General features: G+C 44.2%; 5 protein-coding genes and 1 pseudogene across 15 annotated transcripts; 3 read left to right on the top strand and 3 right to left on the bottom strand.

Moving 5' to 3' along the window:
- The first annotated feature begins 3,223 nt into the window (after positions 1–3,223).
- LOC123939281 lies at positions 3,224–9,884 on the top strand (annotated as a pseudogene).
- A 21,512-nt stretch (positions 9,885–31,396) lies between these two features.
- On the bottom strand, positions 31,397–61,017 carry MRPL22 (mitochondrial ribosomal protein L22). Of its 2 annotated transcripts, XM_045998786.1 has the most exons (7): positions 60,967–61,017; positions 60,842–60,884; positions 53,641–53,776; positions 46,402–46,467; positions 45,382–45,459; positions 39,368–39,437; positions 31,397–31,684 (listed from the first exon to the last, which is right to left on the bottom strand). In XM_045998786.1, exons 1-7 carry the CDS (start codon positions 60,992–60,994, stop codon positions 31,473–31,475), a joined length of 633 nt encoding a protein of 210 aa, XP_045854742.1. In that variant the 5' UTR covers positions 60,995–61,017; the 3' UTR covers positions 31,397–31,472. The 2 variants fall into 2 exon arrangements, with proteins under 2 accessions (XP_045854742.1, XP_045854743.1); XM_045998787.1 differs by lacking the exon at positions 53,641–53,776 and having other exon boundaries at positions 60,967–61,001.
- A 1,431-nt stretch (positions 61,018–62,448) lies between these two features.
- GEMIN5 (gem nuclear organelle associated protein 5) lies at positions 62,449–105,094 on the top strand. Of its 6 annotated transcripts, none has more exons than XM_046000851.1 (28): positions 62,449–62,677; positions 63,477–63,637; positions 64,342–64,523; positions 67,585–67,736; positions 67,948–68,067; positions 69,869–70,001; positions 70,905–71,070; positions 71,965–72,177; positions 73,640–73,725; positions 76,374–76,456; positions 77,563–77,699; positions 79,764–79,837; positions 80,307–80,488; positions 82,376–82,515; positions 83,696–83,867; positions 87,107–87,334; positions 88,739–88,852; positions 89,330–89,452; positions 90,837–90,935; positions 91,347–91,484; positions 92,919–93,066; positions 96,070–96,189; positions 96,593–96,803; positions 98,370–98,618; positions 100,096–100,258; positions 101,057–101,561; positions 103,091–103,187; positions 103,769–105,094. In XM_046000851.1, the coding sequence occupies exons 1-28, from the start codon at positions 62,512–62,514 to the stop codon at positions 103,934–103,936; spliced, it is 4,530 nt and encodes a 1,509-aa protein (XP_045856807.1). In that variant the 5' UTR covers positions 62,449–62,511; the 3' UTR covers positions 103,937–105,094. The 6 variants fall into 6 exon arrangements, with proteins under 6 accessions (XP_045856807.1, XP_045856808.1, XP_045856809.1 ...); XM_046000852.1 differs by having other exon boundaries at positions 90,840–90,935; XM_046000853.1 differs by having other exon boundaries at positions 67,951–68,067.
- Positions 105,095–108,691: 3,597 nt separating this feature from the next.
- On the bottom strand, positions 108,692–128,133 carry CNOT8 (CCR4-NOT transcription complex subunit 8). Of its 2 annotated transcripts, none has more exons than XM_046001084.1 (7): positions 128,023–128,133; positions 120,340–120,523; positions 118,578–118,771; positions 113,545–113,706; positions 112,852–112,996; positions 112,033–112,143; positions 108,692–110,211 (listed from the first exon to the last, which is right to left on the bottom strand). In XM_046001084.1, exons 2-7 carry the CDS (start codon positions 120,454–120,456, stop codon positions 110,062–110,064), a joined length of 879 nt encoding a protein of 292 aa, XP_045857040.1. In that variant the 5' UTR covers positions 120,457–120,523; positions 128,023–128,133; the 3' UTR covers positions 108,692–110,061. The 2 variants fall into 2 exon arrangements, with proteins under 2 accessions (XP_045857040.1, XP_045857039.1); XM_046001083.1 differs by lacking the exon at positions 128,023–128,133 and adding an exon at positions 127,719–127,899.
- Positions 128,134–135,159: 7,026 nt separating this feature from the next.
- On the top strand, positions 135,160–162,283 carry FAXDC2 (fatty acid hydroxylase domain containing 2). 2 transcript variants are annotated; one of them, XM_045999614.1, is made up of 9 exons: positions 135,160–135,392; positions 147,710–147,757; positions 150,014–150,105; positions 150,235–150,338; positions 154,084–154,187; positions 158,226–158,431; positions 158,926–159,031; positions 159,399–159,565; positions 160,398–162,283. In XM_045999614.1, the coding sequence occupies exons 2-9, from the start codon at positions 147,710–147,712 to the stop codon at positions 160,552–160,554; spliced, it is 984 nt and encodes a 327-aa protein (XP_045855570.1). In that variant the 5' UTR covers positions 135,160–135,392; the 3' UTR covers positions 160,555–162,283. The 2 variants fall into 2 exon arrangements, with proteins under 2 accessions (XP_045855570.1, XP_045855569.1); XM_045999613.1 differs by having other exon boundaries at positions 135,218–135,392; positions 154,084–154,205.
- Positions 162,284–163,275: 992 nt separating this feature from the next.
- Positions 163,276–222,601, bottom strand: LARP1 (La ribonucleoprotein 1, translational regulator). Of its 3 annotated transcripts, none has more exons than XM_045999611.1 (19): positions 221,713–222,601; positions 187,731–187,792; positions 187,422–187,487; positions 186,299–186,473; positions 185,076–185,204; positions 184,892–184,999; positions 184,531–184,693; positions 183,485–183,629; positions 180,199–180,373; positions 179,907–180,076; positions 177,286–177,678; positions 176,394–176,517; positions 176,068–176,273; positions 175,513–175,619; positions 174,503–174,654; positions 171,714–171,858; positions 168,832–168,941; positions 168,534–168,661; positions 163,276–166,970 (listed from the first exon to the last, which is right to left on the bottom strand). In XM_045999611.1, exons 1-19 carry the CDS (start codon positions 222,152–222,154, stop codon positions 166,761–166,763), a joined length of 3,210 nt encoding a protein of 1,069 aa, XP_045855567.1. In that variant the 5' UTR covers positions 222,155–222,601; the 3' UTR covers positions 163,276–166,760. The 3 variants fall into 3 exon arrangements, with proteins under 3 accessions (XP_045855567.1, XP_045855566.1, XP_045855565.1); XM_045999610.1 differs by having other exon boundaries at positions 184,871–184,999; XM_045999609.1 differs by having other exon boundaries at positions 184,793–184,999.
- Positions 222,602–243,793: the final 21,192 nt, after the last annotated feature.

Below are 243,793 nucleotides of genomic sequence, written 5' to 3' on the forward strand. Positions count from 1 at the left end.
GGGCGTCTGGGTGGCTCAGTCGGTTGAACATCTGCCTTCAGCTCAGATAATGATCCCACAGTCCTGGGATCGAGTCCTGCATTAGGCTTCCCACTCAGTGGGAAGTCTCACCTCCCTCTCCCTGCTACTTCCTCCTGCTTGTACGCTCTCTGTGTTGAAGAATAAAATCTTTAACAAAAAAAAAAAAAAAAGAAAGAAAGATAGAAAAACAAATCACAAAATTTCTATAATCAGAAAAACTATTTTTTAAATGACTTAAGATGTTATATATGCATTTGTTCAATGATTATCAACTCCCATCCAAATCTGTAAGAACCTCAAGACTGAGAGATTGACACTTCTTTTATTTCAGAGGAAAAGTTTTCATGAGAACTACTCTACAACCCAACAATTGCACTACTAGGTATTTATCCAAAGGATACAAACATAGCAATCCAAAGGGGCACCCACACCCCAATGTTTATAGCAGCAGTGTCCACAGTAGCCAAACTATGGAAAGAGCCCAAATGTCCATCAACAGATGAATGGATAAAGAAGATGTCATATTTATATATGTCTGTGTGTATACACACACACAAACCTATCACACATACACATGGAATATTACTCAGCCATCAAAAAGAATGAAATCTTGCCGCTTGCAACAATGTGAATGGAACTAGAGGGTACTGTGATAAACAAAATAAGACAGTCAGAGAAAGACATATACCATATGATTTCACTCATATGTGGAATTTAAGAAATGAAGCAAAGGACCATAGGGGAAGGGAAGGAAAAATAAAATAAGATGAAATCGGAGAGGGAGACAAACCATAAGAGACTTTTAGCTATAGGAAACAAACTGAGGATTGCTGGAGGGGAGAGGGAGGGGATGGGGTAACTAGGTAATGAACATTGAGGGCACGTGATGTAATGAGCACTGAGTGTTATATGCAATAATAATACACTAGATGTTAATTAAATTGATTTTAATTTTTTTTAAAAAGATGTTATGGAAAATAGAAGAAATGATGTCTTCCCCGTAGGGCCTTGTACATGTGGAAAGTGAATTCTTATTGTTAATAGCTGATATTCATTTACCGCAGACCATGTGCCCAGCCCCAGTTCTGAAAGCTTTGCCTACATTGTCTCACTCAATCCCCATAAGATATCAGTGAGATAGGCACGATTAATATCCCCATTGTGCAAATGAGGAAATAAAGCCTTGGGGTTCCAAAAGGGAAAATATGCATAGGTTAACTGCCATGTGACTGCCACAGGCAGTGATTTCTCTCCATTTTTCTTTGCCCCACTATCTTAAAGCAGGCCCCTGGAGAGGTACTTGAACCATTCCTGGCAAAGTGAACACCAACTTTTTAATCCACTCCCATCACTAAAAAGCGGTGCACTTGCCAGACATTAAACATTACATGCGCACGCTTCCAGAGCTAGTGAGTTCTAAAGAATCCCACTCTCTGAGTTTATGGAGCTCTTCTTACACCCTCCCCACGAGCACCTCCTTTCCCACCTGCGGCATTTGAAGACGGGCGAGGATGGGCCTGAAATGGAGAAGATATGCTCTCTCTCTGCTCTTGCTTGCTAATTCTCAATTTCAAGATGTTCTATTACACCTGATTTATGGCCTGACAGGGCTCATTCTAGCCCACAACCTTGAGCTTGTAAAATGCACTGGGGAAAATTTACTAACGGCCATGTTCATCTTACTGCAAGGTAGGAGTTTTTTTTTTTTAAGGGAAAAGCCTCAAGAAGCAGGGACATTTCAACCCACCAATTATGAATAACAATTGTTGGATAGCCGAGTGCTGTAGCTCTTCCAGCTCATTCAGTTTTCATCTAATTAAATCTTTCATTTCCATGGGCAGCATGCCGCACATGCTTGGGTTTGCCTTTGTCGGCAGGATATAATCAATAGGAGAAATATGGATGCATTTCAGCATTTATTAGCAGCTCAATTGGAAGTTGTTTTATTTTAATAACATCCTTGCCTTCATTCTGTTCAGAGTAAATCGACAGCTTTGATGAATAATAGACGACAGAAAACTGGTTTATGTTATCCCATTAAGAGTAAAGAAATCAGAGAATGAAAGAAAGCTGAGTGAGAAATTGAAAAACACTTTAAAGCTGCATTTTCTTTGTTACAAAACAAAAGAAAAACAAACAAAAAAGCCTTCCACTCAGTCCAAAAGATCATCAAACCTATTTGACTTTAGCTAGTTATATCTCCCATGAACATGGTGATAAATTCCGTTTCTGAAGCTTTCCACCACTTTTATTTGCAGCTCATAGTTAGTTGTTCTTGGTTAATTTCCCCTGGGGCTGCAACATGGACTCGAAAGGGGGAAAACCAGTACAAAATGTCATTTGTTCACCGGAAGTGAATCCAGATGCCCAAATGCCCATCGTCAAATAGAGATGCATACTGGCAGAGAGAGGACAACTTAACAACAAACATGGAAACTCCACAGCGATGAGGTATTCATAAGAGCCCACCGCACAGCATGATCAACAGAATTCCAAGTCATCTGTGGGCCAGAAGACCGCTCTTTGGAAATCCTACCTGGTATGGCCAACCATTCACTTGACAGCACCACGTGAATACCTCTCATCTAAAAATCTGAGCGCTTCTCCACAATGAGATACCACTGCACACCCATTAGGATAGCAATTATCAAAAAAATCAATAAATGAACAAGTGTTGGAGAGGACGTGGAGAAACTGGAACTCTTGCACACTGTGGGTGAGAATGTAAAATGGTACAGCCACTGCAGAAGACAGTTGGGTGGTTTCTCAGAGTATTAAATATAAAACTACCGTATGATCCACCAACTCCACTTCTGGGTACAAGCAGGGACTGGAACAGATATTTGTACACTCATGTTTATAGCAGCAATGTTCACCATAGCCAAAAGGTACAAGCAATTCAAATACCCATGAATGGATGGATGAATAAATAAAATGTGGTATATACATAAAACAGAATTATTCAGCCTTAGAGAAAAAATTATGACACATGTTATAGCATGGATGAACCTTGAAGACAGAGTGAAATAAGCCAGTCCCAAAAGGACAAATATTGTATGATTAGCTGAGGTTCCTAGAGCAGTCGAATTCATAGACAGAGAGGAATGGTGGCAGCCAAGAGTTGCAGGGAGGGGAGCATGGAGTTTGTGTGTAATGGACATAGTCTCTGGTGGGGAAGATGAAAAAGTTCAGGAGACAGACGATGGTGATGGTGATGGATGGCACAACGGGAATGAATGCCACAGAAGTGTACGTTTAAAAATGGTTGGAATAATGAATTTTGTTACATATATTTTGCCACAATAAAGATAACCAATATTTTGAGGCGCCTGGGTGGCTCAGTGGGTTAAGCCTCTGCCTTCGCTCAGGTCACTATCTCAGGGTCCTGGGATCGAGCCCCGAATGCCACAGAAGTGTACGTTTAAAAATGGTTGGAATAATGAATTTTGTTACATATATTTTGCCACAATAAAGATAACCAATATTTTGAGGCGCCTGGGTGGCTCAGTGGGTTAAGCCTCTGCCTTCGCTCAGGTCACTATCTCAGGGTCCTGGGATCGAGCCCCGCATCAGGCTCTCTGCTCCGTGGGAAGCCTGCTTCCTCCTCTCTCTCTCTCTGCCTGCCTCTCTGCCTACTTGTGATCTCTCTCTGTCAAATAAATAAATAAAATCTTTAAAAAAAAAAAAAAGATAAACAATATTTTAACCCTCAGATAAAGTTGTCCTTGGATAGTTACCACCTGAGCATACAGCACACCCATTCATCCAGTCGCTCAAGCCAGAGAAGGGAGAACCGACCCTGGTACCTCTCCAAGTCCTAGCCACCCCCAGCAGAGTCTACGGCCTAAATGAAAGCCCCATCAGTCTACTTGCTGCCATGTCCTGCCATCTCCCTGAGTGACTGTCCTCTCTTACTTGGATTCTCTAATGACCTCCTACCTGGTCTCTGGGATCAGCCCAGGCCCCACCCCCTCCAGGCCACTCTTCACCAGCAAGGAGGCTGAGATTTTACAGACAGAAACCAGGTGCCGTCGCTGCTCACCTCCAAAGCTTCCTCTGTTACTGAGAACCAAGTCGGGGCTCCTCCCCAAGCCTACCGAAGCCCTGAAGCCAGGGGACCCCACTCCCAGGGGTCCCCTTGTGTCACCGTCTCCCTCACTCAGTACTTCTGTGCCTCTCTGTACACAACGCACCTCCACTATCTCCTCAAACTCAGGAGGGTCCATCTTCACACAGGGCTTGTCCCATAGCACCCCTTTGCCAGGAACGTTCTTCCCTCGTTGTTTGTCCCACTCCTGGGACCTCAGGCCTCATTACAAGTGGCATTCCCTCAAGGGTCCTTTGCAGACTCCGCATTGCAAAGAGCCTCCTGTTCTCCTCTCATGCACTTTCTTCTTTGTCCCCATGGCCCTTTTTACACTTCCGAATGTGTATCGTGCTCCCCACCTGGGGGGGATGAGATCCCTGAGGGCGGCACCCATGTGTGTCTTGATCCGTATTCCCAGCCACTCAGTACGATATGTGGCACACAATGGGTGCTCATTTGTCAGGTGAATGAATAAGTAAAGGAATGCAGGTTCTTTCAGGTCACGCCAACAATGGGAAGCAGAAAGCCTGCCTCTGACCCACACAGCCTCCACCTTTGACTTTCCTGGAGAGCTGAGCAGGCCTGGGCACCTGATCTGAAGCCCACCTCACCTGATGCCAACACACATACTCACTTGCAACCACTTAGTGATGGACAGATGCACCCAAAGGCCCTCTGGCAAACGGGTGTGGCTTTTCCCCAAGAAGGGGATAAGAGTAACACTTGTCACATGTCGAAGACGAGGTAGCTGCTTGAGTTGTTTCCCACAATGACATAAATTCGTTGACAAGTGCCACACAGCTGTTCCTGTTCCTTGGTTTTCCACGGCATGCTGCCTGCTGTATTCGTGAATAAATACCTTGAAACAACATGACATCGGCGGTGTAGACGGAATGTGAAATTGGGTCGGCCGTTGTCAAGCCCCCCAGGGCAGTCGGGAACCCTTTCCTCGGGGTGGCAGTGAGAAAGTCTCGGCTCCCTTGAGGGCTTTCCCCCTTTGGCAAGCCATCTTCCCCTAGGTAATACTCCACCAAACAGTAGCTTGGGTAATGACCAATGCTACAGTGATTATTATTGTTATTATGGACTCTATTTTATTCTCATTTAATTAGTAATTATTTTAGATTACATGGCTGAAGAGCTGCTACAATGAGTGTTTCCTGGCGGTCAAGGGCTAATTCTCCATCAAGGCAGAAATATGGGCTATTTTGAGTTCAGCGTTGGAAGCTGTAGTGATGAACGGCTCTCGTGCCATATGGCGCAGTCTAAACCCAGTGTCTCTCCACAACGATAGTTTCACTTCTATTACCATTAAGGAGAAATATGTAAAAAACTGTTTTCCCTCCAAACAGAGCTCCCTGTTTGGGAGCTGGAGATACTCCAGCTCCCGGCCCTGGAGTATCCGGGAGAAGGAAACCCAGCAATCCTGCCACACTTATCAGGGCTAGCCCCTCTTGGGGGATCACTTGGGGTGGGGGACAGGTTTCCAGCTAATGTTTAATTGACTATAAAACTCACATGTCTTCTGTTGGAGTCGACGCCTAACGAATCCGGGAACCAACCCGCAGTGACATCTGAAAGCCACGTAGCTACATGGTGGGTGCACACAAAGTGGGCTGGCTGGCCCTGTTTTTGCATTTCAAACATTTAGCCCTATTTCCATAAGTAAATATGCTGTCTTCAAATCACTGAATTCAGGATGAAAATAAGATGAGCCCGGAACCATCTTTTTGTGTCATGAAGTACAGAAGTGCCCAAACGGTGACATTTCTTAACAAAGAAATGTCAAGAGGACATAAGAACCAATGTGAAGAGGCTTCCACTGCCTGAGTCTGCGAAGTTGTGAGCATCTAAATAAATAATGATTGTAACAGATTAGAACGCCTTGGATAGAATAGTACCCATAAATTCAGACTGATAGAAATTGAAGCATAAATAAATGAGAAGAGAAAGCTCTCCTTTACAGCCGAAAGTTACGTAGTAAATGCAGAATTGAAGACGGTATTAGAAAATCACCATTTGGTAACCATCGTAGTAATCATCTACTGATCAAGAAACATCAGTGGGTGCCAAACCCGAGTGGAGGAGAAGCTTACGCCTAAAGAGATATTTACATTGTTTCAAACTATCTCCTCACCAGTTACTTATGAATCACAAAAGGACTTTATAGTGAGACACCTGGCCAGCCCCAGCATCATGAGTGATCGAAATTAAAAACACCAGCCACCTAACAGACGTCATCATGTGCCACCCCATGGGGCGTGATACAACAAAACACGGTATCTGAGACCTTCCAGCCCCAGCCATCGCCTGAGTCTAACTAAACTGAGGGAGAGTCTACAAGATGACTGACCTACGGTCTTCATGACTATGTCATGTCCTTCCTGTCCATGTCATGAGACACACAATTACCAGATGATCCAGCAATTTCACTCCTGAGTAAATACTCAGAAGAAGTGCAAGCAGAGGGAGGCTGGGTGGCTCAATCGGTTAAGCATCTGCCTTTGGCTCAGGTCATGATCTCCAGTCCTGGGATCAAGCCCTGTGTCAGGCTCCCTGCTCAGCAGAGAGCCTGCTTCTCCCTCTGCCTGCTGCCCCGCCCCCCCCACCCCCCGCTTGTGCTCTCTGTCTCTCTCTCTCTGACAAATAAATAAATTAAATCTTTAAAAAAAAAAAAATAAGACGAAGTGCAAGCAGGAGCTCAAGCAGGTATTTGTACGCCCGTGTTCACAGCAGCAATAGCCGCAAGAGCCAATCAGTGGAAGCAATCCAAGCGCCCACCCCTGGGTGATGGATAAACAAAATGTGATATATACACACAACGGGATAGTGCTCAGCCTTAAAAAGGAAAGAAATTCTGACACCTGCTAGAGCATGGATGAACTTTGAATTAATTGAACTTAATTAAATAAGCCGATCTCCAAAAAAGACAAATACTGTATGATTCCACTTGCAAGAGCTACCTAGAATGGCTCAATTCACAGACGGAAAGTAGAAGGGTGGTTTCCAGAGGCTGGAAGATGGAGAACTGGGGACTTCACGTTTAATGGGAGCGGAGTTTCAGGTGGGGTTAGATGGAAAGTTGTGGAAATGAAAGGTGTTGGTTTCACAACAATGTAAACACAGCTAATGCTGCAGAACCATACACTTAAAAATGGTTAAAGTGGTAAGTTTTGGGGCATTGAGGTGGCTCAGTGGGTTGAAGCCTCTGCCTTCACCTTAGGTCATGATCCCAGGGTCTTGGGATCAAGTCCCGCATTAGGCTCTCTGCTCAGCAGGGAGCTTGCCTCCCCTTCTCTCTGCCTGCCTCTCTGCCTACTTGTGATCTCTGTCTGTCAAATAAATAAGTAAAATCTTTTTTTAAAAAAGTGGTAAGTTTCATATCATATCTATTTTACCAGAATTTAAAAAAAAAAAGAATTCAAGCTTTGCAGTCAAAGCTTTCTGAGGGTGATGGGTAAGTCTTTGGCACTGACAGTAATATTGGTTTCGCAGGTGTATACTTACCTCCAAACACATCAAGTTGTATACACCAAATAGCTACCGCTTTTTGTATGTCAATCATAGCTCAGTAAAGCAGTTTTTTAAAAATGTGGGTTCAAATTCTGACACTGCCCCTTACTATGTGATTGTAGGCCAAGTATTTACTGTCTTTGAACCTTGGGTTTCTCCTTTATAAAATAGAGACAGGATAGGATGGGCATGAAGCTAATACCTTTAGCACGGTGCCTGGTACACAGCAGGCATTTGATAAGATTAGTAGGTCTACAAGTGTTCAGAGATGCGAGATAACATGCCATCCGAGTTTAAGAGAACTAAAGCTAGTTTGGTGTGGTTGGAGGATGTGGTGACATGGGGAGATGCTAGAATGAAAAGTGGTCTTTTGTGCCAAGATGAAGAGTTTGAACTTTGCTCTGAAGCCTGTGAGGGGTCACTGGAGGGTTGTAAACAGTGCAGGAGAACATTAGAGAAGGAGGTAGAGAGGGGAGGGGGCAAATACTAAGCTCAGTTTTAAGGACATGGACATCATGATCATTTCACTCAGCCTGTGGGTTTTCTCTTCCCAATGAACACCAGTAATTAACACCAGTGGCTTAAGGGAAAAGAAACCATGCCACATTTAACACTCTCCCTTGGCCCCCCACACCTTATCGGAACAGGGAACTCAGATACAAAGGAGGAACTAGCCATGTTATAAAGTCAATTTAGACTTAAGTATGGACTCCAAAAAGCCTGCTCTCTCCTTATCTCCCCCTCTTAATCACTGGGTGGAGGGCACAGGGGCTTCCCACTGTGTTCTCCTCCATCTGTTCTCTACCCTGTGCCAAGCTTTCTTTAAACCCCAAACATCTGTGAGGAGCAGGGCTGGGTCAGAAGACAGTTTTGCTCAGGTTACAACCAGCACATGGATGGCCCGTGTCACACAGCTCCTCTCCTTTCCACATTCTAATGAGCTCATTTCCACCACTATCGCTGAACGTCATTCTAAACAGTTGCTCTCCGCTGATTTTTCTCTCCATCCAAAAAGTTTAAGCTTTTATGTGAAAACTCAAAGTAATGCAAGAAGCCAAAAGCCCGCAATTCTCTCGGGTGAGCTGTATTGTTGACCTGGTTCTGTCCGGCCCTTTAAATGAGATTTAGTTTGGATTTAACTGGGTTGGTTTTTTTTTCTTCTAATTACCTAGATAATATATATTCCACCCTGAAAATATCAGAAGTATAGAAAAACACAAAAAGTAGAAATAAAAGTTGCCTATAATCTTATCAGCCCGATGTAAAATCTTAAAATCTTGGTATATATCGTTCTAATTTTTTTCTAGTTTTCTTTCTATGCATATATTACTTATTCTTTGTTAAGCTGGGCCTGTGTATACACTTAAAAGTTTACATTTAAAATAATAGCTCTTACTGGGCAGGACAACGGGCACAGCTGTGAGCTTCCTCCAAAGTTTCCCCAAAACTAGCTTGACTGAGGGGCTCTGGTGGTAGCCAGATACGGAGGCTGTGCTCATCAGGCAGGGCCTGGGCCCTTGGCATCCCTGAGAGCTGCCTGTCTCTGTTATATGGCTCTGGATTAGGATTCTCCCTAGAATACCCCACCATTAGTTTGCGTGCGGTGTCCAGGGACCTAAAATGCCTATCCATGAGAGCGTTCGTAGGTTATGGTGAATGCCGAATCTGGAAGACAAATCACAAGCATCTGTTGCAGAGGGGCACCTGGGTGGCCCAGTTGTTGGGCATATGCCTTCGGCTCAGGTCGTGATCTCAGGGTCTTGGGGCTCCCTGCTGAGCAGGGAGTCTGCACCTCCCTCTCCCTCTGCCCCTCCCTCCGGCTTGTGCTCACAAAGATAAAAAAAAAAAAAGAGTCTGTTGCAGAAGAAGACAGTGATGATAACAATAATGCTGAAGCTATTGCTGAATTTTGATTTGTGCCTAATGATAAATGAGCATTGGAGGCAACATTCAGGCTTTGCATCCAGCTCCTCAGGATGAAGATTCAGATGATGACCATGAAGAATGTGATATGGAGGCACCTGAACAAGGGCAGGGAGACATCCCTACATTTTACACCAATCAAGAAGGACTATCCATTTACCAGCAGAAGGCCAAGCCACGCTGGAGAGATGAGAAGGAATATTTTCCCAAGCTGTGAGCAGCCAGTATAACATGGATGGAGTCGGACAGGAGAGTCAGTAAGAGGTTATGAAGATGGGATGGCAGTAGATACTAACAGTTGCTGGCTGGCCAGTTTGGGGCTGCGGATGGGGATCACTGAGAATGATGTATGATGCTGTGGGATTTTACTCACAAATGTAGGAAAGAACTTGGTGCCTCTACCATGGAGTGAATGTTGCTGAAAGTCTGTTTCCTTCTCCAAAACTTACCTGAACCCCTTCATTTTTGAGACAGACTATATTGAGATAAAAAGTTGTCACGAGCAAAAAAAAACTATGACCTTTATTAGTAGAGGCAAATTAACTTAACCAAGAGGGCATCTGAGTTTATCATCTACCCCAAACTTTCTGGGTATAGGTCCCCTCTCAGGGGGCCTACAGTTCCTGCCTCACTCTATGGATCTTCTGACAGCCAGCAGGCCCACATGCAGACAATGAGCAGGTGCTTGAAGGTGTAGGTAGACTGGATGGGAAGGAGGGAGGCTGAGTCTAAGATACACCCCCTTTAGAATCTCAGGATCCCCCAACCCGTTAAAAAGGAAGACAAAGAGATCTCAGAGAAATTCTGGCCTCTGCTCATTCTCCACAGGGGGAAGGGTCTTTTTAGTAATTTGGGACCCAGATAAACTCACTTGGGCTTCTTTAGGGAGCCTCTTGGGAAATATCCCGGCCACATATACTACCACAAACACAAGTGCTTCTAACCAGTTTTGCCTCCTTCCGCCATGTCTCACCCATCTGTTTTGTTATAAACCTCTTAGGTTAGAGCTTTCAATGTATAACCTCTCAGGTTGGTTTCCATACCCACAAGTGACATTGGGATGAAGACCTCGGAGTACTTATGATGATCACTGTTTGGTCTTTGAAATGGTTTAACAAATAAATCTAGGTTTTCTATAAAAATAAATAAATTAAATAATAGCTTTTATTACATTCCAGAAACTATTCTTGGCACTTCATACATTTTATGTGATTAATAGTATATAGTGAACATATTCTTATGTCATTCAAAATTATTCAAAGACATCGCCCTGTGCAATATCAGCCATGGTATCTAAGATACGAGCTGCTGCCTGCACCAGCCGTGGGACAGGATGGGGTGAGATCTCCCTGGAGCAAGAGGAGCCTCTTCTACGTCACACGGAGGTGCCATTTTGGCTAGAAAGAGCCAAACAAAGTAACACAATCTAGTCAGTTCCCCATCACTGGAATGTCTCAGGTCACTTCCGATTATCACTATTATAAATCTCTTTGAGCATAACTGGTTAAATCAAAGAACACGAAATTTCTGAGGCTCTTGTTGCTGAACTGTTCCTCTACCAAACGCTACAGAGTGCTCTCTTTTCTCAAACTTCTCAGTACTAGGTGTTTCTGTTCTCTCTGATCCTAGACAACTGAATGCATGACGAGTACACAATTTTAGTGTGCAACTATTTGATTACTAGAGAGGATGAACAGTTTTAAAGGCTAATTAAAATACATATATTCCTTTCCTTAAACATGGCTTATCTGTATTCCTTGCCTATTCTGCTACTGGTTTTATTGATTTTAAGGGCTCTTCAGATTTCAAGAATGTTAATCTGTTATCTGCCAAGTATTTAAAAAATATTTTCCCCAATTGCATGTTGTCTTTTGATTTTGCTTTGCTACTTCAAAATTTGTATGTCATTTTTAATGTGAGAGTAGTTGAATCTATTGATCTCTTCCTTTATGACTTCTGCCTTTACTTTGATGTTTAAAAGGCTCCCACCATTCTAACTCAGATTGCACCATTTGTTCATTTTTTTATTAACCATCTCATATCTGTAACTTAGGTCCTCTTAAACTGGCCTTGATTTATAAGATTCAGAGTCTGCTAACTTGTGCTAAGCCGTGTGACTGCTTTGGCTAGCGGAGCATCGGATTGGGAGTGGAGAACCACACTAGGTAATGGGAGAAATTAATTTTCAACAGACTTGGCCTCTCCATGCCTAAATCCTCTGTGTGTAAAATGTAGAAAATTACATTTGGACCCCAATTTTACCTTTTTTTCTACGATAAAATGTGGTACATATACAGCAGGCTGCACAGTGATAACTAATCATAAGACAACCATCCCCGTAACTATCATCTGTATTATTGAGATGGAGATAGAGACAGAGGGGAGGGGGAGGAAAGGAGGGGGAGAGGAAAGTGGGGAAGGGAGAGACAAGAGAGATTCCCGCAGCAGGTCCGTTCTCAAGGACACACTCCCCTTACCTCTTGGCAATCACTATCCTATGTATAATCACTGTGATAAGGTCTTCACTTCCTTGTCGTGTTTTACGTTTTTATTCCCTGTGTATACATCACCTATATTTCCTGCATATTAGTGGTTTGATTTTTTTATTCATGTCCATAATCTATTTAAAAGTTATCTTCTTTTAAGATGTGAGAAATCAGAAGTTATTCTTCTTCAGATGGTTTAATGGTGATTGAGGCATGGTGTATGGCACAACCCTTTCTTCCTTTGTCGTCACCACCAGGAGCAGGACATAGAGATGGAATATTCCCACCATCCCGCAAAACTCACTTGCGCCCTTTTATAGTCAGTCCCGCACTCCCACACCCCGGGCCCTGGGAGCCTCGCATCTGTTTGTGGTCCCTACAGTTTTGCCTCTTCCCGATGACTGACCCCATATGAGCACACAGCAGGGAGTCTTGCGTCTGGCTTCCTTCACTTAGCAGGATGCTTCTCAGGTTCATCGGTGTTGTTGCTCGTATCAGCAATTCAGCCTTCTTACTGATGAGCAGTGTTCCGTTGTATGGATGGGTTATGATTTACAGGTTGAGTCTTTCACCCGTAAGGACGGTAAGGACGATGCCGGCTACAGGGCTTTGGTAGATATCCTTTATCAGACTGAGGAAGGTCTAGTTTGCAGAGAGTTTGTGAACATCACAAAGGGATGTTCCATTTCATCAAGTGCCTTTCATGCACCTACGGAGCGCGGTATCTCTGTCTGTCTGCCCTGGGAGGGAGAGACCCCAGCCCCCTAGAGACCTGAAGCTTTAGTTGACCTTCCAGGGAACATCTTCCCGCGAAGTGGGCAGGGCCTCGCGCCCCACCTGACTTTGAGTCCTGTGAACCAGTGAGTTTGCTGCCCTCACCCCTGGGAGCTAAGTCTTTTGATCCTACAAGAGAAGAAGGCAGGGAAGTAGATGGCATTCTGTGCTCCCAGCAACCATGACTTGCCTCTCCCCTGCCTGCACCTCCAAGAAGGGCTTGGAGGCGGCCAGTCTCTGGCCCCCAGTGTTACTCGCCAGCACCTGGTGGAAGTCTGTGGGAAAGTTGCCCGCTGAGTGTGAATTCCTTGGCTACCTCAGCTATTCTGGGTGTGCATATAACACACCAGTGGATTTGAAAGGGTTCCGTTTTGCTGCTTTCTGGCCGCCACAGGGAGGGCTGTGCCTCCACCTCTTATGCTCCAGGGGAGTGTAGAGGCTGTGAAGCCCACCTTACCTCAGAGGGACTGGTGTCTCTTCTGAATCAGCCGACCCCTCCTCCCAGGCTCAACAGAAGTCGAGATTTTGTAGTTTATCTGTGGTGTCCTCATTATTAGGGCGGGAGTGATATGCTTAACAGCTTTCTACATCTGAAGCAGAAGCTTAAGAACAATTAAATCCCAGCTTATCCTGCACCAAATGTATATACTTGAGCCTCATTGGGGGGCTATTTTTATTCTTACACAAGAACCATGCTACTTTGATAATAAATCTTTCTTTCTAGCAGTGTAAGTCACCCTTCAATCTTCCAAAAATTCTTCAGCCTTTTATTAATCTTCCCAGGTGACCTTAGAATTATATTGTCTAGTTAAAAAATACTTTTGACATTTTTATTAGAATTGAAATGGCAGAATTATTGAGTTATGCCATCCAAGAATGTGCTATGTGCTCCATTTATTTACGTCTTCACGTCTCCCAGTGAAGTTTTAGTTTTATTTATATGGGTTCTGCATACTTTTCTTATGTCAAGTTTATTCCTAAATATTGTCTATCTTAACGTCTTTTTTAAATTGTATTTTCTAACTGATGACTGCTGATTTAAAAGATATGTGCTGATTGTGTATACTGGTTTTGTAACCAACTTCCTTATTAAACTCCTTACTTCTAAAAATTTTTTGGTTGATTTTTCTTGAATTCCCAGGTAGGCAAATATATGCAAGTAACAATTTATCTCCTCCATTCTGAAGATTTTTCTCTTATTTCATTTTGTCTCACTGCTTTCACTCAGCTTCTGGTAAATATTAAATGACTATGGATAGCAGGCATACTAGACTTGTACTTGACCTTGGTGGGAAACACCAGAGTTTCACCACTAAGTACAATGATATCTGGGGCAAGTACAGTAAATTTGCTTTCTCAGCAGCCACTCCAGTTCCCTCCTAGCTCACACTTGAGAAAGAAAAGAGCAGCCTTTGACATTTGGAAGCTGGTCAGGCATTCAACAGTAAGCTATGTTGTTCTCCTGTTGGCCATAAACCATCTCACATAATACCAGCTCAGACAGGGTCATTCTGAGACCATGATTAAATGAGATAAAGGAAGTCCACACCATAATTTTGTCTAAACAGACAAAATAAGGTCACTGTGCCACCCACAAAATACCGAACATACCCCTCTCTTATCTAAAATAAGTGACTGTTAATTCTTTACCACCCACAAAATACCAAACATACCCCTCTCTTATCTAAAAATAAGTGACTGTTAATTCTTTACCAATGACCTCCTTTATAGTTTGCCTGTATGTAAACTTTATTTATTGAGATATTCGATCATAAAATCCCCCTACACATAACTTTCCGATGGCATCCTACCTAGAGTGAATCTTTGGTTCCTCCAAATCACCCAACCAAAGGCCAAATCCTGTAATAGGTTCTATCTAACTCCCTCTTGTGGAGGGGTCCCCATGGTTCCATAGGATGTGTGTTCTCCCTCGCTGCAACAAGTTAGGAAAATCCACCTTGTGCCGTTATGACTGTATTTACAGTAGTCTCTAGCTGAAGGACAGGGACATGCTTTAAGAGCACAGAAAATTAAAAAGTACTTTTCTAGATACCCTTATAGCTAGGGTTCAAGTCATGACATTCCTGTCCATCATCTATATCCATGAGAAATTCGAAAAGAAAGAGAACAATGTGAGGAGGTGGTCAAAGACTTCAAGAATATGTATTTTAGAAAGCACAGTGCACTGATATCTGACCCTTTCAGGGTAGCTACAATGGATATTGGTATTGAGTCCCTAGCATCATGGGCCATCTTCCCACTAGAACAGTCCTGTTGTGGTAGAGGGAGTTTGTTTGTGGCTGGACCATCCAGCACACTCCTACACAGGATTCTTTGTTTTCTTTGCATGCTTTATGCCTCTTTCTCATACCTATTTTTTCATTTGCATTTCTTAATAGGACTCACAGGATCTGTCCATTTCAGAATTTTTTTTTTCTCTTTTCCAAGAACAAAGAGTTAGGAGTGTTCCATTATCAAGTTAGATTATGTTTCAATTTTCTTTAAAAGAACAAATTTCTAGTTTTAAGGCAGTAGGATTTTTTTTGTTTTGTTTTGTTTTTTGGCAGTAGGATTTTTTAAAAGTGGTCTACATAATTCTTCTTTGGGAGAATCTACTGAGGTCCTCTTTGTAATAGGCCTGGAATCAATTTTACAAATTGATTTCTAAATCAAAGCCATCTGATACAGATAAGTATTCTCTGTGGAGTACAAAGTTTGAAATAGTTCTCACAGCTATTATTATGTAACAAACCACCTCAAACCTCAGTGGCTTATACTGTAAGAACTTATTACTCTTCATGAATCGATAGGTCAGCTGTGGTGGTTTTTTATAGTCTCAGCTGGATTCATTCATGCTTCTATTACCAGTTTTGGTTAGGAAGAGAGCTGTGTTGATGTAGGCTGGGCTCTCTTGTATGTCTAGGGGTTGGCTGGCTGTAAGCTGGGGGCCCGCAGCTCTTCCCCATGGTCTCTCATCCTGCCCCAGCTTAGCCTGGTCATGTCACCATGGCAGAAGCAGAGGTCTCAGAAAGAAAGAGGAAGCACAGACGGCCCAGACTGGAAACTGCAAACAGTCACTTCTGGCACATTCTATTGCCTAAAGAAGTCACAAAGTCAGCCCAAGTTCAAGAGGTCACTTAATCATAAGAGGACCTGCAAAGTCACATTGTAAGGTGCACATATGTAGGGAAAGAGCAAAGAACTGTGGCCAGATAGATAACTAAATCATTCAAATGAGAATTTCTTATCCTGGAGTCCACTATAGATACTTGGGATTTATCAATGACCATCAAGAGGTTTAGAAATTCTCTCAGATTGACTGCAGAATATGTCCTCAATATGTGTTCTCAACAACCCTTTTAGTTTTTTGTAATGCCTTTTCCTTACGTTCCACTTTGTTTAATATTAATATTAAATTAAATTAATTAAATAAAAAAATAAATTAAATAAAAATATTAAATTCCAGAGTGGGATTTTCATGAGTCTCCTCAGGACATAAGTGAAAATAACAATTCATTCAAGTCTCTACTGGACAAACATTTAAAAAAATTTTACTTGGAAGGAGGGCTCTGGCCAGGTTGCCCACATGAAGCAGTGTAGGGACTTCTGGGGTCGCACTGGGAAAGCAGCTCTCCTTCCTGGAGTACATTTGGAAGAGGGTATATTGCCTCTCCCAGGACCAAAGACCCTGGAGGTGCCAGCAAACGGCCTTTCAGCGGCAGCAAACAAAGGCACGTGCAGAGGCTGGATAACATGGTAGCTGCTTTTGGTGATGCCTCAGCATAGAATCCACGCATCATGCAGGATGGGGAACTGTCTTTCCTGGAACAAAGGGTGTTAGAGTCGATAAGCCTCTAACCCAGTCGAGGGAGCAAATCTGAGCAGTGTGGGCTTGTTTAAGATTGGAGTTTTGAATCCCAGCCACTGGAGATAAATGCAGGTGAGTGGGCCCTTACTTTTCTGTGAGGGTTTCCTGAACTACATGGCGGTAGGTGGGGGGTATGAGATCCCCTATCCAGGGAGAAGAGAGTGAGGTGGTGCCAATTTGCCCCTCTACCAACATGGTGGGACATCAGAGAGCAACACAGCAGCCCCCAGTGGAGGTAAGAGCTGCTCAAACCCTGACCTTCCCCTCCACACCCCACCCCGTGCTTGGCAAGTGCTGTTTTTACTGGGGCAGGATTGACTCTGAGCCAACGTAAGGGGCTTCAACCCAAGAAGAGCAATGCAGGCAGCAGCCCGCGCCCCGTGTCTACTGGTCGTACAGTACCCTACAGCATCCCCTTCAGTTCTGGTGGAAATGGGATGAGGCTGGATTTTTTTTTTCTTTTTTCTTCTTCTTTTGGAATCAGGCTTATAGTTTTTTGTGTGTTTGTTAGTTTGTTTTCTCATTTCCTTCTATCTCTTTCTCTTTTTGGAACTAGACTTTTTTTTTTAAAGATTTATTTATGTATTTGACAGAGATCACAGGTAGGCAGAGAGGCAGGCAGAGAGAGAGGAGGAAGCAGGCTCCCCGGTGAGCAGAGAGCCCGATGCAGGGCTCGATCCCAGGACCCTGAGACCATGACCTGAGCCGAAGACAGAGGCTTTAACCCACTGAGCCACCCAGGTGGCCCAGACTTCTTTTTTTTATTTTTTTTTTCTTTCCTTTTCTTTGGAATCAGGCTTATAGTGTTTTTGTTATTTTTTGAATGTCTGGTTGGTTGGTTGGTTGGTTGGTTGGTTTTTTCATTCCCTTTCCTTTTCTCTTTTTGTTTTTGAAGGCTTTTCTTTCCTCTCTCTCTCTCTTTTTCCTTTTCCTTTTCTTTTTTCCAGGCCTTTTTCAACCAACAAATCAAACCACACCTAGATGAAGGTCCGGGCACTCCCCACTGCAAGTAAGGAGGAACTCTGCAGAGGATGGACCCATAGGAAAGAGCAGCCAAAACACAACAGCAGAGTGCACACAGTATACACCAGAAACACTTCCTGAAGTGCCAGGCCCTGGACAGTAATATACCATTACTCTGAGGTGCAGGAAGTGTAACAAGCTTTAATGATACACAAAAGAAAGAAACTTAGCCAAAATGACAGGACGGAGGAATTCTCCCCAAAAGAAAGGTCGTGAAGGTATCACAGCCAAGGACTTCTTGAAAACAGATATAAGCAATATATATGAATAAGAATTTCGATTAACAGTCAACAGACTACTAGCTGGACTTGAAAAAAGCATAGAAGACAGAGAAATCCTGGCTATAGACATAAAAGACCTAACAACTAGTCAGGCTGAAATAAAAAAATGGTGTAACTGAGAAGCAAAACTCACTGTTTGCAATCTCAATGAAGATGGATGAAGCAGAAGATCGAATAGGTGATATACAAGATAAAATTACAGGAAATAATGAAGCTGAAAAGAAGAGGAAAAAGAAAACTGTTAGATCACAAATATGGACTTAGGGAACTCAGCAATTTCATAAAGCAAAATATATCTGTATCACAGGAGTCCCCGAAGAAGAAGAGTAGCAAAAAGGACAGGTTTATTTGAACATATTATGGCTGAGAACTTCCCTAATCTGGGGAAGGAAAGAAGCATTCAAGTCCAAGAGACACAGAGAACTCCCATCAAAATAAACAAAAACAGGTCAACTCCAAGACATATCCTGGTGAAACCTGCAAAATACAAATGTAAAGAGAGAATTCTGAAAGCAGCTAGGGAAAGAAAGTCCTTAAGCTACAAGGGTAGACACATAAGGCTGGCAGAAGACCTGTCCAGAGAGACCTGGCATGCCAGAAATGACTGGCATGATACATTCAATGTGCTAAATGGGAAAAACATTCAGCCAAGAACACTCAGTAATCAGAAAACAAAAAGAAATAAAAGGCATCCAGATCAGCAAGGAAGAAGTTAAATTTTCACTCTCCCCAGATGACACGACACTGTGTAGAAAAACCAAAGACTCCAACAAAAAAAAATTGCTAGAACTGTTACAAGAATTCAGCAAAGATGCAGGATATAAAATCAATGCACAGGGGGCACCTGGGTGGCTCAGTGGGTTGAAGCCTCTGCCTTCGGCTTGGGTCATGATCTCAGGGTCCTGGGATCGAGCCCCACCATCGGGCTCTCTGCTTGGCAGGGAGCCTGCTTTCTCCTCTCTCTCTCTCTCTGCCTGCCTCTCTCCCTACTTGTGATCTCTATCTGTCAAATAAATAAATAAAATCTTAAAAAAAAAATCAATGCACAGAAGTCTGTTGCATTTCTATATAGACCAACAGGAAAGAAGAAGAAAGAGATATCAAGGAATTGGTCCCATTTATAATTGGATAAAAACTTATAGGATACCTAGGGATAAAGCTAACCAAAGAGGTAAAAGATCTATACTCTGAAAACTATAGAACACTAATGAAAGAAACTGAGAAAGACACAAAGAAATGGAAAAACATTCCATGCTCATGGATTAAAAGAACAAATATTGTTAAAATGACTGTATTACTCAAAGCAATCTACACATTCAACACAATCCCTATCAAAATAACACCAGCATTTTTCACAGAACTGAAACAAACAATTCTGAAATGTGTATTGAACCAGAAACAACCCTGAATAGCCAAAGGAACACTGAAAAAGAAAACCAAGGCTGGAGGCATCACAATTCCAGACTTCGAGCTGTATTACAAAGCTGTAATTGTTAAGACAGTATGGTACTGGCACAAAAACAGATACCTCAACTCTATGGTCAACCAATCTTAAACAAAGCAGCAATGAATAGCCAACACACACACATACACACACACACACACACACACACACACACACACACACACACACATGAGACAGTCTCTTCAACAAATGCTGTTGGGAAAATTGGAGAACCACATTCACAACAATGAAACTGCATCACTTTCCTACACCATACCAAAATAAAATTCAAAATGGATGAAAGACCTAGATGTGAGACAAGAAACCATCAAAATCCTAGGGAACACAGGCAGTAACCTCTTTGACCTTGGCCATGACATCTTTTTACTGGACTTCTTACATCTTCTTACATCTCCAGAGGCAAGGGAAACAAAAGCAAAAATGAACTATTGGGACTTCATCCAGATAAAAAGCTTTTGCACAGCAAAGGAAACAACAAATAAAACTAAAAGGCAACCTACAGAATGGGAGAAGATATTTGCGTGGGAGAAGATATTTACTAGATAAAGGGGTAGTATCCAAAATATATAAAGAGCTTATCAAACTCAACACCCCAAAAACAAAAAATCCAGTCAAGTAATGGTCAGAAGACATGAGCAGCCATTTCTCCAAAGAAGACATCCAAAGGGGGAGCACCTGACTGGCTCAGTGTGTTAGGCCTCCGCCTTCAGTTCAGGTCGTGGTCTCAGGGTCCTGGGATCAAGCCCTGCATCAGGCTCTTTGCTTGGCAGGGAGCCTGCTTCTGCCTCTCTCTCTGCCTGCTTCTCTGCCTACTTGTGATCTCTGTCTGTTAAATAAATAAATAAAATCTTAAAAAAAGAAGACATCCAAATGGGCAACAGGCACATGAAAAATGTTCAACATCACTCAGCATCAGGGAAATACACATCAAAACCACATGAGATACCACCTCACACTGATCAGAATGGCTAAAATTAACAACTCAGGAAACAACAGATGTTGGTGAGGATGTGGAGAAGGGGAATCCCCTTATACTATTGGTAGGAATGCAAACTGGTACAGGAACTCTGGAAAACAGTATGAAGATTCCTCAAAAGCTAAAACTAGAACTACCCTATGACTCAGCAATTGCACTACTAGGTATTTATCCAAAGAATACAATAATAGTGATCCCAAGGGACACATGCACCCCGGTGTTTATAGCAGCAATGTCCACAATAGCCAAACTATGGAAAGAGCCCAGATGTCCATCAACAGATGGATAAAGAAGATATGGTGTGTATATATATATATATATATATATATATACACACACACATGCACACACATGCACATTGGAATATTACTTGGCCATCAAATGTGGTGTGTGTACACACACACACATACACACACAGGAATATTACTCAGCCAACAAAAAGAATGAAATCTTATCATTCACAATGACATGGACAGAACTAGAGGGTATTATGCTAAGCAAAATAAGTCAGTCAGAGAAAGACAAATATCATATTTTATTCATATGTATAATTTAAGAAACAAAACAGATGAACACAGAGGAAGAAAAGGAAAAAAAAATAGGACAAACATAGAGAGGGTGATAAGCCATGAGAGACTCTTAACTATAGGGAACAAATTGAGGGTTGCTGAAGGAGATGGGGTAACTGGGTGATGGGCATTAAGGAGGGCACTTGAAATAATAAGCACTGGGTGCTATTTGCAAATGATGAATCACTAAATACTACTACTGTAACCAATAATACACTATATGTTAACTAACTTGAATTAAAATAAAATCTAGAAAAAAAAATGTTTTACTGGGGCACCTGGGTGGCTCAGTGGGTTAAACCCTCTGCCTTCAGCTCAGGTCATGATCCCAGGGTCCTGGGATCGAGCCCTGCATTGGGCTCTCTGCTCAGCAGGGAGCCTGCTTCTTCCTCTCTCTCTCTCTGCCAGCCTCTCTGCCTACTTGTAATCTCTGTCTGTCAAATAAATAAATAAAATCTTTAAAAAAAAAAAAGTTTTACTTGCATGCAAAAGTGCGATTCACATACTGATATTTCTTCTCTTCCATCCAAGGTATTTCAAATTCACAGTAGGCTGGTTTGACTTAAAAATAAACAAACCTCTTTCATATAGAGATCTGACCCTTGAAAGTTACATCAGAGACAGAGACTTAAGAAAAGGAGCCTAGGGGTGCCCGGGTGGCTCAGTGGGTTAAGCCTCTGCCTTCGGCTCAGGTCATGATCTCAGGTCCTGGGATCGAGCCCCGCATCTGGCTCTCTGCTCAGCGGAAAGCCTGCTTCCCCTTCTCTCTCTGCCTGCCTCTCTGACTACTTGTGATCTCTGTCTGTCAAATAAATAAAATTTAAAGAAAAAAAAGAAGAGAAAAGGAGCCTAATCCAGAAGTGTTAATAATGTCACCTACACAACTTTCTCCTGCTTTGGAATCTGTCTGAAAGCTCATCTACTCCAAAAACATTTCCTATTTTAAACCTACATATGTGATTGGGCCCATTCATCTTAATCAACTAAAATCATCATTACAACCTCTGTATTAAAATTAAAAGAAGAGGAGTCAAGATGGCGCAGGAGTAGCAGGCTGAGATGACATCAGGTCACAGGAGTTCAGTTAGCTATCAAACCATTCCGAAAACCTATAAATCCAACAGGAGATCGAAGAGAAGAAGAGCAACAATTCTAGAAACAGAACATCGAACACTTTCTGAAAGGAAGGACCTGCAGAGAAGTGAATCCAAAGCGACGGGAAGATAGACCGTGGGGGGAGGGGTCAGCTCCCAGCAAACGGCAGAACAACGGGGCACTAAATCAGGACTTTTAGAGTCTGCTCCACTGAGGGACATTGGTCCAGAGGCTAAGTGGGGGTGGAGCCCTCGCAGGGACAGCTTGGTGTCAGATCCTGTGGGGTCACAAAAGGATCGGGAGTGTCTGAGAGTAGCAGAGCTCGCAGGTATTAGAGTGGGGAAGCTGACTACAGAGACGGAGCCAAGGAATGACCTCTCAGCTTGGGGTTACCTTAAACTGTGATCCATGGCACAGTCAGGTCACTGGTCTTTGAGCAGGGACCCCACAAGTGGCAGATCCGGAAAAACCTACCTTCCTTCTCTGGAAGCAGGAATTGGCTGGGTTTGAAGACTCCAAATGGGGCTGTGTGCCAGAGACAGAAACGCTCAGTCACAGGCCGGGTGAGCTTGGAGCGCGGCCAGAGACCAGAGAGACGGGAGTGATTGAGTGCTTTTCTCCGAGCGCACACTGAGGAGCTCTCGGCTCCTCCGAGTTGGATATTGGGAGGCCACCATTTTCATTCCCATCTTCCAGAGCTCTACAGAAAGTATTTGGGGAAAAAAGCTCCTGAGAGTGAACCCGAGATTACTTAGCCCGGCCCTGGCAAGGGTGGAGCAATTCTGCTTCGGGCAAAGACACTTGAGACTCACTACAACAGGCCCCTCCACAGAAGATCAGCAAGAACATACAGCCAAGACCAAGCTCACTGATTAAGGAGAAGAGTGGAATCCCAGAAGGGAAAGCAAAGCATGGAATTCATGGCTTTCTCCCCATAATTCCTTAGTCTTGCAAAGTTAATCAAATTTTTTTAATTTTATTTTTTTTCTTTTCTTCTTACTCTATTTTTTTTAACTTTTACTCTTTCCTCTTTTAACATTTTTTAAGTAGTTTATCTTAACAATACCTTTATTTTTTTTAAACATTCTTTTTTTTAAGATTTTATTTATTTATTTGACAGACAGAGATCACAAGTAGGCAGAGAGGCAGGCAGAGAGAGAGGAGAGGGGTAAGCAGGCTCCCTGCTGAACAGAGAGCCTGATGCGAGGCTCGATCCCAAGACCCTGGAATCATGACCTGAGCTGAAGGCAGAGGCTTTAACCCACTGAGCCACCCAGACGCCCCTACCCTGTGTCTTTTGATTGGGGCATTTAGCCCATTTACATTCAGGGTAACTATTGAAAGATATAAATTTAGTGCCATTGTATTGCCTGTAAGGTGACTGTTACTGTATATAGATTCCAGGGTCTTGGGATCAAGCCCCGCGTCAGGCTCTCTGCTCAGTGGGGAGCCAGCTTCCTCCTCTCTCTCTGCCTACCTCTCTGCCTACTTGTGATCTCTATCAAATAAATAAATAAAATCTTTAAAAAAAATAAAGATACAGGGTATCAGAATGGATTAAAAAAAACAAAACCCATCAACATGCTGTCTACAAGAAACTCATTTTAGACCCAAAGACACCTCCAGATTTAGAGTGAGAGGGTGGAAAACAATTTACCATGCTAATGGACATCAAAAGAAAGCTGGGGTGGCAATCCTTATGTCGGATAAATTAGATTTTAAGTCAAAGACTATAATAAGAGATGAGGAAGGACACCATATCATACACAAAGGGTCTGTCCAACAAGAAGATCTAACAATTTTAAATATCTATGTCCCTAACATGGGAGCAGCCAACTAATAGACCAATTAATAACAAAATCAAAGAAACACATCTAAAATAATACAATAATAGTAGGGGATTTTAACACCCCCCTCACTGAAATGGACAGATCATCCAAGCAAAAGATCAAATAAAGGCCTTGACTGACACACTGGACCAGATGGACATCACAGATATATTGAAAACATTCCATCCCAAAGCAACAGAATACATATTCTTCTTTAGTGCACATGGAACATTCTCCAGAATAGATCACATCCTGGGTCACTAATCAGGTCTCAACCAGTACCAAAAGACTAGGATCATTCCCTGAATATTTTCAGACCACAATGCTCTGAAACTAGAACTCAATCACAAGAGGAAATCTGGAAAGAACCCAAATACATGGAGGCTAAAGAGCATCCTACTAAAGGATAAATGGGTCAACCAGGAAATTAAAGAAGAATTGAAAAAATTCATGGAAACAAATGATAATGAAGACACAGCCATTCAAAATCTGTGGGACACAGCAATGGCAGTCCTGAAGGAAAGTATATAGTGACACAAGCCTTTCTCAAGAAACAAGGAAGGTCTCAAATACACAACCTAACCCTACACGTAAAGAAGCTGGAGAAAGGGGCTCCTGGGTGGCTCAGTGGGTTAAAGTCTCTGCCTTCAACTCAGGTCATGATCCTAGGGTCCTGGGATCGAGCCCCACATCGGGCTCTCTGCTCAGCAGGGAGCCTGCTTCCTTCTCTCTCTCTGCCTGCCTCTCTGCCTGCTTGTGATCTGTCAAATAAATAAATAAAATCTTAAAAAAAAAAAAAAGAAGCTGGAGAAAGAATAGCAAAGAAAGCCTAAACACAGCAGGAAAAGAGAAATAATAAAGATCAGAGCAGAAATCAATGAAATAGAAACCCAAAAAACAACAGAACAAGTCAATGAAACTAGGAGCTGGTTCTTTGAAAGAATTAATAAGATTGATAACCTTTGGTCAGACTTATCAAAAAGAAAAGAGAAAGGACCCAAATTAATAAAATCATGAATGAAACCATTCCAAACCAACACCAAAGAAATAAAACAATTATAAGAACATATTATAAGCAACTCTACAACAGCAAATTTGACAATCTGGAAGAAATGGGTGTATTCCTAGAGTCATATAAACTACCACAACTGGGGGCTCCTGGGTGGCTCAGTGGGTTAAGCCGCTGCCTTTGGCTCAGGTCATGATCCCAGAGTCCTGGGATCAAGTCCCGCATTGGGCTCTCTGCTCAGTGGGGAGCCTGCTTCTCCCCCTCTCCCTCTCTCTCTGCCTGCCTCTCTGCCTACTTGTGATCTCTCTCTGTCAAATAAATAAATAAATAAACTACCACAACTGAACCAGGAAGAAACAGAAAGCCTGAACAGACCCATAACCAGTAAGGAGATTGAAGCAGTCATCAAAAACCTCCCAACAAACAAGAGCCCAGGGCCAGGCGGCTTCCCAGGGGAATTCTACCAAACACTTACAGAAGAATTAATTCCTATTCTCCTGAAACTGTTCCAAAAAATAGAAATGGAAGGAAAACTTCCAAACTCATTTCATGAGGCCAGCATTACCTTGATCCCAAAACCAGACAAAGATCCCATCAAAAGAGAATTATAGACCAATAAATATCCTTGATGAACACAGATGCAAAAATTCTCACCAAAATACTAGCCAATAGGATCCAACAGTACATTAAAAGGATTATTCACCACGACCAAGTGGGATTTATTCCTGGGCTGCAAGGTTGGCTCAACATTCGCAAATCAATCAATGTGATACAATACATTAATAAAAGAAAGAATAAGAACCATATGATACTCTCAATAGATGCTAAAAAAGCATTTGACAAAGTACAGCATCCTTTCTTGATCAAAACTCTTCAAAGTGTAGGAATAGAGGGTACATACCTCAATATCATCAAAGCCATCTATGAAAAACCCACAACAAATATCATTCTCAATGGGGAAAAACTGACAGCTTTTCCCCTAAGGTCAGAAACACGGCATCGATGTCCGTTATCACCACTGCTATTCAACATAGTACTAGAAGTCCTAGCCTCAGCAATCGGACAACAAAAAGAAATTAAAGGTATCCAAATAGGCAAAGAAGAAGTCAAACTATCACTCTTTATAGATGATATGATTTTTATGCGGAAAACTCAAAAGACTCCACTCCAAATCTGCTACAACTTGTACAGGAATTCAGTAAAGTGTCAGGATATAAAATCAATGCACAGAAATCAGTTGTATTTCTATACACCAACAAGACAGAAGAAAAAGAAATTAAGGAGTCAATCCCATTTACAATTGCACCCAAAACCATAAGATACCTAGGAATAAATCTAACCAAAGAGGCAAAGAATCTGTACTCAGAAAACTATAAAGTACTCATGAAAGAAATTGAGAAAGACACAAAGAGATGGAAAAATGTTCCATGCTCATGGATTGGAAGAACAAATATTGTGAAAATGTCAATGCCAACTAAAGCAATCTACATGTTTAATGCAATCCCTATCAAAATACCATCCATTTTTTTCAAAGAAATGGAACAAATAATCCTAAAATTTGTATGGAACCAGAAAGACCTCGAATAGCCAGAGGAATGTTGAAAAAGAAAGCCAAAGTTGGTGGCATCACAATTCCAGACTTCAAGCTCTGTAACAAAGCTGTCATCATCAAGACACCATGATACTGGCACAAAAACAGACATACAGATCAATGGAACAGAATAGAGAGTCCAGAAATAGATGCTCAACTTTATGGTCAACTAATCTTCGACAAAGCAGGAAAGAATGTCCAATGGAAAAAAGACAGTCTCTTCAACAAATGGTGTTGGGAAAATTGGACGGCCACATGCAGAAGAATGAAACTGGACCATTTCCTTAGACCACAAACAAAAATCGACTCAAAATGGATGAAAGACCTCAATGTGAGAAAGGAATCCATCAAAATCCTTGAGAAGAACACAGGCAGCAACCTCTCTGACCTCAGCCACAGCAACTTCTTCCTAGAAACATCACCAAAGGCAAGGGAAGCATGGGCAAAAATGAACTATTGGGACTTCATCACGGTCAAAAGCTTTTGCACAGCAAAGGAAACAGTCAACAAAACCAAGACAACCGACAGAATAGGATATTTGCAAACAACATATCAGATAAAGGGCTAGTATCCAAAATCTATTAAGAACTTATCAAACTCAACACCCAAAGAACAAATAATCCAATCACGAAATGGGCAGGGGATATGAACAAACATTTCTGCAAAGAAGACATCCAGATGGTCAACAGACACATGAAAAAGTGCTCCACATCACTTGGCATCAGGGAAATACAAATCAAAACCACCATGAGAAACCACCTCACACCAGTCAAAATGGCTAAAATTAACAAGTCAGGAAATGACAGATGCTGGCGAGGATGCAGAGAAAGGGAAACCCTTCTACACTGTTGGTGGGACTGTAAGCTGGTGCAGCCACTCTGGAAAACAGCATGGAGGTTCCTCAAAGAGTTGAAAATAGAGCTACCCTACGACCCAGCAATCGCACTACTGGGTATTTACCCTGAAGATAAAAATGTAGTGATCCGAAGGGGCACGTGCACCCAAATGTTTATAGCAGCAATGTCCACGATAGCCAAACTATGGAAAGAACCTAGATGTCCATCAAGAGATGAATGGATAGGGGTGCCTGGGTGGCTCAGTGGGTTAAAGCCTCTGCCTTCGGCTCAGGTCATGGTCCCAGGTTCCTGGGATCGAGCCCCGCGTCAGGCTCTCTGCTCTGCGGGGAGCCTACTTCTTCCTCTCTCTCTCTCTCTCTGTCTGCCTCTCTGCCTACTTGGGATCTCTATCTGTCAAATAAATAAATAAATAAAATCTTAAAATAAAATGAATGGATAAAGAAGACACACAGTATGGAATACTATGCAGCCTTCAAAAAATGAAATCTTGCCATTTCCAACAATACAGATGGAACTAGAGGGTATTATGGTAAGAGAAATAAGTCCATCAGAGAAAGATAATTATCATATGATCTCTCTGATATGAGGAATTTGAAAGGCAAGGCAGGGAGAGGTCATGGGGGTTATGGAGGGGAAAAATGAAACAAGATGGGATCGGGAGGAAGACAAACCATAAGAGACTCTTAATCTCAGGAAACAAATTGAGGGTTGCTGGGGGTGGGGTGGGGAGGACTGATAGGGTGGCTGGGTTATGGACATTGGGGAGGGTATGTGTTATGGTGAGTGTGGCGAACTGTCTAAGACTGATGATTCACAGTCCTGTACCCTTGAAGCAAATGATACATAAGTTAATAAAAAAATTTTAAGTAAAAACGAAAACAAAACAAAAAACTCTATCATATGTTAGAAGTCAGGATAATGGTAATGGTTACCTTGGGGGAAAGGAGGAGGGTAGTGACTGGGATAGGGCAGGAAGGGGACTTCAGAGTTACTATCATGTTCTATCCACTGGGTTACTTGAGCATGTTCAACAGTTGATCATTTACTGAGCTATATACCAGTAATTAGTGCACTTTCTGAATGTGCTACACTCCATCATTATCTGATCAAGCAGGAAGTTACAAGCATTCAGAGAGTGCCGTTAAAAATAATTAACAGGGGTGCCTGGCTGTCTCAGGGGGTGGCACATACAACTCTTGATCTCAGGGTCATGAGTTCAAGCCACAAGTTGGGCATGGAGCCTTCTTTAAAAAATAATAATAATTCCCCTGGGGATAAAAATACATTATATGTTTATAAAAAAAAAAATTGAAAGGGGAGGCAAACCATAAGAGACTATGGACTCTGAAAAACAACCTGAGGGTTCTGAAGGGGCGGGGGTGGGAGGTTGGGGGAACCAGGTGGTGGGTAATAGGGAGGGCACGTATTGCATGGAGCACTGGGTGTTGTGCAAAAACAATGAATACTGTTACGCTGAAAAAAATAAATTTTTTTAAAAATCAAAAAAAAAATAATTAACAGACATTGTTTCTGAACATATAAAGTTAAACTTTAAGAACCAAAATGTTTGTTTATGTCAGAAAATGCGGTCTTGGCCATGGCAACTAACCAGAAGTACACTGCACCAGTTGCAATGGGAACGATTCATTGAGGGGATGTACATAAAGTTCTTACAACAGTGCTAAGTACATAGTGCTATATGTTAGCTATTATTACACTTTTTAACACGTCGAAAGCATTTCCAGATGAATGAAGACTTCAGTTTAGGTCACAGCAAATTTCCTTCATTTCCTTTGCTCTTAACCCTTTCAAAATAGTTATGGAATCCACATTACCACTTGGTTTGTTTTAGTCATGCTTAAGGAATTCAGAACTCCCAAGCTAAGAATCATGGAACATCTGCACTGAAAGAGAGCACAGAGAGCCTCTGGTCCAATGATTCTCCAGTATGTGTCACTGGGGCACTTGTTAAAAGTTCGAGATTCGTATTCACTTAGTGTGAGAGTAGCACCTAGGAATTTGCATTTTTTTAACCAGCTCAAGTGATTCTGAACAAGGAACCTCTTGTTTTGTAGATGAATAATATAGAGGTCAGGGAGGGAAGGGACCTGCCCAGAGTCTTCTTTCTGGTTAATGAGTATGCCAGGACCAGAACAAAGGTAGCCTTTTACCAGTCCAGTGTTATTTCCATGAATCCATGCCCTAATAACTTCTGACCCAGAATGAAATTGTCTTAAGCCTTGGTGGCTTATTCCACTGAGCCCTCTGTCTTTTCACCCATGCATTTCGTTAACTAGATAGGCAAAAACACTCACCTATACATTCACTAGGTATACAGAACCAGGTACTTTAGAAACCTAGTTTCTAAATCAATCATCACTCTGATATTTTTAAACACTATGTGACACTGAGATAGTTATTTGAATTCTACATGCTTTAGTTTCTTCCTTTATAAAGCGACAAAATAACACCTATGGTTTGCAGGATATCATGAAGACTGATGTAAAATACTAGCACAGAGCTTGGTAAATAATGAGGTTCCAGTAAACAGTAGATATCATTAATGCCATCTTAAAATATGGCCCTACAGCCACATTCTTCAGACTAGAGGAGTATTCTCGAAAGCTTGTTTGGAGGTTCTAGCAGGGGAGCGCAGCTACTCGTATACCCTTGACCGAAGAACGGTCCTCTCCTCTATCGGGGAAGGTCGTCCTCTTCGACCGAGCGCGCAGCTTCGGGAGGGACGCACATGGAGCGGTGAGGGAGGAAGGGGACACCCGCCTAGCCAGCCAGATCAGCCGAATCAACCCTGGCGATCAATGGGGTGACAGATGTCGCAGCCAGATCGCCCTCACATCCTAGAGGAGTATTCTCAAGTGTGGTTCCCTATAAACAGAACCATCCAGAAATTCTTGTTGTTTTTAAAATACAGACTTCTGATACTCACCCCTCACAAGACCTGGTGAATCAGAATCATGGGGGCGAGACCCAGAAGTCTGTATTAACAAGCAAAGTACCCCAGGTTCTTCCTCTGTATACCAAAGTTTGAGTAACACTGGACTAGGGCTGTGGACCAAATGCTTTTTGTCAGTGAAAACACTCTTTATCAATGAGACCCAGCAAGCGCTGAACACTCACTCTAATACTAACAATTTTGTTAATAAGAAGTAAATGAGTGCCACCTACTGTCTTATTTTAGAATGCAATGCTCAGACTGATTCAATTCTCTCAGTAATTGAATTCACTCTGAAAAATAAATCAATCCAGGGGCACCTGGGTGTCTCAGTGGCTTAAGCCTCTGCCTCCGGTTCAGGTCATGGTCCCAGGGTTCTGGGATCGAGCCCTGCATCAGGCTCTGCTCAGCGGGGAGCCTGCTTCCCCCTCTCTCTCTGCCTGCTGCTCTGCCTACTTGTGATCTCTCTGTCAAATAAATAAATAAAATCTTTAAAAAAAAAAAAAAATCAATCCAGAACAAGATATCCAAGCAATAGAAAGCATTGTTGGAAGGGGATATGAAAACAGTCTTTATTTAACTAGAAGAAAACTTTCTCAGTTAAAGGGTTCTTGGTGTTCTGGATTAATGTATCTAATAAACTTCTGTAAGTCCAAGTTACTGCTAAAGCAGTAAAGGAAAATGTAAAATGTCTCTCACCCATTGGCCTATGCCAACAGTGAAAGCAAAAACGCAACTACAGAATGCCCTAAACTACATGTATCTATGCTCACCTCCACCACCTCCTCCCCAGTCTCACGAAAAAAATCAAAGGAAACAAGGACAAGCTTTCTTACTCTGCAACATTCTACTCAAGGCCAGTATCTAAATGCCACCTGCAGTTGGCAAGTTAACATCCCCTTCCAAAGGTACTCAAAAAAGCCTTCTGAATTATACTGTTTAAAGCTGATTTCCCCTTCCAAGTTGCAAATGCATAAATATACCCAAAGGTTCAAAAGGGACGGGCAAAGCCTTATAAATATTCATATAAAATTAGCAATTATACTTCATATTGCACTAACTCAATACAAACCATAAAAAGCATTTGTCTTTAATTTCTGGTTGATAAGAAATAAAGGGCAAAATAGATACACTGCGGAGTCTGAAAGCCCATCACAAAGTGTGAATAATCGTCCGGTTGCGGAGCTCCTGAATATACTCTTTAGCGTGGGTGACTGCCGTCTTCGGTGCCTCACGTGGAGGTGGGGGACCTTCCACCAACTTCACAAAATAATGGCAAAAAACCTTCTCCATGATCCCGAAGCGACCTCTGCCATGGTATCGGATACGTTTCAGGTACTGGCCTCGCCCTGACGTCGACTCAGCTAGACAGGGAAGACAGAGAGAGTTACAGTAAATGACTGTATCCCCAAGACTATATAGCTCATCACCTGAGCAATATCTGTCCTTTCCCCGACCGGATTCTAAGACTCCATGAATTCACTGGCTGATGAGAGCAGATCGGTCTCAAAACAAGTATCTCTGGAGTGCTTATTAAGGACCAGCCTCTATTCTAGGTGTGGAGAGAAAAGAGTGAACAAGACTAGCAAGGGCCTTGCCTCCATGCAGCGTACATTCTAGAGGAGAAAGAAAATAAACATGATCATTCCAGTCAGTGACAAGTACAATGAATTAAACAGTGATGTGGGAGGGGCACCTAGGTGGCTCAGTACTTAAGTGTCTACCTTCAGCTCAGGTCATGATCCCAGCGCCCTGGGCTCGAGCCCCACTGGGCTCAGCAGGGAGCCTGCTTCTCCCTCACCAGCTCCCCTATGGTTGTGTTCCTTCTCTTGCTCTCTCTCCCTGTCATAAATAAATTAAAAAAAAAAAAAAAAAATCTTTAAACAGTGATGTGAGAGAGACTGATGGGGTGCTGGAGACAACATCAGACCAGTGGGTGTCAAGAAGCATCTCTGAGGGGGCGCCTGGGTGTCTCAGTGGGTTCAAGCCTCTGCCTTCGCCTCAGGTCATGATCCCAGGGTGCTGGGATCGAGACCCACATCAGGCTCTCTGCTCAGCAGGGAGCCTGCTTCCTCCTCTCTCTCTCTGCCTGCCTCTCTGCCTACTTGTAATCTCTGTCAAATAATTAAATAAAATCTTTAAAAAAAAAAAAAAAAGAGGCAGCAGCATCTCTGAGGAAGAGACATTCGATCTAAGACCAGAATCCATGCAAATATCTATAAGCATGGTATTCCAGGTAGAGGGAAAAGCAAATGCAGAGACACGATGGTAGGAATGTGCTTGGTTTGTTTTATTTTTTATTTAAATTCGATTTCATTAACATATAGTGTATTATTAGTTTTAGAGGCAGAATTCAGCGATTCATCATTTGCATATAATACTCAGTGTGCATTACATCATGTGCGCTCCTTAATGCCCATCTCCCCCGTTACCCCATCCCTCCACCCATCTCCCCTCCAGCAACCCTCAGTTTGTTCCCTATAGTTAAGAGTCTCTCATGGCTATCTCCCTGTCTGTTTTCATCTTATTCTCCTTCCCTTCCTCATGTTCATCTGTTTTGTTTCTTAAATTCCACATAAGAATGAAATCATGTGATACTTGTCTTTCTCTGACTCATTTTGCTTAGCATAATACCCTCTAGTTCCATCCACGTCATTGCAAATGGTAAGATTTCATTTTTTTTTAATTTTTTTTTATTTTATTTTATTTATTTATTTGACAGAGAGAGATCACAACTAGGCAGAGAGGCAGGCAGAGAGAGAGGAGGAAGCAGGCTCCCCGCGGAGCAGAGAGCCCGATGTGGGGCTCGATCCCAGGAAACTGGGATCATGACCTGAGCCGAAGGCAGAGGCCTTAACCCACTGAGCCACCCAGGCGCCCCTAAGATTTCATTTTTGATGGCTGAATAAAAATACCATTGTATGTATGTATATATATATATATATTTTTTTTTCTTTATCCATTCATTTGTTGATGGACATCTGGGATATTTCCATAGTTTGACTATGGATAGTCAAAAGAGTATGACACTGCTGCTGTAAACACTGGGGTACAGGTGCCCCTTCAAGTCCCTACCCTTGTATTCTCTGGATAAATACATGGTAGTGCAACTGCTGGGTATAGGGTAGCTCTATTTTTAGCTTTCTGACAAACCTCCACACTGTTTTCCAGAGTGGCTGCACCAGTTTGCATTCCCACCAGCAGTGTAAGAGGGTTCCCCTTTCTCTGCATCCTTGCCAACATCTGTCATTTCCCGACTTGTTAATTTTAGCCATTCTAACTGGTGTGCTGACTTGTTTTAGAAACAGAAAAAATACTAGCCTGCTGAAGCACAGTAAACAAGGCAAAGAGTAGTACAAACAGGGGAAAGAAATCAGTGGTGAAGACAAAGTTACCAAGAGCCCTAAAGGCTGAGGTAAGGAGTTTTTATTTCATTCCAACTATGGTGAAAAGGCCCCTGGAACCAAAGTTCCCAAATACTGGTCCTCTGGCTACATCAGACTAACCTATGAAACATATTTTATTTTTTTTTTTAAAGATTTTATTTATTTGACAGAGAGAAATCACAAGAGAGGCAGGCAGAGAGAGAGGAAGGGAAGCAGGCTCTCCGCCAAGCAGAAAGCCCGATGCGGGACTTGATCCCAGGACCCTGAGATCATGACCCGAGCCGAAGGCAGCGGCCCAACCCACTGAGCCACCCAGGCGCCCCAATGAAACATATTTTAAATGCAGATGCTGAGACCCCATCTCTGAAGATTCTAATTTACTGTATTTGGGGTGTACCTTGGAAATTACATTTGAACAAACACCAATCCTCTTCCCCCAGTAACTCTGATTTACGGCCAGTTTCAGGAATTCCCACTTCACAACTGCTCCCTCATCTCCCCTCCCCAATTCTGCACATCAACGTCTGACTCTGTAAAATTTTTTAAAAAATTTTCAAATACTAGTTAAGAAGAAACCTGTTCACCAGTTTTCACCCACAGTGAATCAGAGGAATATCCACCTTCTGTTATTTTCTGAATTTATTCAGTCAGTTACTCCTTGAGTTAATAAAGCCTTTTAAAAAGCCAAAGCCTATAGAAGACATATCAAATTAATCTACTTCAATACTCACCTTCTTATATTCTTACTATGAAATAACTTTATAAGTACTGGGATGGTGTCAAAGTATACACTTGATAACCTTCTAACTACAGTCCTCTCATGAAATGGGATTCGGCAGAACCATCCTAGCTTGGCCAGAGAGAAAGCTAAGGATGAGAGTGGTTGAGAAAATTGCCTAGGGCCTCTGTGAGATAAGGAAAGAGCTACTGTCCTTACACCAACTTCATCACTGGGCACTAAAGAAATGTGTTTGAGGAATTACCTAAGAAAAAGCCAAATTACACAAATCACTTTAGAATGAAGTACCATTAGCTCCTCTGGATCCACCTGTTAGGAGGAAACCCACAAATAAGCACAATGACACTAGAAAAAGTGTAGAAATCCTCTAAAAGGCATTTTACAAACACAATGGCTGCTTCTATCCAAAATTGCAACTCTACTCAATTTGAGCACCCATTTCCAAATAGTCTGAGGAAAAGGAACACTACTCCAGTGAAAACAGTATCTGAATTAGCTAACTGTGCAGTACTACATAACCTATCCAAGCACAATGATCGGCCTACCAGGGTCTGTGTTAACCATTTTTCATCTTCCCCAAATACGTAAGAGCAAACTTCAATAACTGCTAATTGCCAGTCATGATTTCATCCTAAAGCCATAAAATACCATATGCTTATCTTGGAGCACATAATGCCACATTTTCTTATGTCAGAACAAAAGCATCAATTCTTCTGAACCACCAGGATTCTTTAATACACTGTAATGGTAACATGCAACACAGCCACCATGAGGTCAGAATGAAATCAGGACTTAGGAGTATAGATTGCAAATTGGTTTTTGGTCTCCCCTCCTCCAGTATCTTTTACTAATTCTGTATGTGAGGAGTTTAAGTGCATTTATATAGAACCATTTAAATGAAAATGAAACAATAAATAGAAGCCCACCGTACTGTGGCTCTGTACTAACCGAAACACAAGTAGGGAGAGAACCAAAACTGTGCCATTCATTCACTCACCAAATATTTCTAAGTTCCTGCCGGGTGCCAGGCTGCACCCTGGGCTGCACTCTTGCCCACAGCACAATTTATAAACCATTGCTTTAGAGTTAATAGTCTTAAAACCTGCCTTAGTAACATAAATCTCCTACCCCAAAACTTTCTGCGCATCCTCTTCACTATCATGTGAACCAAATTCCACAGCCTGCCATGCTCAGCCCTCTGGATCTAGGCCCAACCCACCTTTCAGTTTTATCTACTCAAGGTCAACCCTCTGCTTCCGTCAACTATTCTACTCACTGGACCACACAATTAATGCTCATTCCAACCTATGTGCCTTAGCTCCTGTGCTTACTCCACTCTGAAAATCTTTCTCTTTCATACCCAAACACTTATCTTCAAAAGCTAAACTCTTCTAGAAAATTACCATCACTTTTCTAACCAATACTGACCTCCTCTTCTCTACTCCTCCTATTTACCTATATTACTCTTTTTGGTCTCAAACCATATGCTACCTTATCTGAGTGTTCACGGCTAATCTGTGAAAGTCACTTCTTCAACCAAACCTCTGTATGTCTTTTATATTTCCCCTAAAGTTCATATGCAACAAGGAATAGAAACGATTTTGAAATTATAACCTCTGCTAATTAATATTTTTTCAATACAGCTATCTGATAAATTTGCTCAAATTCTAAAATAAGTTTCAAAGTTTTCCAAGTACATACAGTACTAGTGACGCGTATCACTTGTTCTAACTCAGAAACACAATTTATATATCCTTCCAAAGGACTACTACTGTCAAAGAACAAAACTATATGAGCTAAATGTCTTAAGTTGCTTTAATAAGATACACCATCACCTAACTGTATGGACAGTATGCACGTGGAAGGTACTCAAAAACTTTCTGAATCAGAGAAAAAACATTAAGACACCTCAGAAATGGGAACAGCCTAAAGATTATGCCAACTCCCTGCTCAGCAGAGAGCTGCTTCTCACTCTCCCACTCCCCCTGCTTGTGCTCTTTCTCACTCAATCTCTCTCAAATAAATAAATGAAATCTTAAAAAAAAAAATTATGCCCAAGATGATGCTCATCTAAAGATGATGCCCATCTAAAGATGATGCCCCATAGGTATCAAGAATATTTAAAATTCTGTCAATATTTCCTATATACTAGTATATAGGTAAATGTGAATCTTGACATTTTAAAATTGGAAACCCTCTTCCCCCTTCATCACTCTTCAACCAGAAGACTGATTTATAAAGTCAGTCAATCACTTTCACTAAAGTAAATCACTTTAGATGCCATGAATCACTACGCAGTGACATTTTATTACTCCATGTCCACTTGTTAAGGTCTATTCACAGTGCCATTAGTCATCATTATAAGTTTGAAAAGGAAATGAATTTTCAAAATCTGTGGTTATGCTACACCAGGTATTAGCTTTAGACTGATGACAGGCACTTGAAGGAATTACCATTTAATAAGAACACACACTACCAAAAAAGCACTTCCCTTAAAATGCCTATACTAACTTATGTCAAGAGACTGAGGAGCCACTGCTGAGCTGAAATCGTAGCCAGCAAGTGACTAGTCTTTCAAAACTCTAAAAGACATTTATCCATGGAATGAAATGTCTAGGCCTTTTCCAAAAATACAATGAGAAAAATCATTTTCTCGTATTTTACAGGTACAAATCACTGGGATTTTTATTCAACAAATAGCTCTCCAAGCCTCTCCCCTGACGTTTCAGACCCAGTAGGTCTGCGGTGGGTCTTGGGAATCTATATATATATTTTTTTTTTACTAAGAACCTCACATGATTCTTAAGAGGAAAGTTTGACAAAACCAGAGATAAAATGTCTGACATGTCACGGTAAGATACTTCATCTTCCTGAGGGTACTCCTCTCTTTTACCTTCATAAAAGAATTAGGCAGCAAAATACTTAGCAAATGAGTTTTTACAATCATAAGACAAATCAAAATTTATCAGCCCTACTCAAGAGAAGAGATTTTTACACAAAACTAGATGAAGAAAGGGTAAAGGTACAGTAGAGATTTTTCAGCAGAAATGTGCATAAGGAGACGGATGAATTAAAGGCCCATTCATATAGGACTGGTTAAGTTTATTTTTGTGGACTTTGTTCCATTTGGGAAGACAAGATTAAGCTCCTCACCTTTTCTCACTTTACTAAAATTACTGAAAAGGATTTAAAGACAAATTCTATTTCATTTGTATCTGAGTTCCATTACAAAGTTTGTCTGTCAGCTAAGAAAACCATATTCCTATGGAAATGAATAAAAGTAATTAAATCGGATTTGATGTGCAGTCATAAAGCAGGAGAGGGCACCAAGAGGTTTTAAGCAAACGGTCTTGCTCTTCATCCATTTCATCTCTTCCAATGATTCTGGGCCCTCCCTGCATTATTTATTCATGCTGTTCTCAGAAGAAAAAGCTTATGAGTAACTACTATGGCCCTGCATCTTCTGAGATGCCATTTTGATTTCTCTCTGTATCTATTCATGTATCAGAATATCATCAGTTATACAACATTCAGCTTTAAAATAAGATATTTCAATTGAAAATCATAACTCATTTGAATTTCAGGAGTAGGTGTGGTTGCCAGCATCAATTCCAGGTGAGCTGAGGTTAAGATTTTAACTTAACCAGAATAAACATCTCCAGGAAGGTGGAATGCAACAAAGTAGAAAATTAGATGATTTGTTTTACCCTAATTGTTAAAAAATCATAATGCACAACTAATTTCTCCCATAATGATGCAGCCTTTTTCCCTCTATTTGGAGAGTAGCAGTAACCCCTATCTTCAATTTAAAATATCTTCAGTTCTCCTTACACATAGGTTTGGCAGACTGCGAAAATTTTGCTTCGGCATCAACATCATTGTTTGATTACAAAATTGCTGAGGTTAGGAGTAATTGCTGCTGAAGTGAGAGGAAAACAGCAACTCCACCCACCGCTTTGCTTTACTCTGGTGCTGAGAGGGGGGCAAGGGAGCTTTGTAATAAGGTTTGTAATAAGCGTTCATCTCTTTCTAGAAAGAGCTGTATGAAGGTATGTGACAAAAAAATCCCTCATTTGTATGGTGCATCATGCTTCCCAAAGCATTTTCACTTACATTAATTTAATTTGATATGGAACAAGTATATAAAACCTGAGATAATGCTTCAGAATGTAGTAACAAAGGGAACCAAACACATCTGGATCATCTCAGCCTTGGGTTTTACAATTCAACAGATTTCCCATTCTGGTAATTGGAAGGTTAAATTAGGGGACACCTTTACGGATTAGGCACCTGGCTTGGCCCATCATAAATAAATAGTCTTTAAAATCCACCTGTGATTCTTTATTTACCTCCTTCAGGGTCGACAAAGAATTTCTTTTTTAAAAAATCACTCTGGGGTGCCTGGGTGGCTCAGTCATTAAGTGTCTGCCTTCCGCTCAAGTTGTGACCTCAGGGTCCTGGGATGGAGTCCCAGGTCAGACTCTGCTCAGAGGGAAGTCTGCTTCTCCCTCTCACTCTCCCCCTCTGCTCTCTATCTCTCTGCTCTTCCTCTCTCACCCAAATAAATAAATAATAATCTTTTAAATAAATAAATAGTCAGTTCTGTTCCTTCTTCGTTTTATCATGATTAAAGGACCACTCCATGTACCATCATCTTGGTACCCATTATTAAGTAATTATTGGCAATAGGTTTCATGGTCTCATTCACATTACAGAACAGGTAACAATAAAGCAGTGAGGTTATTACCATTTATAACAGACTAACATTAGCATGCTGAAGGCTGAAGAATAAGCTATTACCAGCAATTTTCACTGGCAAACCCAGTCCTAGGTAGTTAGGTATCAAAGACTATTGTTAGATAATGAACTCAGCATTACTATTAGAAGACATTTCCCAATACTAAGAATATTAAACATCTTACCTATATATAAATTGGATCTGAATTCCACATTGTGGTCTCTCACTGCCATATCTTGTGCTTCTAAGAGAACCTTAAACAAAGAAAAGACAGGCATTGATATGGCTGACCCTGAACTAAAATGGAATTAAATTTCTCATTTCTTACTATTATCTCTATAATATGACTGCTAATCATATGCCTCTGTTTTATAGCCAATTTAAAAACAAGAATATTAAATGATAACAGTACTAAGGAGAAGGGATACACTGAGCTTTCCTTCTTCAGACAAGAACTGCAAATGCAGGCAACACGGTCCATCCTGCTAAGTGTACAATAGAATGTATGAGCTGGAAAGGAGGAAACAGCAGCACTGGTAGCAGTATTGTTGGTGATAATCTATTATGCCTCTGAGTCAGAGATTGTCAAAAAGTTCAAGAAGCTTAAGAGCTGGGGCACCTGGGTGGCTCAGTGGGTTGAGCCTCTGCCTTCGGCTCGGGTCATGATCTTAGGGTTCTGGGATCGAGCCCCGCATCGGGCTCCCTGATCGGCAGGGAGCCTGCTTCCCCCTCTCTCTCTGCTCTACCTACTTGTGATCTCTGTCTGTCAAATAAATAAATAAAATCTTTAAAAAAAAAAAAAGAGGGGCGCCTGGGTGGCTCAGTGGGTTAAAGCCTCTGCCTTCGGCTCGGGTCATGGTCCCAGGGTCCTGGGATCGAGCCCCGCGTCGGGCTCTCTGCTCAGCGGGGAGCCTGCTTCCTCGTCTCTCTCTGCCTCTCTGCCTACTTGTGATCTCTGTCTGTCAAATAAATAAATAAAATCTTTTAAAAAAAAAAAAAGAAGCTTAAGAGCTAAATCATAGGGAAAATTCTTAAACTTTGGATCCAAAATAACCATTAAACATCAAACAAGTAGAGAAAATCATACTTGAAAATTTTAAGAATTATTAAATTTATACTCTAGATATTTTTTAATTAAGTTAACCTGCTCCAGAACACATTTTTTTTTTTGAAGATTTTATTTATTTGACAGAGAAATCACAAGTAGGCAGAGAGGCAGGCAGAGAGAGAGGGAGAAGCAAGCTCTCTGCTGAGCAGAGCCAGATGCGGGGCTCCATCCTAGGACCCTGAGATCATGACCTGAGCCGAAGGCGGAGGCTTAACCCACTGAGCTACCCAGGCACCCCATCCAGAACACATTTTTAAAAACAACAGAAACTGGGGCGCCTGGGTGGCTCAGTGGGTTAAGCCTCGGCCTTCCGCTCAGGTCATGATCTCGGGATCCTGGGATCGAGCCCCGCATCGGGCTCCCTGCTCAGCGGGGAGCCTGCTTCTCTCTCTCTCTCTGCCTACTTGTGATCTCTGTCTGTCAAATAAATAAATAAAATCTTTTTTAAAAAAATCTTTAAAAACAACAGAAACCATGAGGTGCCTGGGTGGCTTAGCTGGTTAGGCAACAACTCTTGATTTCAGCTCAGGTCATGATCTCATGGTCATGAGATCGAGCCCTCTGTTAGGCTCCGTGCTCAGCAGAATCTGCTTGGGATTCTTTCTCCCTCTGCCACTCCCCTTGCTCGCTCATGTATGCAAGCGCTCTAATTCTCTCTCTCTCTCTCTCTCTGCCTCTCTCCCAAATAAATAAATAAATAAATAAATAAATCTTTTTAAAAAATCAAAACCTAGGTCTTTCACTCATTTAAAGATAAAGAATGCAATACAAAGCTGAGTACACACAAAAAATACTTAGTCATTGTATTCTGAACTAAATTAAATATAGGCATTACAACGGAACCTCTTGAAGTCTGAACCAATTGATCTCAACTGCTGAACTACTAAACTAAAAAGATCTTGCTTTAAGTGAGAACTGACTGATATGGAGAAAATACTGTTGATATCCCCAGATGTCCTCAACCCAGCATTTTGAAATAAAAACACCGCGTATCCATACTAAGGAATGTAGGAAGTGCAAGGCCATGGTTTAGGGGAGAAATGTATTACAGGTGCTGCAGAGGAGAGGGAGCCATTGTTGCAAATAAGAGTGAGAGAAGAGTACACGGGAATGCACGAGAATGTTTCCCCACAGCCACTGGCTTGGAAAACAAGAGGGGCTGAATTTTGTGAGTTCTTACAAACAGTGGGGCTTAATGCCTGGAGTTTTAATGGTCATCAGGGTTGGCTGGGAATAGACCCCAGAGGGTATTGTACCATCCCTGGAGAGAAGGCAGGTAAACAACCCAGGGGAAGACATCATGGAAATGGTGATCTGAAGTAAACCTGGGGCACACAGTGGGGAGATAATTCACTCTTCTCAGAGCACTTCCGTGAGGGGCAGCATTCACAGAAAAATCTGTGAACAAAGGAGTGGGTGGTGCCATTTCCCTCCCCAACCCTCAGCATAAAATCAGAACCACCTCAGGGAAGCACTCAGCACCAACAATGACTGCCTAATTTGCCTCCACCAAGCCCCAGCCCCCTGTGATCTGGTAGGACTGCCCCTCTTAGCCAAGCTTGCCTCAGACCCAGTGGGGCAAGCCCCTCCCCCAGAAGACCAGTACAAACCCCTGTCTACACCATGTCTCCCTGTTTTGCAGGGACTTAGTTCCAGTGGAGATGGTGACACACCTCATTTCACAAGCAGACCAGAGCACATCTAGTTAAAACTTGCCACATTCAGGCAAGGGACCAAACACTGCCCACAAGAGGCAAGGAGAACCTCTGCAGATGACCCAAAGGATAGAACAGCCAGAGCACAACAGAAGGCACAAAGCACACACCAAAGACACTCCCTGAAGCACCAGGCCATGGGCACTACTTCATCTCTTCTTCATAAGGTCATTACTTTCAGGAACAGGAGACATAACTAGCTTTTCTAACACATAAGAAATCAGAGAATTAGGGATGCCTGGGTGGCTCAATTGGTTAAGCGGCTGCCTTCAGCTCAGGTCATGATCCCAGCGTCCTGGGATCAAGTCCCACATCGGGCTCCTTGCTCTGCAAGGAGCCTGCTTCTCCCTCTGCCACTCCGCCTGCCTGTGCTCTCTCTCTCTCTGAAAAATAAATAAATAAAATCTTTAAAAAAAAAAAAATAAAGAAAAAAATAAAAAAATAAAAAAAGAAAGAAAAGAAATCAGAGAATTAAACAGAATGCAAGATGGAGGAATTTACTCCAAATGAAAGAACTAGATAAGGCCATAGCCAGAGATCTAAGCAAAACAGATATAAGTAACATGCCTGACAATGATCATAAGGATACTCATTGCACTTGAGAAAAGAATGGAAGACATCAATGAGACCTGTAGCACAGAGATAAGAGTAAAAAAAAAAAAAATCAGAGATGAAGAATGCAATAAAGGAGACTGGAAACAGGGTTGATGCACAGCAGGCTGGAAAAATCAGAGTAATGAATTAGTAACCTAGAAGACAAAACAATGGAAAATAATGAACCTGAACAAAAGAAAAAAAGAATAATTACGGGACATGAGAACCAAATTAGGGAACTCGGTAACTTCATCGAACATCATAACATTCATACTGTAGAAGTCCCAGGAGAAAAGAGAAAAGGGGGGAATAAAATTTACTTCAAGAAATGACAGCAGAAAACCTCCTTTATCTGGAGAAGGAAACAGACATCCAGATCCAGGAGACACAGAGAACTCCCATGAAAATAACTAAAGGTGGCCAACACCAACACATATTATAATTTAATTTACAAAATACAGTAATAAAGAAAAAAATGTCAAAAGCAGTTGAGACAAAAGAAGCCCTTAACCTACATGGGAAAACCCATAAGGCTAGCTGGAGATCTTAACAGAAACTTAGCAAGCCAGAAGAGAATGACATGATAAATTCAATGTGCTGCATAAGAAAAATCTTTAGCCAAGAATACCCTATTCAGCAAGGGTGTCATTCAAAATAGGAGAGACAGGTTCCCAGACAAACAAAAACTAAAGGAGTTCGTGACCACTAAACCAGCCCTGCAAGAAATAGTAAAGGGGACTCTTTGAGTGCAAAGGAAAGATCAGAAGTAACAAAGACAAGAAAGGATCAGAGAAAATCTCCAGAAACAATAACAAAACAAATAATAAAATAGCAATAAATATACATCTATCAATAACTACCTTAAAAGAATAAATTATTACTTGGAATGTAAATGGACTAAAAGTCCAATCAAAGACAGGGTGTCAGAATGGATTAAAAAAAAAATCCATTTTTATGCTGCCTACAAGAGACCCATTTTAGTCCTAAAAACATCTGCAGTTCAAAGTGAAGGGTGGGAGCACCTGGGTGGCTCTGTGGCTTAAGCCTCTGCCTTCGGCTCAGGTCATGATCTCAGGGTCCTGGGATCGAGCCCTGCATCGGGCTCTCTGCTCGGCGGGGAGCCTGCTTCCCCCTCTCTCTCTGCCTGCCTCTCTGCCTACTTGTGATCTCTCTTCTGTCAAATAAGTAAAATCTTTAAAAAAAAAAAAAAAGAAAGAAAGAAAATGAGGGGTGGAGAAACATTTATCACACAAATGAATTTTAAAAGAAAGCCAGAGTAGCAATTCTTCTATTGGACAAACTGGACTTTAAAACAAAGACTATAAAAAGAGACAAACAAGGGCATTATATAATCACAATCCATCCAACAAGAAGATATAACAATTGTAAATATTTATGGACTGAATATGGGAGCACCCAAACACACAAAACAATTAATAACAAACATAAAGGAACCAATGGATAATAATACAATAATACTAGGAGACTTTAACAGCCTTCTTACACCAATGGATAGATCATTTAAACAGAAAATCAACAAGGAAAAACAGCTTTGGATGACACACTAGAATAGATGGACTTCACAGGCATATTCCGAACACTCCATCTTAAAGCAGCAGAATACACATTCTTTTCAAGTGCACATGGAACATTCTCCAGAATAGATCATATATGAGGTCACAAAACAGGTCTCAACAAATATAAAAAGACTCAAATCATACCATGCACCTTTTCTAAAGACTGTAACACTATGAAACTAGAAGTCAACCACAAGAAAAGATTTGGAAAGAACACAAACACGTGGAGGTTAAACAACATGCTACTAAACAATGAATGGGTCAATCAGGAAATCAAAGAAGAAATTTAAAAAACACAGGGAGAGAAATGAAAATGAACACACAACAGTCCAAACCTTTGGGATGCAGCAAAAGCGGTCTTCAGAGAAAAGTATATAGCAATATAGGCCTACCTCAAGAAGCAAGAAAAATCTCAAATAAACAACTTAACCTTATACCTAAAGGACAATGACTAAAGCCAACAGAAGGAAGGGGATAATAGAAATAAGAGCAGAAACAAATGATAAAAAAACTAAAAAAATAATAGAACAGATCAAAGAAACGAGTAACTGGTTCTTGGAAAAAATCAACATGACTGACAAACCTCAACAAAAACAAAAAAACAAACTAACAAATGACATGTGTCTAAAATGAGTCAGCACAAATGCCATTAGCACATTTGCACAAACGGAGTCAGCTACATTCAGCTACATTCAGAGGTGGAAGGGCCTTCAGAAATCTTTTAATCCAAGTCCACCCAGTTTACAAGTAAGAAAATCGGACAGACAGGTTAAGTGCTTTGCCCATCATCACATTAGAAACTGCCACAGAAAAGACAAGACTCTAGGTCTCCTGAGTCCCAGCAAGTGCTCTTTCCATCCAATTAAATACAAAATCATAAGCTCTCAGTTATGCAACTGGCCAAAACAAACAAAAAAATCAATCTTGTAAAAAAATCTATCAAGTCCCAAATCACTAAAACAAAGATTTATCATACAGATACAGTAAAAAATGAATAAATGTCTGGTACAAATAAAAGCATCTCCAGGAAAAAAAAATACTTAAGATACAACATTCCTAAGGTACAAGGACATTAATAAAACTGAGTGCCCTGAATCTATATTATATGAACTGTGCATTTACACCAAGGAATTCAGGATTTAGGCTAAGCTTACTAACACCAGCAAGACAGCTATGCACTCCTTCCCCACATATCTTAATTTACCTCTTTAATTATTTGGGCCCCCTTTTTGTCACTGAATTCTAGTTGAGCCAAAGCCTGATCAATGGACATTCCTCGTATCTAGAATTAAAGAGTAACAGACAAGAAAAGATTAATTAGTTTACAAACTCAAATCTCCCTTTGCAATGAGAAGAAAAGCCTTACATAATACAAACTTCTAAGAATAGTTAACTAGACATAAAATATGTAGTATTATATGTAACATATAATATATAACTAGACATACAAACAACTTCTAAGAATAGTTAACTAGTTAACTATAGTTAACTAACTATAGTTATAGTTAACTATAATAATAATATATATATTAACATATAATATATAATAGTTAACTAGACATATGTCAATTATATCTCAATAAAACTGGAGGGGGCACGATTTTAAAAATTAAAATAAAAACAGCTAACAAAATGTAGGCAGAGAAGAAGAAAACAAGTTTGAGAAGGGATGCCACCCTCTTTAAGTCAAAAATCAAATTTAAATATTTTAACCATAACACCTCGATTATAAATGTTTTAGTAATATTGAGAGAGCAGACGTAACAAAAATCACAGAGTGGCGAGCACCACATTAGGCGTGAAAGTCATCTTCTTCTATGAGATAAGTATATTTTATTTATCTGGGGCTTTGTCTTCTCTCACAGATTAATTTTATTCTCCCAGGAAAAATCTTAAAAAGCAACGGTTTTGAAATAGGTTGAATCAACTTTTAAGATAAATGAGCTTGCTTCCTAGATTCTCTTAGCTTACAGATTCCTGACGCCTTTGGGCTAAATATCTATGTATCCAACGTGATTCAGTTTCTCAGAAGAAAGGTAAAAATTAAGCAAAATCACTCATCTCTGAGCAATCATTTGTGGATTACTACCAACTGTCTAAACATGTAATTACATTCCTCACTTTTTGGAAAAATCGGGACAAATTTTTTCAGTTTTTTAAATCCTGGGGGAGAATTCATGGCTTCTTTTCTTAAGTATTATATGGTAATGTCATTTTGGCTTACCAATTTTGCCAAATACCACATCTTATCTTTGCTGTATTTTATTTGCCTTCGACAATGGTAGATTTCCTTGCAAACAGGGAAAAGAAAAAAAAAATGTTAGCAAATTTATCAAAATAACAGTAACATACACTGTTAATAAAGCTTTAACTTTTTATGCCTAATGAAAATGCTGCCACAAGAAATAAAAACACTAAGTTGTATTTTTCCAAAGTCTCACTATGTTAAAAAGATCATTAAGGCAGTGATAGAAACCACAAAATGGCTACTCTGTGCCAATATTTGCAACATTTCTATCCAAAGGAATAGTAAAAGATCTAAATGAAAACATTAAGCTAGATAAAAGAACAAAGGAAAAGGTACAAGAAAAAAAGTTTCCTGTCAGTGGGGAAAATAAGCGAATATGGAGAAATGGACAAAATAATTGGTTTCCCAGGACACTGAGGTGTTTGGTCAAGAGCACAGGTCCTAGAATCAGACAGCCAGGGTCTAAATTCTAATTCATCTACTGGCTACAGAACCCAAGCTCTTTAACCTCTCTCTGCCTAAGTTTCCTCTTCCTTGAAATGAAGATAATAGTACCAACCTCATAAAAATATACTGAGAATTAAAGAAAATAATCTATGTAAAGAAAGCATTTTGCAGTGCCTAGCACCTGGTAAGATCCTAGTAAATGTCAGTTTTTATTATCTTCTATTTAGAGTAGTAAGTATATCCCATTTCATTTTTTTAATCAATCATCGATTATACAATTTACAGTTAACAGAGTACTTTTCAAGCCCATTATTTCATTTGATCTAACTCTAGAGTTGGGAGAGAAAACACTTTATAATCCTTTTATAGGGGCACTTGGGTGGCTCATGCATCAGACTCTTGGTTTCAGCTCAGGTCACGATCTCAAGGGTCATGGGATGGAGCCCCATGCTCAGCTCCCCACTCAGTGCAAAGTCTGCTTGAGATTCTCTCCCTGTTCTTCCTCTCTCCTCTGGTCGCTCACTCTCCTACTCTCTCTCAAATAAATAAATACATCTTTTTAAAAAAAGTCATTGAACATCCTATCAAAAACTAATGATGTACTATATGTTGGCTAATTGGATTTAAATTAAAAATAATAATAATCTTTTCACAAAGTAAAAACCAGAAATGAAAAAATCAGAAAAATCAAATGACTTATCCCAGACCACGAAGTGTGCGAGAGACAAAGCTGGAAGTCAAAGTGCCATACAGGAAGTATATGAAGTCTCAAACACAATGTCTGACAAGTGTATCTTTAAAGTTTCCCTATGACTATAAAACCCACATTCTTTCCACTTCACCATATCTCCCCTTTGAAACAATTAGAAAACATTTGTCATGGTAAACAATAGCAAGGAGACCTCAGAACTTTCTAACATTCTGACTCTTGCTGGAAATTTTCAAATGCCTTAGAAACAGCAGTTTCTCAAGTGGCCATCTTTTAATATGTAGCAGATTTCACTTCAGTTGCAATAGAAGCTAACAGGCTGAAAACTGTAGCAACAGCCCAATTATGTTTTCAGCAATAAAGTGTCCAAGGGAGCACTGAAGAAGAAAGAAGAACTGTCATGACTGATAATATTCATCTGTAAAAATTAACATACTCAATAAACTCTTTTTTATAGAAACCTTTCAATTCTTGGTTTCCCAAGATGGGCTACCTCCAAACATGAACTGTATATGATTATCTTCAAATTCTGTAAAAAAGATATGGTACTCCTGGCAGGAGCATGGGGGAAAAAGGAATCAAGTATTTACCCAAAAAGAAGAAAGTTATCCAATCATACTCTTAAAACAAAAAAGTTCAACATTTCCTTTAGGCAGGTGCAATGTCTAAAGGCATTTTCTAAAGATAAACCAGATAAACCTATCATAGCAAATCAATAAAGTGGCAAGGTTGGTGGTCAGGAAGTCCAGTTAAATGTCACAATTAACCAACCTATACAGTAAATTAGATAAAGTTAGGATACAATATGTAAGGTAGTAATTCAAGTGAAGTAAAATTAAGTCTAAATTATGAAATGTCTAAACCAGTAACTTTGTGTGTGTGTGTGTGTGTTTAATTTATTTTCAGCATAACAGTGTTCATTGTTTTTGCAACACACCCAGTGCTCCATGCAGTACGTGCCCTCCCTATTACCCACCTCCTGGTTCCTCAACCTCCCAACCCCCCGCCCCTTCAAAACCCTCTGGTTGTTTTTCAGAGTCCATAGTCTCTCATGGTTCATCTCCCCTTCCAGTTTCCCTCAACTCCCTCTCCTCTCCATATCCCCATGTCCTCCGTGTTCTTTGTTATGCTCCACAAATAAGTGAGACCATATGATACTTGACTCTCTTTGCTTGACTTATTTCGCTCAGCATACTCTCTTCCAGTCCCGTCCATGTTGCTACAAAAGTTGGATATTCATCCTTTCTGATGGAGGCATAATACTCCAACGTGTATATGGACCACATCTTCCTTATCCATTCATCCGTTGAAGGGCATCTTGGTTCTTTCCACAGTTTGGCGACCGTGGCCATTGCTGCAATCAACATTGGAGTACAGATGGCTCTTCTTTTCACTACATCTGCATCCTTGGGGTAAATACCCAGCAGTGCAATTGCAGGGTCATAGGGAAGCTCTATTCTTAATTTCTTCAGGAATCTCCACACTGTTCTCCAAAGTGGCTGCACTAACTTGCATTCCCACCAACAGTGTAAGAGGGTTCCCCTTTCTTCACATCCTCTCCAACACACGTTGTTTCCTGTCTTGCTAATTTTGGCCATTCTAACTGATGTCAGGTGGTATCTCAATGTGGTTTTAATTTGAATCTCCCTGATGGCTAGTGATGATGAACATTTTTTCATGTGTCTGATAGCCATTTGTATGTCTTCGTTGGAGAAGTGTCTGTTCATATCTTCTGCCCATTTTTTGATATGATTATCTGTTTTGTGTGTGTTCAGTTTGAGGAGTTCTTTATAGATCCTGGATATCAACCTTTTGTCTGTACTGTCATTTGCAAATATCTTCTCCCATTCCGTGGGTTCCCTTTGTGTTTTGTTGACTGTTTCCTTTGCTGTGCAGAAGCTTTTGATCTTGATGAAGTCCCAAAAGTTCATTTTCGCTTTTGTTTCCTTTGCCTTTGGAGACATATCTTGAAAGAAGTTGCTGTGGCTGATATCGAAGAGGTTACTGCCTATGTTCTCCTCTAGTATTCTGATGGATTCCTGTCTCACGTTGAGGTCTTTTATCCATTTCAAGTTTATCTTTGTGTACGGTGTAAGAGAATGGTCGAGTTTCATTCTTCTACATATCGCTGTCCAGTTTTCCCAGCACCATTTATTGAAGAGACTGTCTTTTTTCCATTGTATATTTTTTCCTGTTTTGTCGAAGATTATTTGACCATAGAGTTGAAGGTCCATATCTGGGCTCTCCACTCTGTTCCACTAAACCAGTAACTTTTAAACCAGTATCTTTTCTTATAGAATAAAAATAGAATATATTTTCTTATAGAATAAATATAGAATATAGAATAAATCTTATTCTTATTTAGATAAGTGTACTTATCTAAACCAGTAACTTTTAAAGAAACTAATTTTTAAAAGCACGTAATAACTCCAATGATTAAAAAAAAAGTGTCACCTAGGGCGCCTGGGTGGCTCAGTCAGTTAAGTGTCCAATTTGTGATTTCAGCTCAGGTCACTATCTCAGTGTCATGAGATTGAGCCTCACATGGGGCTCTGTGCTAGGCGTGGAGCCTGCTTGAGATTCTCTCTCCTCTCTCTGCCCCTTCCCCCATCCCACCCTCCCCACTCCCACACTCTCTCTCAAAAAGAAGTGTCACTTAGTGGCGCCTGGGTGGCTCAGTGGGTTAAAGCCTCTGCCTTCAGCTCAGGTCATGATCTCAGGGTCCTGGGATGGAGCCCCACATCGGGCTCTCTGCTCAGCAGGGAGCCTGCTTCCCCGCCCCCTCTCTCTGCCTGCCTCTCTGCCTACTTGTGATCTCTGTCAAATAAATAAATAAATAAATAAAATCTTTGGGGGAAAAAAGTGTCACCTAGTAAGAATCCAAACTAGGGCCTTATGGGATTTACATGACTTATAAGTATGACTTACTATCAGTATGTCAATCCATAAATTAAAAACATGCCTCCTACTGAAAGGGTTGTTCATACAGTTTTGATATAGGCTCACTATATTTTTAGTTTATTTAACATAGCTTTCTTCATAGATATTGCAAAAGTAAACCCAAGCCCACACTAACAAGGGCTGACTATTATGAATAAAGCCATTTAATTTCTCTCTGGCTCATTTTCTTCACCATGATGAAGCCGCAGGTAAGATAAAAGTCTACACGGGATTCTATATTATTTGGAAATTGGGGCTAGCTAAGTTGGGAAAATAATCTTAAAGATAATAGGAATGGCCTAAAACATGCCTAACTTGGTGACATTCATTTTAACTTACTGCTATAGGATTTACTCATGACTGATCCACTGTTCTTCTTTTTTAAAGATTTTATTTATTTACTTGAGAGAGAAACAAGAGAAAGAACATAAGCAGGGAGGGACAAAGGGAAAGGGAGAAGCAGGTCCCCAACAAACAGGGACCCGGATGCGGGGCTCAATTCCAGGACCCTGGGGTCAGGACCTGAGCCAAAGGTAGACGCTTAACCAACTAAGCCACCCAAGCGTCCCTGATCCACTCTACTTTAACTGTACATTTCAGTGCTAAAGATCAGAATGAGTTAGAATGGTAAATATTATCTGACTCCTTCTGATTTTTTTTCTAAGATTTTATTTCTTCATGAGACAGAGAGCACAAATCATGAAGAGGGGCAAAAGGGGAGAGAGAATCTTAAGCAGACGCCCTCTGAGGGCAGAGCCTACTTCTAGGCTCAATCTCACATCCCTGAGGTCATGACCAGAGCCAAAACCAAGAGCTGGACATTTAACCACTGAGCCGCCCAGGCGCCCCTGTCTGGCCCCCTTCTAAATTAGAGATAAAACTAATTTTTAAAATGTTTGTAGTTAGCAGACTGGCAAGGTCACACTGCACATAATGACAGTATTAGAACCATGTGGCTAGGTATACAAACTACTCCATTATTAAGCTAGTATTTAATGAAAGGCATTAATATTTCAATCATAACAGGTATAAATGATGCACCAAGTCAATTTAACAAGTACTATTTAAAGTCAGAAAATGTTAAAGTATTTTCTAAAAGTCAGTTTGTTCCCAAAAGGATTATTCACACAAACAAAATCTGAGATCTACTGTTAACTACCTGAATTTTGCCACTAGAGATATATCCTGAAGTGCAGTTAAATATTCAAAAAGACTAGTACTATAAATACAAAATTTTGCTTTTAGATTCTGGACCTGATAAATGTTGTTATGATTTCTTTCTCAATTAATATCTAAAGTCAAATAGCTCAAGCAAGAAGTAAAGAAAGCTCATTAATAATAGGAAATATTTTTTACGGGGCGCCTGGGTGTCTTAGTTGGTTGGGCGGCTGCCTTCGGCCTCAGGTCGTGGTCTCGGGGTCCTGGGATCCAGGCCCGCATCGGGCTCCCTGCTCAGCGGAAAGCCTGCTTCTCCCTCTCCCTCTGCCTGCTGCTCTGCCTACTTGTACTCTCTCTGTGTCAAATAAAATTTAAAAAAAAAAAAAAACTTAAAAACAACAATAGGAAATATTTTATTTATATTTGTAGAAATATGTAACTTTTCCTAAACTTTGGTTAATTATAAAATGGAATCAATACCTAACAGCACACATTCTGTTACAAATCTAATTTTTAAGTTCTGATGGAAAAATAAAATATGAAAGTTAGAAAGTTATTTGTTTAAACTACTAGCATCTCTATTCCCCCAATGAGGGGGGAGCTCTTTAAATCAATAAATTAACTCCCCTAAATAAGAAAAGAAAACATAAAACTGTACTAACTCAGACCAATACTTACCAACTGAATCCTAATGAAAGGCAAGCTGTCAAATCCATATAAAAACTAAGCAAATGACTTTACTTAGATGATATTGATTATATAGCAGCCTTAAATCCCAAAGGCCTTTAAAAGATGTTTTCTGAACTGAATGATTTATAATTAACACTACTGAATGTATTAATAAGTTATTAATTATTCTATTTTGAAGCACAATTTATTTTCTTAAGGATTCAAATGCTTCCATCTTGTTTATGCTATCATTACTTATTTAAGCTTTTTAACAGACACCTTTGTATTCTACAGCAAATTCACATTAACTAGAAATTAGTCTTGTAACTCAGACTAGAGCACTCACAAGCAGTTTGGAGAGGGTACAAGAATTCCAAGCAGCTAAAAATGAGATAAAACTCAGTATTTCTGGGGCACCTGGGTGGCTCAGTGGGTTAAAGCCTCTGCCTTCGGCTCAGGTCATGGTCCCAGAGTCCTGGGATTGAGCCCCACATCAGGCTCTCTGCTCAGTGGGGAGCCTGCTTCCTCCTCTCTCTCTGCCTGCCTCTCTGCCTACTTGTGATCTCCATCTGTCAAATAAATAAATAAAATCTTAAAAAAAAAAAAAAACTCAGTATCTCTGAAAGGAATCCAATGATTAAATTCAAACTAGACAAAAAAATCACAACTAAGTGTGTCTATATTCAAATTTAAGACTTTGGGAAACCAAACATACGATTTTAAACATAGTCAAGGGTTTAAGTCATCTTTGCCAACTCCTCATGGTTCACTACCAATAATGCATTAGCAAGCCCCTTAAGGGTCAAAAATTTGTCAGTACGTCTAAAGCTATTAGTTTAGTTACAGAGTTAAGGCCCCCAAACAGAAGGTTAAGTCAAGGCAAACAAGTAAAACACAGACAATCTTTTAAAACTTCCAAGAAGATAAATCTAGAACATCCTCTGCATCAATCTAATGATCACACAAATTGTGGTGTATTTTTTTCCCTTTCTTCACGTGGAACAATAAATCAATGCTAGCCACATAAGAGTAAGTGCTCTAAGAGATAATTTCTTTAAAAAAAAAAAAAAAAGATTTCATTTCTTTTAGAGAGAGAGGGCATGCGCTCGAGGAGGAGAAGGTAGTGGGGAAGGGAGAAAGACTCTGAAGCAGACTCTGCACCAAGCTGGAAGCCCAATGCAGGGCTCAATCCCACAACCACGAGATTGACCTGAGCTGAAACCAAGAGCTAAATGCTCAAATGACTGAGCCACCCAGGCAACCCAAGAGATTATTTCTACCCACAAACTTACTGCTGGTCTCCGAGGTTCTCCAGGCAACTGTGGAGGATAAACAATTTTATTCTTCTTTTCCCATTTTCGAGAAATATCCAGAGACGCACTTGTGTGAATATGTGATTGGGGTAAAACATTATGAGATGAAAGAAGCCTGTAAAACAAAAGACACTCAGAGTCTTTTCCACGAATCTCCTGAACCACATCAGCTCCATTTTGATCCAAACTCTTTAAGGATCAAAGTGGAAACAGTCTAGATGTTCATTAACAGAGAAAAATTTTACATAAAATACTATAAAGAGCCAGTTAACTGAAAGCTAAGAGTAAAAAGTTGATAACCAGCATAAGTCAAATAATAAACAGATATTAACTCAAGATCTCTTGCCTGACTGGCCAAAAAATACCTACTCTCTAATATAAGCCAGCTCAGTCCTAAAACAGACTTAAAGAAGCATACAGTGGATTCCTAACTTAACCTGTGGAATTCCTGTTTTGTGGAGTAGGCAAGACAAATCACAATATTTTATAAACCCTAAGAAATTAATAGATAAAGCTGGCATCACATGCCTCCTGAGGAAAAAAATCACTACCTACCATCCATAAAGTAGTCTTTCTGCAAGAAACAAACTTGAATTAATGGAGCTTCTAGATTCAATACAGGAAATGCAGAGACAGTGAACATGTTAAACAATATGAGATGCATACACTCGGCAAAATCCAGGCTGTACAAATTCTACAAAACAAACAGACTACTTTCACCAACAAATAAACTACAAGGGGAAAAATAAAGAGCTAAATAAAGAACCTACTGATTAAGAGACTTTAAATATCAACTAATTTCAATGTTGATTGCAATTTTAAAAGTACAACAGTTATTTAACCATTGGAAATTTGAACATTAACTGGCTATTTGATACTTTTTAGTGAGAAATATAGTGTAATATTTATGAATTAAATAATATGGTGTCTGGGATTTGTTTCAAAATATGATGGGAGATAGCAGGGGCCATAGATAAAACAAGATTGGCCATGAGTTGAAGCTGGTTGGTAAGTTCATCATATTATCTACTTCCCCCAATGAGGGGGGTTCTTTAAATGTCTGGGTATATCCAAATAACACACAGACTTGGGTGTTTCCCTGCTATGCAGAATACAGAGTCTAAATTCCTAGTAAGACAGAGAAGGCCTTTTCTAATCTAACCCTGGCCATCTTGGTTCATTCACCTTATGGGCTGGCCACACAAACTTTCCTTGTTCTCTGAACAAACCACATACTTTCCTATCTTTATACATTTGGTTATATTGGTTTTTCCTCCATCATCATCTCCTGAATGAAATGCTTATCCTGTTTTAAGCTCCAGCTCAAATGCCACCTGAATGCAAGGCATCAACTGATCCCTTCTCCCAGACAACCAACCATTCTCCCCACTATCTTCGTACTCTGTTCTTGCCAGCCATGCAGCAGCGAATTGGGACTATGGTACTAGAAGTGGCTGTAGAAGAATGAGTTCCTGTAGTAAATGTGCATCTGAGCATTCTGAGGGCAAGTATACCATCCTCTGTAATCTAGCACGAAGGACAATATCCGGCACATGGACACCAAGTAAATATTCAACCCAGACTTAAATATTCAAAATTGTTGTAAACTAGCAGATTTTCACACAATTTATGCAACTGGACAGTACACTTAGCAAGGCCTTTGTTTTTAGTTTTTAAACCATTCAGACTAAAAAGAATTTTTTTATAAGATTTATTTATTTCATAGAGAGAGAGAAGGCAAGCAAGCATGAGCAGAGGGAAGAGCAGAGGAAGAGAGAGAATCCTGAAGCAGACACCCCACTGAGTAGGGAGCGGAATCACCCAGGTTCCCCCAGACTAAAGAACTTTAAAGATCTATTTTCCTGGGGCTCCTGGGTGGCTCAGTGGGTTAAAGCCTCTGCCTTAGGCTCCAGTCATGATCCCAGGGTCCTGGGATAGAGCCCCACATCCAGCTCTCTGCTCAGCAGGGAGCCTGCTCCAATCCGCCCCACCCCCCGCGCCGCCTACTTCTCTGCCTACTTGTGATCTGTCTGTCAAATAAATAAATAAAATCTTTAAAAAAAAAATCTATTTTCCTCCTGGCTCATTTCTCCTGCTCCACCTCAAGTTCACCATTTTACATCCTGATATTAAGATGAGTACCATCGGGCGCCTGGGTGGCTCAGTGGGTTAAGCCGGTGCCTTCAGCTCAGGTCATGATCTCAGGGTCCTGGAATCGAGTCCCACATCGGGCTCTCTGCTCAGCAGGGAGCCTGCTTCTCTCTCTCTCTCTCTCTCTCTGCCTGCCTCTCTGCCTACTTGTGATCTCTCTCTGTCAAATAAATAGGGCGCCTGGGTGGCTCAGTGGTTTAAGCCGCTGCCTTCGGCTCAGGTCATGATCTCAGGGTCCTGGGATCGAGTCCCGCATCAGGCTCTCTGCTCGGCAGGGAGCCTGCTTCCCTCTCTCTCTCTCTCTGCCTGCCTCTCTGCCTACTTGTGATCTCTGTCAAATAAATAAATAAAATCTTTAAAATAAATAAATAAAATCTTAAAAAAAAAAAAAAAGATGAGTACCATCAAAATACTCGACAAAACCTTTGCCATCCACATTTAGGTTTCGCTATTTTAACTGAAAAGCACAAGACTAGGATACATGATGTTACCAGAATTTCCTTTATATAAAAAAAAAAAAAACCCATATGCCAAGGGATGAGAACAGAGACTGTGGAATCAAGTAAACCTGAGTCTAAATCTTTTTTTTTTAATTTAATTTCTTTTCAGTGTAACATCTCATTGTTTATGCACCACACCCAGTGCTCCATGCAATACGTGCCCTCCTTAATACCCACCACCAGGCTCCTGCAACCTCCCACCCCCCTCCCCTTCAAAACCCTGAGATTGTTTTTCGGAGTCCATAGTCTCTCATGGTTCATCTCCCCCTCCAATTAACCTGAGTCTAAATCTTAAGTCTAATATAATATAAATGACCTTAAGGAAGTCACGTAACTTTCCAGAGCTCAGTTTTCTCATTGGTAAATGGAATAATAACCATAATTACCTCACAGACTTCTTAAGGAGCTCAAATAAAATACTTTAAGTAAACTACTTAACCTGACACTTAAAAGGGCTCAATAAAATTGATGTTGTTACTTTTAGAATGAGAAGAATAATGCCCACTTTATTCTGTCGGTGGTGGATAAATAATTAATGTACTATTAATTAGTGCCTAGCACATGATAAATGCTGATTAATATTTATTTTAAATCAGACCCTCTGAAGAGTTCCTCTCTCCTGTTCTCTAAAAAACTAAAAACTGTGAACTGTAAACTTTATATTACACAATTTCAAACCTTCTTCTCAAGTTTGTAATCATGACTGCTTGCTTCTGTGCTGCTGTAATTCAGGGGTACACTAAGTTCATCAACTCTTTGGGCCTCCAGTTTTTTATGAAAAGAGGAATTGGAGTACATCATCTCTAGAGGCTCTCTGAACCTTAATTCTATCTTGAATCTCATGGTTGACACAGGATTACAGGAACACAAATCCCTTGTTTTCTATTTAATTCTTCTTCAATGAAATCACAGTTAAACCAACCAATCTGAAAAAATGCTCAAGGGTAAGACCTGTGCTTTCTGTATACATCATATCTAGCACAGTGTCTTATACTCAAATCAATACACATTCAATGAATTAAATATGGTGCTTAATAAATTAAATACATTATGAATAAATAACAACAAAGATGTCTGAATACCTACAATACTTTCAGGGCTCAACTGGCTCATAAAATGAATTATCAAGTGAATACTAAATAACTATAATCTAATTAAATTAAAGTATTACTACAGGGGCGCCTGGGTGGCTCAGTGGGTTAAGCCTCTGCCTTTAGCTCGGGTCATGATCTTGGGGTCCTGCGATCAAGCCCTGCATCGGGCTCTCTACTCAGCAAGGAGCCTTCTTCCCCCTCTCTCTCTGCCTGCCTCTCTGCCTACTTGTGATATCTGTCAAATAAATAAATAAAATTTTAAAAAAGATAAAGTAGGTGGTATACTGAGACTAGCATATGAACTTCCTTACTCCTGTTACTCTCATGTCTTCCATCTACCAATATTTAAGGATTCAGTTTGAATGTCACTTTTCAAATTCTTCCCATCGTCATTAGACATGGAAAAGTAGCAGATACAAAGCCAACTTTAGGATTAAGAATTCAGATAAAACAGTATCCGAGTTTCTAAAGTCACAATTTGAGGGGCACCCAGGTGGTTCAGTCGCTTAAGCGTCTGCTTTCAGCTCAGGTCATGACCCCAGGGTCCTGGGATCCAGTCCCACAACAGGCTTCCCATTTGGCACAGAGTCTGCTTCTCCTTTTGCCTGCCACCACCCCCCCCACAGCTCGTACCCACGTGGTCTCTCTCTCTCTGTCTCAAAAAATTAATTTTTTTAAAAAGTCACAATTTGAGAAATAATACTTCCTATCTATTGCTCAAAGTTCATTCTGAACTTTTTTTTTAATTTTTTTTTTATTTATTTGACAGAGAGAGATCATAGGTAGGCAGAGAGGCAGGCAGAGAGAGAGGAGGAAGCAGGCACCCCGCTGAGCAGAGAGCCCGATGTGGGGCTCAATCCCAGGACCCTGAGATCATGACTTGAGCTGAAGGCAGAGGCTTAACCCACTGAGCCACCCAGGCACCCCCATTTTGAACTTTAATACAAGGTACAACCAAATCAAGTGAAGATAATACTGGCCTCTGGCTCAACATGAGAATATCATGTTATTACATGCACCAGGTAAGAATTCTTCGTTCTCAATTTACTTCAGCTAATATTAAGTTAATCGCACACTTGAGAGTGAAATAAAAGAACATTCTCCATCTTGCCTCAGTTAGAATCTAAAATAAAGAACTGAAGTGATACATATATTGTCATAACTCAATATAATTTCATTTTGTGAAAGTCAAGGACAATCAAACAAGGAAACAAGAGTTTAGCAAACAAACAAAAAAAACGAAATTCCAGCAATTTTGAACCATGACAAACTCAGAAGTCTCTCAACCTCTTTAATATTTACATTTTGGGCCAGGTCATTCTTTGTTGTGGGGACTGTCCTGTGTTTTATAAGATGTTTAGTAGAATTCCTCACTTCTAGCCACTAAATGTCAATAGCACCCCCTGCCTGAGTTGTGACAACCAAAAATGTCCCCAGACATTGCCAAATGTCTCCGGGGGGCTGAAGGTAGTGGATGGAGGCAAAATTACCCCTAGGTGAAAGTCACTATTAGCTAAAGTGACAGGAAAAGGGGAGGTGGGGAGGGGCAGACAAGGGATTTTGCAGACTAAGGAGCATGAATTCTCTGTTCCAAAAGGTTCTTGTTATCATGTCATACCCATGTGGATGGTTAATAAGCCAGATTTTCAGGGAGCCTGGGTGGCTCAGTCAGTGAAGTGTCTGACTCTTGATTTAGGCTTAGGTCATGATCTCAGGGTCCTGAGATTGAGCTCCACCTCAGGCTCCATGCACCATGGGCAGTCTGTTTGGGATTTTCTCTCCCTCTCCCTTTGCCCCTCCCATCTCTCTCTAAAATAAACAAATAAATCTTTAAAAAAAGAAGTCCAGAATAGGGGTTCATAAAAGTATATAACTTCAGGGCTAAAAAGAGTCTTAGGAATTATCCAGCAAAATCCTGTATTATATAGATAAAAAGACTGAAGACAAACTGCTTAAGTTGCTTGCTCAGAGCTGCCAAGTGTACGTGCAGGACAGTTTAAGCCAACAAACATTAACAAAATATTCACTTTATGCAAGACCCTAACCTGGAACTATAAAGAGAAACAAGAACTGTTCATACTTATCCAGGGTATACAAGCTGGTAAAGGGCACAAAAATATAACATGAAGTCACTATTCGAGACACACGTGCTAAAAGAGATTAAGTTCTTTCCAGTGAGATCCGAGATTATCTACATCAGAAACATATGAACAGGGTTTAAATAATTAGAGCTCATATTATAAACAGGAAGTGAAGGCACAGCATGAAAGCCAAGAAGGAAATAAATAACAGCATATTCAGGTGAAGTAAGTAAATTAGCATAGCTAGGATGGAATAATAAGAGATAATCTTAAAAAAAGCAAAGTATAGACAAATCCTAAAGGTCATTGCCTCCTATTTTCTTCTTTAGCCCACCTCCTGGGTCTCCTGATCAAAGAACTGGAAACAGAGCTAAATATAATGTGAACTAAGTAACAATTTATAATGATTAAAAACACTAATGGCAGTTAGAATTTAGAATGGGATTGTTATATGCCATTCACAATACTAAACACTTAATATGCATTACTTCATTTAATCCTCATAAAAAATCTATGACATAGGTACTAATATTACTCTCCTAGCATATATAAGTACTAAAATTTTAAAAAAGTAACTTTTCCAAAATCATACAGTTTAAAAAGTGGATACACACCCAACTTATCTGTCCCCGAAGCCTATGAACTAAACCAAAATAAATTCCAACAAATGCGCTGATCAGATAATTTATACTCTGTTGATCAATCTCCAACTATCAATAGTTGTACTGCATAAGAGTGTAAGAGGGACGGGAAGGTGGCAGATAAAGACTCCTTGACAGTTCTAACTTAACTGCATTCCCTAACCTTAAAAAAACGCATTTGTCCTGAGGTCTAAGAATGCTCTAGAGAATAGAGTATAAAGCTTTAAAACTTCCAGTGATTCGAGGAGACTTAGGAAAGTCATTCTACTCTTCAATTTCCTTGTCGGAAAAATGGGCCCATCAATACCTACACTATGCAAGATATTATGAGAATGAGATGATGCATATAAAGCGTTTAACACAATGCCAGATACGTTGTAAAGCGCGGCGATCTACAGCACAGTCCCTGCTCAGGGAAGCAAGTAACCACAGAAGTAACTAGAAAGGTCGGACGCTCCCAACACGGTTGGGAGAGTGTAACCCATGTTCAGATATTTAGAAAAGAGATTTACAATGTCCCCAGACAGGTTATCCTGATTCCCTCAGAGCTACGGCGGTGGAATGATGGAGTGACCAAGCAGAGACTGCCTATCTCGTTCGCTTCCCCAGCCCCGGAGCCTCAATGTCGAGGGTGGCCCATTGGCGCTCAGTAACTAACTGACAAACTGGGAAGGAGCCTTGAGCCCTCTGAAACTCCGATGTGAAAGACTTACCCTAAGGCCAGCTTCCCCCTCAGATTCTGCATCCATAATGTACCTGAAACATTAACACAAGTGGTCAATTCAGACTCCCACCTCCACTCCCCTCTACCGCGCCTAAACCACTAAGAAATCCCTACCCATACGTTCCAGCACCGACGCCGCCATCTTTCTCCCTCCCTCTACGGGAGCCTCCGAGTTCAAGCACTGTCTGGACAAAGCGCATGCGCAATCCTCAATTTGCCCTCCCCTGCTGGAGACCCAGCAGTATTTACACCTGGAATGCTGTCCTGGAGACCGCGAACACACTGCCAGTGCTTTGGGTGTGATTCGGCCAGCCTTGCATGGGAATGAATAAAGCCCCAAAGCAGCGAGTTTCCGGACATTCATCGTGATGAAGAAAGATTGAGAAACCTCACCTCACAAGTGGCCGGAAAGATTATAGAAAAGATACGGTGAACCAGCCACCTCACCTGGGTGGGCCTCAGTTTTCTTCTAAACAAAACAGAAATAACTATCCCTACAACACAGGCTCGTTGTGAAGATCACTAGAGATCGTGTGGAAAGCTCTACAAAGTACAAACAGCTCAAATACAAAGTATGATTACTAATTCCCATATTAATCTCCAAGCTGACCTCCAAGAGATAAATTAATACTCATCGGCACATATGCCCATATGTGCACATAATACTCATATACCACGTATGGCCGGCAGGCGTTTCACTAAATCTATGTATTCCTCGTAGCAATCCAACAAGGCATGGATTATCATCTTCCTTCAAATGAAACAGATTAGGATAGATTAAAGTCTCTCCAACAACTGGCAAAACCACTAATTTAATCTGGGGCTGGATGTCTCCAAAATTGGTGCTCCTACCCACAGCCAAAATATATGCTTGACCTCTCTGCATAAGGACAGCTGTTTCAGGTTTCGTTCGCTGCCTGTGCAGGAGTGCCACATACCCTATGCAAACAAGCAATATGGGAGTAGGAGAGTGCAAGCGCAAAATCTGAAACTTCCATTCCCTTTCCTCCACAGCAGTCAACCACATACAATTCCCTTCACAGAGTTGGCCCTCAATCAAGAGTCACTCTGTTCTGCTCCTCTTTGAGTAGTAACTTTAGAGCCAGAATTTCCACCCACTTGCCGAAACTAACTCTTCCTTTCCTTTTGATTTGATTCGAACTTTTATCTTTTTGTTAAATGGCTTGTTGTAGATGCTTTGAATGAATCTCTAGAGCCGGCAAAGTGCCCTGGCACATAGCGTTCCAAAAATAGTTGATGGGATAGTGGTTGAACAGGTCCAAAAATAAAACGTTTGTGCGGGGAGGTGACTCCACTAGTCTAACCCCTTAATTATGTACTTTGCTGAGGACCTGAGAATGCCTAACCCCCGGGCTAGGCTCAGGCTGCACCAGACCTTCTGCCGCAGGTAGGCTGGGAGGCAGAGCCCAGCGCGCGCGACTGACTCCCTCCCAGCCCGGCGGCTGCAGGGCGGGGGGCGGGATTGTGCGGGAGAGAACGCAGAGCTCGCGGTGTGGCCTGGACCTCTGCGCGCGCCGTAGCGGCGGGCCCAGCAAGGCGGGGCTCCGAGCCAACCCCACCCCCTTCCCGGCTACGGCGTGGAGCTGCGAACGGTCTATCCGTGGTTCATCCTTGGTTCATCTCTACTGGCCTGTGATCATGGGACAGGATCCGCGCACGCTGCCGCCCTCTCCTAACTGGTACTGCGCCCGATGCAGCGATGCCGTGCCCGGGGGCCTCTTCGGCTTCGCAGCGCGGACCTCTGTCTTTCTTGTCCGCGTGGGCCCGAGCGCCGGCGCGATCCCTGGGACGCCCCCATTTCGAGGTAACCCCCCATCTCTGGGCCCCTGCCTTCCTGCCCTTCTGGGTTTGCCTGAGGCGCCCGGTCGGTGTTTCTAGCTACCATTCTCTACAGATGGGGAAACTGAGGCCCAGGTAGGCAGAATGATCTGCTCACAGTCATTACTACGCCGAGTTGCGTCCCGGTCTCCAAGATTGAGCTACACCACGTTGTGGCTGAGCGGTCCCGCCTTCTGGCGCTCTCACGTAGGATCGCTCGCTCACCGAAGTTATCCCTTTGTAGACTCAGGCATTTAAAACATCTGTGGCCTCCCTCCCCAACGCAGCGCGCGCGGGCCCCCGAGAGCCTTCCTGGGTTTAGGGGCTGCCTACAGCTTCCAGGCCCTAAAGCAAGATCCTGGAAATACACACTTGTTTCTGTAAGATGAATGAGTTGAGCCAGATGCTTTCATGCTCCAAACTAGGTTTGATTATGCTTTGGGATATGGCAAGCCAGGTATTCTTCCCAAATGACCTCTGGCCATATCTAAACAAGAATCACTTTTACATTCTTCATTTGAGCCACTCCTCAGTCTGTGAACTGTGAACATCAAGGGATATCAGCAGCATTTCACGGTTGAAAAGAGTGAGGCTCGAGGAGATAAAATGACTGGGCTGAAGTCTTGTGGCAGAGCCAGAACCAGCACTTGGAATTTCTGATTGTGAGTGCCTGGATACTTTTTGTAGTACCACGGGATAAGTGAGGTCCCACTCATCTAACAACAGTATGATTCTGCCAGGAATCTTAGATAGCACTCTAACCTGAAGTCTTGTTTTGCTTGAAGTCATAGGGGAGTTGGTGGGACACACCGAAAGGGTCTCTGGCTTCACATTTTCTCATCACCCGGGTCAGTACAACCTCTGTGCCACCAGCTCTGATGATGGAACCGTGAAAATCTGGGATGTAGAGACAAAAGCAGTTGTGACAGAACACGCACTTCATCAGGTATCATGGCTTATTGGTTTCTCAGACCATTACTGTCTACCTGCTGGGGGTTCTTTTCTTTCAAGTATGCTAGCTCATCTGTGCAAGTTAGCTTTTATAATCATGTTCATTAACTGCGTGACAAACTCTATATTGTAAGATGCCTCAGAACTTTTTTGCAAGAAGATACATATAAACCAGAGGTTAGCAAACTACAGTGCTGCCTGTTTTTGCAAACTGTTTTATTGGAATACGGCCACAATCATTCATTTGAGTATTGGCTGCTTGCATATTACAACAGCAGAGATGAGTAGTGGTACCAGAGATAGTATGGCTGAGAGAGTCTAAAATGTCTGCTCTCTGGTTCTTTAAGTGAAAAAGACTTCGTGATATAAACTGTAAGTGAGTGAATGAAACTTCTTTCTAAACCAGCTAATTACTTGATAAACCTGCCCTTTGAGAGAATGTAGAAAAGGGAAAGACTCACTTAATCTTAATAAGAACTTTACATTAAGCTATTAAAGGAAGGAATGTTTTTAAATGGTTCTTCAATCTTTAGGAGCATAAATTCTTCCATTTGGTTCATGTGCCCTTGGTATTACAAGCGGCATTGGTAGTATTTATTAAGTACCTATCAGTGTGCCTAGTATTGTACAGGTTAAAAACAAGGTAAAAATTCAGTACTGACAAATGAGAAGCAAATGTATTTTTGTCTTGTTTTAAAGCATACAATATCAGCATTGCATTGGTCTCCTCAAGTAAAGGATTTAATAGTATCTGGAGATGAAAAAGGAGTAGTTTTCTGTTACTGGCTTAACAGAAATGACAGCCAGCACCACTTTATAGAACCCAGGACAATTTTCTGTCTTACTTGCTCACCTCATCATGAAGATTTAGTAGCCATTGGGTAAGTACTGTATCATCTGTTCCGGTAGTTTATTTTAATGAGCATATTTGCATTTGCTTTATCTTCTCCTGTCCCCGTTATTCCTCAGAGGAAGCCATTTATAGGTATTAACCACTCCCTGAGCCCTTGGTCACATTTATTCCTATGACTTCCAGGCCCTTACCGTCTCTCTTCTTTCTGTTTTTATTTCTTTAGTTTCTACAACAATGTACTTTCCTCATTCTTCACATCTGACTTCTTCAGTCAGCCTCCAAATGTAGGAAATATCCTCATTCCCCCTTTTCCTCCCTCAGATATTTGCTCTTAGAGATAACATTTACTCCCCGAGTGTCAGAGAACTCCGCTCCATCCTGGTTCTCAGCCCTCCGTTCTGGATGGGGAGAACAGTCTGGCATCGGGCTCTCTGCCTCCACCTCCATCACCAAGGGGATGTTTCACATAAACCGCCCAAACGGGCATCCCCCCTTCCCTCACCACTCCATCTACTTCTCTCCTAAAGATGTCTTTTCACTCTAGTTTGAAGATTTGACATAAGTTCTAGAATGTTGGAGGAGAAAGTCTGGCTAGAGTGGATTCAAGAAACTGGGGGTACCATAGTCAAGATACACATGGAGACTTTTGTTTGTTGTACCAATGTGCACAGACAGGAAGCCAGAGGAGGTACATGGGAGTCAAGGGAATATTAAACAGAAGATAATAAAGACATGTGTTTATATGATGGAAGAGGAAGAGCTGGTTGCACAGATAGATAGTGATAAAGACAGCAGCGATATTGAGAAGTCAAGAGGGGGCTGGCTCCAGATCACAAGCAGAAAGGACAAGTGAGAATATGCAAACAGGTGCAGGTAGGTTTGTTGATCTGGTTGTAGGAGGAGAGTGTTTCATTCTGATGGCTTCTGATTTTCTCCATGAGGCATAAATCAGAAAAGGTAGAGTCAAGGTCAAAGTGGGGCTGGGAGCATGCAAGAAGATGTGATAATAATCATCTCAGAGAATAGGAAAACGAGCTTACTGAGAGAGATGTAAGTCCAGTGGTCCCTATTGAATGCAAAGCTATATATCAAAGTCATGAATTCAAAATAAACTTCAAACTTACTGAGAAAGGGTATAGTTGGATTTGACAAGGTTTGGCGTTTTGTGGAGTAAATACCTCTGAAAGAGACAGGACAAAGGGCGCCTGGGTGGCTCAGTGGGTTAAGCCACTGCCTTCGGCTCAGGTCATGATCTCAGGGTCCTGGGATCGAGTCCCGCGTCAGGCTCTCTGTTCGGCAGGGAGCCTGCTTCCTCCTCTCTCTCTGCCTGCCTCTTTGCCTACTTGTGATCTCTCTCTATCAAATAAATAAAAAATCTTTAAAAAAAAAAAAAAGAGAGACAGGACAAAGGAGCTAAGGGTGTTTTTAAAGGAATGATTATGATGATGGATGGTGAAATCTGCAGCATGGGAGAAGGAGAGGAAGACAGGTGTGGGTATGTAACAGTAAAAACAGAAGGGGTCATGGATCAGTGGTCTGCTGGGTGAAGTGGGAGCGCTAGAGAGGAAGCAGACTGGGTGGTAGGCAGGGATCAGAGAAGGCTGAATCAAACTGACCTTGAAAGACGAGCAAGAATTCACAAGAAAAGAAGAAATCTTTCAGGTAGAAGAAACTGCACATTCAGACACAGGTTCAATCAGAACGACTTGTTTTTAGAGGATCTTCAAAATGGTGATCATTCCCTGAAGGGCTGATTAAAATTGCAGAACAGCTTGATCACTTAACTGTTAGGTTGCAAAACTTGATGGTTTTTGAAGTCCGTGCCTGCAAAGATTGATACATAATTTCATTCTTCTAAATAAAGCTATAATGGGGGTGGAGGAATGTTTTTAATAAAAGAAGAAAAATAAATATAGCTGTAGTGGTGTGTTTCCCTACAGAACCATCTAGCATGTAGGCAATGTAAATAGGTACAGCCACTTTGGAGAGCACTTGAGCACTTTCTAGGAAAGTGAAGATAGACACATCTTACATTTTGGCAGTTCCACTACTGTGCATCAAATCTGAAATTGTCTTAAGTGTGCTTAAGATTATTAATGGCATTTTTATTTGGTTTTGTCTGTAATAGCCAAAAACGGAATCCCTCCAAAAGAGAAATTGAATAGGCTTATGCCATATTCACACAACGGAGTGCTGTCCAATAGTATAGTGACTGACTGAGAACCAGGGTCACACGCATTAGCGTGGTGACTAACAATAAGTGAAAAATAACAAGCTACAGAAAAACAGACTGCATGACACCATTTGTATGGAGTTTTAAAATAAACAGAATCATTCTCCATCATCCTTGGGAATGTAGACAAAGAAAGGCTAGGAATGATGGAAGAGAAAATTCACAAGTAACAGTTTACCTTTGGAGAAGAGAGGGAGTGAGGTTTGATCGGGGTGGGATGTACAAAGGACTTCAGCCACAGGGTAATTGGAGTTTGTTTTTTTTTTTTTTTCTTTAAGCAGGTTGGTGGAGTTCTTTATGTGTATAAAGTACTTCGTCTTTTTTGTTTAAAAAGCTATTCAAATTTCTCAGTGTCCTCTGAATTTAAAAAAAAGTGATAGCCTTGGAATATCCAGATTTAGAAGCTACAGTACTACAGCTTTTGTCAAGTTCATAGTTAGAGAAATAAGATCACTTGTGAAAAAGGGGAAGGGCAGGGGTAAGTGTGTTAGGTGTAAGTGTAAGTGTGTTAGGACAAATTTATCTCTAGTCAGAGGGCTTGCTGGGTGCCACAAATAACCGTTCTTCTGGGAGGTCCCTTCGAACACTCTGTGAACTGTATGCCAGGCAATGTATATATTATTACTTAGTGCCAAGAGTTTGATTGGAGGGGCAGGGAGATCCATGTGTTAGAACCACTAGGAAACAGAAAATGAACATTTTGGGAAAAGGACAAGACAAGATTATTTCTTGCTTTTTTCCCTTCTCCCTCATCCCACATATACTTACCTTTTAGAAGTGCACAATGATAGCTCCTAATCCAAAATGTTTACTGTTCTGTCTTCATTTTTCAATATTTCTAACTCTTGTTTTTTAGCTACAAGGATGGCATAGTGGTTATAATTGACATCAGTAAGAAAGGAGAAGTTATTCACAGGCTTCGAGGCCATGATGATGAGATCCACTCCATAGCCTGGTGTCCCCTGCCTGGTGAAGACTGTTTATCCATAAATCAGGAGGAAAATTCAGGTAGAGATGATTTAAGAGGGTCAAGTACGCCTCAGACTTAAAGAACAATGTGGGTGAAACTGTATCATTTGAATTACATTTAAAACTTCAGGTTTTACAGATCAGATCTATAGACATAATAGCTAAGTTTCAGGAACCTTACAAACTAGTTTTTCTTTGACAAGTTCATGTTTCATACAAATTAAAAACAAAATAACCATCTCTACCCTAGAAGAACCTGAAATTCCCAATGGTAAAGTTATAGAACAAACTCCAGTAACAAAAGGCTGCTACTTAGCCACTGGAAGCAAAGATCAGACCATTCGAATCTGGAGCTGCTCTAGAGGCCGAGGTAAGACTGATGTTTGAGATTTCTTTTGTGATATAACCTACAGTGATGGGTAGAAGGAGAAACTTTTTTACTGTGTCTTGTTATCCTAAGGCTGTGTCATCATCTGCAGGAAGGCAGTTCTTTACTTTTCTATCCAGAAAGTTGCTCCTCCCAGTCTGACTTGGGTTTTGGAGATGAGGGTTTCTGATGCATTCCTAGAAGGGGCACCACAGAGAAGGCAAGATGTCTGTTATAAGGATAGGAATATTCCAACTTAGCATGGTCTGGGTCAGAGAAATGGAAAAGAGCTAGAGGTTTTAATGCACAAATGCAGGATAAATAATCTATACCCAGTGTAAAAAAGTGCATGTTTAAATGTTAAAGCTTAGTTGATCCAAACTACAGGGACCCTCAGTCCTTTGGTTTCCCAAGCTTCTCTCTTTGAACAAAACTTTCACCTTTAATTTACAAATTGAGAGGAACTCCAGGCAGAGTGGTCTTGACCTTTATAGTGAAAATTGAGCCTTTCTCTTTATAGCAGTCTTCTTTCTCCACTTTATTTAAAAACCATGAAGGTTTTATCATCGTTAGCCAAGTGCACTAATACATATAACGCAAACAACACAGTACTGGCACATAGTTATAGCTTAGTCAGTGGTAACTAATAGTGTAATTCTGGAAAACAGAATTTTTTAAAGAATTGTGGGCTGCTTTTGGACATACTATGGCTGATCCTCCCAAGTGGGGACACCATTAGGCCAGGAATCCCTCCAAAAGTGCCTCTAAGCCTGTGGAAATCTTGATACAACAGTTTTTTGGTTTTTTTTTAAAGATTTTTTATTTATTTATTTGACAGAGAGAGAGAGATCACAAGTAGACAGAGAGGCAGGCAGAGAGAGAGAGAGAGGGAAGCAGGCTTGCTGCTGAGCAGAGCGCCCGATGCGGGACTCGATCCCAGGACCCTGAGATCATGACCTGAGCCGAAGGCAGCGGCTTAACCCACTGAGCCACCCAGGCGCCCCTTGATACAACAGTTTTCAATTCTAGTCATGCAGCAAAATCACCTGGAGAGTTTTTGGAAAATGTGGGTGCCTGGACCCCACCTCAGATCTACTGAATCAGAATCTCTAGGAGTTGGGCCCTCACATATATATTTTTAGAGGCTCCACCAGTGAGTTGTTCTGATATATAATAGGGATGAAGGACCACTGGTGAGTAGCCTGTTGGAGGTGGAGGGACATCCCACATTGACTGCCATATTTGTCCCTTTTGTTGGTTTTCTTGCCAACTAGAAGGAATCCCACTCTCGGCCCTGCCAACTTTGGAGAATCTGGAGTTGTGTTACCCCCTGGGTTCACAGTTCAGTTGAAACGTCATTTTCCCAGGCAGACAATATTCTTTTTTTATAATTTTTTTAAATTTATTTATTTGACAAAGAGAGATCACGAGTAAGCAGAGAGGCAGGCATAGAGGAGGAAGCAGGCTCCCTGCTGAGCAGAGAGCCCGATGTGGGGCTCGATCCCAGGACCCTGAGATCATGACCTGAGCTGAAGGCAGAGGCTTAACCCACTGAGCCACCCAGGTGCCCCAGACAGACGATGTTCTTAATGGGCTTAGGTTGCCAGAACAGCCCGTGAAAGCTTGTATCACCTAATTTAGACTCGTATTAAAACTGTATTATAACATTTTCATGAGCAAATGAGGTCTGAATTCTAAGTAACGAAACTAACAGACTTTTAAACCACAAACTGTGTTGTGAGCTGCTGGGGACTTACGTTGTTTCACTGTTTTGAGCACCCTCTGACCTTCTTTTAATCTGCAGGGGTGATGATTTTGAAATTGCCCTTTCTGAAGAGAAGAGGAGGGGGTATAGACCCGACTGTTAAAGAACGCCTTTGGTTGACACTCCACTGGCCTAAGGACCAACCAACACAGCTGGTATCCAGCTGTTTTGGGTAAGTGTTTTTTTGGTCACACTCTCTCTGACATATTTTATTTTCTACTCCAGCTTGAGGAATTTATAGGCTTCTCTTTCTAGACAAGATGTAAAAAGCAATACTTAAGGCTTTTATTACCATGGGCCATTTGTAATAGAAAAACCATGAGACAAATTCCTATGCTGTCTATAATAATAGTGCTGAGAAAAAAAATCCAGTAAGCATAGCCTGGTTGTTCAGAGCATGGACTCTGAAGGCAGGCAGAACTACATTTCAGAATCAGTCTCTTATCTTCTCTGTGTTCATGAGCATGACCCTTTACTCTGAGCTTCAATTGCTTCATATGTAAAAGAGGGAGCTTACAGGATTTCCTGTCTCTTAGGGTGATTATAGCCATTCACTGAACAAAACGTACTGGGTACTGGCTTCTAGCCGCAGACAAGGAAGGGCCCTGCTTTTAAATGAAATGAGTTAAAGCATATAAAAATCCTCCCCCCATCCAAAAAATGTTGGTCTTGGCCCTACTCCCCCACACTGCCCCCAAAAAGAGCGAGTATGTCTTAAAGCTCCAGGGCTGTGCAAATTATGACGGCATTTTACAGTTGAAGCTGTTGGGAAAATCTGCTGCAAAGGTAATACAGTACATTCATGTCATTCAGAAAGAACGCAGGAACATAGGGAAGTACTTATTCCTACCTCAATCTTCTCAAGTGACTAGAGTCCCTACTCCACGGGCAATGGCTCCTTGTCTTGTGTGGGTTCTTTCTAAGCTATTTTGTGCCTATTTCAGGATATGCAATTTCTTCTCCTTAAAAGAACAGTTAGATTATTTTGCAACAGAGGACCCCTACGCCCTGTCCCTAAATCACTTGTTTTCAGATCGTTTGTGAAAGAGAACTCATGCTTGCTTTTCCTTCACAGAGGCGAGTTGTTACTGTGGGATCTCACTCAGTCTTGGAGACGGAAATACACCCTCTTTAGTGCTTCATCAGAAGGGCAGAATCATTCAAGAATTGTATTTAACTTATGCCCTTTACAGACTGAGGATGACAAACAGCTGCTGCTTTCTACATCAATGGACAGAGATGTAAGAACTGCTTATTTTGCATTCAGCATTGTAGAGCAGTGATTTATGAGTTGGATGGGCTTAGAGAGCTTTTCAAACCATCCATCAGTTCTCATGCCCCACCTTAGACCCTCGAACCAATCTCAGAGTTACCGTTACTGCTCACTGCTAACTATGTCAACAGCAAAAGTTTGGGGAAAAGTGAGGAACCACCAAAATGCCTTTTTGTTAAAGCAGGTAGGATAAAGAATTGTACACGTGCCCCGGGAAGGATGTGTGAGATCATCATGCTCTGGCTTTAAAATATCTTTGTCTATAGTTTAGGTAGAGAAATATCTGCTCTTCGTGAAATCTCCAAGAGAAAACTGGCTCAATTGTTTTGGAGTTATGCTAGGCTTATTTGACACACTGTTTTCTCCCAAGCCCCTCTGTTCAGTGAGTGAAGATTAAATATGTAGCACTTTCCATTCCCCTGGGTATAAGATATTTTGGTTTTTTGAGATAGCTCCAGTCACTTTCCAGTGTCCTAAGGCCACCTTCATTCTTAGTCAGGGTTTGCCACATGAGGAGATTACCAATATTACAATACCGTAGAATGGAAATGCCAGTGGATTCTGGGAAATGGGAGCCCTGAGTCTGGTTTATTCATTGTGTGACCCTAAATTCACTTGACATCACTGGGAATAAATGTATTCTAAGGTCCCTTTGAGCTCTATAACTTACTGCTTTTTTTTTAACCTAAGGGATAACTTTTTCCAACTTTTTTTTTAACCTAAGAGATAACTTATTCCAACTAACTGGAATAGTTAAATTACATTATTCTTACCCATTCTTGGAGTCCATCCAATTTGAGATGTTAATTCTTTTTCCAGTTTCTCTGATCTTTTTTTATATTTAGACCCTTGATCTTTTCAGGTAAAATGTTGGGACATGGCCACCCTTGAGTGCTGCTGGACCCTACCTTCCCTTGGTGGGTTTGCCTATAGCCTAGCTTTCTCTCCTGTGGACATGGGCTGTTTGGCCATTGGCGTTGGGGATGGCATGATCCGTGTATGGAATACACTGTCCATCAAGAACAACTACGATGTGAAAAATTTTTGGCAAGGTGTCAAGTCCAAGGTTACAGCGGTAAGGATTATTTCTTTGCGCTTGCTCTGAACTTTTTTCCAAATAAGTAATTCTTGTAGTAAGAAATTTAAAATGATCTGGATATGCATTCATAGAAGATATATTTAAGTTATAATACAAAACATATTGAATGGTATCAAGCTATTAAAAATGTTAATGTGGCTCTGTCTTTGATGTGGAAAGGTGTTGATGATTCATGGAAAGTGAAAATTATAAAACATGAAATGCAGATTACGCAACCATATATGTTTTTTGTTTTCTCTATTTAGTCTAAAAGCAGTAAATGTTTGGTTTAAAGGAAAACCAGAATTGGTTTTCAGAATTGTCAAATCACTATGTTGTACACCTGAAGCTAATTGTAACATTGTATGTCAACTATACTTCAATAAAAAAATAAGAACAGGGACTCCTAGGTGGCATAGTTGGTTAAGTGTCTGACTCTTGGTTTCAGCTCAGGTTGGGATCTCAGGGTCCTGAGATCCAGCCCCATGCAGGCACTCAGCGTTCAGTGCGGAGTCTGCTTGAGATTCTCTCTCTCTCAAACAAATAAATCTTTAAAAAAATAATAAAATAATAACATAATAACAGAAAAAAAGAAAACCAAACTGTATAGAAGTGTAGATCGCAAAAAATCATCCTATCCTCCACTCTATTCTCCCACCTTTTTTTTTTAAAGATTTTATTTATTTATTTAACAGAGAGAGAGAGAGATCACAAGTAGGCAGAGAGGCAGGCAGAGAGAGAGGAGGAAGCAGGCTCCCTACTGAGCAGAGAGCCCGATGCGGGGCTCGATCCCAGGACCCTGAGACCACGACCTGAGCCAAAGGCAGAGGCTTAACCCACTGAGCCACCCAGGCGCCCCTCCCACTTTTTTTTTTTTAAGATTTTATTTATTTATTTGTCAGATAGAGTACAGGCAGGCAGAGTGGCAGGCAGAGGCAGAGGGAGAAACAAGCTCCCCACTGAGCAGGGAGCCTGATGTGGGACTCCAGGATGCTAGGATCATGATCTGAGCTGAAGACAGCCACTTAACCCACTGATCCACCAGGTGTCCCTATTCTCCCACTAGTATAAAGCAGAGAACCACTGTTGCAGATTATATTAATAGACTCCTATTTTCTAAAGTATTATGGAATCTTTTCTCCCCACTCAACAGTGTATCATGCACATCATTTAAATGTTTGAGCCTATTTTTTTTTTCAACTATATGTATTTAGCTTTATTCACAAAAAAAAAAAAAAAAAAAAACCTGGAAAGATACAAAATTGGCAATGGGGTGTTTGGGATGGTGGGCTTACCAGTGGCTTTTACTTTGCTTTATTGCTTCGCTTCTTTTAAATGAGAATTTGTTACTTTTAAAATTAGAAGATACCAAGAGCAAGAAAGTTGTGCATTTGAATACTCGAAGGATAACCCAATGGTTCCCTTGACAGTTTTGCCCCTCTCCTCCTGTGTTTTGTAGCTGTGCTGGCACCCAGCCAAGGAAGGCTGCTTAGCTTTTGGGACTGATGACGGGAAAGTGGGATTGTATGACACCTACTCCAACAAGTAAGAAATAGAGTGTTTGACCCACTGACCATAATGTCATTGATGGAGTTAATTTTGATGCATAAACCTGGATGTACATCAGAATTGGCCTGGGAAACATCTTTAAGATCCTGGTTGTGAGACTTGACGCTTACAACTTGGATTTTTAGTTTTTAAAATTTTTTTCAGGTGATAGTGATTCAGGCTTTCGGACCTGTGGTTACCACGAAAATAAATCATTTGCTTTTGCTCTCCTTCAGCTTTTCTTACAGAAGTTTTCAGGTGTCCATGAACACTGAAAGCCTAGTACAATAGCTCTGTGCCTTCCATCTAGACTTAACATTGGTTAACATTCTGCCATACTTGCCTTATCTTTGCACACTTAAAATTAACAGTAATTCCATAATATGATCTAATATCCAGTCCATATACACTTTTCTTCAGTTGAGCCAAAAATGTTTTTCCTAGCTATTTTTTTTTTCAAATTCATTTCAATTAGGGTTTAACCCATTGCATTTTGTTATGTCTCTTTAGTCTCTCTTACTCTAAAAGAGCACCCCCACTTCTTTCCATAACATTGCCTTTTCAGTTTGAAGATACTATATAAGTTTTTGGTGAGAATATTCTACATTTTGGGCTTACCTAGTTATTTCTTTGTGGTAATTTCTAACTCATTTCAGTATTCCCCGTATTCCCTGCAAGCTGGAAGTTATATCTAGAGCTTCATTGTCCACTCCAATAGTCTTTAGCCGCAGGTGACTACTGGGCTGTGCTGTAAGTGTAAATACACTCAAATTCAAAGACAGCCTCCCCCCTCCTCTAAAATGTAAAATATCTCAATAATTATTTTATTTTGATATTTTAAAAGATAATAATACTTTTGTCTATTGAACTAGATAAAATATACTATTGAAATTTAATTTCACCTATTTCTTTTGCTTCTTTGAATGTGGCTATAAGAAAGCTTTAAGTTGCATATGTGGCTCACCTGTATGGCTCACTTTATGAATCTATTAACACACAGCTATCCTAGATGCTTGATTAGATTTCAGACCTACGCTGTTCATTTTGGTAGCCCCAAAATGCTATTTATAGTTAAAATAATTAAAATTAAATCAAATTAGAAGTTAAGTTCCTTGTTTCTCCTGAGCCACATTGCGGGTGCACAAGGCCCAGTGCTTATTGACCAGCACTGTTCTAAACCAGGGATTGGAGAGCCACAGCTCATGACTTAAGAATGGTTCTACATTTTTAAATTATTGGGGGAGAAAACCAAATGACTACTATTTCATGACATGAAAATTACACAGAATTCAGATTTCAATGTCCACAGATAAAGCGTTATCAGAACCCAGCCACGCTCATTTATTTATACCTTATCGGAGGCTGCTTTCATAGCACCAGAGCACAGTGAGAGGAGATGGGTACTGGCTGGCCCTTTTCAGGCTAAGTTTGCCAATCCCTATTCTAGATCATTCATTTCTAAGTAAGAATTATTAACTATACTGCAGAGGCACCCTTTTTTATATGCAATTTTTAAAGTACATACGTAAAACCTATATGCAGTCAGTTACTGCATTTTCTGTTCTGCAGTTAACTCCATTTTGTAATTCTCAAAAAATAATAATATACTATCTCAAAGGGGCACTGAAGAAAATAAAACCAGAGTTCAATTTAAATAGCTCTGTGTCTTCACAAAATTGTTGACTAATTCTATGAAATTAATATCTTCTGGTTATTACCAGCTGAATATCCCAACACACCCGGGAAGGGTGTATAGCAGGAGGAAGGGTGCTGCTGTAGATGAGCTGTTAGGCAGTATTCCGCCAGAACCACTTGTTCTGTTTCTTTGAGCCCAAAGAAATTGGGGTTTCTTGTCCAGAGTGATGATGATGCACGTGTCAGAAATGTGGAAGTAAATAAGTCAACAGCTAGTTTGGTCGTGGGTTCTGGACCCCAGGAATTCTCACATCATACAGAGAACACGGTTTACAGTAAAGGTAAGGGCCATACCGCCCTTTACTGACACCTCACGTGTCTTTAACCACCCCAGCCTTCCACATGACCCTCAAGAGCAAGACATCTTCAGTCAATAACTTTGAAATCAGACTTCTCTAAAATCTTGCCTTAGTTTAAGAATGTGATATTAATGACAGGGTAAGCCTAAAATGACTTTTGGTCTTTCACTTGAACGTGAGGTGGGTCCATCTGTATGATGGTAGCAGACACTTAGCAGTAACCTTAGTTCTGGGTTGAACAGTTCACATTTTCTGTCTTGTTCTGTTTTTCTCTAGTTGTCATAGCCTTTACCATACTTGTAACTACAGTAACATTAGAATATATGACATTTAAGCAAAGTGGGCAACTGGGGGGAGAGGGGAAAAAATCCCAAACTGGTCCCACGGTGGGGAGAGGGGTAGTGGGGAGGGATAACCTATTTTTCTGGGTGAAGTACTTTTGGGACTTAATCATTTTGGTGGCAGATATCATTCCATGGTATGTTATTTAAGGGTTGGCTTCTCCAAAATCAGCTATTTAGAGAAGGATACTGTTAAATTGTTTTTCTCTAGTATCAGCAACAAGTAGGTAGGAACGTTTTAGAAAAAGGTGGGTCTGTTTTCCACTTCTGCCTTCTGTTTAAATTTGTTTGTCATCCCCTTTCCCCCCAGACCTCCACAGATTTCTAGCACATATCATAAGAAGACTGTGTACACTTTAGCCTGGGGGCCACCACTACCCCCCATCTCACTTGGTAAGTACCTGAGCCATTCTCTAGCAAACATGAGTGCATTCTCTTTCTTTCAGTTTAATTGTAAGATACTCAAGTTAGAAAGTCATAAATATTCTAGTACAGTGACTGCTTAGGCAGACTGCTATGTCTCCCCAAGGATCCATAAGGGTAGTCACAGCAGGTAATAAGTTAGAATCCATTTACCCGTAATAAGAATCCCCAAACTCTAAAGCATCATTTGGTCTCTTCAAGCTGAATTTTTTTCATGGTGCATGTAGTTCCCTCATGCTGGCTTCTGGTGCCCAGTCTAATGCTTTTTCACTAAAATTTGCTATTTCTTTTTAATTTTATCAGAATTACAATGTTATTTGAGTATAGAAATGGAGTACTGATAATCTCTTTTCACCTACAGTTAAAGCACACTTAGAATTCCTCAAATGATTTCTTTTTGGCATCACTGTACTCTGACCCTTTACCTCTTCTTGCTTCTCAGCCTTATCTTTATTACTCCTAAAGTGATATCCATAGTAATGGCAGTACACAGAGAAAATAATGTAAATCATCAGAAACCAAGCAGCATTGCAGTTGTAGGTCATTCCTTCATTCATTCAGCAACTGTTTTAGTGGATCTTGATTTGTGCCAGGCATAGTTCTAGCAGTGGTGAAAATAAAACTTGTCCTTAAAAAAACCCACAAGAACCACTGTTTGCTTCTTAAAAGCCAAGAAGAGGATTGCTATATTACTAAACCATTGCTTTGAGGACAGCCTCTTAGAGTCACAGGAAGCCCATATGTTTAAATGCGCACAGAATGGAGTGCTCATTTCTGAAAGGAAAGGTGAATTCTCATAAACATTGCGAACATGTTTTTTTACCCCAGCTTTAATACCCATACTATTTGAATAGCAGAAGAATGGCTAAAACAAATATGCTGTATTATAAATATTACTGTAGAATTAGTATATCTTTTTACTTCTCCCAACAATTGTGTTCATATGCAGGGAACAGTGACTTTATTCCAATGCGTTAATAAAATTCTTCTAAAACAACTTATAGTATGCTACAGTATAGCAACAAATAGTTAAGCTGATGAAATGCGAAACTAATAAACTTTCTTATCTCCTATAGGAGGAGAAGGAGACAGACCTTCCCTCACTTTATACAGCTGTGGAGGGGAAGGGATTGTCTTACAGCATAACCCCTGGAAGCTTGGTGGAGAGGCCTATGATATCAACAAACTCATCAGGGATACCAATTCAATCAAAGTGAGTTTTTGTGGTCTAAAGTCTTCTCTGAATCTCTACATCTTCTTGCTTTCCCATCTTGCATAAAAATGCCATTATTAGAGATACCCATTATACTAACAGATTTCTTAGATGTTCCTAAAAGCATTAGTGAATTGGTGATTTGTAATATGTAATGTAGGAAGCTTAATCCCTGAGTAAACGAAGGAACTTAACCACACATACACACATACATACAAATAAAAGTTTTGTCTCAATTGCCATGGTGATATATGATAAATATTCAGATCTTTTTCGGACCAGCATCCTTTTCAGGTCAGCCACTTCCTCCATAGTGAGACTTTGGTAAAAATTAATACGGTGACCAAGTGTGGCTGCAAAGTACTTTGCTCAAGACAGAATAACCATTTTATTTTTAATTTTTTGGTGAAATAATTACAGAATTTACACAAAAATAATACATATAGTTCCCTTGACCCAGATACCCAAATTTAGTCACTTTTGCCTTACCATTTACCTGAGCCATCCAGGGGCCCCTATTTTTGAATTTTTGAATAACAAAAATAACATTTAATCAAACTTATTTTTATCAACTGTATTCTTTCATTAAATATTATCTCAGCATTAACATTCAGCAGTGAATAAAAGAGATAAAATTCCTATTCTGAAAGAGCTTTTAGTTTTGTGGTTGAACATGTGCATCAGAATTTCATGCAAGGAGGGGCACCTGGCTGACTCAGTCAGTGGAGCATGTGACTTTGTTTTTTAACAAGATTTATTTTTTCTTTTTTTTTTCAAGATTTATTTTTTCTTTGAGAGTGAGCAAGAAAGAAACAACACAAGCAGGGAGAGGCAAACTCCCTACTGAGCCAGGGAGTCGGTCCCAAGACTCCAGGATCATGGACTGAGCCAAAGGTAGACGCTTAACCAACTGAGCCACCCAGGCATCCCCCAGAGCACGTGCCTCTTGATCTCAGGGTTGTGGTTTCAAGCCCCATGTTGGGTATAGAGATTACCTAAAAATAAAAGCTTAAAAAAAGACTTCATACAGGGCACCTGGGTGGCTCAGTGGGTTGAGCCTCTGCCTTCAGCTCAGGTCATGATCTCAGGGTCCTGGGATTGAGCCTTGCATCGGGCTTTCTGCGCAGCTGGGAGCCTGCTTCTCTCTCTTTCTGCCTGCCTCTCTGCTTACTTGTGATCTCTCTCTCTGTCAAATAAATAAATAAAACCTTTAAAAAAAACAAATATCTCTCTCTCTGTCAAATAAATAAATAAAATCTTAAAAAAAAAAGACTTCATACAAGTAGTTTAGGCTGGAGTTAGAAATTTGGAATTCCTGGGGCACCTGGGTGGCTCAGTCAGTTAAGCATCCAACTCTTGATTTTGGCTCAGGTAATGATCTCGGGGTGATGAGATTGAGCCCTGCATCAGGCTCCATGCTGGGTGTGGAGCCTGCATGGGATTCTTTCTTTCCCTCCCCTCTGCCTTTCCCCAACTGCTTGAGAGCTCACTCATTCTCTCTCTCTTTTAAAAAGAAAGAAAGAAATTTGGAATTCCTTCAGTTGAATGGTAGCTGAAGAAGCTATGGGCATATATGAAATGGTCTAAAGGCCTGGGTGTCCCTTGGTGAAACACCCAACAGTTGGGAGAAAAAAAAAAAGTAGAAGGAAAAGAAACAGAAAGAAATAGGAAGAGAACCAGGATAGTGTATATAAAGCTTTTGTTAAGGAGACATGACCCCCATGTTACCAAGCCAATGGACATGTTACCTTCTCTGCAGTGGGATAAAAATCATTTTAATGAAGTTCAAACGTAATGTAAATGAAGTTCATTTAATGAAGGTTAGATACTGTAAACTTTAATATTTACTGGCCTCTCTGTTTTGTCCCAATTAAGCAAAATACAATTAGAATGCTTGCTTTTAGTAACTCTTGTGGTAACTCTATGTAGGTTCTTTACAGGTTGCATAATTAGAACATTTTAAACTCCAGGGATTTTTCTTCTCATGCTGTCATCATTGATTTGTAAGATACGCAGAGAAAAGAATAGTGCTTTTAGTCAAGATCGGTTTGTTTTGCTTTCTAGTACAAATTGCCTGTACACACAGAGATCAGCTGGAAAGCAGATGGCAGAATCATGGCTCTTGGCAACGAAGACGGGTATGTGCTTGTTTTTTAAAAAAAAAAAAAAAAACCAGAAAAGTATTTTATGCTTCACAAAATGCTCATCTACTGCACTGAACTGCCTAAATCTTCATTTTTTTAATGTAAGCCTGGGCAGAAATGCTTTTTAGACCTCACTGTGCTCTTTCTGATGTTGATCATAGCAAATAGTCCTAATGTAGCCATTGGTTCATTAATTCTATTTTAGCTTTTCCATAGCACCGTTTGTCACAAGAGGCTGAGAAACACAACTTTACAGAGATTGCTGGGATTTTCTTAAAGTTGGATATACGTGTGGAAGAACAAACTTTTGTTTCTAGTTCTCTGTAAGAGAACTTTGCAGTGATAGATAGGGTTACCCTATTCCATTTCACCTTTATTTGAGTGATGGAAGGAGCGAGATACCTGTTTGCATTAGACTGTAATTTGATCATCCGTCTTTCTTCTCATGTGTTCGCTATTCCAGATCAATAGAAATATTTCAGGTTCCCAACCTGAAACTGATATGCACCATCCAGCAGCATCACAAGCTTGTGAATACCATCAGCTGGCATCATGAGCATGGCAGTCAGCCGGAGCTGAGCTACCTGATGGCCTCTGGGTCCAACAATGCCGTCATTTATGTGCACAACCTAAAGACTGTCATAGGTAACTTTGGTTTCTTACACTGCTTTGCACTCTTCACACTCCAGCTACTTTGCACTCTTAAGTTTTTTGTTTTTTTTTTTTTAACTTGCTTTTTGGTATTAAAATGTTATTCTTGTTGATTTTTCTGCTTTCAAAAGTAACATATTCTTGGGGGCACCTGGTGGTTCAGTCTGTTAAGCATCTCCCTTCGGCTCAGGTCATGATCCCAGGGCCCAGGGATCAAGTCCTGCATTGGGCTCCCTTCTCAGGGGAGAGCCTGCTTCTCCCTCTCCTTCTGCCTGCCTCTCACCCTGCTTGTGCTCTCTCTTACTTTCTCTCAAATTAAATAAATAAAATCTTTAAAAAACAAAACAAAAGTAACATATTCTTCATTAAAATAAGACAGGTGCCTGGGTGGCTCAGTCGGTTATACATCAGACTCTTGGTTTTGGCTCAGGTCATGATCTGGGGATGGTGAGAGAGAATCTGCGTACATGGTTAAAAGACCCCCTTTTTTAAATACAAAAGCAGTGAGATTACTTAATCTAACTATAATCTATAATCTAACACTACCCTGTTTCCAGAATACTGCCAAGTGTGTGCTGTCAGCCATAGTGAACATAGTTGACATTTTTATTTTCTCTAGAATTTTCCATAGTTTTCTGAGAACCTTATCTGTAACAACAACAACAACAAAAACAATTTAACAGTGGTTCCCTCAAGTTAAAAGCAATATGGAAAAACTATTAAAGTATAGACAGACTTTCCTAACAATAAGTAGTAGACAGTGTATAACTAATGTGCATGACACATTAGAAAGCTTTTCCTAGTCCTTATTATTAATGGGATTCCAAATTAAGCATCCACTTTGGCAGAGGGCATTAACTTAGCTGTTCAGAGCGATGTAGATCTTTGTCTACTTTAACACTAACATCTCCATTTGTTTTTTATTTCATATCTACTGAATAACAGAAAAAGACCAAAAAATGGCCAGAATCAGTATTTATTTCAGGCTTAGAGGAAAGATGCAAGAATAATACTGAGGACTCTCATACACCCTCTCACACATTCAGTAACTGTTAACCTTTTGTCATAGTCACGTGGTTCTGTGTATGTGTGTGCCTGAGTACATATTTTTTCCAGACTTTTGATGTTGCATGCATCATGCCCCCATGTCCCTTAATAAAGGATATTCCCCTACAATCTACAATTCCATTATGAACTTCAGTTAATTTGCCAATATATATACAGCAGTTTAATCTACCATCCATATTCTAGGTTTGTTTTTTTTTTTAAGATTTTATTTATTTATTTGTCAGAGAGATAGAGAGAGTACAGGCAGGCAGAGTGGCAGGCAGAGGCAGAGGGAGAAGCAGGCTCCCTGCAAAGCAAGGAGGCCAATGTGGGACTTGATCCCAGGATGCTGGGATCATGATCTGAGCCACCCAGGCATCCCTTAATATTCTAGTTTTGTCAGTTGATCCAGCGATGTCCTTCATATCTAGAATAGTCTCTAAGCCTTTTCTTTTTTAATCTTTTTAATACTGCCCTGTTATTTTGTAGATGTCCCCTTAGTCTGGGATAGTCTGGTATGAAAATATGATTAAATTCACATTATGTATCTTCAGCTACCATAAAAATGATGATACATCCTTCTTGATATTACATGGAAAAGAACTATTTTCATTTTGGTGGCTTTTAGAAAGACAGAATGACAGCCGACGCTTCTTGCGGTAAACCCATGTGGGAGGCACTGCTTACGTGCCCATTGTCTTAACCAATAAATAATACTGCCTGCTGAAAGTCGTCTAGAAAGCACATGGCAAAATCTTGACTCTCCATATTAACTCTGCTGTGTCTTTTTGTTGTTGCTGTTGGTAGAAATGACATCTTTCCCTTGTCTCTTAGAGAGCAATCCTGAATCTCCAGTGACCATTACAGAGCCCTACCGGACCCTGTCGGGGCACACAGCCAAGATTACCAGTGTGGCATGGAGCCCACATCATGATGGAAGGCTGGTATCTGCTTCCTACGATGGCACAGCTCAGGTACTATTGTGTCCTTGATTCTGTAGGTTCTTTACTATATACGCTAACTGGAACTCTTTCCTCTTTTCCCCCAACTGTGTACATTTCTTCCCTGGCCATTATCTTCTACAGAAAGGGGTATTCTGAGCTTTAGAAGGCATTTTAGTTCATCCCACATATCTGAGCCCTTGGCAGGCTAAGATTGGGTTTTGGGGTTTTGTTTTTATTTTTGTTTTATTTAGACGACCGGGAATGTATTGATAAGAACTATTTTTTAACATTTCATTCTTAGTGTCATATGATGGACTAAATTGTTGTGAGAAGTACTTGCTCCTGTTTTTAAACACAGAAACGGGGGCTATAAATCAGTAACAGTTTTTAATGATAAACTGGTGAGCTTCAAACTGGAAAAAATAAAGATGAGATGCCAAGCCAGAGCTATGAGGTAGGACTTTCAGATACCAGAACCAGAACAGATGTGAGGAATTGGAGAGCTAACCTCTGATGGATGTCTATCTCAGTGTTAAGTTGTGACTGAGCTATTTGCACAAAGCTAGGAACCAGGAAGGGCTGCCCTCTGTGAAATGGAGATGGGGTAATTCAAGAAACAGTAAGGAAATTGATAATCTCACAGAGATGGGGACAAAAGAATCACCTGTGAGAAATCAGAATCATACACATGCAAGTATAGGCTCTAAATTAAAATTCTCTTCATGAGGAGTGCCTGGGTGGCTCAGTGGGTTAAGCCTCAGCCTTCAGCTCAGGTCATGGTGTCAGGGTCCTGGGATTGAGCCCTGCATCGGGCTCTCCACTCTGCGGGGAGCCTGCTTCCCCCTCTACCTGCTTGTAATCTCTCTCTCTGTCAAATAAATAAATAAAATCTTAAAAAAAACAAATTCTCTTCATGACATCAGACTCCCCAGCCCAAAAAACAGAATGCTCATTTAGTACAGTGAAATCCATAGGGCACCATTAAAGGCCCTTTCAGAATCATCTCCATAAGAATGTCTCTATATCCCAGAGTACATAAGCCTTCTACAAGAAAAAGTACTTATAAAATTTGAACTCCTAAGAGAAAATAATAAATCATAAGGGGAAATAAGAGTATACATATTTTTTAAAAATCTTTTTTAACTTAAGTCCCCCAAAGTAATAGATTAACCAGAATTTATCTATGCTATTATGTGACTTTGGGTTTTAGGTGTGGGATACTCTCCGAGAAGAGCCTCTTTGCAATTTCCGAGGACATCGAGGTCGACTGCTTTGTGTGGCATGGTCCCCCCTGGATCCAGATTGCATCTACTCAGGGGCAGATGACTTCTGTGTGTACAAATGGCTTACTTCCATGCAAGAACATTCCCGGCCTCCTCAAGGTCAGTCAGAACCAGGAGCCTATAAATGCTTGTCTAATTCCCTTTCTCCCTTCCTCAGTAATTGAGTTGATCAAGGTCAAAAAAAGAGGACATTCCTGTAGAGTCGTAGTGATAGTATGGCATGGGTTGTCTTCCTAACCAAAGAATGCAGCCATGAGGATAACATACAAATACTAATTAATGAGTTATATCTACCACCCAGATCTTGGTTTCTGTGTATCATTTTCTGTTAAAAGAGACCAATCAGAGCTTCTTACAGAAATGCCTAATTCCAGGTTGGGAAAGGAAAAAATAAGATGTGGGCCTGGAACATCATCTGGCGCCACAAAGGAAGAAAGGCTCAAAAACTGAGATATATCAGGAGGACAAAGAAGCCAGCTCGCAGGGGCTCCCACTTACCAAATCTGGGACAGTCTAAACTTGAAAATAGTGAAAAAAAGAATTCCATTTCTGGCAGTCAAAGATCAAGGTGCCAACTTGCCCACCTGCTATAAATAGCTAGAAAACTAGACAGAGGGGCGGGGCGCCTGGGTGGCTTAATCAGTTAAGCATCCGCCTTAGGCCCAGGTCATGATCCCAGAGTCCTGGGATCAAGCCCCACATTGGGCTCCCTGCTCAGCAAGGAGCCTGCTTCTCTCTCTGTTACCCTCCTGCTTGTTTTCTCTGTCAAATAGAGAAATAAAATCTTTTTTAAAAAAACTACACAGAATAATATACAAGTAAAAATGATCCAAATAAATGAAAAGGTATATCCATATTAAAAATTTATAAAAGAATGCTTATAGCAGGGGCACCTGGGTGGCTCAGTCATTAAGCGTCTGCCTTTGGCTCAGGTCATGATCCCAGGTCCCAGGATCAAGCCCCACTTCAGGCTTTCTGCTCTGTGGGAAGCCTGCTTCTCCCTCTCCTACTCCCCTGCTTGTGTTCCCTCTCTCGCTGTGTCTCTCTCTGTCAAATAAAATCTTTTTTAAAATAAATAAATAAATAAAAGAATGCTTATAGCCGCTTTATCTGTAATCGCCACAAACTAAAAACAACGCACAAGTCCATCAGCTGATAAATAAACTATGGTCTATCCCTAGAGTGGAATTCTACTCAGCTATAAAAAGAAAGTAACTACTGATAAAAACAACAATATGGATGAATCCCCAGAAATGTTACACTGAGCAGAAGACGCTGGGCACAAAAGACTACATGCTGTATAATTCTAATGTACAATAGAAAATACAATCATATATAATACGAAATTCTAAAACAGGCGAAACTATAGTGACAGCAGATGAGTGACTGCCTGGGCCTCAGAAAGTGCATCTTACTGCAAAGAGGCAGGAGGGAATGTTTTGAGTTAATAGAAATATTTAATATTTTATTTGTGGTGGTGAGTTACATGATTATACATCTCTCAAAACTCACCAGAGTATTAAAAAGTGGGTATAGTATGTTAAACTATACCTCGATAAAGATGATTTTAAATAAAACAAAGGATAAAGGTCTTAAAACTTAGAAAGTAGGGGCACCTTGGGTGGCTCAGTCAGTTGAGCATCTGCCTTTGCCCGAGGTACTGATCCCAGGGTCCTGGGATGGAGCCTTGTGTCATCAGGCTCCGGCTCAGTGGGAAGCCTGCTTCTCGCTCTCCCTCTGCCCTTCCCTCCCGTTCATGTGTTCTCTCTCTCTCAGAGAAACAAAATCTTTAAAAAAAAAAAATACTTAGAAAGTAAATAAGTAGGGGCGCCTGGGTGGCTCATTTGTTAAACGTCTGCCTTCAGCTCAGGTCATGATCCCAGGGTCCTGGGATTGAGCCCCACATCAGGCTTCCTGCTCAGTGGGGAGCCTGCTTCTCCTTCTCCCACTCCCTCTGCTTGTGTTCCCTTTCTCACTGTGTCTCTATCAAATGAATAAATAAAATCTTTAAAAAAAAAAGAAAGTAAATAAGTAATAATCCATTAAAACAAAATGGGAATCCATGAGTCCATATTGAGGGGGAAAAAAGTGAAGGTCTAAATAAATGGGGAGAAACAAAAGCTCTTGTTCATAATAGAATGCCAACTAATAAATGTAGAATGAATGATGGAATCAGCAAATTACCATTCAGCAGTCATCACAATAACAGTTTGTTGTCAAGAAACATCAGTGGAGGGGCGCCTGGGTGGCTGAGTTGATTGAGCATCTGCCTTCGGCTCGGGTCATGATCCCAGGGTCCTGGGATAGAGTCCTGCATCGGGCTCTCTGCTCATGGGGGAGCCTGCTTCTCCCTCTCTCTGCCTACCTCTCTGCCTACTTGTGATTGTGTGTGTGTGTGTCAAATAAATTAAAAAAAAAAGAAAAGAAAAGAAAAGAAAAAAAAAAAGAAAAAAAGAAAAAAAAAAAAGAAAAGAAAAGAAAAGAAAAGAAACATCAACGGATCCTGAAATTAGTGGATGCCAATACTTAGTAATTACAAAGGAAAAATGATTTTTCAAGAAACCTGCACCTTAACCAGGTGGTGAAAGTAAACAATCCAATAATGAGGAAACACATTTTGTGCTACCTCCAATGTTGTACTGACAGCACCACTCCTATGTATGCCAGCCCAAAATGCAAAACCGAAATTTAATCATGACAAACATCTGGCAATAGAGGAAATCAACAAAGTTACTGTCCTGTAATTTTTACAGGACAAGTTTCAAGGCATGAAATTTAAAGGAAAACAAGCCTGTCTCAGGCTGAGGGAAACTAGAGAGGCATAACAAGCAAGAACATTGCATAATCCTGGATTGTTTCCTTTTGCTATAAAAGACATTCTCCGTACATTTGGCAGAACTTGAATACAGTATGTAGAGTAGACAGTAGTAATGTATTGATGTTAATTTCCTGATTCTAATGGCTGTGCTCTAGTAATGCAGGAGAATGTCCCTCTGAATAGAATACATACTACAAGTGTTCAAGGATAATTGGGCGTCATTAATGATTTAATGAAATCCTGCAAGGGTTTGGTTACCATGTTGATAATACAGCTCTAAAAATTTATTGGAAAGGAAGGGAAATGGTGAGAACACTATCAAAAAGAACAGTGATGAAGTTTTGGAGATATCTCCTACAGTGCTTTTAACCAAGGATATATATTTTATCTACAGCCATCCCACCTTGAATGCACCCGATCTCCTCTGATCTCGGAGGCTAAGCGGGGTCGGGCCTGGTTAGTACTGGGATGGGAGAATATATATTTTAGTCTGTCCTTGTCTTAACTGTGATTCCTCTAGGTAAGAAAAGTATTGAATTAGAGAAAAAGAGGCTCTCTCAACCTAAGCCAAAGCCCAAAAAGAAGAAAAAGCCCACCTCGAGAGCTCCTGTAAAGCAGGAAGTATACGATGGAAATGAAGACGAGAGCATCAGAGAGAGCTCAGGACCTGTTGAGAATGGCGTGTCAGACCAGGAGGGTGAAGAGGAAGCCCGGGAGCCAGAGTTCCCCACTGGCGTTGCCTCAGTGGGTATGTGGCCAAATCCCGTGTTTCCCAGACTCTGGGATGTAGCAGGCATGTCCAGCAAACTAAGCCAGGTCCTTACTCAGTTCGAAACTTCACTGCCTTTAACCTACTTACTGTCCCATCCCTTTAACTTGGGTTGTATCTTTGGTGCCGTCAGAAACTGCATTAGTTTCTTAAAGAGTTGTTTTAAGCCTCTAAACCTCTGAAGTGTTAAAGGGAATCTGGTGGAAGCCTGGGATAGAAACAGTGAAGGTCTTCAGAAAACACTTCTTACTAACTTGGGCAGGACAAGATTATGGGGCAAAGTGAAACCAGGGGCGTCTATCCATAGAAACGTATATGCGAGAAGTTTTCCCAGTCCCATATATCTAGGACATCTAGACAGTTACTGAAAGAAACCACTGTTGTGTACAAATACCTGGCCTAGAAGCTACCACCACTCTGGGAACTCACAAGTTCTCACCCTTCATAACTGGGTTTGTACCTAGTGTGTCTGTGTTGTTGCTGAAAAAAATATATGAGTTAGTTCCTTCTAGTTTGGTAAGCTATCATGCAGTTAGATTTCTCACAGAACAGTTTTTCAGGGCTTTGTCCCTAATTTCTAATGTAGTCTGTTTCTAGTTTGAAGAGAAAAAGTGTTACTGGATGAAATTTTAGTACATTAATTCTTTTTTTATATGTTTACCTTCAAGTTGTGGTGCCTATGACCTATTAAAATGATTAAAGAACAAAAAGTATAATAGAAGCAGTGACTCATGTTTAATTCTAAAATGGAATATTTGGATGTGACAATTAAAATGGCCAAAGTCTATGGTAACAGATACATCCAGACCCTTTCCATCCCAAGGAATGGCTGTTGGACTCATAGTTTAGGAAAATAAAGAGCTAAAAGTTTAATGGGTTTATTTTTTTTTTTTTTTTAGGCTCATCAAAATACCTCTTTATCACAAAATGGTTGTACAAAGTGTCCTTTATCCCTATAAATCAACAGCTGGGCTTTTTTTTCTTTTTTAAAGTTCATAGTTGTGTGTCCTCAGGATTGTGACTCCATATCACATACACTTAATATTCTCTATTGTAATTAAACATGCAATTAGTACTTTGTCATCTAAATAGATTAAGAAGTGTTGTGCCATCTGAGCAAAGTTTCAGAACTCCTGGGCCTGTGGTATAAAACTGTGGGGGCTAGAAACAACTTCTTCTTAGACCAGTTAGTCAGAGTTCCTAGAATAGACAGTTTGTGAGGTGGGAAAAGGAAGACTACACGTTTCCTTTCCAAAGTATCTCATCTCCTTTTATGGAATACATAAAATCACACTATTAATCCTAGTATACTTCTTAATTATTAAAAAGAACTAGATTCTGCATTGTCCTCCAAACTTTTTTTCTTTATCCCCCATGATGTAGCTTCTAGAGAACCAGTTACCTGCACCCCGGTTTCGTTAGGCTTTGAAAAGTCAAAGGTCACTGTTAATAACAAAGTCACTTTACTGAAGAAGGAGCCACCTAAAGAGAAGCCAGGTTGGTGTCTAACGATTAAAACATTTTGTGAAAGCACCCTCAAATATCACATGCAACCACAAACTCCAGAGTGTTTGGTTCTTATTATTGTTGGTTTTTTGTTGGGGTTTTTGTTTGTTTGTTTAGGTTTTCAGTATTTGTTTGTTGATTTGATTGTTTCAGTTTTGGGTCATGTTTTTAAACAGCTTTAACACTCAAACAACTTGAAATACTTTTTATTGTTTTCCTGGCAAAGTGTCATTTTGCAGCTGTTGATAATGCTTCACAGGGTGTTCACAGCGACGTGTGTGTGTGTGTGTGTGTGTGTTGTAAACACTACCCCCAGCTAATTTAACTTGAAAGCTTTGTAAGCATAGGAATTTTTCTGATGCCCAGCAGTATCCTTTCAGTAGGTTACTGTCACACAGTAACCATCTAGTTTTATGATTCTGGTCAGCTCTTCTTCTTCAGGCAGTCTGTATTTTTATTACATTTCAGAATCCTTAACCAAGAAGCGAAAAGCTCGTTCCATGCTTCCCCTGACTACCAGCCTGGACCACAGGTCCAAGGAGGAGCTTCATCAGGACTGTTTGGTATTAGCAACTGCAAAACACTCCAAAGGTACAAAAATGGACTTCCTTGGCCCATCCATTGTCTTCTGGGAACTAGCACATAAGAGGTGCTTGTGTATTTGTTGAATGAATGTGCAAACCAGTGTCTAAAACTGTTTGTATTTCTACATTCTCTTCCAGGTTTCCCTCCCCACCCAGACCGCAGTGCCAGGCTCCCCATTCTGATCCCCCTGTCAGCACTCCCAGTGACTTTGAGAGGCAGTGCTCTGATTTATTGTTCTAAATTGAGTTGTTACCAGCCATCTATGTGCCAGAATTTGTATGATGGCTTCAATAGCTCAGCATGAGTCAATTCCTTCAACTGTCTTTTCCCCAGGAAACAGTATCTTCATGTAGGGGGAAAAAAAAGTCTTGCTTATTAGAAATATACCCATAAGATGGCAGTTCCTTTTTTAGAAGTTTTTGTTTTAGAAGGTTTTTTTTATTTTACTTTTGCAAAGCCCTCATTCAGTGCCTATTATTTTGATATTTGAGCAACTGTATTTTTTTTAATTTTGCATTTTACATATTAAAACAGGATACATATGATAAAATGATACTCAAAGATTCAGAAAGATGGGGCGCCTGGGTGGCTCAGTGGGTTAAGCCTCTGCCTTCGGCTCAGGTCATGAGCTCAGGGTCCTGGGATCGAGCCCCACATTGGGCACTCTGCTCAGCAGGGAGCCTGCTTCCCTCCCCCCCCCCCCCCGTCCACCTCCACCCCCCGGCCTCGCTGCCTACTTGTGATCTGTCAATTAAATAAATAAAATCTTAAAAAAAAAAAAAGATTCAGAAGGAATGTAAATCTCTTTTATATTCCCTGATACCTACATCTCCCATTTCCCCTCAAGGCCACACTATTACCAGTTTCTGTCTCCAGGAATATTTTATGCTCTTCTTATATACATAACCCTCTTTGGGGGACTTTTTGATGACTTCCTATAACTTAATACACCTAATTATATAGTTTTACATTATTCACCTTACTGGAAGATTGCTCAAGTGACTTTTTTAAAAACAAAATGAATACTGCATCCCTCCGTGGTAGATCCTAGTGAATGTTAAGGACATTTGTTAGTTTTTTTGTTTTGTTTTCTACTGCATTTAAAATACATGTTGAATTTGGGGTTTGCTTTTTATATCCCTTTTAGCCCCAAATCTTTATTTGAGCAATATGTAAACTAAATTATCTCATTGGATTTTGCCAAGGCTGAGTTTAACAAACTCAAACTATTCTCCTATTTTTGCTACCCTGGTAACCAGCAGGGGTCTCTGTTAGGGTAAACAAGGTCCCAAGACTCTTCTTTTCACTCTCTGAAATGGGTGTTCTGAACATATATTTGGAGAATTGGACAGAAAACAGTAACCTCATTTTCTTTGTCTTTTTGAATTAGCAGAGCTAAACGAGGAGGTGTCTGCTGATCTTGAGGAAAGATTTCACCTGGGGCTTTTCACAGACCGGGGGGCGCTGTACAGAATGATTGAAGTTGAAGGTGAGGCAAGTCCAGTCAGCATAACGCAGTCTGTCTTTATGCCTTCCTAAGTCCTTATCCATACCTCTATTATGATTGTCATCCTGGAACATCCTAATGGCTCATTTTACATGTCAGCTAACTAGGTTTTGAGCTTCCTGGTCTGCATATTCCCATACACCCCTTGCATCTGACATAGAACCCGGAACATACAGTGTTCACTGTGAACGTAAGTGAAAGTGAGCGAGTGGACAAGGGACTGAGTGGGCCTCACACCACATTATGAACACTCTGGGAGATGACTGTCCCATCAGGTGGCAACAGCATATTCTAGGAGTTTGTTCCTCTTTCATCTGGCCTTTCTTACTCTAGAAATCTGTGTAGACAGAGGTTTCTGAAACATTTTCCCAACATTCTCTCTCCTCCAAACAGGAAAAGGTCACTTGGAAAATGGCCACCCCGAGTTATTTCACCAGCTTATGCTTTGGAAAGGAGATCTAAAAGGTGTTCTTCAGACTGCAGCAGAAAGAGGGGAGCTGACCGACAGTCTTGTGGCTATGGCGCCAGTTGGTATGTTCTTCTCAACAACAGTGCTCTCACCTTGAGGTTAAGTCCACTAAAGATGGACACTCTTCCAGCGCCTGGGTGGCTCAGTTGGTTAAGTGTCTGCCTTCAGCTCAGGTCATGATCTTGGGGTCCTGGGATAGAGCCCCGCATCAGGCTCCCTGCTCCACTGGGCGTCTGCTTCTCCTTCTCCCTCTGCACCACCCCCACCCCTGGGCTCATGCTCTCTCGCACACACTCTCTCTCAAATAAATAAAATCTTTTAAAAAGATGAGCCCTCTCTTGCACGACAGTTTGGCCATGTCTAATAACCTTAACTTAGCAATTCTAAGTGTGGGAATTAACCGTACTCACACATGCAAAATGACAGGTATACATGGGCTATCATTATAGCAGTATTTGTAATAGCAAAAGATCACAAGAACCTCTCTGTCCATCAGGAAGAGACCAGTTAAATCTCATACCTCTAGACAGTAGGAGCTCCTATGAAAGAATGAGGCAACTCTGTGCATTCTAATATGGAACAGAGCTCCAAAGTGTAGTAAGTGAAAAGAATCAGAGTGTAGATGCACAACAATATTTACTACTGTCATTTATATTTAAATATTTATATTTAAATATTTAAATGGGTCTTCACAGACTATTTCAAAAAGGTTTCAAAAGAAACTAATAATAATGGTTTTCTCCAGGGAAAGAAATCTGGACGAGTTTAGGTGGGGAGATGCCAGGATAACAAGGAAAGCTTTTATGCCATGCCTAGTTTTTTTTTTTTTAAAGATTTTATTTATTTATTTGACAGATCACAAGTAGGCAGAGAGGCAGGCAGAGAGAGAGAAGGGAGGAAACAGGCTCCCCGCTGAGCAGAGAGCCCGATGCGGGGCTCGATCCCAAGACCCTGAGATCATGACCTGAGCCGAAGGCAGAGGCTTTAACCACTGAGCCACCCAGGCGCCCCCATGCCCAGTTTTTAACTGTATTCAAGTATACTATATATAGAGAGAGAGAGAGAAGTATACAGGTCATTATCGTGACTGACAATGAATTTCAGAAACTTGAATACACCCTTATAACCGGCACCCATATCAAGAAGTGTAACACTACCAGCACGCTGGAAGCTTCTCTCATGCTGCTTTTCAGTCAGTCTCCACACACCCCAACAAGGGTAATCACTGTCCTGACATCCATACTCTTGTACCTTCTGAATTTTACACTATTTTGTATGTGTTATATAATCAAAGAAAAAAAATTGATGTTTTAAAATGTGGAATTTGGGAGAGTAGATGAAGCAGGTTATCTGTAATGGCAACTTAATTAGAATCTAAATGTTGTACTTAATGCAGTTACTAAAACCAAGGCATTTTCAACCCAAATGTCTGTGCTTTTTTTTTCCCCCTTAACCTGATTTTTATTCAACCACCTTTTTTTTTTTTTTTTAAAAAGCCGGCTACCATGTGTGGCTGTGGGCTGTGGAAGCTTTTGCCAAACAGCTGTGTTTTCAAGATCAGTATGTCAAGGCTGCCTCTCACCTACTTTCTATCCACAAAGTATATGAAGCTGTGGAGCTGCTCAAGTCAAACCATTTCTACAGGTTTGTATGACCCTGCAGTTGAACCAATAGCTGGACAAAATGTGAAATTCATCTGCTAAACAGCTCTGCTTACCGATAACCAGCACAAACCTCGTTTTGTAATTAAACATCTCAAACATACAGGAATATGTATACACTAGTTTAACAAACATTAATGCACCCACAACCTGTACTCAACAAATGTTAATTTTTATCAGTGTTTGCCACTGATTGTTTTTTCAGAACTTCTGTATCCCTAAAGTAACACAAATAGAGAAAACAGTGTAAGACAAACGGGACAGGATCTTGCCAACCAACCCAAAATGCTCCCCGTGTCCCCAGTTTTAAGTATAACATTCCAGATTGGGTTGAATTGCCTTTCTCCAATTCTGTCCTCATCCCTCTAGAAATACCACTCTCCTGAGATTGGTATGAATCCTTCCTATCCAAGTTATTACACTTCCACTATAATAACATTTGTAAGTAGCGACAAACAAAAGAAATGGAATATTTCTTGTAAACAACATAGAACTGGGTCTTGTTTTTATCCAATCTGATTGTTTCTGTCTTTTAAGAGTGCGTAGGCCATTTACAATTAATGTAAATATTAGTGCGATTAAAATTTACCATCTTGCTCCTTGTCCCATCTATTATTTGTTCATTTTGTCTTTTCCTGCTTTCTTTTGAATCAGTTGAATACTTTTTTATTTCTGGCTTATTAGCTATACTCTTATTCGTTTATTTTATGGTTGCTTGACAGCTTGTGATGATAGCATTTTTAATTTATCACAGTTCACTTTACTTCTTATGGACAACGTATTTCTTTCCTTCCTCCTGTCCTTTCTGCTGTTGTCATGTGTTTGACATGCTACAGCCCCATGTTACACTATTAGAATTTTTGCTTTAACATGTCATCTTTTTTTAACCATCTTTTTATATAATTTTTTATTAATTTTAAAATGCTTTTTTTAATATTTGCCCATATATGCATTTCCAGCATTTTTCATTCTCTTATATAAGTCCAAGGTCCCAACTGCTATCAGCTCCTTCTTGACCTGAACAAGATCTACACTCTTGTAGTGGAATTCTCTGGCAACCAATTCCATCAGCTTGTTTGTCTATAAAAGCCTTTAATTTTGCCTTCATTTTAAAGGATCTTCCTCTGGCAGTTTTTGTCTTTCATGGCATCAAAGATGACATTGTTTTCTCTTACGTTGGTTTTGACTTGACTACTGCATTTAATCTCACCTTTTTATATAGGAGTATGTCGTTTTTCTCTTACTGTTTTTAGGACTTTCTCCATCACTGGTTTTTAGTCATTTGATGTGATGGCTTTAAAGAGACTTTCTTTTTCATTATTCTGTCTTGGTGTGTCTTCCTTTAGAGAGAGTTGAACTCTGTTTTAGAGAGCATTAAAGTTGCTATGGACCTGGGGAGCCTGGGTGGCTCAGTCAGCTAAGCAGCTGACTTCAGCTCAGGTCGTGATTGTGGGGTCCTGGGATCGAGCCCTATGTCGGGGTTCCCTGCTCAGTGAGGAGTCTGCTTCTCCCTCTCCCTCTGCCCCTCCCACAGCTCGTGCTCACTCGCTTGCTCACTCACTCCTTCAGATAAATAAATAAAATCTTTAAAAGTTGCTCTGGATCAGCTTGATCTTTCCATGGCTTGTTTTTAGGCTTTCTTAGGACAAGTTTAGGGAAATCTGTACTCAAGAATTAGTTTGCCCTTCTGCCTTCTGGTGTCTTTACTGAATGCCTTGTGTATTCAACAAATCAGAACTCAGATGTCTGGCTGGTCAAAACACAAAAGTCCCCGAGGCCCCTAAGTGAACTCTGGGAATTACTGAGCTTATACTTCCCTGGTTGGTCTTTGTCTAGCCTTGAAGATTTTCCTACACATGTATGGCCTTTATGTTTAGCCAAAGACTCCATGGGATTCCCCAAACAGTTCTGTATAGACCCTTCTCTGGACAGCTTCTTCCTTCCTATCATCCTGGCCCTCAAATTCCAATTGCTTTGTCTCTCCTGCACTCGATGAGACTGCTGAGGCTCTGCTGGGGTTCCCTATAGGAAGATGGCTGCAGGGGGTCCCTGGCAGGGCTCATATCCTTGATTCCCCTCTCTCCAGGATGACAGTCCTGCGCTGCCTGATGCCCAGTGTCTGAAAAAATACATATTTTGTCTAGTTTTGTGGCAGGAGGGTAAGTCTGGTCCCTGTTACTCCATCGTGGCTACAGGCTGTTGTCTCAAAATACCTCTTGAACATTCCTCTGCCTAGATCAACTTAATCTAAAATACTTCAATCCAGGGCGCCTGGGTGGCTCAGTGGGTTGAGCCGCTGCCTTCGGCTCGGGTCATGATCTCGGGGTCCTGGGATCGAGTGCCGCATCGGGCTCTCTGCTCCGCAGGGAGCCTGCTTCCCTCTCTCTCTCTCTCTGCCTGCCTCTCTGTCTACTTGTGATCTCTCTCTGTCAAATAAATAAATAAAATCTTTAAAAAAAATAAAATAAAATAAAATACTTCAATCCAGCTACAACTTTATGTTGGTGCAACTCAGAAGTTGTATGTCACCTGGAAGATACTAGTTCACGGAATTATATAGATACACCAAATGTCAACACATTTCATTATAAAATATCCCCCCAAAAAAGTCACATTCTTTAATATCACCACCAGTCTCTTCAGAAGAATCTTTAACTTTTGGGAAGTGATCAGGCCACAGCAGCAGGCACAGATTTCCTAAAATTCTAGTTTTCACTTGAAAGCTCAAATTTTATCATTGGCAACAATGTAGATGGTTGTTTTCTGTGAAGTGACAGGACTTGGGGACCCCCAGGAATCCACAGACCGCACTTTAAGAACTGCTGGCCTAGGGAAAGAACGGAGCTTAGCATGTGGTTTTAAATTCTCACATAATGCAGGAAAACGGTTTTTCATAGGCTGTTGGAACTTTTGAACAATACAAGAGGGACAGTTTGTCCTATCTTCTAGCCTTTTCAAATTGGCCAACATCTGTTCTTGCCTCTAGAGAAGCTATTGCAGTTGCCAAGGCCCGACTGCGCCCAGAGGACCCGATCCTGAAGGACCTATACCTCACCTGGGGAGCCATCTTGGAAAAAGATGGCCATTATGCTGTAGCCGCCAAATGGTAAGCCTGAGGGAACAGGCATGAATCTGAACACAGAGGAGCAGGATAAGAATAGTAAGTGAAGGGCGGGTGGGGGGGTAAAGTGACTAGAAAATAAAAAGGCATATGTCTATTAAACCCAGCTTCTTAAGATTCATCAGGACCTGCCTCCTCAGTATTTATTTGAATCACCGTAACTATTCAGGAAACCTCAGTAGGAGACTCAGGAGGTCCCCTTCTTCTAGTGATGTCTTTACCATCAGACAGGGAAACTGGAAGGGAATGAAGACTCTTCAGTTCAGCAAATGTTGAGGTCCCTTTATGTCCTTATCCCGTATGATGCTGTCACTCATCCTGTGTATGGCAGTGGAAGAGGGAACGGAGATCTGCTTGTGACACGTTGGGGCTTTCTTCTCTATCACAGCTATTTAGGGGCTGCTTCTGCTTACGACGCAGCCAAAGTTTTGTCCAAGAAGGGGGACGCAGCATCACTTAAGACGGCTGCAGAGTTGGCTTCAATTGTAGGAGAGAATGAGTTGTCTTCTTCCCTGGCACTCCGCTGTGCCCAGGAGCTGCTTTTGGCCAGGAACTGGGTGGGAGCCCAGGAAGCCCTGAAGCTACATGAAAGTCTAAAGGTCAGTCTGTTACTGTATCTCCTGGTATTTAAGAGGGAAGGGCCCCAAGTCCTTTTCTAGTTCAATTCCAAATGAATAACCAAGCTATACCAATTAGGCAGGTCTCCTCAGAAGTGTCTAGCAAGGCCTGGCCCTACTATCCCATGGAAGTACCGTGGCTTGTCAGTTGCCGTATTCAAAGAGAGAATGTGATCATTCGCAGTGATTCTCCCTTAGCAGTTTGTGTACACCATGTCTGAGTAGACTTGAGTCCACCCAGCCCCTGGGCTCTGGTCTGGTGTTTCTTCGTTGGTGTCATCAGGTCTTCTTTGAAGAGGGAGAGGAAGAGGGATTAACATCTGACTGAAATCATGGCTCTGCCATTGCACTCCACGTTAGCTTTAACCCATAAAGAAGTGTGGTAAAATCAGTATTTTTTTAAATGTCTACTTATCCCTTTCTGGTTAAAAATGAGTAATTTACCACTGCCTTACCTGACACATCAAAACCGAGATTACTTTAAAAGCATCGGCACTCTGAATTTCCGAAAGACAAACATTTGGTCCATTTTAGACAACTTTGCTGGCCAGATACTAATATGAACTTTGTAAATTCCTCTTTCCCTAGTAGAGTTACTGGGCCTAAAGACAGTTCCTAGCTAAATATTCATAGCCCAAGAAAAACAGCAGCCTTCTGGGAACTGCAAAATAAAAACGGAGGCAAAAGTAGTATACCCTCAAAGATAGTGTCATTTGGTGGATTATTTATAAAGTGACCAAATCTTGAGAGAGTTTAATTTGTCCATAGCAAAAAAAAAAAAGTTTCCAAAAATAGTTATTTAGCATTTCTTTTTTTCCCTTAAGCAGTATCCTTATCAAAACAAGAAAACCTTTAACCTTATGCTAAATGCTGTTGTGATAATGATGAGGCTGTTTTGGCTCGTCAACAGAGGCCTTCCCAAGCCTGAGAAGATATTATAAGGGCACACACAAATCTCGTGGCAACTGAAAGTCTAGCAAAAAGAAAGATTTTCATCTAGGGTTTCTCTCTGAGCTTCTAATCCTCTTCTTCTAGAAGAGCTTCTCTTCCAGCTGACTCCCTCTTAAACCTGCTGAGACAAGCTGCCTTAACATCTACCCCAACCCTCAGAACTACACAGCTTATCTGCTCTAGCACCTTCTGCCCATTACACTTTACTTCTGTATACCTTAATCTAAAGTTTGGGCAGGGGCTAAGAACTGGATGAATCCAGGCCATCTATTCTCAAACTGGGCCACAAGTCTTAGTTAGCTGGCCAGCATGTGGCTTACATTAGAGTGGGCAGAGCTACAGTTGTGGTTCTGTGTTATAAAAATGTTTGCTTGGGTCCCGGCTACTTCTAGGATCCCTGCAACGGCGTCTGGAAAAATGTCTATTGGATCACATCCTTTACCCCCTCACTCATGACTCACAGTGGCCAGAGGCAGCCCCCAAAGGGGTTTGGTTATTGCAAATGTAAGGGGGAACACACTGAGAAACTGAGAGCTCTCGAGCCAATCAGGCACTCCCTCTGCCTAACAGTTCCTGTCCTTTGTTGTTGGGTTCCAGGGACAGAGACTGGTGTTTTGCCTTCTTGAGCTACTGTCCAAGCACCTGGAGGAAAGGCAGCTTTTAGAGGCCAAAAGCTCTTCCTACAACGCCTGGGCTACAGGCACTGCAGGGCCCTTCGTGGAGAGGGTGACCGCTGTATGGAAGAGCACCTTCAGCCTGGAGAGCCCAGAGCAGTACCAGGCAGCCCTGCAGCAACTGCAGAGTATCAAGTACCCATCGGCTACAAATAACACTCCCTCCAAACAGGTACCCTGTCTGCACTCTCTAGTAAGACTTCCGTAGTCCGTGTCCGGCATAATAAGGAAACAAGCTGAATGTCAGGTTGCGGTTCAGAAAGTCTTTGAACCTGGAAAGATCTCTCTAGACTGATTAAAGCCCTTTGGCTTTGAAGTTAGTCTTGCTCAGTCTTCTCTTAAAAAAAAAAGAAGAAATAAAGTCTAAAAATACAGAAAAGTGTAGAGAAAAATAGAATACCCATCAATCAGAATTAACAGATGGTCACATTTTGTCAGTTTTGCTTTGTAGTCTTCTGGTTTTGTTTTGTATGTACTACTTTTCAGTAAAAGAAATACAGTAAGGTTGAAGTTCCTCGTACCCGTTCCCCTTTGCTAGCTCACCAGAGGCAGCCCCTAAGTTAGGCCATATGTATTTTGTACCTTGCTTATTTCAGTAAGCAGTTTGTAAAATCACTCCATACTGATGCAAGGAGATAAAGTTGATCCACTGTAACAGCTGTACCCATGCTATAAATAGATACCAGTTTATCTACTTGTTCTTTGGAAAATGAGGGCACAGTATTTATGAGAAACAAGACTTCCTCAAATGATACATAGTACTTTGCGAAATAGTCTGGCAGTTTCTTATGAAGTTAAACATAGACATGCTCAATGGTCCAGCATTCCCACTGCCTAGATATTTCACTAAAAGAGAGGAAATCAGGTATCCGCACATACTTGTACACAAATGTCCATTGCAGCTTAGTTCACAACAACCAAAAATGAGAAACAACCGAAATGTCCATTAGCTGGTGGATGGATATGCAGACTATGTTATATCCATATGGCGGAATACTATGCAACCCTAAAAAGGACTGAACTAGTGACATACAGATACTATCAGCAAATCCTGAGACTATTATGACAAGTGAAAGAAGGAAGACCCAAAAGACTGTATACTCTGTGGTTCTATTTATATGAATTCCAGAAAATACAAAATTTATATGGTCAAAACCAGATCAGTGGTTGTCGGGTTGGGGAGAGGAGAGTGCGTGCAGAGGGGTACACGGAGAAATTTTACAATGATGAAAATGTTCTAGGTTTTGATGGTGGTGATGATTGTAGCATTTATATCTATACAGATAGATGTATTTATCAAAACTCATCAAATTGCTCACTATGAATTTTAATTATACTCCAGCTTGGTTGGTTGAATTATAGCTCTTAGTTCTAAAACTCAGGTTTTGTTTTAATTAAATATAAATGTCAAGGCATTTTTTTTTTTTAGCATGAACGGACTTTGACACCAGACAAGGTATATTACTGTGCAACTAGGTAGGAGAGTTTCTCAGAGACGGAAGCAAAAATGGGCGGTGGAGATATGAGGAGCTTTCTTAAACGTACATTGTCTGTACTTCGTCCAAGTGCAGTCAGTAGCAATATGCTGGTATCATCCCAGTGCTTGCTGTGGGAGAATGTTTAACTGAAACTCTGGCTCCTCCCTCCAGCTTCTGCTTCATATTTGCCATGACCTGACGTTGGCAGTGCTGAGCCAGCAAGTGGCCTCCTGGGACGCAGCTGTGGAAGCCCTGCTTTGGGCTGTGGTCCGGAGCTACGACTCAGGAAACTTCACCATCATGCAGGAAGTGCACTCAGCCTTTCTTCCTGAGGGTAAATGACCCCCACTTCTGCTGGGGCATGCGTACTAATGGATGATAAAACCACCATCAGTGGTTTGGCGCCAGCACGACATACATCACTGAAAGATAGAGACTAGCCAGCTATGTCATTTAGCACCAAGTTTGAATTCTCTTACCCACGCTCCTAAGAGGTAGCCAGAATGACTGAGCTGTCTTCCTTTACCTGGCCCTACCTGCCTTATCTACCACACTGTCTTCTATAAATTCTCCTACACAGTTTGAGAGAAATAGTAATGTGCTCACCAGTCAGTTAAGAATGGAAAAGCTCATGGGGTGCTTGGCTGGCTCAGTCGGAAGAGCATGCAACTCTTGATCTCAGGATTATAACTTTGAGCACCACACTGGGTGTTGAGAAACATTTAAAACAAATAAATGAATGAATTTAAAAAAAAAATAGAGAAGCACAGCAGAAAGATATTCTTTGAGCTGCATAGTCACTAAACTAAATCACTGTGATTTTTCAGAATCATAGTGGGATATTACCCCCCAGAGCTTTCATAGGAAGATGGATTATTTTTTCTATAATGCTTTGACTCATAGACTACAGCAACAAGAATACTGTCCTAGGTCATGAGATGTTTAGCTCTGGTTGACTTTTGGTGAAGGGCATGTGGTCCCATGGATCACGGCTGTCCTTTATTGATCCTCTCCATTGATCCTGAGGTCACTCAGGGTGATATCCATGGGTGATAGCAAACATAAGGGGAGGGGCCAGATTTCTAGCAGATAAAGAAACACACAACCCTAAATCCTTTTCTTCTTCTTCTAGGCTGTGACCATCTAAGACACAAACTAGGTGAACCTCAGTCCCCCATCACACCAGCTTTCAAAAGTTTGGAGGCCTTTTTTCTTTATGGACATCTGTATGAATTTTGGTGGTCTCTCTCCAGGCATTGCCCCAAATCCAATATTTGGGTAAGAGCTGCTCACAGAAGGACAACCTCTGTTGAGCAAAGCCAGCAGATAAACAATGCCACCCCTGAAGAAACGGACCCCAGAGATTCTCAGACAGAGCCAAACAGGCCTCCAGAATTAGATGTGAGACTCACAGAAGAAAGCAAGCAAATGCTGATCACTTGTAAAGAGCTCTTTTCAGAAAAGCACGCCAGTCTCCAAAACTCACAGAGAACCGTTGCTGAAGTCCAAGAGACCTTGGCAGAAATGATCCGCCAACACCAGAAGAGTCAAGTCTGTAAATCTACAGCAAACGGTCCTGATAAGAATGAATCTGAGCAGGCAGCAGAACAGTCTCTCTCTAGTCCTCAGAACGAGTGGTAAGTCATGAGTCGGTGTAAGGTGGAATTGGAAATACCCTGCTGAGTTCCCACATCATCATCAGATAAAAATCAGCACACGATGAGCCTGATCAGGTCACTTGCCAGCACCATAATGTAGCATGCACCGGCCTCAGAGTCCAACATGGGGTTCTAATCCTGGCTCTGCCAAGTGACCTCAGGCAAGATTCTTAATGTTCCTGAGCTTTCGTTCCCTCATCTATAATTGGGAGTACCTACTCCTACCTCACTTGTTGGGGCAATTAAATGAAATCAAGAATAATGTCAGTAACAGTAGGACAGACAATAAAATCCTACCTTTGAGCAAAAAGTAGATTTCCCCCTCCCAAAAAAATTAATCTTGTAAAATGGGGAGTTGAATTATCACATCATTAATGAAAACCAGTTTTTCAGCCATTCTGTGCTATCCCAGAAAATACACAAAAAGGGTAGTGTACAAAAGTGCATGCTGAATTGAGAAAATCCCAAGTGATCAGAATGCTGTAGCACCCTAATTTCTTTTGAACACAGCGGCCAGGTGGATGACAGGAGCCAATCACCAATCACTGTAAAGCTCATCTGCACTGTTACAGGGCCTTCTGCCTTGGGCATTTGTAGTGATTAACAGTTACTGATTGGTTATTATACTGAGCGCCTTTTACAAAGACGGTCTCCCACACAAGGCTTAAAACATAGTAATTAGCACCATTAATAAACTGATAACTGTGGGGCGCCTGGGTGGCTCAGTGGGTTAAGCCTCTGCCTTCAGCTCAGGTCATGGTCTCAGGGTCCTGGGATCGAGCCCCATGTTGGGCTCTCTGCTCAGCAGGGAGTCTGCTTCCCCATCTCTCTCTACTTGCCTCTCTGCCTGCTTGTGATCTCTCTCTCTGTTAAATAAATCAAAAAAAATAAATAAATAAATACAAAATAAACTGATAACTGATACTTGTATTAGTAACTGAAAAAAATTAAGTTTTGAATCCCTTATATATTTACTGCTGTACAAACATACTCCCATGGGCCGGGGGGAAGACTCCCACTGAAATCTTGAGTCAGAAAGCCACCATACTCTAGGCAGCTTTAGGCTTGGTTTTAGTAACAAGAAAAACACTAAAAAGTTCTCCAGCCCTGCAGCTCTTAACGTCTGAATCACATGACTCCTTTAACAAGCTTAAGACACTCTTCCCAGAAAAATGTGCATCCGTACACCTATGATTAGGAGCCCAAGCTATGTCTAACTGTTCCCCAGAGAAATCCAGGCTTTCTGCACTTGGCTGCAGAACTGAATCCCCTCGAGGTCCTAAACTTTCATTAGAGCTATGTGTCTAAGAAGTGGAGATTTGGAAAATAGTGAGGAATGGTATTGCATTTTGAAAACTTTTAACATCACATTAAATTCCCTCCTCTTGACCTTTGTATTAAAGATAAGAGATAAGACCCAGGTGACAAAAGAATTTTACTTATAGGATAACAGTTAAAAGTTATGTGGGGGAAGGCATATGACTTACACTTTTTTTTATTATTACTAGTAAAGAAGAAAAAAATCAGCCACTTTCTCTACCTGAATTAACCAAAAGGCTTACAGAGGCAAATGAGAAAATAGCTAAATTTCCTGAGAGTGTTAAGGTAAGATTTATAGCAGTTCACTTGGTAAAACATGATTTTTTTTATATTATCAATTGACTATACCAAATTCTTGAAGGTCATCTGATTCTCTGTACCATTTCTGAAGTCTCTTCACATCTGTGTATGCTTAAAAATTTAGAATCTCATTGTGTCTGGTTAACTAAAATGTTTTGTGAGAATAGGATTATTGACAACACAAGCAATTTTATACCTCATTCTTTAGCAAAATGGAACAAATTTTGGAATTTGGAGGTAAAATGAAAATTGGTACCATGTATTTGATAACTTACAGATGGACTGGGTGTATTTGAATGTGGTCGTGCCATTAAAGGAGAACGATGAAATTTAAGTTAACTGAATAGGGTTCTAGAGACAGATTCTTTCATTTGAGAAAGGATATCCCAGTAACCATCCCAGTTTTGATTATCCTTTATCCTTAGAGTAACTGATGAAGAAGGGAAATGGCTCAGTCATGCCTGAGAAGTATCACTAGATGAGATTTTGAATTGCTGGTGCCTCTAAGCAGGTATATGTGGCTCTTTTGTAAATGCTTCCTTATTCATCCCTGTGTCATCTTTCAGATCTGGCCCTTCCCCGATGTGCTGGAGTGCTGCCTTATCCTGCTTCACATTGGGTCCCAGTGTCCTGGCAGCGTGACCCAAGACATGCAGCAACAGGCCCAAGAGCTCCTTCAGAAATACGGCAACACTAAAGTTTACAAAAGATACTGTGAGACCTTCTGCACGTGAATTTTCAAGGACCTCTAAGAAAACTGTGCCAAATTCAAAACGTAGGACACCCTTCATCTCTACAGTTATATCATGCCAGACATTCACTCTCATCCCTAGGTGTTTTTGCAGTGATCCAAATAATACAAATGAGGGTCAAGTTTGAATTGACTCTATTCTACCTTACACATAGTGGAATCAGACTTTGGACTCAACTGTGGTTTCCTACTGGAGTAAGGATCATGAAAAGCCAGCAGTAGGTTTTCAGAATTAACACCTGCAGTGTGATCGTTGGTCAACTCCAAAGCCTTATGTAGGTTTCACCCAAAGAGGAGAAACTTTTTAAAAACCCAAAGTGTTATGTTCTTAAACACAAGCTACCTTTATAAATACTTCACCTAATGGCAAACATGTCATTCTTGTTGGAGACAGAATTGCTACATTTTATGCCTTGGTATTGTTTTTCTTACTTTTTTGTTAAAATGAATTCTCCCCTTCTGTGCTTTTGAAGACTTCACTTAGAATGTGAAATAGGCCTTTACCCATCATGTTGACTCTACCATCCATCTGAACTTTAGGTCAAAAATTTGGTTTTATTGTTTTCTGTCACTGCTTATTTGAACAAATCATTTACTAAAGCATTAGAAGAACAAATAACTAAAACAATGTGTCTTATCCCTTCAGTTTTATAAAACGTAATGGTGATCAAAAGAGCTCAGGAAGAAATTACTGTTTCAGTGGCTTGTAATGTTTTCTGGATCACAGGACCCTCTGAGAATCAAAACCACAGACAGTCTTTGAAGAAAAATTAATAATTCTGAATATATAACTTTTGGATCAGTATGTAACTTTTGGATCAGTGGGCTCCAACTTCAGCATATTGGGATCCTATATACTATTTAATGATAAAACCTGTTCATTCCCCCCCTCCATTATTGAGCATTCTCTTGAACAATGTCAGAAAGAGATGTTTCTGTAATATCCCAGTTGCTGGGGCATAAAAATCAGATAGTCTGGTTGTAGGGCTGGGAGGAAGCACTCTTTCCCAATAGTGTAACTATCTTCTTTTGGGATTCATTGTGAAAACTTTTCTGCTTGAGTGTCCGGTTTATTTTTCAATTATTTTCTAAGTTGGGATTGTTGTGGCAGCAAGAATAAAATTTATTAACAGAAACTCTAGGAAGGAAAGAGTTTAAGAGACCATTATTTAAAGATCTGACTGACCAGGGGTTTTGTTTGTTTTAAATAGACCTAGCTTTAGGGCGCCTGGGTGGCTCAGTGGGTTAATAAGCCTCTGCCTTTGACTCAGGTCATGATCCCAGGGTCCTGGGATTGAAGCCCACATCGTGCTCTCTGCTCAGCCTCTCTGCCTACTTGTTGATCTCTCTCTCTCTAATAAATAAATGAAATCTTTTTTTAAAAAAATAGACCTAGCTTTAGAATTTAAAAATGCTAAACCCGGGGCACCTGGGTGGCTCAGTGGGTTAAGCCTCTGCCTTCACCTCAGGTCATGATCTCAGGGTCCTGGGATCGAGCCCCATATCGGGCTTTCTGCTCAGCGAGAAGCCTGCTTCCCCTTCTCTCTCTGCCTGCTTCTCTGCCTACCTGTGATCTTTCTCTGTTTTAAATAAATAAATAGAATCTTTAAAAAAAATGCTAAACCCAAAAAAACAAATATTGTAGAACTTAGATCCTCATGATTCTTTACACAGTTACTTGAACTTGAGGAAGAAGATGCATTGTTACTAGGGATAGAAAATCTTGGTTGCAAAGATTATACACAGGCATGGCTATGTGGAGAAGTAGATACCAGCTCTACAATCTTCACTGAAATGAACAAATGCTTCACTTGCAGAGACAGAAAAATATTTATTCTCTTCCACTTAAAGAGCAGTATTATTAAACTAGAAATTCTAAACTCCTTCACAATTTATCAGAACCATCATCTGTGCTTGGAGGAATCGCACACACTCCTCAATTACTGCTTTAGTAAGAACAAGAGTTACTACTAGACAACTAAGCAATGAAACTACCCAGAACAGAAGTGATAAGATTCCATTTCCTCCCAAATTCTTTCCCATACTAGATAGTGTAGTTAAGCCACTTAGAATTTGAATAAATGTTTTTCATTTCTATCTCCCTAATTATCAGAAGCACAAAGAGCCAAAGCACTGAGGAGGTGACTCAAGCTAAGTAGATACCAATAGGCAAATGAAGAATTAGTGTTGATCCTTTACCCAATCCAAACCTTCTAATACAAACCACCACCTCATTAATCAGATGATTGCTCTCACCTCCCACTGCCTCTCAATCTGCTCTTATTACTGATTCTCCATTCTTCATATACCAATGACAAGTCCAAATTACAAATCAAATCTTATCAACTTCCTGTTTAAAAAATTATTTCACTACTGCCCCACTGTAAGTGGAATAAAAAAATTATTTCAGCACTTCCCCATTGTTAGTGGAAAAAAGATTACCTTGCAGGGCTTCCAAAGTCCTGCCTGATCCTACCGTTTTACCTCTTAGCCTCTTTTTACACACTCCACCTTGTTCCTAGGTTCCACCCACACTGGTCTCGTAGGCTGCGGTAACCCACCTGTTTTTCTTGTCATCTCAGTAGTTTTGCCCATGTTGTTTTTTTGCCTGGTCTATTCTTACCCATCTCTTAGATCTCAGCTTAAGTGTTCCTTCTCAAGAGACTGTCCCTGAACCTCAACCTAAAGGACATCAGTGTCCTGTACTTTACAGGTCACAAATTATACTTTTGTGAATTAAGTACTCTTTGGCTACACAGATTGTAAACTCCAGTGAGAGTAGAGGTTATGTCTTCCATGTGCTTTTTTATCCCTAGCTCCTATTTACAGTGTTTAGTAGGTGTACAGTGGAAACTTACAGACTAAGGAAATTGAAAGAATATTAAGAGCTTAGATTTAAGATTCAAACTGAGCTCATTCATACTAGCACTAGCTGACAATTAGGCTTATAGTTGATTGAAAGTCAGCCTTACTAGTTACCAGAAGACAAATTTAATAACTTTCGGCAATTTATATGGAGGGGCTTGAATCTACCCATAATTAGCATTCTCTGGTTACCCTCTACAGGACCATCCCTTTCTAAGCATAACCACTAACAAAATCCTACATGTGCTCGTATATATGTATACAAAGTTCTTGCCAATTCTACTAGAGGTGTGCCCTTTCTTTAGCAACACTTTAATGAACTGTCTCTTATCCCTCCCATGCAATGACCAAATCTCTGGCTCAGCAATGAGTTAGTTCAACCATTCATCTCAACATTTCTCCTGACATACAAATCTGTCAACTGTGGCAAAGATAAATTCCCTATCTGAACCTAAATCTAGGACATCTGGGGGTGCCTTGGTGGCTCAGCTGATTAAGTGTCTGCTTTCAGCTCATCATGGTCCCAGGGTCCTAGGATCAAGCTCTGCGTCGGGCCTCCTGCTCAGCAGTTAGTCTTTCTTCTTCTGCTCCCCTCCCCCACACTCATCAATACTCACTCCCTCAAATAAAATCTTCTCTTTTTTAATTTTATTTATTTGATAGATAGCAAGAGCTGAACACAAACAGGGGGAGAGGGAGAAGCAGCCTTCCTGAGAAGCAGGGAGCCTGATACAGGGCTCGATCCCAATAAATAAATTTAAGCCATCTGTACAGGCCCCACAATCACCAGCATGCCAAAGAACTTGGCTGAGAATCTCCTTCTGTATGTGAACATCCCAATGAAAACTTAGATCTGCTCCTATACCAGACTTCTTAAAATTCCTTGTTTTATGCCAGCTGGAAGGGTGGGAAATAGTCTGGAGCCAGTGCTACAATACCAGAAGTTCAATTTGTCTTAAAAATCCACTAATTAAGGGGCGCCTGGGTGGCTCAGTGGATTAAGCTGCTGCCTTCGGCTCGGGTCGTGATCTCAGGGTCCTGGGATCGAGCCCCGCATCGGGCTCTCTGCTCCGCAGGGAGCCTGCTTCCTCCTCTCTGCCTGCCTCTCTGCCTACTTGTGATCTCTCTCTCTGCCAAGTAAATAAATAAAATCTTTAAAATTTTATTTTTAATTTTTATTTATTTATTTATTTGACAGAGAGAGATCACAAGTAGACAGAGAGGCAGGCAGAGAGAGAAGCAGGCTCCCCGCCGAGCAGAGAGCCCGATGCGGGACTCGATCCCAGGACCCTGAGATCATGACCTGAGCCGAAGACAGCGGCTCAACCCACTGAGCCATCCAGGCACAAAATCTTAAAAAAAAAAAAAAAAAAATCCACTAATTAAAAAGCTAATCCACCAAATGTAATGGAGTGGTCCTAGGACAGAATTAAAACTAGTTTTCCTATTAAGGCTGGACAATCAGTCGGGGCTTATAAAGTGAGGAGACAATTCCATTTACACAGTTAGCCATTAAAAACTTCCCACAGGGGTACCTGGGTGGCTCAGTCGCTCAAGTGTCTGCCTTTGGGTCAGGTCATGATCCCAGGGTCTCAGGATGGAGCCCTGCTTCTTCTCCCTCTCCCTCTGCCCCTGGTTCGTGGTTTGTCTCTTTTGCTCACATTCTCTCTCAAATAAATAAATAAAATCTTTAAAAAAAAAAAGAAAAGAACAACTTCCAAGAAAGTGAGACATTTTATACGCAAGCCAACTTGTGGGATATGGAGACAAGAGTTTGGGGGCAGGTGAGATGCTTCTAGTCACTGATTGCAAACAGCTATCTTCTACAGTCAGCAATTAATAGCTATGAAAGACCAAACCTTCATGCCAGTGGTTAAAAAGAAATCTTTATTTTACAAAATTAAAAACATAAATAATATTTACAAGCATCTTAAATACCAGCTTATAATACTTGACATTTTCGAATCATGTGAAATTGAGTTTTCCATAAGCTTTTAAAATGTAAGACTATTCATCCACTTCAGTGAGTTACCAGTTTTCATATTTCAAAGGGGTTTTTGGTTTTTCTAAATTGTCCATACTGTAGTCATTCAAAAAACAATATAATGTACTTTTTAAATGACTAGTTTAAGAAAAAAAAAAAAATCACAGTCCTGAGCTTCCTACCCCAGTTGTGGGATATTACTCCAAGAGAACTCTAACCAAATTCCTTTCTGCCCTGTTTACATGTGCCACTATTAACTTTTTAAAGACTCACATTCCTGGTACTCACATAATCAGTCTCCCTAACTTCTCCACAGATTTGCCAAAAGGAAAAGCCGGGAGAACAAAGAGACGTGGAAAAATACAAAAGACCATCTGAAATCACATTACTGAAAATATAAGAGTTATGGTCCCAAATTCTAATCTTACTTCGTTCAGGAACAAATATAGGATATTTTATTATATTAAGACTTAAAATGATTGCAAATGATAGACATGTGACAGCAAATCTCAGTGGCACAATGGAACACAGACTTAAAGACACATAAAGTGGTTAACTTAATACCCATTACCAATTCTGGAGTTCCTCATGAATAAAGGGTAAACAGATTCAGAAGAATTTTGTTTTTAATAGAAGTTTTCATTATCTGGTCTTCAAAATTTAGCACTGAGTAATTCATTTCCACATAATAGCATATAATGACAGACTAACAAAGTGTGAGGAAAGCAAGGACTAGAGAGAGGTCCAAAAGAAAAAAAAAAAGAAGAAGGAGGAGGAAAAGACATCTATAAACCAATTCACAAAACACCCATTTTGTTATTTTGTTCCACTTTCCCTGGAAGTCCTCAGCTCAGCTGAGAATCCCATCAAAAAGTCTTCATCCTCAGAGAGTAGCAAGACTTAGAAGAAAAAGGATGACAACAGATAAAGAGTTATACATATTTTACTAGTCTTTCTGACTTGTCCTGGATATTTAAAAAGGTGTCAAATGAGCCATGGATGCTGGTGGCAGGAAGCAACTGGAGAGAGGCTTGGGGATGAGGAATAGGGAAGACTTGTTTACAAATTCAGAGTCAACTCCCCTCTTCTGGATCTAAAATAAAGACATCTTTTGTCTTCAATACAACAAAAGTCTTTCAACGCAGATGGTAGGTACAGTTTGCTCAAAGAAGCGTTTTCTCTTGGGGAGGAAGGGAAGTACACAGTCAGCAGAGAGCACCACTCTGGGATCAGGCCCGCCCTACAGAGCGTCGACACCATCACTGCTGCATGTTGTTGATGATAGCCAGAATGCTCATCTTCTCCTGGGCAGAGTCCACATCCTCATTCTGCTTCTGGGCCACTCCTGTGCCAAGGCCATAGAGCCGCCCACAGTACTTGGCATCATCAATACTGTCCTCAAAAAACAACTGCAGGATAGGACAGAGAACCCGTGGTGAGAATCCCGCTACGAGTCATGCCAAGTCTCAATACTACTACATCAGCACCTCCCAGTCGTCTCCAAGCCCTGACAACCTACCCAGCTAGGAAGTAACTTCATAAAGAAAGGCTCCAAACCTCTCCTCTTTTTTCATGCTCCCTTCTTAATATATAGGCTCTCCTTTCTGAGCAAACTTCGACTCTCCATGAGTTCTTCTACTGCCAGGATCTGTGGGCTGCTGCCACTGTTTAGTACAACCATCTCCATCTCCATCTCCTCCCTTCTCTTTAACAAGCAGCGCAGTGCTTAGGAGCTTAGGCTCTGCACTCTGTGTGATCTTCCAACTCTCCTTCAGCCATGGCTCCCTATCTAGAAAATGGGCCAATAGGAGGACTTTACAAGTGAGATAGTGGATATTACACACTTCAGTAGGGTACCTCAACCCTGGCCCTATTGGGCAGGGTAATTCCTTGTTGGAGGCGGGGTGGGGGTGGTGGCAGGGAGGGGAGCTGTCCAGTGTACTGTAGTACTGTAGAATGTTTAGCGATGTCCCTGGCTGATAGTGGGCCTCCCCTCTGCTGCTCCAGATTGTGACAACCAAAAATGTCTCCAGCCGTTGCCTAAGGAACCTCAGGGGAGAGCATGATGCCACCAGCTCTGTTCTTCTTTCTCAGGACTTCTACAGTTCCACACAAATTATAAGATCATTGTTCTACTTCTGTGAAAAATGCCACTGGAATTTTGATAGAGACTGCACCGAATCTGTAAGAGTGCTTTGGAAAGTACGTACATTTTCAGAATATATATTCTTCCAGGGGTGCCTAGATGGCTCAGTCAGTTAAGCATCTGCCTTCAACTCAGGTCATGATCCCAGAGTCCTGGAACTCAGCCCTACGTCGGGCTCCCTGCTCAGTCGGGAGTTTCCTTTTCTCTCTCTCTCTCTCTCTCTCTCTCTCTCTCTCAAATGGATAAAATCTTTTTTTAAAAAACTGGATATTAATTCTTCCAATTCATGAGCCCTAAGTATCTTTCCATTTATTTGTGTCTTCTTCAGTTTCTTTCATCAATGCCTTATAATTTTCAGGGTACAGGTCTTTTACCTTCTTGGTTAAATTGGTTCCTAGGTACTTTATTGTTTTTGATGCAATTGTAAATGGGATTCTTTCTTAACTTCTTTCTGACAGTTCATTATTAATATACAGAAACACAAGATATTTGTATACTGATTTTGTATCTTGAAATTTTACTGAATTCATTTACTCTAAGAGCTTCTTGGTGGACTCTTTCGAGTTTTCTATGTATAATATCATGCCATCTGAAAACAGTGACAGTTTTACTTCCTCCGTTCTAATTTGGATCCCCTGTATTTCTTGTGCTTGCCTAATTACTCTGGCTAGGACTTCCAATACTATGTTGAATAAAAGCGGCAAGAGTGGGCATGCTTGTGTTCTTCCTGATCTTAGAGGAAAACCTTTCAGCTTGTCATGGAACATGCTGGTTGCCAGACATTTGACAATTCACAGAACTTAAGCATAAAATAAGTGAGTGTACAAATGTGTCCATGTTAGAGAAATCAGAAGAAAAGCAAATTACTACAAGAATAAGAACTGCAAAGAACACCAAGTACATGTCTAGACTTGAATAAGCTGAGGGAGCCTCCATTTCAGGATAACTTTGCCTCCTGAACTGCATGTAATACATTGAACATCGTAACAAACAAACAGAACAACTGCTTTCAAAGTGATCAACTTTCATCAGAACTATAAATTTTCAACAAATCTCAGCCCACAAAGATAACCCACCTCCTTACCTCTTTCATCCTGAAGAACGCCATTCCTGTCAGCAGCGAGTCTGAGCCTGCCTGGTGTTGCCTTCCAATTCTCTGCAAATCCAACTGATCAGCAACTTCCTGAAGACCACCCTGCAGATGTAAAGAAAACAAAGAGAGTATTTCAGACCCACCCCTCCTCTACTGGAATCAACTAAGTCCACTTTTTAGTTTAATTCTTTTGGTGATGACAAGTGGGAACAGGTCATTTACTAAGGCCTTACCCCAGCAATATCCCCTTTTTAACCCTCCAAACAATACACTGTGTTATATTTCACTTTTCATTCCTTCCTTTTATATATCATTAACTGTATCAGACCTCTGCCCCATTTTAAAGTCCTAATGGCTATAAAACAAGATTGAGGAAATAGTAAATACCAATCCAATTCTAGACAGAAAATCTCTTATGTCAACAACTTACTAGGGTGCTGAGTTCTTGAACTATCGAGGGTTAAGAACCCCTCTGAGTCTGGTACACTACAGACCCCATCCCTAACAAACTACATACACGCCTCATGCCGCCAACTATTTCACTAGGTTTGTCAGCCCTAAGTGACAAACGCCTCCCCCAGAATAAGAGAAGCAGAGGGCTCCCTTCATCCCCAGATTAAATACATTCACCACACAAATCCCTGTGCCAATCAGCTCTACATACACCCACTTCAGTACAATGCTGGCACTTAGAAGGCACTGAAGAATGCGTGAGGAGCAATAAATAATAATAATATTTAATTTCTAAAAAAATGACAAGCCTGTTTTGTCTTTTTTGTTGCTATTTATATTAAGAAAAATATTGTGTACCTTAAGATTTTTGCAGCTCTTCATCAGGTATTTCACATCATAAATGGATGGGAAAAAAAGGTTCAGAATATGAAAGAATTCATGTTCCTCTTCTGGCAAACGAGAATCCGTAAGTAACTTTACCATGTAGCCAAAATCATAGCCACTACAAGAGAGAATGAGGCAATGAGGTGAAAAAGCAGCAATTACCAGGCCCCCGAGTTCAACTGCTTTATTTCTCAAACCTTAATGGTGCTACCTCGTAACTTTCAGTTTTCCATAATCTATCCTACTGTAATCTGAACATTCCCTTAAATACCAACAAACCAGAATAATATGAGAGACTTATAAGAGAACCCAAGAGGTTACAAATGTGGGTTTTATTCATCATAAACTACAGGCCACTTACAGGACAAGAAAAAGATGATCAAGTGCTTTGATCCTCCCCACCCTCCATCTTTCCACCTGGAATGTACCTACTGATAGCCAGCCACATGACGGAGCCCAGTACTGTGTGAAACAAATCAGTATAAGCTCCAAAGTCTTTTTTGAAACACTGAAACATGGTTAAGTTACCATCTGAACTCCGTAACTGCCAATAGGTAGTTTAAAAACAAACAAACAAAAAAGATAGCCAATAGGACTGCAGCAATAACTTAAGAATGCAATTTCCTGTTCCCAAAGCAAGAGAAATACACATTATCTGGGACTGACCTATGAAATGAAAGCCATTTGACGTTGTCACAGAGAACCACCCCTGATGTCATAAGCAGCTCTGCAAAGTGCAATGTGTCAATCCCTTCCTCTTCATGCTTCTGAAATTGCAGTCCAGAGTTAGCGAGGAGATCTATGGAATCCTGGGAGTACATGTCCTCTCTAAAAAAGAAGGTGTTTACTTCTTAATCTAAGAGAAGTAGTGGGCAGCAATATTAACATCACCTTGTAATTACAGAACAAGTATTCTTGAAATGCTTTCATAATTTAGTAACAGATCAATTCATTCTTTCCAGTATTCCAGCAAGCATGCAAAGTAGATAATCTTATCTCTGTGGCTGATGGAAAAGTGAGACTTGCCCCCACAAAATAAATTTCTTAATTATAAAAGATCCACATTTCTCCCATTATTTATAGAAAAAGAGAATCAACCAATACAAAAATATTTAAAATACCAGAAAACTTTTTAAAATGTCCTTATAATATTATATCATAGAAACAACTGCTAATAACTCAGTTTATATATCCTTGAAGGCTATTTTCTCTACATACACATACACAACTCCAGCCTTATATCTACACAACACAGACCATTTTTCCAGACCAATGCTCAGAGATATACCACATCCTTTGCAAATATGGCATAATATCCCCCTGCAAAGATACACCCATCAATTTAAACAGAGGAATATTTATAATACCACGTATCACAAAAGTAGGAAAATAAATTATGTATCTCCTTTCCCACTAGATTTCACTGTTATTTCACTTGTTCTTCACATAAACTGAGGACAGACAACTAGGAAAAGAAAAACACAATCTTACATTTTTTCTATTAAATTAAAACCAGTGTTGAATCATTCTGTTTTGTTTCACCTAAAATAAGCATTGTTTTAAACACACACATAAACTCTACAATAACAAACAACCCTTATTTTCCTTTGTGTATTCATCACCATTAAGGCATAAATAACAGGCGTTGAAAATGGACTGGAGGAAAAAAAAAGAAAATGGACTGGAGGGGCGCCTGGGTGGCTCAGTGGGTTAAAGCCTCTGCCTTCAGCTCAGGTCATGATCCCAGGGTCCTGGGATCAAGCCCCGCATCGGGCTCTCTGTTCAGCAGGGAGCCTGCTTCCTCCTCTCTCTCTGCCTACCTCTCTGCCTACTTGAGATCTCTGTCTGTCAAATAAATAAATAAAAATTTTAAAAAAATATGTTATAATTTTAAAAAAAAGAAAGAAAATGGACTGGGAAAAAAAAACGCAATTAAAGGAGAGATCCAGATCATCTCCCCAAATTATTCCTGAGACTGAAATCTCCAAAGCAGACGAACAATCAAAAAATTATTCCTGAGCTATCAAATGCTCCTGGTGCTGCTAAATAAAGCAGAACTTGAGTACTGTGACCCAATCAGAATTACACTAAAACTACCTCATATAATCAGCAAAGTGATAGTCTCCCCAAAATTTTCCCCTTAAAAAATTACATCATCCCAGGGCACCTAAGTGGCTGTCAGTTAAGCATTCAACTTTTTATTTCGGCTCTGGCCATGATCTCAGGGTCTGAAATCAAGCCCGGCATCAGACTATGCACTAACTTCAGACTCCCTCTATTCCTCCCAAATCCTCCCCCGCACTCACATGCACACTTTCTCGCGTGCTCACTCTCTTAAAAAAAAAATTACATTGTCATCAAGAAATTAAAAACAGAACTACCAAATGATCCAGCAATCCCACTTCTGGGTCTCTATCCCAGAAGAATGAAAAGTGCGGTCATGAAGACGTCTGCACATCCATGTTTATAGCAGCACTACTCCCAATCGCCAAGAGGTGGAAATAACCTAATGTCCATCAGTGAATGAACAGATAAAAAAATGTGGTCTAGGGGGCTTGGGTGGCTCACTGGGTTAAGCCTCTGCCTTCGGCTCAGGTCATGATCTCAGGGTCCTGGGATCAAGCCCCGCATTGGGCTCTCTGTTCAGTGGGGAGCCTGCTTCCCCCTCTCTCTGCCTCTGCTCTGCCTACTTGTGATCTCTCCTACTTGTGATCTATCTATCCAATAATAAATAAAATCTTAAAAAAAAAAAATGTGGTCTACTATACAATGGAATATTATTCAGTCTTTGCTATGGTCTATGCCACAACATGGATGAACCTTAAGGATATCATGCTATGTGAAATATGCCAGTCACAAAATGACAAATATTGTATGTTTCCACTTATATGAGGGAGCTAAAATATTTACAGAAAGCAGTATGGTGGTTCATCAAGATCTGGGGAAGAAGAAAAAGTTGTTTAATGGGTAGAGAGTGTCAGATTTGCAGGATGAGAAAGTTCTGGGGGTCTGCTTCACAACAAAACAAACATACTTCAACACTACTGAAGTGCAGACTTAAAAATGGTTGAGATGGTAAATTTTATGTTTTGTGTTTTTTACCACCCTTTTAAACATCAAAATTCGCTTCAGTTTCAACTACCCTTAATTAACATCTACTCCTTACTTCCTTTTTTCTTCTATTATGAAAGATAATAATAATCCTGTTTTACACATAAGGAAACTGAATTATAGAAGGTAAAATTACTAACCCCAAATGACCCAGCTGAAAAATGGCAGAACTGCAATTTATCTCCTAACTGGAGAATTAACTTTATTTTTCACTTTGAACAGCCTTACTGACATACTAAACATTTACTCATTTAAAGTATACACTTCTGGGATGCCTGGGTGGCTCAGTTAGTTAAGCGTCTGCCTTCGGCTCAGGTCATGATCCCAGGTCCTAGGATCAAGCCCTGCATCAGTCTCCCTGATCAGCGGGGAACCTGCTTCTCCCTCTACCCGCCCCTCTACCTATGATCGATCGCTCGCTCTCTCGCTCTCTCTCAGATAAATAAATAAAACCTTTTAAAAAGAAAATGAAGTAGGGACATCTGGGTGGCTCAGTCCTTGAGCATCTGCCTTCGGCTCAAGTCATGATCCCAAGGTCCTGGAATTAAACAGGCTTCCCTGCTCATCGGGAAGCCAGCTTCTCCCTCTCCCCCTCTCCCTGCTTGTATTCACTCTCTTGCCTTCTCTCTCTGTCAAATAAATAAAAATAAAATCTTAAAAAAATAAATATAAATAAATAAATAAATAAAGTATGCACTTCAGGGTGTCTGGGTGGCAGTCAGTTAAGTGACTGACTCTTGATTTTTGGCTCAGGTCATGATCTCAGGGTCATGAGATATGTCAGGCTTTACTCTCTACACAGAATCTGCTTGTGACTTTTTCCCTCTTCTGCTACCCCTCCACCCCCAACTCTACACTCTGTCTCTCAAATAAATCTTTTTTAAAAACTTAAAAAAGAGAGGGGCGCCTGGGTGGCTCAGTGGGTTAAAGCCTCTGCCTTTGGCTCAGGTCATGATCCCAGTGTCCTGAGATCAAGCAGCACATCAGGCTCTCTGCTCAGCAGGGAGTCTGCTTCCCTTCCTCTCTCTCTGCCTGCCTCTCTGCCTACTTGTGATCTCTCTCTGTCAAATAAATGAATAAAATCTAAAAAAACAAAAAAAAAAAACAAAAACCAACAACTTAAAAAAGGGACGCCTGGGTGACTCAGTTGGTTAAGCAGCTGCCTTCAGCTCAGGTCATGATCCCAGCGTCCTGGGATCAAATCCCACATCGGGCTCCTTGCTCCGCAGGGAGCCTGCTTCTCCCTCTGCCTCCATCTGCCAGTGCTCGCTCGCTCTCTCTCTGACAAATAAATAAATAAAATCTTTTAAAAAAAATAAAATTAAATAAAATTAAAAATTAAAAATTAAAAAAATAAACTATGTAATTTAATCACCTTTAGTATTTTCAGAATTGTGCAACCAGCACCACAGTCAAGTATAAACCATTTCATCACCTCAAAAAGAAAACCCATACCCATTATGCAATCAATCCCCAGTACCCCATAATCTCACCACCACCTACACCCTGGACAACCACTAAACCTATTCTGACTCTATCAGTTTACCTATTTTGAACATTTCCTATAAAAAGAATCCTATAATAAGTGATCTTTTGTGTCTGGCTTCTTTTCCTTAGCATGTTTTCAAAGCACATCAATGTACGACATAAAATTACTACCTCTTTCCTTTTACTGTCCAAAAACAAGGCATGGATATACCATATTTATTTTATCCATTCATCAGTTCACAGACATTTGGACTGTTTCCACTTTGGGACCTTTATAAATAATGCTTTTATGAATATTCGCATACAAGTTTTTGTATGGACGTATGTTTTCATTTCTCTCGGGTTTATGCCTAGAAGTGGAATTGCTGGGTCACATGGTAACTCTACGTTTAACCTTTCGATAAACTGCCTGTTTTCCAAAGAGGCTACACCATTCTACTTTCCCAACAGCAATATACGAGGATTCTAATTTCTCTACACTCTTGCCAATATTTGTTGTGTCTTTTTTAATACAGCCATCCAATGGGTACAAAGTGGTATCTCACTGTGGTTTTGATTTGCACTTCCCTCATGACTAGTGATGGTGACCATCTTTTCATAGGTTTATTAGCCGTATCTATACCTTCTTTGGAGAAATGTCTATTCAGATCTGATGCCCATTTTCAACTGGATTGTCTTTTTATTGTTGCCCTGTAAGAGTTCTGTAAGAGGGACTTTACTTTCTGAGATTCCTTATTCCATCATCTATTTGACTGCTGTGTTCAATCCTTACTTGGTTTCAATGGAAATAAAACTTCATATTAATAAAAACAATTAGAAATCACATCTGGGGGTGCCTGGGTGGCTCAGTGGGTTAAGCCGCTGCCTTCGGCTCAGGTCATGATCTCAGGGTCCTGGGATCGAGTCCCGCATCGGGCTCTCCGCTTGGCGGGGAGCCTGCTTCCCTCTCTCTCTCTCTCTCTGCCCGCCTCTCTGTCTACTTGTGATCTCTCTCTGTCAAATAAATAAATAAAATCTTTAAAAAAAAAAAAAAAAGAAATCACATCTGCACAAATGTGGTAGATCTAAGAATAACACTGAGAAATGTTTCAGACACTTACGTAAGGTTAAATTTGAAGTTGAACTGCCAAGTGTTGATTCCAGAAGGATATTCTCCCTTTTCATTTGTGAATGTAAGGCCCAGCTGGATAATTTTTAGAAGGTCAACATTGCACCGTAAAAGCTGATACTGGTAATCTATGGAACTACGAAATTCACCAATTGGTCGTACCACAACACCTGGAAATTCTGTGTCCTAGAAAAGTAAAAGGTCTCTCATCATAAGGTTTCACAAAAGGATGCTGAGAATTGATAATTCATAAATAAAAATTTATCTAATTTATAAAAGTTATGTGACAAGACCCAAGCTTGGGCACATATATTAAAATACTAATCTCATTGATAGCTACACAAGTAGTACTAGAATCATGAAGTTTTGGGCAGCAAATTGGAAATCCTAGGCAGGATGTGAGTAAGAGCAGATGACTAACTACAGATTAAAAACATTCTATATTCATATACAGTGAATTTTAAAAAGCTTATGTTTAGGGATGCTTGTGTGGCTCAGTAGGTTGAACCGCTGCCTTCAGCTAACGTCATGATCTCAGGGTCCTGGGATCAAGCCCCAGTTCAGGCTCTATGCTCAGTGGGGAGCCTGCTTTTCTCTCTCATGCTCCCTCTGTGCGCTCACTCCCTCTCTAATAAATAAATAAAATCTTTAAAAAAATTTAGGTTGAGAACATGTATGAATAAAAATACAAATACAGGGAAAGGAAATAGCCATTCAGAAAAAAACAATAGCTATATTTACCGTGAGTAAAAAGCCTGGAACAAGATCACAGACCGTTTTAAATATGAGGCTAAAGACTTACTGCTTATGAGTAATGCAGATTAGAGCAAACTAGACAGTGCATGCCTCCTCTAGAAGAGGCCCTCAATATCACCATGATACACATCTGCCTCTCCAGCCACTCAATAACACGGAAGAATGTGGATCCTGTAATGCCAGATCTTCCCATTTTTTTCCAGAGATGTCAGAAATCTGGACTTTAAAAGAGATCTCTTGGGCACCTGGGTGGCTCAGTGGGTTAAGCCTCTGCCTTCGGCTCGAGTCATGATCTCAGGGTCCTGGGATCGAGTCCCGCATTGGGCTCTCTGCTCCGCAAGGAGCCTGCTCCCTCCTCTCTCTCTCTCTCTACCTGCCTTTCTGCCTACTTGTGATCTCTGTCAAATAAATAAATAAAATCTTTTTAAAAAAAAAAAAAGAGAGAAAGAGCTCTTAATTTTTACATGGTGATAGCTAATTTTTAAAAACCATTTTCAAACACTGTCAAATTCACCCTATCTGCTGGACAGGACAGACCTGCCCTATGGACTGACATAACTTCTGCCTTAAAAACAACTAAACACAGGGCGCCTGGGTGGCTCAGTGGGTTAAGCCACTGCCTTCGGCTCAGGTCATGATCTCAGGGTCCTGGGATCGAGTCCCGCATCGGGCTCTCTGCTCAGCAGCGAGCCTGCTTCCCTCTCTCTCTGCCTGCCTCTCTGTCTACTTGTGATCTCTCTGTCAAATAAATAAATAAAATCTTTAAAAAAAAAAACAAAAAACAACTAAACACAAAGTAACATTACAAAAAAAAATCTAAGATATTACAGGTTACACCCTTCTCAGACACACTGGCTACCATGTTTTATAAAGGCATCACAATCTTCCACCAAGTTTAATTTACCATGGGTTAGTGTTATCCTTTCTTTCAAAATCTCACATTGAACATTCCCTAAGTCCATAGCAGAAGGTGAGTCAAACAGAGCAGAGCTCTTTACCATAGCAATATAACTGTAACTGAGCACAATTTCTCGGATCTTCCTCATCTCTTCTTCTAGATTGCTGGCCCAGACTTCACAGATAACTTGGCTGTTCTCCACAAGTGCTGCAGGCATCTTGAAGAAACTTGGTAAGTCACTTTCAGCTGACTCTGTAAGATGGTAAGCTGATGGTTGATCTGATCTAGATTCAAAAACATATTTTGAAATCACATAAATTCACACACTGGGATAATGTCAACAAAACAAAGATTAAAAAAATCACTTCATCAGTTTAAGCTAAAACATTAAGACTATTTACATTCATTCTTCAGTTTATAAGGTGGGGAAATTTGCCTTTGTCAAGACAAAGACACACACACACACACACACACACACACACACACACACACGGTTCTTTAACCCAAAGAAACTAAAATTAAGAAATCTGAAGAAACTGGGGTGCCTGGCTGGCTCAGTTGGTATAGCATGTGACTCCTGATCTCAGGGAGATCATGCTGGGTGCAAAGATTACTTAAAAATAAAATCTTTACAAAAAGGAAAGAAAGAAATCTGAAGAAACTTTTGCCCAAGCTGCCCTTTAGCACAGAAGTGAAACCACTACCCTAAATCAGTATTCAAGCCCTTTTCAGACTATCTAAAGATTAAAATAGGCCCTAGTGACCACAAATATTCCCTCATCTATGACTTTTACACTTTGCACAGAGACCAAATCATGGAAACATTTTTAAGGAATCACTTTAGCCAGTTTGAAGGTATCAGGAACTCTGAAAGCCCGAAAGAATGTAGACCTAAACTCTCACATCTCTGTCTTAACAAGTACATCATGAATATGGTCATGGGACTCCTCCCTCTGCTCCCTATAAAAGGGGAAATTCTTTTTCTCCACAATCCAAAAGTCATATATAACTAAAGACAATTAACTAACTTAATATAGTGCCTCTTTAGATCTGTGCAAATAGATCATGAAGTGAGGGATTTAAGTGGTAAAAACCAACCCCACTTGCTAATTTGAAACTTTAACCACCACAATGAAAGGAAGAATTGGAATTATTAATGTCTACTTTTAAACACATAATAATAAAAAGAAACTAAGCCATTCAACAAAAGGAACAGAGAAGATGGCAAGTATAAATAATTCAACTAGAAAGCATAATATGAGTTATAGTGCATATTCTGGGAGGAAACTATGGAGGGGCACAGTACTCTGCAAGATAAAACTCAACATGACTCAGTTTCAGAGTAATGCTGTTATTATAATAATGAGATGCTTAGTTACAAAAAGACCAAAGGAGCTTATCATAATGGTCTTTATTTAAAAAGGCAACCCCACCACATGCACCCTCAACGTAAGAATGGACTCCAGTACACAGATATATATTCAAAGGAAAATTCCTGAAATAGTTAAATGAATCTTTGCTTCCTACTTTCAAGACAGGCAGATGCAATGATAAGAATCTAGATCAAAACAAACTGTCATCCTCAAATGTCATCACTTCTCTGAGAAAACTCTCAGCAACCCTGAAAGTTCCCATTTATTTAAGTACCCAACACTTTAACAGATGTTTCTCTGAAATTATAATAGACTTACTATAATTACTCTGAAACTTAAGGAGACAGTGGTAAGTTCCTAACAAATATGGGTGGATACTTCTCAAAGACAGAATCCGTTTCTTCTCATTTCAGTCCTGTACATGAATTAAAGGTTTGCAAATGAACAAAGAACATCCAACAAGGGCAAAAGTTCAAACTGAGTATGGGATAAATCCCACGATATAATCATAATTAAGAAAATGTTAGGACTCTGATTAGATTATAAACTGTGTTTAAGGTTTTCCCCTGCAAGAGGGCACAAAGCCATTTCAATGCCCATTAATGTTAAATCAGTACCACTCCACTTCCTTATTTTTCTAACTTAAACAATGCACTTCCTTTTTGGTGTCATTTCAAGCACTACCATAAACTACTTTAGGGGAAGTGGGTATGACTGTGAAGACATTTCCATAAAAGCAAAGCACCAAAAAGGACCCAAGCAAAAAAATGCCTTTGGTCTCAAAGCAGAAAAAAGCAGGCTTATAAAGAAGACAATTGGGGGGGGCGCCTGGTTGGCTCAGTGGTTTAAGCCACTGCCTTCGGCTCAGGTCATGATCTCAGGGTCCTGGGATCGAGCCCCGCATCGGGCTCTCTGCTCAGCGGGGAGCCTGCTTCCCTCTCACTCTCTCTGCCTGCCTCTCTGCCTACTTGTGATCTCTCTCTGTCAACTAAATAAATAAAATCTTAAAAAAAAAAAAAAAAAAAAAAAAAAAGAAGGGGCGCCTGGGTGGCTCAGTGGGTTGGGCCGCTGCCTTCGGCTCAGGTCATGATCTCAGGGTCCTGGGATCGAGTCCCGCATCGGGCTCTCTGCTCAGCAGGGAGCCTGCTTCCCTCTCTCTCTCTCTCTGCCTGCCTCTCTATCTACTTATGATCTCTCCCTGTCAAATAAATAAATAAAATATTTAAAAAAAAAAAAGAAGAAGAAGACAATTGGGTATTTACACTAAATTCTTAGAACCAGGCTCCCTAGTTAAGCAGCTCTTAAGGTTGTGTCAAAAGAACTCAGGAAATATCCTGAAGAGGCTCCCTCTGGTCAAAGAAAAGATATATAAAAGATAAACATATATAAAAGATTATAATAAACACTGTTATGAATAGTTACTACAATCAACGTCTTCAAACTTCTAAAACAATGCACTATGAACTCATGGATTTTTTTAAAGATTTTATTTATTTATTTATTTTAAGATTTTTTTATTTATTTGTTTGACAGAGAGAGAAATCCCAAGTAGGCAGAAGTAGGCAGAGAAAGAGGGAGAAGCAGGCTCCCTGCTGAGCAGAGAGCAAGATGTGGGGCTCAATCCCAGGACCCTTAGATCATGACCTGAGCTGAAGGCAGAGGCTTAACCCATTGAGCCACCCAGGCGCCCCTAAGATTTTATTTACTTGAGAGAGAATAAGAGGGTACAAGTAGGGAGAGAGGGGCAGGGAGTGGGGAATCCTCAATCCCAGGACCCCAGGATCATGACCTGAGCCCAAGGCAGACACTTAACCAAGTGAGCCACCCAGGCACCCCGGAACTCAGATTAAAACATTAGAAAATAAACGTTATTGGTTACCAATGGAGAATGCTAGTTAATCAATTTATTTTTAAAAATATGTATCTTGTCTTTCTTATATAAGTTGTACTAAGTCAAGAGTTGAAGGAAAGTTTCCTTTAATAGAAGTTATAAAGCTAACAAATACAGAATGATAGAATATCAGTTTTGTAGATTCTAAAGAATTCACAGATCTGGGCAATAATCATAATGGCATCTATATGGAATATTCAGAAAAGGGAAATCTATAAAGGCAGAAAGTAGACTATAGCAATGGAATGGGAATAGGCATTAACCGTAAATGGCATGAGGTTATCTTACCAAGGTGGGGGAAAGGTTACCAAACTCAACAACCTGATTATTGCACAACTCCATAAATTTACTAAAAATCTCTGTACTCTAGTTTTACAGTACTTAAATTATACTTCAATAAAGTTGTAAAATATCACAATGGCTGTAATAACCACAGAAAGAGACAACTAGGTATTACGTGCCTCCTGACAGAACACACCATCACTATGAATTACACATGCCCCCCCCCCCAAAAAAAATCTAACTTGAGAGGTGCCTGGTTGGCTCAGTCAGTTAAGTGTTCCACTTTTGATTCCAGCTCAGGTCATGATCTCAGGGTCCTGGGATCCAACCCTGCAGCAGGCTCTGTGCTCATCAGGAATTCTACTTGGATTCTCTGCCTTTCTCTCTGTCCTCACTCGCTCCCCTACCTCATGCCCCATGTGCTCATGCTATCTCTCTAAAATAAATAAAATCTTAAAAAAAAAAAAAAACTAACTTCAATCTGACCAAACCTCTAGACCAATTTACAGGAAATGAAGAGGACAGAGGAACATGTTAAATGATACCATAGGAAGGCTATCAGCAAAATCCAGAAACTACTGTGGGAAACTACAGGATAACGCAGCTTCTTCAACAAACCACAAGAAATAAAAGACTCTCGATAGACTTATCAATCAATCAAAATCTACAGACCCTAAATAGATCTTTAAACTATTAGAAATTTTTTTAAAAAGTGACATTTTCAAGTCAAAAGTCTGAACAATAGCTGATTTTGGTTTATTGTATGGGGGTTTTGCTTTTTTTTTGGTGTTACATTATCATGGGTTTTTTTTTTTAAAAAGAGTCCTTATCTTTTAGAGATAATGTGACACAGATATAGGTGGTAAGATATGAAATGTGGAGTTCGGCTTCAAAATTAACAATGGAGAAATCTTATAACTTTGTACAGTTCCTTCCTCTACATTTTACAGATAAGAGAAGTGAAATTCAGAGACATAAATTTTATTTTTTTTTAAGATTTTTATTTATTTGACAGAGACTGTGAGAGAAGGAACACAAGCAGGAGAGTGGAAGAGGGAGAAGCAGCCTTCCCACTGAGCAGAGTCCCATCCAGGGCTTGATCCCAGAACTCTGGGACCCATGACCTGAGCCTAAGGCAGAGACTTAACCAATGAGCCATCATCCCGGCGCCCCCAGAGACATTAATTTGAAAAGGCACGACTGTGACTTCCATTTCCAAGAATTTTTTTTTTTTTTAAAGCTAAGTCAGGGGGCGCCCGGGTGGCTCAGAGGGTTAAAGGCTCTGCCTTTGGCTCCGGTAGTGATCCCGGGGTCCTGGGATAGAGCCCGGCCCCAAGTCGGGCTCTCTGCTCGGCGGGGAGCCTACTTCCTCCTCTCTCTCTCTGCCTGCCTCTCTGCCTACTTGGGATCTCTGTCTGTCAAATAAATAAATAAAATCTTTTTAAAAAAAAGAAAGATTAAAAAATTTTTCAAAAAAAAGCTAAGCCAGGGGCGCCTGGGTGGCTCAGTGGGTTAAAGCCTCTGCCTTCGGCTGGGGTCATGATCCCAGGGTCCTGGGTTCGAGCCCCACATCAGGCTCTCTGCTCAACTGGGAGCCTGTTTCCCCCTCCCTCTGTCTCTGCCTGCCTCTCTGCCTACTTGTGATCTCTGTCAAATAAATAAAATCTTTATATATATATATATATATATATATATATATATATACATACACACACACACACACACATATAAAATATATTTAAAAAAAATAAAAATGTATTTTAAAAAAATAATAAACTAAGCCATGGGGTGCCTGGGTGGCTCAACCAGCTGGGCGTCTGCCTTTGGCTCAGGTCCTGATCCCACAGTCCTGAGATCAAGCACCACACTGCCAGCTGTCGCTGCTCAGCAAGGAGTCTGCTTCTCCCTCTCCCTCTGCCCCTCTTCCAGCTTGTGCACTCACTCTCTCATAAATAAAACCTTAAAAAACAAAAATCTAAGCTACTTTCAAAAAGCTAACCCTTGTTACACATATGTACTAAATATGGAACACAAGTGCAGACCACTGGCAAAAATATTTAAGACATCCTCACACCAAACCCTCATCTAGGGAAATTGTCAGGAAATTGCTTGCAAATCTCAAAATGTAGTGCCACTCAAAAATTGAAAAGGAATCACATTATGCACATTTAGCTTAGCATAAACTACTAGATATGCTAGGCAAAGAGGAGAGAAATAATAATAAATGATACCAGATTTGCCTGCCACTTTCCACTCAGTGAGCACATGCTCCAGAAGGATCCTAAGGCAGGAATCACAAACATATTGTTCTCCTTAGTTATTCTTCCTCTTTTTAAGCCTCTTAGTGCCAGCTGCGCATAGTACAACTCACAATACAGAAGGACTATCCCATTCAAATATGTTTATGTGTGCAATACAGCCCCTAAAGGTAAGCTAATTAATTACTTGGGTTGCAACCACAGAAACAGTAACAAGTTTGAAAGTTGAAGGAAACACTGTGCTAGAATTACTGAGAAACAGAATGTCTATCTGTAACTTTAAAGCTTCCTAAGGAATTTTTAAGGATAACTATGATCACATGCAAAGTTTCCCTCACATGCTGACATTAAACCTTGACTCCTACTTGAGTTACTCCACTCTATGACAATCTGACTACCACACCAGTTACTCCTCTATATGAAAGCAAAAAACAAGTACTGATGATACCTATACTGGAGGAGTTACTCCACTGTATGAAAATCGACTACCACAGAACTATCCTACTCCACTCCATATGAAAGCAAAAAACAAGCACTGATACCTGCTGTTTCGACTGTTCAAGAAGAAGAGGTCACACGCAGGAATTACTGAGGTCCCTGCCTTGTGCTGATCTGCAGGAAAATCTGTGCAGATCGCTCTTGCTAACCTATAGCGTAAACTTCTCCAAAACAAAGCTCCTATTTACCCAGGAAAGCTCTAAAGCGCAACGACGAATAAAGCTAACCGAAATCCTTCTCTGCAAGCAATCCAGAGTACCAGGTCTTGCTTAGGAAAAAAAAGTTGGGTTTTTTCGGGTTTTGTTTAGTTTAAGCCTAAGGGTGCAAAGGGACAACATCACTTCCCCATTCCGAGAACTGAACAAAGGCTTTGCCGCGCAAGGAAAAGATGGAAAAGGAAGTTAGAAGAAATGGCACAGCAGCTTGAAAGAGGGTCCTCTCTATACATCGCCGCGGTGGCCCTCGCCGTCCTCCATCACTCCCGCCCCCAAAACAGTGTCCGAGCACAACTACCATGGACTGAACCGCAGTTCAACCAGTTCTTAAAAACCAACCATGTGGTCCAAGCCTCCAGAGCAATAACTATGGTTCATAAACACAGAACGGCAAGGAAAAGTTGTGGGGCCAAAAGAACCGAGAAGCGAGAGGCCCCGAAGGATCCAAACTCAGGTCCTCTTCCTTACACAGTCTCCTATCATCATTCTCTTCCCGTTCTAGATCACCCTCCCTCTCCAAACACTCATCCCGCCCCTTCCCTTGTAGCCACCTTTATTTCCCCTGAAGAAAAGACATTACAATTGTAGGCTTTCAGGCCAGAAAGACCTACATTCGAACCCATGCCACCAACTAGTTGTGTGGCTTTGCATACGTTACTTAACGTGCCTCAGTTTTCCTATCTTGTAAAATGGGTTCAATAACATACACCTCGGAGAACTGTAGTGGAGGATAAAAAAATGAAGCATATAAAGTGCTTTATATAAAGTCCTGGCACATAACACTAGAATATTATTACTGTGTGCTAGTGATTGGTATTATTACCACTATTCGATGGGCCTCTTCCTCTTTTTACACCCCCTGCCCCTCACTCACGCCCCCATTCCCCTTCTTCCCACAGGTCCCCGATGGCCTCCTACACTCTCATCTCACGCGCCTCTCCGGTAAGCGCAAGCCCGCTTACCCAGAGTATCTAGGCCCGCAAAGCGCGGGCTTGCTGGCTGGCGGGCAGAGTCCCCCGGGAGCGGCAGCGGCGGCGGCGGCGGCGGCGGCGGCGGCAGCGGCGGCGGCGGCCCCTGACCCGGCGCTCTTCTCCTGCCCCGGATCTGCTCCGGGAAGCGAGCGGACCAGTGAGATGGGCGCCCTCGTGCCCAGAGCGGCCTTACGCACTGCCCACCTAAAGACCTGGCCGAACCACTCTACCCATTGGATCGGCCCGACTCGTCTGCTCCTTTATCGTCACTCCAGACGCGCGCGCGCGCGCGTACCTGGTCAAGCCTGCTCCACCCCTTTTGCGCGCCCCGGAGACTCTGTGCGTGTTCGTCCAACCCGACCTCACGGGAGAAACGCGCAGGCGCAAAACCAAGAGGGCGTCCGGAAAGCAGAGAGGCGGGGCGGCCTCGCCGGACGCAAGCGGAACACGACCGGTGCTGGGTCTCGGCGCTTAAGTTGCCCTGTCTCAATTCAGTTAGCAACACCACACTGTTTCGGTTCTCCTTCCGCGCGCCCAAAGGAGGGGCGTGGCCTAGAACAAGCGCCCGCTTGAGGGCGTGGCCTAGATCCGAAGGCCGAGGATGGGGCGTGGACCTTCAGACCAAATCCCTCAAACTTCGAGGTCCTCGCCACTTTGCTTTGATGGGCCGTTAAAGTCGTTGACGGGAGCGGATCCTCACCCCCTTTCCAGTACTAATGCAGCTCCCTGGACCCCTCACTTACAAAACGTCTATCTCTCGGCTTCCTTTCTGGCAGACAATTAGTTGGGGGTGGGGCAGCACCCCAAACCGAGTCTGGGTGACGTCCGGAGAGGCCCACCTCCCTTCTCTCCGCCTCCCAGAGTCGGCGAGCAGCGTTACCACAGCAACCGGCCAGCTCGAGTTACAAAGAAGACGCGGCCTCCGGTGGGGATGGAGCCCGGCGTCTGAGGAGCTCGGAGGCGGCGGACGCTATGAAGGCTTTGCACATTTTCCTTGCGAGAGCCCTGGGCTTGGGCTGGGCTTAGGAACCCCTAGAGCCTCCATCCGTTCCCGCGATCCTCTGAGTCCTGCGTGGACCCTCGGCAGCATTTGAGCCGAGCAGCCTCGGCCGCAGCGGGGCCTCGCGCTCTCCCCCCGTGGCGAAGAGCACAAAGCACTGACTTCCCGCACACAGCTGTCTATCCTCTCCCGCTAGAGCGCCACGCTGTCTGAGACGGGTGGGGGTCGGCCCAAAGCAGGGGTCTGGCCATCCGCTAGGTGCCTTCTCTTGAAGGGGGCTGTTGGTAACTGGATAGCAAATATCCAAGCTACTGGACCTTCTTGTTTTTAAACGTTTTTTCCTAAGGATTTGAAAAATCCTGCTTCCATTTCCAAGGCCCGAGGCAGGGCAGGCCTTCAGTGGCAATTTCAGGGGATTCCCAAAACTTATTCTCTGGGAAGATGAACTCCTACCTCCCCTCCCCAGAGTAGAGCATCAGATACAGTTTCTGAACCCCACTCTCCTCCCCTGCAGTGTCTGTCTGGTGTGGTTTTGGAATGCAGGTGAGATTCGGGGGGTGAAGTCCGGAGCCCAGGACCAAGAAATAATTCTTGAGACGTCTTTTGTGGGTGCAAAATGCTGGTTTATTTAAAACACAGGGACAAAATGCGCAAACAGCTGCTGCACTGGGGTTATGAGGGGTGGCTGATTATATACTATGAAGTTGGGGGAGTAAGGAACAGGAAGGTTTCAAAACTTTCCCATGCTAAAGAAGACCTACAGGATACCGAAGGCCTTGCCATTGCCAAGTTAAGGTTGTTTTCCCCTGTAGCAAGGCATTAACATTAAGATAGTTGGGAGATTCCTGGAAGAATGTCACACAATTACCACCCAGAGTCGGGTTGAGGGGGAGGTTGCAGGGTGTCAGCCTTAGCTTTGTCCTCAGCCAGCCTTCAGCTCCCGCATGGAGTCTGCTTATCTGTAACACAGGGATGTAACTATCTCATAAGGTTGTTGCTGTATTAATAAATGGAAAAATCACACCGTACTGAGCGTGTCAGTCTACTCAATAAACAATTGTTTCTGGCCTGTCTCTGTTGCTATCCCAAAGATCCTTGTTTATTAGCTTTGGTGCAGGCTAAACAATCAGTACATTGAGCAATACAGGCATGAAGAAAGCAGGCAAAACACTCCCACACCCCACCCATCTCGTGGGTTTTTAGTGTCTTTTCACCGCTTGTAATTAGATTCTAGAGAGGGCAGCCCTATGGGGAGCTAGTCACATGAAGAGCAGCCTCCACAATCCTTTCTTGGACTTTTGTTTCTTCCTGCAGCACTGGGCCTGGTGTGCATGGAAAGAAACAGGAAACATAGCATCTCCATGTCCCCAAACCCACTCCCCAACCCCCACCCTCCACTGCCCTCCACCCAGAACTGGGGTGTTCGTTTCTCAGGTTATTGAAGAGATATGGCTTGTACTTCAGGAGGCATTGGAGTGTTTGTTGGAAACAATTGGGGTTCATGTTGTACTTACCCTACTGCAAAATTAGAACAATTATATAAATCACTATTTCTCAAAGGGAGGGAGGCCCCAAACAAATGAGAGAGTAGTTGGAGAAGAAAATATCCAGTAATATAATTTACTGTTTGGGGGGGGGACCTATTGTTTTTGGTCTACAAACTGTAAAAAGGATTGAACAAATCTTCTCAGCTAGGAGAGTAGAACGGCTAAATGAACTGAAACACTGGTTGTGAAATGGTTCTCCTTAAGAAGCAGACAGGGTGAAATCCTTGGCCAGACAAGCCTTTCTGTTATTCTGAAGTCTAAATACCAAATCTAATGGGATGCATTTCTTAAAGTATGTAGGAAGATAAAATTTTATTTTATTTTTAAGATTTTTCATTTATGTATTTGACAGAGAGAGATCACAAGTAGGCAGAGAGGCAGGCAGAGAGAGGGGGGGAAGCAGGCTCCCTGCTAAGCAGAGAGCCCAATGCGGGGCTTGATCCCAGGACCCTGAGATCATGACCTGAGCCGAAGGTAGAGGCTTAACCCACTGAGCCACCTAGGTGCCCTAAAATTTTAAATATATACAGTTGACCCTTGAACAATGCAGGGATTAGGGTATAACTTTTGACCCCCCAAAACTTATACATGGATTTTTACCATATGGCACAGTACTACAAATGCATTTTCTCCTCCTTATGAGCTTAACATTTTTTTTCTAGCTTACTTTATTGTAAGTATGAAAATGGAAAAGAAGGTAAATGCCTCCAGGTTTGTTCCAATATAACTGCGCTGAGAGCTCAAGTCTCAGAAACAGTTTTAACCAGAGTGCTGATAAAACCTAGATGCCTGTCAATTGATTCCATTGTTAAAAGCCACCAACACACACAAAAAAAAAAAAAAAAAAAAAGCCACCAACACAAACCAAGGTTAGCGAAGGTCTGACACTTTGTATAATGTCTTTTATCAGATAATATATTTACCTTTAAATTGAAATGAAGAATGCCCCCAGCTGGCTTTTTTCCTTGGTACGGATGGAGTTAACTTCCTGCTTTTGAAGTGTGTTGTCCTTGCTTTGTTTACATAATAGAAAACCCTTCTTCTGACTTTTGGAAATTATCAAGATCATCAGACTTCCGCTAAATATAAAGCAAATGTCGTGTTTCTTGACTAAGCATTTGAGTATTGTTTCAATATTTTTATTTCAACCTAAAAAAAAAAAAAAAAAAAAAAAACTCTGTTCTTCGATGAAATCAGAAATCAAAGTTCTTTCTTCTCTGGAAATGAACATCAAACCTATTTTATTCATATCTCATTTGATTTTTTCCTGGATTTTCCTTCCCCCTCAGAGTCTACTAATATAACAAAATTAACCCTAACCTTTAAATATCCAAATCTGTGAGGGTCCATAAAGATGTTCTAATTAATATATTCCCCCAATTCAACAGAAAGTAACAAAAATCACCCAGCACCCAGAGGCAGGACCGAGATTTGAGTCTTCTGATTTCCCAGTCCAGTATGAGATTAGGTGTTCATCCAGTTATATGGATGAACAATGGCTATAGTTATGGTCCATTTGCTATGTGCTGTGTCCTTCGTTGACGCTGGAGAATGCGCTAGAAGCAGATGAGGTTCCTAGCCTCATGAAGCTTAATATTTGGTGCCAGGGATTGACAGTTAAACAAATAAACAAGCATCCAAGTAGGAAATAAAAAGATGACCGAGAACTGGTGATAGCTATGATGAAAGAAACTAATGAGGTAAAGTGACAGAATAATTGGATTGAGGGAAGATAGGGGAAACTACTGAGCCGTCAAAGAACGACAGACTCAGAGAAACCAAGGTCATATAGTTGGTGGATGGCGGTTTGAACCCAGACCCAGTTTCTTCCAAGATCTCTGGACGTCTCCTCAAGAGCACTTCCTTTAAAGGAACGCACCCAGGAGGAGGATGTTTTAGGCGACCTGCCCTGGAGATAACAAGAAAGCCCAGCAATTCCTCAAAGACAGGATGGAGAGAAAACCCAGGAGGACCAGAGAGAACGTCTCATTTATGCAGGCTCTGCTGAGGACCTACCGTGTGCCAGAGTTATGCCATACATAAAGCTCCCACTTGAAATTATTATAGAAAAAAAGGTGCCTGCTACTCTAGGGAAGCACTGGCCACATTAGCTAAAAAAAACTTCAGAAAGAAAAGAACCAAAGGTAGATTAGTGGACAGGATCAGGAAGGAAAATCTGAATGGAAAGTCTATGAGCAGTGACATAAACGTAGGGATAACAGAAAGTAGAAAAAAAAAATTTTTTGCACATAGTAAGTGATCGGTAAATGTTTGCACATGACAGTGATACTCAGAACATTAGAAAATAGGAAGTAGTGGGAATAATGTTATATGAAAGGAATTAGATTAAAACGGGAACTGGATCAGTTAGCAAGGTTTGAGCAGTGCAGGAGACAGGCTTGGTCGTGGGGGAATATATACATTATATAAATATCTGGAATATTGAAAAAAATATTGTTACCCACAAAAGGAGAGAGGAGGGAAAACATGAGCAAGTTGTACAAAATGTAATTAATTTGGGATCAGGCATTTCATGTTACCTGAGCCCTTACATTGTGCCAGGAATTAGTCGAGGAAGGGTAACTAATACATGATCCTTTTTTTGCCAGATAATGACACATCTAGGTAATGGGACAGCATGCAGTCATTAAAAAGAATGTGGTAGGGCGCCTGGGTGGCTCAGTGGTTTAAGCCGCTGCTGCCTTAGGCTCAGGTCATGGTCTCAGGGTCCTGGGGCTCCCATCGGGCTCTCTGCTCAGAGGGGAGCCTGCTTCCCTCTCACTCTCTCTGCCTGCCTCTCTGCCTACTTGTGATCTCTCTCTGTCAAATAAATAAGTAAAATCTTAAAAAAAAAAAAAAAAAAAAAAAGAACGTGGTAGCTCTTAAAGGAACTACAGGGAACAATTTCCATGTTTTGTGCTAAGTGAAAATAGCAAGGAGCAGAAGAAGCATATATGGTGTGCTATTTCTAAGGAAGGTGGGGAGATGTGCATGCTTGTGTTTACACAGACAAGCTGGGTATACAAACACTGCTGGGGGGGGTGTCTCAGGAGAATTAGGGGACTGGGGAAGAGTGAAAAAAGACTTTTTACTATATACTCTTTTATCTTTTTATATTTTATATACATATAAAAATGTACATATTGCCTCTCCAAAAATAACATTTAGAAAATTACAAATAGGGGTGCCTGGGTGGTTCAGTGGGTTAAAGCCTCTGCCTTTGGTTCAGGACATGGTCTCAGGGTCCTGGGATCGAGCCCCGCGTCGGGCTCTCTGCTTGGCGGGGAGCCTGCTTCCTCCCTCTCTCTCTGCCTGCCTCCTGCCTACTTGTGATCTGTCAAGTGAATAAATAAGATCTTAAAAAAAAAAAAGAGTTTAAAAAAAAAAGAAAAAGAAAATTACAAATAAAACTCAGTTCTTTTTCAAAAGTGTTTACCATTTCATGTTATGGATCCTCTATCCTAATGTTACCTGTTTCAGGTAACAAGCACACTTAACCTCCACAGGTGTACCTTCCCTGCACCTAGATTCACTAGTATAGTTGATGCATCTTTTCTCCCTTGCCAGCCCTCAGCAGCAAAAGAAGTAATAAAAAAAGAGAAAATGAGATTCGCTGGTCCATGTAAACTTTTTATCTACTTGGACTGCCCATCACAGTATCTGATACCTGAATCTATCTTTTTTTTTCTTAAGATTTATTTATTTATTTATTTATTTATTTATTTATTTGACAGACAGAGATCACAAGTAGGCAGAAAGGCAGGCAGAGAGAGAAATGGAAGCAGGCTCCCTGCTGAGCAGAGAGCCTGATGCAGGAATCAATCCCAGGACCCTGAGATCATGACCTGAGCTGAAGGCAGCGGCTTAGCCCACTGAGCCACCCAGGCGCCCTGAATCTATCTTTTTTGATGTTGTTGTTCTTTCTATTTTATTTCTTTTAAAGATTTTATTTATTTGGGGCGCCTGGGTGGCTCAGTGCGTTAAGCCTCTGCCTTCCACTCAGATCATGATCTCAGGGTCCTGGGATCAAGCCCCGCATCAGGCTCTCTGCTCCGTGGGGAGCCTGCCTCTCCCTCTCTCTCTGCCTGCCTCTCTGCTTACTTGTGATCTCTGTCTGTCAAATAAATAAATAAAAACTTTTTAAAAAAGAGGAGGAAGCAAGCTCCCCACTAAGCAGAGAGCCTGATGCAGGGCTCAATCCTAGGACCCCGGGATCATGACCAGAGTCAAAGGCAAAGACTTTAAACCCCTGAGCCACCCAGGTGCCCTCTTTCTTTCTATTTTAAATTAATCTCTTTGCCCAGATCTTTTATTCTTTATTTACTTATTTAATCTTTGTCCACTTTATTTATTTATTTAAAATTAATTTCTTTGCTCTAGGTGGGGCTTGAACTCAGGACTCAGAGATAGATAATTGCAGGCTTCAGGTGCTCCATTTTTTAAAATTTATTGTATTTACTTATTTATTTTTGATAGCCACATCTTAATGCACCTGCCTCCTTGAGACAGCAACATCTTCTTAAGCTGAGGAAGTTGAAGGAAGTTTTTTTTTTTTAAGATTTTTTTTTTTAAATTTATTTGACAGAGAGAGAGAGATCACAAGTAGGCAGAGAGGCAGGCAGAGAGAGTGAGAGGGAAGCAGGCTCCCTGCTGAGCAGAGAGCCCGATGCGGGGCTCGATCCCAGGACCCTGAGATCATGACCTGAGCCAAAGGCAGCGGCTTAATCCACTGAGCCACCCAGGCGCCCTGAAGGAAGTTTTTTAAAAAGAAGATTTTTAAAAGCTCGGGAGTTTGGCCAAAGGCTCTCCTTCAACCTCCTGCTTAAGTGCGCATTTCCTCTTGGCTTTAAGGAGGCGTCCTTCGGCCAGAAGGGCGTTTTTTTTGTCTCCAGTCTACGCAGACCCAAACTTTTTCTCTCGTCACGTGCCTGGACCGAGCCAGTCGGCTGCTCCGTAACTCGATCACTGTGACCGGCCTCTCCAAGCCACTGAGGAGCCGCGAGGGTGGGCAGCCGCGCAGTGACAGCACCCGCCTAGGTAGGGGCCGAGGAGAAGGGGAGGCGAGCGTGGGCTGTGGACCGGGACCTCGGAGGAGCTGGGACACGGGCCACTGCAGAGGTGAGCGGGAACTGCCGGGGAGGGAGCTGTTCGCCATCGTCTGGGCGCTTCCGAGTTCCCTTACAGAAAGATAAAGTGCGTTCTTCTCTCCGCTGCTCCCTCTCTGTCCTCTGCCACGTATAGAACAAGTGAGATTTGCCTCTGATCGTTGATCTGGGCCGTCTTCTTGCTGCCCAGAGCACCTGACAAGGCCCTTGCTGATGTCTGCAGACTCTGCCTTTGTGCCATCCCCTCCTCTGTTCTCTTGTTCGGTTAGCACCTGACTGTCTGTCCTGTCAGATGGACAGGGTTTGGCTTCACAACCCTATGAATAAAGGGCAAACTCTAAAGTCAGAACTCCGAAGAGGAAAAGCCAACTGCAAGTCTGTCGGGAAGCCACAAACTGCTTCTCTGACCTGCCGGGATCACCTGGAAGGCACATAGCCAATTTTAATGGTCTTAAAAAAAGATCAAGGTGTGAGGTAGAGATGGGCAACCGTGTCCAAGCTGTCTTGTCACCACATACAAAGATGTATCGGTAGTCTCAGAATTACTGGCCGTTCCATAGTTCCCGGGAAGGACTCCCACAAAGCTTCCTGGGTGAGAGGATGCAGTCTGTGTGCGTCGATGGGGATGAACGATAAGGCTGGTAGTTTCCAGGGGCTCATATGGGCTCCTTGGGGCTTCAGGCAAGCAAGACAGGATACAGACTGCGGTTTGCTTCAGTTCCATGCGCAGTTCCAACCACGTCTCTTGCGTTGAGAGATCATGATTCTGAAATCAATTTGATAAAACAGAAAAGCTCTGAACATCAGCCTCTGGCCATAGAAATAAAAGACCTTAGTCCCAGGGAAAGGTGCTGATAACTTGAAAGCAAATATTAGACACCTTCTGAGAGCAAAACACAGTGCTTTTTTTTTTTAAGATTTTTTTTTTTTAAGATTTTATTTATTTATTTGACAGAGAGAGAGATCACAAGTAGGCAGGAGGCAGGCAGAGAGAGAGGAGGAAGCAGGCTCCCTGCAGAGCAGAGAGCCTGATGCGGGGCTCGATCCCAGGACCCTGAGATCATGACCTGAGCCGCAGGCAGCGGCTTAATCCACTGAGCCACCCAGGCGCCCCTTTTTTTAAGATTTTGTTTATTTATTTGACAGACAGAGATCACAAGTAGGCAGAGACGCAGGCAGAGAGAGAGAGAGAGGAAGCAGGCTCCCCGCTAAGCAGAGAGCCCGATGCGGGGCTGGACCCCAAGACCCCGAGATCATGACCTGAGCTGAAGGCAGAGGCTTTAACCCACTGAGCCACGCAGGCACCCCAACACAGTGCTTTTTAATTTAGTTCTCCTTTCCTTTTTTCAGCAGATACTGAGTGTCTGCCACATGGCAGGCTTGTGGACCTCACAGTAAACAAACAGGCAGGCTCCCTATGAGGCGGGACAGGCCGTTCCTAAATGATACACATACCCCATAGAAAAGGCAGGGAAGGGAACGTTGGTAGAACAATCCTGAGGCTTTTGGCTCGGAGTCTTACTTTCCTTTCCCGCATTTCGTCTTCTGGAATGAGAATCTTTTCATCTACAAAAGCCTCGCTTGTGCTTAGACCTTGGTCACAGCAGCTCCTCAGAATCTTCCTCACCACAGGCTGTAAGCTGGGCAACTACATTTCTGGTCAGTGTCCTCACCCCTAGAGACAACCCGCTCAGCTTTTTCCAAGACGATGAATAGCCTGAGAGCAGAGTCTGAGGTGGTGGGAGTTCTCGTCCTCCTGTTGGTCGCCCTCTCCCGATGTCATTTCCCACTTACGAAAGAGAATTTGTGCTCTTCCAAACACACACTCAGCGTCCAGCAAAGTCTCAGGAAGCCTGGATTTTCCCAGAAACTGTGTGGAGTTTGGAATAAGTCAGTTCTGCTCATTGAGGCTAATCTTTGCTTATAAAATAGAAGAGGTGGATTAGACAATCAACGAGGTCTCATTTGTCCTTTTTTTTTCTCCTTTGAAAGTAAATAATTCTAATAACTTCACAGTATGTTTACAAAGAAACAGTACATAGTCGTGTAAAGATGGTGTATCTTATACCTATAAAATGGGAACCCTCATCAACCATGCAGAATATTCAGGGACCGAGAATCTAAAAGAGGGACACCTGGGTGGCTCAGTCCGTTAGGCATCTGCCTGTGGCTTAGGTCATGATCCCAGGGTCTTGGGATAGAGTCCCACATGACTCCCTGCTCAGCGGGGACCCTGTTTCTCCCTCTGCCTGCCTCGCCTTGCTTGTGCTCTCTCTCTCTGACAAATAAATAAAAGCTTTAAAAAAAAAATCTGGGGGCGCCTGGGTGGCTCAGTGGGTTAAAGCCTCTGCTTTCTGCTCAGGTCATGATCTCAGCGTCCTGGGATCAAGCCCCGCTTCGGGCTCTCTGCTCGGCAGGGAGCCTGCTTCCTTTTCTCTCTCTGTCTGCCTCTCTGCCTACTTGTGATCTCTGTCTGTCAAATAAATAAATAAACTTTTTAAAAAATCATAATAAAATAAATAAATAAATAAAATAAATAAAAATAAAAATCCGAAAGTGTCAGGCTGCAAAAAAAATTTAAGTCCCTACCCCCCCACCCTATTCCTCTGTTCTGTCTCTGTTCTGTATTCAGATTCTCAAGATCATGAACATCAGCTTTAGCCTCACTGTATCATTTTCCTAGACCGAGAATTCTGCAATAAATAGCTTGCATAGTCAGAATCATCTGCTTTCAAAAGAACCATACTTAAAAAGTATCTAATTTGGATAATCTCACAATATGTATCAAATTCCCTTTAAAGGGGAATCAGTTCATTGTTACGAAGTAGTAGAATATTTTCCTTTGGTGCCTTTCTTTCTTTCTCTTCCGTCAATGCATTCTCATCCTATGCAATTTTATATTCTCCTCCTACATACTTTCTCACTTGAAAAATCAAAGCTATATAGTATTACTTTATTAAATAGGGCAAGAAGCATCTCCTATTCATCTTTGTATCCCCTATGGCTACCTTTGTATCTTGCATACAGTAAAGGTTTCTTGAAAGAATTATTACTATTCTAGAGAAAACATGTTCTGTTTTCCCTCTGGTATTAAAACACAGGCGCGTGCTCGCAGTATCTAATCCATTATTCATGGCTAATAGAGGCTGATCTCATTCCTTTGTTACTTTACAACCCTGATGCCCACCCTGCATGCACAGCATCAGCACATTCTACACTTTTTGCAGACACAGTTGGTATAATAAGCACTGAAATCAAGTTCTGCCACTAATAGCCGTGTAATTTGAAGCTGAACACTGAGCCTTTCTATGCCCCCATGTCTTCCAGTGGAAAACAGTAGCATCTCACTTGAAGGGCTCTGAGATCACGTCTAGCTGTTAGATGGGAGACTTTAGAAAGGTAAAGGAAAAGGTCAGAGAGAGAAAGCACAATAAAAATGGAGTGATTATAGCACTTGAACATATTAAGTGTTAATAATTGTCATTGGCTTTATTTGCCAAAATCTCTAACTTGAGCATTCCCACTGGCAGTCAATGTTAAGGAACTTCTGTGGTTGAAGACACATCTGCCTACCATGTTTGGGGACTTTCCTAGAACCTTCCTATAGACTCTGTTCACTTAAAACTGAAAACACATCTGCCAGAAGGTAGAGAGGCACAGAAAACAAGCTGCTGTGGCATAAAATATTCAGCAGAATATAGGGTTGTGCAGCTTAGAGGAGTCAGCCACCTATGTAAATATCTTGGGAGATAATGTGGGGTATTAGCTTAGCCAAAGAACACATATGGAGAAATGCTTCTCTGCCTCCACTGAGATCAGATGTGGACAGAAAAATGTTGGGACTTCTTCAGCCAAAGAGGCCTTCCCAGCACCAGAAGATAAACAGTCACCTTTCCTTTGGCCAGAAGGTTTACCTGGAGCTGAGGGTTCCCAGGTAGAACTTAGATATCTGCCTCTCACCACTCAGTCTGGTGGCACTCAGTTTCCATCCCATGGACACAGTGGGCGTCAGCACTCTGCCTTTGGTTTTTTTTGTTGTTGTTGTTTTGTTTTTGGTTGGTTTTTTTTTTTTTAATAGACTGTATTTATTTATTTGAGAGAGAGAGAGAGTACGCACATGAGTGGAGAGAGGAGTAGAGGGAGAGGGAGAAGCAGACTCTCTGCTGAGCAGGGAGCCTGATGAAGGGCTCAATCCCAGGACCCTAGGATCATGACCTGAGCGGGAGGCAGACGCTTATCCGACTGAGCCATCCAGGTGCCCCAGGACACTCTCTGCCTTTGGAATCAAGCAGAGCTGCCTCCTTCCAGGGTCAAGGTCTCATGGTACAGACAGTCATCCTCATCTCTCTTAGTTCTTGTTTTTAATTTTAATATCTGGTTCTGTTTATTTATACTTTAGACCCAGTCTCCATCTCAAAAGAGTTTGAAATAGCTTCCAATAAAAGATATATACAATAGAACAGCTGCAAATAGCTAAAAACTGATAAGCACAAATAAATACCTTTCGTACTGTTCTGAATTGTGATCTGTAGAAAAAAGAACCAGAAGCTTTACTGCTATTGCTCTTCTTCGAGACCATGTAAAGTTGTTAACCCTTCTCCTGATCCCCTCTGCCTCCCCCTCCCTGTCACCGCAAAAAAAGGAGAAGAAGAAACAAAGCACTGGTTCTTTTTTTTTTTAATGTTATGTTAGTCACCATACAGTATATTGGTTTTTGATGTAGTGTTCTATGATTCATTGTTTGCGTATAACACCCAGTGCTCATTGCAATATATGCCCTCCTTAATACCCATCCCTGGGATGCCCCATCCCCCTCTGCCCCTCCCCTCTGAAACCCTCAATTTGTTTCCTGGAGTCCACAGTCTCTCATGTTTGTCTCCCCCTCTGATTTCCTCCCCGCCTTCATTTCCCCCTTCCTTCTCCTAATGTCCTCTATGCTATTCCTTATGTTCCACATAGAAGTGAAACCCTATGATAATTGTCTTTCTCTGCTTGACTCCATCAGAGTTACCTTTAATAATCTAATGAAAGCTATGGACCTTTCTATCCTGAAGAATGAACATGGAAAAAATTGGCCTATACTTTCAGGGGAAACAGACTTCTCAAAGGAATTGAAATTAATCTGATTTTTGAGAAAGGGAAAGCTAATTAAAGAGAGAGCTAATTACGCTACAAATCTTCAATAAAATGTTTCCAACAAATGGGCATTGAATTTATTTTAAAAACTTTTACCAGTTCTGTAATTTTCTGAATAGGTAAAAACGTACTCATGGTACCAATTCAAAAGGCAGGAAACAGCATATAGTAAAAAGATAGCCTTCCTTCTACCCTGTCCCCCAGTGGCCCGGTTCACCTCACCAAAAGCCACCATTGTAAACAGTTTCTTAGATACTCTTCCAGCAGTAGTCTAATACTCTATGGACTATCCCATGCACACTTAAACAGGACACACACACACACACACACACACACAAATATTCCATGCATTGTTTGCATTGTTTTTTTCCCCACTTAATACTTCTGGAGAGTACACACAAAGTTGCCTTATTCCTTTACTGGATGAAAATTGTTTCACCATTGGATGCAATATAATTTACATGTTTTTTTTTTTTTTTAAAGATTTTATTTATGGGGCGCCTGGGTGGCTCAGTGGTTTAAGCCTCTGCCTTCGGCTCAGGTCATGATCTCAGGGTCCTGGGATCGAGCCCCGCATCGGGCTCTCTGCTCAATGGGGAGCCTGTTTCTCCCTCTCTCTGCCTGCCTCTCTGCCTACTTGTGACCTCTCTCTCTGTCAAATAAATAAATAAAATATTTAAAAAAAAGATTTTATTTATTTATTTGACAGAGAGAGATCACAAGCAGGCAGAGAGAGAAGAGGAAGCAGGCTCGTTCTTGATAGCTAAGGGTCTGTTTCTTGGTTTACCCTCCCTCTCTTTTTTTTCTCCCTGTGTTCATTTGTTTTGTTTTTTACATTCCACATACTAGTGAAATCATACGGTATTTATCTTTCTCTGATTTATTTCACGTAGCATTATACTCTCTAGCTCCATCACTTTGTTGCAAATGGTAAGATTTCACTCTTTGTGATGGCTAAATAATATTCCACTGTGTACACTTTGTGTGTACATATGTGGGTATATATATATATATATATAGTTTATCTGTTCCATATATATACATATAATATATATATATATTCCATACATATACACACACCCCACATCTTTATCCATTCATTAATCGATAGATGCTTGGGCTGTTTCCATAATTTGGCTATTGGAAATAGCACTGCTGTAAACATCGGGGTACATGTATCCCTTTGAATTAGTGTTTTTGTGTTCTTTAGGTAAATACCTAGTAGTGCAATTGCTGGATCATAGGGTAGTTCTATTTTTAACTTTTCTCTTTTTTTAAGATTTTATTTGTTTATTTGAGAGAGAGAGAGAGAACGAGCAGTGGGGAGGGCCAGAGGTGGGGGGAGAGAGAGAGAGTAGCAGACTCCCTACTGAGAGCTGGAAGCCTGATCCGGGGCTCAGTCCCAGGACCCGGAGATCATGACCTAATCCAAAGGTAGACACTTAACTGACTGAGCCCCCCAGATACCCCTGTTTTTAACTTTTTGAGGAACCTCCATACTGTTCCCCACAGTGGGTGCACCAGTTTGTGTTCCCAGCAACAGTGCAAGAGGGTTCCCCTTTGACCACATCCCTGCCAACACCTCTTGTTTCTTGTACTGTTGATTTTAGCCATGCTGACAGGTGTGAGGTGGTCTCTCAATGTAGTTTTGACTTGCATTTCCCTGATAATGAATGATGAGCATCTTTTCATGTGTCTGTTGGCCACCTGGATGTCTTCTTTGGAGAAGTGTCTATCCATGTTTTCTGCCCATTTTTAATTGGATTATTCATTTTGGGGCATTGAGTTTGGTAATTTCTTTATGTATTTTGGATACTGACCCCGTATTGGATATGTCCTTTGCATATATCTTCTCCAATTCCATAGGTTGCTTTTTAGCTTTGTTGATGTTTCCTTAGCTGTGACAGAAGCTTCTCATTTTGCTGTAGCCCCAGTAGTTTATTTTTGCTTTTGTTTCCCTGGCCTTAGGAGACCTATCTAGAAAAAAGTTGCTACAGCCAATATCTGAGAAATTACTGCCTGTGCTTTCTTCAAGGACTTTTATGGTTTCATGTCTCAAACTTAGGTCTTTAATCCATTTCGAGTTTATTTTTGTGTGTGGTGTAAGACAGTGGTCAAGTTTCATTCTTTTGCCTGTAGCTGTCCAGTTTTCCCAACATAGTTGACAAGATAGTTTTTTTTCCCGTTGCATATTCTTTCTTGCTTTGTTAAGATTAATTGACCATATAATTGTGGATTCATTTCTGGGTTTTCTATTCTGTTCCATTGTTCTATTCTGTGTCTGTTTTTGTGACATCTTGTTTTGTTTTGTTTTTTAAGTATGATGTAGGGGTGCCTGGGTGGATCAGTCGGGTAAGTGTCTGCCTTTGGCTCAGGTCATGATCCCAGGTTCCTGAGATCAAGCCCTGCATCAGGATTCCTGCTCACTGGGGAGTCTGCTTCTCCCTCTCCCACTGCCTCTCCCTGCCCCCCCCATCTTGTGCTATCTCTCAAATAAATAAAATCTTTTTTAAAAAAAGATTTTAAAAGTATGATCTAGGAGCACCTGGGTGGCTCAGTGGGTTAAGCCTCTGCCTTCGGCTCAGGTCATGATCTCAGGGTCCTGGGATCAAGCCAGGCATCGGGCTCTCTGCTCAGCAGGGAGCCTGCTTTCCCACCCTGCCTGCCTCTCTGCCTACTTGTGATCTCTGTTAAAGAAATAAATAGCATCTTTTTTTAAAAAAAAAGTATGATCTAGGGGCACCTGGGTGGCTCAGTGGGTTAAGCCTCTGCCTTCAGCTCAGATCATGATCCCAGGGTCCTGGGATCGAGTCCTGCATCGGGCTCCCTGCGCGGCAGGGGGCCTGCTTCCTCCTCTCTCTCTCTGCCTGCCTGCCTCTCTGCCTACTTGTGATCTTTGTCAAAGAAATAAATAAAATCTTTTTTTTTTAAGTATGATCTAACTAAAACCCAGCATTCCTTGAATAAAGGAAAATCAAAGGAAAAATGAAATCAAGAAGGAAAAGCTTCAGTTTTGAGGTTGGAGATCATGTGTCTGAGTGCAGAGAAAACCTGGGCATTGTCTTCCTCTAAAGATTTCTTGGGTATGCCAGATCTCCTGCCCTGCTCAGTATTTTCTTAGCTCTGGCACGGACTTCTAGCCTAGTACTTTCCATACAGATTTTGGAATGGGGTTTGTGTAAATGAGGGTTTCTCATTTATTGTTGCATCTCCAGGGTTCCTTGCACAAAGTAAGTTCTTCATAAATGTTCCTGAAAGGAACAGATGAGTTTCTAAAGATCAGAGACCATGTCCCATTAGCTTCTGGACCTCTTGGCAAAGATAATAGGTGATGCTAAGTGGGGGAAAGGCTAGGATGAGGCTCTGGCTTATAAGTGAAGTTCCCACAGCAGAGCAGTCCCGAAAGCTTACCAAATAAACCCCCAGTCCTTCTGTTTCCTTCCCAGAAGGGATGGTTATCTCAACAGGGTCAACAGAGCCTTTCACAGTTCCCAGCAAGAACTGAGGATGGAAATCCAAGGTGATAGAAAAGTTCTGCCCGTCAGCAAATGACTTGTACACATTGAGAGTCTCAGCTCAAGGTGCTTCCTTTGACACTTGGTTCCTTATCATTTTCTTTAAAGATTTTATTTATTTATTTGACAGACAGAGATCACAAGTAGGCAGAGAGGCAGGCAGAGAGAGAGGAAGAGATACAGGCCTCCCGCCGAGCAGAAAGCCCGATGCGGGGCTCGATCCCAGGACCCTGGGATCATGACCCGAGCTGAAAGCAGAGGCTTTAACCCACTGAGCCACCCAGGTGCCCCTATTTTTTTTTTTTTTAGAGGTTTTTATTTACTTCTCAGAGAGAGAGAGAGAGCACATGTAGGCAGAGGGAAAGGGAGAAGCAGGCTCTCCCCTGAGCAGGGAGCCCAACATGGGACTCGATCCAGGACCCTGGGATCATGACCTGAGCTGAAGGAAGCTGCTTAACTGAAGGAGCCACCCAGGCACCCCTAAATACAATTCTAAAGTCCCTTCAGCCTTACCAGCAGAGCATGTGATCCAACTGTTGGATTGTTGCCATGCTGATGGGTGAGAAATAATTTCTCATTGTAGTTTTATTTCTTTTAATGTTTTATTTATTTGAGAGAGAGAATGAGGAGAGGAGCAGAGGGGGAGGGAGAGGGGCAAGCAGACTCTGCACTGAGTGAGGAGCCTGATGCCAGGCTCAGTCCCGTGACCCCGAGATGATGACCTGAGCCAAAACTAAGAGTTCGCCACTCAGCTGACTACGCCACCTACACATCCCCTCTCATTGTGGTTTTAATTCACATTTCTCTTATCATAGAGGAGGTTCCACATCTGTTCAGTTCAAAGTGCATTTACATTGATTTCCTTTTATCATATGTTACATTCCTGTATATGTCTGTTTCTGGACTTTCTCATGCATTACATATGTCTGCCTGTTCATATGCTAGCACCACACTTAATAGAGCTCTGCAATAAGACAGGTAGTGAGATACTCAACAAAATCAAGCTGGCTGGCAACTCAGGGCAAGCACCATCCCCAGCCACCCAACTACCAAATCCAGCCACTGTCCCAGGCTGCCATTTTCCTGGAGAAACCATGGCGTTGTTTCAGATAAGGAGAAACGCTTCAAGTTTGTTGTAAAAACACTTAAGAGGGATGCCAGGAAGCTACTGGAAAAGGCCAAAATTAAAAAGGGCATTCAGAATGGCACACACAAGTTGCAAGAATGCATACCAAAGACACAAACCATCAGAAAACTTGAGCAATTAAAAAAAATACAAAAACAAAAAAAGCCAAGCAATTAATTTCTTGAGGTTAAGGCCTAAAGTTGATGCCATGGCAGCCTGGGAGCAAACTGCAGTGACAGTGAGCAAAGGCAAATCTGTGGCAGGTGTCGCCCTAACTATGGGTGCCGCACTGAGGAGTATGAACGCGGACAAAAAATTTCTGCCTGGAAGGATAAAAATAGCATAGATCTTTTGAGAGAGAATGAAATAGAGAGATCACTCACATTCACATAACTTACCGCAGTATTTTGTTATAACTGTTCTATTTTATTGTTACTAATCTCTTATTGTGCCTAACTTACCCATTAAGCTTTATTATAGGTAGATAAATGCGTAGGAAAAAGCATAGTACATGAATGGCACAGTACCACCTGCGCTTCAGGCACCCACTGGGGGTCTTGGAATGTATCCTCACAATTAGGATCCAAAAATAGGGAGGATTTTACCTTTCTCTTCCCAATTCTTTACCTTTGCTTATTTTCTGTTGTCTAATTGTGTTGACGAATGCCCCACTGAATGTTAAAAGTAGTGGTGATGGTGAACGTAATTCTTTCGTTCAGGACTTTAATAGTACGCAGAGAGAGGAGGAAGCAGGCTCCCTGCTGAGCAGAGAGCCCAATACAGGGCTTGATCCCAGGACCCTGGGATCATGACCCGAGCCAAAGGCAAAGGCTTAACCCAGTGAGCCACCCAGGCACCCCAGTCCTGTGCTATCTTGAATTTGGCTCCAGCTCCACCCCCTGTTCCTCTCTACTCCCATCCTGAGGCCTTTCCTGCCATTCTCTTCTCAGTTGCTGGACTTCAGCCTGTATTGCTAGGCTTGCTTCCAGCTGGACTAGGAGCAACTTGAAGGCAGTGTCCTTGCCATGGTTTTCCCAGTGTGCCCTGCAGTACCCATGCAAGGCCATGGGGCCTGGTACAGAGTAGGTCCAGTGGATCGTGCTTGTTTGATTAAATTAGGTGGGTTGGATTTCATGATGTCGTTGGTATCTCCCCCATCGGGTCGACTTAGGGAAGTTCCATTCTGTAGCAGTGCAAACTTCTAGCTTCTGCTTTCTGCCAAGAAGAAGGGATGGGAGTCGGGACTGGGTGAGAAGACATTTGCCAGAGCCAGCCTGTGCCCCATAGACCTCAGGGGATGGCCATTCCCTTTACCAACCCACAGCCCATAGCTTATATAGCCAGGGTTGACAGTGAAGTCTCCCAGAACCACGTCAGGAAAAAGTCCAAAAGGCTGTTTCCTAGCCTCTGCCCTAAGAGACTCCGATTTGGAGCGTAGCCTGGAAATCCAGGTTTCGACCAATCCCCAGGTGACCAATGTAGGAGTTTCCACGGTCCATCTGGGCCAGCACTGGCCCAACAAACCAGATCCTCTGATTCATCCGCTCAGTGTACGTGGGCTATGCACGTCCTGTGCGAAGGCCCCAGGAAGGGCACACCAGAGAGCCCATCCTCATGGCCGTTAACAGTCTCCCAGCAGAGATAACACACCGAGGGACACTGTTGTTATGCTCATTTTATGGCGAAGGAAACCGAGGCTCAGAGAGGACATTTTGGCCAAGGTCATAAAAGCAGTAAGTTACAGACCCATTGATGACAGAACCTTGAGAAAGGTGTCAGATTTCCAGACTCACTGTCTAATGATTCCTGCACGTAAATACACTGCTCATTCAAATCCTGTTGAACAGGTTACAAAATGCTTCCATTTCAGTCAGTGTTGTTTTTTTTTTTTTTAAAGATTTTATTTATTTATTTGACAGAGAGAAATCACAAGAGAGGCAGGCAGAGAGGGAGGAAGGGAAGCAGGCTCTCCCCTGAGCAGAGAGCCCGATGCGAGACTCGATCCCAGGACCCTGAGATCATGACCTGAGCCGAAGGCAGAGGCTTAACCCACTGAGCCACCCAGGCGCCCCCATTTCAGTCAGTGTTACAAAACAGCCCCTGTGTATGGTAGCCTGAGTTCACAGAGGTTACACTAGCTGTCCATGCAGATCATGGGCCAAGCCCTGGCTTCAGTCCAGGTGCCTTGGGGCTGTAGGCCATCAGCAGTTAGAGAGCTTTCTTCTGAATGAGACAGGGTTGTGCTGAGGCAGGGAGTAAAGCTATTCCAGGGGAGAATTTGTCACAGTTCCTCCCGTAGAGAACCCTTTCCTTGACGATGGAGTCCCCCACTGACGACTCTGATTCGTGTTACCTGTGCCCACCCACATCAATTCCATCTCCAGATGTGGGAGCCCAGACAGAGGTTATCTAACTCCCTAGATGGTTTTAGTCAGTAGCCAGCTTTAAAAACCACACCTAGCCATTCCCCTCGACTTTCTTCAGTCCGCCTTTACACTTCCTTGGTTGCCTTTGAACATGACCTCATGACTCACTGGTGCTTTCTTGTTCCAGATGAAGGGAGAAGCTGGAAGAATGCAACACAGTGACAAGCCAAAGCAGGTAACTCCCGGCACCCCACCCACCGAGCTAGTGAGAAGGCAGCCACTGGCTCCTTCCATAGCTGCCCATTCTGTGGATCTGGGGTCTCCCCCAAGGTCTAGGGGTTGCTGACACATTGGTGGTGTGCTCATCTCAGTAGCTGGGCAAAGACCACTGGATTCCCGGCTAGCGTGTAACTCAACTCCTTTGCCCATGCGAGGTAGCACGAAGCCAGGAGAAGACCTGAAAAGCCTTATGGCCGTCTTCCTGTTGTCTCCTGGCCCTGAGGAAGGCCCCATCCCTCAGGCCTTTGAAACCACCCTTTTTTATAACTGCGCTGGAGATAGGAGAACCCCACTGTGGGCTGGAAACTGGGATTGGAAACCAACCCTTGACCCCAGCTGATTTCTGAACTGACTTCTGCCCTGTGCTTTTGCATGGCACAGAGATCTTTGGCTTGTTTATAGTCCTTTCACTTGCGCTGCCAGAGAGAGATAACACAATCTCCCCCCCCCCCCAAAAGTAGCTACTCTCCTATGAGAAATTGAGGGTTTTTTTGTTTTTTTTTTTTATTTTTTTAAAGATTTTTATTTATTTATTTGACAGAAAGATCACAAGTAGGCAGAGAGGCAGGCAGAGAGAGAGAGAGAGAGGGAAGCAGGCTCCCTGCCGAGCAGAGAGCCCCATGCGGGACTCGATCCCAGGACCCTGAGATCATGACCTGAGCCGAAGGCAGCGGCTTAACCCACTGAGCCACCCAGGTGCCCGAGAAATTGAGGTTTTTGATTTAATTTAGCTTGATCTGATTACACGCAAATGAAAAATTCCTAGCGAGTCTGGAAAAGTTCATGAAAAGGGTCCTCTGAATACTGAAAAGGGAATAATTGCCAAGCCCGAGTTAAATGTCTGGCAAGCTTGAGGGTGAACGTTCCATGGCCTGCTTAAAAGAACAAGTTCCCCTGATTGGTCCATCCAGCCCTCAAGGAGAGAGGGGAAAGTTCATTTCCAGAGCTCAGGACCCTGAGAGGCACTAGTTTCAAAAACTTTTCACTGGCCACGGAATATAACTTTGTTCTCTTTGGTCTTTCGATTGGAAGTGCGAGAAGGTAACGCTGAAAATAAACAGACTGGGGCAGATTCACGTTGCTCCCAACGGCTCAGTCCAAACAGCCTGCTCCTTCCGAGCTCCAAAGTCTGGGTTAAAACATGGTGTCCTGTTAAAGCAGCTTCCCTGCGGCCAACGGCCCCTGAGCCTGTGTCCGTGGTCCAGCTCGCTGACTGCAGGAGATCTTCGGGCACACAGCTGCGGGGACCAGCCAGCTCTCTCCTGGGAAAGGATATAAGCAGACTCGGTCTGGGCTTCGAAATAGGAGAGGGAAGGGACATTTGTCATTTCTGTCCACGGTACAGTGGAAATTGGTAACACAGCCGGTAGCATTTTCCTTCTCCAAATCCAGCAGCTTGTTTGACCATCAAGTTTGCAATGATCTCTGCTTTAGACTTTTTGGAGGAGACTAGGTCAGGGACCACCCAGTGATGGCCAGGGGTCTGTTCTTTCCCTTAGAACTGCTCGTTATCCTGGGCAGGGGCAGCCCAGGCTCCTCTCATTAAAAGCAGAGGAATTATTAAAAGTCAGAGCATGTGTTCATTCATTCTTTTTTCTTCCTGAGCAGGAGGGGAATGGGGATGGGGAAAGAGGTGTGGCCCATGAACAGTTTCTGCAGATGTTTCTGTGCTGGCTCCACCTTGCCTGCCCACTGGAATTAGCTGGGGAGCTTAAAACAACAACAACAACAACAACAAAAAAACAAAAAAACATAGAGACCCAGGTCTCACCCTGGAGACTCTAATGTAATCAGGCAGGGAAGGAATCTGGGAACTGGGATTTTTTTTTTTTTTTTTAAAGCTCCCAGGTGATTCCAGTGCCCCGAGAATGGGCATCCCTGTTCCACAGGAGGAGTGGTACTGAAGCCCCACTGCTGGGGAAGGCTTACCTGTCCTTCTCAGGGTGACAGAACTGCATGCTAGTTTCTCTGCAGTCCAGTTTATTCTCTTCCCCTCCCCAGCCTTGAACTTGCGTTTTCATGAACACACCCACATACAGCCCCAGAGCTCTTGATAAGGAAGAGCCTCCCACAGAAGCTGGGGAAAGGTCAGCAGATGTGTGATGCTGACGTGGTTGAGATACTGACCCCACATCTTCCCTGCCAGGACTAGTTGTGAGCTGTCTGTAACAGCAAAAGGCTCGCTGGAGCCTGACACTTTCTTGTCCTCTAGGAGGGACACATCTGGGGCTCCATGAGGAGAACAGCTTTCATCTTGGGCTCTGGCCTTCTCTTGCTTGTGGCCTTCTGGAACTCAGTCACATGGTGAGTTGCCAGCTTTCTTTCCTTCACGACCTGGGGACAGCGTGCTGGGGATCCTGAGGCGGAGTGTGAAGTAAGGAAATGTCCACCCTCCAGTCTTCACCCAGAAACCTCAATGACTTCTCTTTCAAGGCATCTTCAGAGATTCTGGGGCGCTTCTGGCTATTTTTGGCAAGCCCAGTGGGAGAGGCTGCTGTTGACATTCGAAGGGAAGGAGTGGACCCTCTACATTATAGGTGAGCCTTCCAGACCACAAGTGCTTAGGGTTTGGGTACACGATCACAGCTTAATTCTTTGTCTGTGGTTTTCTTCTCTACTTTGAGATTTCTCAGCTCCTTATTCCAAGGAATGAAGATGTTTACGACAGCGGTAATCCCAAAGAGGGCTAATCATAGGTAGTCTGAAATGGCTGCCTAAGGATTTCTAAGAAAAGAACCTGAGACTCCCCTCCCCCTGAAAATAGAAAAATTTTAAAAGAAACCGTGTGTCTGAAAATGAATGCATGTTTCAAGTACCAGTCCTGCTTCTGGATGTCGGGTCCACAAGCACAGAGAGCCGCTTGATCTCCTGTGAGACTGTGTCCTCATCCCTGGTGTAATCTAGCTCTTGAGGGTTGACAACAAGTGGTCACTTAATATTAATATTTGTTGATTTTTTTAAAATATTTTATTTATTTGACAGAGAGAAATCACAACTAGGCAGAGAGGCAGGCAGAGAGAGAGGAGGAAGCAGGCTCCCTGTGGAGCAGAGAGCCCAATGCGGGGCTCGATCCCAGGATCCTGGGATCATGACCTGAGCCGAAGGGAGAGGCTTTAACCCACTGAGCCACCCAGGTGCCCCTATTTGTTGATGTTTTGAGTGACTCACAAGAAGCCAAAGAAAATGTGGTGGAAGAAAAAAGACATTTTAACATAGGTATTTATATCAGCATTATCGACAATGGTGAATGTCCTCAATCACGAGTTCATTCACATAAAGAATGTTAATGTTACTCTGTGCCAAATTTTTTTTTTTTAAAGATTTTATTTATTTATTTGGCAGAGAGAGATCACAAGTAAGCAGAGAGGCAGGCAGAGAGAGAGAGAGAGAGAGGGAAGCAGGCTCCCCGCTGAGCAGAGAGCCCGACGCGGGACTCGATCCCAGGACCCTGAGACCATGACCTGAGCCGAAGGCAGCGGCTTAACCCACTGAGCCACCCAGGCGCCCTCTGTGCCAAATTTTGATGGAGGATATAGAGATACTTAAGATGAATTGTTTATCTCATTTAAATAACTATGTCATAGGTGTGCCTGGGTGGCTCAGTCAGTTAAGCATCTCCAGTTCTTGATTTGGGCTCAGGTCACAATGTCAGGGTCCTGAGATAGAGCCCGGTTTCAGGCTCTGTGCCCCTGAGGAGTCTGCTTGGGATTCTGTGCCTTTCCTCCCTCTGCTCCTCTCCCCACTTCCCCTGCCTCCCACGCGTGCACTGTCTCTCAAAAAAAAAAAAAAAAAAAAATAATAATAATAATAATAATAAACTATGTCACAGTCTAGAAGGGGAGATTAAAAAAAAAAGTGCGAGTTGTCACAAAACAAAAGTACAAATAAAATGTCCTTGACAATTGTTTTCAGCTGGAAGAACTCTGAAAACAGGCTAAACATTAAATATGACGGGTTCAGTGCAAGTTGTCATTGAAGAGTCATTGAAAAGAACAATGTAGATTGCAAACATATATGGGGAAGTAGTGGGAAAACATTTGATAAATATACATATATATATATTTGTTACAGTGATGGGAAAACTGCCTTTCACTCCAATGATAAGCAAATACGAAGGAGATCAAGTTTTAAGTGTTACAGCTGGAAAAAAGTTCAAGATCTTATCTTGTCGGGGCTTTTATTCTGTATTCCTTCAGGAGCCTTTGGATCTACAGGGTGGCACTACCTTGCTGGTTGGCCCGCTAGGCAACCACCAACATAACATTATTTTTTTCCAAATTAAGAAAGCATGTAATTTCTTTTTTTTTTTTTTTTAAGATTTTATTTATTTACTTAACAGAGAGAGATCACAAGTAGGCAGAGAGGCAGGCAGAGAGAGACGAGGAAGCAGGCTCCCTGCTGAGCAGAGAGCCCGATGCGGGGCTCGATCCCAGGACCCTGAGATCATGACCTGAGCCGAAGGTGAGGCTTAACCCACTGAAACCGCCCAGAAAGCATGTAATTTCTGAGAATAAAAGTAAATACATGTTCATTGTTAAAAATAAACATCAGAAAATTCCAGTAAGCATAAAGTGAAAGTCACCCACTCATATCCAAGAAATATCCACAGTTAATATATTAGTATAAGTTGTATAAATAATATATAAATTAGTATAAATATAGAAGAGTCTATATTGGATATATGGTTGAACTTAGACAATACCAACTATTTTTTTAACTATTCTTTTTTCATTGAATAGATTGTGGGCATCTTTCCATGTCAGTTCGTATAAACTGACTTTACTATTTTAAGCTGCCCAGTCTGGTCCGTTATATAGAGATACTCTAATCTGTTTAGTCCATTCCCTATTAATAGACACTCAGGCTCCTTAAGGGTTCTATTGTGTTTGTTTTATGTGGTAATGGCTATATATGTGTATGGACGTGTGTGGCCTTTTTCTTTTTCTCCCCCCCGCCCCACCCCCTTTCTGTTGCTCTTCTCTTCTTTGGATACTGCCAGATTGCTCCCTAGGATCCTGTGTTAATCCTGTTTCCCCACAGCGCTGGCCAAGTGTTTTTCAGGTCCCAGTGGACGCAGGCACTGGGGTTTCTGGTGGGAGCAAGAAGGGTACAGGAAGAAGAGTATGGAGGTACAGAGCTAAGTAAAATGCCCCTGGCCCTTGGGATATTTAGAAGGAGGCGCAGAAGACGGACAACGTTACTAGTGCAAGAGTTAGGTAACATTGTATTGTTATTCCAGTAAGTGGCAATCCTGGTACAGAAAGTGCTTGTTTGTTTATAGTCAGAGATCAGAGATTCTCAGAAAGACTTTACAGGAAAGTGGGATGTGGAGCAAAAAAAAAAAAGGCCCTATCTAAATTTTGCAAGTGTGGATCACCAGTTTGCTAAAGTAGCCTGCAGAGCATCAGTGCTGTTTGATGTGAATGGGCGGGGTGGCGGTACAATTTATCATCCAAAGAGGAACATTCGTGAGACTAGATGAGGTGGTGGTAATAATTACGCTAGACTGCCTGATATAAATTCAAACTGTCCTGAGCAAACGGGTACAGGGCCATCATGTTCTTAGGTGTTCTGAGAAAATAGAGTTCCTAGGTGTAAAAAAGGATTGGGAAAGGCTGAGCTTAATTAACCAAGTCAAATGGGTTTCTCTTAGAGCTGCTAGCAGGCTAGTCTGGACCATGGCTTTCCAAGAAAGTGGGTATGAACCCTGTTTAACCAAGGATGCCTTGAGAGATGAGTTTTCCACTTTGGGAACTGCTGGCTAGATACCTGAACTCCCACTGCTTAGTTCATAGGGTCATAGGGATTAAGGTTCTGACTGACTCCTAGTCTAGTGCTCATTAGGAACCCTGTCCTACCAAGCACTTCCTCTGCTTTTCCCTCCCTTGGGAATTCATAAAGTATTCAATGGGCACAGACTCCCAGCTGTCAAGCTAAATTTATTTGTAGTTTGTGTATTCATTATTATATGGATTTTATATTTGTTAAATAGAAATAAAATTTATAATAATTTTTTTTTGTCTTCAACAACCTAGAAGGTTGTGGTCTCCATTTTACAACTAAGAAAATAGAGACACTCCTTAAGTGACCTGGCCAAGTTCCCCTCAGCTAGTTAGTTACCCCAGGACTAAAGATAAGACCCTCTGGCCAGGAGCACCAAGACCTCCCCAGCAAGGGACCGTCTACCACGCAGCCTTGGTCCCATCAGGCTGTGTTCCGTTAATACATGTGCGGTGAGAACCCGAAGTGCCCTGATTGTTTCCTTCTGCTCCGTACCCTCAGGTGCCACCCAAGTACCAGTTCTGCTCTTCTGGGCCTTCAACGGGCTTCTGCTGGTGGTTGACACAACTGGAAAACCTAACTTCATCTCCCGCTACCGAATTCAGGTTGGCAAGAATGAACCAGTAAGTGTGGCAGTGGCTTCTCCGGGTCAAAGCATAGAGGGTGCGAGCAGAAGCCACACTCACAATGCTCACCATGGGCCTGGGAGAGAGCACGGCCTCTGCGAGCCAAGTTACTGGGTACAAGGTTGGAGAGAGGAAATAATCTGTCCCAGATCTCAGAGCCAGCCAGGCAGGACAAATATCCTGAACTTCTGATTCCCATCTGTGGCTCTGCACCTGCCTGTGCTGCCCCACAGCACTGTGATCAGCACTGTGGGAACCAGAATGATGGGCTCAGCCTGGTACCCCGGCTGAGTGCAGAGACAGCAGGCAGCTTCCCCCTCAGTGGCCGGGGTCGGGACGGCCATGGCCGGATCCCGGAAGCACGGAGGACAGCTGTTGGAACAGTGGCTGGCCCACGATGGATAGAGGGGTGTGAATGTGTGGGCGGTGGCTGCTTTTCAAGCAGGTCCTCCTTCCCAGTCATTCACTTCAACTGCGGGTGTGTAGCTTATCCACAAGAAGCCAGTCCTGGACCCTGCTTACAGGGAGCTCCCGACCCAGTACCCAGGTCTTTGACTTACATGGCACTGGAAGGGAGCCTCCCCCCTTCCCGCACCCCTCCTACCTCTCCACCCCTCCCCCACCCCAGTCCTGGGCCCTCAGCCCAGTCTCTGGCTTGTGCTTTGACAACCTGCAGGAGCCTTTTCTTACACAACAAGTTCATTCTTAACCAGATTCTTTCCCAAGCTCCACCTGAAACCACGTTCTGGCTCCCTTCCCAGAGAACACACTTCTAAATGCCTGCCCAGGTGCCTAGGTCACTCACCTTGGCATCAGGGCATTCTGCCACAGCCCAGCACTCCAGAAAGCAGAATGGGTGAAAAATAATGCCCTTGACCCAGGATTTCAGAAGAGCCTCTTCCTAAACCAGAGCTACTGGTCAGGTGCACTGACTCCACTCATTTGAGATTTTCTCTGCCAGCCAATGCGTGGGCTTCCTCGGGGTCCAGCTTTGCAGGCATGGGCTGGGGCTGATGTCAAAGCCAGTGCTGGGCTGTTGAGAGCCCTTCATCTGTCAGACCATGGCAGTCTCCTCACCAGGCACCACGGAGTAAATGCTCAAGGCCAGGGACTGTCCTAACCTTCGTGGTTCAGACGAGGAACAGGCTCCGAGGTGTGACGTGGGTAGCTGATGCGCGCTCCAGCTCTCTGCCTCAGGGTTCGTGCTCTCACTCCCAGGCCACAGCAGCTCCCAAGAGCATCACCCACCTTGACAACATTCTTGGTGACAGTCTACAGTGGTTGGAGAGCAACACAGGGAAGGTCTTTGTGCCTGCTGCCAAAGCCGAGGTTCAGAAAGGGGCCGTGACTAGCTCAAGGTCAGAGTGTCACTAGGAAGCAGAGCCTAGGCCCCTCTCATCGGACTCCAGGTCTGGTGTCCCCACAGTGTGGGCCTCCACAGACACCCAGCCCCCTGCCCGGTTTGCTCTCCTGCTCTCCTGGACAGCCGGTTTGCATCTTCCCCTCCCTCCTCACATCCCCAGCACTTCCTTCCCTGACCTCCAGGAGGAGGACAGCCTTGCTTCCTCCTTCACTAAGCAGAAGAAAGATCCCACCAGCTCTCTCCACCTCAGCCGGTGAGCAGTACCTGCAACCAGGCTGTTTGAAAGAGTTGTCTGTGGGGTTTCCAGCGCCTCTCGGTCCACTCTTTTCACCCAGCATATTGTAATTACAAAAAATGGTAAACCTAGATACAGAAGTTGAAACAAAGCACTACGATGATCAGTCATTCACCTGTCACCTGGATTCACCACTTTTAAACATTTTACAGTATTTGCATTATGTAGATGTAGAAACACAAATACGTACGCACCTGTAATTTTTAACTTAACCATTCGAAAATAAGTTCCAGACATTACAGACCTCGCCTGCAGTGCTTCAGCTGGTATTTCCCTGATAACCGCAAACCCACCATCTCACCTCTTGTGTGAACCTGCTCAGGTCAGGCCCTCACCCCCCCACCGCTCCACCCCAAGTGCTCTCGAAGGTTCCTCTCATTGGCTCTAGCAGGCTTGTCTTCACAGCTGCTTGTCTCTGCATTCTTGCTGTATATTCTCCTACCCGGCTTTCCACTTCTCCTCCCATCTTTGTGGCCGCTCCTTCACAGTTTTCCCTTCTGGTGTCTCCTCTTCTCTCCCGCCTCTTAATGCTAAGCATCCTGGGGTTCAGGCCTTGCCCCCCACCTCCGGCTTCACCCCTCACCTTTCTCTTCCAGTGTCATGACTTGAAATACAGTCTATATGCCGACAGCGCAGATTTCTCTCTCTAGCCCAAGCTCTCTTCTGAATTCCAGGCTCGGATTGCCAAAGGCCTCTTTGACATCTCCCATCCAGAATGTCCCCAAGAGAACTTCTGATCCTCCCCTCAACGTCTGCCACCCACATTCTGGAAGGGAGTTCATGGCAGGGCCCCCTTCACTACCCCCACTGGTCCGAGCGGTCATTCTCTTCTGCCTCCAGGACTGCAGTTCTCACTCATCTCTCGGTCTAGTCTTACTCTTCCAGTCTGTGGTCAGCGCAGTGACCGAGTAATCCTGTGAGAGTTTGTCACTTCTCTGCCCATCATGACCCAGCATTTCCCTTATATTAAAAGCCCGTTTTCCCAATGACCTACAAGGCCGGCTATGCTCTTGCTCCTCCCCACCATTTTGGCCTCACCTCCTACTTCTCACACTCCTCTCCTGTCAGAGATGCCCGTGAGGTGCAGACAGCCGTTCACCAGCTGTGCCCTTTGCCTGAAGACCCCCTGCAGCTCTCCTTTCCCTCACCTTCCTCCCTTCTCTGTTCAGATCTCACCATCTCCACAAAGTTCACCCTGACCATTCTATTTAAGATTACTGGCACCAGGAATAGAAACCCAAGGAGGGGAGGAACCTTCGTTTTGCTCATGCTTGCTTCCCAGCACACAGGACACCGCCTGTAGTGTCGAGGGTGCTCAAGACCTATCAGCCGAATCACTGAAGGAGTAAACATGCATGACACCCTCCTCTTGGTCAGGGTTTCTGGAAGGTGTATGGCTTCATCTATGGGTGCTCCCAAAAAAGGCTGGCCTGGCCTGGCTTCACCATGGGATGGAACTGAAAGCTTAGAGAGTGGGTTCGAGTCCGTTAGTCCATGCAGTGCCAGAGAAAGCTGGAGGAAGAGCAAAGCCGAAGCCTGACGACCACTCAGAACTCAGCCCTACCTTGCAGCCAGAGCCCCTCCAGCTCACGGAGGCAACTCAGGGAGATATCCCTTCTGACCAGTCCCCAAACTAGTCAGGACCCAGAAAATGACCCGTGGTCATGGGGCTATTCCAGGGAGCCCCAGTGCTCTGAGGAAGGGAAGGGTCAGGTACTGATTCTTGGGCAAACGCTGGCTATTTGAGGGTGAGAGATTTGGAGCCAGCTCGCCAGAGAAAACCTGGACAGAGTGCTCAGGCAAGTCCCCATCCTGACAGCTCCACCATGAAAACCAGGAAGACCAAGTCACAGGAAGTTTAGTCAAGACCTGGATAGGCAGTTCTCTAGCTCACCTTCTCTTCACTCTGGGCCTGGTCAGGGAGGCTGGGCCACAGGAGGGGGCAGGTGACCTTGATCTCTGCACCTGATCATGGTCAAGCCTCTATGGATGAGGAGGGGCTCAAAGGCTGAAAAAGAATATCAACCTGAGAGTTGACAGCCTTCTCCAAGCACCCTGGAGGCACCCTACAGTGCCTGTCAGGAGTATGTCTGGGCCTGGCCGGAGAAATGGGGAGAACAGTGGTGACACTTGGCAGGAAGAAGACAGGCTCAGGCTGACTGGAGGCTGCTGAGAAGGGAGTTTCCCAAAGCAGGGTTATCACTGGATGGGCCACCCCAGGGCTTGGGCAGCAGCCGGGGGCTGCTGGCTATGGCCAGACGTCACACCGAGCATCCACCCCAGAGTGAAGGCCCCCTGCGAGCGGGTCACAGCGAAGGCGTTTCTAGAAGGGAAAGACCTCCTTCCTTACCTTGGGCAGGTGGACGCCGAGAAACTACGCCAGTCTGTGCGCACAGTTCTCTTCAACCAGTGCGTGATCTCTCTGCCCATGCTGGTCTTCCTCTATCCCATCCTCAAGCTGTGGGGAGACCCCTGCCGCCGAGAGCTACCCACCTTCCACTGGTTCCTCCTGGAGCTGGCTGTCTTCACTCTGATTGAGGAAGTCCTGTTCTACTACTCACACCGGTGAGCTGGTCCCGGCCCAGACACAGCTGGCTGCTCACTCTCCCAGGGCTCACTTGGAAGGGAGGAAATTGAGGCCTCAGAGCAACACCACCTGGCCTCAAAAGCCGCTTCATAGTTAAAGTGGACACAACTGTTTGTTCCGCGACTGACAACTTGAGGCAACTGACAGACGTCCAGCAAAGAAAGCTGCCTGCATTCGTGGGCAGTGGGGCGCTTTCCCACTTGTTTCCTTACTGAATTTGTTGTGGACACCATTCCCGCCATCCCCACAGCTAGTACAGCTGAGGTAGAGAGAGGCAAAGTAACCCACCCCCAAATTATGCAGCATAAGAGGTGGGGCTAGAACACAGGGGCAGGTCTGAGTGCCAATCCAGTGTGTTTGCAACTTTGTTCCATAGGTGGAACTCTTAGCTCTTACCTTTGGTTTCTCATGGTCTGGCGGGAAAGGGAAAAGGGGGACTGGCAGATTATTAACTATTAACTATTTTTTCCAGGCTCCTTCACCACCCAGAATTCTACAAGAAAATCCACAAGAAACACCATGAGTGGACAGCTCCCATTGGCGTGATCTCTCTCTATGCCCACCCTATCGAGCACGTGGTTAGTAGAGGTCTCCTCTCCAGAGGCAAAGGGGAGAGGGCCCCAACCACCTTCCCAAAGGCCTCCCACAGAGAATTAAGACCACAGTGGCCCTTTCTCCCTTCTTCCCATTCACCAGCTACCATTCATTGTTGACCCAGTCTGTGCTAGGCTTTGTGAGATGCCCAGTGGAAGTTATCTCAAACAGTAACTTGTCCCAAAGTTAAAAAGTTGAAGGACTCCAGTGAATCAAGGTCCTGCAACTCTTTCAGCTTCTCCAGATCTGAGTCAAGGAAGTCCTGCGGTACCACCCTGGGGCAAAGTGGACACCCATTGGGTCCCCTCCATCTCCCTGGGGCCCACCTTCAAAACAGCCCTCCCCTTGCAGGTCTCCAACATGCTGCCAGTGATGGTGGGTCCCATAATAATGGGCTCCCACTTGTCCTCCATCACCGTGTGGTTCTCCTTGGCCCTCATCACCACCACCATTTCCCACTGTGGCTACCACCTACCTTTCCTGCCTTCACCTGAATTCCATGACTACCATCATCTCAAGTAAGACCTCTTTCCCCACTGTGGGTCCTTGGGCAATAGCCTTCACCTTCTCTCCTGGAGATTCCAGGAGCAGACATGACCCAGGTATCTTCAGTTTCCTTGTGATGGTACTAGTGGAGGGAGAGTTCTAAAGGTTGGCAGAATAATGACCATGCTGGACCCAGATCACCTTGCTCTCTTCTTCCTTCTTCCTAACACTGGGTCTTCCTGCAGCTGAGGGTTTTTAATCGTTACTTAGGTCCTGGGCCCTTTGAGTACCTAATGTAAGCTATGGACACTGTCAGAACCATGCAAATACACCTAAGAATACTGCACATGATTCAAGGGGAATTGTCTGTTTCCGTAGTGTGGTGGTTATCACGTCTGCCTCACAAGGGGAATTGTCCTCTCTGAAAGCCTCTGGGCTTTTGCAAGTGTGGTCTACAAACCTCCAGCGCCATAATCACCTGAGATACCTTGATAAAACGCAGGTTTCGGGGCTCCGCTGCCCATTGCTGAATCAAAGCGTGTGGGGCAGCAGACTCGCGAACTGTGTTTTAGTTAAATGTTCTGGGAGATTCTGATGGAGGTGGCTCTGAACCAACCTGAACAAGCCAAGCTCTGCCACACCTTCCGACTTGTGTGCGGCGGAGTCAGATAGCTTTTCAAAAGGAGAGCGTAGCTTGTCAGTCCGGAGTGGCCCCAGAAACGTGCACAACTCCCTGGGATGTTCTGATGGAGGTGGTCAGCATGTTGGGGATGGCTGTTTGGGGTAGGAGGGCTTAGAAATGTAAGGCTAGCATGAATGAAGAGAACAGCACACCAGTCTCCCGCATCATCCTCTCTCCTCCAGGTTCAACCAGTGCTATGGGGTGCTGGGGGTACTGGACCACCTCCATGGCACCGACACGGTGTTTAAGCAGACCAAGGCCTACGAGAGACACATCCTCCTGCTGGGCTTCACCCCACTGTCTGAGAGCATCCCGGATGCCCTGAAGAAGATGGAGTGAGAGAGGGCCCCAGGGCCATGCCATCCTGGCTGTCCCCCTCAGTGGACTGCTCCGGTGGCCTGAGGCATTCTGATTGTACCAAACTTGCTCCTCCAGCCATTCACTAATGACGGCAGCACTGGGGCAGGGGATTAGATCAGCTTCCCAGAAAAGCAGGCCAAGGATGGGGCCAGGGCTCCCCCAGCTGCCGCTATTGTCCCTCACAAGGAACAAGAAGGACTTGGCTTAAGGAAGGGGGGGAAACAGCTCCCCAGAATGGAGGCCAGTGAGAAGAAACCACTTCTAAGAGCGGTCCTGGTGAGTCCCCCTGGTCGTTTGCTGTGGAAGGGGAAAGATGACCCCAGATGACCTTCTTATGACCTAGACAAGATACAGAGAATGCAAAAGTGGCGGTGAGATAGGAAGCTAGTGCCAGCTCTGGGAGATCTCCGGGTGCCAGGGGGTGAGGGAACCAGAAGGTATTACTTTGCCCCTTCCTGTCCCCAAAAAGCTTTTCTCATATCCTACTCTGGCCAGGGCGAGGACACCCTCATTTCCAAAACACACATACACACACAGTTAGCTAACACAGGCCCCATTTCAACTCTGCCCCATTGCAAACATCATCCCTCTATGAAAAGAAAAAAGCCTATCACAGAGTGCCCCTCCCTGGATGAAAACCGGGATATCAAACAGATGCACACCAACCCCCACCTTCAGCCAGATGTGGAAACACAGAAACCACAGGCCAAACCCCGCCGACCTGCTAAGCTGGAGGTCCTTTTATCTACAGAAGGGAGGGTCAGAGTGCCTGACCTTTGGGGACACCCAACTGAGGAGGCTAGAACCCTCTCCAAGAAGGCAGAAAATCATGGCTGACCAAAGGGCAAACAAAACCCTTTTCCTTCCCCCAGATGATTAACCAGTTGTCTCAACACCATTTATTTCCAATGAAACTTTGTCAGGAACCTTATTATCTGAAACAAAACCGAAGACCTGCGTGGGCTGCAGCAGTCCCCAGCCTGGCCTTCCCTCAGCAGCTCCCAAGGACAGTCTGAAGACCACCATTATCAGTTACTAAACTCTTGTTATTTGGACTTTCAGCTGTCAAGAAAACCATCTATTGTTTTATAAACTACCTTAATACTGGATAGGGCCCAGTCTCCAGGCAGATCTAAGACTCCTTCCTTCCTATCAAGCCTACAACTCCAGACCTGCCCAGTACACCAACTGGGCGCTTACCAGTGTCCTCCTTGGCCTTACAAACCCCACCCGCCCCCTCCTCCAGTCTGGCCTTGGTGGGCTGGCCCCATCCCCAGAACACCCATGCCCTGAGCCTAAGTCTAGCTTCTGGTGCACCCATGGTCTTAACTGCCACAGCTGCTAGCCCGCACGCACAACCTATGCTCACAAGTAAACACTTAGGAAACAGCCCGTCTTCAGTATACTTAATAGGGTAATGAGGAATGTGGGAGGAGGAAGAATGGATGCCTTTTTTTCCCCGTGAGGGCTTTAGACTTTGAGGTACTGTAGAGGGTCAAGAGGCTGACAGTCTCTCATACCTTTTGGCAGCCAGGTGGTTGGGCTCTGACAGAGGGGCCTGGGCCCAGTCTCTTCTTCACCAAACAGAATGGCCCTGAGGTTTGTGAACAAGTGAGGCTTACGAATAGGCAGATGTCACCAAGTTCCCAACAGACCTCGTGAGGGTGAAAGGGGAAGGCATGGAAAATAAACTGATCTCTTAATTCCAGTAGGCGCTTCCATGTTTTCTGATTAGTCCTGACACTCCTAATCACATGGCGTCTGGGAGCCATAGCCGTGCAAGTAAACCATCAGTGGCCGCTCTGAGCGTCCTTACCAGGCTGTGGAAGTAGGGTGTCTGCCTGTCCCCAAATCCGCCTACAAAAGTCCCGGTTGCCACCTCAACTCTCCTTCAGCCCATGGAGGAAGCAGTGGTCCTCAGCACCTGCCCACGGAAAGAACGGTGGAATTCTTTGGAAAAACACTTCTGCTGGGATGCTTCATGGCTAGGCATGAGAGAGTGGTCGGTTAATGAGTAGGGAAGGCCATGCCTCACTTCCAGTTTTATGATTCTACATCTAGGCCAGACTGGCATTCCAAACGTTCCTTCTGCCAGTGCCTGGCCTCACGGGTCAGGGAAGAGCCATGGACAGCCCAGGGGCCAGTCACGGGTAGGGTGGGGTATAGTCATCATTCCAGCTTCAACCCTCAGGGCTCGCTGGCTGGCCTGGATTTCCCTAAGGCCACAGAGCACTGACCTGTTAGTTCTCTACAACCTAGCAGGGGAAGTCTTTGGTGAGGGGTGTGTTGGCTATCCATGAGGCATCCCAGCAACCTTCCTGGCTGTAAGGAGTTACAAGATGCCAAGCCACAGCCAGAGGACAGAAATCCCGGGAGCTATGCGAGGGGGCAGAACCCCCGGAGCTGCTGCCTGGCAGCTCTGCATTCTGTGGCACTGACTACCGCTGCCACGTCTCACCTGAGACCCAAGGTGGCTGTGAACTCAAGGCTGGCAGGAGCCCTCAAAACCACTGGGGACTCCACCAAGAACCATTCAGCAGCAGCTCCGGGAGTCTGCTCCCCAGGCGGACTCCTCACAAGCCCGACAGCAGAGCCCTGCAAAGCTTTCATGCGCACATTGCACATTCCGACTGCAGGACTCCCCTGGATCTGAGGCTCCATCCCTCAAGAGCTGTAACCCAGATGGGAGACCAGCCAGTGTTTTGCCTTTTCAAGTTTTTATTTTTATACATTTTTTTTGTATTAAAAAGAAAAGCATAATTACCACAAATTACAAAGGACTAAAGCAGGACTAGAATAATGAATGAATCACTTCAGCCTGGAAAGCAAATGCTCTCAATAATATTAATGTTATAATACAAGCTCATTCAAGTATTTTACATTTTTTTGTCCTTTTAAATGTGATATCCTAGCACATGGTAAAGATAATGTACTATGAGCGTAAGGTGGAACCTTCTCCGCAAAGCCAGATGACAAGTTTTCCTCGCCAGTGAGAAACGGGCTAGAAGTTCTGATCTTCTCTGCCTCTGCCATCGGACATGGCTGAAGGACAGGGCGGGGGCTGGGGCAAATCCAGGGGCCCTTCCACACAGGACATATTTTGGGTCCCACTCACGAGGGCACCAGATCATCCAGACCGCTGTACTCAGGCTTTTTGGCAAAAACATAACAAAACCCATGCCCGCCCACCCTTGCCCCTCGTCTAGTCGTCTTCCTTGCCCCTGCTCCCCACTTCCATGGCCTGCTGAGCAGCTTACTTTCTTTTGTAAATCAATCATCAGGAAAGGGGGGAAAATGAGCTACAATGGAACAGAACAAAAACATAACAACTTTGACATGGGGGCTCAGCACCTGGGCCTGAGCCCCAGGGGTCCAGGCTGGGGCAGGGCCAGGCAGCCACTCTACTGGGAGTGAGTCTGCCGCCAGGTTCGGAAGAGGGGAAGAGAACCCTGCCCCTTAGCAGGGCTGAGGCACTCAGACCTTGTGATGTTTGATGCCCAGAGGTCATACTGGCGTGGACCACTCGTGGAGGGGTACAGGATGAGTGGAAGGGTTTGGGCAGGCTGCTTTGTGTCTCAGGTCTTGGGACCCCCACAGGAGGGTGGTGGGTGTGAAGCGGCAAGCCCCTGATGGCTCCAGCCGCTCCTGGCATGCCTGTCACAGATACGTCGGTCCTAAATTCAAGTGTCTTCAGAAAGTGAAGATGTAAACTACTCTTTGCAACATTAACTCCTAACATGTTACAAAAAAAAGAAAGAGAAAAAGCCCCTCCCCCCATCCTCAGCCTGTGATGAGATGAAGTCCTCACCTCCCCACCCCAAAGGGGCTTCCTCTCTCTGGGGTGTCTGTGGGAGGATCAGGGAGGGGATGGCAGCCCCCTGGCCTGGGAGTAAACTCTAGGTAAGAAAAGCCTTTCTGCACACCCCCAAGGCTTCCTTGTGCCCCCAAACCCAGCAGAGGACAAACACTGAGGTTCTATGGTGCTGGATACAGTACAGGGCTGAGCGACCCAAAGAAAGGGGGTAAAAAGGGAAGAAAGAAGGGATGCAGGAGTCCAGCATCTGGTACAACGCGGGGCAGGCACCAAACAGCAGGGGAAGGCCTCAGATCCCACTGACACTCATCCTTGACTTCGGAGACAAATCAGGTCGCAGGAACTGAGGTGGACTTCCCACATACTAACCACTGGGAGGGCAGAGATGGGGAAGGGTACAGGCCGAAAGCAGTGAGGTGCCCATAACAGAGGGCAAGCCCTTGCCAGTCTGGGATACTGTCTCCTGCTCCTGATCTTTGGGCCCAACAGAAGAAACAGTTAAAGAGGGCCAAGGAAGTGTCAGCAATGGAGCAACACTACCATCAACTTCTCTGTGCTGCCCGGTCCCCACTACAGGGGAACATGTCACGCCCGCACCGACACACAGCTCAATCTGTGTGGGTCAGTCCTTCGTCACCCTCCCTAGTTTCGGGTGCCAGCAGACTCCAACCATGCCATAGTCGCTCAGGCCGACCCCAGCAGTCAGTGGCTGGAGAAGAGAAGTCAGGTATACTCTATGTCCACATATACCTTCCTGCCGTGGGGCTTCTCCAACTGGCAGGATTCCCCCCAGCTCCCAAATCCTCCTCATCCCTCATTCCCAGGCAGGGTCAATTGGAGGGTGGGCAGAGATGGCTTGCAGAGGGGGGGATGCAAAGATGGGGAGACCCCACCAGACCCAAGGGAGGAGAATGGCATCCTTCTCTGCCTGTTAGGAAGACAAAGCCTCCTTGAGGTCTCAGAGCTTTCCGGGCAACACATTCCCCAGCCTCGGCTGCCAGGCGTTCACCTTTCCCCTTGGAGGTGGGGGGAGACGGTCAAGCTGAGGCCAAGTGTGTCCCAGATCCAGGCCAATGCTCTTCTTCAACAGTTTGAAGCCAACCTGGCCTTGGGGTTCCCAGGGTAGGATGAAGGGTGTCACGGCAGGACGGGGCCTGTCATGAAGCAACAGCAAGCAGAGCGAGGACACGACAGTGGCAGCAGTGTACAGACACAGGACGTCAGCTTCAAACGATGCAACAGCAGGGGTATTTCAGGGACGGCTCTATGTAAGCCGCCCCCAACTCTCTTGCCTACAGGCAGGAGGCACTGTACATGCAACTCAGTCCAGAAGAAGATTCTAGCCAATCCAGCCCAGGCACATCCAGAGAAAGTGTGAGCTCTTCGAGTTGACTCCACCGAGGAAAACAGGCATTTGGGTATTTCAGATTCCCGCTCCACAATAAGGCAACTTTTAAAAAAATATTATTTCCAAGAACAAAACAAAACAAAACACAAAATCCAAGGGTAGGGGAAAGACATCACTTTCTGTGGATTAGGTGGGGGTTTTCTGATTTATTTTTTTGGTCTTTTACGGTCGATTTTGTCTTTTTTTTTTTTTTTCTTCCATTTTTCCGAGGATGGAAAGGTCAGAGAAAAATAAAATAAATCATCTTTCAATAGTCTTTTCTGGTATGAGCAGCGTCTCTCTGGGCTGGGGAGTAAGGGGTATGGGGAGAGGGGGGTGGGGAGAGGATGAAACCTTCCCCTGCCCCCACTTCTAGATCCTTTGGTTTCCTTCTCCCAGAAGATGGCAGAAGGGCATGGTGGGGACAGCAGGGGGAGAACATGGTGATGACAAGCCCCAGATGATCAGGGGGCTGATGCTTGTGGGGCCCAGGGACGCTGCCAGAGCCTTCCATGGGACAGTGCTGGGCAATGGGGCCCACAGGGCCTTCTTGTGGGCTGCAGAGTTGGCTTGAGGGGGAGCAGGAGGCTGTGGCTGGGAACCAGGGTGGCGGCCTACCAGCCGCGGGCAGGGCTACAGAGTGATTTTGGTAATCCAGACGAACTATCAATAATTTAAAACTTGATATATATATATATATATATATAAAAAAATCTCCCCCCTTTCCCTCCCCCCCCTTAGAAGAAGCTAGGATGTGAAGAAGAGTCATGGAGAGAGGAGGGGGAAGAGGGTGTGTGGAGGCTCCTGCCCAGGGGTACCTCTGATAGCCCAAATGGTGTACACGTTGCTACTCAGCACAAAGGCCCATTCTAATGACTCGAGGCCTGTCCCTTCTCTGTCCCCTCTCCTGGGACTGGGCATCCCCATGGACTCTTGCCCACCCCATCCCCACCCCCCCCCCAAGCCCCAGGGCTAACGGGCTTTTCACTTTCCCAAAGTCTGTGTGTCCGAGTGCTGGCTTGTCCATTTGGCATCTTCCCGGACGGGCTGGCCAGTGGGTGGTGTAGGGGGTTGGCTGATCATGGTGGTGGGCCTGCTGGAAGACTGGGAGGGGCATCGCTTCCTGCCCTCACCGCTGCCACCTCCTGCCGCCACTGGGTGTCGCTTGTGGTTGCCCTCCTCACCCATGGGGGGCTGGAACAGAGAGGGGATCATGGTGATTAGCAGCCATGACCACGACCTATACCCTCTTCCTTGCCTCTCTAGAGACTTACCTTCTTACCTCCAAATGTAAATAACAGGTATAACCTTAAAAACCAATTGCTTGTTTTATGAAGTACATCTCTGTGCCAAGATGCCAAGCCCCATGCTGTTTTCTGCACATTCACTCATGGGGTCTACACCACCCTTTGATGAAGACATGATCATCCCCCAAGTAAAGCACACAAAAAATAATTTGCCCAGGGTCCCATGGCTTGTAACCGGTAAAGACAAAATGTGGACTAGACCCATCTACCTCCGAAGCCCAGGCCTTCACCTACACAAGTTTCTGCTCCCCTTCTGAGAAGGGATTGCTGCTCAGATGACAATGCGTGGAATATGGCCTGCATATCCTGGGACGTCTCAGCTCAGAAGGCCCAGATACTCCTGGGGATTGCCTCATCTCCTACCAAGCTCTAAAGAGGACACTGACCTAAGAGTCAGACCATGATCCAGTCTGGACTCATGGCTACCAAAGATGACCTCGACGACATGTCCTTCCATTTCCGGGTGTCAAAGCTCAGCCCTTCTTGTCCCACCTCCACAGGTTTTCCTACTACAAGATTTCTCTGCACATGTGCCTCCCTCTAGCCCCTAAACAAGGAGGTGCTCAAGGATGGAAGACAACAGATTCCTCTTTATACTGGGAGGGCTGAGTAGCACTGCCACCATCTCACTGGGTGGTCATGGGCTCTCATTTACCCACTGGTTCAGCAACAGTAACAGTAAACCCTGCCTCCTTCACCACATTACAAAAGTTAAAGGAGATCAATATAAAGTGCCCAGCACAGTGCCTGGCACATGGTAATCACTCAATCATGGCAATTTTTTAATATATTTGAGGAATACTATTGCTACTTACTTATATTTATCTTTTTGCTAAAGGGCCCCAAAGGGAATAAGATGATTAGCATACTTCTAATACATTACAAACTCTGTGAAAGAAAAAGTTTCATTTCTGGAGTCCCTGAAGCACATGTTAATACAGAGACATCCATCACTCTATTGCTTCCCTGGATATGCCTAGCAGCAATAACTCTGACCCACCACTGGATGTCACCATTGAGTCACTGCTCTGAGAAGACCTCAGCGTGGCTGTTGGGGGGGGGGGGGGTGTTAAACAGAATTTATAAACTTCTAGGGTTGGAACTGGCATCTTCCAGAAAAAACGACATTTACTTGAGTACTCACCCCAGTCAACTAGTTATGGCTGACCAGGGATCACCAGTAAGGAGGGGTAGGAGATAAAAGGGAGAGGGCATTAGGATATTTAGCTACTGGAACACGGGAGGGAGGGAGGAGCAACCATAAAACCCCTCCAATTTAGCTGTCAGAGTCCACTTCTCACCCTCTATTTTACAGGTGACACCAAGGACCCAATGGGGGCAAGTGTCCCTAAGCCAGTGGCACAGCTGGGACAAGAACCCAGGTATCCTGATCTCTGGTCCAGTTTTCTTTCTAGGACAGGGGTGAGAAAAAGGAGAAACTTTCACTCACATCCACTCGGAAGTCTTCCAGACGTCGGAATTTGCCGAGGTATTCTTGAAGTTTGGGGTCAATGTCCAAATTTTTGGCTTTGGAATATTTCAAGAAGGCCCAGAACTTCTCCAGTCCATAGAGTTGGCCTACAGGAAAGAAGAGGCAGAGTCAGAGAGAAGCCAGGTTGGTGAGTAGTTGAGAATAAAGAGGCTCAAGGAACCAGGAGGTGGGATGTGACCTGGGTTGACCCAGGGAGGGAGAAGGGAAAGAAGGCCTGGATGACCAGGCCTTGCAAAGCTCCAACTCCGGCTCTCACCAGCTTCATAGTCCTTCACCGTCTCCTCCTGAAAATCCTTGAAGATATCCAGCCGGAACTTCTTTTCCAGGCCGTAACTGTAGTATCGAAAAAGGCACTCCAAACCATATCTGTAGAACACAAGCCAGTAAAATTGGGATACGCTTCTGTATTTGTAAAACAGGGAAATGTACCTGCATCACAAATGAACTAGGAAACCATTTAAGCATATGGATTTTCAAGAAAATGCTAACTAATCTTCAAGAAGACAAACATTTAATGCTAGTCTAAGTGGGGTCTAGCAGTTTATGGTTCACCAGGGGTCAGCAAACTCCAGCCAAATGAACAACGGCCCCCTGCCCACACTCATTTGTTCATGAAACGTCACTGGCTTCTTTGTGGCAGAGGAGCAGAGCTGAGTACTTGTGACAGACAGCCCCCCACCCCCCGCAATGTCTGGCAAAGCTTGAAATATTTCTCATCTGTCCCTTTACAGAAAAAGTCTGCAAGTCCTTGGGATGAGCTCTCTACAAAGTTATGTGGCCATGTCAGTTAGTAGGTTTGCTTATCTGACTTCAGAAACTTTATTTCTGGGGCACCTGGGTGGCTCAGTTGGTTAAGCGTCTGCCTTTGGCTCAGGCTGTGATCTTGGAGTCCTGGAATTGAGCCCTGTGTCAAGCTCCCTGCTCAGCAGGAAGCCTGCTTCTCCCTCTCTGCACACTCCCCGACTTGTGCGTGCTCTCTCTCTCTCACGCAAATAAATAAAATCTTTAAAAAAAATAAAACTTATGCTTCTACGAACAATATGCCAGGGAAATGACCAAAAATACATTTTTATATTTTACAGATATATAAAACTATTCATAACATTATTAAAATTTAGGAAAGCAGTTAAGAAAAATCATGGTAAATCTGTACAACCGAACGTAAATTGTTAGGAATTATAACCTGGGGCACCCACGTAGTGCAGTCAGTTGAACGTCCGACTTTTGATTTCAGCTCAGATACTGATCTTAGGGTTGTGAGATCAAGCCCCGTGTTAGGCTCCATGCTTAGCACAGAGTCTGATTGGGAGTCTCTCTCCCTCTGCCCCTCACCACCATGTGTGCTTGCATTCAATGCTAACTCGCTCACTCTCACTCAAATAAATAAATCTTTCAAAAAAATTATAACTTAAATCTACACCAAGTGATACTGAGATGCTGATAGATTTTCAAGTGGAAAAAACGTGTTTCAAAATGTTATGCGATAATGAGCCCACTTTATAAACAAATACGTAATTTTCACATCTACACAGGTATGCAAAGTCTGGAAGGGCAAATGTTTTTTTTTTTTTTTTTTTTTAAGATTTTATTTATTTGACAGAGAGATAGATCACAAGTAGGGAGAGAGGCAGGCAGATACAGAGAGGGAAGCAGGCTCTCTGCAGTGCAGAGAGCCCAATGCGGGGCTTGATCTCAGGACCCTGAGATCATGACCTGAGCCAAAGGCAGAGAATTAATCCACTGAGCCATCCAGGCACCCCCTGGAAGGGCACATACTTAAATATATTAACACCAGTTATCTCTGGGAGTTGGGATTTTCAAATTATCTTATCGATAGTTTCTAAATTTTCAACAAAAAGCACGTAAGAATTTCTGTAAGAAGACAAGAAAGTTAAATATTTTGACGACATGGAAAAACACAATGCTTATAAATGATAAGACACAAACAGGAGGGGCGCCTGGGTGGCTCAGCTTTGTTAAGTGTCTGCCTTCAGCTCAGGTCCTGATGCCAGGGATCAAGCCTTACATCAGGCTCTCTGCTCAGCAGGGAACTTGTTTCTCCCTGTCCCTCTGCTGCTCTTCCTGCTTATGCTCCCTCTCTCTCTCTGTCAGATAAATAAAATCTTTTAAAAAAGATACCAACAGGCATTTATGTGATGATCTAAATGCATTAAATATGGCAGGACATTAACACTGGTAATCTCTGGATTGAAGGGTTTCTCCCCCCCACCAGCTTCTTAAACATTTCTGAGGGGCGCCTGGGTGGCTCAGTCGTTAAGTGTCAGCATTTGGCTCAGGTCATGATCCCAGAGTCCTGGGATCTAGCCCTCCATCAGGCTCCCTGCTCAGCTGGAAGCCTGCTTCTCCCTCTCCCACTCTTCCTGCTTGTGTTCCCTCTCTTGCTGTGTCTCTGTCAAATAATAAATAAAATCTTAAAAAAAATCTTTCTCTACTTTTCAAATTGCTTACAGAGAGAATCTTTTATTTGGGGGGAAGAAAAGTATCTTTAAAAGGCATTTGGTTTTGTTTTTAAGATTTTATCTTCTTGGGGCGCCTCGGTGGCTCAGTGGGTTAAATCCTCTGCCTTTGGCTCAGGTCATGATCCCAGGGTCCTGGGATTGAGCCCTAGGTCGGGCTCTCTGCTCAGTAGGGAGCCTGCTTCCTCCTCTCTCTCTGCCTGCCTCTCTGACTACTTATGATCTCGGTCAAATGAATAAATAAAATCTTAAAAAAAAAAAACTATTAAAAAAGTGCAAAAAGAAAGTGCAAAATAGTATCTAATAGAGACTTATCTCTGGGTAAACAACAGGGACCTGGTGGGAGACTACAGGGATATCCTTGCTTACTCAAGCGAAATATTTTTAGGAAAGCCCACAGGCTTCTGGCCATGCGCACTGTGGGGAAAGGAACTGGAGGCAGGGTGTGGCTCATGATATAAATCTTTGACCTCTCTGCATCTGAATCATGTGAACATTATTACTCATTCAAAAATTATCATCTTTTTATAAAGTGTATTTGGGATACACACCAGAGATTTTGGTTACAGTTCTGGAGGCAGATCCACCAGGGATCCCTCACCCCCCACACAAGCACCAGCCAGATCCCAGCGCCCCACCCCGCACCCCACATGCCGCTCACCTGTAGCCTTCTTTGGCATCCTCCAGAGCCAGCTGCTTAAACTCCTCATACATCTTCTTGTTGAAGTGATCTCGGAGGAAGAAGGACCAGAAGCGGAAGAGAGTGTTCATCTCCTGAGACTGGCCAATGCCCAAGCGTTTCCGCTCTGATGGGGGAGGAAGGAGGAAAGACGTGTCAAGGCCATACTGCCTGTGATTCAAGGGACAAATGTTCTTGGGCTCAAGGACTTGGTCCTTTCTCCTATACTCCCTCCCCCGCCAATCCCTGGCTCATCCCTGTGTTTGAAGAGATAGTTTGGTGTTTGAAGAGACAGTTACTGAACATGATCCTGTGTCAGGCCCTGCTGCTGGGCACCCAGAAGCAGGTGGCATCGGCTTCTAAACCAAGTCACTACGGTCTAGCTGTTCACCTCAAATACGACTGCTCTCAAGCGTAGTTGAACAAGCGAAAGCACCAACAAATAATTTGGTAATCTAACAACTTATATTAATTATTCATTACCAATTATTATTTCAGGAATCCCAGTATTACAATTACAAAATTGTTGTACAAATACAACAATTACAAAAGAGTAACATTAAAAACACACAATACCACAGAACAAACAACAAAAGAAGAGATAAATTTAGTATCATTAAAAAAAACCACGGACGCCTGAGTGGCTCAATCAAGAATCTGCCTTCAGCTCAGGTCTTCATCCCAGGGTTGTGGGATGGAGTCGAGTCCCACATCGGGCTCCCTGAGCCTGCTTCTCCCTCTGCCTGCCACTCCCCCCCACCCGCTTGTGCTCACGTTCTCTTGTTCTGACAAATAAATAAAATCTTAAAAAAAAAGAGAGATTTCCTTAAAATAAAAATAAAATAAAGTAAAAACCTCTGTGCTTCAAAGGACACCATCAACAAAGTGAAAAAACAAGCCACAGAGTGGAAAAACAGTATTTGCATATCATGAATCTGATAAGGGACTTGTACCTACAATATATAAAGAACTCTTATAATTTAATAATAAAGACAAATAATCGAGTTAAAAAATAGGCAAAGGATCTGAATGGACATTCCTCCAAAGACATACAAACGGCCAATAAGCCCATGAAAAAAATGTTCAGCACAAACAGCTATGAGGTGGGGGGACACAAATCTAAACCCCCAGGAGGTATCACTTATCAGTTCACATCTACTAGGATGGCTATTACCAGAAAGACAGACAAGTGTTGGGAGGACTCAAGCCATCAGAAGCCTCATACTTTCTGTCAGGAACAACAAATGGTGGCCCCTCTTTGGGAAAAAGTCTCACAACTCCTCCGAAGGTGAAACAACAGAGTTATCACATGACCCTGCACATGAAAACCTGAAAACCTATGCCCACAGAAAAATGGACATGTTCATGGCGTCATTATTCAGCATAGACAGAAAGTGGAAACCCAAAGGCCCATCGGTTACGGAGAGACGTGACACGTCCCTCTACTGGCGTGCTAGCCAGCCTCGGACAGGCGTGAAGTACTGGTACCGTGCTACCGCAGAGATAAGTGTGAGAACAGCACGCTCGGGGAAGTGGCCAGCCACAAAGGACTGCTGATGGGACGATTCTATTTACGGGAAAAGTCTAGAACAGGCAAATCCTTAATACTGGGAGTTGTGCAGGCCTGGGAGGAGCTGCAGGGGTGGAGGTGGGAAGCGACTGGTAAGGGGCACAGGGTCTCTTCCGCGGTGCTAATGAAAACGTTCCAACACTGATGTCAGGGACAGACACACAACGCGGGAATATGCTAAAAACCACTGCACGACACTGTGCACTTTAAATGGGTCGGCTGTGGGGGCGCCTGGGTGGCTCAGTGGGTTAAAGCCTCTGCCTTCGGCTCGGGTCACGATCTCAGGGTCCTGGGATTGAGCCCCGCATCAGGCTCTCTGCTCGGCGGGGAGCCTGCTTCCTCCTCTCTCTGCCTATCAAATAAATAAATCTTTAAAAAAATAAAAAATAAAAAATAAATGGGTCGGCTGTGGAGTATGTGAATTCTATCTCAATAAAGCAGTCACCACACCCAAACACACAGGGGAGTAAGGCAGATGAGCGAAGCACTTAGCAGCCACGTGCTGCTAACTGAGAAGGGGTGTGGGGGGGGGGATTAAAAGTAACAACTCCGCGGGAGCACTGAGACTGCTTCTGAGCATCTTTACAGCCAAACCGACAATCTACAGTTAAAAGATATCTCATTGTGTGATAAAAGGAAACACATGGGAGTATCTAGACATTCTTTCCTTATACCATCTTCTAAAAGCAGGGGTCAGCAAACTTTTTTCTATAAAAGACCAGAGTAAATATTTTAAGCTTTATAGGCTTCATGTGGTCTTAGTCGTAGGTTCCTTTTTTCCTTCATAACCCCTTAAAAATGTAAAAACTGCTCTAAGCTCAAGGGCCATATAAAAATAGGCAGCTAGCTGGATTTGGTCTACAGGCCATGGTTAAGCCGCCCCTGTTCTAGAGAATCTATGCCGCCCCATGCACACCCTTTTATGATCAACACTGGGCCACAGTGAACAACAGCTGACTTAACAGCCATGCCAGAAATAGGTAAACTTTTGATACCTTTTTATTATCAACAGAGGAAGATCAAGGAACACAAATGTTCTGAGTATCAGATTCTTTTAGCTTCCTGTATTCCAAAACTACGTGGCCTGAGTCTAACTCCAATCCTTCTTGCTCTAAGGTCAGAAGAAAGCAGAATGACCTGCTCCACCAGCCCTTACACTCTGGCCCCCGAGGCTAGGCCCCTCTGCCCCTGTGCTTCTTACCATTAAGGCAGCGCCTACGATACTTGTGGTAGACGTGTTGTGTGAAGCCATTTTCCTTGAGCAGCTCATGGGAAGGGTGCTGGAACTTGGGCAGAGACTGCGGGGTACAGCCATAGCTGCCAACTGCAGGTGTCCCTTCTGAGGGGCTGGAGCTAGAGGCCAGGAGAGAGACAGTGTCACCAGGTTCCCTGGAGCAGCTGGCCATCAGGTAAGGAGGGACTCCTCTGGTCCATCAGCCAAGATCTAGCCTCTCAAAGGGCAAAAAGAGACCTAAGTACTATGGTAGGCCAACCAACATCCTTCGGCCCGAATCACTCTTCGCATCAACCTTTGGTGGGTTTTACAAAGCAGCCAATGAGGCTCACAGAGACTGGGAGACTTGTCTTGGGTCATGGACTGTTTTCCATCCTAGATCGGCACAATGCCCCAACCTGAGCTTATAAGCATTTATTTATCCCAAGTTCACATTTAACTTTGTTTGATGAACTATTATGGGGTAGTCCAACCGTATTTTTCTTTAAAATAGACGCCTATTCCCAGTCTGTGCCATCTGTGCAGGGAGTAGAGTGCACAAGTCAGTGGCTCCCAAATGTTGCTCTTGAACAGGGAAAACTGGGGCAATTTTCCTGGGGGGTGGGGTGGGGGGGGACCTGAACCCTACCCCCAAGAAGCTGAGTCAGTAGGTCTAGAGCGGGGCCCAGGAATCTGTATTTTTCTTTAATGACCTGGCTATCCTGGTATCCTGGCAGCGGGTATCTACCTCCAAAAATCAATTCACAGATACTCTCTGAGAGACTCTGGTCCGAGGGGCTGTGACACCACTTGTTTGGGAAAACCTTCCCAGGTCCTGGATTTACTTCTCTAGACTTCTTCAGATTTTTGGATTTAGGTAAGGGCCCCTTCTTTAATTTACAGATCAAAGAGGTTCCTTCTTCTTGGTCCCATCTACTGCCTGGCTTTCCCACCCACCCTGCCGTCAGCCTCATCTCTCCTCTCCACTGCTCCAGCACCTGATGGATGCCGTCCGGGGCCTGTGCTCGCGGGAATCCATCACCCAGCCCACGTGACTCTCCAGGGGCGGGTTTGAGCTGTGTCTTGTCTTCCTTTTTCGAGGCATCTGCAAAGGTCAGTCCAGAATTTGTTATTAACTCACAGAACTCTGAGAAACACCAAGCATTTGTAGGACTAAGATTCCTTCATGTGCGAGAGTTCTTCACAATTTACAAAGAATTTTTGTATCTAGTCTCTCACACATGAGGTCCACAGCTCTGAGCCCGAGACTGGTTATGCCTATCCCACAGGTGAGGAAACTAAGGTTCAGGAGCCCAAGGAGCCACAGCTGGTCAGTCCTCCTTGGGCCTTATCACGGCGACACGGGGCCACCAATCACACCCAGTGCCTTCCTCAGATGTGGCCACTCGATCCCAGGGCGGCCCACCAGCCTACGAACACAGAGCAGGTCTGCGATTTGGCAATCTCTTGGCTCAGGCAAGGGAACGCAGCAAAGCACTGGAACACAGTAAAGTGAGCCCAAGACTCTTAGCCACCCAGCAAGAGCACCTCACCTTGGCATCTAGCGTCCGTCCTTCTTTCACTACTGGGTAAAACCGTGATGTCTGACTTGAGTCTTTGAGCTGTGGTGTCCGGGGAGTGCGGGGGGTCCTGGCATTGCGGTAGTTTGGTGACTCTGGGACAGTGGTTGGAAGAGAACGGGCGATGGTGGAGGGCTCAGGAGCACCAAACAGTTTGTTGGCCAGGGCATCGGTGGGGACTGCAGAGAGAGAGAGAGAGCGGGCCAGTGAGCGGGGCGAGCCTGTGACTGACTGCACCTGGGAAGCCCCCCATCAGAGGACTGTACTCTCCCACCCAGGCCAGGTGGTACCCCTCTCACCTTGTTGGAAGCGGGGTGGCCCAGGAGGTACCTCCTGGTTCGGATCCACGGGGGGCTCTGGGGTTAGTGTATCAAACTGCTCCCGGCTGATCATGTTGACTTTCTTGAAGTTCTCGACTTCTTGCTGTGGAGGATACAAAATGGGTGGGGAGTCGGTGTTAGTAAGAAGACTGCCCCAGCCTGTTTAGGAATCAAGACGTGCAGGAAGTTGTAGGGGGCAGCTCCCACGGTCACATACGTGGAATTCTGGTCCCCAGGCTCTCAGTTGCCCCACACCATTCCCCAGCTCCAGTTACCTGGACACCAGCATGTCGACCCAGAAGGGCTGAGTGCCGGCCCAGCCCTCTTTGCAGCAAGACTAGATAAGGAGCTCCCCACAGGCCCCTGACTCTCCTCTCGCCACTGTCTCCTCACCTCCACCACACTCCCTGCTGCTTACTACCGCACAGGCTCACCTCACAGCTACTCTGGACAAACCTGCAAGTTTTGACTGTTTCCAGGCAGCAGTGATTTTTTTTTTTAAAACGTGTCTTTTCTCTAATTTCCATACTCAAAACAAGCTCCTAAAAACTTTCATATAGGCCTAAATTTTTAAGAAGCGAAGTAACAATCCAGTCTGTCTTCTCTTCCCCACAAGTGTGGCTGTCAGGACATTAAACGTGGATGCTGAGGCAGCACAGTGACCACCTCTCACAGCGACACAGCTTACATAGTGTCTCTCCATCTCTCCTCACTTCATGCCCCAGCAAAGTGTCAATTACCACCCTCTCTTCATACACAAGGATACTGAGGCTCTGTGCCCAACCAAGGGCACACAGCAAATCAGCCTTCCTCTCTCCTGCAGATTACAGACACCCCAGGCTCCACCCCCACTGCTATGTCCAAGCCTCACCTTGATCTGGGAATACTCAGGCTCAAACTTCTCGGTCCACAGGTCCTGCTCGTAGTAGAAGAGCCCATCGTTAATGACCTTGGCCAGCTCCGCGCTCATCTTGGCACGCGAGGTATGGTTGCCTGTGCGGTCCCCCCCCGGGTGTCGACGCATGTAAGGCGGCGTCTGGGTGACAATGAGGATCTTGTTCACATCCCGGTCATCAATCTCATAGTCAGAGTCCTCATCAGACCAGGCGGTGAAGGTGTTCTTCCGCCCATCCATTTGTTCCATCTCCTCATCAAACAGGAAATCGAGCTCCTCTTGTTCCTCCTGCTCCTTGGACATGAGCTGCTGAGAGGGCAGCTGCTGAGGCAGAGAGGTCGGGTGGAGGAACCTGGGCTCCTCTGACTTCTAAAATGGGGAAGATGAAGAGTGTGGGGTAAGATTACCAGGGGGTCCTTGGACTAGCCTCTGTAGCTGTCGCCGAGAGAGAGGCCCTGGCAATGCCAGCAAGCCACAGCTGCCAGCCTTGCAGCCTGTCCCCTACAACTCTAGGCTTCCTCTCTCCCAGCTGACATCACAGTCATTCTCAAACGGTGAGGGGACAAGGCCCTGCAGCCACCTGTGCTCTCATTTACCTAGCCTGGGAGTGGGCACACGATTCTATGGTTTGATCCATTCATTCCATCTGTCCAAAATCTCTCCAAGAAAAGGAGAGCTTCATCAGACAGGGACCACGGCTGCCTTACTTTCCATCATATCCTTAGTACCTAGACTGGGACTTAGCAATAGCAGATGCTCAACTCTTTTTTTTTTTTTCATTTGACACAGAATGAGAGAGAGACAGCGAGAGAGGGAACACAAGCAGTGGGAGTGGGAGAGGGAGAAGCAGGTTCCCCACTGAGCAAAGGGCCCGATGAAGGGCTCAATCCCAGGACCCTGGGATCATGACCTGAGCTGAAGGCAGACGCTTAACTACCCTGGACGCTCAACTCTTTGATGAGTTAACAAGAACCCACTGATACCAGGCCCTATAGAAGACACAATTCTTGAACTTAAGGCAGCTCACAGTTTGGTGGGAGAAAAGTCAAACAACCAGCCAGCCAAATGCAGTGTGGTATTGGTCAAGTGTAAAAACAGAGTTTGTGGACTACACAGGGATCGGCACTTAACCAGCTAGAGGTGGGAGTGAGGACAGTCAGGGAAGGCTTCCTGGGAGATGTAATGACAGAGAAGGAGGAACATAAGTAAGCCAGATGAAGGCAGGGACAAAGAGTGTATAAGGCAGAGAAAACAGCATGTTCTAGAGGCAAGAGAAAACAGGCTGCTTCTGGCAAAAAGAAAATATTTCAGAGTGTTGCTAGGATGAATTTATCTGAGACCTCGGGGCAGAAGCATTTTGTCTACCTCACAATTTCTATCCAAAAGGTCAATTCCCTCCTATGCAAAAAACTTCCCATATAAACTCCAAACCTACTCTCTCTTAAGCTTCAGGATAGGCCTGGTGGGAACAACAGGGCTCTAATTGTGGAATGGGGGCTAAGCCTGCCTGCCTTTCCAAACCTTAACAGCCTATAGGCCTGGAACTCGTAAGGTCCCTCTCCAATGCTCTCCTCATGACTCTGGCCTGATCCCTGACACTGTGTGAAGGATCACAGCCAGAACAGAGAGGGAAGTCGTGGTATGAACAAGAGGGAGGCTCAGTGGCACAATGGAAAAGGGGACACAGAATTTCAGAGACCCAAAGTCCAAGGTCATCTGTGAGGCCTCCTCACAAGCCCCAAACCAAAGAGATCTCCCAAGAGAAGGTGGGGAGTGGGGCAGATGGAGCACACATTTGCTCCTGGAGAGGGGGCACTAGTTTTAGTCTGAAATGGAAACACTTCTCAGAGTGGACTCAATGTGTACTACTGGCATATTGCTTTACAATTTCTAGAGCAATCTAAGCCCTTCTTTCTTTCCTCTGAAGATGGGAACACTGAAGACTTGATATACTAAACAACAAGCTTCCAAAGGTCAACAGCCATCAGTGATAGGAAACCTGTGTTCATGTCTAGACTAACTCTACATCCAGGCTGAGTGTCTGCTCTTTCCCTTCGCTCTTCACAGAGCCTGAGTGGCTTATACAGGGGACAGTGAGGACACACTCGGGCACTACAGCAACCCCAGTGATTTCAATGGGGCAAGACAAAGAGCCAAACACCAAGAAACCAGGGATACTGGTTTCTTTTTTTTTTTTTTTTTTTTTTAAAGATTTTATTTATTTATTTGACAGAGAGAGATCACAAGTAGGCAGAGAGGCAGACAGAGAGAGAGGAGGAAGCAGGCTCCCTGTGGAGCAGAGAGCCCGATGCGGGGCTCGATCCCAGGACCCTGAGATCATGACCTGAGCCGAAGGCAGCGGCTTAATCCACTGAGCCACCCAGGCGCCCCGGGATACTGGTTTCTTGTCTGCTGCCAGGGGCCATAGGAATTCCTCAGGAACTCACACAGCAGGGGCTGTCCTGAGAGGTGATCCTCATTGGAAGGGGACAAGAGCCCAGTAGCTTTCCCACAGTCACTGCTGACCTCGGCTCGCATCATAGCCAAGAGCCAGCTAGCCTGTGGGCTTAGCCCCTCTGAGCTCCAGCCCCACCCACCTTGGGCCGTGCTGGGGATGGCCGTGGCCTCTTCTTTACTTCGATCCAGTTCTCAGAATCCAGGTCAGGCAGGCTGGCAGACAGGCCCTTGGGCAGCGTCTTTAGGTTGCTGACCTCCTCTGTTTTGGTTGGCACTGGGGTGACGGCCCGGGGAGAACCAGGCGCTGACTCTGAAGGGTGGAAAGGTGAGGTCCTCAGCCTTCCAGTCCTCCTCCTGACACCAGCTCTGAGGAGGAGTGCTGGCTGAAGGACAAGGACAACAGGAAGGCGCCCACAGGCCAGCAGTACCTACCTGTCTCCTTCTGGTAATGCTGACGGGGCACAAACTCGGGGCAGTTGAGAAGCTGGGAGAAATCAGTCTGGGAATAATCCACTATTGGGGGACCAGGAAGAGGCCATTTCTCTGGCTCCTCCCTCCTGCGGACTTTCTCATCAACGATCTCCACCACCTTGCTGTCCTTTAGGGCCTATAGGGGAGAAGAAAGGAGATGATACAGAGGAATGACTCAGACAGAATGAGGTCTGGGCAGCTTGCAGATAGATGACTGGGCCCCACGAGCTCAGTTAAGAGTCTGGTGCTGACGGGGGTATAAGAAAACTGGCACCATCTTCCACAACGGGCGGATTATGACATGTTCCAAACATAATTATAAGAGGGGACCAACATGAAAAACACACCTGCCCCATGACCTTGCCATTCTATATCTAGCAATCTACCCCCAGAGAAATAGGGCCATAGACAGATTACATTATGTGTAAAGATACAGATAAAAAGCCATTCACAACATCATCTGTAATATGGAAAACACTAGAAACTACCCAACTTGCCACCACACCAACAACTTAAAATAAATGATGGCACATCTATTCAGTGCTATACGACTCAGACGTTAAAAAAATAGCTTCGCGTGTGCTGAGGGGAAAAGAGCCATAAAAAAGAAGGCCTAGGTCAATGTGTCTAAGATGCCACTAGTGTTTGAATTTTTAAATAAATACAAACAAACTACATACACATTCTTCTAGGATTCACAAGTAAACGCCTATGGGTGTTTATCTCTAGGAAAAAGGGTCAGAGTGGAGAAGGGAGGAGAGTTGTCTTTAAGAATCTTTGCAGTGGAAATGGGAGACATTTCCACAGTGTGACACAGGACAACACGCTCTGTCGGTGAGGCCACAGCTAAAGGCGCTCTGCTACACTGCTGGCGGGAGTCCCTGAGGAAAGGGAAGCCAGCAATTTGCCCCATAGTGCAGCCTTCTCACTTCTAGAAATCTACATCAAAGATACATGGGCAAAAATATGGCAAGATATATATGCAGCTCTAAGCAGGAACGACGAACATCTTTCTCTTATGTACTACCATCCAGTCAGCTCCCAAATGCATTAAGTGAAAGCAAAAGAACAGGTGAAGAAATGCATGCATTACATGGTGCCATCCAACTAACACAGGGGAAGGACACAAATACACCGAGTGGCATTTGCTAATTTTTTTTAATGGAAGGATTCAAAACAAGTTGCCTATGGGGAATAAAAGGAAGGCAGAAGTGAGAAAATTTCAAATCGGACTTCTAGGAAGATACCATGTTGACTTTAGAACCATGTAAATGTTTTACCTAAATGCAAAACAAATTACAAATTAAAGGGGAAAAAGCAATCCCTAAAACTTGAGAGCAAGATGAAACTAACAAAACAAATATATGTCAAATTAGAGACAAAACTACACAAAGATTATTCCAAGTACTTGAGAATACAGTCATCTGAGTTGTAAGTAGCACGTTTTTAGTAGTAGTAGAGGTAATATTATGAGAATAAGGTATATAAACTATCGAATAAAACAAATGAGTAATTACGTTGAGGTCAACAGCAATGAGGACTTGGGGTATAGGAGAAAGGAGTATTAGACATAAAAGATCATTGGTATTGGGCGCCTGAGTGGCTCAGTCGGTTAAGCGACTGCCTTCAGCTCAGGTCATGATCCCAGAGTCCCGGGATCGAGTCCCACATCGGGCTCCCAGCTCCGATGGGAGTCTGTGGGGAGTCTGCTTCTCCCCTCTCGCCTTCTCCTTCTCCTTGCTCATGCTCTCTCTCACTGTCTCTCTCTCAAATAAATAAATAAAATCTTAAAAAAAAAAAAAAAAAAGACCATTGGTATTAAGTAAAGACTGTTTAATCCTGAACTTTAATAGAAAATATCAGTATAATTTCCAGATGTGTTTTAAAGAAAGAAAAAAAAAAAAGCTCTAGAAACAATGATCAATCAAAGCAGCAACAAACATCCCTATAACTCAGACTGTGTGGTACATAAACACCATTTCCCCAAAAGAGAGGACCTAGAGCTCCTTGAAAAAATGGTCTATTCCAGATCTGAGGCAGGAAGTGTACCAGATCAAGCAGGGCTCTGCTAGCCACAGAGGGACAGCTGGATTCAGCACAGGAACTGCAACAGGCTGAGACTGCAGTAAGGCTGAATCCGCAGGTTTGTGATGCTACTGAAAGGCACTAAAGCAAAACTAAAACCAACCAAACCAACCCAAGCCCTTGAAAGTTATTAGGGATCAACTCATAATTCTGACAATTGGTTAACAAAGGGAAAGATCAGGCATTTATCCACCCTTTCTGTACAAACCATACCTCTTGGTAACTGAATAGCCGATGAGGCAAAGTCCCTCCTTAAAGAGGTATTCCGGCTAACAAATGAAGACAGAGCGATAGAATTAGAATTTCACCACTCCATAGTCCCTACTGAAATAGCAGGCAGTGATCAACAGCAGCTTGCATCACAAGGGAACAAATGAAATGCTCTGTGCCACCGAGAGAACATATCATTATCTATAAATGAGTCTTGACAAAAAGGGGAGGAAAACCCCCCCAAACCTGAATCTGATCAGGCCCTGCATCAGCAGTTTAAATTTGTAATACAGAAGAACACGTCAGATGCCACCACTGTGTCCCGTGAGAAATTAGACAAGATACACAACCCAGTTTTATCCAAACAATGAGTTGCAAGGAAAAAGGGGAAGAGGACACTTAGCAAGACAACACATGGGTTTTATTTAGAATCAGATTTTCATTGAGTAAAAAAAAAATTTTTTCCCCAAACAGGGTGAATTGCAACGGACGGTTTGGACATATTAAGGAATTGTTAATATCTTTATATGTGATAATGATACAGTGACCACGTTTTTTTTTTTTTTTAAACCAGGTATTTATCTTTTAGAGATAAGTACTGAAACATGGATGAAATGTCAGGTTACCTGAGATTTTCTGCAAAGTAATTTGGAAGAGGAAACAGATGGGGGATAGATGGAGTAAGACAGGCCATGAGTTGACAATTGCTGAGGCTGGGCGATGGGTTCATCATACCATTCTGTCTACTTCTGTAAATGTCTGCAATTTTCCATAGTAAGAGGGAGAGAGAGGAGAGAAGGAGGGAGGCAGAGAGGCCAGCCAAGCCTTGAAGCTTTAGCAGAGGTCATCAGATGAGGACTCTTCCAGGGTTCTCTGCGGGGGCCCACACTCCAGCTCCGTAAGTAAGGACCTTTCCCTCCCCTACACCCCAGCCCCAGGGAGGGAGACCTACCGCAAAGATGAGTGAAATGTCAGTGGTAAGGGCCTGCACTCGGTGGAAGGAAGCAATAAGGGTGATGGGAAGGAAACCGTCAGCATCCATTTTCCGTCGCAGGAAGAAGTCTCGCTCTAAATTGTCCACGCTGAAGTAGTATTCGCTAGGTGGAGGGGAGAAGATGGAGGGTTGCTGCGTCACTTAGGAGACTCCCCTTCTCGTCCTGTACACCCCAGCCACCTCACATAGCCTCTGACCGACCCTGACCCTATCGTACATATGTACAGTATTACAGGCTGAAAAGAAATGTTATCCCGTTGTGGCTCCCTAACCTCAGGTCAGACCCATTCCCCCAGCCCTTCAGCCTCGCTGTACACCTGGCAAACCCCTCATCCACCTTTACAACCCAGTTCCACTGTTACTGGTCACTTCCTCTTCTCCCAAAATACTGTCACACTCTCCTGAAATAATCTACTTCCTTGTATGGCTTCCCCACTGGACCAAGAGACAATATACGGGAGTGGTTAGGAGCTACAGTTTTGCCATCAGACAGAAATGGATAAAATCCGTGCCTTGTTGTTTACCAGCTGTGAGACTCTGGGCAAGTTCCTGGGTCTGTCTGCTCATCTCCGAAATGGAGGTAAGACCTAGCTCACAGGACTAGTGCAGGACTAAATAAGACAATCCTGTAAAGCACTTAACACTGCACCCTGCCAACAGGGAGAACCCTGCATGTGTCTGCCAGCATTCTGACCCTGCTGCCATTACAAAGAGAACCGCTGAGCGGGGTGGACTCCGGACATTCCCTCTCCTTTTCGTTGGTGGTATTTCTAATTTTCTTAGGGCAGATATGGTATTACTTTTGCAATAAATATTACCTTTATGAAAAATCAGCTTTTAAAGCATAAACAGCAGTTCTCTCCCTCCCAGTTCCAGCCAGGGGCAGTCCCTGGGGCTAGCAGAGCACCAGGAGGACCTGCCCATCGCTGCTCTGCCTGCCAGCCGCCCTCTGACAGGTCCCGACCCCCTACGTCTCTTCAGAAAGGAAGCTCCCGTCCACTCACATCTGCCGCTTGATGTAGTCTTTGAGCAGCTCCTGGTCCACACTGTAAAGCTCAGTGCTGCTGACATTGTCAAAGTAGTAGGTGATGTTGTTCATGTACTTGGGGGTGCGAGGCCCCTCTGCATTGTCAAACTTTCGGTAGCCAAACTGGTAGTCAAAATGGGCTAAGGGGCAAATGGGTGCCATGAGGGAGGGGAGATCCCTGCCCACCGCCCCCGCCACACTCCCTCGGACATCCCGGAGCCCAAAGGGGCCTCACGTACTTCGAGTGCCACCCCGGCCGCGTCCCCGGCCGCGACCACGCCCCCGTCCACGGCCACGGAAGGAAGCCCGCGCCCCACCAGCCCCATCACTCTTCACACTCGATGTCTCGTCCTGGTCGTGCCAGGCAGGCTCCGGTTTGGTCTCTGGTTGCCAGGCTGGGGTTGGGGGGGCCATGGGCACGGGCACGTAGGTGGTAGGCTCAGACCCTATGGGTAGAGGGGCACTGGGTCACGCCTGAGGGTGACCCCCGTGCCCAGGCGCTCCACAGTGGGCGGTGCATACCTTTGATCTCCCCTCGGTTGGCAGCTGTGTGCCGCGGCTCTGGCGGGCGAGCAGGGCGCGAGACCAGTTTTTCTCTGGGCACTTCAGGCTTCATGTCTATTTGCAACGGAACCCACTTGTGTTTGTTCCCTGGAGGACGGCATGGGGACATGAGGAAGTCCTGAAGAAGAGGTCCTTCCTAGCCATCCCTACCTCTGTTACTCCTCTATCTGGAGCAAAAGGTCTGATTACAATCTGATGACCTTGGGCAAATTCGTCCTCCCACACTGGACCTCATTTTTAACCTCTAAAACAAGGAAGCCATGGACCTCAGGGTGACAGTCCTGGCTGACTCCTAATATCAATTTCTCCATGGTTGGAGAACCTCCCAGACACATGGGGGCCCAAAATCGAGACTGCACTTCCAGGCTCCCTTTAGACATGTGCCAAAATCCTGTCCACAAGAGCTACGTTAAAGTATTCAATTCCAGGCTGAGTCCTTCAAAGGGAGCTTCTCTCCCCCTTTTCCACTCCTGCTAGTTGAAATGAGAAGCAAAGAGTGAGCTGCCCTGGATGAGAAGAGCCAACACACCACAGCAAGAGGAAAGGAAAATGAGATGAAATGGTTGCCATTCTAGGGCTGGCCTACTTACACCCAGCTGTCAGGTGAGAGAAAGTACCTTCTATCTTGTTTAAAACACTGTTACTTTGAATCTCTGTTAGAGAAGCCAACCCATAACCCTGAACACCTTAGCCAAGGAAATGGGAACTCTTGTTTTTTTTTTAAAGATTTTTATTTATTTATTTGACAGACAGAGATCACAAGTAGGCAGAGAGGCAGGCAGAGAGAGACGAGGAAGCAGGCTCCCTACAGAGCAGAGAGCCCGATGCGGGGCTCGATCCCAGGACTCTGGGATCATGACCTGAGCCGAAGGCAGAGGCTTTAACCCACTGAGCCACCCAGGCGCCCCGGAACTCTTGCTTTTAAACAAAATCTTAACCTCATCTGTTCTGTGCACTGCTAGGAGCCCAACTGTTGAGAACAGGGCCTACCGATGCTTGTTAAGTAACACAAGGAACTGACAGACGGAAGGCAGAAGTGAAGACTGCGGGCCCAGGGGCTTACGTCAGTCAGCCTCCCAAGGAGTTCTCAGGGCTCCAGAAACCCGTCTGGCAACCCCAAGTTCTGACGCCTCACAGTTCTGCCTGCCACTTCTCCCAAACCCTGTTGCCAAGTCACTCACCTTTCTTCTTCTGGCCCCCTCGCTGGCAGTCCTCGTCCCCATTCTTCTCCTCCCCAGATTCATCTGATTTGGTTTTTGGGCTCTCTTTACTATCGCTTCCCTCTCCTTTCTCTTGTTCCTTCATGTCTTTTCTGGGTGGCAGCTTCCGGGCAGGCTGGGACTTGTGGGACTGTGGCTGCAGCAGGAAGCAGAGTAACAGGGAGGTGAGGTGTACCTGAGAGCCTCCTGGGATGGACAGGAGGGAACCCCTGCTACTAGAGAGACAGGGCAGGAACTAGGAACTGCAGCATGTGACGAGTTGGACTAGATGTATTCTAAGGTCCCGTTTTTATGCCCGAGAGGCTTCCACTGGGAAGTGTGGTCAGGCAGGCAGCAGGTGGGAGACTATCTGTCTCTCCATCTTTCTTCAGTCTTGAGAAACAACCCTCAGGACACAGGGGCTATATATTTACTCCCCACAAGACATACTGTCCTGGCAGTCTGTGGCATGGAAGAACTGCCCTCGGCTTGTCCACAGCAACCCTGTCTGTGGCATGAAGGCCAGGAGTCACAGCTAGTGAGGAATCTAGGCCATCAGCCCAGCACAAAAGCACCAGAAAGACAGGACTGATCCAGAGTTCCTCCTCTGCTGGGACTAGAGAGTGCTACAAAAGATTCCCTAAGACATATGGTCTAGAGGTGGGTACTTGGCCTAATGGCCAGTCTCCTGCTTCACTCACTGGCAACCTAAGTACGGCTGATAGAAAACATAAGCTCTGGAACAACGTTAACACACTTGACTTCCAATCCCCACTTGACCATAAAGGGCTGGTTATGAGCCTCTCCCAAGGGCTCAGAGTTATTATCTTCAGTGGCCTCATCTGTAAAACAGGAATTGCTAAAGGACCTGTCTCTAAGTCACCGTGAGGGACAGGTGCAATGGTAAGCAGCACTTGGCAGTTCCTGACATACAGCAAGGGCTCAAATGATGATGATCCTTAGCTATTTCAGTGCTGCCATATTATACCAACCACTCCTCCTAAAAAACCGAGTAAGGTACTATCCAAGGCTCTGACGACTTAAGAAACCAAATGTGTGTATGTCCAGAGCATTCAAACCTGCCCATTCTTCCCCACAGACGTACCTGTACACTCTTGTGGGCTATCTCTCCAGGTGTGGGCCAGTTGATTGCATCTCCAAAGTCACCAACCTGGAAGACACATTCTATGAGGGCCCTGGGGTGGCCTTGTCTCTGCCATTCAGCCCCTCAGCCCAAATACTATTCCCCTAAGAGATCAGAAGCCACAATCAGTCTGTCCACACGACCACCCACACTGGAGGCCCAGAGGGGCTCCACCACTACTGAGAAGATCCAGAACTACCTGGAAGCTCAGAAGAGGCCACTACCTCTTTCTTCAAGCAAGTCCCCTTCGGTTGCTTAAGGTCTCCTTACCTTGCTGCCTTTGCGCTGTTTAGGAACTGCCGCTCTCACCACTTTGGCTGGAGCAGAATGTTCTATGGAACAAGAAGGGAGAGGTGGTTATGCAAAACCCATGGAGGGGGCCACCACTAGCTCCTCACCCTCTTTACCACCCCTACCCCATCAGACAACCTGCAGGTTTCCAAAGGAGGAAGACATAGTGAAGAGGGGAAGACACAGCAACAACTGTACCAGCCTCTTGGAAGCAATCACAGAAAGTGAGATCATGGACACAAACAGCAGCCAACAGCCCAGGAACTCAACTCTGAAGCAGAAGGGCCCTCCCAGCTCTGCACCCTCCCATAGAGGGCCCTGAGTCCTGGGGAGGGTAAAAGTCCATGACTGAGGCCATGCCAGAGCCGGCTCTATAGCGGAAGGCTCCCTAATCCCAGCAGATTCCAACAAGGAAGGATCTGAAAGGACTTCTCGGGCTCTAATACTGTGGAAGCCTGTGTGTGAGCAGGCCCAAGCTAGTGATCATAGGGAAAGCAAGATAAAAACCCTGAGCTGGCAATCAAGTCCAGGGCTCTCTCTTCTAAGCTTCCCCATCCCCCCACCGAGGCCAGCTCAGTCCTCAATGACTGCAGTCAACAAGAAGGGTTAGCCACTCAGGAAAGACTGCTCCTCCAAGTTCCCAAAGCAAAAGTGAGACCCACTTGACTCAATGGTCCTGCCTTTAGGAATTTATCCTAATCATACAAATTAGATGCGTGTTTAGAGTTACGTAAAAACCTATTGTGCATAACAGAAGTGCTATGTCTAACTTTAAAAAACTGAAAACCTTTCATGTCCGACAGCAGAAAAATGGCTAAAGAAATTAGTTCAACAATTTTTGGAGCAGTCATTAAAAAAGATAATGCTCTCTGCCAGAGATAAAAGATATGAAAAGATAAATGCAATAAATGAGAAGAGCTACAATCTTATTTTTTTAAAGATTTTATTTATTTGTTTGACACAGAAGGGAACACAAGCAGGGGGAGTGGGAGAGTGAGAAGTAGGCTCCCCGCTGAGCAGAGTCCAATGTGGGGCTTGATGCCAGGACCCTGGGACCATTACCTGAGCCAAAGGCTCAGGTAAAGTGTCAGTAAAGACACTTAGCAACTGAGCCACCTAGGCACATCTGCAATCCTATTTTTATAAAGCAAATAAAAAACATGTGTATTTAGGGGCACCTGGGTGGCTCAGTAAGCTGAGCACCAATTCTTGGTTTCAGCTTAGGTCATGATCTCAGAGTTGTGAGCCTCACACGCTTAGCAAAAGCTCCTTGAGATTCTCTCTCCCTCTCTCTCTGCCCTTCCCCCTGCTTGCTCAAGTTCTTTCAACTGTTTTTAAAAAGCCCCATGTATATGCACATACACACCAGTAGGAATATCCAGAGGGCCATATAACCAAGTATTAGCAGGAGTAAAGTAGTATGTTAACAGTGATTTAATTCTATTTGGAATTTTCCGGTCATTTCAACAAAGACATGGGCTTTTTATAAAAAGAAAAAAAAATTTAAAGGAAGTAACTCTAAAAGGTCTGGTCCCTTCTACACCTACACTTATTTTCCAAACACACTTCTGAAGAACAAGGGTTTCTGGACCCTGCCACCCCCAGAGATCCATGGGAAAAGGTACATCTTGGGGCTCTGCTCACCCACTTCTCTCCAATCACCTTGACTCCATTGTTGGCTAACCACGCCAAGGCAAGAGCTGCCCCGAGTCCCTGAGCAAAGAAATCTCCCTAGTTGGCCTCAAAAGGAATTTTCTACCCTTTGAACAGACCCATGTTCTCTTAATGAGTAGAAAGAGTCCGTGACTACTGTGAGGCCACAGTATTCTTGACTTTCAAACCCTACTGGAGCCACTGCCCCTCAAGATACCCCACAGACCTTCAGAGAGCTGGAGCTGTGGAACCCAGCCCACAGCCTCTTCCATCCTCAGTGCCGGACAGGGGAAACCCAGAAAATCTCTCAGTCCCAAGAGGATGAAGCTTGTAGAACCAGGGAACTACTAAGCACCAACTTTCTCGCCAATTCTGGGTGGCCCCGAGAAGCCTACCACCACCCAGTTTCCCAAGTGGGCTGCTGCTTGAAGCCAGGACCCGGCAGAAGCAGCTGCTACAGGATCATCTCCCTTGACTACACTTGAGTTATGGCAGTAATCACTTCTCCAAGGACCCATGCTCCAGCCCCCAAAACACTCCCTGTATGCTATCAGGACAAGAGCAGGCCAAGGGCCTGCAACTTCAAGTTCATTAACAAGGAGCAGGAAAAGACAATCAGGCTCAGAGAGCAAGGAGTTCCTGAAGACTTTCCTTGAAAAGGTGAGGAAAAGTTCTTCAGGTCACTGTTTCTTCTAATGAAAACCCTTAAAATTGGGAGGAGACCTATCCTATGATCACCCTACCTGACCTTTCACCCACCAAGATCACAAAGGGACATGTAATGTACTGAAAGTTGGGCCTTCAATTAATGGGAGAGCCATCTTGCCACTACAAGACCACAGTGAATCCCTATTCCCTCACTCACCCCAAGATGACTTGAGAAAATATGGCTGATCTGGACATACACAGGAATATTCTTCAAGGAGTCCTATGTGCAGTTTGTTGAAAAAGCCCCATGCCTAGCTAGCCCCCTGCTGCCCCTAGGACCCAGAGTGCCCTGCTCTTGCTCTGCTCACAGCTAGAACTTTAGACTGCCTCTACTCTAAGGAAGAACAAAGTCTCCTAGAGACCTAAGTGCACTAGGGAGAGAGAACTACTACTGCCATTATGTAAAATTCCTGGATCTGTTAAAATCCTGTGGGGGCCTAGGAGAAGCCGGGAATGCTCGAATGCACTGCTGTCAGGCCCTGTGGGAGACCAGAAAAAAAAGACTAGGCTTTCTGACTTCAATTACACATCCCTTTCTGGGTCCCCATCCTCCCCACCCGGCAACCAACCAACACATTCTTTAGCTCCATAATATATACAGGGCTTGGCATCTGAAATGGCTCCCAATGAAAACCAATCCTTTGTGCAGGTGCCAGTCCCCACATCCAGTATCATCCCAGCCAAAACAGGGAATAAGCCCCCTCCTCCCGCCTCTGCGTTCTGACACTTGGGCCAGCTGCCACTGACCCAAGCCCAGCTTAGGAACCACTAAACTCACCAACCTGCACCTGCACAAGAAATCAGTCATAGAAGGTTAGAGCAGCAAAAAGGACCATGGTTCTAATCCCTTCTGTCTGCAGATAAGGAACGGAGCCCTGAAGCTGCCTCCCTAGGGATCAGCCAGGATGAGAGCCAGAAGTCCCAACTCTCTTTGTTCAAGCGCTCTTCTGGCTTGCCATGAACCCCAGGTGTCCACCGGTAGGGTTAAAACTCCTTCCTGGTGGGGCACCTGGGTGGCTCAGTGAGTTAAGCCTCTGCCTTCGGCTCAGGTCATGATCTCAGGGTCCTGGGATTGAGCCCCGCATCGGGCTCTCTGCTCATGGGGGAGCCTGTTCCCCCCTCCCAACCCCTTTGTCTGCCTCTCTGCCTACTTGTGATCTCTGTCAAATAAATAAATAAAATCTTTAAAAAACAAAACAAAACAAAAAGAACAACAAAAATAACCTCCTTCCTGGTGCCATCTTAGGGCACTTTTGGTGTTTCCTGATAAACGGAGTTTCTGAAGACAGACAGGTTTTCAGATACTGCAGGTACAAGTGTGGTGAGGCAGGCCCTGCTTGAGGCCCACCATTCTAAGCGAGCAGGATGGCACGGAGGGGCCCGCAGGAGGACCTTCCTCCTTGATTAAGGCAAGTCAGGAGCTAACAGGTAGCTGGAAAAGGAGAAAAGCCACTTTCTGTCCCATAGGACCATCCTCAGCAAAGAAGTCAGTAATGATTCTAGTTCCAGGGGGTGAAGGGGTTTCCTAAATACACACCTGCATTTGGGTCTTAAATGAAGCCCAGAACCTCTCCTCTACGTCTGGCTGTGGTCATCGGGGTGGAACACCAGGAGACTTTGTGAACATGGATCCACATGGCCAACTCACCATTTTCATTCAGGTTACTGAGAGCAGCAGGCAGCAGGGGAGCTAAACCACTACGGCTAATGTGGGATAGCAGGAAACGAGGTGGGCAGAGGTGGGTGCCGAGGGTGGGGAGGGCAGAGGGCAGTTCCCCTGCAAAGTGGAGCGGCTGTCTGCGTAACACCCTGAGATTCGCTCTCCAGCCTCAACTGCCGCCCCTTCATTCAAACACAGTCGCAGAGAGCAGACAGCCCATCGTACCTACACGGATTTGTTACCTACTACACATTCTCTGCCCCCAGAGAACCCCTCTGAACGTGAGTTTCCTCATCTCTAAGACTGAAGTCCTGATTATCTCACAGCACAGCCGCGACGGTTCCTTGAACAGAGCACGAGAGGGCCCAGCACACGGCAAATGCGAAATACTTCAATTCAGATTCCCACACAAAGTTTACTACTTCCAAGTAATCTTCATCCTCATCATTAAAAAGGAAAAAAACAAAAACAAAAACATCAAATGATTTCTCAGCATGAAAAGAATCAGAATGTGTGGAGAAAAATTCCTCAGGATGAACCGGCTCAATTCCCTGATTCAGATTACAAATGCCTGCCCCGCTCCCGCCAACTCCAGCCTGGCCCTTCTTCCGGACCCACCCTGCATGGACAGGCTGGGTTCCAGGGCAGGTTTCCCCAGGAAAGAGGAAAGAAAGAGGGGGAAATTCACCACAGGGCCCCGGGGAGGCTTTGGCATAAGCCCCTGCCACGCCAGAGGAAGGAAGAGCATAGGGAAGGTTTGGAGTTCTGACTTCAATTACAAATCCCTTTCTGGGTCCCCTCCCCACCAGCCTCAATTTTTTTACATAGTATGGAAGGAAGAGAGCCTGGCCCCCAGGAGTATCTCTCAGCCTACAATGGGACCAAATCCATAAACAACTGGTATAAAGCCAGATAAAACAAACACACACACACATTTTCTATACTGTCTTGTTCTAGAAAAATCCTAATGCTACTGACCCTTTGCAATAAAAGCAAACCAGAGGGGCCAGATCCAGGAGAGCTCAAGAGCAAAGACTTGGTCTCCCAGTGAGAGACTAGAGGCTTTGGGGGAGAAGACACAAGGGAGTCGAACTCATCAGGTCAAGGTAAAAAGAACTGGTAAGAGGGAGAAGCTAAAAATGAAAATGGGGGACAAATGTGGGTAAAAGGCAGGGCTGGATGGGAGAGACACTGCAGGCCTGAGTGGGTGGCCAGAGAGTTCAGCCTCAGTGCAGCAGAACGGACAAGACCTAATGCTTATGTTGGGGCTGGCACTACTGCCTGAAGACTGGCATCTGAAAAGGGTGTTTACCCTGACTGGAAAGAACTTCTACCTGGGGACAGGGGAATTTATTAGGCTAAAGAAGAGGCTGCATTACCTGAGTTTACACTCATCCACCTGTGGACCTTCATCTGGCCATTAGGTCACTCTCCCTGGGGAGCCCTCTCAGACCCCCACTCAAGTGCCCCTGGCTCCATGCTCTCCCAGCACTATAGCCCTCACCCCCTGATTACGTGGCTCCCTGAGTACCACATCATCTGTAATCCCAGTGTGTTACTCAGGGCCTGGCAACATCTGTTGAATGAATGAGTTCACAAACCCATCTCCGCCATGATTTTATACCAAAGAAAAGAGGCTTTGCTTTCCAAGTGCTAATTCCCAAGGCTACAGTCTCACCCTCCCACCTTTGGTCAGAGCTCTCCCCAGGCAGAGAAACAAGAAACCTAGGCACTGCTGGCTTCCAGAAGAACCCCACACCCAGCTATGCCTTGACTCTGAGGCACTCGATTACCTGCAGTCTGGGCTGGGTCCTAATCCAGACTCTGGCACTTGTATAACCTTGCGGGGGGAGTGGGTACTACCTCCCATCCTGCCCAAGCCTCACCTTCCTCAAATGAATGAAAGGTAGTAACCTGAGGTCTAGAGGTATGAAGGGAGAGAAGGCAAGCGCTCGACCACTGAGATTTCTCATGCAAGCAGAAGAGATGCTAGCAATCAGTTGTGGTCAGAATAGTAACAAGTGCTTATGAAATGCAGTAAGCCCTTACTAGATGCCATGCATTGCTGGAACACTGAGCTCGTTTCTCTAATTGGTCTCATTTTACAAATGAGAAAACCAAGGCACAGGGCAGAAAGATTTGCCCAAGATCACAAGCAACAAGCAGGACGACAGGATCTGATGCCAAGCATTCTGACACTAAAACCTGTGCACTCAGCCACTAGGAGGACAGTCCAAGTTCCCTGCTCACTATGGCCAACAGGGCAGGCCCTCAGTGGCAGGGATGTGGCGCTATCATTCTACACACTGGGGAAAACCAAGGCTCACTGCAGGAAAACCCAAGGTCATAGAGCAGGGCAAGTCACAATCCCACGACGGGACGCCAACAACCTGGCAATCCCCCTCTCCCTACACAGAGACAGGCAAGGGAAAGCGCCACCACATACCTACCTGAAGTACCTACTTCTGGCACACCAGCAGCCCTGGTGCAGAAAGAGGCACTGCTTCCAGGCCCAACTCCCAGTTCTTCCACTCCTGCCTCTGCCCCAATGTAATGAGGTTCTAGGGGTTGGGAGTTTCCAGCTAACATGGATTCTGCCCCCACCTATAGCCTCCCAATATGAGGAAGGCCACCACTATCTGCATAAGCAGCAGGCTGGGAGCGTGAATGCAGAAGGCAGCAAAACCAGCTAAGAAGAAGGTGAGGCAGGAAGCGTCTGGGTGACATCGCCCACCTGTGCTCATCCCTCCTATGCCAGACCAGGGGCAGAGTCTGATAACCTGGTACATTCTCAGCTATCACCCACCCCAGAGATTGGGGTAGGGTCACAGAGGAGTTTGGTGACCACAAGCCTCTCACCCCGTCTCCACTGACCCTAACAGCCCTTAGGCAGAAACCTTCCAGAGCAAAAAGGATACTGAGCTAACTTCCTCCCCCTGCTCACCAGTTCTTGCTGCTGCCATTGCCACCACTCCTCTCTGCCCAGCCCTTCCATCCTGACTCCACCAGACCTGTGGATGAAACGGAGAAAGGGCCTGGAGGGCACCCGTGTGTGGAGGTTTGGGGGTGTGGGAGCCTTCAGAACATCAGACCATCCTGAGGCTTGGCTCAAAGGAAGATGCCAGCCACAGTCTGTGCCCCCTGGCCTGGGAGGAGGGGCAGGGCCACTGGGCTCCAGTCACATGGAGCTGCCCAGCCTGGCCCAGGCCCATCCCCAATGGACTATCTTTAGCCTGTGGTGACCAGGCGGCCTGGCACCCCCCACTCTCCCTGACCAGACATGGACCTTGCCCCTAAGGCTGGTGCTAGCCCCTGAAGTCCTTCCCACAAACTAACTAATAAACATCACAGCTGCAACACACAAGCACGGAGTGCCAGCACCCTAACCCAGCCTTGCTGAAGAGCACATTTGGTTCTAGGTTTGAAGAGCTGTAGTTAACAAGCCCTGTTGACTGGGTGCTAGTCTAAGTTGCTTTGTAGGTGTGACTTTACTAAGCTGCCTCAAAAAGACACTATTACTCCAGTTGCTCAGAAAGCAAAATGGCCTAGTATATATTCCGGATGACATTACTCACAGACCTCAGCATTAATTTCAGATTTCTTCCAAGGAAGTCTTCCCTGCGAGTACCCAATGTAAAGAGCTACCCAACTAGGAACTCTGGAGAAAATTCTAATTCAGTCTGTAACTTGGGGTCTTCAGAGCCACCCCCAGAAATGACTACAACTATATCTCAACCCCAACTCATCACTTACTGAGGCCATATTACATCCTTGCAAGGTGCCAAAGTTCCCTCTCTCTTGTTTTTTCTAAGATTATATTCATTTACTTGACCGGGGGGGGGGGGGGGCAGGCAGACAGGGAGGAGTGGGTTCCCCGCTGAGCAGTGAGCCCGATGTGGGGCTCAATCCCAGGACCCTGGGATCATGACCTGAGCCAAAGGCAGACACTTAAACCAACTGAACCACCAAGGCACCCCTCAGATGCCAAGGTTCTTTACATACAGCAGCTCATTTGTTTTTCACAACCACTCAGGAGGTAGGGTTAGGATGATTCCCAGATCACAGATGAGGACACTAAGACTGAGAGGCTAAATGACTTGTCCAAGCTCAGCAGGCTACCAGGTTCCAGAGTGGGAGAGAGAGAAATCCTCATACAGCCTGACCCCCTGGGCTTTGTCAGCCTGTGACACACCTTTTGTGGATAGTGACCATCAATCACATGGGGTAGGGATCTTTTCTACCTTGCCTGCAGGCCTTTGAAACCCCAGACTGCAGCACAGACATGGCAGGCCCACAGTCAACATTTTACTCAGTGAAGGAATTTACCTAAGTATGGGTGCTTTTCAAAGAACTCCCAAAGCGTTCTCTTCTGGGAGGAAAGGTGAATGACCCCTTTGCATCATGACTGGATAGCACAGTGGTACGGTCTGGCACTGGCAACCCCTGTGGAGTGTAGACCTCTGTTCTGTTCTCAGACTTGGAATCGGTGAGCTTTAACCCAAACCAATTTGTGGAAGAGAGAGGACAGAGAGGGTATGTAGCAAAAAAACACAGCACACGAACCTCCTAGACGTTCAGCCTCCCAGCCTCAGGCCGTAGCAGAAATCCCAAGGCGGGCTGGCAGCCCTGGCAAGCCAGGAGGCACATGTACCAGCTAAGGGGGCAGCGGTAGCACCTGCTCAGAAGTAGCCAAGCTCTCCCCTCCAATGACCTGGTGTTGCCAGGGCTTCTGAGTTCTCCCAGAAAAGCAGAAAAATAAAGTAGAATTTCCTGCTTTATAAGTACTGCTAAGCAGTTCACCTTAAAAAAAAAAAAAATCGTCTACAAGCCAAATTCCACTTCCGGGCTCCTGCATGCTCTCCTAAGCCCTGGATTTCAGGAGCCACCCCTCTCGGGAAGGTTCTGAGGCACAAGTGACGCTCTGCTGCCTGCCTGACTCCACCATCCTGATGTGGGAGGCTGCTAACCTGAAAGCTGATTTTCCCGTCCCTAGTGCTCACCCACCATCTCAGGTAATACAAATTCATTTTTTAGAAAGATTTTATTTGAGAGAAGAGAGAGAGAGCTTGTGCATTAGCAGGGGAAAGGCAGAGGGAGAGGGAGAAGCAGACTCCCAGCTAAGCAGGGAGCCTGAAGTGGGGCTCAATCCCAGGATCCTGGGATCATGACCTGAACTGAAGGCAGACGCTTATGCAACTGAGCCACCCAGGCACCCTTCATTTTATTGTCTTAACCTAATTCTCTGCTTCAAGAGGCTTCTCAACCTCCCCTGTCCCAACTATTTCGATTATCACTTTTATTGGAACTGAGAGGCTCTGAGACCCAGCCAAGGCCAGATGGGACTTGAGAAGGCATCTCCTTGTACAGACAGGAAAAGTGAGCCCAGGAGGGGCCAGGCCGTGCCCACAGTGGCCAGTGAACTGTTGTGGAGCTGCCGCTGAATACCCAGCTCCTGCCCCCAAGTCCAGAGCTCTCCCAGCTGGTAGGGAAGCCAGTTTCCTGCCGAAACAGACTACGCTCTACGCACCGCACACCCATTCATGGGAAGGGGGCAGGACATACGTGGGGGCTGGAAGGCAGGCTTAGGAACCCAAGCGTTAGAGGAACTGCCCGTTTTTCAGAAAACAACTTCTCACATGGAACTGCAACCCATGACAGAGGAGGAGTGCTCTTGTTGAAGCGGATCCAGGAGGCAGAGGTCATTTCTGCCTCCAACTTTTTTTTTCACACCTCCCCAGGGCTCCCTCTGCAAGACAGGATGCACCCTTATCGGTGTGGCGAGGTAGGGCAAGGCACCCCGCCAGTCCTCAGTTTCCTGCTCTCTGAGATCACCAAGCCGTAACAGCTCCAGCCCTGCAGGCTGGGTATACCTGGCAAAGCGCAACACCACGGCCGTGGAAGAGACCTGCCGGGAATCCAGGAAGCGGATGGCAAGCTGGAGTTTTTGGGTAGGGACTAGTTATCCCAACCCAGGTCAGCCGGTCAGCCCTTGCTTCCCAGAAGCAGCTAATCTGTCTCTTTTGAGGATTTCTGGCCAGGGGGCCCCTTCAGTGCCACATGCTCCACCCCTGCTGGGAAAGAGCAGAGCCCTAGGAAGCCATGGGTGAGGAGAGGGGGCTGCATCACAGGCAGACTTCCCACAACTGCTCAGATGCTCTCGAGCCACTGGCAGGTCCCTTCCCCTTCAGCAAATGAAGAGGGTGTCTACGCTCTACCCAAACCCCACAGCATCACCAACGTACTAGGCTGGGTCCACCCGAAGCCATTCTAGCCATCAGTTGGCGTCAAGTAAGAGAAACCGTAAGGCCAGGGGACACGGTCAGACCCGACTAACCTTTCATGCACTTGTAACGCGACAGGCATTAACCATGCCACACAGGAATGAGGGCCAAACAAGCAGGTCTGAGATGGAGGCAAAAAGGCAATTTATATGGGAGATCCCAGAGCCAGACAGGATCTCTAACCGTGAAGTTTATGACAGCTGCTAGCTCACACATTTAACAGCTTAAATGAGATCCTCATTAAACACACAATGCAAAAAAAAAAAAAAAAACACACACAATGCATGGTATTTTTTTTCAATCTCTTTGAGGTAATTCTTCTATCTGGTGCCTTAAAAAAAAGAGTGAGATGGATTATGGTTGCCAGATTAAAAAAAAAAAAATCTCAGGACGTACCTAATTAAATTTGAATTTCAGATGATCAGCAAGTAATCTCTCAGAGTAAGTATGCCCTGTGCAATATTTGGGATACTTTATACTATAAAATTATGCACCATTTATCTGAAATTCAAATTTAATTGGGAGACTTGTATTTTTACTTATTTTTACTTGCTAAATCTGGCCACCAGGGGAAGGAAAGACCAGGAAAGATGGACCACTGCCCATGTTCCAGGACAGTGGGGTGGTGAGCAAAGCCCTGGGCTGGGAGTCAGGGGATGGGAGGCCAGCACCAATGCAGGTGCTACAGCCCTTGCTGTGTGAGCTTCAGGTGAATTCCTATCTGGGGGTCTTCAGTCCCTCCATTCAGAGGCCTATGGTTAGGATGGACGGGATCCTGTCATTTGCCGTCCTTCCAAGCCTAACATCCTTTAACTTTTATCCCTACAAACACTGATCACCCTAACTACAACTTTAGATGAAGCTAGCTTCCCAGGGAAACAAGCTACCATCAAAACCACTGCTACAAAGGGTATCAGCTCTAAGATTGCATTTTTTTAAAGATTTTATTTATTTATCTGAGAGAGAGAGAGAACATAAGCACGGGGGGAGGGCAGGCAGAGGTGGAGGGAGAAGCAGGCCCCCCCCCGGTGGAGCAGAGAGCCCCCAGTAGGACTCGATCCCAGGATCCTTAGGATCATGACCTGAGCCAAAGGCAGACACTTAACAGACTGAGCCACCCAGGCGCCCCCTCCTTTTTTAAAGATTTTGTTTATTCTGCTAGGTAATTCTAAGGCAGGTCTTCTCTGGACATATTTAGGAGTTATTTTATTGAACCCAAAGAGTTTCAATTGTTAAATACTCATAGGGGTTACCCAGAACTACAACACTGCATCTAACATTTTAAAATCATGGCTGCACTTTTTTTTTTTTTTTAAAGATTTTATTTATTTGACAGACAGAGATCACAGGTATACAGGCAGGCAGAGAGAGAGAGAGAGGGAGAAGCAGGCTCCCCGCTGAGCAGAGAGCCCGATGTGGGCCTCGATCCCAGGACCCTGAGATCATGACCTGAGCTGAAGGCAGAGGCTTTAACCCACTGAGCCACCCAGGCGCCCATGGCTGCACTTCTTTAACTGGTAGTGGGTACATGGGTCTCATTTTTATATTTTATATTATTTTTTTAAAAGATTTTATTTATTTGAGGAGTGAGAGAGAGAAGAAGCAGGGGTAGGAGTAGAGAGAGAGGGAGAAACAGACTCCTGAAGCAGGGTTCGACCCGAGAAGTCTGGGATCATGAGCTAGACCAAAGGCAAACACTTAACTGAGCCACACAGGTGCCCCTATTTTATATTAATTAAAATTAATATTATATCTACTTATTCATAATTAAATTTAACATATTTAGATTAAAATTAAAACATTTAATACTTCTATATTTATGTTTTTTAAAAAGTATATTTAATAATTTTTCTAAAAATATTTTAAGTAATCTCTCTACACTCAACGTGGGGCTTGAACTCACAACCCTGAGATCAAGAGTCGCATACTCTGACTTGGCAGAGCTGTTCTGATGGATGTGTAACCCAAGCGCCCTCCCCCTTTACCTTCTGCTCAGTCAGAGAAGCCTGTATGAAAAGCCCTCAGGTCACAGCTGTGGAAACTGGGACCAGGGAGCTAGTAGGCTTGCAACACCACATGGTGGAGAGGGAAGGCTTGGTTTATATGCACATTCCTGGATTCCCTTGAGATCCAGGAATCAGTTTGAGGAAGACAGAGCTTGGGCATCTACAGTTTTAGCAAGCTTCCTATGCAATACGTGTGCCAGTTAATGTTTGAGAACCCAGCTGCCTGGGAACAAGAGTGCTGGGAAGGAACCCCAGTCTCCGACCCTCGGACCAGGGTCTCACATCTGCAGATAGGAATTAACAGGCTCACAAGAGCAGGATGTAGCATGAGTTCATTACACACACCAACAGCAGCCACAAGAGGGATGCACAAGGAGTACAACCCCTCCATTTACCCATGAGTTCAATCTCTAGCATTAGGAACCAAGACTCATCAGGCCAAGAAGTCACAGGCTCAATGTCTTGACAGACGTGAGGTCACAAAGGATCAGTCTGGGCTGGGTTTGGGGTTCAGTTTCACAATGAGCTCCAAACTATGGCTGTGCCAGAAGGAGAAGAATGAAGGCTCTTTAAGGGAACTGTTTGCCTGCCTCCCTCCTTCATAGCCAAATAATCTCCACTCTCTTAGGCTAAGTCTGTTCCTTGCTCATCCAAAGGCCCCAAGGTCTGGGTCTGCTACATAATAACGGCTGCCACTCACCACGCGGCTCACCACCTCAAGCTTCCTGCTGCAGGTTTTCTGTACATCATGTCTCCTGATCCTCACAACGGTGGAACTCAATCCCGGTTTCAGAGGCTAAGGGGCTAGCCAAGGTCACAGTGAGAAGACATTCTGACCCTAAGGATACAAAATCCCAGGCTACCAGAGGGCTCTTCTGGCAGTGCAGGAGACAAACATTAGTTTCCTCAAGTCTCCAAAGGGCTCCAGCTCACGTGCACAGGCTGAACAAGGGACTGAGGCCACCAGTGTCAGAATCTGCTTCTCTGAGCCTATTAGCCAGCTTACCTGCCATTAGGTGGGGATGCCACCACGCAGTGTAAGCAAAGAAGGGCAAAGCACAGTCAGGAATTAAAGCACTGTTTATTGAAAGGCAATGCTCTAAGGCCACCTGCAACCCAAAGGCCTGAGCTCTAGTCAGCACCAAGCCCAGGAGGATTTTGCCGCCTCCAGCAGATCAGAAAGGAAAGGATGGAGGAAACCGCAAACACTTAAGAGGAAAATGGGCAGGCGGGAGAAGGGAAAGGGAGGTGGAAAAAAACAGGGATTTTGTACAGGCTCCGCTCTGGGGCACAGAAGAAAGCTGACCAAAGCATACACCACCACCCCTTCAGGTAAACTCTCCTTCCCCCTGCTGACCAGGGCTAATGAGCTTGTAAGACACTTCCTCACCCATCACCCTGTCGAAGTCTCAAACAGTCTGAGGAAGGGCAGACGTAATTCTCCCCATATCACAGAACAAGAACTGAGAAAAAGAGCTTCCTGACTTGTGCTAAGACTATCAACTTGTTTTTGGAGGTCCCTGTCCTGAGTTCCCACCACCCTACCATGACACCTGACCACTGGTAACTGGGCTATGGAGGGGCCTGTGTGCCAGGCACTGGGGAAGCAGTGGTGAGTAAGACAGTCCCTGTCCTCTGAGGGCTCACTTTATACAAGGGCTTTAATCTTAACCTCCACATGTGACTGCTTCATCTCCACTGCGTGGGATGCAGTAGATGGTCTCAGCATCTGCTGTGGGCATCCCATTTGCAGTGACTGAAAAATGCTCTTCTCAACAACAAGGTAACACATACTACCGACTGTGGATACAGAAATTAGGTAACACTGCCAAGGGTCCAGCCCATGAAGCTAGTAGCTGATGCTGGGAGCAGACATGGGCGTCGCAGGGTCAATGCTCTTTCCCTCCAAAAGCTGCTATGTCCCTACCTCAGAAAAGATCTGCAAACCTTTAGGCTTGGGCTCTTCTAGAGGCATTAAGGCAAGTCCTAGGAAGAACAAAATGCAAAAACACAAGTGAGAATTATGGGATGGGTGCCTCTGGGGGAAGAGCACTGGGCTAGGAGTCAGGAAAACTGCCTATCTGCCCCCCAGCATCAGCGTGGTGCAATGGTTAAGTGCCTGGGCTCCAACACCTGTTCCCACTTGGTGACTCCGGGAATAGTTTCTAACCTAATGGGACTAGAAGGACTAACTGAGCTGCTATTTGTGAAGTGCTCAGAGAAACGCCTAGCACACAGTAAGCACCAAACACTTGTTAGCTACTATCTTGGAATTTTATTTATTTTTTAAAAGATTTTATTTATTTATTTGACAGAGATAGAGAGAGATCATAAGCAGGCAGAGAGGCAGGCAGACAGAGAGGGGGAAGCAGACTCCCTGCTGAGCAGAGAGCCTGATTCGGGGCTCGATCCCAGGACCCTGGGATCATGACCTGAGCCAAAGGCAGAGGTTTTACCCACTGAGCCACCCAGGCACCCCTATCCTGGAACTTTAGAACATCTCTGTGTATCCGAGCAGGCTTTATCCCTAGTTTGTCCCATTACAAAGCATGCCTGTACAACTTTAGTTTATTTATCATAAAGGAATGCCTTTATGAATTCAATAAAAGTTGCTGCAGAATCAATCTTCTGTAGAAAGGCCACTGACAAATATTTCCACACCCCCCAGCTCAGTGTCCGAAGTGAGCCTCCGATTAGGTACTTGGTCCTGGAAGCTTGCGCCGTGCTTCCAGTCTATCCGGAACCATGTGTTAGGCTCTATCTTAAAGAGCTCACCGGCAGGGCAGAGTATAAGGGTGGACCTGTTTCCAGGAAATGTAGAGCATTTCTGGGCAACACCTCCTGGCCTTCTGAGGGCTCAGGGTGTGTCAACGGCTGGCTCATGTGGTGGGAGGGAAGAGAGCCGAAGGCTCACTGCCTGGAGGAGGCTCACTTCAGACACTGAGCTGGGGGGTGTGGAAATATTTGTCAGTGGTCTTTCTATAGAAGATTGATTCTGCAATGACTTTTATTGAATTCATAAAGGCATTCCTTTATGATAAATAAAGTTGTAAAGGCATGCTTTGTAATGGGACAAACTAGGGATGAAGCCTGCTCGGATACACAGAGATGCTTCTAAAGTTCCAGGATAGGGGTGCCTGGGTGGCTCAGTGGGTTAAAGCCTCTGCCTTTGGCTCACTGCCTGGATGACAGCACGCCGATCAGTCTTGGGGGCTGGTGCTGCCAGACCTAGTCCTCTTTTCATCTACGCTCCTGCATCTCCTGCCATGCAAAGGGGGCTCCCATTTTTCTTTCCTTGAAAGAACAAAGCAGAATGAAGATACCGAGCACAGGTATGATTCCCTTAGTGCCATGTGGGACACTCTGGCCAAGAGACGGCCTCATTTTTCTTTAAAATGAGAAGTACCCTGATGGCTTCCAAAGTCCCTTTGGATTCTGGCCTTCCTTGAGATCTCCAAAGTGCTGCCACCTCCGAGGGGCAGTGGCAGAATGACGCAAATCAAGGGGTGGGACCAAGAAAGCCTAGAATGGCAGAGAACATTCTAGAGCAACCCCAAGCCCAGCAGCAAATGGGGAACTTGAGCAGCCTCTCCGCTCCCAGCCAGCAGTCTAGCATCCCCAGGCTGCGCCTGCCCTCATGCTCCTGCCCCATGCCTGGCAGGAGGGCCTCCAGCTCAGCGGACAAACTGCTGTGCTCACAACTCCTGGAAAGATGGGTGGAGTCGAGTACTTTTTAAAAAAGTGTTTCTGGAGCTACTATTGAGCCCTTAGTATGAACTCTGACTGTGCTAAGTGCTGCCCTTGCAATATCTTAATAGGAAGTCGGATACTTATCTTTTCTTTATTAGTTGTTGATTTTAAAGGGGGAAAAAAAAGAACAGATTGGCCTGACAAGTTTTTAACTCTGACCCTGGGCAGGTCCCTTAATCACCATAAGACTATGGAAAAGGAATTTCTCCTTAAGAGGAGGCTAACTACCACCCCCTGAAAGGCACTTATGAAATATGAATAAAGAAATGTTATGTGCAGTCTTCTAAAACCTTAAGGGCAATCCCAAAGGCAGTACCGCTCTTACAATCCAAGAGTCGAATAAGAGTTGCTGAGTAGGGGCGCCTGGGTGGCTCAGTGGGTTAAAGCCTCTGCCTTCAGCTCAGGTCATGATCCCAGGGTTCTGGGATCGAGCCCCGCATCAGGCTCTCTGCTCTGCGGACAGCCTGTCTCCTCCTCTCTCTCTCTGCCTGCCTCTCTGCCTATTTGTGATCTCTGTCTGTCAAATAAATAAATAAAATCTTTAAAAAAAAAAAAAAAGAGTTGCTGAGTAAGACTACACCCTAGATAAACTGATGGATGAGGGCTTTAAATCCTTGGCTTTGGCAGGTGCCACCCCGGACAGTATCCTACACCTCAGGGCAAGAGAGCTCCCCAAAGAGTGCAGACCAAGTCACCTCCTCATCCGCAGGAGCAGGCAGCACCCAGCCTGTGCAGACTTGGCTCAGTGTTCCCGGGTGCCACGGTAATGGGGGAGAAGGCTGGCTTCCCTGGATCTACCTACCCAGTCTTCCAAACCTCAATCATCAAGTACTCCAGTCCCCTTTACCTGAGGGCTAATTCAGGGTCTGCTCCTTGTCCCCAGCTTGTCCCCAGCTGTCCTACAAAGGGGCAGGGGTAGCCAGAAGCATGTGATCTACTTAGAAAGGAACCCGTCTTACAATCTGGAAAAACGGAAGCACGATTTTGTGTGCATGGGGGGGGGGGGTAAGGATTGAAATCAGGCTCCTACAAATCTCAGAGCTGCTACAGAATGAGGTACTTGCCGCAGAAGGGGCCTGGTGTGAAGCACACACATTCCTGCAATAGCACGGGGGGGGAGGGGGGCGGGCGGTTCTTGACAAAAAGTTCTTTAGAGATTTCTAAGTCTGAACCCCTTCCAGGTCAAACCACGTCCCTTTCTGCACCCACTATGACCTAGCTCGTCTCTTCTCCACGGGGCATGTACTTTGGGGCTTGGGGGAACAAACCCAAGTGAAAGCCTCTGTCCCCCCCCAGTGATTTTCCTTTTGGACTCTGGCTAGTTGCAAACCAAGCAGTAAGCTCTTGGAGGGCAGGTTAAGTGTGGTGGAAAGAGCACTAACCTGGGCATCTGCATGCTTGGGTTTTAAACCTTGCACCCCTGTTCGGCAGCCTTGGTCAGTAGTCTCCCCTATAGGGGCCTGCTTCATTTAGCACAGTGCGTGGTATGCAGGCATGTGCACGTGGTGTATGTGAATTCTGGACTGGGCTCAGTGGGCTCGGGTCCACTCCAGGTGCCTGCAGGGGGGCAGTGGAGGGGGGAGCTTCAGGGGCAGCAGAGCTGGGCTGTGTGTGCAGTGACATAGAACTGGCCAGCTCCTTAACCCTTATCAAGAAAATGCTACCTTCCTTACCAAGAGTTGCTCTGAGGATTACAAGCAGATAAGTGCCCTTTAAAGCTTATGTTTCTAAGTGTTGGGGAGGAGAGATGGGACACAGGTCATGAGATATTATGATCCTAATTTTTTTTTTTAAAAGCAGGTATATATATACTCACAGGCAACAACAACAAAAAAGTATAGAAATGTGCTGTCCAATGGTCACTAGCCACATGTGGATGCTGAGCACTTGTCATGTGAGCAGTCCAAACCAAGACATGTTTTAAGTGTAGAATACACACCAAATTTCGAAGACTTAGTACAAAGAATATATTTCACTAACAATTTTGATGTTGATTGTATGATGAAATGATACTCTTTTGATTATCTTGGGTTGTATCATTTTAATTGATTTCACCTATCTTTACTTTTTTAAAACTATGGCTACTAAAAAATTTTAAATTATACACATAGCTCGTCTTGTATTTCTATTAGGCAACACTAGTCTAAAAGGATGTGGTTGCTTAGTAGTGTTGATGGTGGTTGGTGGACGTTTTTCTACAATGAACTGGTGTTCCTTAAGTAAGTTGAAAAGATTTCCCCTTTGAAAAGAAGTTAAAAGGCCCAATACCTAACAGTATTTTCCTCTGGCAAGAGCCAGAGAGCCTCCCTGTGCCTGCAGAGAGCCACCCCCCCCCACCTATGATGGGCCCCGAGGCCATGCTTGAGAAACCACAAGGTCAGCAAGGTCCTTTCCAGAGGGCTGCACGTGGCCTGACAGAGATGAAGAGGAACATCTCTGGGGGAAGAGAGAGAAGATCGGCTCACGCTCCCTAAAGGCGGTCAGGGAACAGAACTAGGAAATCCAGGCTGCGGCACAAAGGTCCTGTAGATTCCTACTGCCTGAAGATTTGTATGGGTCCTCTCTCTTCCAGAAAGGTTTCCAGGTAGGGTACCTATACGTCTGTGGTCTGGAAGGATGTACAGCTAGATGGCAAGTACTGCACCAACTCTCGAGTCAGCATGCCAGGAGCTGCAATCCCAGCTCCTTAATAAATGCTTTGTACAGGGCGCCTGGGTGGCTCAGTGGGTTAAAGCCTCTGCCTTCAGCTCAGGTCATGATCCCAGGGTCCTCGGATTGAGCCCCGCAGGCTCTCTGCTCAGCGGGGAGCCTGCTTCCTCCTCTCTCTCTCTCTCTCTGTCTGCCTCTCTGCCCACTTGTGGTCTCTGTCAAATAAATAAATAAAATCTTTAAAAAAAAAAAAAATAAACACTGTGTACACTTAAGCAAATTACTGAACCTCTCTGAACGCTTCTATTTTCTCATTCATAAAATGAGGGTTAGAAGAATTGTAGCCAGGTCCCACAGAGGTTTTGTGAAAATGAACCTAGATAATGAGTGAGATGGTGTGGTGGCTTAGTTTGATAATCATGTCAGAAGTGGGCGGTCTGGGGCAGTCTGCCCTGGCCCCTTGGGACATGCGTCCTCAAGGCAAGCTACCCATGAGGTAGATTCTAGGATACCTGGCTATGCCCAGGGACATGATAAAGGCACATTAGTGATAGACAAGCAATGTGTTCATAAGCACACACCCAATCCCTTCTTACAAGGTGTGAGAAATGAAGGTCCAGCCAGGAGAATCAAGAGAGCAAGGCTAGAAACAGGACGTGGATCCACAGATTTCAGCTTACTCTGACCCCACCCTGAAGATCTTACCTGGAATTAGAAAGCCCCAGGGCCAGAAGAGTATTGGTGTTTCCCTGGCTAGGCGGCTTCCCTTGGCCTATCTCAGGCTCCAGGTCGCAGGGTAGAGGTGGAGGGAGAGTGTGGGTAAATAGCATGGGGGCACCAGCAGGAGCTGGGGCTGGGATGGTGGGGCCTGGGGAATGGGGAATGATCCCCAGCCCCAGGCCTCCATGCTATTTACCCACACTCTCCCTCCACCTCTACCCTGCGACATGGAGTCTGAGAGGCCAAGGGAAGCCACCTAGCAGGGAAACACCAATACTCTCCAGGCCCTGGGGCCAAGAGACCCAGAACCCAGATAAAACAGCTGCCTGCCTCAGACCATCCTCTTCTTATTAATGGGCACCATACAACAATGATTTGGCTTCTCTTTAAGTAGTCTAGTCTCAAAGGAAAACTGTAAGGTAAAAAAATCAGGCCCAATCACCGTGCCATCGTCCACTCCTTTCCATTTCTTCCCTAGCTATTGTACAAGTCTCCAAGGGCTCTCCCTGCCCCCAACACCAGAAAATTCTTTAAAGGACAAAGTAACCCTCAAGCGGAAATCCTATCACACTACCTCTCTCAACGCCTTCAGAGCAGAATCCAAACTCCCTAGGCTGGCCTCCCAGGGCCTCTCGCTTCTGAGTTTTTGGGCCCCTCACCTCTCATCCTCACAGGCCTCTCAATCTGTTCCTTGCAAAACTCAGAACACATCACCTCCTAGTACTTGCTGTTCCTCCAGGCTAGAATGCTCACCACCATGCTCCTTATCAGTCTCACCTTGGCTCATCCTTGGAGGTCTTCCTGGACACAGTGTTTGAAGCTGTCCCCAGCCACACATCCCCACCTCTCTAGCACACTGCCGTACTTTCTTTCACAGCACTTAACCATGATTGGCAGCCACCATGTAGTATTAAAGATGGCTGCAAGCTGGCCTTCCTCCCATTGAAAGGCAGGGCCCGTGACCCCTCCCCTTCATCTCAGCAGGGTCTGTGGCCTCTATCATCACACCGTGGTGAAAGTGATGATGTGCTAGTGCTCAGGTCCAGACTTTAGAATACTGACAGCATCGGGGCGCCTGGTGGCTAAGTGGGTTAAAGCCTCTGCCTTCGGCTCAGGTAATGATCCCAGGGTCCTGGGATAGAGCCCCACATCGGGCTCTCTGCTCCGCGGGGAGCCTGCTTCCTCCTGCCTCTCTGCCTGCCTCTCTGCCTAGTTGTGATTTTTCTGTCAAATAAATAAAATATTAAAAAAAAAAAAGAATACTGACAGCATCTAGTTCTCGTCTCTTGAAAAGCTCCGTCAGGGAGCACTAAACCACTGCACGGTAAGTCTTACCACTCTGAAACCACCAGGCTGGAGAGGGCACCTGAGGGCACTCAAGTTCCAGCTGAACTCAGCTTTCCAACCACCCCTGCCAAGGTACCAAAAATGTTAGTGAAGCCTGGTGGGCCCTCCAGACCAGAACACCACCTACATCCATCACTGCCATACAGAAAAACTCACCTGGCTGAAGCCTGTCTTAATCCACACCCACACACAAATCAGTGAACACATAGTTGTTTTTTTTTTATATTACTAAGTTTGGGGTGATTGGTTAGGCAGTCAGAGACAGCAGGAACTACCTTGCTGGTTTACTGTGTCTCCCCACTAGAAGGTAAACTATGAAGGCAGCCCTCCTCTGTCTTGTTCCCATCAGTACTCCCATGGTCTAACACTCAGTAGGTTACTCAAGTATGTTAAATGAATGATTTTCACTTTGCTGATAGCCAAGTTAGTTCCTTTCACACAAAAGAGTAGGCTCAAGCCCTGGAGCTCCTCTTGATTAGCCTGTGGACTCTGAACACTCAGTCTCATGAGATGGGCCAGCTTCCCTTCCACTGAGCTGGCTGACACTTTGACCCTGGCCTCCACAAGACACAGGTTCTAAATCTCAGAGCTAGAAGCAGGGGGTGGTCTCACCAACAACCCAGCACAGCCAGGTACAGGATGGCAGAATCTTCTCAACGACGCTTCTGTCAAGAGATGGGCCACCACTGTTTATACACTGTGACGGGTACTCATAACCTTCTGCGGCAGCTCATTTTAGCCCAGCATTTTCCAGAAGCCTAAGCCAGAATAGCTCATGCCTAGGTAGAAGAATCCCAAAGCCTTGGGCAAGCTCTCAAGTGTAACCCTAAAACCAGGCCAGTCGGGTGGGGCAAAGCAATTCCCTTTAGATGGAATCTTTCTCAATCTAATGTAGTCTTCACCTCCAATTTGATGTATCAAACTTAACCCCAGCAGGAAAGGACCTTCTGGCTTAACCATTTTCATTTACAGAGAGGAAAAGGAAACCCAAACAGGCTCAGTAAATTGCCCAAAGTGTCTTAGCAAGTGAGCCAAACAGCTGGGACTAGAAGGCTGGTCTCCAGTTTCCTGCCCAAAGTTCTCCATCCTACCCCTACAACAGGGCTTACACCAACAATGATGTGAGGATCAGGCCTGCCTTGGGGAAGCTTCTCTCCAGTATCTCTTTCCCCAGAGAGAATTTAATGCTCCAATGACACAGGACCTAGTCAGGATCTTTCTCCTTTTCAGCTGAGAACTAGTAATACCTGCCTCAACCACCCTCACACCTAGTGTTGGAAATGAAAGGGGCCTGAGAGACAGAGACCAAAGATGCCATACCCATTTCAAAGAGGAGGGAAGCAAAGGCTCAATGGGACCTAACACAAGTCAGTCTTCCCATCCCTTCACTCCCAGACAGCTTTCTATCACGGTCCTGGGGGCTCGGGCCACAATGCCCAGTGCTATCAGGTCTCCCTGTGGGTAAGGAGTCCCCGTAGAGACTCCCAATTCCTGCCATAGGCCTTAAAATCTTCCCTCCCCTCCTCTTTCAAACTCCTCCATTGAGGATGCTCTCAGCTTGCAGGCTGGACAGACTGCTGCCAGTCTCTGCTTTGTATGATCAAACACACAAAGTCTGGGCCCAGGTAATGCACACGTGTCCCAGTCTAAAGTGGGGTGGGTACTGCCACTCAATAGCACTCATCCAGAACAGGTCAAAAACCGAGTCCTCAAGAACACAGATTCAGTGTGGCCAGCTCTTCTCATTTTTTTCTCTAACAGCTTTACTGATATCATTCACATACCATGCTATTTATCCATTTAAAGTACCAAATTCAATGGGTTTTGCTTGTTTATTTGGGGTTTTTCTACATATCGAGTCTGCCCTCTTAAAAATAAGGGGCAAATTTCTAGGTTTTCAGATTTTAAAATATAGGTGATTACTCTAAATTGTGTTTTTTAAAATTTTTTTGTTTTTTTATAAACATATAATGTATTATTGGCCCCAGGGGTACAGGTCTGTTAATCACCAGGTTTACACACTTCATAGCACTCACCATGCACATACCCTCCCCATGCTTTAAATTGTTTTTAAACTCAAGGCCAATCAAAACCCATCAGTAGGTTCAAACTTTAAAAAAGGGAGGGGCACACTTGGGTGACTCGGTTGGGCATCTGACTCTTGATTTCCGCTCAGGTCATGATGTTGGGGTTGTGGGACCAGGCCTCATGTCAGGCTTCATGCTCAGTATGGAGTCAGCTTGTCCCTGTCCCTCTGCTCTTCCCCCCCTCCCACACGTGTTCTCGCTCTAAAATAGATGAATAGTAACAAGAAAAAAACCAAAAAACCTGTCGGCCAGCCGGAATGGGCCTCAGGATGTTAAGATGAGGAATACTATTTCGCGACTTCTCCCTTTCAAAATGTAAGCCCCATCATGACAGCCCCTAAATTGTTTATCCCTGAATTTCAGGGACTGGCACCTACAAGTACTCAGAAATTTCTGGGCAACTACTTTTGCAAATCTGCAGCTGCTGGCCCCTGGAACACATCACCAACCAACCTGTTTAAGTATTATCACCGCATCAAGAAATTCAGTACACCTCATGAACAGCTGAATGCATCTGGGGACACTGTTGAAAGTTACTTCTTGACCTTCTACCCCCCCATCTGCATTCAGAGCTTTACCCAATAGGGACACAGGAAGCAGGTCTATTCAAACACTGTATTTCAGAACAGCCAGCATTTCCACCCACCCCAAGCTTTGATTCTTTGGACAAAATAATCCTAGTTCCTTCAACCATTCCCTTCTCACAGAAAGGTACAAGCATCCCTGTGAGCTGCTCTGTGTTCCTGATTTCCTGTCTCCCTCCCACATTCCCTATCGGCAGCATCTGGCTTGCCCACACCCAAGAACCTTGCTCTTACCACGTCTAAACTCTACCCCTACATTCAGCTCCACGTGGGGCAAAACCCAAATTAGGCTGTTCTATACACATAATAAGTATCTCTTTCTCAGGCTGCTGTTAATACATATACACAGAACAAGAAAAGCAGAGACCTCCACTCCCCCCAAACCAACCCAAAGCTGCAGAAAGACATCAAAGATGGAGTAGCACCGGAGTCCATTTCTCACTGACACAGCGACTAGTGCCCTCCTAAGCACCACAGTGTGGGCTTCCTGCTGCAGGATTATAGCCTCCAGTGACTCCTTAAGTCCCCCTCTGCTCTATAGCTGCCAGGACAGGGTCTGAAGAGCTGGCTCCAAGAGGCATGGGCTGCCTTCCTGTCTATGCTCAGGACCGAAGAGAAGGGATCGAGATGCAGAGGATCCAGGAAGAGACAGAAAGGCTGGCTTTGGCACCTGACCTCTGTTAGCACATGAAGACACGGGTCAAAACCAAGCCCTTGACACTCTCAAACTCTCACTTCTTATTGAGAGCTCCGGCTGAGCTCTCATGTTCATCCCCTTCATTTTCAACAGGGACTCCAGCGTGTGAGTACCCTAGATAGAACACATCACATTTACTGAAGCCCAGACATTACCAACCTATCCAAGGGCACTCAGCTGCTAAGCGGCTGGCACGACCTCAAACTATGCTCGACTGACTCCCAAGTTCCTGATCAACCACCCCATCTACCTCTTCCTCCAGATGGAGTGAAAACAGAACTGGGGTGGGAGCCAAGAAGACTGGGTTCAAGTCTCAGCGTTCCTTTCAACTGTGACCCTGAGCAACTACCGATTTCCTTTCTAGGCCTGAAGCAGGTAACCTGTAAACAAGGGGTTCAGATTCAGTGACCTCTGGGGTCCCTTCCAGCGCTATATACTCCTTCCGCTCAAAAAGAAGGGAGCGGTGCCTGGGTGGCACAGTTGGTTGAACTGAGTGTTCACTTCTGGTTTTGGCTCAGGTCGTCATCTCAGGGTTGTGGGATCGAACCCCACGGTGGCTCCGCACTCAGCATGGACTGCACTTAAGACTCTCTCTCTCTCTCTGCCCCTCTGCTATCCTCTCTCTAAAATAAATAAATATTAAAAAAAAAAATGTAGGAAAGAGCACAGCGGTCAGGACAGAGCTGAGATACCAACTGGGCACTGGGCTGGGTGAGCCTGATGAGAGAGTCCCACGTTCCCAGGGACACCTGATAGCAGTCTATCCATGGGCAAATGCAGAACCACCACACACCCCCCAAAAGTCAAACCAGCTGAAGTAAGCTGAGGGGAGGCGGCTCTGATGGAAGGGAACCTTGGGCACGCAGCTATCTGTGGAAAAGCCCACAGAGTCAAGCTGCAGAATGGTTGACAACAGGCAGCCCACTGAGCCTAGCAAGTTCTGCCACAGGAGTGCCTCCCTGGTGGAGGTGGGAGTCGCCACACCAGCCCACCGGCCAGCTTGTCCCCTGCTACTTCCAGGGCTTCCTCTTCTTCGTGCCTGTGCTGCTGCATCAGGGTGAAGCAGGCTGGTGGCTCCAAGCTCCAGCGTGAACTCAGCTGAGGCCAGTCCATCAGAAACTGCTTCTTCCAGCAACTGAGCCACATTCCAGCTAAATGTGGCCTTCTGAAAGGTCAGAGAAATCCCATAAACTGGAGCCGCTCCCTATGCCTAAAGGATGACAGCTGATAATTGCCCAACACTTCAGCAATGACTTGGAAATCTGCTCCCTTTTGTAATCTGGGAACCTTGCCCCAAAGGATCAGACAGGAAACCCCAAGCCATCTACTCTTAAGAGGTTCTCGCATGGCCAGAATACTCTTTCAAAAGAAAAAAATCTGACCGTGCCACTCTCTCATTTAAAATCTTTAATGGCTTCCCTTTGCCTTCCAGTTAAAAAAGTCACAGTTTATCTAAGGCATCTACACTACAGCCACAGGGAATTTACTTAATTCCCTGAACACTAGGGCCTTTGCTTCACCAAGCATGAGCTCTCTTTCCAGGCTTTTTCTCAAATAACTCCTACCCATCCTTCCCATTTCAAGGGGTTCAGCCATTGCTTCCTCCAGAAAGAATTCTCTGACCTAGATTTGAGTGGGTAGCCCTGCTACCCACACTCCCAGAGAATCCCATCCCTTTCTTACACAGCACTTTTCATACTGGATTGTGAGTGCATGTGCTCCTTCCCAACACAAATTTTTTTAATTCACCGTGGCATTTTCTATGCCAAACTCAAAATGTGCTGTGTGATGCTGTCAAAGTAGAGATTTATCCACTCGTTCACTAATTATCTGAACAGGAACCTGAACAAAGTGACGGTGTGAGCCATGTGGCTATCTGGAGAAAGAGCATTCCAGAACTGGACCCCTGAAGCAGAGAGAACACAACATACTCTAGGAAACACAAAGACCAACACTGCTGGGTGGGAAAAGCAGTGAAAGAGAAGGTCAGAGCTGGGGGGGGGGGGGCAGGGGGATATGAATGGGTGGTGTGGGGAGCCATATCAAAGGTAGATTAGAGAATACTCCAAGAACTTGGGACTTTATTCCACAATGAGAAGCCATGAGAGGATCTTGAGGGAAGAGTGACAGGAGACCAGGGGGAAGGCTGCTTCAGCAAGGATGACCCACGACTCTTAGTTCACGCAATTAGAAGGGTAGTTGCTTACTAATTTGAGTCTCACTTTCCTCATCTGTGAAGCAGGGTACTACATGGGCTAGAACTCATCAAGTATCCAGTAAGGGGTAACTATGGTATCACCACGACTTATCTTAAGATCAGCAGGAACTTAAGTAAGCTGGTGTACGTGAGCGAAAACCATACAGAGCCCAGGTGGACCATTTATCCAGATGGCTCCTGGCCACGGTGGGACTCAGCTTCTCTGAGAAGCTTCTTGCAAGTTCACTTTAAGGCAGCGAAAAGAAAAGGCTACCTCGAGTTACTGGAATGGATGTCTGGAGTTAGGTAAGGTGGTTATCAAAAGTAGGGAGGATTATTATTACAAGTGTCTGCCTTTGGCTCAGGTGATGATCCCAGGATCCTTGGGATCGTGCCCTGCACTGGGCTCCCTGCTAATCGAGGAGCCCATCTCCCTCTGCTATGACCCCCACCCACCGCCGCTTGTACTCTCTCAAATAAATAATATCTTAAAACAACGATAAGCCAAAAAGCAAACAAGCAAAAACCAAAGGGCCCTCTAAACAAGGCCTCTGATGGAAGGGGTCAGCTGGGTTTGCTAAGAGTACCTCATACTGAGATGGGGAAGTCCCTCACTACACAGGACCAATTTATATGGCTGGCTTTACAAAATTCATCAACAAAGGCCTACATTCCTCATATCCCACACCAATGACTTTGTCAGTCCAAGGTGCAGCCAAAAGAAAGATGCCAAGTCAACACTGTCCCTGTGATTCTTAGAAAATCCCTCAGGGAGACAACCTAGGCTATCTGCCATAAGAAGTTGGCCAAATGGCCCTGGTAACTTCCGCAAATAGTGCTACTTGAAAATTAAGCTAACTCCTGATTACCCATCCTCACTTAGGAAAGTTATGAATAACCCCCCAGAAGGGATAACTGAAACTACATATATCTAGCTTTGGAATGCATCCTCTGGAACATAAACCACTTAAACCTGCATGGGACACTTCAACTAATGAATGGGGCTACCCCATACTCAAATTAATTTGATCCTCAAAATAACCTCAGCACAGGGATTAGTCCCATTCTGAGACTAAGAAAAACAGAGGTTAGGTAGGCTAAGTCACCAAGTGAGGGCAGAAAGAGGTACTCTGCCCATGTTCTGATTTAAATCCTATCACTACCTATCCCTCTGCTCCCTCACTCAGCTGTTCCCTATGCTTTCATCAGCCAGGTATCAAAACTTACTTCCTTTCATGAACCCCCAGCAAGGTTAAGGCCATCCTCTCTCCTGACTACTCCACCAGGACTCTGGACCATCCAAGGATGTTTGTGAGCCCAGACTGAAGGACCTGTGAGCCCTCTTGAGGCCCCAGCACCCTAATTACCCCCTTTGTGAGCTTGTCTTGGATTTTGCAAACAGTGGCACTCCCATCTGCCAAGCTCTCCATTTTAAAGAGGTTTTTGTGGTTTCAGACCCACTCCTCCTCTCTCTCCACGCCTCCCTCTGGGAGGGAACAGAGTGCTGAGTAACAGCTCTAAAATGCTTACTCTAGCCTTGGTCCCACTGCTTGGTGGGTCAGCCAAGACACTCCACCCGTCAGGAGGTTCAGGGTTTCAGACTGCAGAGACCACCCCGTATTCCCCCAGCCTGAATGGGTATACCTCTCCCTTCGGAGCAGGCACTTATTTTCCCAGGGAAGTAGAAAACTCAAACACCCTACCCTGAAGTATCAGGGACAGTCAGCCTCCTCCCACCTCCCTTTCAGAGGGTCCTAACTGTGTGCTTTCTTTAGAAGGGGAAAAAGTAATCTGAAATGCAGGAAAACAGCTTTAAAGCCTCATTATGGAGGCTAGCCTAGCAGTTCTTAGCTGAGGGTGCGCTGTATAAACAATGGGCTCATCATGCCTGACAAGCAATTCCTTTATCATAATCTAAAGGGATCAGATTTCCTCCATTGTCACCAAAATGTCTTCTTGAAACTGGTTCGAATCAGGATCCACACAATGCATCCGAATGATGTCTCAACTCTTTTTTTTTAAAAATGTCATTTGTCAATAACCTGTCCTGCAGAATTTCTCACATTCAGAAACTGGACTGCTACCCCCAAGGTCCATTAACTTGTTCCTCCGTGTCCACAGATCTAGGACTCTATTAGGTTTGGGTTCAATTCTTCTTTGGAGGGGGGATATGTTCACAGGCAGTGCTGGGTACTTTCTATCATGGCACTGCAAGGTATATACTGTCTGCTTGCTCCACAGTATCTGATATGCACCCAAGTGATCATCTAGGTTCCTAAAGCCAGAAGAGTCTCTCCAGTCCTCATAGAACTTGTATTCAAACTGAGTTCTTAACTGCTACAGCAAACAGAAATAAACACGTATTAAAAACTCTGTTTAGGGGTGCCTGGGTGGCTCAGTGGGTTAAGGCCTCTGCCCTTGGCTCAGGTCATGATCCCAGGGTCCTGGGATGGAGCCCCACATCAGGCTCTCTGCTCAGCGGGGAGCCTGCTTCCTCCTCTCTCTCTTCCTGCCTCTCTGCCTACTTGTGATTTCTGTCTGTCAAATAAATAAATAAAAACTTTTAAAAAAACAAAACTCTGTTTTGGTTTCTTTCTTGTGTGGGGGGGTGGTTTATTGAAAAAGTTTTTTAATTATTCTATTTTTTTAAAGGCTTTTATTTATTTAAGAGAGAGAGAGAGATCACAAGTAAGCAGAGAGGCAGGCAGAGAGAGGGGGGAAGCAAGCTCCCTGCAGAGCAGACAGCCTAATGTGGGGCTCCATCGAGGACCCTGAGATCATGACCTGAGCTGAAAGCAGAGGCATAACCCACTGAGCCACCCAGATGCCCTACTGAAAAACTTTTGATAGGAAAAATACTTTTAAGACATTTAGACCTAATTGGATTCCCTCATTCTGAGATGAAGAAACAGAGGCAGAGGAAGCCCAGGGAGTGCTGGTATCCACAATGCTATTCAATAACAGAATCAGAAGTGGAATGAACATGCTTCATAATGGTCATCATTTATTACAAAAATTTTAAAATAGCAATTATTGGATAAGTAGCACCTATTAGATGGTCTGTGCCTGGCACTATGCTAAGGGCTTTATAAACATTATCTTCTTCAATTCTCACAACCTTTAGAAATAGTAACTATCATTATTGTCATTTTGGGGATGAAAAAATGGTGTGGCTCAGAGAGGCTGAGTAATTCACCCAAGATTGCACAGCAAGTTAGAATCAAAACTCAATATATACAAATATCGAAACATTATGTTGCTGATCTGCAACTAATAGTCAATTATACCTCGATTTTTTAAAAAAAATATTTTATTTATTTGACAGAGAGAAATCACAACTAGGCAGAGAGGCAGGCAGAGAGAGAGGAGGAAGCAGGCTCTCTGCAGAGCAGAGAGCCCAATCCGGGGCTCGATCCCAGGACCCTGGGATCATGACCTGAGCTGAAGGCAGAGGCTTTAACCCACTGAGCCACCCAGGCGCCCCTATACCTCGATTTTTTAAAAAAGCAACAACGGCAGCAAAAGAAGCGAAGCTGGGACTAAAAACTGTAGACTGTAGGATTCCAAGGCAGAGCTGTTGCTTCCATAGTCCATTTCTCATGGTGGGGAAAGGAAAAGGCAAGGAGGGTCTGATGAAGCTCTAAAAGCTATACTGAAAATCGATACCCCAGATCCACACAGATACCCCCCCCTAATGACTAGGAAGAGCCTGAAAAAGGGCCTAAACCTAAGAAGAAAAGTAGAGAAAGAGAGTAAAGATTTGAGGCCAGTTCCCTGTGGTGGAGGATTCCTAGGGTTGCTCTGGGTTAGCTGAGACTTTACCTCTTCTTTACTTTGTGCCATCAGTTAGCTACACTTCAAAAGAACACAAAAAAGTGATGCCCAGAACACAAATACTCATGCCAGAGAACCTGGCGGGATTTCCCTTTAAAGTCAATAACACTGTGGTGCCTGTGTGGCTCAGTCAGTTAGGTTATCTGCCTTTGGCTCAGGTCATGATCCCAGGGTCCTGGGATCAAGCACCATGTCGGGCTTCCTCCTCAAGAAGGGGATCCTGCTTCTCCCTCTGCCTGCTGCTCCCCCTGCTTGTGCCCCACCCCCGACAAATAAATTTTAAAAGTCTTTAAAAAAATAAAATAAAGTAAGAGTAAAGAACACTATACCACTGCTTAATTTTCTTGTTACATGAAGTTAGAAGTCCTACACGACCAATCCACTGATTCCCCCTGCTGGGGTGGGCAGAAGCTTGTGGTGATGATACACTCTCAGGTCTCAACCCACTGCATGTGCACTAGCCACAGCAAACTTAGTTCACTTATGGTCCTTCCCCACAGCCTTGAAAGCGTATGTGTACTCTACCAAAGGTAGTTTTTACAAAACACAAATAAACAAATTAGAATTTATTTTTAAAACATTCATCATACCACATTCCAAAGCAAAAATAGCCAATTCCTTGGGTCAGCAACCTTTAAGATTATAGACAATATGCCTTTCCTATCTACGGATAAGCAAAACTCCGTTTTCAAGGAGATGGATCCCATATATGAGTACTGACACAATACCAGACAAGGAAAGTACTGCATGCTCCATCCCCCCTCCTCTTCCAGGTGGAGAAAAAGACGACCCAAATAGAGTCCTGGAAAGCCCCAGTCTCCGAGACATGGTAGAACAGCTTCCACATGCTAGGCATTGGGCTATCACCACAGTCAATGCTCACAACCCCATGAAACAGGTAAATCATGATTTAATCCTTTTTATTCAAACCGAGAAGCTGAGACACAGAATGGTTAAGTACCTTGCCCAAGGACAAACAGCCAGCAAGTGGTAGAGCTGACACTTGAGCCAATGCAGTTTTAACCCCAGAACCTTTATTGTGGATCATTTCCTATCCTGCTTCTTTCATATTCACAAGAGTTGTGGCTAGAATAAGGAAAAGAGTTTAAAGGTCTTCAAAATAGTCTCTAGGGGAGGGATATACAAAAGACCAAAATGCAAATCCTGACTTAAAATCTAAGATGTGGACACTTAAACCAGAATAGAGAACCCCACAAGAATGGGGGGGATACTGAAAAACATCTTTTATTACTAGTTACTGCATGTGTCCCTTAAAGCACTAAAAACACTAGCATTGGAGCCAAAAGGAGAGCTAAAAATAGGCATTTGCAGCAAGCTCTGGAAAGCTTTTAGCTTGCTCATGAGGCACTCATTTCTGTAGACTCCCAAAAACATATGCATCACAGAACACAAAAATTCCCAAGACCACACTGCCACTCCACTGGTGTCACATTTAAACTTGTCCAAGCTCCAAATAAAATCAGGGCTGAAAAAACGGCCTTAGCAGTCCATGCACTCTCCAAAAAAAAGAGCCTCCATCTAACCTTACTAGACAGACGATTCAATCAGAATTCTCCCTCAAGAAGCAACCAAGCCCTAACTACAGACAGAGAAGCTACTGGATCAATTCAGAATCAGTCTGTCAAAAACTAGTCCTAAGGTTCAAAAACCAAGCAGCAGACAAGACACTTTGTTGCCTTAAGATTCCAGAAAAACAAGAACAGAGCAAAACTACCAGACTCAGAATTTTGCTTTGGGCACTTAAACCAAGCTGGCTTCTCCACTCAGGGAAGGCGAGATGCCAGCCAAGCTGTCTTCTTCCCACGATCAATAACCCCAGTGACGCATCCTATCAAGGGCCCCTGCACTTGCACAAAACGCCAGCTCAGGCACCCAATACCACCTGATGTCATGGCTGATTTAAAACCCACAAGGCAGGTTCACCATTAGCTAAGCAGCAGCAGCCAGGGTGAGTAGCCCCATTTAAACTTCTGAGGAGTGCTCTCTCCTGGGGATGATTATACCCCTTTGAGTTTAAAGGGGGGGGGGGACTAAAGAGTGTCTTAAAGTTACATTCCCTCCCTCTGTGGGTGGATCAGGAGGGATATGCAAGAAAATGGAGGTTTCAGCACTGCCCTTTGCATAATAGAGTTCTGGAAGGGAAAGGGGGGAAGGGGAGAGGGCAGAAGGAAGAGAACACGGTTTGAGGTATTATTAGTAAACCCCAAATGTCCCCTCCTCCAAATGAAGCAACCTTAAAATAAATAAAAATTGCAACATGCTATTTTCCGAATTGGCTGTTCTAGTTTCCTTAAGACTATGAGTGATCCTAATCCCTCGAATGTAAAAGCATTAGTAAGTTCCCTCTTCAACTTTCCCCATTTTGATGCTTTAAACTAGTCTTAACCAGCGACTGTAGAAGGGGACTTTTGAAAAGCACTACGGCTATGGCCACAGGCCCAACATTCTAGCTGCGAGCGGGTTTTGATACTGGTCCACTTCAAAAGGACCCAAAACAGCCGCTGAGCCTCCACGCGCCGGCAGAGGGAGGCGGCAGGGCGCGCCCCCCACCCAACCGACGATCTCGTCTGGGCGAAGGGAGGCCGAGACGAGCCTCCATATTCTTCACCGCCTTTCCCCCCACAATGACACGGCTCCGCCGGGATCTCCCAAGGGACGGGGTCCACAGGACCGAAAATCCGAGCAGGGAGAGGGAGGGCGCGAGGAGCGCCGGCCGGCGGTCACATGCTGCTCCCCGCGCGGGGAGGCACCACGTTGTCCCGGCTGCGGAGGAATGCCGGGAAGGGGGGCCGCGCACTCACACTCGCGCACACGCACACTCCGAGCCGCGCCGTGCCGCCGGCCCGCACCCGCCTTCTACCCGGAGCGCGGCGGCGGGGGCCGAACGTACAGGCCCAGCGGCCGCGAGCAGCCCGCGGGCCAGCGGCGCATGGCGCCCAACTGTCACCCGCCCGCCCAGCCCGGCCACTCCCTCCCCCGCCGCCACACGCCCCTCCTGTCGCCGCATGCCCCCTTCATCGCCTCACATTTTCCGCCAACCCCTAACTGGATCCCCGCACACTCGCCATCCGGCTCCCGCTCGAGGCGGAAGGTCCCCGGGATCGGGAAGGGAAACCACCGAATTCAATGACACGTTGGGTTTCCTCTTCTCATCATTCTCCCCGTAACCGACCCCTCAACCCGTCCCTAATGGCGATTCCACCACCTAGTATCATCTACCAGAGAACAAAACTTGTTAACTTTTAAAGCCCGAATCCGTGTGGTCGATATGAACTCATCACCGCGCGCTTCGCAGCCCGTGACATATGCTCATTAAACATTTACAACATGGGGACGATCGTAACGCTACCAAAACGGGGAACGTGGGGCAGGGTGGTAACAGGGGCTTCCCGAGAAAGGGTTAAGCTAGAAACCGTCTTCGACACCAACACGCGGGAGGGAGAGCGAGCCCTTTTCACCGAAACCAGCGCCCACCCTCTCCTGGCGAGGTAGGCCCGGACCACGCCGTTGCCCACTAACCGCTGAGGCCCAGGCGGTGGCCATGGGCTCCCCGGGGCTGGGCCCTCCGGCAGGGGCGTCTTCCCGTGTGTGTGAGAGGGAACCGCGACCCAAACGAGCCAGGAGGCAATTAAAAAAAAAAAAAAAAAAAAATCCCGAGTCACCACGACCAGCGGCGGACCCCCGGGCCCTGAAGGCCGCTGGGGGAGGGGACGCCCAAGTCCCCGGAAGAGGTCCCCGGATCCAAGAGAGCAAGCAGGGAGACCCACCTGGAGGGGACTGTCCGTTCACCGTGGCCAGGACCGGCGGCAGCGCGTTCTTAGTCCACGGGTTCACCTTGGGCGGAGGGGCCTCCACGAAGTCACGACGCCCGGCGCCCGAGGCTCCAGCCGCTCCTCCGCCAGCGCCCGGCTCACCGCCGCCGCCCTCCTCCCCGTCGCTGATCGCCAGGCCCTCGGCGCCCGGCGGCTGCGGCGGCCGCGGGCTCTCGCGCTCCAGCTGCCCGGTGCCGTCCTTGTGTGGTTTGGCGCAGGGCGGCCGAGGTCTCCGGACGCCGCCGTCCGGCTCCCCCCCTCCGACGTCGTTCGCCCCGGGTTCGCCCTTGCCCTCGGGCTGCGGCGGCGGCGGCTTCTTCCTCACCAGACCCCCGTGCTCTTCGGCCTGCAAGAGGGGGGCGCCCCCCGGCAGCAGCGGCTCCACCTGAGTGGCCATCTGCGCGCCCGCCCCCCCGGAGAAGCCGGGCGCGCCCGAGGCTGCCTCCCCCGCCTCGAACTTGGCTTTCAGGGCACCCGCGACGCCTTCCTCCGGAGCGCTGGGCCCCAGTCCCTGCGGAGAAGGGTCGGGGTTCACGCTAGGCGCGGCCCCCCTCGCGGTCGGATGCAGCCGCCGTAGATCCGAGGCCCGCTGGCGGGGCGGGGGGGGTAGGAAGGCCCCCCACTCTGCGGTCCAGGCCTCCTCGGCGCGCGTGCCCCCCCCGCCCGTTCCTCGCAAGGCGCCCCCACCCCGAGCCTGGCAGGCTTCTCGTCCCGTCCCTCCCTCCCCCCCGCCGCCGGGGCGGCCCGGGCTTCCCGGCTCGGGGGCTGCAGCAATATGGACGGACGGGGGAGAGGCGCGGCGAGCCGAGGCGACCACGCGATCCGCGGCAGGCGGCGGGCGGGCGCGCGCCTCGCGACGCGGCGGGCGAGGGGAGGGGACGGCGCAGCGGGGACGCGCCCGCCGAGGCCGGACCTTGGCCACAGGCGGGCGAGCGAAGCCAGCGGGAGCGCGCGCGCACAGCCTCGCGGCCCCGCCCCTCGCCCCGCCCCTCGCCTCCAATTCCTCGGAGCACCTCCCGGACTGGGGGGTGAGGGGTGCTCTGACCGGACGGGGGCGAGCACGTGCCTGATGCAATTCGGAAGGGAGGGCAATGGGGGGGGCAGGAGAGATGGGTGGGTGAAGAGGGGGAGGTGTCTTAAAGGGCCAGCGCGTCAGGGCGTCCGCAGGTGGAGCACATGGGAACGGGCCACGCGGCCGACCGGGCCTGGTCGCGCTGTTTAGGTTGGGTGCGCCAAATTCGGGAGAAGGAGCTGTTAATGTCACCCTTGATTTACAGGGTGAAGGAGAGGGGTGCCCATCCACCTCGAACACGTACTCATGCTGCCGGCTCCCTGGCGCCCCATGGGCCTGGCCCCTCTGGGCGCCGCCTGGGTGACCTTGGGCGAGCCGCCCTCACCTCTGTGGGCCGTGCTCGGCTCCTCCCCGCGGGTTCTGGCCGGGACACTGCCCTGAGTTGGGTTCGACGCCCGGCCCGAAGGCAGGCCCTTAACCCTTGGGGACAAGGGTGCCTACAAAGTGGGAACGAATTACCAACAGCACCCCCCCCCCCCCCGCCCGCCCGGCCAAGCCCCCTAAACCGAGTGTTTATAGGCAGGAAATGTTTTTTTCTTTCAAGTGCATTTCGTTTTTTCTAAATAATTGCTTTGGGCGGAGTTAAACCTATGCCCGATTGGGACTCAGAGATCTGAGATTTTATCCAGGCGCTTGCCCTGCGCCTTACTAACTCTGCTGCAGTGGTCTCCTCAGTGGGCCTCAGTTTCTCTTCTGTAAAAGGAACCAGTTGTGTAGGACAGTGATTTCAAACTTAGGTGCACATTCAGTAAATACTAACCTTGTACTGTGGGGGCCTGCAGAGTTCTAGAAAACGGGGTTCGGCAGTGAGTCAGGCTAACGAAGTCTCCATCGTTATGAAATTTACACTCTAAGGTGGAGAAAGAAACTGGTAAACAAGCGCTTGTCTAGTATCTATGAAGACAATAATTACTACAGTGGTAGCTTGGACTCAACCAGCTACTTCAACTTGGATGGTGAGGGAAAACTCTGAATGTAGATTCCAAGTGTTTTAAGGATTAAGTATGCGTGGGATGGACCTAGAAACCTGCGTTTCTAAGAATCCCCCTTGGGTGCTTACCGATCAGCCGGTCCTACACTTCCCTTGGAGAATTCCTGGCCTCTCTGAATGGCTGTGATCCCACCTGCTCAAGACATAACAGCCTGGGATGTTGGCCATCTCCACTGCAAGAATTAGAGCACACGATGGGCTGGGTATGGGAGGAGGCTTATTGAATAGCCTCTTGGAACTGCCCCAGGGGATAACGCTGATTGTAGGGTGGTTGTAACCATGACTACTGGGGAGAGGAGCTGTTGGGGACAGCCAAGCAATCTGATGTCTAGTCCCAGCTCTTCCCTAACTTGCAACTCAGCCTCTGCACCATGATCAGCATTCCACTCTTTCCTGGGTACACTTTCCTGGCAGAGAAAAGGGGTAAATTATGCCTGCTTGCTTCTACCCTCCCATCTTTTGTAAGGAGTCAAGTGAGACAATGTTAGTCAAAGTGCTGTGTAAATTATAGAGACTGAGGCCAGTGTTTCAAAAGAGGTACTAAGAAATGGTACCTCTTCCTGTAATGATTACAGGAATATCAATAAATTTAAGCAGGATTCTTCATAATTGCATTATATATGTCCTTAATCAGAAGGTAAATTATTTCACCTTGCCACTCAAATGCACTATTTTTTTAAATCATATTTACTGATCAGTATTTCCTGAAGAGGTAATTCACACTAGGCCTTATTTGTTAATAAGGGGCATCATGGTCACGGTTGGTCATTCTGTTCTATATTCCTGTAATTGGAGGTAGAAAGTAGAGTTGCCCCCATACAACTTGTAAGGGAACCTGGACTCTGGATGAGTAACCTGTTCACACCACCCAGCACTCAATCTGAGCTGAACAAGCACCTTCAAGATTGCTGTTTGGAGGCTAGAGGGGCACTGGGACCTGCTCTGTCCCAGAAAGCGGCTCTTAAATATCAGCGTGCCATTTTACAGATGGGCAAACTGGGGCCATAGACAGTAAAAGAAAAGACTACATCTTAAACTGAGGCTGTTAGAGCTGGAAAAAGGAATCTTAATGATTACTCAGTTTCCTCGTTTTGCAGATGAGGGCAGTGAGGTTCAGAGAAGTGAAGTTACTTAACCAAGGTCACACAGCTAGTTCAGGGCAGAGCCAGGTCTCACACCTGAACTTCTTGACCCTAAATCCAGTAGTTTTTTCAATATAAAATGATGGAATCGGGATTCAAGTTCAGGTCTTTAAAATTCCTGATCCCCTGTGACATTTAATATTCAGTTTTAAATATTAATAATTACTAAAACCAGTTAGGAGAGCTGCTTTTATTGAGTACCTACTATATCCTAGGTATTATGAAAAATCCTTGACATTCATTATCTCAATTAATTCACACAATAACCCAATGAGATACATATTAATTCTTGCCACAAATTATCCATTGAGTCCCTACTGTGTGCCTGGCATGACGAGGCCCTGTGGCTGTACTCTTCAATCACAAAAGGTCACTGAAGTTCAGAAAAGAAAGCACGGTGTGTGAGGGTGCCTGGGTGGGGCAGTTGGCTAAGTGTCCAACCTTTGCTTTTGCCTCAGCTAAGGATCTCAGGGTCATGATCTCAGGATGGTGAGACTGAGCCCCATGTCAGGCTCCCACTCAGCGTGGAGTCCGCTTGAGATTCTCTTTTCTCCTTCTCCCCCTCCCGCTCTCTCTCCCTAAAATAAACAAAAACATCTTTTCTTTAAAGATTTTAACTTATTTATTTGAGAGACAGAGACAGTGACAGGGAAAGAGAGCACAAGCAGGGACGAGAGGTAGAAGGGCTCAATCCCAGGATCCTGGGATCCTGACCAGAGCCAAAGGCAGCTGCTTAGCCGACTGAGCCACCCAGACTGCCCAGATAAATAGATCTTTAAAAAAGAAAGTAAGGTGGGTGCCTGGTGTCACCGGCAGCAACTAAATATCAGAGTGACCTGTTTCAGGGCGGTGTAACTTCCCAGGCCTTGTTCTAACACACCACTGTAAGGCCTGCCTCTCTCTTCCTCCCATTGCCAAGCCCACAAGTAATTATACAGAAACCATGAAATATATTGTCCTGGGAAAGATGCTAAAAATGTTGAATCTTGTCTCCCCAAAAGGCAAACTCCAACGACAGGGAGAGGGGCAAGCAATTAAGCAATATGTGACCCTAGGCTAAAAAAGAGGTTAAGACAAGATTTGCTTTGGACAGAAAGTGACAGGGATCAAACTAACTTGTGTGGTTTCAACACACAAGTGCTTGAAAACAGAGACAAAGCATTAGAAAATCAAAAACTTAAAAAATAAAAATTATCAGGTGGGTCCAATATTTATTTGTATTTAATTATGTGCTTTGTTTGCCCCCAGTGCTGACAACTTCCTGAAGAGAGACAGAGGAAGCCACCCCAGGGACAGAGGGACCCCAGAGAGCTGGGAGAACTGATAAGCTACAGCCTGTCTCTGGCTTTGCCCAATGACTTTGGGCAGCCTGTCTTCCTGGGCTTCCATTTCTCCATCCACAAATTGGGAAGCGTAATCCCTATTTAGGTGGCTTATGGATGTGAAAGGTAGAGTTTCCACGAAGCTTCACTCTTTTGTGGGAAGCATAGGGAGAAGTAGTGTGGAGGTTCCTCCAGTTATCTGTATTAGCAAGAAAAATTTTAATACATGTAGGTATACAGTTTTACTCCTCTTTCAGTTTGATTTTCCAAAGGAACTTGTGTTTCTGGAAGAACTTGGGCTGCATAACTTATCTTCTGATATCAGGAGCTCCTGGGCAGGAGGCCTCTAGGCAGACCCGGAGGAGTGGGTGGGGTCAGCAAGGGAGGGGCCTGGGCCAATAGGAACGGTGCCAGCTGGGGCGTGCTATTCGAAACTCTGAAAACTCTTGGGTTCTTTGGCACATGCCAAGAAATTTATTTCAGTTCGTGGGAGGAAGCTCAGCCTAGACTTCTTCTTGTGAAGTCAGTACAAACAGCAATAGCTCAGTGGGGTGAGGACGGGGGAATACTGATTGTTTCCATAAGACCTGGTTAACCCCCAGAGCAACACTTTTGTGTAAGTAGGATTATCCCCATTTTACAGATGAGGAAGTAGGCTCAGAGGTGGCCCAGGCTCTCTAGGGGGTTAGGAAAAGAGGAGAATGGGTTTGTAATGAAGGTGGTCGGACAGAGAATTTAACTTCTAACATAGTCACCATTTTGAATTAGAGACCAGCCTCATTCTGGCCTCATCCCAGCCTCTTTCTCTTTGATACTATCCTCTTCCTCCAGCCCTGCTCCCTTCCCGGGCATGGCTGCACTTCTCACATGGTCTCATGATGAGCTTGCCCCCTAACTTCTCCCCACTGCAGGGCAGCCTACCACACTGCCTGAGCCAGTTCTCTGACTCTTTCCTGGACTTTGATGAGCCCTGCCTCTGCTAAAAATCTCCCTACTCACACCCCACCCTGTCCGGCCACCTCTACCACACCCTATTCCAGCAGCAGGGGACCACTCACTGTAGCTTTCCTTCGACAAATATTTATTAAGCATCCATGATGTGCCAGGTACCGCCCAGGCCCTGGAGTTGGACAAGTGAGCAAGATACACAGGTTTCCTGCCTTCAGGAAGCTCCTGGTCTCACCCTGTGGGCCCCATGCTTTCCCACCTCAAGTCATGGAATTCCCCTCACTGTGTTGTTCCTATTGAGAGCGAGGTCCTGAGTGCGAATCCCAGCTGAACTATCTGGTGACTTCAAGCAAATATTTAACTTCTCTCTAAGCCTCAGTTTCCCCATCTGTAAATTGAAGATGATAATAAACTACTTATCTCATAGAGCTTCAGTGACCTTTAAAGGAGATAATGTGTATAATTTAATAGCACAATGCCTACACATAGTATGTGCTAAGTAAATACTACCTTTCAGGGGCGCCTGGGTGGCTCAGTGGTTAAGGCCTCTGCCTTCGGCTCAGGTCATGATCCCAGCGTTGTGGGATCGAGCCCCACATCGGGCTCTCTGCTCAGCAGGGAGCCTGCTTCCTCCTCTCTCTCTGCCTGCCTCTCTGCCTGCTTGTGATCTCTGTCTGTCAAATAAATAAAAATCTTAAAAAAAAAAAATACTACCTTTCACTACATGTATTATTGCCAGTAATGTCATTCCATCTCCACTTGTCCAGAATTCTACTTGCCCTTCAAGGCTCAGCACAAAATGCCAACTGCTTCACAAAATCTTATTTAGTTTCCACAACTAGAATAGATATCTCCCCGCTCTTAGTTCCTAGTGGCAATTTCCCTAAAGTACATGGTATTTTTTACTTTCTTTCTGCCATCAATCATGGTTACTTATGAGTATGCCTTATTCTCCATCTAGATTATAAGGTTTCTTGAAGGTAAGAATTGCACCCCATTCTTCTCAGTGTCCCTTACAGCACTCACCAGAGGCGCCTTCTACACAGCTGGCCCTCAGTGTATTTTCTGGACCAAAAAAAATAAATGAATTAATGACGACAGACTCACTCCTGATCACATCAATGTTTTGGTAGCTAGAGTGACACTGTCAAGGGCCAAGTGCTAAATTTTATAGATACTTAATATATATTATATATAATAAACATATTAACTATATATAACTAAATTACATATGTACTTTTTTTCTCATTTTTTTAAAAGATTTTATTTATTTATTTGACAGAGATCACAAGTAGGCAGAGAGGCAGGTGGGGGGGGGAAGCAGGCTCCCCGCTGAGCAGAGAGCCTGACATGGGGCTCAATCCCAGGACCCTGAGATCATGACCTGAGCTGAAAGCAGAGACTTAACCCACTGAGCCACCCAGGCGCCCCTACCTACATATGTACTTTTAAATGATAAAATATGAAAATAAAATGTGCTAACTTTAACAAACAGAAAGTATTTTAAGTCTAGCAAAGCAAAACCCACATATAAGCCCACAGCCCAAGGGCAATCATTGGCAACATGTTGGTGTATTTTCTTCTAGTCTTTTTTTCTATGCATATTTTAGATATTTTAGATGTATTTTAGATATTTTAAATAACTGAGATCATGTTGCACATTCAGCAGCTTTATTTTTTTGTTTCCACACCTGAACACTGTGCTATGAGCACAGTCTATGTACTATGAGCACTGCAAATTCCCTACCCACAGTAACTTGTGTCATCTATTGAGTGCATATGGTTTGCCTTACTTCACAGCTGCCCGCCTTCTGTTTGTGCTACACTGCATTTCCCAAAGGGCTTCTATGGAGAAGGACAGGTATGACTGTCCCCAGTTGGCAGCTGAAGAACTGAGGCTCCCAGAAATTCGGTTAATTGCTTCAGGATGCTGGGGCAACAGACTCAAGGTGAGAACCCAGGTCATAGCCCTCCCACTCCAGACCCTTCCACAACCGCACAGAAGACACAGCACACTTTGAAATGCACCCCCCCCACCAATCCGACAAACTCAGACAATCATGTGCAATCATTCCAGGGTCTGCAAACATCCAAGTTCATGGAGAGAGGTGGAAATTAGCAGCTAAAATGAAGGCAGGAGGCAATTTTACTGGCAATATGACTGCAATCAGTCACAACTAACTGAGCTCCCAGAACAGAAGGGCTCTGACCTAGGGACTCGAGTGGAAATAATAAAAGACAAGACATGTTCTCTGTCCCAGGGAACAGAACTCCATATACTAGCAGTGTTCTCGTCACAGACCACTTGCCTGTCCTTTACCTAGAGCACGGGGAAAAAAAGGGTAAAGGGTTTGAGTTCAAAAGAGTTAGGTTCAGATTCAGGTTTGCCTATTTCCTAGCTGTGTGATGTTAGGCAAATTCCTTTTCTTCTCTGAGTTTTACTGTCCCCATCTATAACATGGTGAAAGGAAAATACTTGCCTGAGAAAATTCATTATGCCTTTGAGAAAGTTCCCTGGCCTCTGTGTGGGTTTTCTCATCTGTAAAACGGAGATGATAACAGCACTGACCTTTCGGGTAATTGTGAGGATTAAGTTAGTAAATATATGCAAAGTGCTTAGAACAGTGCCTGACAAATAGTACACACTGAATGAATGTTTGCTATTATTATCATTGGCACAGAATCAAGAGAAACACTCTTCGAATCCCACACACAAAACGCAGAACAAGCGTTACCCTAGTCTGTAGATGAGGACACCAACTCTCAGAAAGATGAGGCGTTTATTGGGAACCCTGATGCTAGTCGACGGTAGCTCCAAGACTGCCAGATATTCCAAATGCAATGCCTTCCCTCCCCAATCATATTTTAGCTGTTGTAAGCTGTCAGCCTTCTGACCAATTTCAACCCACAGGCATGTTTTGTTTGGCCCACACGGTATTTTTTTTTAATTGAGTTTAACTGTGATTTGATGGGCCTAGTACACACTAGTGAGCGTCAGGCCTAACCCTTCCTCTGGTGTTTGTTACTCCCAGCCAAGCAGCGAACGACCCACATTTAGATCCTTGCACAGGTTCATACGGTACCACTCACTAAACACATGGTATAGACATGTTGTGGAGACTAAAGATGAGGCAAAGAGGGGCACAGGCCGGAGGGACAGGGAAGAGGTAGTCAGGGAAGCCTTCCTGCAGGTGGCTGTATGTGGGTTACAACCTAAAATTAGGGAGTGGGCTTTATCCAGGAATGGAAGGGAGGGTATGAGGTAGGGAAGATTACTTTAGCATTTGGTGACCTTCAGGGATGATGAGTTTCCATGTCAGCACTTCCCCAGGTTTTTCCCTTAGTGGAGAAGAGAAAAGAAATAAGCTGCCCCTCATTTCATATGAGGCCATGTGACTTAGGAGGTCCAGAGTCAATACACATTGTCTGGGTTTGTTGATTAATTGATCTGTGCCCTCATCCCTGAGTACTCAGCACCGTGCAAGACACCTGGAGAGAGATGTGATCACACGAGCCGAAGTATGAACTAGGGCCCCTGCCCTCAGTGATAATACCAAGAATAATAAGGATAATGGCAGGGTCTACAGACAGGGTTTTTCCCTTCTTGTTGTTGTTCAGGGTGGCACTTCCCAAGGTAAATTCTCCAGAATGTAAATAGATAGTCCACTAGGATGGAATCTGTCACCAAACCATTTGGGAAGACACTGGGTTTAAGCAATATTAAATAATGGGGCGCCTAGGTGGCTTAGTCATTCAGTGTCTGCTTTCAGCTCGTCATGATTCCAGGGTCCTGGGAGCAAGCCCTGCATTAGGCTCCCTGCTCATCGGAAAGCCTGCTTCTCCTTATCCCTCTGCCGCTCCCCCTGCTTGTGTTCCCTCTCTCACTGTCTCTCTCTCTCTCTGTCAAATAAATTAGTAAAATCTTAAAAAAAAAAAAAAGCAATGTTAAATAAATGTTTTGCTGTGGGATAGATTGGGGCTTTTACCATTCATGGTGAATCTCTCAGAAAGAGCGCATTCCTCAAACTCATGTAATACAGAGCAAATCTGAGCTGGTATTTGTGGAACCCCCTTTGAGAAACTGACTCCCTTTCTGCTGGGGTGGTATCAGGCAAAGAGATGTAGGAAGAGGTCTGCCTCCTAGCTCTGGCTCTGTTGCTACTTCTAGGTTCTATGGAACCCAGAAAAGTCTCTCTTTTCTTCTCTGGACTTTTCCATTCAAAAAAAAAAAAAAAAAAAAAAGTCTGAATGCTATGGAAGTTTCTTCGTATTCTAGCAGTCTTGATAGCAGTTTCTAACATTTTTTAAAAAAGATTTTATTTATTTGGGGCGACTGGGTGGCTCAGTGGGTTAAAGCCTCTGCCTTCAGCTCAGGTCATGATGTCAGGGTCCTGGGATTGAGCCCCACATCGGGCTCTCTGCTCGGCAGGGGGCCTGCTTCCCCCTCTCTCCCCGCCTGCCTCTCTGCCTACTTGTGATCTCTGTCAAATAAATAAAATTTTTTTAAAAAAGATTTTATTTATTTAACTGAAGGAAGAGAGAGAATAGCAGGGAGAGCGGCAGAGGGAGAAGCAGACTCCCCTCTGAGCAGGGAGCCTTACGTGGGGCTGAATCCCAGGGCCCTGAAATCATGACAGAGCCAAAGGCAGATGCTTAACCGACTGAGCTGCTTGGTGCCCCAGTTTCTCACATTTCATACCTCTCTGACAAAGAGGATGAGTGCTGATCACAGGAATGAGGTAGGAAAAGCCCACGGCAAGCTGCTGAAGCTGCCTGACTACATGTTCCAGCAACCATCACTGGATCAGAGAGGTTTTCCAATTCCCACAAGGTCCCCCATCACTTGAGTTTCTAGATTTGCAACACATGGTACGAAGAGAAAACCTCAAATGATGTGAGTGGCCTGACTACTTAACGTGGCTAAAGTGCACAGAGATCACCAGATAAAGACGAAGAGTAACCAGGCTCATTTTGTGTGAGTAGCACTGCCTGATGTGTTTTCTGCAAGCCTCCAGGGTGACAGGGGGTCTAGGGGGCCCCTCAACCAAGAAAAGCAGGAAATGTTGGGGCATGCCTGCCACTCTTCTGCACAAGACCCTCCAGGGGCACCTGGGTGGCTCAGTGGGTTAAAGTCTCTGCCTTCAGCTCAGGTCATGATCTCAGGGTCCTGGGATCAAGCCCCGAATCGGGCTCTTTGCTCGGCAGGGAGCCTGCTTCCCTTCCTCTCTCTCTGCCTGCCTCTCTGCCTACTTGTGATCTCTGTCTGTCAAATAAATAAATAAAATCTTCAAAAAAAAAAAAAAAAACCCTCCAGCAACTCTGTATCACAACAGGAATGAACTCCAGACCTGTCACCTCAGCCCGCAAGACCCCATGTGCTCCCGACTCCATCCACCTCTGACTCCCTTTCTCTGCTCCTGTTCCCTGCCCTTGCCCTGTGCCAACTTCTCAAGCACGCAGGGTTCTTCCCAGTCTGGGGGCTCTAGGGCCCAGTTCCCACAGCCCAGACACAGGGCCCCCAGCACACACACATACAAAGGCCACACATAAACTTCCCGTCCTTCCAGCCTTAGCTTAAGCTGCCCCCCTTCTCAGAGAGACCTCCCTTGATCGCCTTGGCTGAAGTACTTCATGTTCTCCATACCACAGATCACAATCTCTATTTTTTATGTGCTTATCTTCTTTTGCCCTTTTCTCCAATAATGTATGAACCTCCGTGGGACTGGAGCTTGTGGCTATTTTGTTCACCCTTCATTCCCAGTTCCAAGTAGAGTGCTTCACACAATAGGCATATTTGGTTGAATGAATGCTGTGTGGCATCTGGCAAGTGACTTCCCCTCTCTGGGCCTCTGTCTCCCCACGTGTAAAAAGCGGTGTTTGAATGAGAGGCTACTGAGTGCCTCGGCAGCTCGGACTGTGGCTCTGTGACTAATACCTGGGCTCCGGGCCCAGGAGTGAGCCTGGTATGTTCTGTTGCCACAGCACTGCACACAGCACGCTGATTTAATCAGGTGGCAGACACCCTGTAATTTTGTGTTCTGCTGTCCCTCCTCCCCTGTCCCTGGGCTGGGAACCATGCTATAAGATTTCCAGCATGATCCCTGCACAGCCACCTGGGAGAGGATGTTAAGTCTGGAAGTTCAAAGGCCAAGAAGACTTGTCACCGTCCCGATAGGAAAGACTGGACTCTTTGAGAGCGTCCAACAAATCCTGTAATCTCTGGTTAGAAAGGACCCTCCGGGACGCTTGGCCTGGCCATCTGCCTTAAACATAACTGCCCTCTAACCCTTGCTCAGTAGTGAGCACGATCACCTGAATTCCCCTTGAAGTGCTTGGAATGAGGGGACTCACTGGCTCTCAGGGCCACTCATCTCACCAGTAAAGATTTAGGAAACCCTTTCAGCAGCGTGATGGAACACAAGGCAGTGGAGCGTAGAGGCAAACAGTCTGGGCTCTAACTGGCCTGGGCAGAATCCCAGCTCTGGAACCTATTTGCTGTGTGAGGTTGGGCAAGCCATGAACCATCTCTGTGCCTCCATTCGTCTTCTGCAAAATAGGGAGAAACCTTGTTGGGCTGTTGGGAAAACTATAAGCATTAATAGTGCGAAGGCAATAAATATCTATTTCTGTTAACTGCTACCTAAGAGTATTCTCCTTGTTATTATCGTTTTTAGATCTCCTTCGACTCTGTTCTTGGTGTTGGTGGATTTGTTTGCAAAAAGAGACAGTGGGGGCCAGCCCAAAGATACGGGGCTGGGAATCCAGAGCGGTGGGCTGGCTTGGGACTATGAGAATTGACTTTACCATTCCAGGCTTCAGGACTTCACCTGAAGAAAGGAAAGAGAATAATCCCTGTCCTGTTTCCTTTCATAGAACTGATGTAGATCAAATGAGAAATAAACAAGCAGCTTTGGAAAGTGCAAAAATGGTCCATGGATGTGAGGGATTTGTCTTATTTTGTTGGAGAGTCCTGTCCTCTTTTAGCCAGGCCCATTAGCTCCCACATAGCAAAATAGCTAAACTCAACCTATTTGGCAAACAGTGTGTGTTTGATACTTGCTGTGAATTTGAAGCTAATCCCTTCAGAATCTTCTTTCATTAATGCATTGGAGCAAACAAATTTGAGAAGGATTTATTTATAAGCATTTGGTACATTCCTACAGGACACAGGGCTTGGTTTGGCTGATTTCTGACATCTTTGTTTATTGTCATAATTATTATTTCTTCCATTTTTCTTGTTTGGGAATCTGATTGGAAGGATCCAGGTTGGGTGCACTCACTTTGTAAATGTAGGCAGGACACAGGAGCTCTGCATAATTTCAGGAAGTCTGGGGTGGCTTCTGTTCAACACCTGTCATGTCATGTGGGGCTACAGCGGGAAGAGGACCCCAGCATGTGTCTTACTGTACAAATCAGAGATGGAGGCTCAGAGAGGGGAAGGCACTCACCTGAAGTCCCACAGCTTGTTTACGGCAGAGGCTTGACCAGGTAACCCCATAGGCTTGACTCCAAACCCCATATTCTTTCCAACAGTTCTATGGAATCTTGTGATTTCTCTAAATTAGCTGATTGTATATCAAAATCCTGTAATTCGTGGGGGCTCACATTTGTCAAAACTCATTGAACTGGGGGTGCTTAGCTGGCATGGTAGGTGAAGCGTGTGACTCCTACTAATCTTGGAGTTCTGGGTTTAGGACCTGCTTTGGGTGTAGGGATTACTCAGAAATAAAATCTTAAAAAACAAAAACAAAAAAAACACAACCCAAAACTCTCATTGAACTGTAACACTTAAAACCTGAACAGTACTGGGGTTAAATTTAACTCAGTTTTTTAAAGTGATAAAATGGTGTGGCAGAGTTCTTTTTCATGAAGGAGTCAGTGACTAAGGCCAGCGTTAAGGCAAAATTAAGCCCTTCGGAAGGGAACACGCTGAGGCCAGCAGGGTCTCTCAGCCGGTGTTTCTGCAAGCATTGTAACAGCCTGCTGCTTCTTTAGAAGGTCCACACTGGATGCCTGCTGCCACGCAGGGGGCAGGCTGTGAGAGAAAGAATGTATCTCTACAAAAGGAGGCTATGTGGTGTGGTGAAAGGCACAAGTGGGAACCAAGACTGCTAAGGGAATGGTAGCTTTGGGTTCTGCAACACACACACACACACACACACACACACACACACACACACACACACACACACACACACGACCTTTCTGAGCAGGTGCTGGAGCACGTTAACAGAGGGCCTGAAGCTGGGGATGAGGATCTGAGGGTTCCTGGGACCCAGCACGTGAGTTAAGTCAGGAGAATTTCGGGCCTTTGAGGGGCAGGGCTGAGGGTAAGAGGATGGAGTAGGGCTGGAAAAAGCTGACAAGATGGAGAACCTCTCATTCAAGAAAGGAGGGCTGTGGTGGGAACCAGTGGAGGAGAAGGAGATAAACAGCTGGAGAACATCAAAGAGAGGCTTTGGAGGTAGCCTGGTTTTTGAGGAGAAAGCAAGTTGCCTAGGTTGACCTGCTGCACTATTGCAAAATGAGTAACTATCCTTTAACAAGTAAACACCCAAAATGTGGAGGGATGGAGATGGAGGAGGTTAATCCACAAAGCAGAGTGTGTTTAATGAGATTAGATCTGATACGCTTCACAACAGTTAGTTGTTTATGTATAAAAAGGAAGATTTCCAGGCTGCTCAGTGTCAAAATGGTTTGTTCTTTTGAGGACTTGAAACATTTTTCCTAGGGCTGTATTAAAATGATAGATTTGTTCACCTCATACCCCTTTGGAAGGCAATTATCAAAGAAGAAAGGAAGGATGGATGGACAAGTGTTGGTGAGGATGTGGAAAAATTGGAGCCCTTGTGCCCTGCTGGTGGGAATGCAAAATGTGTGATTGCTGTGGAAACCAGTATGTAGCTTTCTCAAAAAATTAAAAACAGATGGGATGCCTGGGTGGCTCAGTCGGTTAAGTGTCTGCCTTTGGCTCAGGTCATGATCCCAGAGTCCTGGGATAGGGTTCCCTCCTCAGTGGGGAGCCTGTTTCTCCCTCTGCCTGCCCCTCCCCCCACAAGTTTTCTCTCTCTCACTCTCTCTCTCTCTCTCTCTCCCTGACAAGTAAATAAATAAAATCTTTAAAAACAAAACTAAAAATGGAGTTCCTACATGACCTAGAAATCCCACGTCTGGGTATTTATCCAAAGGAATTGAAAGCAGGGACTCAAAGAGATATTTGTACACCCATGTCCATAGCAGCCATATTCAAAATGGCCACGAGGTAGAAACAATCCATGTGTCTAGCAATGGATGAATGGACACACAAATGTGGTGTTTACCTATAAAAAGAATATTATTCAGCCTGAGAAAGGAAGGAAATTCTGCCACATGGATGAACCTTGAGGATCCTCTACTAAACGTAAGCCAGTCACAAAACAACAGATAGATATGATTCCACTTAAATGAGGTATCTAACATAGTCAAATTCAGGGGCGCCTGGCTGGCTCAATCAGTGGAGCATGAGACTCTTGACTCCATGCTGTGCACAGAACTTACACTGGAAAAAAAAAAAAACCAGAAAAAATAATAGAGCAGTCAAATTCATAGAAATAGAAAGTAAAATGGTGGGTTCCAGGGACTGGGGAAACGGGGAGGAGGAGCTGTTTCATGGATATAGGGTTTCATATTTGCAAGATGGGAAAGCTCTGGAGATCTGTTTTACAACAACATAAATATACATAACACTAATGAACAACACACTTTAAAATGGTAAATTTTATGTCAGACGTCTTTTATTACAACAAATAAACAAGAAACCAATACATTTGCCTGTAGACCTCCCTTTACTCACTGAAAAACTGCTGGTTATAAAACAGCCTGTTCAGTATGATCCTATTTTTGTCAAATGTCCCTTTTCATTCTAATACATATTCATTATTATCATTCAAATATACACCAAACGATTAACAGTGGCTACTTCTGAGTACTGATTTTGTTCTTTTTACCATCTGTATTTTTAAAAAAAATATATTTTTATTTACTTATTTGAGAGAGAGACAGAATGAGAGAGAGAGAGACCATGAGATGGAGGAGGGTCAGAGGGAGAAGCAGACCCTCTGAGGAGCAGGGAGCCCGACATGGGACTCTATCTCGGAACTCCAGGATCATGACCTGAGCTGAAGGCAGCGACTCAACCAACTGAGACACCCAGGTGCCCCTTTTCTAACTTTTTTAAGGGAAGCACTTTTTTCCTTATTGAAACAACAACAAAAACTTTATCCCATTCTGACCCTTGTCTTTACGTCCACAAGATTTTCATAAGCAAAACTCACATTCCCAAGGTTTTATTGTGTATATAATTAGAAATCACTGCTAATGATTTTAAGAAAACAATAGCAATAGTGATATTTCCTATGTAGGGCAAACTTAATCTGTGCTCAACCCTTGGGCTTCTCACGAATTATCTCAGACAATCACCCTTCAAAGTAGGTACCACTATAAACCCATTCTGCATTTACAAACGTCAAGGCTGTGTTGAAACTCACAGCAGTCTGATCCCAAAGCCTGTGTTTCTGCTAGCCTGGCTATTCTGCTAGACACACATGATGTACTCACCTATCACCCTGTGCACAGGTCCCTTCAGCAGCCACGAACATACAATTTATGTGTTACTTACAATGTTCAGTCAGCTCTCCCACCACTCTCCTGGTGGTCGTAGGATGTTTGTTTCTCAGATAAGGCAAAGGTCAACCTCTCTCCAGAAATCCCAAGCCACATTACATTCCAGATAGGTCCACAAACAGCAAATGAATGAGCCAATCCTAGGGACTCTGAGTGGTTTGGGATTGTGGGACTGTATCCTGGACACTCAGCTTATTCATGTAGATATTAACTCCACTACCCACTACAACCATGCAGGACACACACCCACCTCTCAGGATCAACTTCAACCTGAGGGGAAGGCAATGGGCAGACAGAAAAGAAAGCTGTCAAAGATGCTAACTGTAATAATATGATTTCAAAAGAATGATTATGATTGTGTAATTAACACTTTGTATTCAAACATTTTCATCTCTAAGGATCTCTGAGAGTCAGGTTGTTTAAATATATATCACATACATTGTTGGAGACAAAATTTATAGTTTTATTTTTTATTCATTTAAATTTTTTTTAGAGGGAGAGTGTGTGGGAGAGGAGGAGAGGGGAAGAGGAGAGGGAGAGAGAGAATCTTTTTTTTTTTTTTTTAAAGCTTTTATTTATTTATTTAACAGAGAGAAAGATCACAAGTAGGCAGAGAGACAGGCAGAGAGAGAGGGGGAAGCAGGCTTCCCACTGAGCAGAGAGCCCAATGCGGGATTTGATCTCAGGACCCTGAGATCATGACCTGAGCTGAAGGCAGAAGCTTAACCCACTGAGCCACCCAGGCACCCCGGGGAGAGAAAGCATCTTAAACCGGCTCCACCCCGACATGGGGCTCAATCTCACTACCTGAGATCATGACCTGAGCCAAAATCAACAGTCAGATGCTTAACTGACTGAGCCATCCAGGCACCCCAAAGTCTATAGTTTTAGAGTTTTAGAAGATAACTAAAATTCCTTTGCCTTTGTAATTAGGAGAATTCCCTGTGGAATGAATATGATACCACTAGACACATAAATAGATCTAAACTCAGGAGAGTTGAACTCAAGGCTGGAAAGGATCTTGAGAAGCAGTTTATTTAAAAAAGACAAATAAATATGTAATAAACATAAATCAATTTCAGATTCTCTGCTCATGATGGAAATTAATCAATCACAGCACTCTTTCTCACTAAGCCTGGACTTAATCTCAGAATCTTTCCCAACATAGCACTCTCAGCAGCTACCACCACCTAATCAGAGTCAAATCCTATTTGCTGTCCTGGAAATTGGTCCATTCCCATCCCTCCCATGTGACAGAGGGGACTGGAGTTCAGAGAGGTAAATTAACTTGCTCAAAGTTACACCGCTGGTAATATAAAGCTGAGGTTTCCAAATTCTTTTTTTTTTTAAAGATTTATTTATTTCACACACAGAGTGTACAAGCAGGGGAAGTGGCAGGGAGAAGGGGAAGCAGGCTCCCGCAGAGCAGGAAGCCTGATGTGGGGCTCAATCCCAGGACTCTGGGATCATGACCTGAGCCTAAGGCAGATGCTTAACCAACTGAGCCACTCAGGTGCCCCAGTTTCCAAACTTTTGTTTTTTTCTTAATCTCCACCCCTGCTTTTTTACTCTGTTCAGAAAATACTTGGTAGATCATATGTTTTGCACTAGATTCCTCTTTCCTGGCTGAGCTGTTTAGAATGCCCCTACCAGTGATTTGCCAAGGAAGCCAGCCTATCCCTTTAAATCTTTGTGTGTTGGGTGTTTTCAAGTTGAAAATGGAGACAGTCGTCTGGATTCATATCCTTGCCTCTCTTACTGGCAAGCTGGGTGCTCTATTGAGAAATGTGAGCTGTTGCTGAAATCTCTCTGACTGTAGGCAAAGGGTCAGATATTTTGAGTGCACCTTCTCTAGGTAAGGTATTGTGCTCCTACTGCAAGGTGTTTTTGCTCCAGACTACAAAAATGAAGTAAGACATTGGCCAGCTACAGTGATCTGGCCATGGTGAGGCTACTTGGAAGGAAATGACATTTGTGTAAGACTTTGGAGATCAAATGGACTAAATGGTTCTTCGACTATAAAAGTAATAAATGGTCATTTCACAATTATTTGAAAAGACAGACTATTGAGAGGTAACACTCCTACTTCCTTTACCCATAAGCTATGTCAACATTTTGTTGTATTTTTCTCCTCTAGTATCTTTTTACTCCACGCATAGATATTTGGGTTTTCCCCCGTCCTTTCTCATGGTTGTTAATCTATGTGTGTCATTTCATATTTTGATTTTTATAAAATTTGTTGTTGTTGTTGTTGTTGTTGTTTTTAGTGGAGCATGGAGCCCAATATGGAGCTTGAACCCACAACACTGAGATTAAGACGTGAGCTGAGATCAAGAGTCAGATGCTTAACTGACTGAGCCACCCTGGCTGTCCTTGATTTTAAAGTTTTAATATACTATGAGAGTGCTCCATAACCCATTAATTCTAAGAATAACCAATGTTAATTCTAAGAATAACCAAATATGTACATACCTATGTTCACCCAAAGGCATATGCAAGCAGCACTTTTCAAAACAGCCCCAAACTGGAAACAACCTGAATATCCATCAATAGCATAGATATATAAATTGTGCTATACTTCCCAAATCGAAAACTATACAGTGATGAAAATAAACGATAGCTACACCTAGCAACACGGATGCATCTCACAGATACAATGTTGAGCAAAAGAAGCCAGGCACAAAAAAGAACATACCTTACAATCTGGTGATATAAAGTGCAAAACCAGGCAAAAGTAACCATGATGTGGTTAAGACGTCAGATGTCAGATGATAAGATGTCAGAACAACCCAATGTGACGAGCCCTGGGTGTTACACGCAACTGATACATAATTGGACACTGCATCTGAAACTAATGATGTACTATAAGTTGCCTAATTGAATATAAATTAAAAACAGATGTCAGAACACTGTTTACGTTTGGGGGCATGGCTAGTGACTGGAAGGGACCATGGGGGTAGGTATCTGACTGTAGGTAAGACCATATAAGCACTTGGTGAAATGTATCACCCTGTACATTTCTGGCTATGTGCTTTTCTACATATGTTCTACAAGTCAATTAAAACATCAATTAATTAGAGCAAGCCCAGGTAAATATATCCATCAGGTAAAGAAGGCCAAGGATATCACTTCAGGCAGAGTAAATAGCACAGAGAAAGTTGCAAGAGTGCAAGATTGCAAGAAGCAGTCCAGCTTGCTTGCAACATTGGTATTACAACATTTTGCCATAAACAGAAGACCCTAAAACTTAGGGCTGAAAAACAATGATATTTATTTGCTCAGAATTCTTAAAGTTGATAGTATGGGCTGGGCTTAGCCAGAGAGTGCTGTCTCCTCTAAGGTCACTCAAACGACTGTAGTCAGATAGACTGGGGCTCGCTAGCCCAAGACAGCCTGTGCTGTTTACCCTTTTTGCCTGCTCCAGGAAAATTAATCTGGGCCCTTTCTAAATTTGTTTTCTTTGGCAGCTGGCAGGATGCCTCCCTCTTATCAGTACAGGGAGCTGGGGAGACATTTAAGTAAGAAAGCGTTTTGCCTCCTGGTTTTCATGTGCCATCTCACCAGCCTCCTGGGATGTGTGTGGGTCCCCATGCCTAGCTCCTGCAGTGCGTGGCTTCTCCAGCATCGGGCTCTGGCAGGGCACAGGGGCCAGCAGCACCTGGCAGTCAACAGCTTCCCCAGGAATCTCTCTTCAGTGATTTTGTAGCAAAGTCTCTGGAGAGACATTTCCCTATGAACGGCTTTCCTGGAACATGAGAGGACACAATTCCAGCAACTTCCAGGGGATTGCCTGGCATGGTACCATGGGGACCTCTCTGCCATTTAGAGGCCACAGCCACGTCCTCTGTGATGAGAGCTGGATCTCAGCCCTGGGGGCAGCAGGGGAGGCTCTTCTTCAGGTGTTCTATGTACCCCTAGAGATACTAGCTGCCCCTTGTATTGGCTCTTCTTGAATTCTTTAGAATTCTCTTTACTTCTTGTTAGTCCCTTGTTACTTCAACCTCCTTTACAATGAACAATTCTTTAAATTTTTCCTGTTTGACATACTACATGGTTTCTCTCTCCTGGTTGGACCCATGCCTCACTTATCTGTCTGGCTATTGACTGTGCCTTTCTCTCCAAATGTCTCCAGCAGGATAGTCTTGATTTTTTTTTTTTTTTTTAACACGGCAGCTGTGTCCCAAAAGGTGAATGCTGAAAATGTAAGGCCTCTTGAGGCCAAGGCTCCTATGTCCCATGACATCAGGTTAACTAATATCTATCAGTCAAAATAAGCCATAGAACAAGCCCAGATTTAAAAAGGAGGAAAAATAAATCCTATCTCTTGATTAGAAAAATGGCAAAGTCACATTGCAAATGGGCACGGGCACAGGAATGGTGGGAATATTGCAGCCATCATTGCAATCAGTCTACCACAGTCCAACAGCATCAGAGACAGCAAAATATTCTTTGAAAGTCTATTCCTTGACTCTGCTCTAGAACCGCAAATCCAAACATCTGGGGTAGGATTTGGGAGTCTAAAATTTTAACACTCCTCCTCTCCTCCCACTCCAGTCCAGGTGATTCATACCCATAATAAAACATGAGAACCATTAACCTACGCTCACGCAGTATCTGTTCTCATTCACCACTTTTGAAGATGTTGTTCCATTGCCTTCTGGCTTTTATTATTTCTGGTGAGAACCTGTCAGTTTCATTATTGCTGCCTTCAAGATTTCCCCTTATCTTTGGTTTTCAGCAGTTATACCATAATAGACCCTAGTTTAGTTTTCTCTTTATTTATTCTATGTGCGGTTTAAAGTGATTATTAAATCTGTGGCTTGATGTCTTTCATCAGGTTTGGAAAATTACTATCATAAAATATTACCTCCAGTATCACTTCATTTCTTTGAGTCTCTCTTCCCTTCTCTTCTCCCTTCCCTCCTTTTCCTTTTTTTCTATCCCTGCACCTGCTTTGTTCCCACTCTCCCTTGGGACTTCAATTATACATAATTAGACATTTTCACCATGTTCCAAATGACTCTCTTCTTTATTATATGTGCTGTAGTCTGAGTACTTTCTACTTACCTATCTTTCAGTTCACTAATTTGATCTTCAGCTATTCTTAAGACACTGTACTGTTATATCCATCTAGGGACGTCTTAATTTCAGTTGTTGTATTTCAGGCTGTATTTTAACTTGATCAAATTTTATTTGACTCTTCCTTGGTAGATTCCAGTTCTCTGATGAAATTCTCCATCCTGTCAATTAATTTCTTGATTACATAAATCACATTTTAAAGTCCACATCTTAAAAAAAAAAAAAAAAACAGTCCATGTCTTATAATGCCAGTATCTGGATCTTCTGTGGACCTATTTCTATTGTCTATTTTTTCCTCTGGTTTTTGGCCATGTGGTTTGCCTACTAAGATTTTTTGAAAAATTTTTTTTATTGAATGCTAGATATTATATGTGAAAAAAATTATAGGAAAATTTTATCTTGCTTCAGAGAAATTTTTACTTTTTGGCAAGCAAGAGTCTTAGAAGTCCTATAAGGGACTGAATTGATTATATGCTTGTCTCCAGTTTTGTGGGGTTGGTCTATTTCTGATTTGTCTCTTATCCTAGGGTAGAATCCTTCAGGGGTTCCATTTGAAAGCTTGGGTGTTTACTAGGGACACTCCTACTTGGTGGACACTGAAATCCACTTTTTATATCTTAGCTTTATAATGCCTTCAGATGTTCAGCTTCTGCTTAGCTTCTTAGTCATCTCTTGAGAAACAGAGTATGCCTTGAAGGGCAAAGTGGCCCCTGAATATGGATTATACCTCTCTGCATTTCTCTCTCTGGAATCTTGAACCCTCAGGTCCTTGTTGCTTTGGTAGCTCTCTAATGCTAATACACACACACACACAAACACA

Source organism: Meles meles, chromosome 3 (assembly GCF_922984935.1).
Source record: "Meles meles chromosome 3, mMelMel3.1 paternal haplotype, whole genome shotgun sequence".
Classification (NCBI taxonomy): Eukaryota; Metazoa; Chordata; class Mammalia; order Carnivora; family Mustelidae; genus Meles; species Meles meles.

Excerpts from the sequence above, each read along its gene's own strand:
- MRPL22 (XM_045998786.1), bottom strand. The coding sequence starts at position 60,994 with ATGGCGGCGTCGGTGCTGGAACGTATGG. Across the intron at positions 60,885-60,966 it reads GTCGGTGCTGGAACGTATGG|GTACATTATGGATGCAGAAT; the intron begins GTAGGGATTTCT and ends TTAATGTTTCAG. Across the intron at positions 39,438-45,381 it reads GGGCCCAAATAATTAAAGAG|GTTCTCTTAGAAGCACAAGA; the intron begins GTAAATTAAGAT and ends TCTTTGTTTAAG.
- LARP1 (XM_045999609.1), bottom strand. The coding sequence starts at position 222,154 with ATGGCCACTCAGGTGGAGCCGCTGCTGCCGGGGGGCGCCCCCCTCTTG. Across the intron at positions 168,942-171,713 it reads GATGCCAAAGAAGGCTACAG|ATATGGTTTGGAGTGCCTTT; the intron begins GTGAGCGGCATG and ends TGTGTTCTACAG. Across the intron at positions 168,662-168,831 it reads GGTGAAGGACTATGAAGCTG|GCCAACTCTATGGACTGGAG; the intron begins GTGAGAGCCGGA and ends TCTTTCCTGTAG.
- GEMIN5 (XM_046000851.1), top strand. The coding sequence starts at position 62,512 with ATGGGACAGGATCCGCGCACGCTGCCGCCCTCTCCTAACTGGTACTGC. Across the intron at positions 88,853-89,329 it reads GCCACCTAAAGAGAAGCCAG|AATCCTTAACCAAGAAGCGA; the intron begins GTTGGTGTCTAA and ends ATTACATTTCAG. Across the intron at positions 89,453-90,836 it reads AACTGCAAAACACTCCAAAG|CAGAGCTAAACGAGGAGGTG; the intron begins GTACAAAAATGG and ends TTTTTGAATTAG.
- FAXDC2 (XM_045999613.1), top strand. The coding sequence starts at position 147,710 with ATGAAGGGAGAAGCTGGAAGAATGCAACACAGTGACAAGCCAAAGCAG. Across the intron at positions 150,339-154,083 it reads GTGGACCCTCTACATTATAG|GTGCCACCCAAGTACCAGTT; the intron begins GTGAGCCTTCCA and ends CCGTACCCTCAG. Across the intron at positions 159,032-159,398 it reads CCCACCCTATCGAGCACGTG|GTCTCCAACATGCTGCCAGT; the intron begins GTTAGTAGAGGT and ends CTCCCCTTGCAG.
- CNOT8 (XM_046001084.1), bottom strand. The coding sequence starts at position 120,456 with ATGCCTGCAGCACTTGTGGAGAACAGCCAAGTTATCTGTGAAGTCTGG. Across the intron at positions 112,997-113,544 it reads AAATGGCTTTCATTTCATAG|TGGCTATGATTTTGGCTACA; the intron begins GTCAGTCCCAGA and ends TCTCTCTTGTAG. Across the intron at positions 112,144-112,851 it reads AGAGCTGCAAAAATCTTAAG|GGTGGTCTTCAGGAAGTTGC; the intron begins GTACACAATATT and ends TTACATCTGCAG.